The 209,154-nt window shown below is 55.1% G+C and overlaps 69 protein-coding genes and 1 non-coding gene across 70 annotated transcripts; 36 read left to right on the plus strand and 34 right to left on the minus strand.

The window, feature by feature from the left end:
* Positions 1-32: 32 nt before the first annotated feature.
* Positions 33-543, minus strand: C8A04DRAFT_30794 (C2H2 finger domain protein; the record flags this gene model as incomplete). The annotated part of the gene is made up of 1 exon (XM_062781525.1): positions 33-543. A coding segment is annotated over one exon (511 nt), but the record flags the coding sequence as incomplete, so codon positions are not given.
* A 656-nt stretch (positions 544-1,199) lies between these two features.
* C8A04DRAFT_38953 (uncharacterized protein) lies at positions 1,200-2,555 on the plus strand (the record flags this gene model as incomplete). Its single annotated transcript, XM_062784399.1, has 2 exons — positions 1,200-1,394; positions 1,488-2,555. 2 exons carry the CDS (start codon positions 1,200-1,202, stop codon positions 2,553-2,555), a joined length of 1,263 nt encoding a protein of 420 aa, XP_062634926.1.
* Positions 2,556-4,670: 2,115 nt separating this feature from the next.
* C8A04DRAFT_30796 (ThEn42) lies at positions 4,671-6,252 on the plus strand (the record flags this gene model as incomplete). The annotated part of the gene is made up of 4 exons (XM_062781526.1): positions 4,671-4,858; positions 4,909-5,007; positions 5,066-5,304; positions 5,372-6,252. The coding sequence occupies 4 exons, from the start codon at positions 4,671-4,673 to the stop codon at positions 6,250-6,252; spliced, it is 1,407 nt and encodes a 468-aa protein (XP_062634927.1).
* Positions 6,253-6,945: 693 nt separating this feature from the next.
* C8A04DRAFT_30797 (uncharacterized protein) lies at positions 6,946-8,930 on the minus strand (the record flags this gene model as incomplete). The annotated part of the gene is made up of 2 exons (XM_062781527.1): positions 6,946-7,920; positions 7,992-8,930. 2 exons carry the CDS (start codon positions 8,928-8,930, stop codon positions 6,946-6,948), a joined length of 1,914 nt encoding a protein of 637 aa, XP_062634928.1.
* A 1,329-nt stretch (positions 8,931-10,259) lies between these two features.
* On the plus strand, positions 10,260-11,309 carry C8A04DRAFT_38955 (uncharacterized protein; the record flags this gene model as incomplete). Its single annotated transcript, XM_062784400.1, has 1 exon — positions 10,260-11,309. The coding sequence occupies one exon, from the start codon at positions 10,260-10,262 to the stop codon at positions 11,307-11,309; it is 1,050 nt and encodes a 349-aa protein (XP_062634929.1).
* Positions 11,310-11,619: 310 nt separating this feature from the next.
* On the minus strand, positions 11,620-14,320 carry C8A04DRAFT_30799 (uncharacterized protein; the record flags this gene model as incomplete). Its single annotated transcript, XM_062781528.1, has 5 exons — positions 11,620-11,862; positions 11,977-12,147; positions 12,268-14,167; positions 14,222-14,258; positions 14,311-14,320. The coding sequence occupies 5 exons, from the start codon at positions 14,318-14,320 to the stop codon at positions 11,620-11,622; spliced, it is 2,361 nt and encodes a 786-aa protein (XP_062634930.1).
* A 673-nt stretch (positions 14,321-14,993) lies between these two features.
* C8A04DRAFT_38957 (uncharacterized protein) lies at positions 14,994-15,530 on the minus strand (the record flags this gene model as incomplete). The annotated part of the gene is made up of 1 exon (XM_062784401.1): positions 14,994-15,530. The coding sequence occupies one exon, from the start codon at positions 15,528-15,530 to the stop codon at positions 14,994-14,996; it is 537 nt and encodes a 178-aa protein (XP_062634931.1).
* Positions 15,531-17,454: 1,924 nt separating this feature from the next.
* C8A04DRAFT_38958 (ER lumen protein retaining receptor-domain-containing protein) lies at positions 17,455-18,840 on the plus strand (the record flags this gene model as incomplete). Its single annotated transcript, XM_062784402.1, has 3 exons — positions 17,455-17,466; positions 17,535-17,619; positions 17,696-18,840. 3 exons carry the CDS (start codon positions 17,455-17,457, stop codon positions 18,838-18,840), a joined length of 1,242 nt encoding a protein of 413 aa, XP_062634932.1.
* An 814-nt stretch (positions 18,841-19,654) lies between these two features.
* C8A04DRAFT_13954 (uncharacterized protein) lies at positions 19,655-24,230 on the minus strand (the record flags this gene model as incomplete). Its single annotated transcript, XM_062777911.1, has 4 exons — positions 19,655-21,600; positions 21,661-23,346; positions 23,400-24,069; positions 24,147-24,230. 4 exons carry the CDS (start codon positions 24,228-24,230, stop codon positions 19,655-19,657), a joined length of 4,386 nt encoding a protein of 1,461 aa, XP_062634933.1.
* A 743-nt stretch (positions 24,231-24,973) lies between these two features.
* On the plus strand, positions 24,974-25,875 carry C8A04DRAFT_30803 (proteasome subunit beta type 7 precursor; the record flags this gene model as incomplete). Its single annotated transcript, XM_062781529.1, has 2 exons — positions 24,974-25,099; positions 25,180-25,875. 2 exons carry the CDS (start codon positions 24,974-24,976, stop codon positions 25,873-25,875), a joined length of 822 nt encoding a protein of 273 aa, XP_062634934.1.
* Positions 25,876-26,811: 936 nt separating this feature from the next.
* C8A04DRAFT_13990 (uncharacterized protein) lies at positions 26,812-29,092 on the minus strand (the record flags this gene model as incomplete). The annotated part of the gene is made up of 3 exons (XM_062777922.1): positions 26,812-26,902; positions 26,958-27,096; positions 27,154-29,092. The coding sequence occupies 3 exons, from the start codon at positions 29,090-29,092 to the stop codon at positions 26,812-26,814; spliced, it is 2,169 nt and encodes a 722-aa protein (XP_062634935.1).
* Positions 29,093-31,687: 2,595 nt separating this feature from the next.
* Positions 31,688-33,220, minus strand: C8A04DRAFT_13978 (endoplasmic reticulum vesicle transporter-domain-containing protein; the record flags this gene model as incomplete). The annotated part of the gene is made up of 4 exons (XM_062777918.1): positions 31,688-31,861; positions 31,945-32,707; positions 32,774-32,954; positions 33,028-33,220. The coding sequence occupies 4 exons, from the start codon at positions 33,218-33,220 to the stop codon at positions 31,688-31,690; spliced, it is 1,311 nt and encodes a 436-aa protein (XP_062634936.1).
* A 624-nt stretch (positions 33,221-33,844) lies between these two features.
* C8A04DRAFT_t107 lies at positions 33,845-33,916 on the plus strand. The gene has a single exon. It is a non-coding gene; the product is annotated as a tRNA-Thr (tRNA).
* A 913-nt stretch (positions 33,917-34,829) lies between these two features.
* C8A04DRAFT_13991 (acyl-CoA N-acyltransferase) lies at positions 34,830-35,600 on the plus strand (the record flags this gene model as incomplete). Its single annotated transcript, XM_062777923.1, has 1 exon — positions 34,830-35,600. The coding sequence occupies one exon, from the start codon at positions 34,830-34,832 to the stop codon at positions 35,598-35,600; it is 771 nt and encodes a 256-aa protein (XP_062634937.1).
* A 235-nt stretch (positions 35,601-35,835) lies between these two features.
* On the minus strand, positions 35,836-37,086 carry C8A04DRAFT_30807 (Per1-like-domain-containing protein; the record flags this gene model as incomplete). The annotated part of the gene is made up of 4 exons (XM_062781530.1): positions 35,836-35,893; positions 35,955-36,717; positions 36,796-36,847; positions 36,946-37,086. The coding sequence occupies 4 exons, from the start codon at positions 37,084-37,086 to the stop codon at positions 35,836-35,838; spliced, it is 1,014 nt and encodes a 337-aa protein (XP_062634938.1).
* Positions 37,087-38,740: 1,654 nt separating this feature from the next.
* Positions 38,741-40,729, minus strand: C8A04DRAFT_38964 (uncharacterized protein; the record flags this gene model as incomplete). The annotated part of the gene is made up of 1 exon (XM_062784403.1): positions 38,741-40,729. The coding sequence occupies one exon, from the start codon at positions 40,727-40,729 to the stop codon at positions 38,741-38,743; it is 1,989 nt and encodes a 662-aa protein (XP_062634939.1).
* Positions 40,730-44,108: 3,379 nt separating this feature from the next.
* Positions 44,109-46,056, plus strand: C8A04DRAFT_38965 (Ppx/GppA phosphatase family-domain-containing protein; the record flags this gene model as incomplete). The annotated part of the gene is made up of 3 exons (XM_062784404.1): positions 44,109-44,215; positions 44,307-45,830; positions 45,882-46,056. The coding sequence occupies 3 exons, from the start codon at positions 44,109-44,111 to the stop codon at positions 46,054-46,056; spliced, it is 1,806 nt and encodes a 601-aa protein (XP_062634940.1).
* A 195-nt stretch (positions 46,057-46,251) lies between these two features.
* On the minus strand, positions 46,252-48,212 carry C8A04DRAFT_13979 (uncharacterized protein; the record flags this gene model as incomplete). Its single annotated transcript, XM_062777919.1, has 5 exons — positions 46,252-46,355; positions 46,415-46,624; positions 46,675-47,358; positions 47,429-47,528; positions 47,616-48,212. 5 exons carry the CDS (start codon positions 48,210-48,212, stop codon positions 46,252-46,254), a joined length of 1,695 nt encoding a protein of 564 aa, XP_062634941.1.
* A 3,496-nt stretch (positions 48,213-51,708) lies between these two features.
* Positions 51,709-55,300, minus strand: C8A04DRAFT_38967 (uncharacterized protein; the record flags this gene model as incomplete). Its single annotated transcript, XM_062784405.1, has 3 exons — positions 51,709-52,452; positions 52,762-54,405; positions 54,500-55,300. 3 exons carry the CDS (start codon positions 55,298-55,300, stop codon positions 51,709-51,711), a joined length of 3,189 nt encoding a protein of 1,062 aa, XP_062634942.1.
* Positions 55,301-59,292: 3,992 nt separating this feature from the next.
* On the plus strand, positions 59,293-61,664 carry C8A04DRAFT_30812 (Alpha/Beta hydrolase protein; the record flags this gene model as incomplete). Its single annotated transcript, XM_062781531.1, has 8 exons — positions 59,293-59,313; positions 59,443-59,640; positions 59,721-59,954; positions 60,034-60,084; positions 60,188-60,364; positions 60,464-60,587; positions 60,666-60,800; positions 60,865-61,664. The coding sequence occupies 8 exons, from the start codon at positions 59,293-59,295 to the stop codon at positions 61,662-61,664; spliced, it is 1,740 nt and encodes a 579-aa protein (XP_062634943.1).
* Positions 61,665-62,561: 897 nt separating this feature from the next.
* Positions 62,562-64,290, minus strand: C8A04DRAFT_30813 (uncharacterized protein; the record flags this gene model as incomplete). The annotated part of the gene is made up of 3 exons (XM_062781532.1): positions 62,562-63,942; positions 64,006-64,062; positions 64,121-64,290. 3 exons carry the CDS (start codon positions 64,288-64,290, stop codon positions 62,562-62,564), a joined length of 1,608 nt encoding a protein of 535 aa, XP_062634944.1.
* A 2,817-nt stretch (positions 64,291-67,107) lies between these two features.
* Positions 67,108-67,441, plus strand: C8A04DRAFT_30814 (uncharacterized protein; the record flags this gene model as incomplete). Its single annotated transcript, XM_062781533.1, has 2 exons — positions 67,108-67,259; positions 67,318-67,441. The coding sequence occupies 2 exons, from the start codon at positions 67,108-67,110 to the stop codon at positions 67,439-67,441; spliced, it is 276 nt and encodes a 91-aa protein (XP_062634945.1).
* A 281-nt stretch (positions 67,442-67,722) lies between these two features.
* On the minus strand, positions 67,723-69,695 carry C8A04DRAFT_30815 (uncharacterized protein; the record flags this gene model as incomplete). Its single annotated transcript, XM_062781534.1, has 3 exons — positions 67,723-67,926; positions 67,991-68,778; positions 68,834-69,695. 3 exons carry the CDS (start codon positions 69,693-69,695, stop codon positions 67,723-67,725), a joined length of 1,854 nt encoding a protein of 617 aa, XP_062634946.1.
* Positions 69,696-70,315: 620 nt separating this feature from the next.
* C8A04DRAFT_13939 (chitin synthesis regulation, resistance to congo red-domain-containing protein) lies at positions 70,316-70,979 on the minus strand (the record flags this gene model as incomplete). Its single annotated transcript, XM_062777904.1, has 3 exons — positions 70,316-70,658; positions 70,743-70,871; positions 70,930-70,979. The coding sequence occupies 3 exons, from the start codon at positions 70,977-70,979 to the stop codon at positions 70,316-70,318; spliced, it is 522 nt and encodes a 173-aa protein (XP_062634947.1).
* Positions 70,980-72,191: 1,212 nt separating this feature from the next.
* C8A04DRAFT_38971 (ribosomal protein S5 domain 2-type protein) lies at positions 72,192-72,829 on the plus strand (the record flags this gene model as incomplete). The annotated part of the gene is made up of 4 exons (XM_062784406.1): positions 72,192-72,243; positions 72,306-72,505; positions 72,577-72,591; positions 72,665-72,829. 4 exons carry the CDS (start codon positions 72,192-72,194, stop codon positions 72,827-72,829), a joined length of 432 nt encoding a protein of 143 aa, XP_062634948.1.
* Positions 72,830-75,260: 2,431 nt separating this feature from the next.
* On the minus strand, positions 75,261-76,122 carry C8A04DRAFT_30818 (P-loop containing nucleoside triphosphate hydrolase protein; the record flags this gene model as incomplete). The annotated part of the gene is made up of 4 exons (XM_062781535.1): positions 75,261-75,669; positions 75,780-75,799; positions 75,877-75,949; positions 76,073-76,122. The coding sequence occupies 4 exons, from the start codon at positions 76,120-76,122 to the stop codon at positions 75,261-75,263; spliced, it is 552 nt and encodes a 183-aa protein (XP_062634949.1).
* A 2,839-nt stretch (positions 76,123-78,961) lies between these two features.
* Positions 78,962-82,736, plus strand: C8A04DRAFT_30819 (uncharacterized protein; the record flags this gene model as incomplete). The annotated part of the gene is made up of 2 exons (XM_062781536.1): positions 78,962-79,432; positions 79,503-82,736. The coding sequence occupies 2 exons, from the start codon at positions 78,962-78,964 to the stop codon at positions 82,734-82,736; spliced, it is 3,705 nt and encodes a 1,234-aa protein (XP_062634950.1).
* Positions 82,737-83,940: 1,204 nt separating this feature from the next.
* Positions 83,941-86,142, plus strand: C8A04DRAFT_13942 (uncharacterized protein; the record flags this gene model as incomplete). Its single annotated transcript, XM_062777905.1, has 4 exons — positions 83,941-84,238; positions 84,315-84,445; positions 84,567-84,833; positions 84,895-86,142. 4 exons carry the CDS (start codon positions 83,941-83,943, stop codon positions 86,140-86,142), a joined length of 1,944 nt encoding a protein of 647 aa, XP_062634951.1.
* A 2,376-nt stretch (positions 86,143-88,518) lies between these two features.
* On the minus strand, positions 88,519-89,882 carry C8A04DRAFT_13946 (vacuolar membrane protein-domain-containing protein; the record flags this gene model as incomplete). Its single annotated transcript, XM_062777906.1, has 3 exons — positions 88,519-89,241; positions 89,319-89,420; positions 89,508-89,882. 3 exons carry the CDS (start codon positions 89,880-89,882, stop codon positions 88,519-88,521), a joined length of 1,200 nt encoding a protein of 399 aa, XP_062634952.1.
* A 1,784-nt stretch (positions 89,883-91,666) lies between these two features.
* Positions 91,667-92,596, minus strand: C8A04DRAFT_38975 (putative pre-mRNA branch site protein p14; the record flags this gene model as incomplete). The annotated part of the gene is made up of 5 exons (XM_062784407.1): positions 91,667-91,879; positions 91,934-91,983; positions 92,058-92,185; positions 92,254-92,310; positions 92,559-92,596. The coding sequence occupies 5 exons, from the start codon at positions 92,594-92,596 to the stop codon at positions 91,667-91,669; spliced, it is 486 nt and encodes a 161-aa protein (XP_062634953.1).
* A 989-nt stretch (positions 92,597-93,585) lies between these two features.
* C8A04DRAFT_13947 (uncharacterized protein) lies at positions 93,586-94,462 on the plus strand (the record flags this gene model as incomplete). The annotated part of the gene is made up of 2 exons (XM_062777907.1): positions 93,586-93,668; positions 93,730-94,462. 2 exons carry the CDS (start codon positions 93,586-93,588, stop codon positions 94,460-94,462), a joined length of 816 nt encoding a protein of 271 aa, XP_062634954.1.
* A 949-nt stretch (positions 94,463-95,411) lies between these two features.
* On the minus strand, positions 95,412-96,950 carry C8A04DRAFT_30826 (P-loop containing nucleoside triphosphate hydrolase protein; the record flags this gene model as incomplete). The annotated part of the gene is made up of 4 exons (XM_062781537.1): positions 95,412-96,521; positions 96,585-96,699; positions 96,759-96,850; positions 96,948-96,950. The coding sequence occupies 4 exons, from the start codon at positions 96,948-96,950 to the stop codon at positions 95,412-95,414; spliced, it is 1,320 nt and encodes a 439-aa protein (XP_062634955.1).
* Positions 96,951-97,568: 618 nt separating this feature from the next.
* C8A04DRAFT_38979 (chaperonin Cpn60/TCP-1 family) lies at positions 97,569-99,394 on the plus strand (the record flags this gene model as incomplete). Its single annotated transcript, XM_062784408.1, has 4 exons — positions 97,569-97,625; positions 97,714-97,765; positions 97,820-98,475; positions 98,552-99,394. 4 exons carry the CDS (start codon positions 97,569-97,571, stop codon positions 99,392-99,394), a joined length of 1,608 nt encoding a protein of 535 aa, XP_062634956.1.
* A 603-nt stretch (positions 99,395-99,997) lies between these two features.
* On the minus strand, positions 99,998-102,941 carry C8A04DRAFT_38980 (uncharacterized protein; the record flags this gene model as incomplete). Its single annotated transcript, XM_062784409.1, has 3 exons — positions 99,998-100,606; positions 100,694-102,690; positions 102,824-102,941. 3 exons carry the CDS (start codon positions 102,939-102,941, stop codon positions 99,998-100,000), a joined length of 2,724 nt encoding a protein of 907 aa, XP_062634957.1.
* A 1,006-nt stretch (positions 102,942-103,947) lies between these two features.
* On the plus strand, positions 103,948-104,667 carry C8A04DRAFT_13968 (TspO/MBR family-domain-containing protein; the record flags this gene model as incomplete). Its single annotated transcript, XM_062777915.1, has 3 exons — positions 103,948-104,059; positions 104,121-104,275; positions 104,332-104,667. 3 exons carry the CDS (start codon positions 103,948-103,950, stop codon positions 104,665-104,667), a joined length of 603 nt encoding a protein of 200 aa, XP_062634958.1.
* An 843-nt stretch (positions 104,668-105,510) lies between these two features.
* On the minus strand, positions 105,511-110,291 carry C8A04DRAFT_38982 (uncharacterized protein; the record flags this gene model as incomplete). The annotated part of the gene is made up of 3 exons (XM_062784410.1): positions 105,511-106,470; positions 106,534-106,581; positions 108,312-110,291. 3 exons carry the CDS (start codon positions 110,289-110,291, stop codon positions 105,511-105,513), a joined length of 2,988 nt encoding a protein of 995 aa, XP_062634959.1.
* Positions 110,292-110,757: 466 nt separating this feature from the next.
* C8A04DRAFT_30832 (uncharacterized protein) lies at positions 110,758-111,385 on the plus strand (the record flags this gene model as incomplete). The annotated part of the gene is made up of 3 exons (XM_062781538.1): positions 110,758-111,152; positions 111,224-111,284; positions 111,350-111,385. The coding sequence occupies 3 exons, from the start codon at positions 110,758-110,760 to the stop codon at positions 111,383-111,385; spliced, it is 492 nt and encodes a 163-aa protein (XP_062634960.1).
* A 249-nt stretch (positions 111,386-111,634) lies between these two features.
* On the minus strand, positions 111,635-112,357 carry C8A04DRAFT_38985 (uncharacterized protein; the record flags this gene model as incomplete). Its single annotated transcript, XM_062784411.1, has 1 exon — positions 111,635-112,357. The coding sequence occupies one exon, from the start codon at positions 112,355-112,357 to the stop codon at positions 111,635-111,637; it is 723 nt and encodes a 240-aa protein (XP_062634961.1).
* Positions 112,358-113,286: 929 nt separating this feature from the next.
* On the minus strand, positions 113,287-114,333 carry C8A04DRAFT_13989 (DNA damage checkpoint protein rad24; the record flags this gene model as incomplete). Its single annotated transcript, XM_062777921.1, has 5 exons — positions 113,287-113,397; positions 113,469-113,539; positions 113,600-113,841; positions 113,902-114,206; positions 114,250-114,333. The coding sequence occupies 5 exons, from the start codon at positions 114,331-114,333 to the stop codon at positions 113,287-113,289; spliced, it is 813 nt and encodes a 270-aa protein (XP_062634962.1).
* A 1,901-nt stretch (positions 114,334-116,234) lies between these two features.
* On the minus strand, positions 116,235-117,949 carry C8A04DRAFT_30835 (uncharacterized protein; the record flags this gene model as incomplete). Its single annotated transcript, XM_062781539.1, has 3 exons — positions 116,235-116,614; positions 116,722-117,144; positions 117,238-117,949. The coding sequence occupies 3 exons, from the start codon at positions 117,947-117,949 to the stop codon at positions 116,235-116,237; spliced, it is 1,515 nt and encodes a 504-aa protein (XP_062634963.1).
* Positions 117,950-119,110: 1,161 nt separating this feature from the next.
* Positions 119,111-119,720, plus strand: C8A04DRAFT_38987 (uncharacterized protein; the record flags this gene model as incomplete). Its single annotated transcript, XM_062784412.1, has 2 exons — positions 119,111-119,416; positions 119,478-119,720. 2 exons carry the CDS (start codon positions 119,111-119,113, stop codon positions 119,718-119,720), a joined length of 549 nt encoding a protein of 182 aa, XP_062634964.1.
* An 88-nt stretch (positions 119,721-119,808) lies between these two features.
* Positions 119,809-120,792, minus strand: C8A04DRAFT_13975 (uncharacterized protein; the record flags this gene model as incomplete). The annotated part of the gene is made up of 1 exon (XM_062777917.1): positions 119,809-120,792. The coding sequence occupies one exon, from the start codon at positions 120,790-120,792 to the stop codon at positions 119,809-119,811; it is 984 nt and encodes a 327-aa protein (XP_062634965.1).
* Positions 120,793-122,220: 1,428 nt separating this feature from the next.
* C8A04DRAFT_30838 (uncharacterized protein) lies at positions 122,221-123,568 on the plus strand (the record flags this gene model as incomplete). The annotated part of the gene is made up of 3 exons (XM_062781540.1): positions 122,221-122,314; positions 122,396-122,630; positions 122,725-123,568. The coding sequence occupies 3 exons, from the start codon at positions 122,221-122,223 to the stop codon at positions 123,566-123,568; spliced, it is 1,173 nt and encodes a 390-aa protein (XP_062634966.1).
* Positions 123,569-123,639: 71 nt separating this feature from the next.
* On the minus strand, positions 123,640-125,107 carry C8A04DRAFT_38989 (acyl-CoA N-acyltransferase; the record flags this gene model as incomplete). Its single annotated transcript, XM_062784413.1, has 2 exons — positions 123,640-124,215; positions 125,105-125,107. 2 exons carry the CDS (start codon positions 125,105-125,107, stop codon positions 123,640-123,642), a joined length of 579 nt encoding a protein of 192 aa, XP_062634967.1.
* Positions 125,108-125,648: 541 nt separating this feature from the next.
* C8A04DRAFT_30840 (uncharacterized protein) lies at positions 125,649-126,248 on the plus strand (the record flags this gene model as incomplete). Its single annotated transcript, XM_062781541.1, has 1 exon — positions 125,649-126,248. One exon carries the CDS (start codon positions 125,649-125,651, stop codon positions 126,246-126,248), a length of 600 nt encoding a protein of 199 aa, XP_062634968.1.
* Positions 126,249-126,740: 492 nt separating this feature from the next.
* C8A04DRAFT_30841 (mitochondrial ATPase inhibitor, IATP-domain-containing protein) lies at positions 126,741-127,501 on the plus strand (the record flags this gene model as incomplete). The annotated part of the gene is made up of 3 exons (XM_062781542.1): positions 126,741-126,862; positions 127,152-127,283; positions 127,462-127,501. The coding sequence occupies 3 exons, from the start codon at positions 126,741-126,743 to the stop codon at positions 127,499-127,501; spliced, it is 294 nt and encodes a 97-aa protein (XP_062634969.1).
* A 711-nt stretch (positions 127,502-128,212) lies between these two features.
* On the minus strand, positions 128,213-130,420 carry C8A04DRAFT_13955 (Nsp1-like C-terminal region-domain-containing protein; the record flags this gene model as incomplete). The annotated part of the gene is made up of 2 exons (XM_062777912.1): positions 128,213-128,404; positions 128,510-130,420. 2 exons carry the CDS (start codon positions 130,418-130,420, stop codon positions 128,213-128,215), a joined length of 2,103 nt encoding a protein of 700 aa, XP_062634970.1.
* A 2,103-nt stretch (positions 130,421-132,523) lies between these two features.
* On the plus strand, positions 132,524-133,402 carry C8A04DRAFT_38991 (kinase-like domain-containing protein; the record flags this gene model as incomplete). Its single annotated transcript, XM_062784414.1, has 2 exons — positions 132,524-132,891; positions 132,949-133,402. 2 exons carry the CDS (start codon positions 132,524-132,526, stop codon positions 133,400-133,402), a joined length of 822 nt encoding a protein of 273 aa, XP_062634971.1.
* Positions 133,403-136,335: 2,933 nt separating this feature from the next.
* C8A04DRAFT_38992 (uncharacterized protein) lies at positions 136,336-138,221 on the plus strand (the record flags this gene model as incomplete). The annotated part of the gene is made up of 4 exons (XM_062784415.1): positions 136,336-136,411; positions 136,490-136,909; positions 137,050-137,369; positions 137,445-138,221. The coding sequence occupies 4 exons, from the start codon at positions 136,336-136,338 to the stop codon at positions 138,219-138,221; spliced, it is 1,593 nt and encodes a 530-aa protein (XP_062634972.1).
* A 575-nt stretch (positions 138,222-138,796) lies between these two features.
* Positions 138,797-140,536, minus strand: C8A04DRAFT_30845 (P-loop containing nucleoside triphosphate hydrolase protein; the record flags this gene model as incomplete). The annotated part of the gene is made up of 3 exons (XM_062781543.1): positions 138,797-138,827; positions 138,914-139,900; positions 140,016-140,536. The coding sequence occupies 3 exons, from the start codon at positions 140,534-140,536 to the stop codon at positions 138,797-138,799; spliced, it is 1,539 nt and encodes a 512-aa protein (XP_062634973.1).
* A 3,599-nt stretch (positions 140,537-144,135) lies between these two features.
* C8A04DRAFT_30846 (uncharacterized protein) lies at positions 144,136-145,751 on the plus strand (the record flags this gene model as incomplete). The annotated part of the gene is made up of 2 exons (XM_062781544.1): positions 144,136-144,576; positions 144,630-145,751. The coding sequence occupies 2 exons, from the start codon at positions 144,136-144,138 to the stop codon at positions 145,749-145,751; spliced, it is 1,563 nt and encodes a 520-aa protein (XP_062634974.1).
* A 1,567-nt stretch (positions 145,752-147,318) lies between these two features.
* Positions 147,319-148,574, plus strand: C8A04DRAFT_38995 (adenylate kinase-domain-containing protein; the record flags this gene model as incomplete). The annotated part of the gene is made up of 2 exons (XM_062784416.1): positions 147,319-147,700; positions 147,925-148,574. The coding sequence occupies 2 exons, from the start codon at positions 147,319-147,321 to the stop codon at positions 148,572-148,574; spliced, it is 1,032 nt and encodes a 343-aa protein (XP_062634975.1).
* An 879-nt stretch (positions 148,575-149,453) lies between these two features.
* On the minus strand, positions 149,454-151,186 carry C8A04DRAFT_13972 (uncharacterized protein; the record flags this gene model as incomplete). The annotated part of the gene is made up of 2 exons (XM_062777916.1): positions 149,454-150,201; positions 150,270-151,186. The coding sequence occupies 2 exons, from the start codon at positions 151,184-151,186 to the stop codon at positions 149,454-149,456; spliced, it is 1,665 nt and encodes a 554-aa protein (XP_062634976.1).
* Positions 151,187-152,811: 1,625 nt separating this feature from the next.
* Positions 152,812-155,183, plus strand: C8A04DRAFT_38997 (kinase-like domain-containing protein; the record flags this gene model as incomplete). The annotated part of the gene is made up of 4 exons (XM_062784417.1): positions 152,812-153,454; positions 153,528-154,120; positions 154,209-154,578; positions 154,687-155,183. 4 exons carry the CDS (start codon positions 152,812-152,814, stop codon positions 155,181-155,183), a joined length of 2,103 nt encoding a protein of 700 aa, XP_062634977.1.
* Positions 155,184-156,205: 1,022 nt separating this feature from the next.
* Positions 156,206-157,330, plus strand: C8A04DRAFT_13953 (uncharacterized protein; the record flags this gene model as incomplete). Its single annotated transcript, XM_062777910.1, has 1 exon — positions 156,206-157,330. One exon carries the CDS (start codon positions 156,206-156,208, stop codon positions 157,328-157,330), a length of 1,125 nt encoding a protein of 374 aa, XP_062634978.1.
* A 1,233-nt stretch (positions 157,331-158,563) lies between these two features.
* C8A04DRAFT_13952 (uncharacterized protein) lies at positions 158,564-162,625 on the minus strand (the record flags this gene model as incomplete). Its single annotated transcript, XM_062777909.1, has 6 exons — positions 158,564-159,905; positions 159,999-161,403; positions 161,450-161,512; positions 161,592-161,982; positions 162,084-162,217; positions 162,562-162,625. The coding sequence occupies 6 exons, from the start codon at positions 162,623-162,625 to the stop codon at positions 158,564-158,566; spliced, it is 3,399 nt and encodes a 1,132-aa protein (XP_062634979.1).
* Positions 162,626-164,780: 2,155 nt separating this feature from the next.
* C8A04DRAFT_13964 (uncharacterized protein) lies at positions 164,781-169,088 on the plus strand (the record flags this gene model as incomplete). Its single annotated transcript, XM_062777913.1, has 3 exons — positions 164,781-167,372; positions 167,430-168,005; positions 168,066-169,088. 3 exons carry the CDS (start codon positions 164,781-164,783, stop codon positions 169,086-169,088), a joined length of 4,191 nt encoding a protein of 1,396 aa, XP_062634980.1.
* A 1,125-nt stretch (positions 169,089-170,213) lies between these two features.
* C8A04DRAFT_13980 (inorganic pyrophosphatase) lies at positions 170,214-171,715 on the plus strand (the record flags this gene model as incomplete). Its single annotated transcript, XM_062777920.1, has 4 exons — positions 170,214-170,756; positions 170,856-170,975; positions 171,080-171,507; positions 171,574-171,715. 4 exons carry the CDS (start codon positions 170,214-170,216, stop codon positions 171,713-171,715), a joined length of 1,233 nt encoding a protein of 410 aa, XP_062634981.1.
* A 380-nt stretch (positions 171,716-172,095) lies between these two features.
* Positions 172,096-172,487, minus strand: C8A04DRAFT_13935 (39S ribosomal protein L53/MRP-L53-domain-containing protein; the record flags this gene model as incomplete). Its single annotated transcript, XM_062777903.1, has 2 exons — positions 172,096-172,211; positions 172,307-172,487. 2 exons carry the CDS (start codon positions 172,485-172,487, stop codon positions 172,096-172,098), a joined length of 297 nt encoding a protein of 98 aa, XP_062634982.1.
* Positions 172,488-173,066: 579 nt separating this feature from the next.
* Positions 173,067-174,449, plus strand: C8A04DRAFT_39002 (protein transport protein sec20; the record flags this gene model as incomplete). The annotated part of the gene is made up of 1 exon (XM_062784418.1): positions 173,067-174,449. The coding sequence occupies one exon, from the start codon at positions 173,067-173,069 to the stop codon at positions 174,447-174,449; it is 1,383 nt and encodes a 460-aa protein (XP_062634983.1).
* Positions 174,450-178,124: 3,675 nt separating this feature from the next.
* On the minus strand, positions 178,125-181,085 carry C8A04DRAFT_13965 (uncharacterized protein; the record flags this gene model as incomplete). The annotated part of the gene is made up of 4 exons (XM_062777914.1): positions 178,125-178,789; positions 178,949-180,564; positions 180,652-180,881; positions 180,981-181,085. Coding segments are annotated over 4 exons (2,616 nt in total), but the record flags the coding sequence as incomplete, so codon positions are not given.
* Positions 181,086-185,086: 4,001 nt separating this feature from the next.
* C8A04DRAFT_39003 (uncharacterized protein) lies at positions 185,087-185,569 on the plus strand (the record flags this gene model as incomplete). Its single annotated transcript, XM_062784419.1, has 2 exons — positions 185,087-185,239; positions 185,375-185,569. The coding sequence occupies 2 exons, from the start codon at positions 185,087-185,089 to the stop codon at positions 185,567-185,569; spliced, it is 348 nt and encodes a 115-aa protein (XP_062634985.1).
* A 205-nt stretch (positions 185,570-185,774) lies between these two features.
* C8A04DRAFT_39004 (WD40 repeat-like protein) lies at positions 185,775-188,977 on the minus strand (the record flags this gene model as incomplete). The annotated part of the gene is made up of 5 exons (XM_062784420.1): positions 185,775-187,647; positions 187,706-187,759; positions 188,088-188,405; positions 188,475-188,766; positions 188,827-188,977. 5 exons carry the CDS (start codon positions 188,975-188,977, stop codon positions 185,775-185,777), a joined length of 2,688 nt encoding a protein of 895 aa, XP_062634986.1.
* A 1,249-nt stretch (positions 188,978-190,226) lies between these two features.
* C8A04DRAFT_39005 (Indigoidine synthase A like protein-domain-containing protein) lies at positions 190,227-192,809 on the plus strand (the record flags this gene model as incomplete). Its single annotated transcript, XM_062784421.1, has 2 exons — positions 190,227-191,339; positions 191,415-192,809. 2 exons carry the CDS (start codon positions 190,227-190,229, stop codon positions 192,807-192,809), a joined length of 2,508 nt encoding a protein of 835 aa, XP_062634987.1.
* Positions 192,810-193,242: 433 nt separating this feature from the next.
* On the plus strand, positions 193,243-194,418 carry C8A04DRAFT_30860 (uncharacterized protein; the record flags this gene model as incomplete). The annotated part of the gene is made up of 1 exon (XM_062781545.1): positions 193,243-194,418. One exon carries the CDS (start codon positions 193,243-193,245, stop codon positions 194,416-194,418), a length of 1,176 nt encoding a protein of 391 aa, XP_062634988.1.
* An 827-nt stretch (positions 194,419-195,245) lies between these two features.
* Positions 195,246-196,820, plus strand: C8A04DRAFT_30861 (uncharacterized protein; the record flags this gene model as incomplete). The annotated part of the gene is made up of 3 exons (XM_062781546.1): positions 195,246-195,852; positions 195,934-196,034; positions 196,161-196,820. The coding sequence occupies 3 exons, from the start codon at positions 195,246-195,248 to the stop codon at positions 196,818-196,820; spliced, it is 1,368 nt and encodes a 455-aa protein (XP_062634989.1).
* A 715-nt stretch (positions 196,821-197,535) lies between these two features.
* C8A04DRAFT_13948 (caspase domain-containing protein) lies at positions 197,536-199,710 on the minus strand (the record flags this gene model as incomplete). Its single annotated transcript, XM_062777908.1, has 1 exon — positions 197,536-199,710. The coding sequence occupies one exon, from the start codon at positions 199,708-199,710 to the stop codon at positions 197,536-197,538; it is 2,175 nt and encodes a 724-aa protein (XP_062634990.1).
* A 1,344-nt stretch (positions 199,711-201,054) lies between these two features.
* C8A04DRAFT_30863 (uncharacterized protein) lies at positions 201,055-202,686 on the plus strand (the record flags this gene model as incomplete). Its single annotated transcript, XM_062781547.1, has 5 exons — positions 201,055-201,145; positions 201,569-201,627; positions 201,816-202,001; positions 202,079-202,275; positions 202,539-202,686. 5 exons carry the CDS (start codon positions 201,055-201,057, stop codon positions 202,684-202,686), a joined length of 681 nt encoding a protein of 226 aa, XP_062634991.1.
* Positions 202,687-203,518: 832 nt separating this feature from the next.
* C8A04DRAFT_39007 (uncharacterized protein) lies at positions 203,519-204,571 on the plus strand (the record flags this gene model as incomplete). Its single annotated transcript, XM_062784422.1, has 2 exons — positions 203,519-204,386; positions 204,513-204,571. 2 exons carry the CDS (start codon positions 203,519-203,521, stop codon positions 204,569-204,571), a joined length of 927 nt encoding a protein of 308 aa, XP_062634992.1.
* A 79-nt stretch (positions 204,572-204,650) lies between these two features.
* On the minus strand, positions 204,651-207,968 carry C8A04DRAFT_39008 (CHAT domain-containing protein; the record flags this gene model as incomplete). The annotated part of the gene is made up of 1 exon (XM_062784423.1): positions 204,651-207,968. One exon carries the CDS (start codon positions 207,966-207,968, stop codon positions 204,651-204,653), a length of 3,318 nt encoding a protein of 1,105 aa, XP_062634993.1.
* Positions 207,969-209,154: the final 1,186 nt, after the last annotated feature.

Raw genomic sequence — 209,154 nt, forward strand, 5'->3', positions numbered from 1 at the left:
GGGGGGGTTGGGGGGGGGGTTGCGTCGCATACCGGGCAGATAACAGTAGAATGGCTTCTCTCGGGTGTGGCTCCTCATGTGCGCCTTGAGCGCGTAGCCGCTGGCGTGCGGCATGCTCTTGCGCGAACAACCGACCCATTCGCAAGTGTATTTCTTTTGCCGACTCTCAATGTGGTCGTTGTGGATATGCTCGACGAGCCTGTCCATGTTCCCCATATCTCCTGTCCTACACCCTTCCCACGCGCAGACGGTGATCTGCTCCTGGAAGTCATCTTCGTCTTGTCGCGCGTGTATGGGTGAGCTGGGAACGTCGCCATCGGTATCTGACGAAACGTCAGACATGCCCTCGAGCGGGTCTGGGCCAGCGTCGTGGTCGTGGGCGGCCGCAGAAGGCGTCGCTGATCGGCCAGCGGTTGTAATCTTGAGCCGCTTTGGGGGTGGTCCATCGTCGAGGACCTCGGTGGCCTCGTCGGGAAACTCGTCCTCGGAGGAATCCATTGAGGACAATGGCGAGTCGTCTGCGGGGGAGTCGGCCCTGACCATTGTGCTGATGTGGGAAAGGGGGAGATGATTAAGGATCCGATGCTGGCAACAATTGAATTCAAGAATAACCGATACTTGGTCTCTGGAGACGAATGAGTTTCCTTCGTTGATGGAAGTCGTGGAACGTCAAGAAATACGGCGATGGTGTTGAATGAGGGTGAAGTCTACGCCTATAGGTTACGCGGATATAGGCATTACGATCCGATGATGAATGGGGGAAGAGTCTGAGAGCTAAATCCCAGGTCGTTGGATTTTACAAACATGCAGGAAGTCGCCGGCTGGCCTTTGGCGCAAGCATCCAGTGGCGCGGACAGCAGCATCCCGACTCCGTCGCGCGCGCCGCGGTTCTGGAACAGGGGTAATTATTTCAGCTCAGAGAACCCCGGTAGGCCTTGTCAGGTGACCGCAGCTGTTGAGAAGGTCAGTGACAAAGGAACCAGCCGGGGTTGCCACTGGCGCGTGAAAAGAGGCGGCCAGGGTCTGTTTACCCCTCCCCCACCATAACAATAAATAAGTTTGAGTCGAGGCCTGCGCCCCCGTGCCGAAGCGCCCCCGACTTCTTTTTCCTCTTCGCTTTTTGCAAACCGACGCATTTACACAATATCGAGCCTCCCAGCAGGTACTATTGCAACACTAGTTCTTGTTTCGCCACCACAATGGCTCCGTCTCCCAAGATATTTTCCCTGGAAGGGAGGGGTCTGAAACTTGATTCGGCCGAGGACCTCGAGGCTCACATCGCTGATCTGCGGGCCGCCGCCGATATCGAGGAAGTCCGCCTCCTCGGCAACACCCTGGGGGTCGGCGCATGCCAGCGACTCGGGGAGGTGCTTGCCACAAAGAAGACCTTAAGGGTAAGCCGCCGAATTCATCAGATTTAGAGAGGAGAATGAATACAAGTAAAAGTCAGCGCGAGAGAAATTCACTAACAACTGTCCCACCCGCAGGTCGCCAACCTCGCCGATATCTTCACCGGCCGTTTGCTTAACGAGATTCCCGAAGCGCTGTCTTCCCTCCTTACCTCGATCCTAAACCTCCCCAACCTGAACACCATCAACCTCAACGACAACGCCTTCGGCCTGAACACGCAAGCGCCGTTGACCGCCTTCCTAGCCTCCCACGTGCCCCTGCAACACCTCTACCTCAACAACAACGGCCTCGGCCCCCATGCCGGCATCTTGATCGCTGATGCGCTCTCCGAGCTCCACGCCAAGAAAGAGGAGGCGCGCAAGAAGGGCCAGGAAGTGCCACATCTGGAGACTGTCATCTGCGGCCGCAACCGGCTGGAGAACGGTAGCATGACGGCGTGGGCCAAGACGTACGCCCTGCACAATAAGGTCAAGGAGGTCAAGATGGTCCAGAACGGTATCCGCCAGGAGGGCATCTCGCACCTGCTCAGCCATGGGCTGGTCCATGCCTCGGTGCTGGAGGTACTCGATTTGCAGGACAACACATTCACCCTACTAGGCGCCAAGGCCCTGGCTGCGGTCACACCTGGCTGGACTGAATTGTTGGAGCTCGGCATCGGCGACTCTCTGCTCGGCGCGAAGGGTGGCGTGCTACTGGCCAAGTCACTCAGCAAGGGGAAGAACAAGAAGCTTAAGATCCTGCGGCTGCAGTACAACGAGATCACAGCCACTGGTGTCAAGGCCCTGGCCGAGATCACTGAGGAGGCGCTGCCGGCGCTCAAGAAGCTGGAGCTGAACGGCAACAAGTTCACCGAGGAGGATGAGTCCATCATTGCGTTGCAAGACCTGTTCGAGGCGCGCAAAGAAAAGCTGGCTGGCGATATCATTATCGAGGATGACTGGGGTCTTGACAGCCTGAGCGACCTAGAAGAGGAAGATTCGGAGGAGGAAGAGGAAGAGGAAGAAGAAGAGGAGGAGGAGGACGTTCAGGACAAGGCTGAGAAGCTCATCAGGGATGCAGAAGAGGCACAGGAGGAGCCGGTTGCTCAGAAGAAGGACAAGGATGTCGACGAGCTTGCGGAGAAGTTGGGCAAGGCCGGGATCTGAACGGTGCCAACGGGAGATGAATGGCAACGCAGACGGACGGGGAAGCTGGGGGGGGGGCTAGGGTTCTTCGCCCTGCTTTCCCCGATGAGGAATACGGACGATACCCCAACACTACTTGTTTTGTAGGCAGACCGGAGTTTAGCAGGCGGGCAATAGAGTGGGAGGAGGGAGGCATGTATTGTGTTGGATGCCTATTGGCCCGAACTATGCTAGTTACTGGTATTGACCGGCTAGCTGGTTACCTGAGTAGCGACGAATCAGAGAAATGTACTCGCAAAGAAAGGAGAATGCAATGAGTTTTGTCATGTTTGAAGCAAGCGGAACCACTAACTTCGTTCCCTTGCTCCCACCATACAACGGGAATGCGAAAGATGTAAACACAACCGCCCCATGCCCGCCGCACGCAGTGTCACTCAACTAGGGGCTTCTGTAATTGTAACTGAATGGAAACTAGAAAAACTAAAAAGGAGAGCTAGGAAACGGCAAAAACATACAACACCGGGGATTCCCCAGTCGTCACCGACCTGAGTACTGATCCGGCGGTCAGTAGTTTATCTAGGGGAGAGCGGACGGGATCCCGAGCTTTCTACTGCCTATGGTCGTATGTGCTAGGAGGTGCCGATGATTGAGGTTATATCCAGCTTGAGAGTTGTGTGGTTTTGGTGTTTCGATGCAACTGGCGAACAGGCCGAAAGGAATCAACTGTGACCTGCCGCTCGGTGGTAGAATCCCCCGTTGGAACTCAGAAGCGGGAATAACCCAATCCATATGCAAGATATTTATTTCGCAGTAGCGATTTCACGACCATTGTCTTGTTGTTTCTATTGGGAGGTTGTTCATACATACATCCAGGTCTTCCCGATTCGGCCAACCTTGGAAGGTGATTGGGTTACACCAACTGTGCCTCCAACGACCTGAAAAACCGCTGTAACACGGCACCGACAGTTTCTTGGCGGGCTTGCATGTCTTGGCTTCTCCTGCACCACAGCGGTACCTTGCAGCGCATTGCAGGGCCTTAGTGCGACCTGCAGCGATTAACTGGTATAAATTGACCTCACTCCAGGTGAATATCAACCGCCCATGACACTCTTTTCATTCAACACACAAACTCGATCTTTTCCATCTAACTTCCGTTGTTCAGCTTCCCGTGAAACTCTTCCGAGTAGTTCCTCTCCCGAGTAGTTCTCATGGCGGTCAGACCGTTTTCCACAGCCCGAAGGAAGGCACCGGCTTCCGAAATTCACTGAGTATGGATGGAGCGGGGGACGTGGTGACCTTCTACTCTCCTGGATGGTTTGGGGGTTGGTAGTCCCCCTCTTGTTGCTATCTCTGGGGGCTGAACCGGTGATTGATCAGATCACATCTGGTTGATAGATTGCTATCTCGACCCGTCCTTGGTCTCGATCCATGGGGGTACATACGAATGTCGGAAGAAACGGGAGACATCTATAGCTAATCAAACAGCATATCCGGATGTTTGGTGAAAATGCGGGTGAACAGCTTCCGAACCGCCCCGTCCACGGCGAATATCACATCTGTACCAATGGACAGCAATCTATCTGTCCTTTTCAATCTTGACGACAGCCTCGTCTTCTTTCCGCGGCTGCCTTAGTCTCGGCCGACCGGCTTCCAATCTTACACGGGCCGTCTCCCGGCGCTTCTTCAGTGTCGCTCTATCCGGCGGTCGCACTTTGTGGCATCTAGGGGTATCTCAGGCTAAAAGAGATTACCATATTAGGGATTTTTACTAGTGTCCTTGAGGGACGACCGTGATCGAAAATATGTGGGATCGGATAGTACTTGATGGGCCTCTCCGCCTAAAGAGGAGGGGAAAGGGGATGGGGGCAGGCGTCAGAGTGACCGTATCTTTCGAGTATATTCTATGCATCATACCGCCGGTGCTTTGTGTCCCGTTGAGCGCACTGGCTATCGGGTGGACCGGACTGCCAGATCCGAATCGCTTCATAGCGACGCTTAGGCTAGCCAGGCTGGCTCGTCGGTTTGTGGTGGTGACTCGCAGCCCAGCCACGTCGTTAATGTTGCAGATCGGATCTTTTACTGACTCTAGTATTCACCCTCTCCTTTGCCCTAACGGGCCTTTCTCTTCGAGGGACAATGGTGCCTCTCATATTACTTCTTGTCGCTCCTTTAGCCCATTTCTCCACGGTCTCGGCGTCCCCGTTGTCCATCTCCTCGACACCCTCATCTTCTATTCATGAGTCGACAGACCATGTCCTTCGGACTATCAACCAGACAAAGAGGGAGACGTCAGGGTACCGCAATGCTCTTTACTTCACAAACTGGTTCGTATCAAAAGCTGGAGCGTGAGAGTCTATCTTTCTGACTGTTTCAGGGGTATTTATGGAGCGAACTACCAGCCTCAGCAGCTCCCGGCGGACAAGATCACCCATGTTCTCTACGCATTCGCCGACATTGGGTCTGACGGCGAGGTGTAAGCCTAAAGGTTACAGAGAAGATAAGAATAATGAATCCATGCTGACAAGACGCAGCAAAACATCAGACTCCTACTCGGACCTTGAGAAGCATTATCCCACGGACTCATGGAATGATCAGGGTGTCAACGCGCATGGGTGTGTGAAACAACTGTATCTTCTCAAGAAGAGGAACAGACAGTTAAAGGTTCTTCTCTCCATCGGAGGATGGACCTACTCGCCCAAGTTTGCCCCTGTGGCTGCGACAGACACCGGCCGCCAGAAGTTTTGCGATTCCGCCATCACCCTCATGAAAGGTACATACGGCCACCTCTCAAGAGGAGCATCCCCCCTTTTCACCCATCACTAACAATCAATATCCAGACTGGGGTTTCGACGGCCTCGACATAGACTGGGAATACCCCTCCTCCCCATCCCAAGCCCAAGACTACGTCAACCTCCTCGCGACCTGTCGCGCGGGTCTCGACACCTACGCTTCACAGCACGCACCGGGTTACCACTTCACCCTAACCGCCGCGGCCCCGGCCGGCCCGCAAAACTACGACGCCCTAGACCTGCCCGGAATGGATCGCTACCTCGACGCTTGGCATCTCATGGCCTATGACTACGCCGGTCCCTGGGATACCACCACCGGGCATCAGGCTAACTTGTTTCTGAACACGGATAACCCGCCGGCTACCAAGTACAGCACCGATCGCGCCGTGGCGGACTACACCGCGCGGGGGATCGCGGCTCACAAGATCGTTCTTGGGTTGCCGCTGTACGGTCGGGCCTTTGAAGGCACCCAGGGGCTTGGCCTACCCTATGCTCAGTCTCAGTCCCAGTCTCAATCTCAGAATCAGACCCAAAGCCAGTCCCAATCTCAGAATCAGACCCAAAGCCAGTCCCAGTCCCAAACCCAGGACAACGGCGTCATGCTATACCGCGACCTACCGCGTGTAGGAGCAAACGAGATATGGGATGCCTCAGCCCAAGCAAGCTACAGTTTCGATTCAGCCGCAGGCGAACTAGTATCATACGACACGCCGGCCAGCGCGGCCGTGAAGGCGCAGTATATCCTCGATCTCGGGCTCGGAGGGGCGGTGTATTGGGAAGCGAGCGGAGATAAGGACGGGGCGGCGAGTTTGGTTGGGGTGGTGGCCGAGGGGATGGGTGGTGGCGGTGGGTTGGACGAGACGGAGAACTTGTTGGGGTTTCCGGATAGTCGGTATGATAATATACGGGCGGGTGTGCCGGGGGAGTAGGGATATATGGGAAGATATCAGAAAGGTGAAGGCTCGCGGGGTTGCTTTTACACATAAACATTCCGTGTTTTGGATTTTGTATATAAAGATTATTTCTTAGGTTAACGTCATGGTAGAGCTTTAGCGTCCAAGTACACCGATAGATATGAGCATACAAAGCCATTTCTACCTTTGAGTTAATACTTACATGAGTTCAACCCGAACATTGAATTCCTCCTGAACGATTTGTTACACGGACACTCTGAGTATGCCCTGGTGGCTTCCAACTCGAAACCGGCTTGCATAGCACTCCTGGTTTCGGACGAGCGGGATCGTACTATGCCGGATCTTAACCAAGCCGGCCTTGGATAATGCACAGGGAATGTGATGGAAACTAGAACATGTTCAATTTCGGGTATCGCCTTTTTTACTTTGCATCCGATTTCCGTTTACGAGATTGGTTGTCGGGGAGTGTATTGTTTCTAACTATACAAAATACGCAAACACATATCAAATCAAGCAAGCCACTTAATGAACCGATGGGTCGAAACCAGCAGGCCACAGCTGCTCGCACATGCCGGAGAACAAGAAAATCAACTCAAGGAGGAAGGCGAGAAAAAAAAAAGACAGACGAAAACCCAAAATGCCACAGCCAGCAGCCCCAACAAAATGACCCCCCTGAAATACACACCCCCTGTTTACACATCTACACATCTACACCAGCCACACAACCCCCACAACCCCAACCACCAAAGCAACCACCACACCCATCCCCTTAACCCCCCCAACCACCATCATCTTCCCAGCCCCAGCCTCCACAGCATTCCCAGCAGCCCCCCGACCAGACGGCACAGCCGGTCCCGTCTGCGCGGCCACAGCTGTCACAACCGTACTCGTCACCCCGTCAGTAACCATCGTCATTGTTGTCAACTCCAGTGCCGCAGACCCAGGCAGACCCAATAGCCCGGTGTTTGCGGCAGGTGGGGTCCCGTCCGGCCCGGTAGCCGCTGGTCCGGCCTCGTCCGTGGCTATACCGGTAGCCGTGGCGTCGTTGGGTAAGGGCATGAGGGAAGCAGGCGTGGGTTCGACGCTGCCCAGGCCGGGGAGGGGTTTGAGGGCTTCTTCTCCTCCTCCTGTTTCTTCGCCTATTCCTGTTCCAGCTCCGGTTCCGGCTCCGGGGCCACTGCCTGGACTTCCAAAACCGGCCCCGCTACCTGGAGTTCCGAAATCGTCTCCGGCACCACCACCGCCGCTGCCGCCTGGTCCTCGGACAGCCGCGGCACCTGTTCCGTTTGTTGCGTTGTTGGGGAGCGGCTGCAGGGTTCCCTTGACGTTGGTGTCGGTTGTAGCGCCGACTCCGGCCCCGGCTGCGTCGCTGGGGAGAGCGGCGAGGCTTGCCGTGGCTGTAGCAGCAGCAGTATCACCCGCTACGGCTGTGGCAGAGGGGTCAGCGACGACGGGGCTAAACGAGCCTATAACGGCTGCTGCGGCTGCGGTAGCAGTGGCGGTGTCGACTACAGCTGCGGCGTCGGAGGCGCCCGCGATGGGTGTGAAAGCTCCCGGGGCAGCGGCACTGGTTGCAACGGCTCCTGCTACCGAAGTTTCCACGGCAACAGCAGCGTCAGTAACGGCAGCAGCGGAGGTGTCTGCGCCTGCAATAGGTGAAAAGGAGTTGATTACTTGGACGGCCTGCGGGTAAGGTGTTAGTCGTAGTTACCTAATATATATCACGCTGGGAGACAAGATAGGAGTAAACATACCGAAGCTGTATCAACAGCAGCCGGGGGAGCCGGAGGAGTTGGAAGCGGCGCGAGGCCCCCCGCTGCACCAGTAGCAAGGCTCGGCTGCTGCGCTACCGCCCCCTGAGCACTCTCCGTAGCCACCACGGCCGGCTGCGAGGCTACTTCGGTCGGAGCTATGGTCACCACGGCGGCCGCCGAAGTGTCCACCACAGCAGGCGGGGCAATGACGGCGCCACCTCCGCCCGCGACGCCGGGCAAGGGGAGGAGGGAGGCCGGAGCGGCAGTGTCTTGCAGACCGGGAGGCTGCCTCAGACCAGATGCTGCAGCGGCACTGTTGGCAGCAGCAGCGGCGGAAGCGATTGAGGCGGCGCTCGCCTGCTGGGCTGCCAGGACCTCGGGAGGGATGGGAGTGGGTGTGACCGCCACGGCACCACCGGCGGTCTGGATCTGGGCGCCAGTGTTGGTACCATTGTTGGTGTTGACGTTGGCCGTGGCGATGGCGGTGGCGCCGGCGTTGCCATTCCCATTTCCAGCCCCCTTGCCGGCGTTGTTGCCGTTGCCGTTGCCGTTGCCGTTGCCGTTTCCATTGCGATTTCCATTGGCATTAGCGCTCCCATCCCCGTTCCCGTTTCCATTCCCGTTGCCATTCCCATTTCCGTTGCCATTCCCATTGCCATTGGCGTTGGCGTTGGCGTTGGCGTTGGCGTTGTTGTTGTTGCCATTGCCGTTACCATTACCATTTGCGTTCTGGTTCCCATTCCCCTTTCCGTTTCCGCCCCCGTTCCCATTCCGGCCTCCATTGTCATTCCCATTGCCATTACCGCCATCGATACGGTTGGCGTTTCCGTTTCCGTTATTGCTACCCCCATTGCTGTTGGGGTCCTGCGGAAGTGCCACTACGTCCCGGGCAGTGGCGGCCAGCAGAGCCACGGCGAAGGCGCTCGTGGAGAAACGCATCGTTGTCGTCGAGACAGCCGCGATCAGTTTGTACCGATATTAATTAGAATATATGACGTCCCCTTCAAGGGTCTCAAGATTAAAGACAATAAATAGAACGTACGTTAAATAAGAACGAAGCTGACCAGCAGTCAAGATACTAGTACAAAAGAACAGATAAACCCACACAAGAACAACCAAAAGAGAGAAGAGAGGAAACGACGAGAAAAGGTAAGGAAGAGAACGAAGACGACGGCGGACGGGTATAAGAGAGGATATATGGCGCCCAGTCCGTTCCACGAGATCCGCGACACAGGAGTCTGATCTGAGCATCACGATCGATGCCATGATCCCGGCAGTCTCCCGCCTCGAACGTTTTGCCATTAAGGCATTGAGTATCATACCCGCCCCCCTATTACGAATAAAAAAGTTCAGCTCTCTCTAGAGAAACAAAACGCCACGCAATGGTACCTGGCTTAGGTCGAGATCACGGCCTCGCAGCCGCAGGGCAAGGACGTGGGCCAGTCGCAAACTATCCTTGGCATCGCATCGGCTCAGTGTCCATCCGTGGAGAGGCTACATAACGTATGTAGGGGTGAAGACGTATCGAGGAAGTCTGGGCGCATACACTGCATAAAATACCCCGTTCTTTCCCTGGTTCGCGGCTGTCCCTCAACGAGGGGAAAACGGGATGGACGGGGGGGGTCTGAGCGATGTTCTGATACGCGGTCTCGGCGTGATGAAACCCTTCTCCCGTCGGGGTCACAATTTATCCTGCTGGTTGGAAGAAAAATCTAGAATCTAGAAGGAGCACAGACAAGCCCAATGAAGAGAGGAGTCTAGACTTTTAGTGAATAGGAGGGAGAGAAACGAGAATTAAATAGCTCCGTTAGGAACGTATCCGGTACATAGAGAAACTCATCGGATTATGAAAGAGGGCAAAACCATATTTCGGCACGCATCTTGGAGGCACTCTTACAAGAGGCGTCGGCATCCCCTTTTTATAACGGATGATCTATTCTTAAAACATGATACGAAGGGTTTCCGAATAGGGAGAAAAAAAAGAGAAAGACCCGAGTGGGAGGATGTTGAAGTTAGAATTCAAAAAGGAGCAGTTGAAGCTTGGGAGCAAGGATCCACAGTGAATGCCAAGCTCTAAAAGCTCCCGGGTCATCTTGGCAATAGTGGGAGAGTGGGTCTACTCAACGTTCTGCCATGCCCCCCCGCCCAAATTCTAGACCCATCATCATCATCATCCCACTCCGTACCTATAACGGTATCCATGTAAGAACTGAGAAGAACTTTGACCTGGAAACCCCAAACAGGAACCCCACCACCCTGATTGGCACCATGGGCTGGTTCGACGGGTGGTTCGGCTCCAGCAGCAGCGATTCCGACCCGTTGAGTCGCCTGGACCCGAAGCTGCGCGAGTTCCTCGAGAAAGAATCCCCCATCAAATACAACCCACCACCACAGCCAAATCCCCAAGTATCACCACCACCCCCAGCAAAGCAACAAGCCCCCTCCCAAGAACCTCAACAAAACCAACAGCAAGACGAACAACAACAACCCGCTGTCCCCCCACAATCCCTCTACCAAGATGGCCGCTACGCCCACCTCTGGAAGACCTACCGCCCCCTAGCCGCCGTCGAAGCCGAGACCAAATCCGACAACGAGAAACTCAGCGACGTCCTCGAAGCCTACAAAGACCGCCGGGGCCTAATCGGGCGCGCCGCCCTCGAAAACTGCGCCGAAGAACAAGTCGTCTGGAGCGACTGCATGCGCTCCGGTTCCTGGCACTCGCGCATGACCATGTGCAGCGCCGAGGTGCGCAAGTTTGAGCGCTGCTATAACGCCCAGAGCCGATTGCTCAAGGCGCTGGGGTACTTGTCCGTGCGCGGGCGGGATCGGGATGTCGACGAGGAGATCCAGATGCATGCTGATGAACTGTATCATCGTATGATGGCCCAGGAGCGGGAGATTGAGAAGGCTAAGGAGGAAGGTCGTGAGCCGCCTGTGTTTAAGGGGTTGTTTGATGGCACCAGTGCCACCATGATTACAGCCCCTACCCCTAGCACTACAAGTACCACGGCCGCCGCGGACACCGCGTCATCATCAGCAGCAACAACCCCAGGCCAACCCAAAATCCCCGAACCCAACGAAGCAACCCTCGCAGCATGGAAGAAACAACTCGAGAAACTCCCCCCAGAGGAGCGCGAAGCAGAAGAGAAGGCGCTGCGGGCTGATTACCGGGCGCGTGTGGAGATGGCGAGGCAGGTTCAGAGCCTATGGCAGCAGCAGGCGAAGGAGCGGGAGGTGCGGAAGGCGGAGGGGAAGGAGACTTTTATGGATCGGATGTCGGCTTTTGCTGGTTCGTGGTCTCGGCCTAAGGAGGGGTAAGGTGGTTTTGGGGAGTTGAGTAAGAGAATGGATGTTGTATAAGACTGTGTTGAGGCGAGGGGGAAAGGAGTTCAGTTGGGAGCTCAGTGTACGGATAATTCAAAGTTTGTACATACAAAAGTCATGCCATATCAAGTCGGTCAACTTGCTCATTCTTCACACTGATCATGGACACATCACTTATTTCTCAGTGAGGGCATATTACACCCAAGTCATTCATTCATTCATTCATCTCATCACGTCGTATACCTTGGTGTATGCCAAAACACAGTCCCATCGACGAGTTCGCTACCTACTTAAGCGAAAAGGCTTACGACCTCCCCTCCAACACTCCCGCAGCCCTCTCCAAAAAGGCATTAAACTCGCGAATCTGCCTCAATGCCCCGCCACCATCGCTTCGCGAACACGCCTGGTCCGCCACCCGACCGATCAACAACTCCAAATTCGCCAGCTCAGCCCTCTTCTGCTCGGTTGGCGACAGTTCCGGTGCATCCCGGCCGCGTTCCACCGCGAAATCGATGTCGTGCATGGTCGAGGAGAGCGTGATGTGGCGCTGGAATGGTGGGTTAGTCAGGGTTTAAGAAGAGAACGAATTGGTTCAGGTGTAGTACAGGCCAATGGGAGAAGCGTGTAAACAATGTAAGCAGAATAAGTAGAAGAGACATACCAACGCGGCCTTGCTCTCAGCCTCGTGCCGAATACGGATCGCGTCCATCCGCAGCGCTACTTGTTCACGCTCGGCGCGCACCCGGAGGATCTCGTCGCGCAGACCGAGTTTCTCTCGCTGCGCCGCCCGCACCCGTTTCCGAAGTGAGTGCAGCGTGTCAAGGGCGATTGTCTGGGTTTTACCGTGTTAGTTACCTGGTGGCTCTCTGTTTCTGAGACGGCACATGTGTCTTCCTTCCATCCATCCTACAATGATCGTAGTAGACAGTCGTAGTAGGTAAAGTGCACTTACATGCTCCAACAACCTCGTCCGCACCTCCTCCTGGAACGCCTCCAGGGCCCGGTACATAGTCTTTTGCTCGCGTCGTGTGGCTGCGTCCTCGGCCGCCCGACCACGCTCAACCAGCTTCTCCATGTATGCCTCGAGGAGCTCGTCACAGAGCGTCGAGAGCACGTCGATCGCGTTGACCCCGCTGCGGTTCGAGAATGGGATTTCGCCGATGCCTTTAGGGTTGTTGGCGTCTTGTGCGTTCTCCCCATCCTCAGCGTCATCGCCTGCTGCTGCTGTTGCCCGGCGAGGTTTGGTATAGCGCTGGACATTTACAGGGACGGAGCCTGTTGGTGTTTCGCTTTCGCCTTCGCCTTGGCCCTCGTTCTCAGCCTGGGCTGCCTTGCTCTTTCTACCTCGCTTCTTTCCTGTCGGTTTGGAGGGTTGTGGTTTTGGTTTTGGTCTTGGTTCCACTCGTCGTTCAGGCGGCGGTGGGGCTGGTGATGGTTCTGGTGGTGATGATGGCTCTCGTGGAGGTGATGGTTCACGTGCTGGTGCTAGCGCCGCCGTCGCCAGCCGTGACTTTGGTGGCCTGCCTGGCCGTCCTTTCTTCGCCGGCTGTTGTTGCTGCGCCGGGCTGGCAACCTCTCTTCTCCTCCGCCGTTTAGGCACTGGCGAGTCTTCTGTGGCCCCGTCACCCAGCTCAGGTGATGGCGCGGGTAAGCTCCGACGAGGACGCTTCCTCCCTAACCGCTGAGCAGCTTCCTTCTCCCCAACCTCCTCTGCTTCTTCCTGTTCCTCCTCTTCCTCTGGGACCTCTTCCTGCGCCTCCCCGCTCAGCTCTTCGACCTCTTCTTCGATTTCCTCGACCTGGACAGCCGACTTCTCCACAATCTCTTCCAACCCGCCATCGCTTTCCGCTACCGTCCCCTCCACCTCCTCTTCTTCCACCTCTTCCTCGTCCTCTTCCACTACCACAACAGCCGCTTTCCTCCCCAACACCCCCCCTCTCCCCCTCGGACTCCCCTCAGCCCCAACCCCCACCGAAGAAGACCCAAACCGTGTCCTCCCCCCCACACTACTCGCCGTCGCGCTCGCACTCCCACTCCCACTCCTCGCCCTCTTCCTCCTCGCCACCCTCCTCTCAATAGGCGACGAATTCCCCACCTGGTGCTGCCCACCTTCCCCATCCTCCGCTGCGTCCCCACCACCACTACTCCCCAACCCACCCACAATCTTCTGCAGCAGCACACTCGACCCAACAACAGGCGTACCCGCGCCCATACGCAGTGGCCGACGCCGACCACTACCCGGTGCATCGGCGGGGGACTCGGTGACTTCCATTTCGACCGGTAGACTAGCACTGACAACGGGCGGGTCTGGCTCGGAACGGGGTTCAATGTCCATGGCAGAGGCGAGTTCGTTGTGGGCAGCAGCCGCCAGCGGGGAGGAAGGGTCGAAGGCGAGGCGTTTTGTGGCGGAGATGATGCTGGAGAGGGGGCCTCGCTGGCGCTGGTGGTGGCGTTGGGGCTGGTTGGCTGTGGATGGTGGGAGGGAGGACGGGGCGTCGGCCATGGGGTGGTCTTCTGGTTCTTCTTCTACTACTACTTCCACTCTCGCGCCTTGGGCTTGTGGGGGTTGGGTATTTCGTGCGGTGTCGATGTCGCCTGCGTCGGTGCTGGCGTCGGGGATACTGTAGATGTCGTGGCCGGTGGCGGAGCGCCGGGATGGTGTTGGGCTCGCTCGGGGGCCATGACGACCGGGATATTGTCGTTTTGCGGAGGTATTGGGAGATGGTCGAGTCGCTGGAGGAGGTGGCGGTGGTGGTGTCGAGTTGTGTGTCAGGGGCTCTTCCGGTTCCGCCGTCGGTTCTCCGGCGACGGGGATGACGAACCCAAAGTCAATATCTCCAACATTGTGTCTCCTATTCTGGTGTCAATTTTGTATCATTTTTCTTTCAGTCCGCTGGACTGCTTACCCTGCCCCGCGCATGCGATCTCGCATCCGCTCCTGTCCTAGAAAACGGTCAGTCTCCGGTGTGTAGCTGGGGTTGAACGGTAAAATTACTTGTTGCCATTATGATTTCTGGAGGTGATTACCACAGTCATCACATTTCAAGATCGAATTGGGCGTCGACAGTTCTAGCGTTTCTTACTATGTAAAAGGTGTGACGATTTGATGCCCGCAGCCGATGGACGCGCTCCGGCCTTGAGACGCGACGTTCCACCACAGGGACTAATTATTAGGCCCCACAACGCGCTAATCTAGTGGGTCTTCTTCGCCAAGCCTTTACACTAAAACAGCCCGAGATCAGCCCTGGAAGGGGAACACGCGAGCAAAGGAGAAAGCGCCTGTTGAATTCTCTAAGTCAACAACTCCTTGATCTGTTCCAAAACTTCTTTCTGAACCTCGGTCGGCCATTATCATATTCATCATTGCATATATTACGCCCGACGCCTCTCTGCACCATCCCTTTAAGTTCATCCCGCCATCAAAACTAACCGCTGCCGGAGCTAGATCTCGCATGACCATTTTCAAATTATCTCGTGATTAAATCCTTATGCCATTAATGCTCATTATAAATCATTCCATCCGCCGTCAGCCTGGTCTTCTTTAAATTCTTCTTTGTCACCGAGACCCCCCTGTTCCGCTTTGTCTTCCAAAGTCGACGGCTTCTCTACCTCGTCGAACCTGTCTCTGTCCGAAATTGTCAGCAAACTCTCCAGGCAAGCAACGCCCCCGGTTTGAACTCACCCATTCCGACCCCCCGCTTTCAACGCCCGCGCCCCATACTCAGCAACCAAAAGCTCCCTAGTTTGGTGTGGAATCTTCGCGGGGACACCCTCAAAACTGGTCTTCTGCAGCGGAAAAAGGTCCTTGTCCCTGAACTCCCCCCCATCTTTGCAACTCATCATGCCCCTGCCTCCTGGGTGTGTCAGGTTATACCGGACCGCATACATGTCGATGTACAAGCCGGTGTCGGTATCAATCCACCTCCCATCGGCCGAGCCAGCCGGGTCTGATTGCTCGCGGGCCTTTGCAAACCGACTGAGTTCGAGTTGGTACTTGCGGCGAACCGATTTTGGCTGACCGGGCACCCGGATTGAAAAGGTGGTCATGTTGTAGTACGCAGCAAGATCGAAGATGCCGGGCTCCGATACTTGCATGCGGACGTCTCGGTCCCCAGGTAGAACTTGTCCACTCAACCACCAACCAAGCAGGGAGTCGTGTGCTAGCCATGTCTCGATGCCGAGCTCGTTAAAGGTGGAAAGGTATGCTCGCACCATGGCTTTTAATGCCGCATTCTGCTCCGAGTATGAGAGATCTCTTTTGGCGAATCTTGGATCATCTTTTGGTACATTGTCAGCCACTCAGCCTAGTCACCCCCCTAGCGCGACAAACCACCAAACTTACAAAATCTCCCCCACGGAAAATCACTTCCCCCTCCTGCTGCACCTTCTGGTGTTGTTCCCCCAATATGCGCCCCATCGTCGGGTGACGATCGTATCGCAACAGCTCCAGACCCCGAAAGCAGCCCGCAGGCTAATAGCCAAGTCCTGAGAAGCATTGTGTGTTGTCGCGAGGTGGAAAACGAAAACAACCAGAAAGGAAAACGTTGCTCGGGAGAAAAATTTATTCAAACATTACAAAAGAAGGCTAGGCAATAAGCCCACCTAAAGCACGGCGCGACGTAGCAGTTATATCATCCCACCATCTGACAATAACAAAGCGCAAAGATCTGGAAGCGCTTCCATGCCTCTGCCTTCTATTTCTGGCATTTCCCGCAAGGAACCACAGTGTTCTGGGCCCGCGCACCCCAGCACTTGGGGGCCGGAATGATCTGCAGCTTGCAGGGTCGGGGATGCAAAAGCCCAAGGGAGCGTGGGGAGCTGACTGCTGAGCCGCTTTCTGACATTTGGCAGAGCCTGCGAGGTAACGTTAGCACGGAGGCACGCAAGGCACGCTAACTATCCGTACAGGTAGAGCAGCGCGGCTAACCAACGGTTGCTCCAGACGCCCTGTGCAAACATCTGGGCCCTGACCGTTCGTGTCGCGCGTCGCATTCTGCAAATGGAGGTGATGTCGAGAAGCACCTGCATGGAGGCCACTGTGGGGCCTTCAAGACCGGTTCGTGTAAAAGCTACCTGCACTACACGATAATAGCTTGTGACCGTGCTTATAATCGCTTGCACGGCGTGCCGGCTATCCCTTTTACTTTCAGTCTGCGCTCAAGGATTGGAACGGCACATACGAGCGAGTGACGGTTTTTGCCAGGTTTTGTAGATGGAATGGTGAGTTAGGCAACGCCGGTTGCGTCAGTAGGTGGTAATGTGATCTGCCCATTTCTCATTATTCCGGGCCCAACGTCAGCTGGGTGTAACTTTGAAGAAAGAAAGGAAAACGGTCTAAAATATCTGAGAAATCCGCAGCTGACCGGGTTGCGCAAAAGAGAGCCGCCAAACAGACAACGGCCGGGTCTCGGCGCCGAAACTCATACTGGGGGCCGGGCCTGGTCCGCTCTCCGGAGAGACAACTGCCGGATTAGGAAGGCGATTCCGGGTGTTGAGTCGGCGCGCTCTACGGTTTTCATTTGCTCGATGTTTTGTGTTGTCGAAGAGATCAATAAAGTCAACAACTATGCTTGATTTGCGTCCGCCTGTGCCATTGAGAAGAATGCGTGCATGGCGTCGGGGCAGTGTCGAAATCCGGTTTAACCCTAACCCTGGTCGAGATGCGCCCCTCAGCTGTTGCCACCTGCGAGTTAGGCGAGCGTTGGGCCCACGCCCCCAAGCTTCTTAAGGAAGCAAGCTCGCAAGCTAGCGTTGGTGAAAGGCAACGCAATGCTGCCACACCACAGCTCCCCATCACAACATCCCGCCAAAAACACCGACGCGCGGCTTCACCAACCATCAAGACCGACTCTCTTCTAGAGCTCATCAGCACTGCGTATTCCGCCCTCGAATCACCGACGACCTAGAATAGACTTGCGCAACAGCATACTCGATCGCACCTCGTTTCAGCCGGACCTGAGCGGGGGAACACAGGACGACGCAGGCATCGAGCGCATCGAAGTGATGCTATCATAAACACCACCCCCCGGCGAGCCTCCAATTCCGTTGCACCCGACGCCCGGCGCCCGAGGGAAACCTTTACCCCAATCGCGTTTTGTACCTCGCGCATATCCGGCCTAAGTGCCAATCCTAGTACAAAATGGTGTGGACCGTAAGTTGAGTTGAATACGGTACGGTATCTGCTGAGGGCATGCAAGAGCTGACGATGGCCGGGACTAGATCTTTCGGATAGCGGCAGACTTGTCGCATATCACGGCGAAATGCGTCCTCATATTCTCGATTCACCGGAACAGGAGCTCTGAGGGTTCGTCCGCCCATCCCTTTGGTCCCCCTGCCACGAAGTCAATGGTTGTTGCTGACTTGTCTCTCTCTGTCTGCAGGTGTCTCGCTCCTCACCCAGCTCCTCTACCTCGTTGTCTTCCTAACCCGCTACACCGACCTCTTCTCGGAGTCCTTCGCTTGGAACTACTTCTTTAAAGTCTTCTACTTCCTCTCATCCTTCTACACCATCGCCATCATGCGCTTCGTTTACCCGCGCACCCGCGAGCGCGAGATCGCCTGGAAACTGGCTGCCCTAATCCTTGCGGCCACCATCATCCTCTCGCCCTTCGTCATGCTCGCCTTCTCCGAGGACAAAAGCTTCAGCGAATACCTCTGGACTGTGTCTCAGGTTCTCGAGTCGGTTGCCGTGCTCCCACAGCTTCTCCTCTTACGCCAGACTACCATCCCGACCGTCATCACCTCCTTCTACATCGTCTTCCTAGGCTCCTACCGCGGCCTGTACGTCATCAACTGGATCCAGCGCGAATTCGACACCAACATGAAGAAACCCAACCCGACCTCCGTCCTCTTCGGCATCATCCAGACCGCCCTGTACATCGATTTCGCCTGGGTCTACTGGTCGCGCCAGCGCGTCAAGCTCCGCAACGGCGGCGTCGTCGACGCCGACGACCTCTCCCGCGGCTGGCTCCTCCGCCGCATCTTCGGCAACAAACGCTTTGGCGGCCGTGGCGGTGCTAATGGTGGCCTCGACGACGGCGCCGATGACGAAGAGAGCGCCCCCGCCCTCGGCCGAGGCGGGTTCAACCACCACCAGCAATCATCCTCATCTCGCGGACTCGGTGGTGGAAGTAGCGGCAACAACACCCGTCCCAAATGGGGCTCCCGTGGCATCTCCATCAGCGCGGACGAGGGTGTTTTCGAAACCGAGCGTGCGCGCGGCGATGCGTTTGATGACGGTGACGATGATGATGAGGAACACGGCGTGACTGATGTCGACCCGGATGCTAGGATGCGTGATCCGGATGAGTTGGCTAGGGTGCTGGATGAGGAGGAGGAGGAAGACGACGATGATGACGACGATGACGACGATGACGACGATGACGACGATGATGATGACTCATCGGAGGACTCGTCGTCGGCGGCTTCATCGTCTGCCCAAAAGAAGAAAAAGGCGGCGACGCATACCGATGCGAAGGGGCAGCCGAGCGGGGTGGGGAATGGGGACGAGTGGAACGATGACTGAGTTAGGTATGAGGGGAGGGGTGGGAGTGGTTTTGGTTTAGTTGGGGGGTTTATCTGGTTTGTTAGGGTTATGGTTTGGTCTTCTGGATTTGTCTATATGGTTCGCGGCCGGAAGACACGGGTCCGAGATGAAGGGGGCCGTGTGTATGGGTTTCTCCCTCGTCAAGGTTACACATACTGGTTGGCGGGAAGAACATAGGGAAGCTAGCTAGCAGCAGCTGGTGGATTGAACAAAGAAAATGCCAACGTGTGTTTGGGTTTGTATGTTATGACGGGGAAGTCATCCAGACATCCCACTACCTAAGTCTGCGAAAAGGTCGTTGAGGAGTTGGCGTTATATACTTAATTTAGGTGTTGGGATTTCAGGACAATGCCGAATCAAAGATTTTTGAGGACGGTGGTGTCTTGTGCATTTCTGTGCCATCTAAGGGAGAAGTTGGTTGGACTCGGGGAGAATAAGCCATGAAAATTTGAGCTTGGGTCGACTTGTTCCACGAGCAATCACACTGGGATCATCACGTATTGTCACCTTGTTCAAGTAAACATCATTCATCATACTGATACAACCAAGAAGCTCGGGCACTTTCTCAGTCTTGGTCAAACCTAACATATCCATCACCTCCCGTGAATACACAACTCCGACCTATTATCGAAATCCGCCATCTTTCCAGGCCATTATGCTAGACACAAACACACACCCCCTCTGTAAACCTTCAAGGGGCCATATCCATCACCACGACCACCACCACGGTCATCACCACGACAAGAACGGCAATCATCCCCCGTGGCGCTCTCTCGTAATAAACCAATCACCTTCACTCATCATCCCTCAACCGCGAGACATTCGGTCCCGTCTTCGCCAAGCTATTCCGCAGCATCTGCAACGCATTCTTCCTCTTCACCTCCCTACCCTTCAACTCCCTCTTCTCTTCCTCGCTGTACATGCTCATCTTCTTCCTCGGCGACGGCGTACCAAACCCGATGCTGCCGCCCCGCGCATACGACGTGACCGAGCTGGCGAACGACTCCCGCAGCCGACTGCTGCCGAAGCCACCAGGGCCGCCGTCCTTCTCGGGCGAGGACATCAGTAGCGACCGACGCTGGGTCTTCTGGGGCGTGGCGAAGGGCGAGCCTTCACGGCTGCGGGGGCCGGGAGTGCCGCCGCTGCCGTTACTTCCTGGCCCGACAGAGCCGAGGCGCAACCGGCGCATCTGGCTCTCTAGCACGTCCACGTCGCCGCTGCGCTTCTCGGCCATGCTCGTCATTTTGTTGATGGTCCGGATGATGGCTTCGACGGTTGGCACGGGGCCTTTGCCGGAGGCGCCACTGGCCGAGGCAATGCGAGTCCGGAGCATCGTCAAAGCTTCCTCGGCTTCGGCAAGGAGCTGGGAGAAGGTCGCATAGGATCGGCGCAGCTCGGTTTGCTGCGTTGCTTGCTCGGCGCTGAGGGGGAGCGACTTGGCGACGACGAGCTGGTCCGGATCGATGTGGGTGTTGATGACCTTACGCATGTCTTCCTCTTTGGCGCGGAGCTTGGCGAGGTCTTTGGCGAAGTCTTTGATAGCATCCTCGGTGGCCTGGACGTCTTGGATACGTCCCTTAACGCACCGCGCAACCTCGGCGTCGAGTACCGCGCCGAGCTCGTTGGCCTCGACGAGCACCCAGTCATCTGGGTTGTCGAGATCCTGGTTGGTCCGCCCTCCTTGCTTGAATTTCGTGGTATGACCGAGAATGAAAGACTGCAGGGAGCGCGAGTTGAGGCCCAAAACGTCGATCATGCGGTTGATATCTTTCCACAGTGACTCAACAGCTCCAGGCACCTCGTCACGGCCCGGCTTCGGCGGCTCCAGTTTAGATTGAACCGTGAAGAGCTCATTCATCTGGAGCGTAGGCTCGAGTTTAGACTGCAGTATCTGCTGGATGCCCTCGTCTTGCGGATCAACAACTACCTCTTCCGCCGCTCGCATCTTTTCGACGAGCTTCCGTTGTGCCTGCACATTTGGGTCTACCGGGGCGCGTTGACCAGGGCTATACACAGGGCTGGATTGCAGCGGAGCCGCCTTTCTCCCCAAAAGTTGAGTCGCTACCCCAGGAGCGCTGAAAGAGCGGCCAGGCTCGCTAGGCCTCAGAAGATTGCTGCGGGGAGGGCCGCGCACTGGGCTGGGCGAACGGGGGCTGGGCGGTATCGTCGGCTTGGGAAACAAGGGAGGCGCATTTCTGCCGATCTCGCCAAACAAGGGCCGGGACGGGTCCGCCTCGGTGCGGGAAATAGCCGAGAACGTGCTTCCACCCATCCCGCCAAACGAGCTTTGCGGCGTTACACCTGGTGTCTGGGCGCTAAAACCAATCGTCGGGCTGAGGTCTTTGGCAACATCGACACCACTACCCTCACTACCAGCTTCCGATTCATACTCTCCTTCCTCGCCCTCATCTCCTTCCTCTCCCTCCTCCCCTTCCCCCTCTTCCTCTTCTTCTTCTCCCTCTGAGTGCCCTTCGGACAGGCCCTCGTCACTTGCGCTATCCGGTACCGTAGGCAAGCTTGGTGCTGGTTTCGTAGGCGGTTTGGCAAGGAAGTCCGGCGGCAGTGGGGCGTCGCTGGGAACTGTTGGCGTCGTGACCGTGGGTTCGGGCTTGGGTTTGGCGAACACGGAGTCCGGTGGTAACGGCGCAGCTTCTGGCACGGCTTCTGGCTTCTTCACCGGCTGGCCTAGGAAATCGGGCGGCAGCGGGGCGTCCTCTGCTTTGGCTGACGGTTTCGAGACTATGGGTGGTGAGTATTCCGATTCGGACGACGAGAAGGACAAATCAAAAGCCGCCTTACTAGTAGCATCAGGCGGGAGAGGTGCCTCGGGGATCTTGGACAGGTCCACTTTGTTTTCGGTTTCCTGCTTGGCCTTCGGGGTCCCAAAGATCGACGTTGTCGCGGGCCTGGGGGCGCCAAAGATATTGGACATCCCCCCTGGCGTTGGGAGCTTGGACCCGAAGAGGTTGGATCCACCAGTTGAGGCTGCGCTGCGGAAATCGACCCGCTGAGGTGCTGGTGTGGTTGTAGGGGTCGTAGACTCGGTCCCGAAGACCGGCTTGGGCTTCTCTTCCGGAGGTGGCGTAGTGCTTTCCATGTCCATGTCCTTAGACTCGGCGGCGGGGGGCTTCTTGGCAGCATCGTCGAGAGACAATCCGAACCCGCTACCGAACAAATTGGATTTACTGGCTCCTTCTTTGGGTTTTTCGTTGTCATCGGCAGAGAACTTATCCGCCTTGAAAGTCGTCCCAAGAACGAACGGTGAGCTTCCAAGCGCTGGCTTGTCAGTCTTCGCCGCAGGAGGAGGGAAGGCTGTGTCAGTGTCCATCGAGACATCGGGAGTACTAGAGGTTAGGGGGGCGCCAGGTTTGGAACCGAATATGCTCGAGCCGCTTGGGGCACCGCCCAAACCACCGAAGCCCCCTTTGCTGGCAAAACCTGCAAACCCACCGCTGGCCGCCGCGGAGTTGCCGCCGCCAAAAACCTTGTTTCCGGTAGGGGCAAGCGAGCTCTGGCCAAACGCCGGTCCTGCGCTACTAGTTGTTCCGCTAGACCAAGGGGAAACTTTACTTCCCAGGCTCATGCCAGAGGCCTGACCGAATGCTGGAGCAGCTGGCCTGCTCCCGAAGGTGGAAGAACCAAAGGTAGGCCCGCTAGGAGCGGCTGCGGCTGGTTTGCTGCCGAAGGCGCTAGATCCAAACGCTGGGGCAGCGGACGCGGTACCTGCACCCCCAGACCAAGGGGAAGTCTTGGCTCCTAGGGCTGAAGGGCCTCCAAAGGCGGAGGGGGACCCAAACGCCGGAGCTTTGGTAGGAGCAGGAGTTGCGAATGCCGAGGGGGTAGTGGCAGCTGGGGCCGGGCTCGCAAACGCAGGGGCAGCCATCTCACCACCGCCAATCCCAGGATACGTCGTGCCGCCACGGATGGACTCGTTGTAGACAATCCACCAGGATGCTAAGACACCTTCGTTGTTGAGCACCCACAGTCCTGGGAGAGGCCCGGGAGAAAGCTCAATCTCGTCCGTCGGAATGGGTTTGTAGACCTTGTCCTTACTGGACAAGTCGATTGCTGATCCAACAGGGTACGTCTCGGTCAAATCCTCGCCCATCGGCAGCTGCGCTCGCTTGGAATCATCCGCTAGTTCCGTCGTCGTGAACACATTGGTGACAGAATTGGCCGGCTTATCGGTTGTTAAGGGGGTCTTGGACTTTGACAGCAGCCCGATGCCCTCATGGGCAGTAGAAGAGACCAGCAGGAGATCCTGGAGGTTTGGCGGAAAATCCCGGAGCCTCAAGAGGGTATGGTGAGGGGCCTTGTCGCTCACAAATGGCTCAACAGGATCGGTGAGCTTCTGAAACGTAAAAGACGGGTTCCCGCCGGGGGGTTGTTGTCGGGTAACGAGGTGGAAGATGGCCGGCTCTTGACCGTTCGTCGCGTTGTGCACAACAAGGAAAACATGATTCTCCAACCATGCAATTGAAGCCACTAACAAAGTCAGCAAATACGCAAAAAGGTGTCAGCACAGAGACATCACGTACCGTGAAAGTTCCCAACATTGGGCGGCTTTGGGATCCTGGCCTTCTCCACTCCCTCTGGAGTCATCTGGACGATAGACCCATCCGCCATGCCAGCAACCAGTTGTTTGCCTTTGGTGCTCCATGCCGCGCAGCTTACTTGCGAAAGAAGGGTTGGCCCATTCGACCCCGACACAAGTTGACGCTCAACCAAGTTCGCCATGAACAAGTTCCCGTTATTCGTGACAACAGCACATAGCCCAGCTGACTCGGGCATGGGATTAGGAATTAGTGCCCGTAGGGTTTCTTGATTCGTGCTGAGCTCAAACGCAGGCTGCGTTCCGCCTTGAGTAAGCGTTTGGACATCATAGACTGCAAGTCCGCCGCCCGTCTCGGCAGAGAGCACTAGGTATTTTTCATCGGCCGTGAAGGCGAGCTGGGAGATCCGGATCGGGAACGGGACCGTCGCCTGGGGGGTGAATGACCGGATTTCACTGTCGCCATTCTTTTCGCCCTCGAAGGCTTTCCGTACCGATTCGGTTGTTGCAATGTAGACGGCTTCGGGACCTGCGGCCGCAACGAGGCCCTTGCGAGACGCAATACCGAGGAGCGATGCTGTGGGCGCTGGAGGAGGGGACCATTTAGGGATCAACTGAACCTTGGCATCGCCGGCAATGGATAAAAATCCAAGACCCTGTGAAGGGAAATGAAAAGTCAGTAAGCAGCGCATACCTAAAGAAAAACCAGGCCGGGTGATTTGAACAGCCTTACCTCTGTCTGTATAACTTCCAAGTCGTTGCCCTGCGTAACGCCTCCCGCTCCGCCGGCAGGAACGCCTCCAAACCCAAACGCCATCGCTATCACAATTTTCGCTCCTTTGGGAGTGAGGTCGTGACCTTCAATTGCCGGATTCAATCATTTGTCGATGTATCGCGTGCGGAAGTACAGAATGCGGGACGCAAGTGAGTGACGGTCGACGCGGTTGGCTGGTCGATTCGAGAAAAGGCGCCGAAGAAGTCGAGCAATGTGTATGAATCAAATATTTGCGGAAAATGGTCTCTTAAGAAACCCGCTATGTAGATCGATTCTTTGTTCAACGCTGCGATGAAAGCCGCGTGGTCGTTGGTGGATGTTCTGCGGTGGTTGGGCGCCTCCCAATGCCTGTCAATAGCCTCAAAGCAGAAGACGCGACCCACGATTTTTCTGCCTGCCCCCAATTGCCTGCCGAGCCATTCCAGCACCTCGAATTGCTGCCTGTTCCGGTTAGCTTGAAATCACGTGTGGGGGAGCTTGGACCATCCCCCTGCTGGTGCTTGGGTGGAGTCAGGCAGCATCCCCTTAGCGCGTTCGATGGAGGGGGAGCTCGCCCGCCTGCCCGCCTAAGACTCCGCCTGTGGTTCAGTGGGAAGGCAGCGTTAGCCTCGTCATCAGCTCCCGCCAACCACCATCAACAACGGGCCGCCTGCACCAAATCCCCACCAACTTTGGACGACCTAACAACGACCGTAGCTCAACCATAAAACCTCGAGTACCGATTTTAGCAAGCACCACGATCTTTAGCGGCCTATTCTCGAGTGTTGAGTTGCCAGCCCGTCAGCATGCCCGGCTTCGACTTCTCAAACTACAACCGCAATGCGGCGCTACATGCCCGCGGCGTGCCGTTGCCCAAGGCCACCAGCACAGGAACAACCATTGTCGGGTGCATATACGATGGCGGTGTTGTGGTAAGTTTTGCCGAGGACACCCGGGGCCCGTCGTTGCCCTCCGAGAGATCTGCGGGATACTGACGCCGGCATCTGTGCAGATCGCCGCCGACACAAGAGCCACCTCGGGCCCGATCGTTGCCGACAAGAACTGCGAGAAGCTGCATTTCATTGCGCCCAACATTTGGTGTGCTGGTGCGGGCACGGCTGCCGACACCGAATTCACAACTGCCTTGATCAGCTCGCAGCTCGAGCTACACTCCCTCTCAACCGGCCGCAAGCCGCGTGTGGTGACCTGCATGACGATGCTGAAGCAGCACCTGTTCCGGTACCAGGGCCACATCGGAGCCTACCTCGTTGTCGCGGGCGTCGACCCAACCGGCACGCATCTCTTTACGGTACACGCGCACGGCTCGACCGACAAGCTACCATACGTGACGATGGGGTCCGGTTCGCTAGCGGCCATGTCGGTGTTCGAGACTCAGTGGAAGCCGTCGCTGACGCGGGATGAGGCCGTCAAGCTGTGCGCCGACGCCATCGAGGCCGGTATCTGGAACGATCTGGGTTCTGGTAGCAACGTGGATGTGGCCATCATCACCGCTGACAAGACCACCCTACGTCGCAACTACATCCGCCCCAACGAACGTACCCAGAAACTCAAGAGCTACGCTTTCGAGAAGGGCACCACCGCTGTTCTCAACGAGAAGATCATCCGCAAAGCAGACTTGGGCAACTACGTCAGCGTACACGAGCTGCCGGCAGAGGAAAGCGGTGATAAGATGGAGGTGGACACGTAATGACGGTTTAACTTGGGCTGGGGGGCTATAGAAAGATGATGGGCAGGCTGACACCTGTTTACCTAAGCAGGTGTTGGGGATGGTAGACAGGTTCATGCATGTACCAGTAACAACAGCACGAATAAATGGGGCAATGGACGCAATGAACTCAGACACAGCATCCAAACTAGTTCGCATGAAATGCTTCAGTTGGCTTCAGTTAGTAACCCTAGCATCGTCTCAGTAGCTGGATAAGGAATTGTCGTACTCCTGACTCTCGCCGGTGCTCCACGCAGAAGCGGTTGTCATCATTGTCAACTTTCAACCCAATAAGCCCTGTGCAAAATATATGCCGGGTTTTCATCAAGCAACTCTTTGTTTTATTTTACTTCGGTCGGCCCCTAAAATCACGGCTCCCCGAAACTCTTGGTACATGGAAGCTGCCAAATGGCCACACACCTATCCGTACACTACTCGAATAACAACACCAACATGGTCCACTACCACCATCCAGAGCCGAGACAGATTAAATGGTTCCGTATCCCTTTGTTTGTCCCGAAAAAAAAATGTTGTAAATTATGCAACAGGGAACGAAAATAAGTGAAAAATGAAGACGAAATAGAGAGACCAGAGTGAGAGACTGAAAGGTAGTCGTCCTGAAACTTTGTCCTCAGTCCACGGGTTGATCAGATCGAAACAAGGGCCGATTTTTCCCGCAAGGTATAAAAGGAGGCTTTCGAAACAATCCAGGCCAGGTGTTGCTCTGCCACTTTGAAGCATGACGCTGTCAAACCGTGAAAAAAGATTTTCCCCGAAACTCCGCAGACCGAGAAAAGAAGGGGTATGTAATGTCGTGCCGGTGCATATGTATCATAATCGTCAAAACGCAGTCGTTGCAGGCAAGCCACAAAACAACGCGTGTATGGGGAGAGGGACAACGCCGATGCCCTCTAAGGTTTAGTCCTTCTTTCGACTGAAGATGCTCTTTCGTGACCTGGACTTTGATCGAGACTTTTCTTTGTCGTCGTCGTACTTGGATTTGTGAATCCTAGATTGGATTAGCATCTCGGCGCTAGGCTGCGGTAGGGAAAGACAGAACTTACCAGCTGTTTCCAACCATGCTCATGCCCTTGGCCTCGGCCTCACGGTAGAATTTGGCGCTCTTCTTGAGATCCTTCTTACAGCCAATGCCTTGGGCATAGCAGAAGCCAGCCTCGGCGAGCGCATCAACGTCTCCCCAAGCTAGATAAAGCTGTCAGTTCAAGTCTAGCTAATAGATAGAAAGAATGAAAGCCTTACACGCAGCAATCTCAAAACACCGTAGTGCAAGGCCCTTATCTTGCTCAATACCCCAGCCATTCATGTGGCTCACACCGAGCTCATAGATACTCAAAGCGAATTGGGCCTTCCGCGTCTTGCGCTCCGTTACATCTGCGGGCTTAGCCTGCTTCGGCTGTCCGTCTTCATCAGCGAGCTCCAGGCTAGCGCACTCAGCCGCTTTCCGAAGCCACTGAACACCTTCCCGCGGGTTGGGGCGTGTTCCCCATCCGTGCCGGCAGGCAAGGGCATACAGCAGCATGCCAGTGGCGTGTCCCTGATTAGCAGCGTGTCGCAGATGCCACGTAGACTCTTGCAGAGCACCAGCTTCATGCAGGGCAATCGACTTAGTTACATGTTCCTCCGCCGTCAAGTCCGACATTGTGGGGATCCCCGAATGGGTCGACTTGTCGGGCTTAATGGTGCTGGCCGAGTCGCTAGTGGTAGCGGATGCTCCCACGGACCTGCCGGTCGCGGCGTCGTCCAACTGAGGTCCTAGACTCCGGCCCCGTCGGTCGTCTCCGAAATCATGGGCACTGTCCGTTGATGGTCTGCTCGGGTTTGGAGAGGGTTGCTGAGCAGGACGCATCACTTCAGTGCTCAACTTACTTCGTTCTTGCGACGGTCGCGAACGGTCCAACTCTATGCCACCGGAGGAACTGGAGGGTCGTGTGGGAGGAGATGGTGGCGGTTGTCCAATGGCGGAGTGGTTGAGAGCATGGCTGCTAGTGGGCGATAGGGGTTGCTCAAAGGAGGGACGAACAGGAGGGTCGTTGAGCAGAATCATGGACGACCTTTGGAGCGCCTTACCTCGAGGAAGCGCAAATTTCGAGTAAATATAAGACGGGGCTCCACTAGTGCCGTCCTCTACCGCTGCTTCACGCGATGTCTCGCTGGTCAAGCTCATCGAGGTGCCAGTGGCGTCGTCTGCGGTAACGAAGGAGCTCTGGCTGTCGGAAGATAACTGGCGCGTTGGTGGTTCAAAACTCGGAGTCCCAGCCCTACTGAGAGGCCTTGAGAAATTGAATTGTGGCCGAGGAAGACCGGAAGCGTCGGAGGCGACTGAGGGAGAGCGTTGGTACGGCGGGCCGGCCGGAGACAAAACGCTGCTACCAGAAGAAAACTTCCTTGAGCCGAGAGAGTGGACCGACGTGCTTAAAACTCCTTCCTCGTCGGCCGATTCAAGTGGCGAGGACATGAGACTCGAGGTTCGTTTGGTAAACATGGGTTTAGGGGGGACAAGCCCAGCCGCATCAAACGAGGTTTTAGAGAATCTTTCGGGTGAACCGGTAATGGAAGCGCTGGCAACGGGCGATTGATGCGACAGAGCGTCGTTGGTGATGGGTTTGCCTTCGCCTTGCTTCCCCGAACCCCTGAGTCCAATGGGTGATGGTGACCGTTCCCTACGAGCCCCAACGCCAAATAATCCTCCTTTCTTCGTGGCATCGCTCAAGTGCCCCGCCTTGACAGGGTCAAAGTGAGCCATTGGCACCGTCGGCACCGGTATCGACTCGTCCGGTGTTGGCGGGACTTGAGAGAGGCGGGGATGCATAGACTTTGGTCGGTTGTCAAGGTCGTCGTCCACCTCTGTCTTTAAACCAAGCCCCACGTTCTGGAGCGGCGGGTGCTCATCTTCCGAAGCAGAATCCTGAGATAGGGAGCGGAAATAATCCGATCGGCCTTGAACGATAAGGGGACTTTCAACGGTCAAAGGTGGCAACCGGCTCATGCGCCGACCCTGTTTCGCACTGTCCTCCAGTTGCTTGGACAGCAATCGACTCTGCAGGGCGAATGCATCAAGGGGCGAGAGCTCTGGGGGCGCTTCGCCAGCAATGTGCATTCGAGGGGATCGGAGCGGTCGTGAAACCGAGGTCTGTGATTTCGACCTGAGGTCAATAAAATCTGGGCGTTGCTGCGTCATGTTGGAAATTTGTAGAGGTTGGCTTCGGTTGACGTGGTTTATAAAACCCCCATGAACAAGATCACTTGTGAATATCCTCACGACGGCCGGTAAGACGTCAAGACCGCTTTGGCGGGGACGACGCCAAATGGTTTCGATCGCAAAGGGCTGTCTGTATCTAGACGTTGAGGTCAACGTATGCCTCAGCCGGCGATAAAATTGGAGTCTCGTGGACTCCGACCATGCGGATCGACTGGGGAATGGGCGCCGAACTTCGAGAATCGGATGGCGGTGCGGGGTGTGTGGGCGGTTCGATCGTTTGTCGGTAAAATCGCCAAGTTCCGGAATGTCGAGGTTCCTCGAGGTTCGTTGAAAGCGCCGGGGTTAGGCGGGTTCGTGGGCAAGCTAGTCTTGTCGTGGGAATGGGCAGCGCATCGAAGGGAAAGAAATGCGGAGCGATCGCTGCGCCGAGAATGCGCTGCCTTTCGCTAGTGCACAATCAAAACGCGGCGCACAACGAGTGGGCGACAGGCGTCGTGCCAGACACACCGGGAGTCGAATGTGAAGATAAAGAAAACGACCGTAGCAGCTGTGGTGAGGAGGAGAAGGAAAACACAACAGCCCAAGGCGACGACAAGAAATCAAAGGCAAGTCACGTCCAAACCGAGGGGAGGGAGAAACAGGGGAAGCACCCGCCGGGGAAGTGGATAAGCCTCAAGGTCTGGTTGACAGGGGGGAGGGGGGTTGCAGCCACATGATATTCCATGTTCCCCAAGCCCAAAGCAGAGAGCTAGCGCAGGTGCTGTTTCCAAAATTGATAGGCCCTAGCTCAAAACAGGCTAGCGTATCCGTGCCGTTCCTGGCGGAACGGCGCTGTTGTGAAATTCCAGCCACGCCCGCTGCAAAACATGGGGTGCATGGACCCCGACGTTGTGTTCTTTTCATGATGAACCGTTTTCTGCCATTTGCAACGGACCGGCTTGGCGCTTTTGCGGATTCCGAGAACGGCGGACTTTGCGGTGTTCTCCGTCTCTTACACATGCTGTACAGGGGAACTATGCATCATCAAGCCCAGATCCGGCCAATCTCATGGGATTGATTCTCTTTGTTGGCACTGCAATTGTGTCCAACGTGCCCAATTACCAGTTGTGGACCGATCTGTCGACGAGTCTCCCCGCCCAAAGCCAGAGTCTATTTCCGCTATCAAAGCCCGTAACAGCTCATGGGTTAAGTCTTGCAAGAGGCGCATGGGACACGGGCTCCATCTGTGATCATTGTTTATTTTTGTTTTCGAGGCCGTTTTGATACACTACTGGTCCTGCTGCTAAATCCCAAGTTCCACCCGCCGATCCCCGCTTTCCATCAAGCTTCTAGGCTTCAAGTGCACAAAGTCCAGATTGTCGATCGACCATGGACGTGAGCCGTTACGAGTTTCGTGTGGCTCACCACCCTCCTTTCAGACGGACTAGTGGGGCCTAGACGACACATTGCTTCGTTTCTCTTCAATGAAATATTGGGCTGTGGCAAGAACATCGTACTTTCCACATCAACCCGTGACTGCTAAGCCGCACACCGTGGGTCCTGTCCATCTCATCGCTAAATTGGTCTACAGAGAGTTAAGATGAGGACCGGGCAAATGGGAAATGGAGATTCAATAACCCCCCATTAGAAGATTCTAGCTCTATGTAAGGCAAATCAAGGTTTGTACAAAGGGAATTAAGCGGATAACCCCAAGTTGCACGCACCAGCTGACGAACCCTTATTTCAATGCTCTGTACAATTTTGGTGGCTCCGAGTGGGCATTGGGATGGAGCGAATCAGAACGGAACTGCAAGGGTTCTCCACGATTGTTGGCGGAGCGCCGAGCTTCGCAAAGCAAAAGCACGGCCACCATGTCGGTTCTTCGTCGTCATGCTCAAAACCCATTGGGAGGTGGCTTGAAATGAAATTGCCATGTTTTTGACCAATTGTCGACATCATCAGTGTGCGACAGCGGATGGGTCTCGCCAACAGCGTGTCCGACACAAAATATATCCAGAGACGGTCGGAACTTTTTTACACAGTAATAAGTCGAAACGTCCTCCGTTTGTTCGAAAAAACTTGAGCATGATTGTCCCTTCCCCAAACGGTGGGACGAGAAAATATTCAGGGTCTGGAGCACGCGAGTTCAGTGGCTCACATGACTGGCAATGCTTTAGGGCGTAATTTAACCAGCCGTCTGTGAGGTTGCATTCCCCTTGCAGGAATAGGAGGAGAACCAGGAATGCATGTCTAGGTGCCAGCACCTTGCAGTTGGTTGCTTTGCTTGGCAGACAGTTCAGCATTGTCTGATGAGACAAATGTCACGGATTAATATTCAAGGTTGGCCAACCTCCAGGTGGGCTTTGTTTTTGCGAAAGAGCTCTGGCACCGGGGCTCAGAACATATTTTATGCCGAAACCGTAACTCCTCCCCTATGCATTCTAAGGAACAATTTGTCTACCCAAAAGGGCTCAAGAGCGAAAACCCGCAACCGCCAACAGACCAGAAGAGAACAACACAAACCCGGTTGGAAACTATGTAACCGCGACTGCACTTGCGTTGGCTTGATTTTATCCTTGCCATCTTTACGCTACCTCAAAGGTCCTTCGATCTCATCTTCTTCAACCTAACGCCTCCCTCGAACAACGCACGGTCGATGGCCGCCGCCACAGTGAGAGTGCCGCCGACGATGGCGCACAGGCCGGCGAGGAAACCAAGGAAGCTCTTGGCCTTCTCCTCCCTGTTAATAACCTTCATGGGCGAGATATCCTAATTATTACAAATCAGCTACCCGCGTCGTTCCCTCGGACCAACATAATAATACTAAGTGGGTGGGATAGGGCAAAACTCACATATGAGAAGAAAACGCCTGGGATGCCACCGCGGGAGTGCAAACGCTCCTTATGGCCCTCGGCCGAGTCGTCGCCACCCGTCAGGCTACGTTTGTGGCTAGTGACGGAGTACTGGTGAGTCTCAACGCTGCCGTCGGGCGAAGCGCCAAACGCGCCGAGCTCAGCCGAGTGCCGGTCGCGGAAGCCGGACCAAGACTTCTCCCAACCTAGCGGTAGGTACGAAGTGGGGACGATCTTCAGGAAGTACATGAAGTTGTAGTTGACGTCGTCCGTCTGCTGGTTTGTGCCGTCGAGTGGGTTGAGGTGGTGGTTCGTCCATGGCAGGTTCTTGGAGCCTAGCTTCTGGCTCAAGCTATCAGGTAACTGCGGGCCGAAACGCAATTGATGGATGGTGTGTGTGAAGGTGTGCTTGGTGGGTGTGTTCCAGTAATTGTTGAGGTCATGCACATGCATGTTGCCCTTGCTGAAACTGCGCCCAGGAGCGATATGGAAGTTGCCGACAACCTTGTTGACACGGAGTGCACCTTCAATGCGGCACCCTTCATTGCGCTGCTCATCCAGCTTCTCGCTATAGTGTTCGCGCTCACACTGCTCAATGCCTTCGCCCCTGCCGAAGGCCCAGGCGGCTTGAGCGTAAGCCTCCTTGACTTCATCGCACGTGTTACAGCATCCGGCCTTTTGTGCATTTCCGGGTGGTGCGGCGCCATAGCACGGCCCGCAGTAGTCTGGGCTGAGATGGATAGCAGCCTCTGTCGCGTCGTGTCTTGTCGCCGCAGGTTAGTGACTTACTCCAAAGGAACTGTGGTACGTGGGAATGCTGCCAACTTACAGAGTGATTGCCTTGGAGTCGATGTCTCCCCCGCCTTCACTCAATGGTCGAAGCCTTGTCTTGCTCACACCATGATGCACGCCATGTTGTTGCTCACCGGAGACATCCATCACATCGAGCGTAAGCAGCTCGCAGGGGATTCGGGGGAAAGTGATGTTGAGGTGGATTTCCATGCGCTCGCCTGCGAGAAACGAAGTTCAAAGGTTAGCGTCTCGTGCGTTGAGAATATTGCAGATTTGTCACCACAGTCATACCTCTGCTCTTGTCCACAATCAACTCTGGGTGCACCTCTATCCTGCGGTAGTCCGCCCACTCGCCCCATGCAAGGAAGAACACCACGATCAGCGACACGATGGTCACAACACCACCTGATGTTGTCCTGATGCGCGCATCCTCCACTGTCTTCGTGAAGGCATCTAGCCTTGTAAATCTCGACCTGGTCGCCATAATTTCTCCTCCGCGCGTCGCAAGCGCTACGATCGAGGTTCGGTACCGGGAAGGGTTCCACGCCGCGGGGCTCCTGTGCAGCAAGAGAATACACAAACGCGTGGGAAGGCAATGAAAAGAAGGTCTGAGAAACACAAACAATGAAGCGCCGCAAGTAAAATCAGGAATTGGCAAAGAGCGACATCAATTGGGTTGGCATCGGATAAGCGACGGCGCCAACAATGAAGCCGTCCTCGAGGCTTCCATGTGAAGTTCCCCCACGATGCGCTCAGCTCCAACAGCCCCAGAAGTTGAGGCCACCTTACACAGTGTCCAAAAGGACGGGTTTCGATTTCCAATTCTAGTTAGCGTCAGGGTCCGCTTTCGGGACCCCAGACTGCCCACCGGCACTCCGAAACCCAACAGGTCTGGCAGGAAAATCTTTGGCAGCGCCGTCTCTCGGGAAAAACAAACTCATAACCTATTTGCAAAACAGTGATGTGAAATTTCCGCTATCAATTTTCGCCTGCAGGCTCTCAGGTTACAATCTTGACCACTGTGGTGGTTCCCAGTACCAGCTGTGTTGCATGAGACCCCTTGTGATAAATGAAACATGAGCTCTTATGATTATGTAATCTCTTCGTAGCCCGCATGGCTTAGTGGTAAAGCGTTTCACTCGTAATGAAAAGATCCTCGGTTCGACTCCGAGTGTGGGCATATTGTTTTGCCTCAGTACTTGAGTTAACTTTTTACTTTTAAAAGGCCGGGCCAACTGAGAGCCAACTCGTTTGATTGTCTCCAGTTTGAAAGTCAGGCCCATCTCAGGTTCATCGCACATCTCACAACAGACTGCTGTGTAGAAGGTAGAAGGTATCTAGCTATTCTGTCAATCCGAGATATTCCCCGTCATCACCAATGTGAGTTTGGCATCGAGGGACCTCTGCAGGTGCTTGAACCATGGGCCTCCCTTGTTGCGGGGAGTTGTCTGGGACCCCTGTTTCGAAAGTTTCGTGGGGAACCATGGAACTTCCTCGGTCCTTGGCGCCTCTCTTCGAGATTTGTCGTTGGTCGAATCAGTCGACAACACGCACAGTCGAGCAAGGCTTACGATTGTTCGATGCAGGTTGCTAAATTTCAAGCCTTTTCCAATTAATACGGGGCAGTTCTAGACGTCCAGGACTCTCGCTGTAACCGACATCCGTCTCGTACCTCCGAAGTGGCGCTATCAAACAATTGCTCACGCCCTTGCATTATAAGCATTGTGTTGGCGGTCCATGGAAGATAGCGGGACGTGTTTTGTCCACTCAACCCGGAGGCAAGCGCCAGTCGTTTGGGTGGAGAATATAACAATCAAAACGAAAGCTAATGAAAAGGACATGAATCGGGGATATAAACTGTCAAAGGCCGGCCAGTGAAGTTGAATCCTTCGTCTCTCGTGAATGGCTCAACTCCTTCCTCTTCGGGTTCGGCGAGAGTGACTCACGCCATTCCGGATCGATCTCACCGTCCAACTCAAGTCTCGTATTTCACAAACTTCATCATATATCCCACCGACTCTTAACCAACCAAACCCCCCATTTTACTTTCTCACATCCAAGATTCGCATTCTGGGAGGTAACAGCAGACCAACATGTCCACGGTAGAAACAGTTTTCAACCCCCTTGCGTCGGCCCCTGACTCCGTGCCGGGGTCAGTACCCGGGCCGATCCAGGACGCATCATCGGGACCATCGGGGGCAGCAGCAGCGGCAGCAGCAGCGAAAACCCCAGCAGCACCAGCGCCGGAGGAAGCCACAGCGGCACCCACGTACCCACCCGCCGTCATAACACTGAGCCGCAGTGGCTACATCATCCGCCCCATGGTTCCCGCTGATGCCGCCTCGATGCAAGTGGCCTGTGACTCGCCCGCCATGGCGCAGTACATGTCCTACCGCTTCTCGTCCCCCTACACGCTCGAGGCCGCACACCACTGGATCGGCTTCGCGTCGGCCTTCCGCGTGCCTGGCCCGGCCGGCGAGACCATCGCTACGGCGGGCGACGTAGCCCCCATCATGGTTATTAGCGACCCCAAGACCAATGCTGTGGTGGGCGGCATCGGGGTTAAAACGAAGGAGGACGTCGAGCAGTTCAGTTTTGAGGTGGGGTACTGGACTGCGGAGCCGATTTGGGGTAAAGGTGTTATGACCGAGGCCTGTAAGGCGTACTGCAAGTGGGTGTTTGAGACATACCCCAAGGTGATCAGGTTGTCAGCGGAGGTTTTTGGTGGGAATGACGCGAGCATCAGGGTGTTGGAGAAGTCGGGTTTTGTGCGCGAGGGCTTGAAGAGAAACGGCGGTGTCAAACACGGCCGGGTGTTTGACGTTCATCTCTTCGGTTTGTTAAGGGAGGAGTGTACCTGGTAGCGGAGTGTACTGGTAGCTCGGTTAGGGAAAGGGGGCGGATGGCCTAGATAGACGCTTTGGATGCGACGGGGAGTTCACTGAACTTGTCGCTAGGAAATCGCCACTGGGATTGTCATTTTAGTTTGAATCATGTCCTTTCCTACTTATCGCCATGTTTCTGAAAAAGCTGCCTAATTCTTAAGCCCTAAAGACAAAGCTGTCTTGATACCCCTTCCCTTAACCGGAATGCATCGCCTTAGGCCTTCAACCTCGCATTGCTTGCAATATCGTCTTGCGCATCCTTGACCAGGAAACTAATAGATAGCCTGTTGTTAGCACAGTCTCATTCAAGCCCAGTTTAGAGAATAGACTTACTGGTAAAATAACACCGCCGGCGCAATCGTCCCTAGATGCCACAGACTATGCGCATCCAAACTCCCCCAGAGCGGCGGAAAATCAAACAACTCCAGACTCATCGCCATAATCACCCACATCACCACTACGCCGGGCCAAATCGCCCACGACTGCGAGGTCTGTCGATACCTCGTCCAGCTGAACCAGCTCCACAGCAGGTTCTGGACCACGCCGCACACCACACACGCCAGTGTGTTGTACGTGTAATCCCACCGCCAAAGCCCCAGGTACGCAACATGGCACGCATACATCGTGCCGCACAAGCCCGTCCACAGCCTCAGCCCATTCCGCTTCCCGGGCCTGTCCAGCCGCCAGATGCGCACGATAGCATAGTACATGCCGTACAGCACCGACGCGCCGGCACCGAAATAATCCAACCGCTCCGTCAGTTTGAAGTCGCGGGTATGAAACACGGCACTCAAAAACCAAGTGACCATACCGAGGCGGGCGAGGAAAACGTAGAACGGTCGCATGGTGTATCGCTCGGGGATACGCGGCAGCACGTGGTTGTGTAGGCCGTAGTAATGCGCCGCCCAGTTGCCCAGCGAGAAGACCACGCTCAGCGGCTCCTGCATGCCCAGCAGCCGGTAGAACGGCCACTTGCCGTGGAACTGGACCACCGGCTGGGGCGGGTCGCGGGTCTGGCGCTCTGCCGTGACGATGTGTTGGCATGTGTAGTCGCATTCGTCCGGACAAGTCCAGAGGAGGAGACGGCGATGAAGAGCTGTGTTGGCGCGAAGGCGGGAGCGTTAGTTGGAAAAGGGGGAGGTTAAGGTTCGAACGGAGGAAAAGGCGTACGTACGGATTTCGGTCTGGAGTTCGACATCGGGGCCACAGTTTTCGCGTTCGCATATCTGGTAGCATCAAAAAAGGACGCACTGTCAGTCGCACAATAAAAAAATGCCAGACTGTTGCTACTAGCGAATGGACTTAGTGGACCGGGAACACGAACCTCGACACACTCGCGGAACTCTGGCAGCCGGTCGCCAGTCGATGCCGCAGTCGGGCTCACAAGTAGAAGGGCAACTACAACAACAATAAGGAACAGTGGCAGCTGGGCAAAATGCCCGCGCCTCCCCCCAAGGTTCATCATGGTGATAGCATTGGTTTGTGGGCCAAACTTTCCAAGCCTTCGGGAAGTCGTGCTGGTAGAAGTCAAGCTGTTTGAAAAAAGGGATGAGGGAACGCGCTGGTCAAATAGGTCCGATTAGCTTAAAGGTTGCTCTGGCTGGGTGCCCCACAATAACTGCCGGCCGGGCTTTGACCCGACCCCGAAGCCGCCCGCTCGGACGACTTCGAGGTCACTAAACTACAAGTTCGGGAACGAGTGTCCAGGAGGATACAGTTAAAGGAAGTTAAACCAAAAAAAAAAAAAAACTTTGCACAGGCGTTCGCAATCGCTAAACATTGGGGTAAGAGGGTAAGTATTCAAGGCAGACCTTCAGTTCAACCCCCCCAAAGCAATACTCGCAACAGCAATCAATAACAAATCACCAAGCAATAAACAGTAAGTGGCACCAAAGAATGTATTCTTGACTCCAGACTAGCAAGCAGCTAGACGGAGTAGCCAGTAAGTAAGTAGTAGATCATGAATATGTAATAATACCTCATCAAGCGTCATCATGCCCACCCATCTGATCCATCATCATCCATCATTCCATCCATCCGTCAATATTCGATCGTCATCAATGACCAAATAACCACTCCAAATCCTCCCTTTCCCTCTTTCCTAACCAAGCATGATGAAGCCGGGGATGTGTGTGCGCGAGTTTTTATCTTCAGATCCAACTCCCATCTATGCAGAGCCGAGCCGCATGAAACGGCCGACTTGGGTTTGAAAGAAAAACAAAGTAGGCAAAAAATAGAAGAGATAAAATAAATAAATATATGCTTAGCCGGCCTCGTAAGTGAGGCGTCGGAAGCAACCAAGAAGAGAAAGTAAATAGACAATATGCCCGCCCCATATAATTAGGTATGGCGGAGATATCAGAGAAGGGTAATGATAAAAGAACAAAAAAAAAACAGCAAAGGAAATAGTCTGAGGCGGTGGTTCCGGCCGTGCTGGTTCGTTTGTAATGAGTCGTTAACTTTTGGTTCATGACGCCCCCCACAATGCTATGGGTCTCGGCGTTGTCGTTGAGCATAGAGTAAAAGGAAAAAGAAAAGGAAACATCAGTGAGCGATGGGTAGATAGTTGGTGTAGTTGGTGCGGTATTTTCGAAGACACAAAGGGAACACAAAAAACATCGCCAAGACATAGCCCGCCGAAACTGCCCACTGAGTGGGATATAATGAAGAAGAAGCAAGAACATGAGTAAAGCAGGTAAGTAAAGGAGAAGAGACGAAAAAGAACCAGCAGACGCCCACCGTGATATGAACAATGCTCCTAAATGATATATGTTCAATCCAAGCAGCGAGGGTATTTCCGTCCCAAAAAGTTCTTGTCATGAACATCATGTCATCCATCAATCCGTTAAAAAAGCACCTGGTTTGACGTATCCGTCATTTCGTTTCCAACGTCGTCATATCGTAAAGAGAGATGAAAAGAGACGCCGCAACATCCAAAAACGGTCCCCGGGTGGTCGGGAAACACGTCCATGGGCGACGAGAAGTGAATGATGCCAACTTGCTGTGTCGATCCAAGATCAATTAGAGCTTGTTTGGCGTGGCGACTTGTATGAGAAGAGAGGTTTATTGTCATGTTTGCGAGCGAGTGCTGCACATTTTTGGCTGTGGCCGTTGCGGTATTACAAACCACCATAGGAACGGGGGTTGGCCTCGCGCTGGCGGAGCTCCTTGAGGCGTTGATCGATGTAGGCTAAACGATCGACAAGGGTGTTGTTGTGGCGAGCCGGAACCGGCGCCAGGTTGCTGGAGTCGGTGGTCGAGAGCTGCTGCATCGTCGCATAGGGCCGGCCGAGCACGCCGAGGTCGATGCTGCCTCCTTGATGCGCACGGTGTACCCTGTGGGGGAAACTAAAGCTGGAGCGCTTGGCTGTAAAGGGGGAGCCCAAACGGGGTGGCGGAGCAGGGAGGGCTGAATCGTCGAGTTGCGCAGCAACGTTGGGCATGCTCGTGGAGAGACTCAGTGTGGGAACGGAGGGAATCTTGGGGATCATGAACTCATTGCGGGTCGGAGTGGTTGCTTCCTGAGCCTGAGTGACACCGGCTGCGGCCATGGCAGCCTTGAAGCCTGGGTCGAGCCACAGGTCAGAACCAATGCTGGGTCGTTTGCGCGGGACGCCGGACTGAGTGTGCCGTCGTTTTTGGGTGCCCGACCTGCTAAGTCGCACGGGCGACTGCAAAGTCCGCCGTGGACCGACAGTCTGCGACTGCCTGCGCGGGATGGAACCACTCAGGCCGAGGACGGCAGCAAGCGAACCGGAAGAGCTGGGACCGTAGCTGCTGGCACCAAAAGGAGAGCCAAGGCGCTGGCGTTCCGCGAAAGATGGCTCGCCTTCAAAGGTGCCGAGGGCTTGGCCTGCGAGGGGAGCTGAGGCCGGGGCTGGAGCCGGGGCCGGGGCCAAAGCAGGTTGGCCGAGTTCTGCCGGCTCCGAAGGGTTGTGGGCCGCGAGCTGGGCCAGGGGGCCGTTGGGCTGCATACTCTCAGACGTGCTCAACGCAAGTGACATGGACATATCCTGAGTCGTGAACGGAGCGGGCGAGCGACCTGGAGCAGCAGATTGGCGGTTCCATTGGCGGGGAGTGGCTTGTGTAAAGGGGGTAATATGCCGCGAGGTGAATCGGTATTTATTAGTCCGGGATCCGGCCTTCGATTTGCATAGGTCCCGCAGGTGCGCGCGCGTGGCGGCGCAAGTATGCGGCCATTGGATAAAGGTGCCCGAGCTATCAGCGGTGGGCGTGGCGCTTCCGCTCTTCCTGCCCTCGCTAGAGCTAGCCGCCTTGGAGATCGCTTTGGAGCCCTTCCAGCTTCGTTTCGCCTCACGCGCGACACGGGAGCAGACGCCCTCGGGAGGAATGCAGCTCTTGCCCATGCGGAACGGCGTGACTTTGGGGTCCTGTAGGTAGAGCATGAAGGTCGACCACAGGTGGTCGCTCATCGCCTTCGTCCAGGGGGCCTTCCTTGCCTTGCCCCGAGGCCCGGAGCGTTCCTGCACTGGAGCATTTTCTTCGACGGGAACAAGGTGGTTGTCCTTGTCCTCTTGGATCTCGTCTCCGAAATGATCGTAGTGGTCGTCGTCAGAAGCCATGGAGAAGCGGCTAAACAACGACGCGCTAGTTTGCGTCGACCTCGATGTCGAGGGGCGGCTGGACTCGTAATCGGGCTCCGGGGTCGACTCCACGCTGCTGATGGAGTCAATGGTCCAGTTAGGGTACTGGGACGCTGGCAGCGATGTTTCCAACTCGGGGACTGGTGTCTTGGGTGCGGGAAGTCCTCTGCCCTGGGGCCGGAGGAAGTTCATGTCGACTTCGTCATCGTCGCACCGGAATTCGGGAAAGGGGCAGGTGCCATTCATGTCGTAGTCGTCCGGGGCGATTTGGGGTTCCTCAATGCTGGGTATTGGGACGTCGGCCGCCGCAACAGAAGCAAGAAAGTGTTGGGTCGGCGCAGTGAGCTGAGAGACAACACGCCTGCGCAGCTTCAGGCGCGGCTTTGGTGGTGAGGGGATCTGGACATCGTCCGTTTCCGGGAATGGCTCCGGTGTCCTAGGTGCCTCCAAGTCGGGGCACCGAAAGCCCCGCGGTAGGGTCGCGGGACCGGAGTGTGAACTCATCTCGTCGTGTTCGGCTAAGGGTGCCGATGTATCATCAAGAAGTTGTGGGTGGATGGGGGCGTTAATGTGAGTACAAGAGACAACAACGGCAGAAAAACTGGCAATGCGCGGTGGTGCGGATGTGTTTGGGGCAAGTTTGTTTGGCGTTTTGGCGACGATGGGGGTGGTTGATGAATGATGAGCGTCGAGGGCGTGCGGCGCGCCACCGAATTATTTAGCGCGGGCGCGTCCAGCCAAAATCGGATGGCTGGTTGCAGGCGAACTGGGTCGTCGGGATCTGAGCTAGGGCAAACAAGCGTCGTAGATTATCGTTGCCCATATAAAGCACGTCGCAAGGCCGAAAAATAACAAGAAAATTCGTCACCAGGTGGATAGCGTAGAAATCGTCGTGAAAAGGAAAAATAACGAGCAAAGGAAATCCCCGCGGTCGGTTGTCTTGGTTGATCAAGAGAAGCCGACAGACAGCCTGGGTTCGGATTTTGGGGGGGAGCACAGCGTTTTCGGGGGTGTCTTGTTGCGTTGGGGTACCGTGAGATCGTGACAAAAAACGCCCGCGACCATGCGCCGAGCGCGGCAGGTCGTCAACTTGGAGTCGCAAATGAATGACTGCGCTGAAGAAAGGGGAAAGAAGCGAGATCTACGAGAATGGGGTGGTTTGGGGATATGTAACAGTGCCGCGCTCATGCAAGAAGGGAGCGGGCGGCGGTTTGGGGGGCAGTGGGCCCGGAACGAACGAGGTGGCCCCTTCGATTTGCAGCTGCATTCACTCAACCCCCCCGTCCCAAGCACCGTCCACACCCACTCGACTTGACTCGAGTGGAGACAGCACTGCAGTTGCAGGGCTTCAAGAGCGAAAAACTGAACCCCAGTCTCCTTCTTGGTGTGGGAGTGGTGTGGTTGCAGTTTGGAAATCCAGGGTCCCTGCTTTCTTCAAGTCGGCCTGTCGACATCCAGCGTTGCGCTGCGCGGTGGAACTCCCAATGTTCGGTGCTGTGGCGGCCGGATAGGTGCGGACAAGCGTTGCAGCGGATCACCGTTGATGGGATGCAAAGTCTGAAATGGGCGAGCTGATTTGCGAATTGGCTTGGGTCGGTCTGCCGACGACAGAAACCAGGACGGCTCCTCGGCCGATTCCGGGCCAACGGTCGGCATTTTGGTGGCGGACTGGCAGCAATGCGTCGAAAAAAATTGAAAGCTGATCAGGGTTCGTGTTTGGGTTGGTCCTTCCGGGCAAGACGCGTTCCCAAACAGGATGAATCCTCAAACGGCCCTGGTCAAATCGAGCATCTGGTTGGAACCATGCGAGCGCTGGACGCATCCTTTGCAAGGGCATGACAGACGAGTCGACGACTAACTCAGGGCCTTCGACATGCAGATATGTGCTCCCGACGCGATCAATGACGCTCCAAGCCGTCGCTTCAACCGGGAGCAGCCCCGTCTTCTCAGACGGACTTTCAACAATGAGTGACTCCTTGTTGGCAACTACTGTGGAAGAGGGCAGCTTCGACAACCGCAGCCAGCATCGAAGAAGCGCTGGCTAGCTGTGAATGGGCCAGTGAGACTCCCGTCAAGACTTTTACAAGCCGCGAATCCTTCATCAATTCCCTCGAGCTGGCAGAACAAACAAAAGGTGGTGCGAGGAAGGCGGGAAATCGAGAGGCTGGAAATCGTTCGTGACGCGCGAGGAATCGACATGCAGCCTGCAAGCGAATGGAAGCTGTGGGGTTGTCCACTTCGGCGATACACGATTGGGAGTTAGCTAAACAATCTCGAGGCCAAGTTGAAAGCACTCAATTCCATCTCATGGAGACGGAATCGCGACCTGGTAACAGTTGGATCACAAACCCCCCAGCGGAAGAGAATTGAACTACATTCATTAAGCTACGACCCCGACCCCAATTATATTTCCCACGCTGTGAGAAAACATGTTCAAAGGGGTAGTTTAAAAAGAGGCCGAAGAGTTGATCATGTTGGGGAAACGTAGCGCACTGTGTGACAAGACTGAGGGGGTTTCGACTGGAACCCGCCGGGGTCGTCACACCATTAACCGCGTTTTTTCGCGTTTAAGTGGGACGCAAGGACACGCGAGTTTAAATGACCCATCGACCAATCACATCGGGCGAGGCGTTGCGACTTCAGCTTCACCCCGCCAGAAGTCCTCCCACACGACGAAACATGAAAAGAGGAAATGACTGACTGTCCGCCTAAAGATGGAAAGAGAAAGCGAGATGGTGGCCGTCCTTGATTAATTATATACATAGTAGCTAAATCTTCCTTTGCTTGAAACAATTCATGTCCAGGAAACCTCCAGAGCTCTCCTGGCGCAGTGCAGTGGGAGTGGGCGGCCCCCACCTGTTATTGTTGCGCGTGGTTTGGAAGCGCGACGGGCTGTCCATGTCCCGTCACTCCACAATGGACGACGTGGGCTCGGTGGACACAACCGAGGTCGCATCGCGAACTTCAAACCAAGGTTTAGCAAGCGCTTCACCGCTCTACCAGTCCAGCCCGTCAAGCCCACACCGAGGGCCGGCGGAAGAGCGAATCTCATCCCGACAGGGACATTCCTTCAGGGGGAGTCAGGGGAAGATGCTCCAAGAAACATCCCTCAACCTGGAACCTCGACCCGACGGAGACCAGAACGCTCTTGTGCTAAGTGCCACCTTGATCGACCATTGACCCAAAGCCGCATGCAAAGACCAAGTGCCCCGAAGGAAAATCGCCGAGCACGTGGTAACCCCCACACAAATCGGAGACGCCTTTCAACAAAAAGGAAGAGCCAGGAAAAGTGCATGTGTGCCAAGACTTGACTTGCTGGAGAGCCTCTCGCTCCGTTGCTGTGACGGAAAACCATGTCCAGCAACTGCATCGTATCTCGTCCGCTGCAAGACAGCTCACCCTTCTCCTGGTTGAATCAAAACGCCTCAATACTGCGGGCTGTAAGCGGGAGTGGGGAGCAGCGCCTTCGAGACGTGAAGCGAGCCCCACTTCCGGAGGATGTTAGTCTGCTATCAACTGGTCGAGCTGTCCACACCTGTAGTAGTTAGAAGACAATCATCGTCCCGTCTTTTGCAATTGGTTTACCAGGAAAGGCTCTCGCTTTCTTTCATCCAGTCGCAACTGCCCACGTCCACATATGACCGTTAAGGTCTAATTTTGATTGCTTCTGATGCAGAGTCAACTTAGAAGTGCAATGTTGGGCATTCATGCCTCCATCGTAGGATGAGACCCCACATCTCCCTCCTGCTTTCGAGCCTCGAATTTCACTACCGGAAAGGAACTCGCAGCCCAATCCGAGCCCTTCCTCCGCCTTGCCCACGTAAATTCGCCTTTGCGGTGGCCTTCTTGATTCACTTTCCTGGCTGAAGGAGGAACCATCAACATGGATGACTTGGTCGACATCATCACACTCGAGAATCTCGAGCAAAAGCTGCCGCAATGGAATCCCTCCAGCCCTAGCCACTTTCATGCTCTCGTGGATATGGGAAGGTAAGCCAAAAATGTTCTTACCCTTGCAAAAAGAAGAAGCGAAACAAGTGAAAGCTTGGGCGCATGAACGGCAGCCTGACATTTTTACCAGCAATGGCATCCGGTTTTCCATCCTGGACCTCTCCCCTCCTCAGACCCGGTTGCTGAGGTGTGTCTACCGTGAAAGGGCAGCAATTTCTCTGTTTGATGCCCTCAGTGGGCCTTCGTTGCTGTTTCCCGATGAGACGATCCATCTCGTTTCGAAAACGTTGGCACGCTTCCGGTCGATCGCTATCGATGACTATGGCGTCCCTCCCAACCAGCTGAGGGTTTTTGCTACGGAGGCTATGCGTCGAGCACAGAACGCAAAGGCCATGCTAGAGGCCATCGGAGCCGCGTCGCCGGGCTTATCCGTGTCCATTCTCGCGCCTCCGGTTGAGACTCTCTTCGGCTCGGTGGGCGCTTGCTCTGGTTTTGTCGACGTGAAGGGCCTGTTCCTTGATCTCGGCGGGGGAAGCGTCCAGATGACTTATCTAGACTCCGGTACCGCAAAGTCTCAAGCGCAGGATGGAGCCGTCGGTCCGGAAGTGGCCGCAGCACTCGCGGGACAGAGCCTACCCTTCGGTGCGGCCCGTCTGATTAAGATTCTCAACAGCAGCGACGCTGAGGTCAAAACATCCGAGCTTTCTCTTCTTCACAACGGCATGAGCGAAGCGTTCAAAACGCTCTGTGCCCAATTTCCTACGCTTGCCGCAGCCGCGGAGGCTCAGCAGAGCCGCGCTGGAACCGGCGGTAACACGCCTCCGGGTATCGACGTCTATCTTTGCGGCGGCGGCTTCCGAGGATACGGGAGCATGCTCATGCGCAGGCATCCCATTCAGCCTTACCCGATACCCTCTATTGGCGCCTTCAAAGTCTCGGGCGAGTTGTTTGGTGACACCAAGGAACTACTCAAGTTCAACGAGTCCCACGAAGGGAAAGTTTTCGGCATGTCTAAACGCAGACGTCTCCAGTTTCCTGCCATTGTTGCCGTGGTGGATGCCCTCATCGCCGCCGTGCCCCCTATCCGTTCTGTCACATTCTGTGCGGGCGGAAACCGTGAGGGAGTGTTGATGATGAGCCTGCCACCGGACATTCGATACAGCAACCCACTTGATTGCCCTCTCGATACCACCCAGGGCTCCTTAGCCCTACCACCCAAGCCGGTATCAGCAAGCGTTCAAGACGTTCTTGACGCATTGCAGTCAGCGTTCCCGGAAAGCGTGGACCTGGCCACTACAACCACTGTCTTCGGCCTGCAGCTCGGCACACTCTACGCTCAGGAAATCTGGAACGGTTTGGGATCCGACGCCGAGAAGAACGCTTCCGCCGCGCTACACCATGCCGCTAGCTCTCCTGAACAACCCGGGCTGACCCATTTAGCCCGTGCCGTGTTGGGCGTTACGACACGTGCCCGATGGGGAGCGGGTCTAGCCCCCGTGGATGAGCAACTTGAGAACAGCCTTCGAGCTTTGATAGAATCTGCGGATCCAGCTGCGAACTTCTGGGCCGATTATACCGGAGCCGTGACCGCCGCGGTGGTGGCTCTGGTCAAACGATGGCCGTCGTCAAAACAAGCCATCCAAGATAAAATCAGGTATTTCGTCCTTCTCTTTTCTTCTCAACAAAAAAAGCTAAACGGCTTCAGGTTCCGGTCAACCGTGGAAGACGGAAACCCCTTCCATATCAAGCTGCAAATATTCGTCAACGAGACCGCCACGGCTGGACTCGACTTCGATGAGATCGTCGATTTGTTTAAAAGTCTGAAAAAGTACAAACACGGCGGGAAGCAGGTTCTCGTCAATGTTGCAACTTTCCCCTGAGAACATCGGAAGTCAAAGAACCAAAAAGAAAACACGCAGCGGTCCGGTCGGCTCAGGTCATTCTTCGCATTAATTGCACCAAATGGTTCGCTACTAAAAGCCACTAAATGTTGGAGCTGGATAGACCAGCTACCATGTTTCATCCCAACACCCGTTTTGTTCTCGCCCCTCCCACCCCCTACCGGCATTATCACTTCACTTCCGGGCTGGACGGGCCGCCAAAATTTCCGATTCTTTTGTGACGATGAAAGCGGTAAAGAGGTTGTCGGCAGGGGAAACCTGGCGAGCCACTCGTCGGTCTATCGAATGATATTAGCCTCGTTTCCTTCCCGGGGAAGTGGCTGTGGCAGTGACTTACAAAACTCAGGGAGCGCCCGCCAGGCCCTTTGGTATATCGCATATAGCTCCCGGTCCTCCTCGAATACCTGAGGGCTCGCGTCCTTGGTTCTAGCCACGGTCGTTGCCTTCTGGAAGACGGCCGAGTAGATCACGACAATCGCCTCAAACAGCCGCTGTGTGTTCTCCCGGAAGGTATGTCTCCCACTGTCATCAGGGTCCGCTAGTGTTTCTGTCAGTACGGTATTTCTGGATGGTCATGGAGATTTGGTGCCAACTAACCTGTCGTTGTAGCTTTGGTCTGTTGCTGCTCCAGCAGCCAGTGTATGGATTGGCGATAGAGTAGCATCATATGCCACAACAAGACCCATTTGATGACGGGAGCAGCACCGCGCGTCGGTTTCGGCCCTGGGGATACCTCCTTTGGTTCTTTCTGGGCAATATACACCTCAAGCTCGCTGATGATTTCCCGTTCGAGTTCCGAAATTCTTCGGCCGGTACGCACCCGGAGGGAGTCTTGAATCAACTCAAAGCGGTCGTCGAATGGCAGGGGCGGTGATCCGGGCCGTTCGCGGAAAACCAGTCTCTCGCAGCTCCAGATCCGCCACATGCACCGCATGCTGAAAATCTTGGACAGCAATGGCTCGAGCAGTTGGCCTTTGTTATCCCGCCCACCCGCACGACGGCGGCAGTCAAGTTCAAGGAGCAATTTATCCATCTCGGCCTCGAAATCGGTCCGCTTGTCGGCCCGAATCTGTTGCTCTACCCATTGTTGGATGGCAATCTCCCACCTCGGTCGCTGACCTTTCATTTCGAAGTCGGTCGGGTTCGGCGGCGCGACGGCCTCGAGCCTCACACATCGACTTTCAATGCTCTCCGAACAGGAAATGAAGAGATTCTGCATGCCGCCGCCAGTGAAGACATCACGGCATTGCATGGGGTTTGAGTTGTTCCAATTCCACCGGACTAAGGGCATAATTAGCACTCAAAACTCGACAATACCGCTAGCAACTCATGCCAGGGGGCAAAAGCTTACAGAACCGAGTGGGGGTGAGTTTCGACAGCGATGTCCGGATACACGCGCGGTCGGGGCATGGTCGTTTGCTGCATCCCGCGCAAACTTCGCCTTCCCCACACTAGCGACGACTGTCAGCAAACGGAAGATACTTTTTTTCCCTTCCCTTTTCTTTTCTTGAAAAGGGTGGTTCCAATGGGCTACCTACCCCTTGTTTGCTCATCTTGCAATAGTAGCAAGATCCGATTTTCCTCACGTTGCTTGTTTTCCGCCTGTCCTTGAGAATCCTCGTCTTGTGCTGGGGTACTACGGCCAGTGGCCGTACGTCCAGCCGCATGTCTGCGGCTGGTGATAGCACTGTGGGAGACGTTGGCGGAGACGCGGCACTGGAGGATGGTGACGATGGGGGTGACAAAGACCCTTCCAGCAAGATGCTGCTGTCCCGGCGGGGGTGGGGACCAGGGATATTTGGCCAGATGAGAGGAAGTTGTACTTCCTCATGGTCCAAGGGGGCGTCGGACATGGGGGTATCCCCATCATGGTCAACAACCCTCGTGGGGGTGTACCCGGCCGGTCTCAGTTCCGGCGTATTGGTAACCGGTGAGGGCGCATCGGAGGGTGTGGTTACATCTGTCTCCCCGTCGCCCCCGTAGTAGGCAGGGAAGTCGAAGAAGTCGGAGAGATCGCTCTCGCTTGAAGTCGAGATGCTTGCCGTCTCGGAGGAGCCCGCTCTCTCGTCTGCAGAGTACTTGTGGGGCGCATACTGGACAGGGTTCACGGACGAGTGCCCATTCTTCCTATCCATACCCCTCCCATGGACGAGACCGTTGAGATTAAGAATGTCCGACATGGTTGGACCCACGTTTCCCCTACGGACGGACTAGCGGTCGACCGGGGTAAGGCAATGTGCAGAGCCGAGACAGGCCCAACGGGTAACGTTAGTGTGTATGGCGGACTGAGCGGCGTCAAACAGCAAGTCAGGCAAGGAAGGCGACGGCAATGCCGGAGATGTGGATGGGGATGGGGTGGATTTCTGAGGATTTTCGGAGAGATGTCGCGTCTCTATGGATCGAAGTAGAAGTGCCTTTGGAGAGAAGGTGAGAATAAGGGGTGCAGATGAGGGAGTCTCTCGGGTTTTCTGGTCCCCCTCCCCTCCCCTTCTCCCCCAGAGCCTCAACAGGTCGTCGTCCATCTTTTCCTCACATCTTGGGCGCTCTCGTTGTGTCTACTTTCCTTTTCGGTCTGGCGTGGGCGTTTGATTGGTCAATTGCGATTTTAGACCGACCAATCGATTTGCGGTTTCACACCGGAAATCGAGGTCGACTACACAAAATAGGGTTTCTAGTGTCAATTTGCCCGTGGACCAAAAAGTTGAGAAAGGGAAAGAAAGAAGGGAAATTTTTTGGCAAAAAAGGGAAGAAAACATCGCCAAAGTGCAAATACACATCTTGATATCCCAGGAAACCTGGAATTTGTTTGTGATCACCTTTGAGTTGAGAAGCAACAAAGCCAAACCCACAGTTGTCCTTGAATTGGAGAGGAACCGAACCATGCAGGACAAGACGAGTTGGACTGCGGGTTCAGCAGCTCAACGTTTGGGATGCTCCTGGGAATTCTGTCAATCAAGTGACGGAAAAGGAGGCCCTAGTCCCAAGTCTACCAGAGAGTCGATACGAAAACAGTCAAAACTCCTGAACTATGGTAGCTCATCAGTTCACTTCAAGGACTTGGTTGCCAGCATCGACCTTTAATTGCAGAGAACCAACTTTCCTGTAGCATTTAGCCTTGTGGGGCGGACCCTTGACTTCAACCCACCTTCACGGCCGCTCAACCGCTCTACCGAGGGGCAGGCACCCCGCGGCCCCACTGCCCCACTACCCCACCATCCATCTTCGGGCGGTCTCGTCATTCCAGGGACATTCCAAGGACACACCAGGCACCGTGTGCGCCATATGAGTTTGAGGTACAATTTCTGCCTTTTTGTGTCCTTGTGGAGCTTGAGACTTGTGTGTGCTAATTTTGGGACTGCTTGGATGGTATGGTTGTGTTTCGTCAGTTGTGATACCTACCTTGGGTTGTAAGCAAGGACCGTTACTCAGGCCGGACGGGAAAGGCTTTTGAGGGCGGGTGGAGAGGTACCGTCTGGGCCCTGGAATGGTGGGGTGGGCGAGTCTGCGTGTGGGCGATCTGAGATTCATCCCGTCTTTGAGCAAAGGCTGCTTCACCTCCAGACATGCTCATCTCATTGCTTGAGGAAGGTACGAAGAGGGTTGGGAAGGAAGGGAAAGGGCAGTCACGGACTCCTATAAACCCCCCCCCCTCTTTTTCGAAATTCCTAATTCTCTTTTCAAAATTCTCTTCCTCAAACTTTTCTGCAGCCATCTGTTTTTCTAGTTTCCCGCACGACGCATTGCCAACAACTCAGGTTGACAGTGCATCTGCATGCTAAGTAATCCGCAGGTATGTTACATAGTGGGCACTCAAGAGACCTCAAATTGTTTCCCAAATGAGCGGCATTGCAGAAATCAGGTACCTACACACGGTGTCAGCTGTACGACTGAGCTAATGATGGTGGGGGAAGGTCGGGCATTTAAACGTCGGGCGGGTACCTTGGGTTGGTAACATGACACGAAACACAAAGGACCGCGAATGGCTTAGGTTACCTAGTAGGTACATACCTAGTGACTAGTGACTTTTATTCCCAGGCGAGATCGGAATAGCATTTGTTGCCCATGGATGGGGTAGATGGGCACTGTGTGTTGGTCTGGAGCTTCCATTCCCGGCTCCTCGCATGAGAAGCTGGGTACTTTACCTTTTTTTCTGCACCTGGTTGTGTTGCATTCCCTGTGTGGGAACCACCCAACAGTTCAAGATCGGGGAGGAAACTGCGTTCGGTGGTCCGGACCGTCAGGGACTAACCAACAACCGCTTCATCTGTCGTGCAGGTGCTGAAGGAACGTCAAGGTCCAGTACCTGAGGTAGTAACCACACACCCATACCCATACACTCAGCAGCCCGCCTTACATACACCCCAAGCACGGGAAGGGGGAGGGGAGGGGGGAAGGTGCGTTTGTCGCATGCCACCATGCCCAAGGTCAAACTCCATCAGCAAGATGCAGAAGAGATGCGGCACGTGCCGTTGCATTCCGCCGTAAGGAATGCGTTGGAGGATGCACGCCAAGGCATCTGCGAAGCGTAGGTGTGCATGTGCTTCCCGATCTACCACTCCGGAAAGGGAAATGGAAGATGGAACGCAGCTGGAAAAGAGAGAGAGAAGAAGAGAAAGTGTGGGTGGGGCCCGGGAGAGGGGGTGTTTTGTTTACTTGATAGACTCGCACCGTATCAGCCCTGTCACTTCTCTTGAGTTTATGTACTCATATGCACATCCATATGCACACGGGTCCGTGGTACGGAGGATTATTCATACATGCGACCGGAGATCCTGGGCAGTGGGGAATGATTTGGCACACTTTTCGGTGTCTGTCTGGTGGCTTGAAGTCGTTCTTTCCGTTGTCCCCCATCCCCTGCACAGCGGGATGACAAGGGAGGCTGCTGTTGTGACCAAAAGCGGTGGTTCCCGGAATAAATATGGGGTTCCGGCTTATTGATGAGGGAAGCTGAGCTGCGTTTACCCTTTCTGATACAATCACGAGGGTAAGGTCGAGGTTCAAAATCGGTGAAGAGCGCCGTTGATGCGAGTCCCACGTTTATCTCCATTATTTACTGGAATGCTTGGGCATCTACCTGACCGACCTACCCGCCGGATCTTTTCTTTTCTTACATCCCATTCCCCCCTCTCTCCCCACTCGTGGTCGTCTTCATTATTCCTCCACCGCATCTCCCACCGGATGACCATGCTGGGCAAAAACAAGGACTGCTGATGCATGCTAAATAACCTGCAGAACTCATGCTGGAGAAAACAACTCATGAATGCTTGGAGACACCCCCCTCACGAGGACACCGCATCATGCGTCGAGATGTGGATAGGTGTGTGTCAACTGCCAACATATGAACAGATGAACGAATAACAGAAACAGAACAGAAAACAAACCAAACAAAACTAAACAAATCAGGCGGTATGTACCCATCCAGACACCAACCCACCCGCTCAGCCAAGCCATTCCAGACCCAACAAAAAATCTTCTACCCGGTGTCTCGGTTGAAAACTCGAGCTTCATTATCCCTTTTCTCTTCCTACTGGACCCCCCTTTTTCTCCTTCCATTTACTCCCCCTCTTCCCGAATCCCCCCGGTTCATTACACCCCTCCCTTCTCATTTCTCATACCACCCCCCTCAGCCCCTCAGAAAAACAGCTTCTTCTTCTTCTTCCCCTTATCATCCATCCCCTTCAGGATATCATCAAACGTGCTGCCCCCGCCCATCGAGTCTCTCACGGCGTGACCGTGACCATGGTTTTGAGTATGACCATGACCATGACCATGACCCGGATCCCCACCACCGCCGCCTCCAGGCCCAAGATTCGACGGTCCAATCCCAAACGCACCATAACTCGACTTTCTCGGCTGGCCCCCTGCACCACCAGCACTGAGATAATCCCCCCCACTACCACCCAACTGTCCGAGATTGGCGGCCGACCTACTAACCCGCAACCCCAACTGGTACATATCTCCATTCCCGTTCCCATTCCCATTTCCACTGCTTCCAGTTCCACCAACCGGTCCAAAAGCAGGACTCCCCGGCCCTGCACTCCCCGTCGTTCCGGGTGTCCCCGTCCCACTGGGACTCCATGTCCCTGTTCCTGCTCCCATGCCGGCGGCGGAAGAAGAAAGCCCAGACATAGACCCCAAACTCATAACCCTCGAAGCCCGATCAAATGCCGCAGCCCCCGGTGCACCAGTCGGAGGGTGTGGAGCAGCGGGGAGTGGCAAGGGCTCGAGGCCGATGGCGATACTGGCGCGAAAGGCTTGGCGAGCGCGGTCGTCGGAACCGCTGCGGGGGCGGGCGTGGGGGAGGAGATGGGGGGAGGACGGCGCGGGGGATTGGGTTGTGGGTGTGTGTTGTTGTTGGCCATGGTGCCCCTGATGCTGGTGTGGGTGGTGTGGGTGGTGTGGGTGGTGCTGGTGGAAATGGTGGTGGGGGCTCTGAGAGCGGTGTCGGATTTGGTTTTGGATGTGTTGTTGTTGGTGCTGGTGGGTCGTCATGCTCGTGTTGCTGCGTCCGAAGCTGTTTGGGTTGGTGGTGGCCAAAGGGGATGAGGTAGACTCTCGTCCTGCGACGACGGGGGACATGGCGTCCATCTCGTGGTAGCCGCTGGTGCCGTGATCCGGTATTATGACTTGTTGCTGTTGATGCTGTTGATATTGCTGCTGCTGGTCTTGGACGGCGCCAGCTACCCCAGCGTCCCAGTCCTTGGCCGCAAGCCAGCAGTGCGAGCGCATATAGGTGCCCTCCACGGAAAACATGACCACGTCGGCCGAGAGTTCCACCACGTTGGACTTGGTGGTCTGGAACCACATTTTGCGGGTTTGGCCGGCGTCTTCGGTCCACGGCGGGTTACCCTTGGGCGCCTGGCAGAGAAAGTCTTCTACTCCCTCAGTATACCGCAAGCCGGGGGCATCGACGACGAGCATGGGCAGGGACTGCAATACAACATAAAGAAACAGCCAGTTGCCGATGCGCTGGTCGGCGAGGTCGGACGGGTGGGTGCCGCGGGACTCGCGCAGCTCAAAGTCCTTGAAGGCGTCCAGGAAGGGGAGGTGCAGCGCGTCGGTATCGATGTTGCGCGACTTGAGCAGGATCAGCTGCAGCTCGTGGGGCTGCACCGACTTGCTGTACTTGGCCTGCTTCTTGGCCGGCAGGTCGTGGTAGTTCTCGTAGATGGCCGTCATGCTCGGCAGCTTGGGCACGTCAAAGGGGATCGGCGGCAGGACGGGGGGTGACGACTTGTCGAACTCGCCGAGCACCTTACGCAGCGCCGAGATCGACGACGCCTCGCGGGCCCTGTCGCCCTTTTTGTCTTTCTCTTGAGAAGAATCGGCTTCCTCGTCGTACCCCTCGCCGATAACGCGGGGCGTGATGGACTGCCGATCCACCAAGAGGTCGTACAGGGCGCAAAAGTCCGAGTACAGAATCTTGAGGCACTGGCGGTTGAGCCCGCTCTGGGAGAAGTGGTTCTTCTTGCTACGGGCGCGCGGCGGCCAGTTGCCAAAGAGGCCCTTGTAGTACCCCATCACAAAGGTGCGCATCTTGGCGTACGAGTTGCGCCACTCCTTGAACTTGACGTTGCGGTACTCCTCGGTCGATGTCGAGCTCGCGATGCCCGCAAACAGCGAAGGGAACTCGAACGCATCCAGCCGCGTGTTGACGCTGGCCTGGCGGTTGACCAGGTCCAGGTGCGCGCGGTCCATCCGCTGGCGCGTGTCGACCGAGATGCGGTCGTACAGCGGCGACCTGAGCTCGGTGAGCAATTCGTACTTGCCCACGGCGTGCACAAAGGCCTCGTTGTACAGCGTCCACGACTTGAGCTGCTCGGCCAGGATGAGCGCCTCCAGCGTCTTCTCCCGGCTGTGGCGCACGTCCGCGATGCCCGTGTGGTCCATGAACACGTCGAGTGCCGCGGTGACTGCGTCGCCGAACGAGTTGCCGTCGTAGCTTGTGAAGCAGAAACGCCGCAGGAGACCCGCGATCTGGAGCAGCGCTGCGAAGAAGTTGGGGTGCTCGTCGGTGCCCACAAGCGGTTGGTGTGTCAGGAACGCGAATAGGTTCCGGGCAGCCACCAGACACTCGACGTCGGTGTTGCCCAGGGGGAGGTACAGGTGGCCCTCCTGTATTACGGTAGGGTAGTCCAAAGCGCCGCTGCCGTCGAAGTTCCCTTCATTGTGCGACGTGGCACCCATCATCTCCGTGACCAGGATCTCCATGAGCATCGGCGAGTTGCTCACGAGGTGGTCAGCCACCCTGAAGCTCGGCCCTAGGTTGGCCTCCTTGGGATGGAGATACACCAGCACGTTCCCGCCCTCGTTCCAAAGTTCAGGGACCTAAAAAGGAGAATGTAAGTCAGCTTGTTGTTTGCCGATTCAACCGTTTTTATTTTTCCAAGTCCAGCTTTGAGTCAAACAGAGTAGCACATACCTTCTCCCCATTCACCAACAAGCTCGTGTTGTAGTCGGCCTGGTTCTCCTGAGACATGATCCAAGCCCCCGGGCTCTTGGCCTGTCCGGCATCCGAATTCGCCCTCGACCGCGCACCAGGGAACCAGCTCTTCCTCTTCCGCTTATCCGCCGCAAGTCCAGGCGGCGGACTGCCTTCCGTGCCGGGCTTCAGCAGATGTTGTCCAGAATGCGCCGGCGGCCCAGCTTGGATCGGACTGGACACGGCTCGCGAGCCATGGTTGCCGTCGGCCACCGGGATAACGAGCGGAGGCTGTGCTGAGACGCTCCGGCCACGGGGGTCCGAGCTTGGAGACTGATTCCGAGGCTGTAGTCGGGTGGATTGGAGTTTTGCTTTCGACGCTGGCCGCTCGGGTGACGGGCTTCGGTCTGTTCGCCTGCCGCTCTCTGGGACCGGTCGCGGTGGTGGGGGCCGGGTTGGCGCGCTGGGCTTCGTCAGGACAGTCGGGCGTTGTGATAACTGGGGCGGTGGTCCTGCTCCCGGGACTGGCGGCGGTGGTAATTGCGGCATTGGTGGCACTGATGGTACTGATGACACTACTGGTGGTGGTGGTGGTGGCGAGGAGGTAGGCATCACCAGCGTCTTGTGCAGCTTGTTGTGCCCCGTGGACTCGGCAAAGGCGTGCTCCAGAAACGGCGGGGTTTGGTCGTCAATGGGCGACAAAGCGGTCGACCCGGCTGCGGACTCGAAGCGTGACGACGACCGTTTGGACTCCTCGCTCGTCCGGGCGGTGCCCGCGGTGATCGGGGTACCAGAGGTCATGGCCGAGGTCGCACTGGAGGGCGGTAGCGAGGTATACGAGGCGGTCGAGCTACCCGGGAGGGGCTTTCGCGCAATGTCGGCCGGCGGTGGTTCTGAACGAGATGTGAGCTTAAGCTTGGGCAGAAACGAGGTCAAGATGCCCATGCGAGTCCGTTTCTTCTCCGTCCCCGACCCCATTGTGCCAACTGCTGCGTCTTCTTCCCTCGGCTTTTGGTTTGTCCTCTTTTTCTTCTCCCTCTTTTCTTGTTTTGATTCCTCGGCCGGTTCGTTCCTTCGCTCTTTCACCACTCACACTTCAAGCCCTCACCCTAAGAGGGTTCTCGAGGTGCTATGATGCGGAGGGTTTGTTTCGTGTTTGTGTTTGTGTGTTTTGGAAAACGTTCACAGACCGAGCAACTCCCCGGGATGTTTTTAATTTTTTTTCCTTCTCCTTGCTGCCTAGGTACCCTCTCCTGCTCTCTCTTCCTTTGTATCCTATTCCCGGCAACGGGGGTCTCGCCAGGTCCGCACGTAACGGAGCTTAGGCCCACGGGTGAGCTTGCCGGGGTTGAGAGGGTTATGGACGGGGGTGGGCAATGCACAGTCGAGGGGCTCCTCCTTGAGGTGTTGGGGGATCTACTTTGTACATGCACGTACATATATACGTATGTATATGTACTATGTATGGATGAAGTTGAGACAAACTTACTGGACAACATGGAGGGCAGAACAAGGAGTCAAGCAAGCTAGCAGCAACCTGTGTGCCTGTCTCGGTTTTCGGACTCCGCCGAGCCCACCCAGATCAGATCGGATCACACTGCTGAGCAATTGTGGTGCTTCTTTGGTGATCGGCGTCCCGGAGCACCGAGAAAGAGGAACACAGGGAAGGGTCGGTGGGAGAAGAGGGCGTCTCGGGCGTGAGTGGCTCGAGAAGTGGACGGACGAGGCGAGCTGAGGAACGCGAATGGTGGGTCGTCAAAGGCCCATGTGGAGGAAGCGTTGGTGCAAGCCACGGAGATGCGTCGTAATGCTTGTTCCCCCCAACAAAGGCAGGGCTTCCCGGCATTCAGCTTAAAGCTGTGTTCAAAGCTGTGTCCTAGCGGTGGCCTTGTTCGAGCCTGGGAGCCGGTGAGCCGGTGAGGCTGTCTCGGGATGCTTTGTACACTACTGTGGTAGTTAACTCGTGGACGGCTGCACCGGCTGCGGAGAGGACTTGGTGAGTGACGGGAGCCTTGAGTTCAGCGATGTTGCAGAAGCAAACTCGGCGGGTGATCGTTGGGAACTTGGGATGATGGAATAAGCCACTAGAAGCTCGTGTATGTTTGTACCCGGTCGGTCTGGACAGTAATGTGGGCTCTGTGCTATGTAAAACGTAAAATCTTGAACGAAGCTCCCAACCGAGCCGGGAACCATGAACATGACGGCCAGACTTGCCAGGGCCACAGCAGCAGGGGGAACCCGATGGCAAAATAGCGTCAGATCAGCATTCCGATGGGAACAGGCAACCGGAAACCGCAAACAAATCAAAGACCCGGTCTGCTGGGTTAGGCCGCTAGTCCGGCTCCCTCTCATGCTTCGTGCGCGCGTGCGTGCCAGGCTTGTAACATGCAGTGCTCCAGCTCTTTTTTTACTCACCCAACCCCGGCCCAATGAAGACCAACAAACCTTCTTCGGGCTTCGGCTGCTGTGGCTCATCCTTTCGTCCTTTCTCCATGACCGCTCGCTCTGTGCAACCCGATCGGCTCAGCCGCAACACCCGCCCCTAAAAAAGCGCCCGCTGACTTCCCACATGGCTCAGTTTGCACAGAGCTCCGGCTTGGTGTTCCCAATCCTCCGACTTCACCTCGGAGCTGTGTTTGTTGTGTTCATTGTGCTCACTCGCTCGCTCTCACGGGTCTCATTTGGCGGTGATTTGCGCGAATGGAATGCAGGGGGGGCAAAAAGGCGGGAAACTAAAAATTGAGCCAGACAAGAACAAGAACAACAACGTCATTCCGTGAGAGCTTTTTGAGAACTGACATGGGTCCTTCTGAATTTGGCCAAGCGTGTTTCCTGCGGAAAGTGGGGAGATTCAAGGGTCGCAAATACCCCACCGAGCCCACAGAACAACTCCTTCGGTGGAGCTTCGCCAGCTTCGTCAGCTTGTCAGTTGGTCCCGCTTGTGTGTGTGTGTTTGAGAGCCCTGGTCAACGACATTACCAAACATTGAAGGATGCGAAATTTATGAATACTTTTCTTATCTCGGTCAAACTACCGGCCCCAAAACTCTGTGTGTTCAATTCAGGTTGCGAGCCATAATAAACGATGAATTTGCAGCTTTAGATGCCGAATGTTGAATGTAGAGTTCCTTCTTCCCCCTTTTTTTATAATCCCTTGCCCCATAGTACGTTACCCTCAATAAATATCACATGGTATTTGATGACAAAGTTGCACAGAGCATTTCTCTTGTCCAAGTCTGCTGCGGGTTCCGAGGCCGGCTGTCAACTCCAGTATTCCACCCGACATGGCTGCCCGAGCTCGTATCTCGGACTGTAATGACGAGATCGGCGACCCGGGCTCGGAACCCCAAGACTGAGAGCTTTTTCCAGCGTGCCGCATCACCAGTGTACGTAAACCAGGTTAGGGTGGAGTACCCTATTCTAGGATGATGGGATCTGGCCTACTACTCTAGTGTGTACTTCCATAGCGGCCCCAGGACGCGCATGCGTCGAATACGCAGAGCTCCGCCATCGCGGTCTTCGGCTTGATGTCCCCGGGCTAAAGACCCGAGTGGATGAGGCACGCGATGACCGACCTCCCTGTCTAGCAGCCTGAGGTATCGCGGGACGGCTTCTTCAAAATAGGTCCATCTGAGCCCGGCGAGTTCCTTGTCGTGTCTATTGGTGGCCTCCTCTAGGTCGAACAAGCCCTTCCTCTGCTGCGTCCAAAATGCCCCCCCCGCAATGTATTCTACGGGTTGTTGACCGGGATACTCCCTAGGTGTGTTGTGATCTGGAAGCCGAACTGCGCGGTAGGTGGTTTGCCCATGTGACTACTGGGCTCCAGTTCCGACACGACAGTGGCCCATGGCGTGGGAAGGTGAACGTGATTGTCCGTCTCTACAGACTCGCAGAGGTAGAAGTGAATTTCGATGTCACTGACATACATAGTGCGTGCCCCAAGCGACTAGCTTGGCAAGCTTGGGCATACGGTTGGGGATGGATGTGTAGAGGGTGCTCTCTGTTTCAAACGCCCCCTTCACCTTCTCCCGGTTTATTTCCTGGCTCCCTATAACTTCAAATGTCAGCATTTGTCCGGCCAACTCCTGACCAATACTGAGAGAGTCAGGCAATATTTCGACTCGTTTACCTTCTTGAAGAACGATTTCTTCAACCCATTTCGGAGTTTCATTCTAATCTTGACGGGCCGGATCGGCCAGACGATGCTCTTGACTGGGTTATCCGCTGTATCTGATGTAGGGAGACTCACCAGAGACGATAGTCTCATTAACGGGAAATATTTCCCGAAAGAATCGACGTATCCCGTTGCGCTTGTCCGCATTCTTCTCGGCTTCAACACACAAATGCTTGTGTAACAGGGCGTGCTAATGGAGAGTGATCGATCCAATTCCGCGGAAACAAAGCTCATCCGGCATCGCGGCGCCTGGCTCTGATACCGCTCACCAACCGGGCGAGAATCATTATCTCGTAGGAAAGGCTTGTCGGGCTCCTGGGTAATGGCCTGGTATGCCGCCAGGAGCGGGGGAAGGCGAATGCAGTTCACTCGATGGTCCAATGCAACCCTCTTATGCAGTCGGGTGTGCTTCGCGGCCTTCGCCCAAGCTGGTGCAGCGGGCAAGGCTGTCTAGGACTCGAGGATGTCAGGCAGACGCCTTCGACCTGGCCTCGGGCTGGAAAACCCCAAGGTGGTCGTCCCGCGCGCTGGAATGAAGGATTCACCGTTGACCGTTTGGAGTCAAGTGACAAATATAGGACGTTCCAGTCCGTGCAGGTCCCAAGCTCTGGGTTGAAGCGATGGAATTCGCCATTACCAAGGTGCGTCCTTGCCGTTGAGTTGAGCCCCTTACGTTCCATTCGGTCTAGATGTACTCTCCGGTCCGCTGAGTATCTCATCGATTCTTGGACCCGAAAATCCCGAAGACTGACAGTCACTATTGTCCTTAGACGAATACCAGAAGCAGCGGGCTGAGGACGCTCGTACCTGACAGTACTGGATTGTCTCAGCATCCAAGCACGATACGCTCCTTCTTCCGGGGCGTGCTCCGTCGCCTAAATTCCCTCTTCGGCGTAGTCGATGCTCGAGGGCCACTCGGTCTTAATCTCCTCCATGAACCTATCGATCCACAGGCCGACTTTATTTTTGTATGTGAACTCGAAATTGCCCCCGGCCGGCCGACAGAAAAGGGGGGGAGAGGGGCATAACTGAACATACCTACATCTAGGTCCACGGCTTATTTGGCGGCTCCCGGAAAACATGGAGCTACTCGTCGGAACCCGGCATGTTCTGGCCCAAGGAGTGGCTGCCGAAGGAAGCCAACCTACAACATGTCCGGGTGCACAGTTACGGCTACGGCTCGAATGGGTCGCGGAAGGAGAGCGTTTTGACCGTCCATGACTTTGCACAGGCGCTGATCGCGGATATATATAATTCGCCGAGTCTCAGCGAGAATGACAGTGTATGTACACATGAACAGCCCCGTCCCACCACACTTAGATGCCCTTGCCGGTATCTTCTTAGCTAACAGCTGCGCCCAGACGCCTATCGTGTTTGTTGCCCACAGCATGGGTGGTCTAGTTGTTAAGAAGGTATGTTGGGGTCCTCCACTTGACGTTTGTTTGTGCCTCGGAGCTGCACAACCATGTTTGCATCTGACAAGAACAGGCCCATGTTTGCATCTGACAAGAACAGGCCTACTCGTTGGCACTCTCCGATCCGATTTACACAGCTGTTGCCCGGCGAATCCGTACCATGATCTTCCTCGGAACTCCTCATCAGGGAGCTGATTCGGCCCAGATTATCCGCATGATACGTCTCGTCGCCGGGTATGGCGCCAAGGCATACCTTGACGACCTGAGTCCGGGGAACGTTACCTTAAATGTTGTGTTTCCCAAATCTGTTTATAACAGTTCGCGTGGCGTTGTGCTACCAAGCCGAACAAACACTGACTAATGCTGGCCTCGACAGAAAATCAACGACGAATTCCGGGACGTTTCCCATAATCTCAGTCTATGGTCTTTTTTTGAGGGCGTTCCGACAACGGTGGGCCCAGTATCCTCTCTAATCGTCAAGAAGGAATCCGCGATACTCGGTTCGTCTCTCGAAAGCTCTGCCGTGGCACTTTCCGTTGTATGTATGTACAGTACAGCTGACACGTTGTCTTCTGTAGGCCTGCCAGGGGAGCACATACAATATCTTGAAGCGGACCATCGCCGCATTTGCAAGTTCGAGAGCCCCATGTGTCCCAACTATCTGATCTTGAAACGTGCATTTGTCACAATTTTTAAAATGTTGGAAGCAGAGGGTGTGTTGCGAAGTTCCTTGAACGCTTTCGACAATTTGAGGTGCCCGTGCTAATGTGACTCTAGGGCTGTTTAAACGTCGCAACAGCCACGCGGAGCCACAGAAACTGGTTTCCTCGTTTCTCCAAGTCGAGAGTCGCCCAGATGACATCTGTCCTGCCGTCGCCAGAATATCTCGTCGTATAACCTGTCGGTGGTTGACCAACAATGTAGTCTTCCAGCGATGGATACAGACCTCAATTGACCGCAGTCCCGACAAGCTACACTCCAAAGCAGTCTTTCCCGAGCTAAACAACGACCAGGATAGAGTCTTGCTTCTCAGGGGCGGGCCCGGTTCAGGAAAGTCTGTAGCTACGAGTCATGTTGTCAAGTACCTTGAAACCCGCAACCTGGGCTGCAGCTACTACTACTTACAGCAGCACGACGAAACCCGATCGGGGCTCTGGGGTCTGCTCCGATCTCTTGCCTTCCAGATGGCCGAGTCCATCCCCGATGTCCAAAAGGCCGTCGTGTCCCTAATCGAAGACGGGGTAACGATCGATCCTGGCGATTACCGCACGCTTTGGACGGAGCTTTTTGTCGACCGGATATTCCGGCTGGAAACGTTGAAAAGCCATTTCTGGGTGATAGACGCCTTGGATGAGTGCTCAAGACGCGAGAAGCTAGAGTTGCTGGTGATGTTGTCCGACGTTTTCCACGGCACACCCATTCGGGTATTTCTCAGCACACGACCGGATGACCTGCTCGAAAGGCTGTTTAGTCAAGACGACATTTCGTTCCAGGTATTGAACACCAGACAGGCGAGCTTCTTGGGTACCATGAGGTTACTTTTCCAACTTTCTTTGGGCGTCTCGGCCATACCATAACGGCATCCCCGCGTTAGCTGGAGGCCGTCACGGGGCATATTCAACCCTTGGACAGCCGTTTGCCGTGACGATTTGGAGATGGGGATTATGGCGGCAAGGGGCCAGGGCTCGGGGAGAGAGTGCAATAGGTAGCGGTGGTGGTTGAAAGGGGGAAAGGGAAAGGGGTCATTTGAAGCCTTTCAGAACCACCATGTTCGAGCAATTCGGCTGGTAGACCTCGGGACTACGGTTCCAAAAGGAGGACATCTCAATTTCCTAAATCCAGGTATCAACTCCCCATCATCAAAATCGCAAAGAAGCGAAGTTCCATATCCATTTCAACGGCCTAAACCCATCGCGGCCCCTTTCCAGATTGGTCTCCCGGCTTAAGGATCCGCCTCAGCGATAATGTGCCGTCAATATTGCCATTGACCACAATCCACCGCGGCAGCGCAAAAAAAACAGCATCTTTTACACCTTCATAACCAAGTGACCCTTCATATCGTTCCCGCTCCCTAAATCCACTAGCCTTCGTTCTTCCGCAATGCCCTGTTTTGCATCCCGGCCTAGGCAGGTATCTAGACCATCTAAAAGAAAAAAGCCGGACGGGGTCATAAAAAGTAAGAACACCGTCTATATGATGTTGACATGAACGAGAGTAAGAAAAAGAACCAAGATCATGAATAAAGGGGCGTCAAATGATTGCGAGAAGCGAACAAGAGAAAAAGGGGGTACAAGTAGAAAGTAACAAAAAGAACTAAAAAAGGTTCCCCAACTCCGAACCGAAGAACCTTGGCAGACTGGTCATTAAGTTCTGCCGTCTCAAGTCTGTCCCAATCCAGGGACCATGTGATACCATGCAAAAATCATTCCAACTCCCATACTAACTCACCCCCCGACTTGCATCAGGAGATCATCTTACGCCGGCTTGTAGGGCGCGTACCCGGGGTAGGCACCCGCGGTATCAGCAGCTGGCGCGGGGCTCCCCTGCCTGTACCCGTTCCCACCCGGCGCAGCACCGGCAGGTCCTCTCATCGAACCCGCCGGGCTTGCCGTCATAGATCGAGATGGTGGTGGCCGGCTGTACCCAGATGTGAAGTCGAACCCAGCGTCGTTCCGCAACGGTGTAGGCCCAGCAGAGCCGCCACCAGGTGAGCGCATGCCGCCGTCAGTGGAAAACTGCCTTTGGGGTGGGGCGCGGGGGCTACCATACGGGCCGCCCTGGCCAGGTGCCGGGGACCCCCGGCGGGCGTAGCCGTCGCCTTGCGGTGCTGGAGACCCCCGTCGAGCATAGGCGTCACCTTGGGGCGCCGGAGAACCCCGGCGGGCGTAAGCGTCGCCTTGTGGTGCGGGGGAGCGGCGTGCGTTAGGTCCACCGAATGCGGCCCCAGGCCCAGGCGAGCGGCGCTGGTCGCCGAGGTACGGGGTGTCGTAGGGCCCGCGTGGGGCGGGGGATCGTCGTGACTCGGGGCCGTATGGGCCTTGGGGTGCGGGAGAGCGCCGCGGGTCGGGAGCATAAGGGGAGCTGTCCATTCCGTACCCTTGGGCGCCCTGCGAGTTGTAATCGTTGTCGTAGTTGTCGTACGGCTGTTGGTGGGAGGCCGCGAAGTTGTTATCGTATCCATGATGAGCCCCAGAGTCGGAGTAGCCGTGATCTTGGCCGTAGCCGTTGTTGTTATGCCCGTCATTGTAACCGCCGTTGTTCAGGCCATGCGGTGACCGTCTTCCGGGACCCATAGCCGCGCCGGCCATTCCGTACCCCTGCCCCGGCTCGTTGTACGCGGCACCTGGCTGGTTGTACGTCGGCGCGCCCTGAGAGTAGGGGTCGTTGTTACCCACGGCGCTGGCGGCGAAAAACCCATCGGCCCCAGCTCCGCCACCGGGCGGCCCATAGGGACTGCGATTGATGGGCGAACGAGCTCCGTTGGGAGTCGACGCTCCGGCAGCCCTCCCAATCGAAGCACCGTCATCAGCATGACCGTGCGGACCGGCCCCGGGCTTGTTCAGAGCATTCATCTCCACGGCATCATCGTCATCCAACATCACCTTCTTGCGCTCTGAGTTGTCCCATTCCGGCATCTGGGGCAGCTCGTCCTCATTGTGCTTCTTGCCCCCAAAGTCGAATGTCGCAAACTGGGCGAATGATTTCCTCTTGGATTGAGGCGAGGCCCCTCCGAAGCCCGCATTCATCGGCTCCTGCGACTTATAGCCATGGTTCGGTGGTATGTACGGTTCGTCGAGATACTTGTGCCGGCTTCCTCGCGGCGGATCGCAACAGCCGCAGCAGTCGCCACAGCACCTAAGGCAGTGGAAGCAAGAGCAGCAGCACGAGAGCCCGCAGCAGGCACATCGGATAATGCACCACACGACCGAAAGGATAATCAGGCCGCCAACGGCGATTACTGCAATCACAGGCCACCTAGCATCATGTCAGCACCATTTTGACCAACACCACCAGAAGTACCGGAAGAACCCACTTGCAGTAGTTGACCTGCATACAGTTGTCCCAGCTGGAGAAGGCCGTCTTGACGTCTGTAATCTGCCCCATAACATCCCTCTTCTGGACAGCGGGCTGCAAGCTAGACACAACCAAATCCAGAAACCCTCTCCCCAAACTCCGCCTCATGGCCACGTCGATTGTCGGCATCTTGCCTCTCTGGTGTGTTCCACCCCCCCTTTCAGTGAGCGGCTTCCAGGGGTATTGTTGACGGGGAAGATGAGCGCTACGATCAGAACATTCGCACAAATTGCCCGGTGCGCTGTCGTTTGGCGTATTCGTTCGTCGCTGATACTTGCTCTCTCTCGCTTATGTAGGATCGTCGTGGGAATCGATGCGGTTTCGCTGGCGCTTAGAAACAGAATCGGGAAGTTTCGAAATGCATACGGGGGCCCGATTGATTTGGGATGTCGGTAAATCAATGCTCAAAAGTATGTTTCAACAACGCAGCGAAGTGTAGTACCAAGTGTTGAAAAAAGCGCTTCGGGTATATCGAATCGCAGAAGCAAACGATCAGCACGAATCGGCACTTAGGGAGCGACAAAGCCAAAAAAAGCGCTGAGCGTATATTGTTTCGGTTCGAGAAAGAGAGTGGGTTGCTGTTGTGCTGCCAACGAAAGCAAAGGAGTGGCTCTGCTCCGTCTCACCTGCGGGCGGGAGGTGAAACTGGATGGCAGTCAATGGTGAAAATGGGGGGAAAGGAGGAGCGAAATGCCTCCTGAGAGCCCCAGGCTGACGTGTGTGGTACGAAGTGAACTGAGCAGGATGGGAGAAGAGAGAAAAAGGGTGCGGGTGGGTGCATTGAAAGCGGCCCGGGATAAGCTTGGTATTGGCCCGCTCGCGTTGCGCTTCTGCAGGTACCAATAACGGCTTCAAATCCTTGCAACAGGGGCCAACCGTTCCTGCGTCGTCACCCACATGTGAGGCTGACTCTCAGGTGGGAGAGAAAAAAAGGTTCGATCAGAAATGCCCGTGGTTTTCTTGTCCTATCTGCCGGTCACCAGCGCGATGTTCCCCCGCCTGCCGCGGCGCCGGGTTCCTGGGAGGGAGGCAGCCAACAGCCCTTGCATGCCTCCAACCTTCAAGTTCCATTGCCGGGGGAAATGGTGGGTGTGTGGGAACGTGGATGCACCAGAAGCGCGGGAGATGAGGGAAAACGGGACAATCATAGCCTGAACGAGCGACCCTAAGGCGGGGGCTCCGGCCCTCGGACGACAATTTCTTTTTGTCCCCCTGCTTTCTGCATCCCAATCACCATATCGGGATCGTCCCATAAATGCTGGAATCCTGTCTGAATTGCTCTCTGCGCCTCGGTTTACCCGGTGCAAAGCAGGGAGAAAATCGAATTCTTGACCGAACTTTCGAAAATCTTCAGGAGTTATTATTGGGACGAACCAAGAATTGTGGAAACGCGAGCCAATTGTGGAACCGTGGCACCCGAAGATGAGAAACACTCACCCACTTCTCAGCCAAGGCCAAGACTCGAGGGGCCGGGCCGTTTCTTCACAGCAAGTTGTCTCAACTTGGGCAGTTCGTAACCTAAATTTATTACACAGTAATGATATCTGCTTGACAGAGAGCCGGCCATGAAACAGCACTTCAATGCCTAGTTTACCACGATATTCAATTAACTTCAGATACCTGTTTGAGCTTTGCCCTTCACCCTGGATTCTTGAAAACAGGGTACACCGCACTACTGCTCCAGATTGTCTCGGAACGGGCGAAACAAACCCCAGGTCTCAAAAGACGACATGGGAGGATGCAATGGTGACAGCCAGGGTCATGGACCGCCGGACAGGAACCACCGGAATTATCGGATCTCTCTTCTTCCGATCCGTGAAGTAGCGTTCACTACCGTTGGTTATTGAGTTATTCTTGGCCGTCACTGTCTGAGCGGACTGGCTTGCGAGCCTTCCCTCTGATCACAACGACACAGTTCTCACGAGTTGCGCGAGTCGACGGGAGTTCAAGTTGCCTGAATGTGGGGGGCTTCCTCTCGACCCCCACCCCCAAAGCCATTTTGTAAATAATTCCCAATATAAGCAGACTCTCGATCATGACGGAGACTCGAATGGTACTTCGTAACGGTAAAGCAAACACCTAACATCAGCTCATCAGTGGCAATACCTGCTCGCAAAGCCGTCCCCAACCGCATCACTTAGTCATAGCTTCTCGGGTGCTTGCTCCGTGTGGATGTTGAGTTGTCGTGGCAGTTGTGGTCGCAGTTGTGGTTGCAGCACCTCGAGAGCCAACAACAGCCGCAGCGACGCCAAGAGAATCTAGGCTTCGCTAACGAGGTACGGATTACACCGGTGATGTTTCGGCAGAGCGCGGACTCCTGATCATTGGGGGTCCAGGCCGTATTGGTGATGCTATTGTTGGTATCGGGGAATATCTAGCCCTACGGGCGGATCTGCCGATCTGGCCGTCATCCCACCGGACGAGCAAGCACGGGATGAACCTACCTGAGCCCATTCGTCCTGGTTAGTCGACGACATCCAGCTTGCTTGGCGACATCCAGCTTGGCGTACTTGCAGCGGCTTTGTCCTCCGACGGAACCCTCGTTCTTCTTATCCCCCCTAACCCTTCCTACAGTATGGTCCTCCAACCATCCAGGTTGACTTCCGCTCGGGCTTCGTCTCCTAATCAGGTCATGACATATTCCGCCTCAGGGAGATGTACGGATCGTGGCGGGTCAAGTCGGCTTCATGGAGGCAAGAACTTTTGCGATCCCCGAAGGAATCATGTTCTAGAATCTGTCGGGCCACCTCCAGCAAGATCTCGAACCCGATGCTGGCCGTTACGTGCCGCAAGACTTTCTTATATAACTCTTCTGTGATCGCTCGCCATGTCGGACAAAGTGTAGCATACTCACCAGTTCCCATCTCCCAACCATCTTACCTTCATACCCATCTAAGCACTTCGACTCAGCTGTAAAGCCTCTCTTGAATATACTACTCGCCCACGATGTATCCCTCTACGATCACGTCCCTCCTCCTCTCCTCCGGCGTCCTATTCCTGGGGTTAACCACTGCCTTCCCGGTGGCCATGGAAAAGGAGTGTCAGCCACGGATCATATGTGTCGATTCCATCAATGCCTGTGGGATCAGATACGGCGGGTACGTCTCAGTCCGGACCAGGGATTGCGAGCGTGCGGTTGCTGATCTCAAGATATAGCTGCTACGACGTTTGTGACCGTGCCGCCAAACCCGTCGCTCCGGCTTGCCCGAGTACTACGAAGCCTGCCAGGCCTACCCCCTCCGTCAACACCTGCAACCACACCAACCCCTCGATCTGCTAGAATGACACCAACGAGAAACGAGAGCGGGATGGTGTATGGCGGGTTATGGATGAAGAAGGTGGACTGAGTTGGATTAGATTTCTGTGTTTTCTAAAAAAAGAATGTACTGTCCTGGCAAATTAAATTATACAGTTTACAGTTTTGGGTATCTCTTGAATTCCGTCATGCGTCATAAAACTTTTAAATCACAGATAACCGCCTAGTCTATGCCCCCCATTTTTCAACCCGCCAATGTACTCCAAATACAGTATGCACACGTCTCCCCAAGGCCAACAATTCATTCATTTGGCCTTCGCCGCGAGGTACTCCACGTCACCCACCTCCCTGAGCTTGTTGCCTTTGACAATCACCTGGTCCTCCATCTCGGTTTGGTACCGCTTCATCTTTTCCTGGTATTCAGGCAAGAAGGAACCAAGAATCCGGATGGCCAGAAGGGCCGCATTAGTGGAATTGTTGATGCCCACCGTGGCAGTTGGCACACCCCTCTGTACACGTGTCAGACTGGTTCGCGTAAACACAGAAACGAACGAGAAAACAAAAAGAACTCACCGGCATCTGCACAATACTCAACAAGCTATCCATCCCGTCCAAATGCGTCGCCTTGACAGGCACGCCAATCACAGGCAGTGGCGTCTCTGACGCCAGCATGCCGGGCAGGTGTGCCGCACCGCCCGCCGCGGCGATGATGGCCTTGATACCTCGGCTCGCAGCCTCGTCGGCCACCCGCATCATGTATTTGGGCGTGCGGTGCGCCGACGTGATGTCGAGCGCGAACGGCACGCCAAACTCCCGGAGTATGTCCAGGCCGGCTTTGAGGACCGGCAAGTCCGAGTCGGAGCCCATGGTGATGAGGACAAGGGGTGAGTCGGAGGAGGAGGCTGGTGCGGACTTCGGTTGGCTGACGGTGGGTTCCTGCTTAGGACGGAGGGTTTCGGCGGAGGCGGAGATGCGGTCGTGGCGGATTTTGTTGACAAGGTCAATGAGGGGCTTCGCCTTGACTTCAAGGTCTTGAATGGAGGAGTTACTAGTGAGGGTGATGTGGCCGATCTTGCGGCTAGGCTTAGAGGCTTTGTTGTAGAGGTGCAGGTAGACGTCCATGTCCTCATCGAGCGTGCTCCGAGCCAAGTCGGCTAGCTCGAGGTGGGCATCGGGAGTGGCACCGCCGAGAACGTTGAGCATGATGGATGAAGATACCCGGGGAATGAGCTTTTTGGGTATCGGTAGGTCAAGGACAGCATGAAGTTGCGCCTTGTACTGCGACATCTGGGGCACCGCCTCGATGGTGTAGTGGCCAGAGTTGTGAGGACGAGGCGCAACCTCGTTGACCATCAAAGAGTCTGTGCCGTGGTTAGTGAAGGCATAGAGAAGATAGGATGTCACTTTGACGCATACCATCTTGCAGGAGGAACATCTCCACAGCAAAGACACCTCGGCCCCATAGTGTGCCGATGACTTCAGTAGCTAGGTTTCTGGCGGCCTCGCAGACTGCATCTGAGACTCCCCTGGGCGGCATGAATACTTTGGTACAGATGCTGTCTTCGTGGATGGTCTCGACGGCCGGGTAGGCGACACAGCTCTTGAGCTTGCCGTTGCCGTCCTCAGTCCGAATGACCATGACAGCCAGCTCCTTGACAAAGGGAGCCCATTTCTCGGCATACAAGCTAAGTCCACCCAGGGCCTGGATGGCGGCTTCAAAGTCCGCCTCGCTGCTGACCTTGAAGTTGCCTCTCCCGTCGTAGCTGCCCTTCCGTGCCTTGAGCATGAGTGGGAGTCCAAATCTAGCGGCGGCCTGCTTGAGTGACTCGAGAGCTGCCGGCCCCGGTTCGATGGCGACCTGCTCAGCAATGGGAATGTTCTTGCCGCTGGCCCGGAAGTGCTCCTTTTGGAGGTACTTGTCCTGGATGAGACGGAGGGTCCGCCATGAGGGGTGGACGGGGGGCTTGTGAGTCTTGGTAGACCCATCGACCAGCTTCACCTCAACACCATTCTTCTCGATGTCCTCAAGCACCTCGGTCTCGACATGCTCAATTTCCACGGACAAAACGTCCGACTGGGCAGCAAGCTCCCGGATCCGAGAGGGGTCCTTGAAGGAGCCGGTGACATGTCGGTTGGTGTTGTGCGCCTGTTTGGCCGGGGAATTGTCCTCGTCAAGAATGGCGATGTCGATGCCCACGGGATTTGCTGCTTCGCACAACATGCGCCCCAGCTGCCCGCCACCAAGCAGGCCGATGACGGGGTTCCTGTTGTCCGTCATGTTGTCGTGACTTCCAATGGTTTTGTCTTCGTCTAATACCGGGCCAATCACTCGTCCTATTTGGTCATGCAAGTTTGTCACTCTGAATCGAGAGGAAAAGTTGGGAAAACGAAATCGGGTAATAAATGACTCTAAAATTTCGTACTCTGTAAGTTGCAGCGGGTTTAAGAGGCTTCAGCCAATTAGAGGGTTGGGAACGTGGAAATTCACAGCATTCTTCTTAAACCCCACTTTGTAACTCGGATGCTTGTCCCTTAATTCGCACGTCACCGTTACAGAACAGTTGGAGTAATCGCTTTCCGATTGCGAAAAACTAAATCTAGCAATGGTGTGGGAAAAAACACAAGTAGAAGCCCGGTAGCCGGTTTCAAACCGCCCTATGATGATGGTTGTCGCCGAATGCAACGAAACCAGCCTCTCTCAGGCCCCGACTCCGTCACTCTCTAAGAGCCCTTTCAGGAGCGTCTTCTCGATTATCGCTCGAGTATGCGCCAAAAGCAGCCAAAACGCCTCCGTGCCCGCGACGTTCCCACGTTCCAGCCCATAAAAAACATTACTACCCATGCCCTGATGTAACCCCTACTCCCAGACCCGCATCCCTTCCGCTCTTCATAACGGCTTTACTTGGTCCCGTTCGGCGGGGGGCCCGGAGGTGGGGCAAAATCGTTATCATTGCCGTGACGGTTGTCGTGCGGTGGTGGTCCCGGGGGTGGCGCATAGTCGGCCTCGGCACCGCGGTGGTAGGTGTTCTGTGGTTGTTGCAGCTGAATATCTTCTTGATTGCCGCCATAGTAACCATCTCCAGGGCCGTACTTGTACCCGCCTGGTGGCGGGGCACCTTGGCCTTGGGCTTCAGCCGAGTACTGCGGAGGCGGGGGATAGTAAGGAGGCGGCGCGGGTGCCATCCAGCCTGTTCCGTATAGCGGTTGCTGGCCCTGCCTTCTGCGACGACGCGAGTTGCGGCTGTTGCGAGGGCGCGAGTTAGTTAACTGCCTTTCTCAAATTGGTTTCAAAACCAATTGCGCGAGGGTCGGGGTGGGAGCGTACAAAAGACCGGCGAACACCAATAGAACGAAGACAATGGCAATGCCGGCGAAGACCCAGCGCCCCCACCAGTACCATCCGGAATAGGTGACGCAGCGTCCGTTCCAATCACGATATGCGCCGCTACCACAGCTATAAACATGCCCATATTAGCCAGTGCATTCGCAGAAACAATTCAGGTCGAACGTACCCATCGTCGCGCTTGGTCAGCTCGGCGAGCTGCTCAAGAAGAGGCGCCATGTTGAAAGTCGCAGGAATTAAGTTGACCGTTCAGAGCAGGGCCTGTTTTGGGGAAATGTTCAAGGAGAAATCGAGGTGGGGGTGATGTTGTTGTTGATTGGGGCAGTATGGGGTTGTAGGATTGTGGAAGAGAAAATATGGTTGAATGAAGATGGGCGGTTGCTGGGAAAGATATCATACGACAAAGCCAAGTGAGGGTGGGTGGTGACGTGCCATCATCGCAGTTTCAACACTGTGGAGCACAGGCGCAGTCAATGCGTTTCCCTCGGGTTTGAAGGCAGATGAACAGTGTGGTTTGTAGAACGCACGGTAGCGAAGGACGGCGTGGCACTTTGGTGGCTGAGCCTGGCGGAATTGTCATTCTTTGCGCCGCCTTCCCCAATGAGATCATTTGAGACGGGGCGCCAAGACACGGTTGGGACCTTGGGTTTTGCTGGGCAGGCTGGGCGAAAACAGTCGCTTGACTTTCCTCCCGCCCCGATCGGCTGACCGGCATTTTCTTGAGCGATCTTGGGGTTTCGGGATCCCGGCCGTTTGTCAACAGTGCGAAACCCGCACAGCGACAAAATTCGCGCTGATCTGACGAGGAGAATGGGGGCGCAGGCGCGCGGGAAGCCCTGCCACCTCGTTTACAGGCTTCGGCCGGCGAAGGGATGTCGAAATCAGGTGTATCCGTATTGCTGACATCCCGAACTTGCATGGCCACGAGGATCCATGACCGGCACAATACGCGTGGGGCTGGCAGTACGAAAACGTGGGTGGACTTCGTAGCTATGTCGTGAAGACAAGCACTGCCTCCTACATCCCTGGCCGTCATCAGCAGTCCAACTTTCAAAGCATCTTTCTTTCCCTTTTCGGATAAGAGCCGACACTTGGAAGATCAAACGCTCTGGATACCTTAAACTGGAAGAAACGATAATGCCTTGCAGATTTTACTTTGTGATACGCTCGACTTTAAGGCTGGAAGTGGAGGCCTCCTCCTGTGTATGATTTCCGATCCGGGTTAGGGTTGACCGAAGCTTCGACCATTAGAGACCCACTCAGGTGCAACCAAGCCACAATTGGAACTGTTCACTCGGCTGTAGCCACAGGACAGCCACGTGACTGTCGCTAGCCCCATCTTGATTTCCCCCTCCACACAAAAATTTGTAGCAAGGAGAAAATCCAAGCCGCGAACTAACAAACAGGAAGGTATCCCGCCATCACGTCAAAATGGCTACCACCCAGGCAGTTCAGGTGTTCGGCAAGAAGAAGAATGCCACAGGTACGAATTTTTGTTTCGAACAGAAAATATATCCATTCGACCGACTTCTAACACCTTCGCAGCCGTCGCGCGCTGCGTGGCCGGCAAGGGCCTGATCCGGGTCAACGGCAAGCCCCTCAAGCTCTTTGCCCCGGAAATCCTCCGGGCGAAGCTCTACGAGCCCGTCCTCATTCTCGGCACCGACAAGTTCGCCGAAGTCGATATCCGCGTCCGGGTCGCTGGTGGTGGTCACACTTCCCAGGTTTATGCGACGCGCCAGGCTGTACGTATCCCGGGGCACGCTGAGAGAGATATCGGGGGCAAGAATAAGTGTGCTAATACTTGACTTCACAGATTGCCAAGGCCATTGTTAGTACCCGGATCCGTCAGAGCTCGAAATACGAAGCGAAGAACTCGAATTGCTGACTTAGGGATTGTCTAGGTCTCCTACTACGCCAAGTACATCGACGAGCACTCGAAAAACCTCCTCAAGACCGCCCTCATCCAATTCGACCGTAGCCTCCTGGTGGCCGACCCGAGGCGTTGCGAGCCCAAGAAGTTTGGTGGAAAGGGTGCCCGTGCGCGGTTCCAGAAGTCGTACCGTTGAGTTCTTTTTTGGCCATGTTGGGAAGCGGGGGCTTGCGTGGACACGGATGGCGTTCGGCATTGCATTCATCAGCTACGAGTCGATATTGGCCGACGACGGCCCGCTGAGGTGCACATTAATGACGCCTCGGGGGATACGAATAAAGACTCGACTGTACCTGTCTCCCTCCCATTCCGACCCTCCTGGGGGTTTTCTTCGTGGATCGTGTGAAATTAGGAATGGGAACTGTTTTTTCCTCAGGTAGGAGGAGAGTGGTTGGGGCCGATAGAGCAACTTGAGTGTCCTGGTTTTGCCCGCGTTCAGAAGGGAATGCTACTTGGGTTTTCTCCACCATCGCCGCAAAACAGTGTATGTTCCATGGGGGTAATGCTGATGTCTAGGAAACGGTGGGATATCGACCGATTCTTTGGTGTCTTAGACTGGGCGATACTCGACAGCCAACAAGCCTTTGTCACCCCATGGTCATATTTAGCCATGCATGCGGCTCGCACCTGGGGTTAGTAGAGAGTTCTGCGTGGCTAGCTGAGTATGGGATGGGTATCATCCAAGACCCCGTTGCGGCTCCCGCTCACATGTGACGATATCTCGACCGCTTGCGGAGTTGTCAAGCGCCTTCCAGCTTTGCTTTCAACGGCCTTGCCGGACTATCTCCATATGTAGTGAACCGGTCCCGTTGACAGCCAGCTTTGTCCAGCTTGATTCTCATTTGCTTGCCTCCTTCACTCGCCAGAGAAACTGTCACAAGTAAGGGCAGGATGGCAACTGCACCAATTGCTAAACCCCGCTAAACCGAATGGGGAAATATTGTGTTCCATTTTCGTGTTCTGCTGGGAGCAATCTCAGCAATCTGAATATCACCGCATCTCTTCATCAGGGCTCGAGACGAGCTGAGTGATGAACAGTCTCAGGACATGACAAGGGATATAAACATACCCTAGGCAAGCCCCCGGAATATTCAGACTTGTTAAACACCAAAGGTGTGGGCGCGGTTCGACCGACAGACCGATGTGCCGCAGGGTCGCTCCATTCCTTTCTTTTCTTCATTCTTCTTGTTCCCCTCGACACTTCGTTTCGTGTGCTAAACGCCCGGGTACCCACCGAGCGCCTCAAGGGGTCTTGTCAACCCCGATGTGCTTGGTGCTTGCGTGAAAGAATGAAATGGATGGTGATGGGGGGACTGGCCCCTCCCCCCAAGCAAACCCGACAGCCAATGATACCTTCACACGTCAATCAATGGTCGAAAATGGTCCGTGTGTAAGTCTCCTCCCCTGGGCGCGCTGGCTGGGAGAATGGAACGAAGAGGGAATGAGCAAAAGACTGAAATAAATCTTCTCCCAGTTCTCTTGCTTGCAAACCTTGATCTTCTTTTCGTCGCATATCCTTTTCAAAGTTCGAATTTCTCCTCTGATTGAGTTTTGGCCTCAGCTTCGGGCGAGTGATGAGAAGCTGTTCATTGTCTTGCGCAGACCCGGACACACGAAGCAGCGCGCTCTCCCAAACCCATAATCTCGCCGGTTTTGGCGGGGTAGATCCAAGTGGTTGGCATCTCACGCTCACACAAACGGTCTGAGCTGGACCGAGTCTGAGGGAGAGTTATCTAAGACTCGCTTCCCCATTTCTCTTCTCTTTTCTGACTTCTCATATTTTCAAGTTTGGCTCACTTTTCTCCTAGAAATATCTCATCATTGTCATTATCCAACACTAGCGCTCTGCTAATTAAAAAAAAGGAGAGAGAGAAAAAAGACAAATTCATTTCGGCCGGATACATCAGACACTCCGCCGCTTCTTCCTTCGGCCTTTCACTCCCATTTATCGTCTCTTTTGATATAACGTATCCTAAAAGAATTGGTCCTTGGGAGAAGAAACACAAGACGCCGTCCTCCCCCACCCTTCCTCCAATATCCTCCTCCTCATCCCACATTGCTGCGAGCGGCAAGCGCCGCTTGTAGATAGATGCTGTTTAGCATACCCGGCCTTGCGGCTCCGATCTGAGTTCGTTGATATCGCGCCGAGATGCGATTCTGACCTGCTCCATTCTCCCTCTCTCACACACACCCATCTAATCTTGAGGAAGACCGTGGGTTTTGGAAACGTTGACTGCACGACAGGATTCCCTACCCGTCGAACAAAAAAGGGGGAAGGTGGAATAGACGATACCGAGAGGGAAGAATCGGCTGTGTGTCGGTAGTGGTCGTCGTCGGCCGATATCCGAACCTCTTTCCCCCCGGGGATTTGTGCCAACAAGGAAAGAAAGACAACATTTTAAGGAAACTAAGGGAAGCACAAAACGAAAACGGAACGCCCTGGCTACGCGACCTTCCAGAATTGATCCCGATATTCCCCGAACCCGCCACCAAAAATTGGGTATTCAGACACTCGATGACAAACCTCTCTCTATCCACGAACCAACGTCGTGGCGATAGCGGCTCGTTTATCGGTTAGCAAACTTCATCAGCCACTGAAGTACGGCCTCGAGATTTGTCTCCTCCTTGGCCGAGATGCCATAACACGAAACCTCGCGGTGGGCGATGTTCTTCAGATCCATGGCGTCGATCAGCTCATCAACCGACAACTTGTTGGGCAGGTCTGATTTATTGCCCAGCACAAGGAGCGGGATCCCTTCGAGGCTCGGCTGATTCATGAGCGCGTGTAGCTCTTCGCGGGCCATGGGGAGCAGGTTCAGATCGGCGATGTCGATAATGAAGACAATGGCGTTCACATTGCGGCAGTACCGCTCCCACATCGGCCGGAAGCGGGGTTGACCGCCCAAATCCCAGCATTTGAGTGTCACATGCCCCCGTTGCACTCGCTTCATATTGAAGCCAACGGTGGGTATCGAGCTACAGATAACAAGGAGGGTCAGCTGGGGTCGAGAAACCCCCAAATCGGTCGTGAAGTCTTGAGGGGGGCGGAAGTGTTGTGGAAAGGAAAGGGACGGGCTGCTGCTTACTCGATTGCGAATTCGCCGCCCTATTGACGAGGAAAAGTCGGTGTCAGTAATTCACGAGTCCCTCATCACTACGGAACGATTTCGTCGACCGACTCACCGAGAGCACGCGGAGGAGCGATGTTTTGCCAGCGTTCTGCAATCCGATCATGGTCACATCCATTTCCGTCGCCCTGCATTCAATTAGCCATTTACACACCAGACATCGTCGTGATGCACCACCTGTGAGATGCAGACCCGGCATTGCCCCGCAGCTAGGCGGCGCGGGGGAGGTGCATGACCGGCGCAAAACTTACCAAAATGTCCGCAGCAGCCAGTCGTACACTTTTCTGAAGAGTCCCGCCATGGTTGTTGGGGGTCAAATTTGTTGTCGTCGATGGAGATTTCAGAGGGGATTCGAAGGGTTTGGGGACCTGGCCAACTTGCGAGCGAAGATTGGGAAAAGTCGCGCAGGTTGGTGATTTCGCGGCGCCAGGGATTCGTAGTGCAAGTGCGTCTTCCGGGGCCGGGTCGATCGATAACTCGGTAGGTCGGAGAGAGAAGGTGACGGATGGGGCGGTGACAAGTCTCAGCTGAGAGAATCCTGGCTTTATAAGAAGATTCCGCGCTCTTTGCTTCAAGCCCGCAGACGGCGCTAAAAGCAAGATTACACCTTCGCGCGTGTTGACTCGATCAGGTGTTATTTCTTTGTAGACTCGTAAGAATAAATTAAGGAACCAAAATGAAGCAAAGCTGTTTGTGATCGGTGAAGGGAACCGGGGTTGAGTGTGGGCGGACGAGCAAGTGACCAGGCCCACCAATGTAAGGGGAGGTATGCCGCCAGGGAACACAAAAACCACCCTAGGTCGGGAAAGCGATCTCGTTGCGCGAGCTCAAGCTCTGGCCCGTGCCTCGATGCGCGGGAACAAAAATATGGATGAGTGTTGAGGCGGCAAGCGGGCGGCTAGCACTGGGGGAGAAGTTCTGGGCTGGAGCGCCGAGATGGGGTAGGGAGGGGGGGAAGGAATGTATGAAAGGAGGTTGTCGGCAAGGCGAGACGAGACGATCGGCTCCAGGTAGCATGAGGTGGTTCTCTGCGAGGGGTGCGGGCGGCTCAACACGTCCTAGGTTGCAGTCACAAAGTCAGTGCTGAGACCCAGGGTCAAGCGGCGGCTGCGGCTGCGCGTCAGGGGAGGCGGCGTCAAGTGCGTTGAAAAAGTCCTTTAAGATGGAAGGTCGCAAGAAAGAGCCGGTCCGGTGGCCAGGAGGGTTGTATTGTGCATCAGAGGGAAAACGGGAAACGGGAGCGCAAGGAAGGCTGGATCTGCAAGGAGCTGCTGCAGGACGTTGCCGCTGTGGATGCTGCAGGGACCTGGATGTTTTGTGCCCAAGCGGCCGAGCCGATCTGAGATGCCCCAAGGAATGTCGATGAGGGATACGATATATGTTGTGAGGTGTAGTTTCTATGCCCCTAGCCCTAGCGTTTTGGGAAGCCTCCAGAAAAACAGGAGAATCAGGCAGTCAAGACGCCTAACTTTATGGGAGTAAACCGGGAACTAACGTGAGTAAAATGGATAACGTAGAGGTAGGGAGACGGCTCCAGCCCGATTTCTCCGAGCCGACTGGGCATGGGAAGCTTCCACTACACCGGGCCCGGCTGAAGGGTGGGTCTTGTTCCTGCTGCTGTCGTTGCTGTGAGTTGTTTAGCCACGAATAGTGTCCGTTCAGAAAGCGGATGGAACTGGGGTGGTGGCCTTGCTATTTATCGGAGAATACATAGGACAAACGTCGTTTGATGCAATTGTGGTTGACGGGTTGGGGAAAGGACAGCAACCGGCCGCCAACAGCGGGGTCACTGGCCGTTGAACAGCGATTGGGCCATCCAGCTCTAAAGCCGAAGCTCTGGCCAAGGGTTCCCCACGTCAAGGAAACCAATGACCCACGCGAGGGCTTGAAGCGGGCGAAGAGACTCGATCGGTTCCCGGCGTGCCCCCAAAGGCAACTCAATTTGGGGCCAATGATGGATCCGGCAGCGTTGCAAAAGCAAGCGCCTCCGATTCCCCATAGCGGGCGCGGGATGTGTTGCAAATATCCAGATGCGGAGGTGGATGGGCAATTGTCAATCACTTTCAGTGCCCACGCCTCCGTGGGTGGGTGCCCAATGCGTTTTGCATGGGCCACAGTTCCGCTGAACAAGGGTCTCAAAGCCTAGCCCAGGGCAGCAAGGAGAATTTGGCTACCTACACTACGGATACATTTTACGAAACCATCATCCAAGATTTCCTTTGAGGCTGGGGTAGCTAAGGGGGGTATGCATATTGGCTCACTATACCCTAAACGCTCCTCGCCGGCCTGGGAAGCCCTGACGTTGACTACCTATATAAGCAGCAGCCGGCTGGTTGGTTGCTCGCGAGATCCATGAGTTGGTTTGGCTACCGGATTCGCGAGAGATTCGACTGGGCCTTAGTTGACCAAGGCTAAAACCCCGCAATGGCCGCAGCTGGGGAGGCCTGACCGGCTTCATCCATTGGAGAAGTGACAATCACAGGTCCCCAAGCATGCTAGTATGCAGCTCGAACGTCTGAGACCCCTCAACATACTAGCGTCATGACTCCTGGGCCGGGCTCTCCGGTGCACCTGTAAGCCAAGCCGTCTCCAGTTCGCGTTGACCTAGCAGTAAGTAATGTTGTGGGGTGGTCATTAAAAAACACAGCCTGAGAGAACGAGGGTTGCAAGCTTCACTCACAACATATTTGGGGTAGTTTGTTAAAATTTCTTCAAGATGTGGCCACCCGAGAAAGATATCCCACAGGTAGCTCCGCAAAAATTCTTTGGCTTGAAAAGGATATTGTGAACGGCGGGTGGGATGATGAGGAGAGCCTCGGTGCTCACCACCTTTTGCTTCATAGGTACAAACAGGGAGCGTACCGTGTGGACGTACCGACCCCACCGGGAGCGAAGCAGGGGTCACAGGGTGCAGGGGTCCCGGCCGATAAGCGATAAGGCGTAGAAAAAAAGTTCCCCAAACCGAATTCAACACCATTCATCAACCGGCAAGACACGGCGGTCTCCATGTTGTTTTGACTCGGGCAAAACCAAACTCCTCAAATTATGGGAGCGCAATAGACGAGTCACAAAATCCGATTAGGGCTTACTCCATTGCATCGGCTCAACACTGCGAACCTATCCTCACTACCCACACAAAGATGGCGCCGCAACGCACCAACACAACGTGGGACCACGAATACAACACACTTCGCCGTGAAAATCTCTTTCGAAACCCTCCAACAGACCAAACTGCATACCCCGCTCTCCAGCTCGCCGTCGACCCCCACATTGAATCCTTCAATGCCCTTTTCCGAAACGACGGCAAACCCGGCCTTCTCGATCATGCGCTCGCCGAAATAGGCACAAAAACATTTCTAGATGGCGACGAAAGAGCGGCACCCGCCGGGAAAAATAGGCTAACTATTCGGTATAAGAGTGTAACACTCCAGAAAGCCCAGGTGCCCCCATCCAACAAGTTCGCGAAAAGGCGAGAGATCTATCCTTCCGAGTGCCGAGAGCGACACGTTTCGTACCGAGGGAAGTTGACGGCTGTCCTGGAATACCGCATAAACGATGGCGAGCCTCAGGAGTTTGTTAGGGAATTGGGCCAGATGCCCATGATGGTCAAGGTATGGTATTATTGGTCGCCGACGGCCAGGCCGCGATATGTCGAGGTTGTTAACGTCCGCTCTACCGTAGTCAAACAAATGTTATCTCGAACACAACTCGCCAGCTCTCCTGGTACAGAGAAAGGAGGAGTCGGAAGAGCTGGGTGGGTATTTCATTGTCAACGGCATCGAAAAAATCATTCGTCTGCTCCTCGTCAACCGTCGAAACTTCCCGTTGGCTATCGTCCGCCCGAGTTTCACAAACCGCGGGGCCTCGTACACACCGTACGGCATTATAATGCGATCCGTTCGCCCAGACGAGACGTCCCAGACCAACGTTCTTCACTACCTCAACGACGGCAACGTTACATTCCGTTTTTCATGGAGAAAGAACGAGTATCTTGTGCCGGTCATGATGATTCTCAAGGCTCTCATCGAGACGAACGACCGTGAGATCTTCGAGGGACTGGTCGGTCCCCCGAACTCGAAGGGCATTGAGAATACCTTCCTGACGGACCGTGTCGAACTGCTCCTTCGCACTTATAAGACCTACGGCCTCTACACCAAAACCCAAACCCGAGCGTATCTGGGCGAGAAATTCAGGGTCGTCCTCGGCGTGCCAGATACGATGTCGGACTATGAGGTCGGCACGGAATTTCTCCGCCGGATTGTGCTTGTCAACCTTGGTTGTGTTGATGTTACCGAGGAACAGGATCTCGACAAATTCAAAATGCTGCTTTTCATGTGCCGGAAACTCTACGCGCTAGTCGCCGGTGACTGTGCCGTTGACAATCCTGACGCGGTTCAGAACCAGGAGATTCTGTTGGGGGGGTTCCTGTACGGCATGGTTCTCAAGGAACGACTTGATGAATTGCTATCTGTCTCACTCAGGGGTGCGCTGCGTGACTACTTGAGGAGAAATCCAACCACGGCTTTCACCTCATCCAATTTCGCAACCCAGTTCCCCACCGCCATCTTCAAGCGGACGAACGAAAACCTTGGGAACGCACTGGAGTACTTTTTATCTACGGGCAACCTTCAGAGTCCTTCGGGTCTCGACTTGCAACAAACCTCCGGTTTCACCGTGGTGGCTGAGAAGCTCAACTTTTTGCGTTTCATCAGTCACTTCCGCATGGTTCATCGTGGTAGCTTCTTCGCCCAGCTGAAAACTACAACAGTTCGGAAACTGCTTCCCGAGTCTTGGGGCTTCTTGTGCCCGGTCCACACCCCCGATGGATCACCTTGCGGGCTGCTGAATCACATGGCCCACAAGTGCAAAATTATGACCGATTCTGTGGATGCCTCGGCCGTTCCGGGCGTTGCTCTAGAACTAGGGGTAAACGACTACTCATCTGCGGCTACGAGCGAGAGCGTTGTGGTCATGCTTGACGGGCGTATCATCGGCTGGTGCACACCTGAGGCCGCCAAGGCAGTCGCTGACAGCCTGCGGCGCTGGAAGGTGGAGGGCGGCCATGGGATACCGATTCATCTAGAGATTGGGTACGTGCCCCCATCAAAGGGAGGGTCGTATCCCGGTATCTACATGTCCTCTCAGGCATCTAGGATGGTCCGGCCTGTCAAGTACTTGCCCTTGGGCAAAGAAGACTTTGTTGGTCCGCATGAGCAACCGTACATGTCGATCGCAGTGACGGACGGCGAAGTGATCCCGGGCGATTCCACGCATGTCGAGTTCGATCCGACAAATATCCTCTCGATCCTCGCCAACATGACGCCTTTCTCTGACTTCAACCAGTCGCCCCGTAACATGTATCAATGCCAGATGGGTAAACAAACAATGGGTACGCCAGGGACCGCCATCCGGCACCGAACGGACAACAAGATGTACCGAATTCAGACCGGTCAAACACCGATTGTGCGCGCCCCACTGCACAACACTTATGGTTTCGACAACTTCCCCAACGGCATGAACGCCGTGGTCGCCGTCATCTCGTACACCGGTTACGACATGGATGATGCCATGATCCTCAACAAGTCGGCGCATGAGCGAGGGTTTGGTCACGGCACAATATACAAGACCAAGAAGATTAGCCTCAAGGATGATTCGAGAATTCGGTCGTCCAAGACGGCTAACAAATTGTTTGGGTTTGCGCCTGGTAGTGTGGTCAGAGCGTCGGACCGCGAGATGGTCGACGAGGACGGGCTGCCTTACGTCGGTCGGCTAGTCCGGGAGGGAGACATCCTTTGCGCGTGGCACACTGTCTCGGCCGATTATAGTGGGCAGCTGCTCAACCGGGACGGCATCACACACTGGGAGCGGTACAAGGAGTCGGAAGATGCCTTCATCGAGGAGGTGCGTGTGATCGGCAGCGACTCGGGCAACGAACCCCTGCAGGTCATATCGATCAAGCTCCGCATCCCCAGATCCCCCATCATCGGTGACAAGTTCTCCTCCCGTCACGGCCAGAAGGGTGTTGCCTCACAAAAGTGGCCCGCTATTGACATGCCTTTCTCGGAGACTGGTATCCAGCCGGACGTCATCATTAACCCACACGCCTTCCCGTCCCGCATGACAATCGGTATGTTTGTCGAGTCCTTGGCTGGCAAGGCCGGCGCGCTACACGGCCTAGCACAGGACTCAACGCCATTCAAATTCAACGAGGAACATACGGCTGGGGACTATTTCGGACACCAGCTGATGAAAGCCGGGTACAACTACCACGGCAATGAGCCCATGTACTCGGGCATCACTGGCGAGGAATTCGCCTGCGACATTTACATCGGCGTGGTGTACTACCAGCGTCTGAGACACATGGTTAACGACAAGTACCAGGTCCGTACGACCGGCCCCGTGGTGCCGACGACGGGGCAACCCATCAAAGGTCGTAAGAAGGGTGGCGGTATCCGTGTGGGAGAAATGGAGCGTGACGCGCTGCTAGCGCACGGCACGGCGTTCTTACTTCAGGATCGTCTGCTGAACTGCTCCGATTACTCCAAATCGTGGATCTGCCGTGACTGTGGCTCGTTCCTGGCCGTACAGCCCACTGTGTCTCCCTTCATCGGCAAGCGCAAGCAGGTAGGCACTGTTCGCTGCCGCAACTGCGCGCAGCGCCTGGACCAAATCGAGGGGCTGGACTTGATGAAGTTGGACGGCGAGATCTGGGAGGACGGACAAGGAGTGCAATGGATCGGGGGTGAGAACACCACCATAGTAGTTGTGCCGGGCGCGCTCAAGTTCCTAGATGTGGAACTGGCCGCGATGGGTGTAAAGCTGAAATACCGCGTGGATAACAAGGATACGACGCGGAGAGGCCCGCTGAGGACGACGGCACCGAACGCGCTCCAGGGGTTGACGGCATCGGCATGACGGAAATAAGTACATTAGCATGTGATTGTGTAGTCTCATTTTCTGATGTTGAAAAAAAAAGTGAATACTCAAATATGCCTCCTTGTCTAGAGTTCTTTTTCATGTCTCGTCTCGGACTTGCCCGGCCTTATTGTCAGGGCCTGCGCCGCCCTCGAGATGACACACACACCGCCCAACATTTGATAAAGGGCCGCACTCTGCTATCGTCGGTAACACATGGCAAAAACAACACCAAGACATGGACTGTATTGAACATGGCTCAGCCCCTTTTCTACCGTTGCGTGAGACACGCTCTGCCTTGTCTCGAAGCCGGCCATGGGGAGAGTAAGATCGAAAGGAAGACATTGGAAACCATGAATAGTATGCTGGGGAAACACGAGGGAAATGAGCGGTTGCTGCAGTGGACCGGACACACAAACAAACAATGCAACCTGTGGCCTTGCAGTCAACGGTACAAGTATAAAGCTCCTGTGCCCGTCCATGGTTTGTCGTTGACTTGGACGTCGCTGGCATCGAAATCCTCAGCAGCCAAGTTCAGAAACGACAACCTCGGATCGCGGCGGCAGTTAGTTTATGATTCTGTCAAAATTCCCAACAACACAATTCTCGACCGCCTCTTTCTAAGACTTCCTACGCCCCTTGGACGAAGTTGATAACCATTGCCCCCGGGCAGAGCAGGAAAGAGCGTTCCTGAATCGGCCGGTAAGTTCCACAGCGCAACATCTCGGATCACCTCTTGCCTTTTTATCACACCCCGATCGCACATTCCCATCACAGACAGGAAAAGACCTCCAAATTCGGCCAAATGTCGGGTTCCTCTGGAATACCTACCAAAGCTTTCCTTTGGCTCTGGTACTCCCGTACGACTTCTACGCTCAAGGGGGAAGGGCCTTGGCGCGTACCCGGCCCTAAATTTGCCTTTCATCCGTCTATGAGGCCATCCCCCTTTTGAGACCATGGGCGGCGGGTGGCGTGATTTTTTGTCGCATGCCATGTTGACAAGTTTCCGTCTAGCTGCAGACTTTCCCCCGGCAATTCGTTTACCTTCTACATACGCCAGTCAGAACTCTTGCCTAGGAAATAAAAGCTCATCCAGGTCTCGAATACGACACACATATGTGAAGGGAAATTATCCCCCGACCAAGGACTCAGCCCTCGAAAACATCATCCAAGGTACTCCTGAATTGAAAGACTACCACCAACTATGACACGCTTCGGCTTCTCCCTTCTCCTTTCATTGGTCTGCCTCACCAACATCCTGGTCTTGGCCACACATTATCCTACCTACGACTATGGCCCCAATATGAAGAAACGGATCAGGCGCGAGCTCGATCGTCGTTCGCCCATAGTGCTCCGAGACAAGACCGGCGGCGATATCCAGGTGCGCCAGGAAATCCGTCAGCTCGAGAAGGACAAGGATGTATGGACACTCTATATCCTGGGCTTGAGCATGATGCAGTACACAGACCAGACGTCTCCGACTTCGTATTATGGGCTTGCTGGTTAGTTTATCATTTGTGTTTCTCAAACATGACACAGGAATTGAAGTTGCTAACACAAGGTTCTCGCTTGTCTCAGGGATACACGGGATGCCTCACCAGAGCTGGGGCGGCGTGCAACCTGTCGCAGGCAACGAGGACACGGGCTACTGCACCCATTCCTCGGTTCTGTTTCCTGCCTGGCACCGGCCATACATGGCTCTGTACGAGGTAACGTCCAGCCGCACTCTTATTGTTCTTGTCACAGGGTTGGCAAAGCCGCAAACCCCCGACAGTATCGGAGTGTGTGTTTGTGTGTTTGTGATATGTTGCTAATTTTATCGTTGTGTAGCAAGTTCTCCAAGACCTGACTCTGATGATCGCAACGTTTTGGCCAGAGGATCAACGGCCGCGATATGAGGCCGCTGCCCGTAGATTTAGACACCCTTATTGGGACTGGGCACTTGCTCCCCTTTCGGGGGAGAGCGTTCTCCCCAAAAGCATCGGGGGTAGTCCATACATCGACATTGATGGGCCGAGTGGTGTCCAGAGGATTTCAAACCCGCTGTTCAGCTATAGCTTCAAGCCCCTTGATAAGGCAGCTTTCAGTTCCGGTCCTGTGAGTTTGGTCTGTCACTTGTATTAGGACACCCTGGGCTAAGCTAATGAAATGTCAACAGTGGAATTCCTGGGTTCGGACCTTAAGAAGCCCGTCAAGTAATGGTCCGGATGCGCAGTCGAATAATTCGGCGGTGGCTAAGAACCTCGACCAAAACCGTGCTTCCATAGCCCAGCGGCTCTACACGTTGTTCTCGAGCAGTGATAACTACACCACGTTCAGCAACAACGCAGCAAGCGGCAACTCAATCGAAGCGCTGCATGACAGCATCCATACCCTAGTCGGCGGGTTAGGGCCTAGTTGGCCATCACCCCAGCCCGGACATATGGCTTACACACAATGGGCCGGCTTTGACCCCATTTTCTTCCTGCATCACTGCATGGTCGACCGTATCTTCGCTCTCTGGCAAGCGATCCACCCTAACCAATGGGTTGTTCCTTCCCAAGCCCTCCTCAATTCTTACACCACCCGCCGAGGCCAGGAGGTTAACGGTCAAACACCTCTTACCCCATTTTATAAACACGAGAATGGTACTTTCTGGACTGCTGATGGTATTCGCGACCACACCAAACTTGGATACACCTACGCCGAGCTACTGCGAAGGTCCAGTGACACCGTATTGAATTCGGAGCTGGCGGCTGAAGGGGCGGGACAATCCCAATCTGTCAAACATGCCGTGAATCAATTGTATGGTGGCTCCAGCCCGGCTAGCCGTTTCCTCGTGGGCCTCAGTGCCGAGGGTGGTGCCAATGGTGCCAAAACAGGCCACAAGGTCCCCCATCTTTCCTCCATTGAATCCAAAATCTTCTTTGGAGCGAACAGCGACCAATATCACGAGTGGCACGTCCTTATTCGCGCCAAACCGCAGACCCCAAACGGAACCGACGTCTCGGCGGTAGCTCTCTTTCTAGGAACTGACGATATACCCGCCGAGCGGAGCGACTGGGCCACAGCTCCTAGTTATGTTGGCTCGACGGTCATGTTCGTCCCCGCCACAACGGACACAGGTCCAGCGCGGATGATGGTCGATTTCCCTGTATCGGGCTCCATCCCGTTGACAGAGATATTGGTCGAGAAGGTCATTGAGGGCCAGCTGGAAGGTTTGGCGCCAAAGTATGTCGTACCGTATTTGAATGCACAGCTGAAGAGGGTGGTGCTGGGTCCCAAGGGGGATGTGGTGGCGGGCGAGCAAGACAAGTGTGTGGAAGGGATGCAGATTCGTGTCGTCAGTTCGGAGGTGGAGGCGCCGTGGAGTGACGAGGAACTCCCACAGTGGGGGGAACAGCAGGTTGGGTTGGAGTTGTGTTAAAGTAGGAAATGGTAACGGTGATGGGATATGATGCTAATGGTTATGACGTGAGGAGGATCATGATTAATCCGAGGGATGTGGAATTGTCCATGAATTGGTTTCTTCTTGGTTTGGCGGGAGGTCATAGGGATACAGGTCAGGTCAGGTTGTGTTCTGTTTTGTTTATTTGTTGTCAGATATTACGATGCGGTTTCTGTATGGTTTTGATTCTCCTGATTTTCTATTTGTTATGTGACCCGGAATAAGGGAGTTAATCAGTCGATATTTGGTCGGCCATGGCTGGTTAGTAGGGCTCCCTGTTTTCAATTTGATGTTCCCATTCAAGTGATGCGGGCCAATTTGTTGGATGGGGTTTTTCAACAATGATCAAATCTCGTGATTCCTTCCCACTCTCTGAGACTCAAGCTTTAATTTTGATTCAGTCTAATGTGCTGATTTTTACTTACGAGTCACCAAGCACACTAGGATAATACTATCGACAGCTTAGCTGTACGACTCTTAAGGGACTAATTAATTATGTAATGAAGGTTTGATTTTTTATATTCGAGTCGGGGAGCCAGTTTGTCATTATTGCAACTATTGAATCGATATTAACATGTCTTTGCTTCCTGCGTCCGTAGCAAAATTACTCGGCATATAATGGGCTCGTTTTGAACAAGTTGTAGTTAATTAACTAGCTAAAAAAGGAAGACAGAACCTTCAAGCTCGTTACCGCGCGCGATAGGCTCTCAATTCTAATTTTCATTCCCTGATCAGCTTAATGGAGTGCACCATACCAAGCAAGCTGGTGGTAATCAGAAAGGATCACGATGCCAAACACCACGTGAATTCGAATAGATGCCCCCCGAAGGAGTTGACCTTCCAACAGCCCCCAACAAAGGAGAAATATATTCCGTCTCATCATCACCAATATCATACGACCTCGCCCTACCACCCAGAACCTCCCTCGTGAAGTGAGGCGCTACGTTTAACAGCACGTGGAAGTACACAAACATATTTGTTTCCCTATGGGGGTTAGGGGAGTGGTGAACGCGATGAAAATGGCTTCACGCCTCAAATATAAAAGATCTCTTCCCCGAGCACTTTCAACCTGGAAAGTAACTATCACGATACAACAGCTCCAAACAACACAACATTCGACCTTGGGCGTGGTTATTGTGGTCACGGTCCAACTAAGAGTATCCTTATACAGCCACCCACTAATATCAAACACACACGAACAACAACCTCGAAGCCCAAGGAGTCACAAGTCACCATGTGCCAGCATCGAATAATGGAATGCGCCTGCGGTAACCAGCTGCCCGAACCCACCATTGCCTGTTGCGCAACCTACCTCAGCTTCGGGAGATGCCCAGGTATCCATGGGTGGGCGCAGAGCCCGTGGGTAGCAGCAGACATATGTGAAAGTTGCTCGGATGTGTTGTCGGAGGCGGTCAGGAGAGACAACGAGAGGGCGAAGAAGGAGAGGGCAGCGGAAAACCGGAAGAAAAAGAAGGAGGAAGCTGCGGAGCGGAAGAGGGAAAAGAATGAGAGGAAGAAGCGGGAAAAAGAAAAGAAGAAGGAGCTGAAGCTGATCAGGGACAAGGTTGAGAGGAAGGTAGCAAAGGAGGCGGCCAAGCAGGAACAGAGGGAGGAGAAGGAGAGGAGGAAGCAGGAGAAAAAGGCCAAGCAGGAAAAGAAGAAACAGGATAAGAAGGCGAGGGAGCTGTTGTGGAAAGAGGAGAAAGCAGCGATAAAGGCAATGAGGGAAGGAGACAGGTTGATTTGATTGAAACACCCTTTTTCCTCCCCACAAAGCCTTTTAGCATAATCGAGATCGGCCGGCGGGTGAGCACTCGGGCCCTCGTTACAAGGGGGGGCATTGAGGTTGAGAGCAACGGATAGGGGTAAGAGTCTAGCATCCGTATACGGAGGCAGACGGTAATAATTCGGAAGCACCAAGCAAATCTGATGGGTCGTTTCACCGGTGAGATTTGTGTATATATCCAATTCGCAGGGAGGTGAACTGCAGTGAGCCCACATAAACCCCATGATTACCTAGGTTCCCATCCTCGAATCTAAACGCCCAGTGTGTATGTTCCCCAAGACCCGACGCCTGTATGTAGCGAGTGACCAGAAGAGGAGAAGAGAGACCATAAGAAGCAGTTGCCCAAAAAGTACAGACGCCGAGAACCATGGAAAACAAACGCAAAAAAAAAAGAGAACATGAATGAGTTGATGTTAATGCAACACCGAGTTGACGCCCGCATTCCTCCAAGTCCAATCCTAATTCAGAATCCAAAACCAAAAAATCTCAGGTCGCTGCTCCATGCCGTTGAATATGCAGCCCCACACAGAACATGTCCTAGGTGGGTACATACACCGTCCTTAACCCTTTTACTCGGTTGGGAGCAACTGTTTTGGTAATACTCCTTGGCTCGAGATATGGCTCGAACTGCTGCCAATCACCGTCTGGCTATCACCATCGGTCGTCGGGTCATACTCGAGGTCTCGGCTGGATCGCCCCGCGGCGGCCATCGCGGGTTTTGGGTTCCGAGTTTCTAATCGCACACGCGGATCCCGGCTGGGGCGCGAACCGGCACGCTTCCGCTCACGGTCGTCTTCGCCTTCGTCGCTCTCCACCTCGCTTTCATCGCTCTCATCGCTCCCCGACACAGGCAGCTCCTCGTACGCAACCGGGCGGCCCGGCCCCGCAGGCCCCAGAGCACCACCGCTTCCGCCTAGACCGGCATCGCCTTCCTCGTCCTTCTTCTTGATGTAGGAATCAATGATGTAGTACTGCAGGGCGTTCATGATGAGCGGGAACAGGAGCATGACAAAGATGATCTGTAGCTTCTCGTTGCCCTCGGTCCAACCCAGGGCCCAGTCGCCGACTCGTGGTAGCCACGGCAGCATCATGAACATGATGAGCACGACAACTTTCATGCCCATCAGCCCACCAAAGTAGATGAAGCTCTGTTTGAGCCACCACCAAGCGTTGGGCGGGGTGCCGTAGTTTCCGCTTTGTATTGACTCTGGCGGGCTGCCAAACGGTGTGATGGCCACGAGGCGGGTAAGGAGACGCACAATGACGATGAGAATCGGGATACCAATGGTGGTCTAGTTGTCATGGTTAGTGCTTCCTCTCTTGCCGTGGATGAGTCAGTGGGGAGGACACCACGGAAAAATAAACTCACATCGATCGCCAAATTCAACAAATAAAACGAACATGGGTTCGGCACATACGTCCCATCCCCTTGCGCGCTCTCTCCTGCTCCGCTTCCACTCATCCCCTCCACCTCCCTCGCAGCAAGCCCAGCCATAGCCAACACCCCAACAGCCCTCCTAACAACCTCCCTTCCCATCCGCTGCCCTGTCCCCGCAACAACAGCCGCCGCGGCGCCATGGGCATTGGCGACCTCGATGCTGACCTTCCCACTCGTCAACATGCTCATAAACACATTCGCGCCGTGCACCAGCGCGCTACCAAAGACCTGCTTGGAGGCGTCAAAGAACCAAATCTTCACCGGCCGTTGCGGGCGCTCGCGCCAGCGCTTGTATACGAGTGAAAGCAGCGCGAGTGCGCCGAGGGCGAGCTGCACGATGATCGCGAAGGGCCCCAGGAGACTGCACTCGCCGGGTGTTGGGTGGCCGGAGGTCGGAGAGCCGGTGGTGGTTGCGGCGGGAGGGGGGGAGACGGTAGATTGGGAGAGCGCGGTGGCCGCCGCGGCGGTTGCGGTTGTGAAAGCTGCGGGTATCATGATGGTTGGGTTGAGGGGTGGTCGGGAGGATGTATTGTTTGGTGTGTGGCGCGTGAGCGGGTAAGAGGTATGTATGTACCGCGGTAGATTTGTTGGGTGGCAACGGCGAGGTTGTTCACTCCCGAGTCAACAACGACTGTCGTGGGATTGCGATCAGGAGGAGCGATAAGTTACCGTCGTCCTTAAGAATCGCCGTCGCCGCTGTCGTCGTGGTGGGGAGTGTTGCGCAGGCTCAATGCTGCTATCGCTGGGAGGGCTGGTACTTCGACATCTGGGAATGCGGGGAGGATCAATAGACTTGGCGATCGATCGGCTTCGGCGATGACGGCGACTACGAGAGGTCGGAGAGTTTCGCTCGCTCAAGGAAGTTAAGTATGTTTTTTCTCCGGTTCGCCTCGTGTCTGGCCGAGCTTCTTGTCTTGCGAATGCTAATTGGAGAATGGAGGAAATGGGAAAGGAAAGGGGGGGCTGAGTCCGTCCGCAGTTCGTCGTGGTTGTGGTTAGCAGCTGTTTCACCCAACTCGAGCCAGGGTTGCCTGCTTATTAGCTGGGAAGGGTGGTCGGCGTTAGTTGGTTCGGTAATTCGAGAGCAGCGCTGCTTTTTTTGCACAAATTGCCAAGCTTGTTTGTCTTCTTTTGTTTGATTTCCTTTTGGTCACGTCTCCGAGCGAAGCCTCGAAAATGGACGAAATAGTAAAAAAATCCCCGAAGGTTTGACGGCTGTGGAATATCGAAAGGCAAAGGTTGCACCAAGTGGACGGGGACAGGCACGGAATAAGTGGTGGGCGATGCCTCGAGTAAGACGGTGCGGAGGAAGACCCCCGGGCCCAGCGAGCCAAGCGGGCAGCTTGGAACCTGACGCAGGACGCAGCCCATCCATGGCTCAGCGGCGCCCCTATTGGCCGCCCACCGTGTGGCCAGAAGGCCAGCCCGCAAGTTACGGCCCCACCTCCGGGTCGCGGACCGCGAGCGAGCCAAGCAGATAACTTCGAAGTTTGTTCACGCGTCCTTGGGCCCACAACCACCGTTTCGTGGCCGCTGGCCGGCGAAACCTGAGAGGGCGGGTCTGGTTTTCTAGAACGAACCCATTTCCGGTCCTGTGAACAACTCCCGCTTGGCATTGAAACCCACGAAAGTCCCCGCATACTCACTTGTGTGTCAGACAGTCAAGCAAAAGGACGCCAAGCTAAGTCCGCGTTCTTGAATCATCACTGATATGGACTCACTCAGGACCCCACTTCATCATTTACGCAAAGTTACATCGAAACAAGAGCTCGGCAGCTGCCGCGGTTCAGATTGGGAGGGCAACGGAATGATTTCTTGTTCTTGATCATCGCTTTCTTTCAGCCAACGCTGAGTGCTATGACTGCTGTACTCCAGCCTCCTAGGGATTTGGGACATGCCCAATACCTGAGGACTCGGGTACCGCCTAAGAGGAAAACCACTTGAGGTCTCCTGGGAAAGAGACAGGTAATGAACATGGTAACTAATTGTCCTGCTCAACCCGGAAAGATTCATAGATAACCCATAATTGCAAACTCCGCCCTCCAACCTTAACGGAACCCCAGATCCTTGACAACCGCGGGGGTCATCAGAGGAAAAAAAAAACTAAAATATGAACTCCTGATGGAATGAAAATAAACTCGACGTGACGGTTTGTTGAGTAAGGTGAATTTGTAGGCCCAGCCGGAGCCAAATCCGCGTGCATCTGCGCCTGGGCGTTGTCATTGGTATGTCCGTGTTTTTGTTCGGTGTGGTCGAGAAACTGGAAGCAATGAAGCCGCCTAGGCGCACTCTGGCACCGTCGGAAGTAGCTTTCGCACAAAGTAAGGAATCCTTTGCGCGTGCGCGGCAATATCCGGCCTGCTCTTCTTGACGATCGACTTTGGCGCACGGGGCGCCGAAGCGGCCTTTGTCGTCGCGGAGGGGGATGTCGGAGAAGACGGGCCTCCAGACATTTTGCGTTGGCTCTGAAGGCTGTCCGCAGGCCCGTCTAACTGTCAATCAATGCCGTGTTGCTGCTTGAGGCGTTCTAAATTCTCCTTGCGGACGTCCAGGTCCTCTTTTGTGCGAACCATCTTGTCGGGTTGATGGTATAGTACTACAAATCCAACATAGTCAGTAAACTCGATTCCTGTTCATGTCGAAATCGGCGGCAGGTAGGCGGTAACATACCGACGAGATAACGGTTCTGGAAGTTGTAGCCGTTCAACTTGTCGCACGCCTGCTTCGCATCCATTACGTCTTCATAGACAACGAAGGCAGTGCCTTTGGTGTTGCTCGCGATGCCCTGTCGGACTTGACTGTGATATCCCGCATCCAAGGTCAGCAGCAGCCCTCAAGGAAACTAACGAGCGCGCAGTCGACGTACCGGATAGGCCCGTACTTGCCGAACAGGTCGAACAGCTCCTCTGGAGTTACGTTGTAGCTAAATCGGGATGTCAGAACCCGGGGAATTGTTTGGGGGCGAAGGGGTATGAGGCCATACCTTAGATTCTTTACGAACAAAGCTCTGTCCATCATCAAAACATCGTTAGCCAAGTCGTCATGATGAGAACGAGATAGATTGGGGATGGTGGACGCCGATACGGCCGCGTGGAAGGCGGGCGTGCGACCGGGTGGAGACGGGGAACGAAGAGGCCATCAATGCCGGGCGAAAACGATGAATTGACTTACGGATTTACCTCCGGGCCAAGTTTGTTGGCTCGACTCATATCTCGATGCCGATTCTGTTGATTCTCGACTCGTTCTGCTGGATGGGTGATGCGACGACTCAATGTCGGCCGTGGATGGGTGTGTTGTTGGAGAGTTGAGGCTCAAGCGGACGGGTCGACACGGAAGCGAGGAGAGAAGTTCGAAGGTGGAAGGCAGAGAGGTGGGGCTAATCCCCTTTCGGTGCAAGTGGCCCACGTGATGCAGGATCATGACGGGGTTCCGAAGGCCTGCGGATCACGCAAGAGGCATTGTGGAAAGTGGACTTCAGATTTCATCTCGAGTCAAGATACCGCGAGAATGCCGGGGAATAATCGGTAACTAACGCTGGGACACCTTGATGAAAGAAAGTTGACTTTTCTTGATATTTACGCTTACATTATTAACGTTACCATCGTCACATGTAATTCGCAGTAATGCTCATGCGGACCGAGACACGCAAGCGACGTAGACAACTAGTTACTTGGCGCAAGACTTCTTGCATTTGGGGGTCGCTCGGCCACCTGGCAATCAGGTGTCAAAACGTTGATCCTCTTCCTCTTATCCGCTCCATGATGTTGCACGCACATGTACCACGGGTTCTCCATGTTGACGTGGTTGCCGCACAGAGATTCGCTCGTTCCCGTCTTCAACGATGCCATAATTTGGTGGATAAAAATGCCGGACCGACGCTGGGGCCATGCCCGAAACCTTTCATTTCCCGGCGCTTGCACTTAACGCGACTTGCCAGGCACAGGAGGAGCGCTGCAGTGCAGGCATGGATTTCGATTTGGTAAACCAAAGCTGGCCAAACCCCTGTCCTGGCTGGCTCTGGCTTGATGGGACGGTACTTGGGAGGACTTCGACCACTTCCCTCTAAAATACCATGTTACTACACTTTCAACCATCCTCCCATCATTTATGATTGTCCGCTCTTATCAACCCGGGTTTCCTCGCATTTGATCTGGGAGCAATCGGTATCATAAACATTTTCCTCCAAAACACCTCCGCCATGCCGTCGGTTGCCCAGGAAGCGCCGCTCGTGCAGCCGGCCAAAAAGAGGAGGCGAGACGACGACGACCACCAGATCTTAACGTATGCGATCCCGGTCACGCTGCCCACAGCCTTCGAAGCTAATCATACATCCCGTCACTAGGCCTCATCTAATCCCACGAAGTATTTTCGACGAGAAAACCACTCACAATATCGACTCATCCCACCACCACCATCACGACTTCCCGTCAACGGCCCGCAAGGTCATCCCCTTAGCACCCGGTAAACGCCAGCGAACAGTTGCCGACGCGAACCCCGAGGCCGACGGCGAACCGATGCAGCGATCACCTTCACACTCCCCTTCCCACCTACGAATTCATCACCATCCTCACCGAGATCACCACAATGCCCGGGACACATCCTACGCTGACCACAAATCACGCTCACCACCACCGGCTGCCATAGCCAGTCGCGGAAATTCCGCAGCCCTTATGAATCGCTGCCACATCTGCTCCCGCAAACCCAGCCGCAAATCCGACCTCGATTCCTTCGCCAACTGCCAAGGATGCGGCCAACGAACCTGTTACGTCTGCATCCGCGAATGCCTTGGCTGGGCCCCAGGGTCACGGGAACCGGGCCAGCAACGCCAGAATGGCCAGCCAGGGATACCAACACCAATTACGGCGACACCTGTCGAAGACGCCAGGGAGACATCGTTCACCATGCTGGATGCTGATGATGAATCGGGCCAGGACCAGCAACACCCGCAGAGGGTAGAGGAAGGATGGACAAGAGGTGGGGGCCACAGACGGGTAGTCTGCAGTCGATGCTGCGTGGAGCGAGGGCAGGACGGGGAGGTGGTATGTCTGGGGTGTTTTCCCTTTGCGGAGGGTTGAAACGAAGCACTGGATCTACCAGCAGGCAGGGGAGGTACTTTCGGGATCCGGGTGTGTGTGTATGTGTGGCGCGCGGAGCGTAACCTGAGAATCGAGACCTGGAATCCTTAATTACTCTTAACAGTGATGGGGCCCGGTCCTATCAACCACGTCAACTTCCGCACAACAAGAACCACTCATTCTCCCCGCCCACGAGGGCCTACGGAGGACGTATCGCCGATCGTGGAACACACGGACTCGAAAACCAAGTCACGTAACGGGGCTCAAAGACCCATAACCATCTAATACACCTTATCATACTTCATTCAACTCTACTTCGATTCTAATCCGGCCGGGCTTTAGCAAGCCAAGGCATAGGGAGGAAAGGGGCATAGGACGTGAGGTTTTAGCAAATAAGGGCAGGATAAGACATGGCGGTGCAAGCAGGATGGCGTTGGCGGATTGCGGATGGGCGTAGCGGGTAGCATGTTATTTGGATGCTATGCAAGATGGGTGTTCATCATTACATTCTATTTTCCTCTTATACCTTCCTGTGGGTATCATTGCGTCGTTGCAGCATTGCATCATTGCATGGGGACGAGGACGAAAGGGAGACCGCGGAATCTGTTTTGGTGTACTTCCGTCACGGGGTGGTCGAGGCTAGACCGGGTGATTGACGATCGGAGAACGACTGCATGATTATGCAGCGTATTATACGGGGTTGCGGGCGTCTATTTCGCACCGACCTCATGATTTCCCCCCTCCCCTTTGGCTGGGCACGAGAAGGAACATGTACATATCACAAGCAGGCACAATAATATTCTTTCACGAGAACCACTATTACTTGCAAGAAAAGATGGAATAATCGCTGGTTGGTCATGTATGTACCTCCCTGCGCGAACCGCTTGGTGGCCCTTTCTAGGTAATGTGTTGGTTCTATTCCTACATGTAACCGTTCCCAAGCCCGTCCTTAGTTGTATTGCGCGTAGGCGGCGGTCGAGTTGAACTTCAGGTTCCCCTTGATGACCTTGTCGACCGCACTCAAGAAATCCTTCTCGGTAGCCACCTTCCGGCGGGCGCGGATGGCGAACATGCCGGCCTCGGTACACACGCTGCGCAGCTCGGCACCGGTCGCGTTAGGGCACAGGCGCGAGATGAGTTCCCAACGGATATCTCTCTCGACCGACATGCTCTTGGCGTGGATGCGCAGGATGTTGGCGCGGCCCTCGAGGTCTGGCAAGGCGAACTCGATCTTGCGGTCGATACGGCCCGGTCGCATGAGGGCTGGGTCGAGTGTTGATGGACGGTTGGTTGCGAACATTACTTTGATGTTACCCCGCGCGTCAAAGCCATCGAGCTGGGTAATAAGCTCCAGCATAGTCCGCTGCACTTCATTGTCACCGCCGGCTCCATCGTCGAAACGCGCACCGCCAATGGCGTCGATTTCGTCAAAGAAGATGATGCAAGCCTTCTTCGTCCGCGCCATCTCGAAGAGCTCGCGGACCATCCGGGCACCCTCACCAACGTACTTTTGTACCAACTCGCTCCCGATAACCCGGATAAAGGTGGCGTCTGTCCTGTTGGCTACCGCACGCGCGCAGAGCGTCTTGCCTGTACCGGGAGGGCCATAAAGTAAGGCGCCCTTTGGTGGGTCGATACCGAGGTTCCCGAAGCGCTCCGGCGACAGCAGTGGCATCTCCACGACCTCGCGTAGCTTCTCAACCTGCTCCTTGCAACCGCCCACATCGCCATATGTGACATCGGGCTTCTCCTCGACCGTCATCATGGTTACGCTCGCGTCGATCTTGGGCGGCAAAGGTAGCAGAATTTGGTACTTGTTCCGGTCGACACCGACACGCATCCCTTCCTCAATATCCGTCGGACTAACACGCTCACCGAGCTGGACGACGAACTTGGCGATCTGTTTGACGTTGATGACGTATTTGCTCTTCGACTCGTCCTTCTCATCTGGGATAATCTTGGTGCATCGTGCTACTTGTAGCGGCTGCTCTTCCGACATGCGTTGGCGATCGGCGGCGACATCCCAAAGATGAGGCGGCGCAAGGCCGGTGTCTGATTCCTAAAACAGAAAGACAATATCAGCGTATGCACCCCACCAGTAACGGTCCCGGAAATTGTCTACCTTTACGCCAATCTTGTCATCTACACTTTGTTGCTTCTCCTTTATTTGTTGCTCTAGCTTCTTGATCGCTGCTCCATAGGGCGCGGCTCCGTATGTCTTGAGGACTTGGATATCCCTTTACGATGTTAGCTCCGGTGCGTGGTGGTGGTGGTGATGATGCGAAGCGTGACGGACTCATCTGTGAGCGGGGTGATCTTCTTTTCTTCGATCTCGTCGTCGGCGAAATTCTTCTTGTACTTCTCCCAGCTTTGACCTGTGGCAGAAGGCTATGCGGATGTCAGCAAATAGAAAGACAGGCGCCCGACGACTTTTTGGAGGTGAAGTTGACAGGGTGGGTAACACGGCGATGTTGGGTTGGCGTACCATGGTGACGACAAGGAGGACAAGGCGCTAGGTGACCAGGTGCGAAATCGGAAGAGGGCTGGAATCTCGAGATGGTAAATGTGGGGTTTTGTGCGCAATCGTCGAGGGCCTGTTCGGGTGGTGTTGCAGCGAATTGTGGTGATGTTTTGTAGATGGGGAGGGACGGTCTGGGTGGATGGTTGGAGGATGGTTCTGGAGAATGCGGCAAGCAGCTCACCAGGCGAAGCTGTTCCGTAATCCCATGCTGCCTGAGGGCCCAGAAGCTCTGCGAGGCTGAAAGTGGCCTAGTCCATAAATGGTTAGCGCCAACCGACCTGCTGCCCCGCTGTAGCAATCCCCTTGCTGGTGCTGGGCCAGCGAGGGCAGTCACTGATGGCCCGTTAGGTAGCACCCCACCTTGGAGGACTGACCGCCCATGGTGGCGGCTTGGGAAGAACTCCAGCACCCGATAGAAAAAAAGCCGTCCCACCTTTCGTAGCGTATCTTTTGGCGGGGGAGCTGCCTGGAAGCCCATCAACAACAACAAAACCATACGCTGCAGCTCTTTGCCCATCACAACCCTGCCACTCACAGTTTTTTTGCCCGACGCTCCCACATTCAAGCCAGAAACGAACCGACGTAATGGCAACCGCCGCGGCGACACAACCAAGTGGAGGGGGTGGGAACGCGACGTTCAGGGTACGTACCCCGTGAATAACTGGAAATAGGGGCCAAATGGGAGTATGGAGGGAGAGTAAAGGCTGTTGTTGCTGACCCCGCGATACAGGACAAGGAGAAGCCCCTGGCCGTTCGATCTTCGAATATCGTCGCCGCACGAGGTACGAAGCTTGACGGGACCTTTATATGCTTGCCGTCGTGCTGACCCGTTGCAGCTGTCGCCGATGCCATCAGAACGTCGCTGGGCCCGCGGGGTATGGACAAGATGATTCGGAGCGGCAAGGGCGAGACTATTATCACCAACGACGGCAGCACAATGCTCAAGAGCATGTCGGTCATGCACCCCACAGCCAAGATGCTCGTCCAGCTGTCGAACGCTCAGGACGTCGAAGCCGGCGATGGTACTACCTCGGTTGTGGTTATCTGCGGTAGCCTCCTAGGAGCTGCCGACAGGTTACTCTCAAAGGGTATCCACCCTTCTGTCATCTCCGAGTCGTTCCAACGCGCCGCCGCCGCCGCCGTCGAGGTGCTCCACGACATGTCGCAGCCGATCTCCCTCACAGATACCTCCGCGCTCCTCCAGGCCGCCAACACGTCCCTCTCCTCCAAGATCGTCTCCCAATACTCGAACCTCCTTGGGCCCATGGCCGTTAACGCCGTGACCAAGACGATAGATCTCAAGACGGCCGACAATGTCGACCTCAAGAACATTCGCATCATCAAGAAGGTTGGCGGGACGATAGAAGATAGCGAGTTGGTGGACGGCCTCGTCTTAACACAGCCCGTTATCAAGAGCGCGGGAGGGCCAGTACGGATGGAGAAGGCCAAGATCGGTCTGATCCAGTTCCAGCTTAGCCCACCCAAGCCAGATGTGCGTCGTATCCCCGCCTTTTGGTTGCCTTGAGGGCCTACCACAGACTAGTTTCCCACTAACGCAGTAACTACAGATGGAAAACACTATTTCAGTCAACGACTACCGCCAAATGGACAAGATCGTCAAGGAGGAGCGCATGTACCTGCTCAACATGGTCAAGAAGATCAAGAAGGCCAAGTGCAACGTGCTCTTGATCCAAAAATCCATCCTCCGTGACGCTGTCAACGACCTCTCCCTGCACTTCCTCCAACGCTTGGGCATCCTCGCCGTCAAGGACATCGAGCGCGACGAGGTCGAGTTCATCTGCAAGTCCACCGGCTGCAAGCCCATCGCCGACATCGACAGCTTCACCGAGGACAAGCTCGGCACGGCCGACCTCGTCGAAGAAGTCCAGAGCTCCGGCAGCCGCATGGTCAAGGTAACGGGCGCCAAGGCCACCGGTAAGACCGTGTCGGTCGTCGTGCGCGGCGCCAACAGCCTGATCCTCGACGAGGCCGAGCGCTCGCTGCACGACGCCCTCTGCGTCGTCCGCTGCCTGGTCAAGAAGAAGGCCCTCATCGCCGGCGGTGGCGCGGCCGAGATCGAGATCGCCTCACAGCTCAGCAAGCAGGCGCGCGCGCTCACGGGCACCGAGGCGATCTGCTGGAAGGCGTTCGCCGAGGCCCTCGAGGTTGTGCCGACCACGCTGGCCGAGAACGCCGGGCTCAACAGCATCAAGGTCGTGACCGACCTGCGCCATCGCCACGAGCTGGGCGAGCGCAACGCCGGCGTCAGTATCAAGAGCAGCGGCGTTAATGCCAACATTGCGAAGGAGAATGTTCTGCAGCCGTTGCTGGTCAGTACCAGCGCGATTGAGTTGGCGGCTGAGACTGTGAAGATGATTTTGCGCATTGATGATATTGCCCTGAGCAGGTAAAAAGGGGGACGCCAGATAGTTACGGTTTGTTTGTTTGTGGCTTGTCCTTAAGGGTAGGCCTGGGGGGTTGGGTTCAGGATGGGAATGGATGGGAATGGATGAGTACGAAGGACCCAGGACCGGGCTTGCACACCAAGGGGCAAAGGAACAGATAAATAAATGCATGTAACAGGAATGAAAATAAATGAGACAAATAAATGTACGGAACGAACAAGACACCAAACCGGTCGTCCACCGAATACCATGTATGCGGTTGACCCCTTGTGTTTCGATTGTTCATACCCGTGTCCCGAGGAGTGTCCCGAGGACGTGTGTAAATTCATCGGGGGTTGGTCAAGGAGGCAAGAAGGAAACAACTTGAAAAATCTGGTTTATTGACTAAGGAAGTCCTAAAATCATCGCTAGCCCATTAGACCTCCGGATAGCGTGCAAGGTCCCGATACTCGTACACAATTCAAACAACCTGTCCTAAACACCCAAATATAGCAGCTCCAACCTCGTCGTTTCACTCTTCCGTCTGCCATAAGTCGCAGAGTTGCGTCCCCCTAAAGTCAACTACAAACGGCCACGCCTACCAATGCCTCACTTCACCTCAATCCGAATTTAGTAGTTCAACTCACCACCACCCCCACCCGAAACCTGATCCAGGTCCTCGTAGCTCTTCAGCGTACGGCCCTGGACCGCCTCACGCGGGCCAACCGCAGCACCACCCGCTCCATCGCCCCATCGATTCGCCGGGCCAGCGCGTCCACGCCCGCCACCCATCGCACCAGCACCACCATCACCGCCATAGCGCGGGTTGTTCCCGCGACGGTCATACGGGCCCGACCGGTTCTGGTATCGGCCACCACCACCACCGCCGCCGCCTCCAGGACCGCCTGACATACCCGGGCCGCGACGGACCGGGCCTGCACCACCACCACGCTCGTCACCTGCAGCAGCAGCAGCAGCCGCGTGCCAACCGGCCGCGTGCGCCATGGGGTTGGGGCCGCCACCGTTGCCGTTGTTCATCATGCCCGGTGGGAACATGGCCATGGGGAAGCCCGGGAAGTTGATCATGCTGTTCATGGCGTAGTTCTGGAGGTTGAAGCCACGTGGCGTGCCCGTCGGCTGTTGACCGTTGGACTGCGGGAAGTGGCCGTTGGAGTTGGCGTCGGTGCGCGAAGGTGCAATGTGCGCTGGGTCAATAACGTAGGCGTTGATCAGCTCAAACTGTAATCCAAGGAACACGATGAATTAGTATGAGTGCATCACAGGATGGAAACGTAGGCTCGGGGGGATTTAAGGGGCTGGGCTTACCTCTTCCTTGAGCTTCTCTAGCCACTCAGCGTGGCGTTTTTCAACGTGCTTGCGCCAAAAGTATTCCTCCTTGAAAAGCTTGGTGCATTCGGGCACCTTGCAACGCCACTTGTGCTCGTCTTCTTGCTTGACGTACTTGCCCAGTTCGTCGCTGACTGCATCCTCGACTGGTTTGCCGCCAAGCTTCCGCAAGTCGGCCGTCTCGGGGTGTAAGATCTGATTTATTTTATCCTCAAACGTCTTGACCCAGTTGTAAGCCCGTTGAAGCTGCTGCTCCGCCTTGGACGAAGCGCGGAACTTGCGGTCCTCCTCGGGTGCCTCGCCTTCTTCGACCTCTTCTTCCTTGCGTTTCTTGGACGGAAAAGGGTCCCCGTTCGCGCTGGCCTCGGCCACAGCTTTGGCAGCCGAAGACAAAGAGCTCCGAGGGCGCCTGAGATGGCCACCCGGGCACTTGCGGGTCAACTCATGGATCGAGTCGCTCTCAAAAACGCAGAACAAACAGAAGTTGAAGACGCGGCGGAGGTACTCAATGGTCAGATCGAGCCTCTTCTTCTCAATAAGGAGATCCATATCGTCAACCTCATCATCCACCATCCCTTCCTCTTCGTCATCTTCGCCATCCTCGCCGTCTTCCGAGGGCTCTTCGCCCTCTTCACGCTCAATATCCATGGATTCATCCAGAGCGACGACCGGCTGACGCTCCCTCTTTGGCTTCTTGACAGGAGGTGCTGAGACCGCGGGCTGCAGCTTCCCCTCGTCACGCAGCCGCTCGGCATGCTCTTCGATCAAGCGAGCTGCGTTGAGATCAGACCCGAGATCACTTTCAAACTTGGTTACAAGTTCGGTAGCCAGTTGAAGGTCCTTGCGAATGCGGTCCGGTGCAGAGAAAAGATCCCAGAGTGCCTTCTTCCTAGGATGAGAAGGGGGATTATGAACGCCGACGTGGCAAGTGAAATCACCGCGCAGCTCGTCCTTCACCGTCTTGCCATTGATGGCCTCAAGAGCCTTCTCTGCCGTGGATGCAGGAGCGGGTTTGGCCTCGCCATCCTCTTCATCCTGGTTCTCAGTTTCTTCCGGGATGGCGCCTTCAGGGGCCGGATGGAGCATAATCCAACCGATCCTGTGGTAGCGTTTGCTCGGATTTGGGTCGCTCAGCGACAGCCTTTTGAATCCACCCTCGCCCTCACCCAAATGTTCCTTACAGAACGCCTCTAGATTCTGGCGGCTGACAGACGGTGCGATGGTCTTGATCAGCAGGGTAGGTTGGTCCAGGGTCTCATCCCTGACTTCCGCCGGCTGTGTAGGGACCAGATCACCAACGCCGAGGACCTCGTTTGTGGTGGCTTCCCCCTCTTCTTTCTCAACCACGCCACCGGCTCCGTTACTCTCGCTTTTCAGAATACCCTCCAGAGACAAATCGTCGAAGAGGCCAGACAAAAGGTCTTGCTCCCAGCGAGCATACGCGCTGTTACGTTGCTCGTTCAGTTGCTCGCGGAAAGGGTCGCGAACTTCGGGCACGTAACGTTCCTTGAACCACTGCTCCTCTTTGTGTTGCTTGACAAATGTTTGGGCCATCTTGGCTTGGAGATCCTCCTTGTACTTGTCGTAGGCAGCCTGAATCTTAACCTTCTCTTTCTCCCGCTCTTCCTGAGCCTCACGAGGGCCTCGGGGCCGCTCAGGCTCGCGGCGTCGGCCGCCATTCTTGGCGCGCTCTTTCTCCTCCCTGATCCTTTCATTTGTCCGCCACCACTCCCCGAACCAGGAGAATCCCACCTGATAGGACAACTTAAGCGGATCAGGGAGAGGATTGTTCAAGGCCGACTGAGGAAGGCTAGAATCTTGGCCGGGTACGTAGCGGTCAATGTTGGGGTGCGGAGAGCGGCGGTTGCGGTCGTCACGGTCGCGAGTGCCCGCATATTCGTCGCGGCCGCGGCCCCTTGGCTCGTATCGATCAACGGGAGCAGGGGATCTGGACCGGCGTCGGCTTCGGTCGGTGCCTAAATTGGAAGTGTAAGTGTAAGTAACAGTAACCAAACCAGGCATGAGAATCATAGCCGTTCAATAATTCGGCATGACGCATCTGCCGTTTTCAAGCGAAACAATGGAATGTTAGAAATGCTGAAGACGCACCGGGAGATCGGCCGCTGCGGTAGAAATTGTCTCCCCTCTCGTCTTTGACCCTGGCCTCGTCGCGACTATTCCAGCGGTCACTCGGAGAACGGGCCGACTCGCGGTAGTAAGAGTCCATGGCGCCCGAGAAGTCGGATGTGCCGGTCGTCATAAACCCGGTGTCGAGGATGTGCAACGTTGCTTGGCCGAGCGATACGCGAGATCGGGGGGAGGTAAAAGTGGCCAGAAAGGCGAGCCGCCGGGGGCAAGTTTTGACTTTCTTGCAAGTTTGTGATGCCGTTTGCGCGTTGATTGCCCGTTAACCTATGCCCGGGAATGGTGGTTGGGATGTTTGCCGCGAAAAGTCACTATTTCGCGACATGGTTGCGGTTAGAAAGGAATTCAAGCGACAAGAAAGTAGGTAATGGGTAATGATGATAAATGTAGGCAAGATGCAGGCGCGAAACCAATAGGCGGTTTGTCCACCGCCAATAAACGGTAAAAGAGTAAAGAGGAAAGGCAAGTCAAGTGAAGTAGAAGGTTGGAGGGTCCCAGAAGAAGCTGCGTCGCCGACCGCAATGATGCACGACGCATGGAAGCGAGGGTAGTAGATGGGAAAGAAGGCGAGAGGAGAGGGAGGACGGGGTCGGGCTGACAAGTGAAGCCAAGAGAGCTGCTCTCAAGCAAAACCGAAGGGTAGGAGACGATGACAAAGGCACGGATGGGTTGGAAAATGAAAATGCATAGACGAGAATATGTCGAAAAAGAAACGGTTGAACAAACAATTGATGGTTCGGAGTCGGGCGACAATTGATGCGACTCCTTTGGTGTTGGCTGATCGCGTTTTGGTTTGGGGATCGCGAACAGCGTGGAGTTGGCGAATTGGCCAGGCGCCGTTGAACGGCTCCAGAAAGTCTAGGCCCACCAAGTGGCTGGGCGAAGTCACGTGAGCATCGCTTGCGTGCGGCCGGCAAGTTAAACCCGAGGGTTAGGGTTAAGCAAGCACTCGAACTCCGGTGATGTCATAGAATCCATCAACTCGACACAGGTAATAAATCGCACCATATAGATCACAGTTTCCGCTCCCCGGACCTCAATCCGAGGCTCACAAGTTCGTACGAGACTTTAGAGTATTGCATCTCAAAATGACAACCTATATACCTTCGCTCACCCTACCCGAGGGCATCTTCCACAGCCTTCCTGCCTCTGTTGTCCTCCCCATAGCGCTGGGGTCCGCGGTGGGCTATTCCACGAGACGTATGCATATCCGCAGATGATACTCTTGATACTGTACCTAACTTATTAACGCACTGAGTAGCGTCCAAAGAAAGCCGCGAATCCATCACACTTAAGCAACCGCCCCTACGGCCCCCGGCCAGCGTCTTCCCGCCAGTATGGACGGCTCTCTACGGAATCATGGGCTACGCCGCCCACCGGGCCGTCTTTCTAGGAACTTCACCCCTTAATGGGCCCGTACGTTGCTCCACGACCCAAGTCCCACCGCAAGCTCATACTGAACGTACAAACAGGATACCATTGTCGCCGCACGCCAAGGCGCCACCCTCTACACCATCCAGCTTGGCCTCAATCTAGCTTGGATGCCGTTATTCTACGGACTCAACCAGCCCGCGCTCGCCTCTGCAGATGCCGTCGCCCTGCTCGGTCTCAACTCGTACCTGGCCTGGTGGTGGGGTACCAAGGTGGACCGTGTCGCGGGTTGGTTGCTGGTACCGTACGTGGCATGGCTGGGGTTTGCGACGTACCTGTCGTTTGGGACGGGCTATCTGAATGGTTGGGATCTGAGCCCGCTGTTTGGCAAACGCGGTGAGGGCCGGGAGCAGAAGGGGCAGAAGAAGGGCGAGTGAGTGGGGAAATCCCTAACCGAAAGTGAGGAAAAGATGTATGTTGGCACGTATGTATTCATCGAAGACTTTGAGAGATTGCCCCGCTATTTTGTTTCTGGATATAACCTCTTGTTTCCTCCATTTCTTATCCTGAATGTTTTACCCCATGCGCAAGATGAAAAAAAGGCAAAAGAATAGAAGCGTTGAAAAACAAAAAGCTCACCACAGAACCCTATCCCCATCTGGAGGGATAGCGGTCTGTGGTTACGAAAAGCCCACCGGGGGGCTTTTTCTTCGCTGGTCTCGGGAATCGAACCCAGGACCACTTCGATTTACGACGGAAGTGGCGGCGGTGCTCCTCCCAATGCCGCTGCGCCAAACACCGCTGTTTGGCGTATTGGGAGGAGCTGGTGATAGGAGTAGCGGGGAGCTGGGTTATATACCTATCTAGGGAGGGCAGGAACCTAAGGTAGGTGGTCTGGTGGGCAAACCATATGTGCTGTGAGACTGGGGTCGTCTAAAAAAATGAATTGCAGCCATAGCCAACGCAAGAGCCCGTCTATCTACCCAGACCAGTTATTGTGAACCCGCTTTCCTCTCCATGTACATCATGCAAAAAAACCGTTCGTCTATCTTGCCATACCTCATCTGTTGACAGGCCTTCTTAGCCGCCTGTAGATACTGTAGCATGCCCAAAACGCCCGCTAATGTAGACCCCGAAACCCGGAAGAGAATTCCCCTCCCCCCTATCCCCCGTTTGTATGCTCCGTCCCCAATCGACAAACCGTCCGTCTAAATCGCCCCTTCACCCAGCCTCAAATGGTAAACCATATTCCCCCGTGCCATTCCCTTTGGAACACGCCCTCATTGCAGGGGAAAATGCTTCTTCAACCCATCATATACAATGAAAATAAACGCCGAACTCGGTACCGAGCGCATGACTGTGATACCGCATCCACGGTAGAAGCCCTTAAGCCCGGCCTGCTTCCACAGTGCGGCCGTCTCGGCACTAAAACTGCGATACTCAGTCGCAGCGCCTTCTCCAATGGGTGTTGTCTGCATCCGCGACTTCACCGTATCGGCGGGGAAGAAGAGGAAGTTGTACATCATACCAGCAGACGCACCAGCCACGGCCTGCTGCCAAAGCGGGAGGGCGTCGTCATCCGGGCTGCTGTCGTGATGCCGAATCTTGGCTTCCTTAGTGGCCGTAGTACCGCTCTCCTCTCCCGACCGACGCCCGTTCCACTCCCGAAACAGCTTGGTGACCGTCTCCTTAGACCCAAACCACGCCGCGCAGCCGCCCGACTCACGGATCAGCGTACCCAGCTGGCCATGCCAGAACCCTCGCAAGCCCTGATGCCGCCAGATATCCCGGATCACCGGCAGCGGCCGCAGCGCTGCTGGCTTGGGCTTCCCCGCATCCCCCTCGACGCCTCCCGCCTCCCCCGTCTCTGGCACCTGAATCTTGCACTTGACCAGCTCGACGGGGGTCAATACAAAGGAGGTCATGGCGCCGGAGAAAGCACCCGTCAGCCAGAGCGCAGACAGCGGCAGGGGCTGTTCACGCGGTGTGTACCCCGAGGCGTAGATCGCGGCACGACCGAGACGTTCCCAGAAGAAAAGGCTGCTATTCTCGAGGGCGGCGCCAAATAGCGGTGCGCTGATGCCCCGGTAGAGGCCGAGAAAGCCATCAGAGCGAATGGACTGACCGAAGCAGTCCCAAGGGCCCTTGTATCGAAGGGGTAGATGGTCGGGCTGGGATTGGAGGCGAACTTTGACCGTGTCGAAGGGATATTCAATGTACTTGCCAACGATACCGGCGATCTAGGGATTGGTTAGGATCGAGTGTCAAACCTAGGTTGCGGAAGGGGGGGTTCGTGGTCTTACCGAGCCATAGAGAATATCCTCCACCGCTTCCATTACCGCTGTCCTCGGCTTCAAATTTGTGGTCTTGTTGTTGCTGGGGGATGTTCCCGTAAATGGTTCGAGACTGCCCTCTTGGGAAGCAGTGACAGTTGTGGTAGTGACCGGTCCCATGACAGTAGACTCGGGTGGTAAACTTCCCAACTGAGATTCGCGCTCCGTAACGCAGGAATGCTAGAAATGTTTCCTTAAAACCGTGCGAACGCGAGGTGCGCGACCTCCTTCCCCCTTTGCCGAATGTAAACGCGGCTGAGAGTCGGGACGGAACGCGCCGCACGGTGCGGTTGTCAAAGCCAGAAAGGAGCAAGAACTTTTTTTCCTTCGGCCAAGGAATGAACAAAGATATGACCCGAGTCCTTCTTCCCCTCCCCCTTTCTATCCTTTAAAGCAAGGTGTGAAAATTACTAGCTAATAAAGTACAACCCAATTCACGCTAAGTAGGCTGTATCGTTGCGCAGACCGAGTCGGTTGGCCACAGTCGCTGCGCAAAGACTGCGTGAAGGAGGGGTGTGCAAGAAGTTGCGTTGTGACGCACTCAGGACAAGGGCCTCGGTGAATGGGACTGGCTGAGGTGGATCGCTTTGCTGAGGAACGAAAGTAAAAATGAGGAGGGGAATTAGATTCGTCTGTCAATGACAAAAGTTTGCGGTTGAAGGGACGAAGGATACAAAAATTATAACAAAAACCCTCACACCACATGTGCTCTCCCGTCCATGGGGTCTGGGCTGCCTGCCTTCATAAACTCCCGCTCGGCTCAGCTTCAGTTTCTTCAGGGTAAAAATAGTGGCCCGGTTGGAGTGGCGCGACAGCTACTGCAGGCACTCTACCATGGACAGACGAAAGGAGGAATACACTGGCACTTGTTGCATCGGCAAAAAAATCGAGACTGGTCGGCCCCGCAGGGGTACGTACATCTGCAGCGGCTCTGATGGAGCTTTCCATGTTCGAGGTCGCTCTGATGTCCCTATCCGTCCACTCTTCCATCCACGAACACAACCTGAGATATTGCAACTTGTCCCGGATGCTTACACGTTGATTCTTAACTTTTCGGGATTTCTCATGCCCTTCTAAGCCCTGATGATAGTTGAAAATCACAACCCCAGGAAGGGTTTTACTTGCGTGTCATGTGCTTTCCCGTTTCCATGTCTATTCTTCTCATTTCTCATCTCTTCGTCAGTCGTCAGTCTCAACGTCACATTAGAAACCCGCAAGGCCCACTGCTATGAACCGGATTCGTTCACTTCAAACAGTGCCCACCTTGACAGCATGACGAAAACCGAAATTATCACAAGCCTGAAGACGAACCCCTGCGATGAGCAGGGGATTGGAAAGATCTAGATGATCTGATAAGGATGACAAGACCTGGGCCAACGAAAAATTCCGATGTGATTTATGCATTTGTACCGCGAGTAACGTTATGTTTCATTGAGACTGCCGAGGTTTACTTCTTCCATATTTCCTAAGAACTAGACTCCATAAATTTCATTAGAGAGGCCCAACCCTGTCGGGGTCAAATCAAGAGAAAAAGGCCACGGAAACAGGTAAACAGTGTGTTGAGAGTTGAGGCTCTCAGGAACATAGTCATTGTTTTCCGAAGAGTACACATCGACTCAGCCGCCCTCTTTAAGCCTTCACCACCCCCCTTTCCCACCAAAACCTCCACTGTCTTCAATCTTCTTCCCGCCCCCACCCTTCGTCGGCTTCGACTGTGCTGCCTCATGCCGCCTCAGCTCCTCTGGTACCTTAGAGATGGAAGACTTGGAGATGATCTGCTTCAGATCATACATAACATCTGAGTCCTCGTTCCCTAAGAACGTGATGGCCACACCACTTTTACCCGCACGACCGGTACGACCAATACGATGGGTATACGCCTCGATGCTAGACGGCATGTTGAAGTTGACGACGAGTGAAACGTCCGCTACGTCGATACCACGACCTGCCAAATCAGTTGCCACAAGAATGTGCGCTTGCCCATTGCGCACCGACGCCAACGAAGCCTCACGCTGCTCCTGCGTTTTGCTACCGTGTAGTGTGACCGTCGAGTGTCCCCACGACTTGATATCCCTTGCCACCATTTCGCAATTGCGTTTGATGTTGACAAACACGATGATGGGCGGCGCGTATTGAGCCGAGTTGAGGATCTCTTGCAAACGCCTCTTGCGTTTGTCCTCACCCGAAATGAATTCAACACGCTGTTCAACCGTGTCGACAGCCTCGCCGGCGTTACCGATGGTTACGATGGCAGGGCGCCGAAGGTATTTCTTGGCAATCTTCTCGACAAGCGGCGGCATGGTGGCTGTGTACATCATGGTCTGGCGGTACCGGTCTTTACCACCCAAGTAGCGGCTCATGAGTTGCGAGTTTTCGGCATCTTCGGTGTCGGGTTTCTCATTAGCTACCGGAAGAGCGTCGAGAATCTTGGTCAGGGGTTCCTCGAAACCCTGATCGATCATACGATCGGCTTCATCCATGATGATGTAACAGCACTGCGAGAAGACAAGCAAACGCCTCTCCAGACAGTCTACGAGACGACCTGGTGTTGCCACAATGATCTCCGCGCCGTTGCGAAGCGCAAAAGCCTGCTCCTCCAGCGAGTGACCGCCCACGATGCTGACCACAGTGAAACCCAAAGGCCCAGCAAACTTCCTGGCTTCTGTCTCAATCTGCTGCACCAGTTCTCTTGTCGGCGCAAGAATGAGCGCATAGGGGCCGTCGTTTTTGTTGAACTCGGTGAGCGGAGGTAGCTCGGAGATGTAGACGAGCAACGGAAGAAGGAAGGCCGCTGTTTTACCGGAACCGGTCACGGCCACACCGATGAGATCGCGCGCCTGTTGTGCAATCGGGATAGCAGCCCGCTGAATCGGGGTTGGTTCATCATAGCCAACGTTGTGGACGATCTCGAGCAGCCGCCGCGGTAGATTCGACTCGTCCCAGCTTCGCATCGGGTCGGGAATGGCACCCCCCTTTGTGGCGATACCAAAGTTTTCTTTGAAAATACGCCAATCGCGTTCCTTCATCTCGTCCAGCCTCTTCTCTGACCAGTGCTTGCCAAAGCTCTTGCGCTCGGCCGCTTGCTTGGCACGTTCGTGCTGTTCCAAGAGTTGCCTCGCGCGTTCCTCGCCAGTCTCGGGGTCTCCACGGCGGATCGCCGCGGCCTGTCGTTGTACCAACTCATCCGTAATCTCGTATCCTGTAATCTTGAAGATGGGCTCTGGCCGGTCTGCGTAGATTGGGTCGTACGGCCGGCTCGTGTCATCCTCAGGGTCCCAATCGAAATTGAACTTATTCGCCGCCGTTCGCTTCCTCTTCTTCTTAGCCGAAAAAGTCGACTGATTCACTTCGGGCCCCATGTACTTTGCTCGCAGTTCGGCGGCGTCCTTGCGCTCCATCTCGGCGCGCTTCCCGTCCTCGTCGTTCAGCCGGCGGCGTTTCCCGCTGATTGGTAGTTCGGAATGGTCGCCATCGGGCTGCCGCATCGCCTTGGGGCCGGTCGGTATGTCGTGTGATGCGCCATTTGTCCCGTTGGTCGTTGGTTTCCGTTGCGTCGACAGCGCTTCCTGGCGTCGTTGTCGTTCCTCTTCTTCCTTCGCGGCTTTCTCTGCGGCTAGGCGCTCTCGTTCCTTCTTTGGGATAAACCTGGGCTTCGCGGCGGCAGCCTTCTCTGCCTCCCGTTGACGCAAGAGGGCCGGAAGATCGGGCGGTAGGCGTCTGCGGTCCATGATGTGCGATGGCGAGCGTAGAAATGTTGATGGGAAAGTTGAAACCTAAGCTTGGGAGACGGCGAGAGGAGTTACGGGTCTCAGCCTTGCATCGGGTTAAGAATACGGTGCACCACACTGTACGCTACCGACACAGTACATTCCAAGACCCCCATTTGCCTCAGAAATATCATAAAATAGAGCTTTTTTGCTCTAAAAAAGTGTGATCCGAGATCACAGTTTGAGAACTGAGTTGTTAAGAGAACCAAACATCCTGATTCCACCTATTAAACCCCAAGAATTGGCACCGATGCTTCCTGGCAGAGGTCTTCTATACAGTGCGTATCAGTGACGCCCAGCAGAGCAGGCCCGAAAAACTTGGCCCCACCTTTTTTTCAAGACCTCCACATCGAATTGAAACTCAGCCAGTTGATCGTGGACTCGACCAGATCCCACCAGCACTTACCGTCACCAACTCCTCGAAACCATGGCGGCCGCGGTCAAGTCCCAGGTCCAGCTTGCGCTGGGCCTCCCTGCACGACTACGCACATTCCTCGCGCGGTATCCTCCAGCCTCGATCCTGCCCACGGGCACCACCCCAGAAACATACAAAACGGCCTACCAAGAAGAGACGCCGAACCCCTTCCTCCCGACCAAGCACCCGGTAACAGGCCGGTTACACGACCCGAAGTATTCGTTGCGCCGACAGGCTGAGCTTGTTAAGCTCGCTCGCGAGCACGGCGTTGAGGAGCTGCTGCCGTTCACCCCAAAAGGCACCGAGGTCCGCCTGCGCAAGCGTGTCGAGTTGGGTTTACGGGTCAAGGGTACCGGCGTGGGCCAGAAGGTCAAAGGTCACAAGCACGAGAGGCAGTTGGGAATCAAGTACGTTTTGGGAAAACACGCGGGCGGGTTATTGTCAAGGAGCATTATTGCTGACCAAGGGTTTCGTACAGGATGGACAAGAGGAGACAGGCTATGTTGGATATGCCAGATCTCATCAGGGAATGGAAAAAGGTACGTGGCGGGATTTCCTCTTCGTGGGTGTATCTTTTTAAGCGGAATACTAATGGTATTGGCAGGTTGGGAAACGGAATTGGTCCAAGTTTCCCAAATAAACGACCGAGATATATGCATGATGACGATGATGTTTGTAGACTGTATCAACCTTCAATGTACAACATTCGACCACAAGATGGCCTTGGCGATACAGTCAGCGTATCCCTAAAGTGCTCTGAACCTTGCTCTCTTGAGTCTTCCTCAAAGGTGGCTGCCCATACCCGGGTATCATCGCGCAGTTGCCCCTCCTAGCCCTAACTCAACATACTTTGTTCTCCCAAAAGTTCACACTGCTAACCTACCACCAACTATCCACCTGCTGTGGCAGTTCCCTCTTTACCCCCCGTACCCCCTTCTTCCCCATCAACCACAGCAAAACAAACCCTCAACCACAAACTACAATCCACACACCCGACCATCAACTCCCCCAAATCCGCCGCCTCCTCCAAATCCTCCTCCCCAAATTGATACCCCCTCCCATTCCCACATCTACACCCTCGATACCACGTCATTTCCCCTTCCCCTTCCCCCTTACCCTCACCCCCCGTCCCTACCCCTTCATCACAATCCAAATCATCCAAATCCACCGTCTCAATGCCCGTCTGGAACCCAGCCCCTCCTACTCCTCCCGCCCCGCCATTCTGCGTCTGACGATCCCGAGCCTGGAGCAACAACGCAGTATCATAGGCCTGGCGGAGAGACGGTCGGGAGAGGGTGGCATAGGCGGCGGAGATTTGGTCAATGGTGAATATTGACCCTGTGCGTGTTGATGACGGCGGTGATAATAATGAAGGGGGTGATGACGAGGGTGGTATGGTGGACTCGTGTAGTTGATATTGAGAGGATTTGGGGGCGGCAAGAGTGCTCGCCGCCGCTGCGGACGTCTTATCAGGATGATGTTTAAGTAGAGCACGGCGGTAAGCGCGTTTCACCAACGCCGCTGCCGCTGAATCGTCTTCGGCTTCTGTTATAGAGGAAGGTGATAGGCTAAGGATCTCATAGTAGGTTGGGGTAAGCTTTGGGTGAAGCATCGTGAGGGCGGTGGCACCCCCGAAAAGGTCGTTAGTTTGGGGTTATTAGTGGTGGGGTAACCCGCAGAAGTATCTTTGAGAGTGGGAGTTGTTGGGTTTACTATGTAGACAAGGTATAAACCCCAAAAAGTAAAAAAATTCCAAAGCGCATCACGTGTTTCGTAATAATTACAACTTGTCGTGCTTCAATCTTCCCACTTACCGTCTAGCTTCAGAGTTAGGGCGTGGCGGGAAAAGGAAGAAATACCGATTTTAACAAGGTTGTAAGGCTAGTTAAGATGGGAATAAAAGTACAGTGTTATTGAATGGTGATTACCAGAACGTACTCGGATAGTGGTGTGGCAACGGAATCAGCCCCTGATCATCTTAGAATTAGAAAAAGGTACAACAGAGGCGCAGCCGCAAGTGCCATAAACGCCAAATATGAAAAACATCAAGAGGTTTGCAGCACCATGGATCATGATCTTTAATAGGTTGTTATTTCTCTTTTCTAATTCGAAATTTCGTTGGTCGAGAAACGGGAATTTCTGGCTTTTTTTTCTGCCGAAGGGGAGTGGGGCAGTTGTGCGGGGTCGCGACAGGTAGGTTATGCAATTTCAAGTTCCAGTCGCATCAGGCCTCAGATCGGTATAAGGGCGCCAACGAATCTATTATTGACGACGAAATTTTATTCTTGCCCAGGCGATCCTCGCCAGCCAGAGTCTAACAGGCAACCGAATTAAGGCGGGAGACACGTCCCTCCAAATGCCGCGCTTGATAGTCCTCATCTGCCGGGATAAACCACCCACCACAAGTCTCGTGTATCTGCCGTAAACATGCAAAGCCACATGGGAAATCTCCAGCCCGCGCTCCAAAGACACCGTTCCACCAAGGGATTTGCCAAACCGGGGTTATCACTATCAAGAGACCAGGAACTTCTATGACACCGCTTACTCGGCCTTAGGCTCCTCCGCAGCCTCCTCAGCCTTCGGCTCTTCCTGCTGGGCAGCGTCGCCACTCGCAGCGGCGGGGGCCTCGGCCTCGGACGAGGTCCAGAGCGTCTAACACAAAGAAAATTAGAAACTGGCCTCATACAAAAGCGCCAAAGGTTGTAGGGGTTGGTTTTACGTACCAGGTTGTCGCGAAGGAGCTGCATAATAAGAGTGCTGTCCTTGTAGCTCTCCTCGCTCAATGTGTCAAGCTCTGCAAAGATTGTTAGTAAGATACAATGCTAACTAGGATGGGATACTTGTAGAAGCTCACCAGCAATGGCATCATCGAATGCCTGCTTGGCCAGGTGGCAGGCCTGGTCGGGTGCGTTGAGGATCTCGTAGTAAAAGACGGAGAAGTTCAAGGCAAGACCCAGGCGGATGGGGTGAGTGGGCGGCAGCTCGGTCTGGGCAACTTCGGTCGCAGCCTTGTAGGCCTCCAGGGACAGGTCGGCAGACTCCTTGCGCTTGTCGCCAACAGCGAACTCGGCAAGGTAGCGGTGGTAGTCACCCTTCCTAGATTTAAGGGTCAGAATTTAGCCAATATAGCACACCGACGGCGGACAGGATGCTCACATCTTGTGGTAAAAGACCTTGGACTCGCCAGACTTAGCAGAGGGGATGAGGTGCTCGTCCAAAACACTAAGGATGTCCTCGCAGATCTTAGCGAGCTCAGCCTCAATCTTCTGACGGTACTCCTTGATGAGGCCGACCTGAGTCGAGTTGCCCTTGGACTCCTCCTTCTGCTCGATCGAGGTGACGATCCTCCACGACGCACGGCGAGCGCCAATAACGTTCTTGTAGGCGACCGAAAGAAGGTTCCGCTCCTCGACGGTAAGATCGCGGTCCTCAGATGCGACGATCTTCATGTTTTCAACCATCTCTGTGGGTGGAAGTGGAGTGTCAGTGGCGATCGTTTGGGACTCTCGGTGACCATGTATACGTGCCCTCGTAGCGCTCGGCCTGCTCGGCCAGCTTGGCGAGGTAAACGGCGTCTTCGTGACCCATTTTAGCTGCTGAAGAGGTATCTAATATCGAAGTTAGCGGCACGTCTCCAGCGTGGGATCGAGTCGGTGAGCTGTGTGGTGGCTAAAAAAAATGGAAGGGAAGAAATAGTCGGTGTTGAAATGTAGGTTGGAAAAAATGCAATCACAGATCACTTCGCAGTCATGCCGGCCAAAACCGTCTAGAAAAAACGGCTTCGCGGATGCAACTGCGAACGCGCTGTGTGCTAAAGTTCACACCAGACTCCCCGCTCTCGGTGTGGGGTGGATGCGCAGCCCAGTCAAGCTCAAGGCCGCTGTGATGCAGGCCATCCTGGCAAGATGGGCGGCAGCTCGAGGGAAGCAATTGGGAGTCGATCCTCGGGAGGCCGAAAGCATGGCAACCACTGCTTCACGTAGTGAAAGCAGGGCCTGGTCGTTCCGGCGATGACGACAGTGTGGGCGAGGAGGGTGATGTGCGAGCAGAGGGCGAAGCGGCGGGTGAGGGGGTAATAACGAATAACTCACCTTGTGGTATGGAGTAGATGGCGCGGTGCCGAGAGGACGGTGGTGCTCAAAAAAAGCCTGGTAGGTTTGGGAGAGGTGTTTGCGGGAGTGGTTGAGTCGCTCAATAATTTTGGAAAGAGGACAAGAACTGGCGAAGTCACCGGTTTTGGATGCAAAGTTGGAAATGAGGGAAGGGGCAAGGCCGAAGCGCAGCGAAGCGACAACACAAGGCGGGATGCGTGGGTGGGCGACCAGTGAAATTGGGCCTGGGGCGCCCACTCCAAACAAGACCCCGCCTGGGGCTTGCACGTGACGAGCTCCCTCAAGCCTGGCTGGCTCGGTACGTCACTTTAGTTAACTTGCGAAGCTGATGCTCACCAACAACTGTGCCATGGAAAACTGCTACACTGCCAGAGCGGCGTCAAGCTCCTGAGCCGCCCCCGTGCCCAGACTCAACCAGGGGTTTGCTCTCAACCCTTCCTGGCGCGGCTCCAACGGCCCAACCCGAGAAGACTTTTTCAGCTGGTTGCTAATTAGCCCATCATGGTGCCATTGGGCAGCAGTCGCGGCCGCAACAGTTGGTAGAATCTCGTCGATGCACAAAGCTAGGTAAGTGCTAAGGGAAGGAGAAATCATTTCTTATGCACTGGTCTCTTGGTCGTTCACGAGGCTGCACTTTTGTGTCCTTATCTCGAATCACGCCATATCAGCCCAAACCAGGGTCGCTCGTAACTGCCGGAGACAAACCTCACAGTCAGCCACAACATGAGCCCCACGAGAACCCTGCTGGCAGCTCTCAGGTCAGCATCTTAATCCCACGAACCTCGCTCTGCAGTCGTAAAAGCGCTGGGTGCCTGGCGGCTCTCTTGAATGTGGCCCAAGCTTGCAAAGCACCTAGAAGCTGCTTGGGTTGCCCCACTCAGCAGTTCAACCCTCGAGTATCGAGTAACTACACGCGATAATAAATCAATGACAATAATAGAATTGAAGATCGGTTTAGGTTTCGTGAGAGATGAAACGCTAATCACGATTCATCAACTCGAGTCAGCAGGATCAGCTACATGTACATTAGCCATCGCCTTAGAAGCTCCACAGATCACACACAGTTCGAGACATGCTGACGTTTATTAACTAATATATTGAACATTGGAAATTTGACCGTCTAAGACTAGTCAGTGAATAAGTTATACTGAGAAAATGCATATTTACACAGTACATGCCACCCCGTCCGTATTTACCACATCAACCCCCCCAACTGTCCAAGGCGTCGGTAACTTTCCCCCCATTTTGGCCCTTGTGTTTGACCGTATAACTGCTTCATATCTCCTCCTATATTCGTACCCCAACAACCACCTCAGGCGAGTCCGGCGCGCCGTTGGTAGTAAGCATTAACAATCCGCAGGGGGTCCCTCGGTCCCTTCAGAACTTGACCTCCCCAACATATACGAACCTGGTCAGGTCCGCCTGATCCACTTGATACTCCAAGATCACGTTATCGGCAATCCCATAAAACTTGCGGTCGATATTCATCGCGATCCTCTGAAACCTTGGCGCCGGCTCGGGCCCCCCAACCAACTCCACGCGGCTCCCAAACGTCCACTTATCGACTGCGCCTTTGGATGGGACCCGTGGGTCCCAGTATGTTGCGGCCAGCTGGCCGTCTTGCTCTAGCTGTAGGGCTATCAGGGCCCAGGAGAGAACGGGTTGATTGTTGTTGACGTCGGAGGGGCTTACGGCGAAGGAGCTGGCGGCGATTTGTTGCGAGGGGAAGGTTGGGTGCGTGGATCCTTTGAAGGCGTCTGTGGAGGGAGTACAGTCAGTTCGATGCCCTAGGAAGTTGAAACGGGTGGATATTCAGGCCCGAGAGCGGTCGAGTAATCCCGGATAAAGAGGTACGGAAACTCACCCGCGTAATGCCATCCAGTGCTATTACCCCAGCTCTTCATCGCCAACTTGTCCCCCACATCAAAAAACAACCTCATCCCCAAGCCGTTCCCATTGTACATAAACGGCACCGCGGCCAGCGCCGACGCAGCGCGCCCCGACTGCGAGAAACTCGGTGCTTCCTTCCACGGAGCGCCGACATATGCATGCAACATGTCGTCGGACGCAGACTCGAAAAACAAACGGATCTGGTCGCCGCCATCGGGGTTGCCGCGGCACGCAGGAGTACAGTCAAGCCAGTAAGCGGACAGCTGGGTATCTGGTGCCGCCAGGAGGCGGGCGTCAGAATACAGATGAGTAGGCCGCCAGTAGCGGTAGGTGTCGTCGGACTTGGTGTACACGGCGCGGACGACGTTGGAGGTGTCCAGGAAGAAGATGGCGATATCTGAGAATGGTGTTAGTGACCGAATTTCTTGGGCCCTTAACATAAGCTGCTGGGGTATGGTTTGGTGTGCGTTGTTATCACAATCGGACGTACAATACCCATCATTGGTGGCACACGCCAATGGCGTCCCTAGCTTCGGCTGTATCGGATTCGACGCCTCCAGCAGCCGCTCCGACACATTGACCGACTTCCACGCCTTGTCATTCTGGGTCCACACCCCGAGCATTAGAGACCCGACGGGGTCTTGGTAGGCCACAAAACTCATTGCGCCGTGGGCCGGCTCGCTCCACCGGGCCACGGCAAGCTGGGTGTTGTTGAGCATCTTGGGCGGGCCGGCAGAGGGCTGTGCGTGGTCATTCGGGCTGGACGGTGTTGGTGCAGGTGCTGGTATCGGCTCGTTGTTGTTGACCCCGTTGGAATTGTTCCGGGACACGACGAGACCGCTCACCAACCCGGCAATGCCCACGAGGAGCACGGCTATGATCGCCAAAACTATCAAGAACGTTCGACGCCGGAACCCGCATATTGTCCGGCGCGCGGGCGGTTCTGTGGGTGCTGCGGGTGAAGGTGGGAATGCTTCGGCGTGGAGCCTGGGGACGGCGGATAACGCGTTCGTGGACCATGTCTCCTTGTCTGGGTTGTCGGAAACGACGAATTTGTTGCTGGTAGTTGTTGCCAACTGGAGGCCCGGGTCGATGTGCAAGGGAATCGGGGCGTTCTCGTAGGTCACCGGAATGGGCATGTCGGAGTACCCGGCGGCGGGGACTTTCAAGTCACGCTGGTACTCAGGTGGTGGGTGCGCCATGCTGGAGGGCTATTCTGTTGCATGTGGATGAGCCGGTCTTCGCCTTGTCCTCTCCAAACAGTCGTGAAAGTCGCAACAAGTCGGATCCCCGAGGCCGTTTGAGGTTGTCAGAACTGGACAACAGTACCGGCCACTCTATCAACCGCCGTAACGTATGTGCCGTTCAATTGGCAGAGGCATCAAACACGTAGGGCTGAATAGATCAACTGGGAGTGGGTGAGGGGGGGGTAAAGGGAGCCAGAATAACCAAGACAAAAATACGAGGATCCCGGATGCTGCCAAAGTGCCCCGGTCTTTGGGACCCGATTTGAGCGTCCACGACAACCCCAAGGTAGGTCGCTCCCTTCTCAGGTAGTATTCGTACCACAACGGGTGTTAATTTGGCCCATTGCGCCGCTGCGTTGGACAAGACCTGTGCCATGACGTCGTGAAAAACACTGCAGAACCAAGCATTCCTTTAAGGATTGGCTCCCCCGTGTGCTTGCACTGCCCGCGGCCCCTTGAACAAGTGCGACTTTGGGTGCAACATCGGAAGCGACTAGCCTGCCAAGAGTGGAAGCAGCTCTGCGGCAGAGACGGCGTTGGCTGCTAGGTTGGGCGGTGTTGAGGAGCTGATTGAGTGAAGGCACGAATGATTCTTGCGATCCTTCTCCCCCTGTGTTCCGGCAGAGCTATTTGGTATGTCGCGAGACCACTAACTGGTATGAGGCGGCGGCGTCCTTCAGTTGTGGTAGCACCAACGGAAGTCGGATGAAAAATCATCGGAGATGTCTGGTCCAGATTCGAGGTTGGAGTTCTTGTGTGGCGGCCCGGGGGTCCTTTCACGGCCGGGCTCCCTGGCTCCCCACAGGGAGGAGCTGCAGTGTTCAGGTTAGCGCGGATTTTATGTGGGGGGGAGTGAGCCAAAAAGAGCTCGACCAGGGCCTGGCAAAAGCCAAATTTGGCAATCACGATTTTTGGTTGACTTCTTTTCTCAGCAACCCATTTTCAACCTCACAGCGAGACGAGACCAGCCTGGTGGTGACAGAAGCCAGTCCCAATGCTGTTCAGCCTATGAGAAGAGAAGAGAAAGCAGGCAGGGCGGTAAGAAAAGCTGCCGAGGAGAGCCGTCGAGAACGAGAGAAAAAGGAACAGGAAGGAAAGAAAACAAAAAGCCGAAAAATGAACTTCTTCTCCAACCCGTTTCGAGCGCCGTCACGGACGGGGGCGGACTGGTTCCCGGTCGGTCTGGCCTCGTCATTCCCCGAAGTTGGCTCTGATGAGAACGAAACCGAGCCTCGTCTCTGTGGTAACCGTGGTGAGGAGAAAGGGACGCCGGGCTGCAAGGTCTTTCACGTTCCCAGGACAGACACAACTCAACGAACGGAGCTCGAGATACCCGCGGGTGACGACGTTGAAATACCGGGGGATTTGGCCAACCAAGTTCTCGTGTTCCAATTCCGGGGGAAAATCCACGCTATCGATCATGTAGGGTCCGATATTCGAAATAGCTGATTTTCTCCAGACGTAGACTAACCAAGTAACATAGCAATGTCCTCACTCGTCATACCCCCTTTCGCAGGGCATCCCGTTTGATATCGAGGACTTTGGGGTCGTCTTGAGTGCTGGGCTTACATGCCCCAAGCACAATTGGTCCTTTGACTTGTTCTCGGGCCGGTCCGACCGCGGGAACTACAAACTCAAAGTGTGGGAGGTCCAATTGCGCGACGTGGAGGGAGGAACGGCCAACGATAAGGAGGTGTGGGTGAGGAGGAAGCCGAGAATTGGCTGAGATTTAAGGTTTGGGGATGAGAGGACATACGCTATAAATACCCAGAACCGTCCAAACAACAAGGACCGCGGGTTTTGGCTCACCCACATCAGGTGAAAATGATCCCGCCATCCACAACCATCGTCTGCCCCGTCACATAGTCCGCATCCGGACTCGCCAAAAACGATACTAGCTTCGCGACATCCTCCGACACGCTCGTCCGCCCCAGCGCGATCAGCTCATCGCTGTACTTCTTAATCATCTCGCCCTTGGCAACCTGCCGCCGGCCCTCGCTCTCCGCCGTAGCCTTCTCACCCAACCCCTGGTCAATCAACTCCCACATGGCAGTATCCACGATCCCGGGGGCATAGGCATTCACCGTGATGCGGTGCTTGGCCAGCTCCATGGCGTACACCTGACTGAGCCCACGCACCGCCCACTTGCTGGCGCTGTAGTGGCCGAGCAGGGCGAACGGCTTGAAAGCGACGATGCTGGCGGCCGCAATCAGCCGGCCACGGATGGGACTGTCGCCTCCACTCTCCGTCTCTGTGCCGCTCTGGCCTCCGCTCTGCGCAATAATCTGCTTGGCCGCGGCCTGGAAGCAGTGATGCACGCCAGCGACATTGACATCCAGCATGCGACGAAAGTCCTCCGGCGTCAGGTCCAGCAGCGGCTTGACCTGGGCGATGCCCGCGTTGGCCACCATCGTGTCGAGCGGGCCGAGGGTGTCGGTCGAGCCGCGGACCAGCGCAGCGACTTGCTCGGGCGAGGTGACGTCCGCTGGCAAGGCATGGGCTCGGACTGGGACGGGTGTGGAGGCATCGTTGTTGGTATTGTTGATTTCGGACACGAGGGTGTCGAGCTGCGGCTGGAGTGCGGGTAGGTCGGAGGCAGTGATGTGGTAGCCGTCCTGGGCGAGACGTAAGGCGATGGCTCGGCCGATGCCGCGGGCTGCGCCGGTCACGATGGCGACGCGCTCGTGGGGCACGCGGCGGTGGGCGACGGGGGTGGTTGTGATAGAGCGGGAGAGGTGTTGTGAAGATGTTCGGCCGAGCGCGGAGAGGGCGCGGGGGAGTCGGCCGAGCGCGGACATGGTTTATGTTTGTGTTGTTATTTTTGGTCGACTTGTTGAACTTGGGGTTAGGAGGAAAAGTGATTCTCGGCTTTTTTCTACCGTGCGATTCTAGACATGAATTTGACCAAGCCGAGAGATGAAGACGGGTCAACCGCACTTATGATCCCCAACTGGGAGCTTCCCCGCGGAAACCCCCTCCTCAATTCATCACCAACAGAGAACACGCATGCAACGTAGGGTCCGCGTCCTTCCCGATGTACTTCATGCAGCAGCGAATGCAGGTCTTTGACAGTCTCCTGGCATACCCGGGCCGATCCTATTGGGAATGACATGCAGAGACCGGACTTTGGCAGTGCGGGGTCTGTTCCACCAAGGTGTTGCATATGCGGACATAGTAATAGTCAATAGTCGCGGGTCGGGAACTCGCCTCAATGCGGCCCGAGGGCAGAGAGAGAGATCGGCCCAGTGTTTGTCGGATGTTACAATGGGCCATGCTGAATGGGTGATCGGGCCTTGGAGAGAATTGGGGAAATAATTGATTTGGGATGTGGGAAGTATGGGAAGCGGAAAACGAAACGAGAGCTGAAAAATGCGCACGGAAAGAAGCCGAGAAAAGGGCGTTAACGTTAAAGGAGGTATACCCGGATCATATCATATTGGGGACGCAGAATGACTTAGGTAATTGTACCTCACCACCTTCAAAGCCTCTCATCTCAATTGCATTTCGCAACATGGCGCGCGGGACATCACAACCAAACCTTCGGGTTCGTCCCTCTCAATCTCGACCCCAGAGGAGCAACTGTCAAATGAGACGCTGTCAAATCGACCTGGATTTGATAACATCATTGCGCCAAAGATTCGGCTCGATGCAAACAAACAAACCCATGGTTATTTTCAGTCTTCAAAATGGCATCAGAATAAGGCGGAGCAACATCCCCCCTCAAAGGTGCCCAATCAGGTACATTAACCAGATAGCCTTCCCGGTGCTGTTCTCTGTTTTCGGCAGAGGGCCTTACTCTGCGATAGTCTTGGTGCCGCCGCGTGCTGCCGCGCTGCGCGCCTCTTTGGGCGTGCCCAGAAACCAAGGCTGAATCTGGACTGTGGTAACGCCTGGGCGCTCAAGGGGGGGACGCGTGGGCGGTTCGTCTGAAAATTCCACGGGATTTCAAATGGAAAGCTCAAAAGGAAAACGTCAGCCCTAAACTTCTAGGTCTCACAATTTAAGGAGTTTTTCTAGCATTTCCGACGCTTGAGCCGACGCGTTCTTTGGTCTTGCGGGAGACGGGAAGCCCAAGGGCGCCCACCTGCATGCAGTACCTGGGACTGAGTGCGCGATTCAGGACTGCCCAGTGCTGACTTACAACGGCTCCTAGACCTTGAACTACCGTACCATCCGTTATTTTATATTCCCCGATGATGCGAAGTTTCAAGGCTCCGGCCCCTTTCATGGCTCTACTTCTCGTGGCTAGTGTCTTGATAGCAACAGCTCGTGGAGAAGAAGATGAACGGGTTGGGTACTACATTCCCAGCGGAGCAACAGGTGAGGAAACAACCCCCAGATCGCTAGGTGTGTATCACCACTTACTGATCACTCGTTATGCTGATACTCCTGAGTCTTTAGAAGCAAGCGTGGCATCGTGTGACTTTATCACTACAGCAGTTGAGCAATGGAGCACGGTAGGAAGTATTGGAGTATGCGTTTTGACGGAGGCCAGCAGCCGTGGCACGAGTACTTCCCCGAAGATGACCACCAATTACTTTGTGGGGAAGTCTTGTGATGGGTCGTCGTCGTTGACGGGCCATTATATTGCCAGCGCCGACTCGCGGACGGTTTCTATAACGGTCCACGTGGGATGGTAAGTCTGTTCCATCCGGGCATTCGGCTACTTGATCACCTGATCCCTTGGACACCTGTAGGATACCTGTAGCTAATGATGTTGAATCACCCAGCTATCGTGACTGCGCAACAGTAACCGTGTTCCAGACGTCCCCCTCCGGGCTCCCCTCCGCCTCCTTCATCGGCTGCCCCGAGCTCCTCGGCCTTCCCCCTGAGGCCCGAACCGTGTACCGCGAGCTTCCCCGGGGCATCACCACCGTTGCCTCCTCCCCTCCTGTGGACGGCTGGGACCATGTGACCACTAAGAGTCCGACGTCAACCTCGACGTCAACTGAGACCGAGACCACCACGGAGAGCACGGCAGACACGTCTCAAATGACGAGTAGCGAGACGGAGACGAGCACGCAAACTGGCACGCCTGATGGAACGGGGTCGGATCGAGGAGAAAATGGTCAGGACAATAACAGCAACAACACACCTGTCATTGTAGGCGCCGTTGTGGGCTCGGTGGGGGGGATTGCTCTGATCGCGCTGGCTTTTTTTCTGGGCCGCAGATTCGCCGCATCGAGGAGGTCTACCGTCAATAACAACACCACCAACACCACCAACACCATCAACCCGGGCGCCCCGCCGCCAAATCCATATCAAGGCAAGCCAGAGTTGGAAGGGACACATGGGGTCAAACCATCACACGCAAGCTATTACACCACCTCCACGCTCACACCAGATCAAGGCGCTTGGGCTGGGGGACAGGGGCCGTTTCATCCGCAGCAGCAGCAACAACAGCAGCAGCAGCAGCAGCAGCAGTTTCCACAATACCCGCCTCAGCAGCAGTATCAATATCCACCTCAGCAAATGCCAGCCAGCTCGCCTACTGCGGGGAGTCCCTACGATATTCCAGGAGCGTACCAGCACCAACAGTATCACCAGCCTCAAGTTCCATATACCCATCAATAATTAAGTCGCGATTGCTTTGCCCACTCCACAGACCAAAAGATCAAAACTATGTGTAACGAGACCCCCCCCCTTCAAGACCGCGTCAACACCTTCTCCATCTCCACCTCCCTCTCCCTCCCAGGCGCCGGCTCATCTCCCTCGCGCCCCGTCTCCCGCAGCCCATTCCGCCGGTACAACCCTACAGCCGCCGCGTTCGACGGCATCACCGACAACCTCATGACCGTCTTTCCCTCCCCAACCGCCCACGCCTCAATCCCCTGCAGCAACCGATCCCCAACGCCCTTTCCTCTTGCCTTGGGGTGTACCCACACCGAAATCACCTCCACCACCCCCTCACCATCCGGGTTCCCGGATCCCTCCCTCGCCGAAGAAGACACAGGAACACCACTCCCCATCCCCACGGGCTCTCCCTCTTCATACTCCTTGGCATCGTCAAGTTCGCCGCTGCCACCGCGGCTTAAAAAAGCCACAAAGTTCCTCGACCCGGGGATCGACAAGCGAGCACGCCAGCGCGTTTCCAAATCGCCTGTAGGCCCTTGCCATTCTGCAAGGGTAGCGCCAAAGGCGTGCGGGGACTCGGATAGGGCGTGGAGGCGGAGACGGCGCCAGAGGGGCCAGTCGGAGGGGGTTAGGGGGCGGAGGGTTATCTGGTGAGGCGGGGTTATGGAAGTTGTGGGGGATGTTGAGGTGGACATTGTGATACCTATGATATGGTATGGTATGATATGATATAATGGTGGTGTGTAGTTGATGTGTGATTATGACAGTCGTTGGGAGGTTCTAATATGAGAAGATTATGAAAATGGAACTTTAAAGAACTGAGAGTGATATGTAGTTCGCAAGCAGCCAGTCCTACTTGTCTTTGTGTGAAAATTGCAGGGCCAACTATGACTCAGTCTTGAAGGCGCAGTAACGGGTCGATTGAATCGTGGACTATTAGTCAATTGCACAAGACTCAACCGTACTGGGCAATGCAACTTTCTCGGTAAATGAAAGAGGGAAGGTTTTTAGTTATTATCTTTTGCACTACGTTTCGAAAAGGAATCATGAGTTGCTTCAGATCAGCTTCTAACTTTGGTTGATTTTAGATTATTACTCACTCCAACTGATATCCGAATCGGGAAGGTCACTTATAAGCCAACCCACAGTTTCACCAACAAATCTACATGTACCTCATGCTCGGTCTTGACGGAATGAATAAAGGAGAAAGACATGATAGCAGCGTTCGAGGAAAAGCGGTAAGATGGCTACACCGAGGTAAAGCAAGGGGGTTGTTGTTCGAGGCCACACAGGAGAGAACGATAACCACATCTTTGTGTGTGGGATTTGTCCGACTCCCGAACAAACCGTTCGGGATTCTCGGACCTCACAATGACCCAACAAGCAACCTCACAAGTCACAACCAACCCCCCGCGGAATCCTACTATGTATAACTAGCTCTGCACTAGCGGCATCAAAAGCTTGATTCTTTCCCCCGATCAAATGCACACCCACTGCATTGACCCCGGCCGGCCCAATGCAATTCCATTGGCGCACCATAGCGCCGTTCAAAGATTCGGAGCCTGTGGCGCCGTCAATACGAGAAGCCCTGCAGGGGAGCTCATCTTTTTGCGTTCTGCCCACCACATCGCAGGATCAGGACGACGGCCGAACCAGAGGGATAAGATCAGTAGGGACTAGTGTTGTATTTTTTTGGACCTACTGGAATAGCCCACGTGCCGATATCGTGGATCGGACATTTTCCGGTTCGGGATTGGACAACTTTGTTGGCTTTTTTTTCTTTCGAAACCATTCGTCTGGACGCTGGACTGGGCCAGCCCGGGTCGGTCGAAGCGAAGCTGAGAACCAGGTCATGTTGATCGACACCGGCGCGATGTTCCCCCGTCTTCGAGACGAGGTATGAGTTATCTATTTTTATATAAAGGCGAGGAAGTGTCTGGCACTCGGTCAAACACAGTAGTTCGAGAGATTTGCTGCCGGCGTTGGTCCATCCATCTCCTTCCCCGAGCATCCAACACTTCATTGTGTCAGTCTTCACTTACCGACTCAAACCAACACCACCACCAACATGCTGACAACCATGAAAACCCCCCTCTCCCTCTCCCTCCTCCTCTTCTCCTCTCTCGCCACCGCCGGCCTGGGCACAACCACCTATTCCTACTCGACGCCACCTCCCGAAATCCCCTGCACAGTCGGCGACGACGCGCCCTGCTCCCCATCCCCAGGCTGGACCTGCACGCCCACGCAGACCTGCACCTCCGGCGTGCCCTGCGGCGGCGCCTGCATCCGTCCGCCGCCGACCCCGCCTCCCGAGATCCCCTGCACCGTCGGCAATGATGCGCCCTGCCCGACGGGCAGCACCTGCACACCCACGGCCTACCCTACACCCGGTGTACCCCGCGGCGGACTGTGTATTGCGACGCCCGTGACGGTCACGACGACGTCTACAACTTCTACGTCGACTCCTGTGATTTGCACGGTGCCCATGAGCCACCCGGGCCAAAACGGTGGACGACGTCCTATTGTTGGCACCGGAGGCCCTGGGCCTGGTCACGGTGGTCCTGGGCAGTGTCCGACTGGATCGACTTGCACGCCGACGCAGATTTGCACGCCCCATGGCGGTGGGGTGCCGTTTTGCGGTGGGGTCTGCATTGGTGTCTTGCCTACGCCGACACCGTAGTGGGCTGGGAGCGATAGTTAGTCGGTTTCTTTTTCGTGGACAATGAACGACGTTATGGTCGATCTGTAGGTGTCGGGTTTTATCTGGACAAGTTGGGGTTAGTAGCTTTGGAGAAGGCAAAAGCAAAATTATTCCATGACGAATTTGAAACACAAGTGTTGCCATGGCTGGCAATTAGATTAAGAACCGTACACCCCGACATGAACAATTACTTGAGTGAAAGAGCGTCTGTCGAGTCGAAAAGGAAACTCTCGGGCTTCCCGGCCCGCAACTCGGGCAACCCCGCCAACGCCCGGGAAAAGCGGGCCCCGCAGCCATGCAGTGACGTGCCCTGCGAGCTTGCCGAGAGCTGCTCTCCACTCTTTGGAAGCTTGATCGAACCACTGACTGCCTGCAAAAGCAAAGCTGCAACCTCCGCCGAACAACCCGCAATCGAATTGAAACCCTCCGCAACCTCAACACCACCAAACCTCAAAACACCAAACCGCTAAAATGATGCGCACCGCCGTCACCAAGCTCGCCCGCCCGGCGCTTTTCTCCCGCTCCTTCACCACCACCGCCCGTGTCATGGCGGAGGGTGACGTTGGTGCTCCTCCCAAGACTGGCGGCCCGGGGTGCGTTTCTTTCTTGCCCCTCCCTCCCCTTCCCCTTCGACCTAGTGTCGTTCTCTCTAGCAATGAGTAGCCCAAATTACAGCCAGAAGGGATTGAGTTATCACTCAATGCCTCTGTCCGAGAACTATCAAGTCCAATCATGCTTTCTCCAATTCCAATTTTCCACCATTTTCCCCTCTGCGAAACACCCCACCTCCATCCACCTCCACAACCACCTTCACCTGAGATGAATCTTGAACCCCCCCCAAAAAAACCAAGAAGATCAAAATTAACCAACCTTCTGTTACAGCGACGCCTTCCAAAGACGCGAGCGCGCCAGCGAGGACTACGCCATCCGCCAGCGCGAGAAGGAGAAGCTCCTAGAACTCCGCAAGAAGCTGGCCGAGCAGCAGGCTCACCTGAAGTCGCTGTCCGACCACATGTAAGCAAAGACCCTGCATATTTGGCTTGCTTTTATTGTCCTAGAGAGGGGAGAAGAGGAAAAAAGCCCAAAAAAAGAAACCTAAAAGAGATGCCGGAAACAAAGAGAGCAAGGCGACTTTCTCTTCACTACACCTGGATTGATAGACTGACATACTGGTTCACCCTTCCTTCCACAGCGACGAGATCACCCGCGAGCAGGGCGGCGAGCAGAACTAAGCGGAGCTCGCCTAAACCACGAGCCGAGCCGAGCCGGACCGAACCGGGGACGTGATGCTTTTACTCACTGTGCGCCTGGGAGACCCGAGGGAAGTGGGAAGAATGAATGACCGTGAATGAGGGAGCCTTTTTTAATGCCAGCCAGCCTGTGAACCTCAGATATGTGGCCAAGGAGGGGGGAATGGGCAGATTGATTGGGAAGACGGATGACAAGAGGCGGATGACTTTTCAATATGCTGCTGTTCATCTGCTTGAATTGGCGTGTTTATTTAGGCTGCCGTTCCAAGGTCCTGTTTTAGTCTCCTAGCTTTAGGTGTCCCACGGTATCTATCCTCGGGAAGAGGAAGCCCGGGACAAATCTACTCCGCTCTGGACAAGTACATATGACATTACACGTATACGGGGAATCAATTGGCCTCCCCTATCAAACGTCCCGTACCGCGTGTGCATTGTTTTATATCGCTGCGGTTCAGGTCCAATTGTACAGTACGTTCCATTCATGGACTATTTCTGATCTGTCTTAACCCAGACCTACGCCCTTCTCCTGTTAAAAACATACAGGTCAAATTTCCTGACCCAATACCCTGACATTATGGCCGTGGCCATCCCAAGTGCCTCTCCCCGCGGTCCCATACTCCCCTCATAACCGCCCGTGTTCAAACACACACAAGCCTTGCGCCCCCCCCCCCCACCCTTTCCTAAAAACACACTCTATTTGTACCCACCACGGTACGACCGGTAAAAGCTCTCAGCCGCGTCCGACTCGGTGGTAGACACATGCCCGCCCATGGAACCGCCGGCCTTTTGCGCGGCTGACACCTTGGCCTGCAGCGCCGCCGCGTTGGTGTCAATCCATTGCAGCTGGGACAGGTGGCCGTTGAGGACGCGGACGATTTGCGTAAGCTGTTTGTGAGTGTGACGTTAGTGGATGGTGGACGGTAACCAGTCGTGTTTTGTTTTAAAAAGAGAGGGATAAAATCAAACATAAAACCAAGGGGTAAAACATACCGGATCATCGGGCTTGCTGCCCTTGCTAACGGTGCTCGACATATCGTTGATTTCCTTGATCATCTTGCTCAAATCCTTGCCCATGTCGTCCAACCGATCAGTCAATTTCTCAGCCAGCTTGTACGTGCGCTCGCGCTCCTGGTCTGGGCCGGCCGCCTGCTCGCCACCCGCGCTGGCGCTGCTGGAACTGCCGTTTTTGGCAGATAGCTCGTTGAGGTCGGCCTCGTATCGATCCAGCCACGCCCCAAGTTCCTCCTGCTGGCTCTCCACGTTACCAAGCTGACGGTCGATCTCGGCATTGGCGCGCTCGGCCTCGTAGGTGCTCGTGTACAGCTTCTGGATCTTCTCGCCGTTCTCCACCAGCATGCGGTCCCACGCTGAAATCTTGGACGCCTGCTCCTTGAACTCCTTTTGGTACTTGGACAGGTCTGTCGCCCACCGTGTGATGATCTCGTCCATCGTCTTGTTCTTCAGCCGCGGGAGCTGCGAGCTGGGGCCCACCGTCGAGGCCGTGAGTGTGGCGGCTGTGCTAGCGTTGCCATTCAGCGCCGCGGGCGTCGCCGTGGTACCGACAGGCTTGGAACCAAATAAACCACCCTCAGCGGGCGCCGTTGTGGCGGCGGGGGCGGCGGTAGCGGTGGTGCTGGCAGCCGCAGGCGTGCTCGTGCTAGCGGGTGTGACGGTCGCCGTCTTAGCAAATAGGTTGGCGGCCGCTGCAGGGGCAGCCGAGCTGGGGGTTGCGATACCAGTCGTCGCAGGTTTCGCACCGAACAAACCACCGGGCGTCGCAGTTGATGCTGGGGCGCCACCGAACAGTCCAGAGGCAGGTGCCGCGGATGAAGCAGCTGGCGTGGCAGTTGGGTTGGAGGCGGGAAACAGGGACTTGGTGGCGGTAGGCGTAGAGGTTGACGGAGCTGCGCTGGCAGCGGGAGCGGCGCCTGTTGTAGCGCCCGTAGTAGCCCCAAACAACGGCTTGGCTGCGGCTGCGGCAGGGGTGGCAGCCCCGGACGCCGGGGTGGTCGTTGCGGCACCAAACAGCGACGGCGTGCCTGAAGCGGGAGCCTGGGCGGGTTTGGCTCCGAAAAGGCCACTGCTGCCGGCTGCTGCGCCGGTGGTCGCTTGTGGTTGAGCCGCGCTGGAAGCAGGCGTTGAAGTGTTCTGACCAAAAAGCCCTCCAGCACCGGCCGCGGGAGTGGCAGCTGGCTTAGCCCCGAGACCAGCACCGCCGAATAGGTTTGCGGCAGGCTTGGAAGAATCAGCCGGGGGGGCACCAGCGGGCGTAGTCGAACCAAGGGCCCCGAAAAGCGGTTTCGCCGGAGTCACCTGGGCGCCACCAGCCCCAGCAGCAGGAGCACCGCCGCCAAATAGGCCCGCGCCAGTACCAGCACCACCGCCTCCGAAAAGTCCCCCAGTTGTCGGTGTCGTAGCCGAGGCGGCAGGCGCGGCACTAGACGCAGCGCCAAAAAGTCCACCAGCCGGGGTGCTCGTGGCGGGAGCGGCAGTTGTGCCAGCGGGCTTCGCGCCGAAGAGGCTGGGTGTACCGGACGGGGCTGCGGCGCCCGACGCCGGGGTCGAAGTGTTTCCAAACATGTTGCCTGTAGTATTGTTGCCACCGCCAAAAAGCCCTGCTCCGGTCGCGGGGGTCGTCGTCGCCGTCGTGGGTGTGCTCGTGCCGCCCGTGGTACTGCCAAACAAACTGCTGGGCTGGCCACCAAGTGTTGACCCTCCAAACAAACCGGATCCGGTTTGAAGTGTGCTGGTGCCGCCGCTACTGGCAGGCTTAGAGAGCGAAAATGGCGATGCAGTTGAGCCGGCCGCGTTCCCAAATAGGCCGCCGGAAGCTGGAGCGGAGGTTGTGTTCGACTGCCCCGAAGCCGCGCTTGAGGCAGGTGTCCCAAATGTGAAGGACATGTTGGAAGACTGGCTGGGTAATTCCGCCCGCGGAGCGGAGCGAACGGACCTGGATTGATTATGGGGGCAAGAGCGAGAGATCAGACGCCTGACGTCGAGACTACCTAGGACAGGGAAATCGCGCTCCGGGAACACGCGCGAATCGCAATAGCCGCGGCGCGTCCGTTCGAAAACCGCTAAGAAAAGACAATCGAGTGACGATTATTCTGTATGTTTAGCTGTGTTGTCTGTTGATCGAGAAACCTCGGCGCGGCGATTGTGCAGCTTGTTGCGGTCGGTATACCATGTACCGGATTAATCGTGGAGATTGGGCCAAATCCCTATTCTATGAGGCAGATTTTGAAGAAAAAAACGAAAGCTCCTGATGGGCGAAATGGAAATTATGCAGCCCGTTTGCACTGCTTTGTTTGCAGAGCTCTTGTCAGTCGGGTGGTATCTTTGGCGGAATCGACTTTTGGCGGTTGCCAGACGCGCCTGGGAAAAAGCTTGGCCAAGCAGCGTGCCCCGCCACAGGCTTGAAGTTGAGTGGCGTTAGTGTGGCTTAAAACGGCAGAAGACCCACTTTCCTACACTCCGCAACCACCGTGCAACACTAGCAAGCGCCCGGACCGGGGCCGGGCATCGAAGATTCGAAATCAAGACCACCTCTGTTGGAGGACGACGAGACGCCTCATTCCCGGTGACCTTGTTACATGCCTACTTATGACTAGCTTGTAAAGTTATCGGTCAAATTTTTCAAGGGCGTAAGGAAATAATCAGTGGGTATAGCGCTCTAGCGCTCCGTTCCACTCGCGTCCTCGAACAGTTTGTCCGACGCTGAGTCTGTCCGAGACTCTGTGTCTCTTCAATCTTTCGCGCTCCGCATACTACAAATAGAGCCCCTCCAGCAAACCCCCAGTTTGCTTGCCCCGAAAGGCTGTATGAGAGAGAGGTGGCTGGGGACGGTGCCTGCCCCCCGAAATTTTCTCAATCGGGACATCTCCTGGCTCATAGTTGTACCGTTGTACGGGTTAAGGATGGGCTATGGTGTTGAAGCTGAGTGAGGGGAGTCATGGGCCATTGTGCTCTACCCCATCATCACAGAACCTAATATCTGGCCCAATCAACGTGCTAAGTTCCTCAATCGTGCTTACTGTTCAGGTTCGTTCCGTGATTTCGTGCCGACCTCCAGTCGATCGACTATTGTCACATGTACCAAATCAAAGAAGGAGGGCCAAAGTCTGCCGCCATCGACTCAAAGGCTATTTGTTGAGTTTACCTACCGGGAGGGCGGCTGCTCCTCGAGTGGTAAATTATTGAACAACAATGAGATTGCATTAATCAAATAATTAGTCGAAATATTTCAAAATCCCCAGCCCTCCTGTCATCGACTATCAATCAACCATTTTACCTCGCTACTTTTACCGGTGGTTAGGTTTTTAATCTGTTGCTGGCCGTACATCTGTACAGGTAGTTATCAGTCGCTTGTTAGGCTAACTATAAGCTAGTTGGTCGTAATCTTGTGCAGTTTGGGGACGCCATGCCAGAGTCAGACAAATTAACCTACCTAAGTCCTTGGAATCTGTACGCTTTGCCGGACCTGGAAACAAAGCTTAGAAGGAACCTTGACTCTAGGCAAACGCATACCACTCGGTGCCTTTGAGCCTTGAGGGCTTTATCTTAAACCTTTGCATAGCAACCTATGCAACGCCTCGTCATTGCGTTCAGGCAGTAACCTCCTTGTATTTTTGGGCACCTTCTTTGATTCGGACTCGTGGCAGTGTCGGGCTGTGTCGAAATCGTGGCGAGAGGATTATAATTAGCCCTAAGCCGTCTTTGTTGAAATGTTATCAGGCAAAATGATAGGGTACAATAACAGAACGACGAATGCAGCGATGCCCAATTAGTACTTTTGAACCCCCGCCCGAGGACATGCCTAAGGGGACAAAGCGGGTTGTGGTAATAATTAGAGGGGCTGAAGATGCCTCATGTTGCAACTTGCGCTCTTTCCTTAGACTCTCCCAATAACCATCTCGACTCGACAGCCCTGTGGTTAACACAAACACATTGCAACTCACGGAGACGGTACAACTCACGGATATATTGCAACATTATAACATTACCATGGCTGCACGTCCTAACATTCCCTATTTTGCCCCTGCCGAGCTGCTGCCTGCGCCCCTGCCGACAGTGGCAGAAATTCTGGCTTCCACTACACGCCTTTCCAAGGAATATGAGAATCTTGTGTACCGCGTTGGTGAGCACTTCGCCGTCAAGTTCGGACCTGGGGTCCATATCCAAGAGGGCGAAAACATGTATTTCGTTCAGCATTCGACGCAAATCCCCGTCCCCAAGGTTTACGCGCTGTTCCATGACGAGAGAACCAATATGGACTTCATTGTTCAGGAGTACATTTCAGGAACTGACTTAGACCTTGTCTGGGGAACTCTCGACACCAACCAAAAGCAAAATATTGCTTCGCAGCTTCACCGGTACCTGAAAGAGCTGCGCAGCATCCCCCCGCCGGGCTATTATGGCGGCATCTAGAGGCAGCCAATTCGAGACTTCCACTTCCTCGATTGGGATCGAGACGGCCAGCACTACCTTGACAGCCTCATCTCGGGGCCGCACGAAACCGAGGACCAGTGGATTGAGGCGATGTGGCAATGCGTTATCAAGGCGTCTGTCATCCGGAGGGATCCGGAGGACCAATACATGTTGCCGTTAGTTCGGCACTACTACCAGATTATTTTCAAGGGACACGAACCAGTCTTCACCCACGGGAACATCCTGCCGAGAAATATTATGTTACAGGAAGATGGAACCGTTGTTTTGATCGACTGGGAGCGAGCCGGATGGTATCCCAGCTACTGGGAGTTCTGCTGCACTGTGAATATCGTCAAATACATCGACGACTGGGGGAGTTGGATTTGTAAGATACTGGACGAGGAATATGTCGGACAATTGGGTTGGATGCAAAATCATCGTAATGCGATTAGGTAGGGGTAGCTAGAGATGAGGGATACTTGGAGTTAAAAAGCATGTAAAAAGAGAAAGAAAATGGAAGTAGAAAAGATCCTGCCCCCAATTACTCCCATTTCCCCCTCTCGCGCCCTCTCTTCTCCAACCTAACACCTCATCTACGGCCGCCTGGCTGGCTCCGCGCACGCTCCTTGATCACACCCCCTTAGGGGTTCCAAAGTTCCGCTCTCGCGCAGCGTTCTTACAAACTCCAATGTCCACTCCTCCTGTGTCTTGCTGCAGTTGGTGACCTGCGGAAAGGTATTGAACACACCGCGTATCCTCTCTTCAAAATCGACTCGTTGTATCCAGCCGGCAAACTCTAGACGGCAACTCGGGTCGGACCGACGTGGCGGTGGTGATGACCTAACTACGAGCGTCACCGGCGGTATGGAGGCGCTAACGGCAAGCTGAAACATTCATCCCTGGGTAGGCGGGTTCAGGGGTACTGCATTATAGGGGTTCATCGGCGGGATGTACCTGCTGTCGACGAAAATATAGTGGCTGCTGCAATTGTGAGCCGACCGGGGTGGCGGGATTTCGCTTTGGCTTTCCTTAACGAGATACACTCGGTATCTGTAATATTCAAACATGGGATCTTCGTCGTTGTGCTTGGGGGAGAGCATATTGTTGGCGGGTTCTTCTTATCCGAAGTTGACACGAAGGATAAAGCAGGACGTGGTTGGAAGGAAATTGGAATGAGGATGGACCTAAAGCCCTCTCTCATTGCCAATGTCCCGTTTAATATACATGAAGCCATTCCCTGTGAGATAAAGAACCACAGGCACCTGGACATTGGCCATTATTCAGTGTGAAATGGGTGAGTGCAAGGTTCCAGATACGAAGACAAAACCTTTATGATAAGCCGCATGGACCAGATGGTCAGCCTCCCCAAAACAAGGCCCTTGCTCTCTGAGACATACAAACAAGGATGACCTCCTGAGTGGGAGGCTGCGCTTGACTTCATGCGGCTGCGAGACGCGATATCGGAAGATAAACAGCCACGCAAAGTAATGGCAACCATCATGTGATCTTTGTTACAAGCTTGTCTGGTCATGTCAACACAGAACAGCCGGAGTATGAAAATGGATTAAGTGAGTACCGTCACAAGCTTCTTCGGCTGAGAATGATAAGCTATCGTTGACGAGAGCCGCCGGAGTTGGATGGTTCGACAACATCATCATTGGGCTCCTGTAGCCAAGTGCCCCAGTCGCTTTCAGCTAAAAATTGGGACACTGCGGGGTTTCCAAAAGGTCAGGTTCTTTGTCCTGAGTGGTAACCCATTTTTATCGTCGGCTGTTTTGGCATGGCGATAATAACGGAAAGAAACCACTTTTCATCGCTTTGTCGTCCAACTCCTGGTCCTCCCACTATGTTTCACAAGTTGATCTTTCAAGTCTTTGAGGGTTCAATCTAAACCACATTACCACACTTCCTGTACAGCAACGGTAAGAGACCCCGGATAAACGGATTTAGTAACTTAGTTGCCCAGGTAACTTGTTCCGTTTGTTGGACAATGTGTAGCTGTACCCCAATACAGGGGAAAACTGCCCAACCTGCAGACGCGACTTGGATGGCGGGAGAAAGGCAGAATACCACATGAGGCTCTAAATGCACCTATTGCGACAAAGGTAAGGCTGGCTATACTAGTCGTCGGTCGACGCTACAAACGGCAAGGGGGAATCAGGGATTCTTGCTAAGGTCACACACCACGTCCCGAGGATGTACCAATGGGTTCAAATGCAGTGTCGCAAGGCAACCACAGCTTCTGGAGTTTGAGTAATATAGGAGCAATATCGAGGTACTTGGGTTTCCCAAGGAAGATGTTTGTAGACGTCGCGAAGCATGTTAGAACCATTATCCTTATTTCTGATACAACTATATCAAGCAACGAGAAACACTCGTGAATGACATAATTAACATATACGTGTATTGTAGAATAAAGTAGACACTGAGGATTGTAATCAAGAGCCTTTTATTTTTCTTTTCTTTCCGATTACTAATATCTGTATTATTGTTTGTAGGGTTCCAACCTCGCTAGGCTGGAATATTCCATGCTACGGAGCATCACAACCATAGAATGCTAGGAGCCAAGTTGGCAACCACGGCCGATAGGAATACCAGAGGTCCAGAACCAGAGGGAAGAATCTTTATGAGGTTGATATGGTAACATGGTTAGTATTCACTTAGTAATTCTGCCACGCTATCGCTAGTTCAACCGGGCGCTGCCTCCTTTCCACCTTGGTGGCTATAGACGGTCCATATCGGGAGGCCTGCAATGCACAGTCAACCAGCAATGAAGTGCCAACAGACGGTATACTTCGCAGCGTCGATTCGGCCGACGCTACAATTTAAAGGCCGTTTAATACCACTGCTAGCTATATATATTGTTTCCAACCCCGGACGGTATGCAGATTCCGATTGGCCGAATTTGCAAAGGTGGGGTAGGTTGTCCTTTCCAGCGCCACAGCTGGGCTGAGATTTTGAGAGGCAAGTCCACCAGTGTCTCGCCGCACTGAGGAGGACCAGAACCCGGCAGACCATGGTCTAGACTCCGGACAAGACAGCTCACTCGCTGATGCATTCCCGGATTGGCAGTCCAGATGTTTGGAGTGTCTGTGCAACGTGCGACACACCACTCTCGCGAATCCACGATCGGGATTTTCACCCACATCTTGTGCCCACTCCATAAAGGCGGTTTGAGGCCCTTTCCGGAGTTATCGACCCCTCCCCTCTTCCCTTCTTCGCAGTGGATTTCTGGTTCGAAGCATCAAGCAACCAAAGCCTGCAACGGCTCCTGCAGACAAATACAGCGTCCTTGTTGTTACCTGCGCATACGTATTCCACATAAGTCGTCCACGTAAATATTTACACACCTTATCTGCCGACGCACCTACGCCCAAGGCTCTGGAAGAATGTCGTCGTCCCGCCGTAACAGCCTTTCCCCTCCAGAGAGGCAGGATGCGGCCGATCCAGGGGCCCGCGATTTAGGTACGCAGCAGCAACCGCTCTTCGCCTTCTCCCCCCACAGTCGGTAATTCGCGCCTGATTAACACCCCTCCTCTGTAGCGGAAGCATCCGATTCCGAGGAGCACTATTCCGATGCCCAATCGAAGGCCGAGGCCTCTGCCCGAGCCTCGCCAGTCCCCAGGACGAGAGTTGAGCGGGTGGACGACCGCCCCGCATATGGGGAAGTTCCCGGTACGGCGGCCTATACGCTGCGGGAGGGCGATGCCGAGCCGGACGAGATCGCCATTATCCCGGACCCAGAAGATCCTTCCAACGCCTTGACCAGCTCCGAATCCGAGGGAAATGAGCCCGCATCAACTCCCGGCGGCCGCCCCATACCCAAGACGGTCGTAGAAGAGACACCAGATGGCGAGGGCTCTGTGACACACCCAGAAAACAGGCAACGGCGCCTGTCAGATGCGCGTCCAGACGTGGTGGTCAAGGCCGATGGGAAGGTGGAAGAAAACGGTGCTGCAAATGGTACGGATGCGTAATAGTCGTTCTGCTATCAAGACATCCCTGAATCTCTCCTTTCCAACCTTCCACCCTTTCTCAATCACTTTACCGATTCCATCTCTTTCCATAGCTCGTATTGACTTATCATCTTTTATTTCGCGTAGATTCCCCAGTATCACCCTCTCTAAGTACTCCCACCGCGCCCACCACAAGGAGATCTTCGCTCGCGGCGAAACAGTCCCCTCTAAGTCTGGACTTAGCCCGGCCTGAGAGTGCCGTGGAGGATGAAGACGATGACGACGACGAGGAGGGTGAAGACGAGGATGGAGATGGGGATCAAGACAACGACTTTGGGGATGACTTTGACGACTTTGAAGAGGGCGACGAAGACAGCGACTTTGGCGACTTTGACGAAGGCTTCCAAACCCCAGCTCAACAACCACAACCATCAAATCCCGCCATCGCAGCTTCATCACTCCCTTTTGTAAGCCTTCCTCCCTTACACCCGTCCCATGCGTCCACAACCCGACAACTTCACGGCTCACTAATAGTACCTTAGGTCATCCCCAACTTTGAGGATCTCAGCCCCCCCGAAGTTATCTCCGCCACAGAACCCTACCTCGCAGCACTTTTCCCATCTCCAGAATCCACACCTACACTCCTACCTACCCCATCCGCCAAGGAAAACCCCATATTTTTGACACAACGCTCCGCCTCGCTCTGGTCTCAACTAGTTGCCCCCCCTCCTCTACAGCCCCCAGATTGGATCCGCTCGCGGATCCGTCGTCTTTTTCTCGTTTCGCTCGGCGTCCCCGTTGACCTCGACGAGATCTTGCCCGCCTCTTCTAAGCAAAAGAAGCTTGTCCTTCCTTCACTGCATCGCACCACCAGCACCGGCTCGCTGCGCAGCCGTGTGTCTAGCGACTCCCGTGGAGTCAGGGGCGGCGACGGGGCAGACAAGCAGTCAAGAAGGAAAGACTCCGGAACAAGCTCTTCCCGCGAACCATCGTCGTCTAAACGGGCAAAACGCGCCGAAGCAGGGGCGGGCACGGGAACCGGCACAAGAACAAGCAGCGCTGCCCACGGTACTAGTCCCGAACGGCTTTTTGATTCCGCTGCGGCATTGCGGGAATGTAGCTTGACGGACGCCGCGCTAGACGGTATGACAGACGCAGAGCTGCTGGCACATGTCAAGCGGCTGGAGACTATGCAGGAGAAGGCACATACCGTGCTGGCTTATTGGCAGCGACGAACAGATGAGAAGATTGGCGACCGGGAAGCATTTGAGGGAGTGATTGAAAACTTAGTGAAGCATGCTAGGAAGGTGAGGAAATAACAAGACAACGAGTGCTGGAATTTTGGCTGGATAAGAACCAACTATCTATGTATCTCAGGCCTAGGATTGGAGTAAACGAAGGAGGCATCAAATATTTCACCAGGCAGTTGATATCACAGGGGAAGCATAAGCTAGGCAATCGAAGAAACAAGGAATACCCGCATAAAGAGGCCTAATGTCAGACAAATGAAGCTGTGGGGTGGGTTGTTACTACGTCTCACCACCCGTCTCCCCTGAGTCGTTTTTTTTCCTGTCCAGAGGTACGCCTATCCATCTCCCGTCCACCCGCTCATCCTCGTTCGCATAGGTATTATGACACACTACCTTCGCACACATAGCTTTGCTCAAGTACGTCAAGTTTGAGACAGTGTTACTACAGCAGTTCGGTGGTCTTTCTACCACGCCATATCACCCATAATCTGGATATGGATTTGCGTGTATGTGACAAAACAAAGGACGCCAGGATTTTCCTCCCTCAAGATTCCTAAAACCGAAAGCTAGTAAATCGCTCCTGTCCTTGTCCCTACCGCCTCCCTGCCGCCCTTCCTCATAGCATCCGTGAAAGAAGATTACACTTAGGAGGTGCTGGGCTCCAACGTGACACCGCTGTAGAAGAGAAAACTCGTTAGTAAGTGTGTTCGTTCACTCTGAAACAAAGGGGAGATAAGTATGAGCGTAAAGGGGTCACCTACGCTGCGATAGTAGCCCAACCGATGAGACGCCAGTGCTTCTCAATACGTCTGCTAAGAGCGACCTTCTCGCCGATATTTGTGCAGGCCGGGCTCGTGAGTTGGAGCTTGGCAGCATCCTTCTTGATGGCCACAACCTTGGCACCAGTCGAAGTCGAACCGATGTTGACCATGATAACCTCATTTTTGGCCAGCTTGTCGACCTTGGCCTGCTTACCGTCGGCCGTGCGCACACCAAGCAAGCGGCGGAGCAGGTAGAAGTTGACCTCGATCTCACTGTAGATCTCGGGAAGGCGGCCCTTGAGGCCCAGCACGAAACCAACCAGACGGTCGGCACGGCAGAGGGTCGGGTCGATGCGCGTGCCCACACCGATGAGACCACCGGGGACAGCGTACTTGAGGTCGTTGGCCTCCGAGTTGAGAGAGACAATACGGCTGAAGATGGGCGTGCACTTGAGGTTGCCCTTGTCGTCACGCGACACAATACCGGGTCGGATCTCGATTTCGTCGCCAAGCTTAAGCAGACCGTGCAAGATACTGCCACCAGCGACACCACCCTTGAGCTCGTCAATCTCCGCACCGGGCTTGTTTACATCGAAGGATCGGATAACAATCATGTGCGGGTCTTGCGAGAAGTCTCGTGGGGGGATCGGAATAGTGTTGACAATCGCGTCGTTGATGGCGTCGATGTTAAACTTGAGCTGGGCCGAGATGGGAATGATAGGCGACTTTCCGGCGACCGTACCCCTGATAAACTTGAGAATTGAGTCGTAGTGCTGCTTGGCCGCCTCCTCGCGCATGAGGTCCACCTTGTTTTGAAGAATGATAATCTTGTCAAGCTTCATAATCTCAATAGCGGCCAAATGTTCCGAGGTCTGTGGTTGGGGGCAGGATTCGTTGCCAGCAATAAGTAGCAGGGCGGCGTCCATGACGGCGGCGCCCGACAACATGGTGCTCATCAGAATATCGTGACCAGGGCAATCGACGAAGCTGTTCCATTATGGTCAGCAAGGCAACTAGGAGAAGGGCAGTGTCTTCAGGCAGCTACGCCAGACACAAGTCGTGCCATAGTAAACATGTTATAGTGGAGAGGAAAGCAACTTACGATACGTGACGGAGCAAACGGTATGTCCCTGCGCAACCCTCCCGCTCACAGGGGGGGTCGACTTCCTTCTCACTCTTGTAGCTCCGGTAGCATGTTGGACGCGGGCACTCGGGGTTGTCGCACTGGTAGATCTTGGCGTTGGCATAGCCGAGCTTGATGGTGATGTTACGAATGAGTTCGTTCTTGAAACGGACGGTCTGCACGCCCGAGATGGCCTTCACCACCGTTGATTTCCCGTGGGCGACATGGCCAATCGTGCCGATGTTGATGGTAGCTTGCCGCGCAATAATCTCGGGCGTCAAAGGGCTCAGGGCCTTCACATCGAGATCGTTCGGGTCGGTCTGGGGTGGGAGTGGAGGTTTCTGAACAGCTGGGGTGGGAGCAGGCGTTTTCTTGAGAGCGGACTTGATCGGCTTCTCATTAATCTCGTGGTCTGATTCCTGGGCATCGATCTGGGACTCGTTGCCGGAGTCGGACTCCGACTCAATGTCGTTGCCGAACTTGTCGCCGTTGGCAGCCATCGTGGGTGGTGACTCTTATTGGGTTCCGCGGGGTAATGGATTTTTTTGCGACCCCTCGTCAAATATTTTGCCGACCTTGTTTCAGGTGGGGAAGTCGAATGTAAACGAGACGGTCGTTTTAGTATGCCTAGTGGCGCGATGCACAAGGTATAGCGACCGTGATGGTGGGGTTTGTCTGCAGGAGACCGTTGGAAAAAGAACGGAGTATCGATATTTCTCACGATTTTCGTGTGCAGTCATCGGTAGGCGTGAGTCCTCGATCATTGCCAAGACCGAGTGCTGGCTGGGCTTGCGCTTGTCCATTTACGGTTAGCTCATTTTGCCCCACGCAAAGCTGATAAAAGAATCGAGCAAGGCAAACCACCTACGCAACCGAACCAACAAGCGAATAATTTTTTCATCAAGGGGTTTTGTGTTGATGATGACATCTACATAAAATACAACACTCTCTTGCAAACTTGCATGCTCGATCTCCAAAAGTGTATCCTGAATTCGTGTTTAAACTAGGTAGGTATCCCACCCTAACCCTGGCGCTGCCAGGACTGGAGCCTTCATTTTCATAATTACATGTCACAACATCGGCACTGCCGTTATCAATCGAATTCAAGTTCATTCACTATAAGGAGGCAAGTTTCGACACATAGACTTTTCAAGGTGATGGATCTCAGACCGACAAAAACTCTATTTCAGCGCTCCTACATGCTGGTTTGTACTTGGGATCTTCGTACCCTCCGTGCCGACCGATTATAAAGGGATTGAGCGGGAAGCTTCAGTTCAGTCTCGTTGCGGCTACGTCTTTGGGACTGTGGGGCTGGGACTCAACTACACAGTAGAAGCGTCTGGATTTTTTCATCGTTTCAACGCCAAAGAGACAGGTGAGCTGAGCTGAGGGATTGAAACATTACTGTCAGTGCCCCAAATTCTGAAACAAGTTAGCCAGAAACGTGTCGATGTTTCCCGTGATAGTTTGTTTAGCCACCTGCGAGATGCGTTCCCTTTCAAGATGATGGGGCTGTGTTTTCCAGCATATTCAGCTTCGTTCTCGCCGGGGGTTGGCATACCAGTGAGGATCTGCCCAAGTGAATGCGGCGCAGCTTGAAACATGCAGGTCCAGCCTCATTGCATCGCAATCATCTGCCGCAGAATAACACTACACGTGCAAATCGCGGCATGGCCCAACCCGCCCACGAACGCAGTGCAATGGGATTAATTTGGGAAACACACTGCTATGTGCCATATTTGAAACACAGGACGGTAACTCGGGAGCGTGTCTGGTCCCAATATCAACGGCTCATCGCGGGAGGGTGAACGACACCCAGCCAGGATGCTACCACTGAATAGATTCCATGGTAGACGAGAAGCAGGCTGGTGGTAAGTCAGGAGCCGTGCTTGTTTTATGTTGACTGCCCACGCGTTGATAGCAGCAATGCCCGGTTCAGACCCGTAGATATGCGGGACGTGACCCTGGAACGACGAAAAGAGGTCCGAGGGAGTGGCTCTTCCCGTTCCTACCATGTAGTCCGTGACACAACCACGCGTCCCGGTATCACGGACGCGGCTAAGAGAGTAGGACCGTCGTAGCAGTCGGGAAACCGGGGGTTGGGAAGATGTATCGTGTGGCCATCATGTGGAGAGTGGTCTCTCTTCCATGCACACACTTTCGGATCTCTTCTGCAACTACCACAGTTACCAGCAAAGAAAAAAAACAGTAATCGCTAATGTTCGCCAATCTCACGGTGAGTGTGGGTTGGCGTGGAGGAAATTGCATGACAATAATTGAGGTTTCAGTTCTCGAAATCTGTTAGCGGGCAAGCTGGCCTCGGGCGTCTTAACACCGAGCAAGATTTGGACCGGGCTGGTTCGAGCGAGATAAGAAAACCGGCCTCCCGGCTTCCGCAACCCCATGAGACGATCCAGAGAGCTTCTTTCGGTGGTGAGCGAAGCAGTTTTTGCCTCGCCTCTGGATGCTGTTGAACAATGTGGGTTGACTCTTGAGGTCAACCGCTGTGGGGGCGTGGTTTACCGCCCGTCCTGCATGACCGACAGGTCTATCACGGCGATCTCGATGTTGATTGGACACAGAGTCTGGGCTGTCCGAACCCCACCAGTGATGGGAGCCGATCATTGGCGGCACGGATGGCAGATGGGCGGCAGGGGTTCGACGGCTGCTTCCTCTTGCCGCCCAACCACAAGGCCCGCATTGCCCCTCTCCTGCTTCCGCTCAACTGTCCAGCGCGACCTCAGCTTCCAATTCGGCAAGAATGGCCCTGACTTTCCAGCCGCCGTCCCCCAATAGGCCTTTGCGCACTTGCATCTTTGATTGCCCAGGTTGCAACGAGACCGGGCAGGGAAGAAGTGAGAGTGCGGGCAGCGAAGCGACGGGAATTTTGCAGTCACACTGCTGGACTCTGGACCGCAGCGGCCATTCAGGACACACGCGCGGTCACCTAGTGTCTTGAGAACCGACAACAGAGGGAATTCGTTCGAAAGCTGGCGGTGCTGGCACCACAGCGAGGTCAACGAATGATCCGAGGCACCGGCGATGGTGATCGGGAGGGGTGGCGTTGCAAGACAATGAAGCGGCATCGCTTCCAGCTCTCCCGGTTCTCGGTTCGTCAACATGGAGTTGGGGGCTTCGTCGGCGCCATTGTGTCCTCCCCTGCCACTTCGGCACACCATCACACCATGGCCCGTGGAACAAGGGCTTCTTGACGATCCAGCCCCTCCCGGCGCGAGGAGAGACCCCGAACATCCATCCATACATACCTCACACGCCCCCGCTGTTTTGCGCTAGAAACCCGTTGACGTTTGAAATTATCAACGCCCTCTACATATTCTCCCCGTAGGCGCCGAATCGCCCTCCTTTGTAAAGCGAAGTTTGAGGAAACTGGCTTGCCGAGACACGCATCGCAGCAGCAGGCCGGACTTTTTCCCCTGCGCAGTCACCTCATTTTCGGTCTTGTAACCAGCATCCGCACGCCGAGGCCGCCTTTCTGGGCCGCCGAGCTTCGACTTGCAGCCGACCAGTCGCCCCCATCACCCCGCTGGGCGTCTAAATTCGCTTCGCGAGTCGTCGAGCTTGATTGACACCCCAGCCCTGCGACCTATCAGCTTGCCCATCCACCCTTCGCAGAAGTGCACACCCCTGCCGGGTGTAAGTGTCCCTCGGCGGCTTCCCGTCGCGCCCGTTGAACGAGTCGAACGACTATTAGCTCACGCTCCCACCCAGCAAGCGGATCCCCTCCTCCCAGTCCATCCAGCGGCTATTGAAAACCACGACGGGCCCCAAGGCGGCGCTTCCGTTTCGGAATCTCTCTTCCTTTTGCAGCTGGCCTCATATCAACCGACCGTCCCCTGGATTCCTTTCGACTACCGAAGCTTGCCTCTGGATTCAGCATCTCACACCAGTGATAGACTGACTGACCGATCGTCCCGCTGTGCAACGCTAGTATTGAAGAAGCGAAGGCTGGTTTCTTCCTTCTTTATTCTCTCTATTTTCACTCCGCGGGGGAACAACAAGAAAAGTAAAGAAAAAAAAGAACAGTCAACAAAGACATTAGTCACTGTCAGCGTGTTCGCTGTCGTCCTCGCCGACCACCATGGTTTCCGACGAGAAGAAGCGGCCCGCGGCCCTCAATTTCAACCTCCCACCAGCTCGCACCATGTCCGCCAGCTCGGTTTCCACAGCAGATTCAGCATCCACCTCATCATCACTATCAAAGCCACCAAGGACACCACGGTTTGCCGAAGCCACCGCCATCCACTCCCCGGTCAACCCAAAACAGCTTCCCTTTTCCGAAAAGTCACAAGTAGCGCAAGCACAACCAGGGGATGTCGGATTCGGGTATATCGGGGCGGGAACTGGGAATCGGGAATCAGTTGCCATGCCTATGACACCAAGGTCCCCATTGAAGAGTGCGATGAAGGTTCCCGGGACACCAGGGCGCGCGTTGCAAAACCCCCTGAGCCCTACGTTCAGGGAGGAGCAGATCTTGGAGAGCAAGGAAAAGTCGACGGACAAGGAGCAGGCGCGGGATCTGGTACGTTCACGTGCGATTATTCGGAGGTGAGATCTGAGCTAACAACATAACAGAAAATCAAGACGCGGGTGCGGATGGCCAAGTTTGCCCTGCGCGGTGTCAACTTCAGCTGCAGTCTCGTTATCCTCGCCATGGTTTCGTCCTCGTTTGCCATCTTCAACGCCACCAAAACTCTTCCTGCGATGAGTGGTCTGCCTGCGTGGGCTGAAGGCACTGGAGGCAGCGCGTGGCCGCAAAAAGTGGTTCTAGCCTGTTCGTGTGTCTCGTTACTCATCTGCATCACCGTCTTTATCGGTTACTGCCGTGGTGGCCACCGTAGGGCCGAGAAGGTCGGGGTTTACTACACCCTGTTCGCCGTCGGCTGGTTCATTTTCAGCATGGCCATGTGGGCGATGGCGGCCGGCATCATCCAGGTCACTCGCAACAACAGCTCCAACAAGGATATGTGGGGATGGGCCTGCGTCGACAACCGCCGGTCGCATCTGTTCGCCGACAAGGTCGACTACGCGCTCGTGTGTCGCCTCCAGGACTGGACGCTAATCTGCATCATCATCGAACTCGTGGTCGAGATCATCAGCATTACCCTCTACAGCATTGTTTTCTACCGCTACTGGTCCAAGCGCAAGCTGCGCAAGTCGATGGACATGCGCGACAAGGCTCGCTCCGATCTTTACCTCGCCCAGCTCCGCACACAGTCCGCGCCCAACACCCCGGGTTTCGGCCCCAAGTCTCCCGCCTTCTCGCAGTACGCCATGTCGCCGCGCTTCCCGCCGTCGGCATACCGATCCCTTGGCGACATTGAGGAAGGCGCCGCGCCGCCCTTTACCCCCGGCGGCAAGGGTCTCATCATCCCCCAGTCGTCCTTCTCCCCCAAGCAGGCCGGCTTCAAGCTCCAAGCCCCGCCTACCAAGGCCAACCCGGCCACCCCCGCTACGCCCAAGGCTGGTTACAAGCCGCCCTCCGCTCTCGATCTGTCCCCATCATCAACCACCGCTCCGGAGCTGCCACTTGCGTCTGGCGCCGCCACCGGTCATACTGTCAACGACCATGCGCCCGTCGCGGATGGCGAGCAGCAGTACGAGGCTGTGCCCATCCCTGGCGCTTATGCCGGCCAGGCTCTCCGTAGCCCGCCGCCGGTGCAGACGACGTTTAACCTCCCCGGGCGATACGCGTAAGGGAAGGAGAGTGGTCAAGGCCTCCAACATATATACAGTCATTAAGCGTCACTTATTTTTCGTTTCTTTCTTGGATATGGGTCCGTGCTTTCCGGTCCATCTTCTGTCCTCCTTTTTTTTTTGTCTTTTACTTTCCTCCATTATTTACCCCTTTTTTTTTTTTTTGAAATTGCTGGACATAACTGTGGCGTTGGCGGGCGAATACCAAACAAAGCGGGCTGGGACTCTCGGAAGCGGGCGGCGGTGTTGATTGAAGTTGAGCGTAATTTGGATCTGATGTGTACAAGTAGTGGGATAGTAAATGTGGATGGATGACGATGATGGTCGAGAAGAAGTTGAACCATTGAACCGGTGAACTGGCGGGATGACATGTCCAGACATTGACAGTGCAGTTTATTTTAGCAAATTTACCACATAAGTTCTCCTGCTTCTCAACCACAAGTCAAGTTGCCCCAGGCCGAAGTGACCTACTCAGACGACATAGACTGTGTACTAACCGTAGCCCCCGGGATTTTGTTTACAATAACATGCCAGCAGATCTAAACTTACCTAGTTTGCTGCGGATTTCCAGCACCATGCAACGACCCGAGCCATGGGCTAGGCTGGATGTGGGGATGTGGTAGATATCGACGATAGCGATAGAATTCGAACCCGACGAGCGGCTACTGCGTCGTAAAGGGTTTTAAATCCTTCCATGAGGTCTGACAACTAACCTGGAATTCGTCCGTCGGTTCCGCCTCTGACGACGTCGAGTTGGTTGATAGAAGAGGGTTAGGGTTTATTAAGGGTGCCTTGCTCCCTTGTTGAACGGACGAATAATTTTCGCTTTTCACACAACGTGCATGGTGTAATCTCCATTTAAAAGTTGTTTTGGGTACGAAGTATTCCATAGTGCCTTGGGTAACGTTATTGTGCCTTCATACTTCAGTACACGACCATCTCGGTCCATATTCAGGGAACCCAAGTCATGTAGATTTTTCGGGGCGGAGGGCTGTTCTGGATTGCCATGCGATAAACAGGGTAGCTTCAGGAAAAGATCAAGATCAGTGCAAAGACCGTTCTGTCGGTAATACTAGTAGGAAGGGAAGGGAAGCCTCTTCGCGATCGCCAGTTTGTAAACAAGTTGGTACTCTGTACACTACCTCACTAAGTGTACACGTATACATACACTTTTAGGTACTTCGTCGGGAGGTGGAAAAAGGATGTTAAGCGAACCCCTGAACGGCCATGATCAAAGCTTCGATCGACCGAAGCGCCAAGCAAGATCCGCTGTGGGCCCCTGTCGCGGCAGTGAGACGAGATGACACTTGACACGATGCGACACTGACAATTTTCTTAAATTTCCAAGTTCCCATCTCGTCGCCCTGCCCCTGTTCGCAACAAAATATTCAAGCTTTCGACCAAAGTCAAGTGTTGGCGAAGGAAGCCAAAGACGGCCTGACCACTCCGTCACAAAACCCCAATCAAGTGACCACCTCACTGTCCGGCGTCATCGTGCAGGCCTGGTGCAACACCTTGGAAACACCCGATCACACTCCCACCCATTACATTACCTCACCCCCCCAAGATGGCTGCGACTGCTTCCGGGCGTCATGCTTGGCGCCAACTGATGCGCGACACCTCCCGCCGGTCGGTCTCGACCAACGGCAGCAACTTCCTGCGGTATCAACAGCAACTATATCGATCCCCCTTCTCCCGACAAGTTTCGTCTTCGTCTGGCCGTGTCGCGCTACGGTCTCCGTCCTCACTTCTCCGTCAACAACAGCAGCAGCAGCCGCTCGGGCAACGCTTGTACAGCTCCGAATCGTCGCAGGGCAGTGGCAACACTACCCCCCCTCCTCCTCCTCCTCCACCAAAGAACAGCAGAAGCCAGGTCAAGTTCTGGCCATTTGTAGTCGTCATTGCCCTTGGTTCGGGTGGTTACATGCTCTTGGTGAACAACCGGAAAGGTGTGTTTCTCTTGTCCTGCTCGGCGGAGTTACAGGGGGCGAGGGACAGAAAGAGGCGCGGGGTCTTACAAGCCCTCGATTCTCGGTGACGGATGCAACACTTTCGCTCCGTCTATTCTTCCCGGGCCTCTCCCTCCCTGCCGTTCCCTACCCCACTCAGTCTATGGTGGTCCCAACCTAGGAGATTTCTCAAACACATGCTAACCACCCCTTCTTCGCCCTAGAAATGCCTCCGACCGACAAGAACGCCCAGGGCGCCACGCCCGCCTTTTCCCCGTCCGAAGTGACTGTCCTCTTCGTCCTCGGCGGACCCGGCGCCGGCAAGGGCACACAGTGCGCCCGGCTCGTCAACGACTACCACTTCAAGCACCTTTCCGCCGGTGATCTCCTGCGGGCCGAGCAAAACCGCCCCGGCTCGCAATACGGCCAGCTGATCAAAGACTACATCAAAGACGGCTTGATCGTGCCGATGGAAGTCACCGTGGCGCTGCTGGAGAACGCGATGCGAGACACCATCACCGAGAGCAAGGGGGCGACCAACAAGTTCTTGATCGACGGGTTCCCGCGCAAGATGGACCAGGCCCTGAAGTTCGAGGAGATCGTCTGCCCGGCCAAACTGGTGCTGTTCTACGACTGCCCGGAGGCCGAGATGGAGCGCCGCCTGCTGGAGCGCGGCAAGACGAGCGGACGAGCGGACGACAACGCCGAGAGCATCCGCAAGCGCTTCCGCACGTTTGTGGAGACTAGCATGCCGGTTGTGGACCACTACGAGAAGGAAAACCGTGTGGTCAAGGTCGATGCTACGGCCACTCCGGATAAGGTGTATGCCACGACCCAGGAGAAGCTGAAGAATGTGCTGGGGGACAAGCTTTGAATGGGTCTTGAGGTTTGACTTGAGCAACTGGTGGCCAGTCCGTCCTACCAGGGTTGGCTGCCGTTACCCTCGCTTTTTACTTTCCTTTTGTTTTTGATGTCTTCTTTTGTGTGTTCTATGTCTTGGGGCTCTCGGGTGGTATAATAAATAGACTAGATGAGCGGGAGCATGAAACGGCAGCGGGTGCTGGGGCAGAGGAGGGTTTTACTTCTCAGACTATGATTCATCTACCTTGCATTATTTACGTGATCTTTTACATACCATCTTGGCCATCTAATCTCTCACGGCTTCCCTTTACTCGAGCGTAGACCGTTTGATTTGCGACTTTTTTTTTAGCTTCTTGATTCTCTACATAGTATGGGCCTTTGAGCAAATCACTAGGTGTAATCCCGTGCCCACATTGTGCCCCAGGAATGCAATAAGACGCCATTAGATGGGCAAAGAAACACAAGGCCGTTGTCCATGCATGCGATGAGGAGGATGGCGCCCATCCGGTTGCCAGTCCACGCATAAAAAACATTGCTAGCGAGAAAACCTTCGCAAGCATCCATCCATATCCCTCGTTCCTCGTCCATCTTATCAATCGCCTGCCCGTACTTGCGCACAGGACGCAAATCCAATCCGCAAAGAAAGGCGCTCCCGGATATCTTATCCCTGCGACGAAAGAAAACATGGAAAACAAGGCAACACAAAAGAGCATCGTTCCGTGAGAGGCGTCTAACCGCCCTTTTGCCCCTTTTCCGTTTTCCTCGGTACCAACTCCAGACCGCCAGACCAGAGTGCAAGCAAAAACGCAATGATTTCATTCCCTTTCTAGCCCTTCCCCCAGCCTCGACCTCCCCAGGCCGGGCCATCTATTTGGGGTGTGTGAGTCTCGCCTCAATCGTCCTCATCGGTGCGCGGCTTGCGCGGCTGGCGGCGGTCGCCGCCGCCACCTCCCTGGTGGCCACCGATGTTGGCGTTGGCTAGCTTACGCTCGAGCTCGAGCTGCTCGCGCTCGCGCTGGCTGTCGACGTCGGACTGGGCTTTGCGGAGGACCTGGAGGAGCTGGTCGACGGTCGACTTGTACTGGCCGACACGGGTGGCCAGCTCGCGCCACTGCTTCTCGCCGAAAACACGGTAGGTAGTGCGGTGCACCAGGAAAACCTTTTGCTGCTGTGACAGGCGGCCCTCGACCAGCTTGGCGCGCACAACGTCGATCGACCACAGCTCAACCTCCTCCAGGGGAACCTGAAGCGCCTTGACAATGTTGGCGTACGGGATCTCGCGGTTGGGGGTGCTAGCGGCCAGGGAGGCGAAGGTAAGTAAGCGCATCTTGCGTTGCAACTTGTCGTTGTCAAGGTTCTCCTTCTCGATCCAACCCTGGTGTTCGTCCTTAAAATCGTTGTAGTCCTCGAGGTCCTGCTCCGTAAAAATGTCGAGCAGCTGCGAGTATACTGGGTGCGAGTCGCTGAGCGCCTGCACGCTGGGCAGCACCCGCAGGTCCTGGAAGTCGAATCGTGTGGGGTGAGAGATAGCAAGGCGAAGAGCCTTAAGAGAGAGCTTTTGGGCCTCTTCAGAGGTCACCTCTTCTTGCTCGTCACGGTCGAAGGTGCCAAGGGCCTTGATAAGGTAGTGATAGGACTCCCTATTGCAATAATTTATGTGTTAGTAACCAGTCAAATCGCTCGGTCCCCACGAAATTTCAGCACTCACTCCTCATAGCCAGCGTCAGCCGCCGCGTCCGAAACTTCAACATAGAGCCTCCGCTGGTCATCCTCATTTGTCTCCCAAACCTTGAACCAACCCTCCAGATTGTGTAGCCTCGGCTTGAGGAGTTCGAATTGGCCGTGCTGCCGAATGAACCGAGTGATCTGGAGTAACACGTTGAAACGGAGCGGGTTGTTTTGCGGAAGAAGATTGAATATGGTGCTCAAGGCGTTGGCGGCGAGCGTGAAACCATGTGTCGGCGACGATGTGATGGGCTTCTGAAGGTTGACACAGACGGTAGGTAGATACTTCTTGGGATCGTTTGACTGAAGAACCAGGTGGATGAGGAGGTTGTAGGCGCCCGTGAACTCCTTCTCCGGGACCCCATTGAGGGACTGCGACGCCTGGACAAGGAGTTGAAGAGCCTCTTCGTTTTGCTCCTGGGATAGATGTTTCTTAACCTCCTCATCAACGTGGAGGTAGCCGGCCATCTCCTGTGCCAGGTCGGCAAACGTGCCGTCCACGAAAATGAGCTGTGGGGAAGCCATCTTGACGAGGGCTTCGAGACGATCGATTACCTCTCGGATAACTTCCTCTACGTCAATCTCCTGTTTAGCTTTCGAGAAGGGAGTCAAGCTGGAACCCGACGGGATGCCTCTGTCGCGTTCCTTACGTTCGAGAACGAGGGGCGGGGAATCACGGAGATTGTTAAAGCGTCCGTTGCCGTTTCCAGAATCGTTGCTCGGCGACTTGGGAATTGCCGGAGGAGACCAGGCGTCGTAGAAGTCGTAAGGAATTCGAGGACCCGGCGGGAGCGACAATCGGACCGGCGGCTTAGGTTTGTTGGTGGCCTTGCCCTCGGTTGCGATGACCTGCTCAACACCTGGACTGGCAGAATTTCCCTGCCCCGCAATCGTCGCCATTTTTTCCCGATGTTCTGTGCGGTGATGGTCACGTGGAAAAGACGCTAAGCGATATTGGGAAAGTTAAGCGATAAATTGGTGGGTGCGTTTGTGTTCGGAAGGTGGGGCAGGTCGAGAACCACCTCTGAATGGAAGCCGCTCACGGCGCCGCAGGCCTGTTTCTCCAACCCGGCGCCTGCGTTCCCATTTTGACAATATTCATCTTAGACAGCAACCACAACATCTTGTCTCGATTTTCCGGAATCTTCACGGGATTTTTATTAATGGTTTTTACTAAACAGGATTACCACTCTCAGCTTTCTTTGTCAGGCCGCGCATGTGCGCAAGTCACCGACCTAGCACGAGCAGGCTGTCAGAGGGCTAGGAGACTGCCTTGTACGAATATTTGGAGAGCAGTTTTCACCTCCTGGCCATAGTTGGCTCCAGACTTGCTTGGCCCCGATGGCCGCGGCCGTTCAAAGAGATTCACACGCAACTCAAAGCTCCCAGTATCACTTGTTTTCAGCACAGAGTTTCTGGCTGGGTGACATAACCCTTAGGTGCTGGCGCGCTTGGCCTTTTTGGCCTTGTGGCCGCAAACACTTGACACTCACTCGCCACCACATATCCCCTTTCGGTCTATCAACCAAATTCAACCGGACACCTTGTTATCTGATCGGGGTGTTGAAATAAATCATCGCGAGAAACTTCTGAACCCCACCCTCGGGCCCACGACATCCAGGTCATACACTTGATGAGAGCAGAAAAGCTTGGTCCAACGTACGGATCGTGCCCCCACAAGCACACAAAGTCCCAAACTGAGCTCTTAGGAGAACTGAAAGCTTTGCTTCTACCCCTCTGGACTCAGGAACTTGTTTTCGGACGCCAGGATCTTGTCTCAGGAAGAGTCACAACAACCATTTGACCTGGTGGGCAGGCCATTTGACCCCCCACTCAGTAACAGTCATGACCACACCGATCCAGCCCTACCGCACGGGAAGTTGACCCCCCTGCATTGAGCCAAGACCTGCTTGCGCCCGGGTGCGTCCCTGTGGCGGATCATCTGGTGGCCCGTCCTGCCCGTTAAACCCCCAGTCGGGCTGTCCAATGTGAGAGCTCCTTGCTCCCCGCGAGTCTGTCCAGTCATCCCGGGCAGCAGGGCCACAGAGAGGCTTGCTGGAACCCAGCAAGGCCTCCACTGCTGTAGCTTTGAGCAAGGCGCGGCTACCCCGGTCAACCCGGTTCCATTCCCCAAAGCTGGAATGACCGATGCGCGCTCGTGGCTTGTTTCTCCTTCCCACGAGGCCTTCCTCGCTCTCTTGGTTTTCCGAGCACTTTGCTTCAGCGACCGATCTTGGCCCAAAAAACAGGCTGCCACACCACACCCCTCTCGAACCGCCCATCTTGCCGGCCACACTTCTCTTTTTTTTCCCCTAACGAATTGTTGCTCACAGCCCCTTTGAATCACTCGCTACTTAATCTGAATCGCCTGACCTCGAAGCCTCCGCAAGCCGCGCTTATTCCGGCTTCTCGTCAGCCATGGTTCGACGGGCTGAAGGCAGCCATCTCAAGCGAGGCCGAGTTCCCGTAGGTGCCTACCTGCTATTTCCTTTTTGAAGATAATTGCAAACCTCTTCTTCATCGACATGGCACCGTCTCCACCAGGCATGCTCCGCCGATTAATATTTTGCTTATTGCAGGGCTCGCAAGACGACGAGAACGAATCCTTTAAGAAGCCGCGCCGCTCCGAGCGCATCTCATCGCAGCGCGCGACCGCTGCCACCGACAACGATAACCATGTCTTGCTTAAGACCCCCGTGCAGAATAAACACCAACTTCCTTCGCCGTTGACGCACCTCGCCAGTGAGAGTACCGCCGGTCTCGACAAGGACGTTGCAGCTACCCCCCCTCAGGAGCGCCCGAGCCAGGTGGCTCGCCGCCGTGCCGATGAGGGCTTCTCCCAGGGAGTTCTAAGCTCGCCGCCTCAGGATACGCAGGCGTTCAGCCAACAGGATTTCGATCCCAATGCTCCGTTAGTTGAAGGAATCGACGAGCTCAAGGAAGGCGTATGGGGCTATCTTCTCCCGTTAGACTCCCAATTCGTGCGCTCGCCCGTGGTGTTGAAGAAGAAGGGTACTTGCTCCCCCCCTTCGGACACTACGGACCCTGCTGCGCCAGTGGTTGCGAAAAACGGCGGTAGCAAGGCTCAGAAGGGGCCGGGCAAGAAGGCGAAAAAGGATGATTCGGCAACATCTGGGGGTTATCTCCTCGGGCGACACCCAGAGTGCGGTAAGTCGACAACTCTCAGAACAGGGCGACTGTTATTCACGAGGACCAGGACACTAACCCTTGACGTTATCAGATATCCGCGTGGACGATCAGGGTGTTTCGAACCGGCACTGCATTATTTTCATGGAGAACAAGGGCAACGGCACCACCGTCGTGATTGAGGACTTGTCGCTCAACGGGACGTTCATCAATGGCGGTCGGCTGCATCGGAATGACAGGCGCGAGCTGCAAGAAGGCGACGAGATCAGTGTCACGACGGCCAGCGCTGGTTTCATATTCCGGTACCCCAGATGCCGACATGGGCAGCCGTTTGCGAAGGAGTACACTATCAAGCAACAACTGGGCAGCGGTCATTTCGCCGATGTATTCTTGTGCAACGAGCGGTCGACGGGTGACGCCTATGCCGTGAAGCGTTTTACGAAGCGGCAGGATGAGGACAAGTCCAAGTACGAAGGCTTGCATCAGGAGGTTGCTATGCTCATGGGCATCAGCCACTCCAATGTCTTGTGCCTCAAGGAAACGTTCAACGAAGCTGAGGCCGTCTATGTTGTGTTGGAGCTCGCGCCTAACGGCGAATTGTTTACATACATCACCGAAAACCAAAAGTTGACAGAGGGGGAGGCCCGCAAGGTGTTCTTGCAGTTGTTCGAGGGCATGAAGTATCTGGTAAGTCTGTTTCTATATCCCCCATGACCCCCTTTCGAAGGAAACTTAGACCTCTGGAATGTGCAATATTAACCCCCCTGGCCTCCAGCATGACCGGAACATGGTTCACCGTGATATTAAACCCGAGAATATCCTCCTTATGGATAACGATCTGACCGTGAAGATTGGCGATTTCGGCTTGGCCAAAATTGTTGGCGAGACATCGTTCACGACGACACTCTGCGGTACCCCGAGCTACGTGGCTCCCGAGATCCTCGTTAACAACAGATCCCGCAAGTACACCAAGGCCGTTGATGTTTGGTCACTAGGAGTGGTGCTGTACATCTGTCTTTGCGGTTTCCCGCCCTTCTCGGACGAGCTAAGGCGGCCAGACTTTCCTTACGACCTGTCAGCCCAAATTCAGCGGGCGCTTTACGACTACCCTTCCCCGTACTGGGATTCCGTTAGCGATGAAGCCCGTAAGTTTCGTCTTCTTCTTCTCCCCCCCCCCCCACCCCCCATCCCTCCGCTGCCTCTTGGCTTTAGCCTTTGCATATTTCCGTGCTGACCAAGATTTCTTTCTCAAGTGGACCTCATCGACCACATGTTCATTCTCAATCCCGACCAGCGTTACACGATCGACCAATGTCTCGCTCACCCCTGGATGACCCAGAGGTCCCTCGGCGTCAATGATAGCACCAATGGCCTGGTCTCGGGTCTCGCGGGTCTCGAAATGAGCCGCCGCGCTCCACACCGTGAACGCACCATGCTCAGCTCCATCAACACCTGCACCGTCACGGAGCGGGTCCCTGCCGGTGCGGGGCGGCCCGATGTCAAGGTGTACGCCAAGAATGCTAAGACCAAGGCTGGGGCTGCTGCGACATCGCCGACGCCGAAGCGGGAGGCCCGACCGGACGATAACCGTGACCCGGGCGAGTTTATGGAGATGGGCGGTCGGGGTGATCAGGAGCTGTATGGGAACGATGGCGCGAGCCGGTATCCGACCAAGGATATTGGGGGCGAAGTGGTGGGAACAGAGGGGAAGGTAAAGGGGAAGGTGAAGGGAAACAAAGGCGGTCGTTAAGAAGGAAGTTGTCGGCAGGGCGTTGATGGGGCTGAGGTTCGACGCTTATTAGGATTTTCCGGAGCTGGGGGTTTCTTTTCGCTCTGGCATAATGCAGCGCTGTTGTGGGTTTACCTTGTCTGGGTTATCTGGCCTTTTGTTTTTTCCTGATGGGAGGGGGTGTTTGTTTGGAGGGTTTTGCGGGCTTCTTTCCTTGCCCCCTCAGATACACACACATACCGCCTGTCTGTTGACTTGTCTGGTTTATAAAACCCCGTTTGTTGGGCCGGAAGTTGATCAGGTATATTCCTGCTACATCAAGGGGGGATGTTTTGTTAGTTTGAATGGGATATCAAGGATCATTGTATTTTGCGAGGATCTGGTCATGCAGTTGCAAGCTCGTGGTGGATGGTAAAAAGATTAGAAGTAATTCGAGAAATGCAATCTTCAGAGGATAACGAGGTATCAGGTGTGCATGTACAATGGGTGAAAACAGGGTGTTTGTTTCCCATATTTATTGATTAGTCGTTGTGTTTGTCATCGTCTTGACATCATGCCCCACTGAGCCAGTTTTTTGACAACACAGGGGGGGATTGTCTCTGTTGTCCAACGGGTTTACATGTCTGCCTTTACGCCCTTCGTTTTACGTGCATTTGTTGTTCTGTCAAATCTCTGAAGTTTATTGGATGTCATTTGTGCAACAGCCCCTACAAGTGGTAGACAGCTGGAGATTAATCAGCGCCTTTTTGCGACACACACATAGCTTAGCTATTCGAGGTGGAATCTTCAGTTTCCTATTTGGGTAATTAGCTTAGACAGCTCCTTGAGAAGTTGAGATATGCGAAGGATGAGAAAACATCAGATGAGATCTATAAAGTAGATTGATCTCCGAGGAGAGGAGGATACAATGAAATCAGTCTCATCAGCTCAAGTTTCAAACTTCGGGGTTTCTCATTGAGTACTTTGAACAATAAATCAGTGCCAACACTGACATCAACATCAAGAACCTCCTCGTCGTCATCGTCATCATCACCACCACCATCATGGCCGCCAACTCAAAAACCATGAAAGCCATCCTCATCTCTGCCTTCGGCCCTCCCGAGAACCTCATCATCAAGGACGATATCCCGATCCCCGAGCCCACCGCCCCGGGTACCATCCGCATCCGAATCCGCGCCTTCGGCATCAACCACGCCGAGATGCACATGCGCCGCGGCGAGTGGGCCGAGTCCGTCCCCATCAGCGGCATCGAGTGCGTCGGCACCGTCGACGCCTGGGGCCCGCCCTCCCCGGCAAACACAGACACAGACACATCCCTACCCACCCTCTTCCCCATCGGCCTCCCCGTCGCAGCCGTCATGGGAGGTCTCGGCCGCACCATCCCCGGCAGCTACGCGCAGTACACGGTGGTCCGGCAGGAAAACGTCGTCCCGCTGGTCTCGCCTGCAGCGTTCACCGCGAGCTCTACCAGTTCATCATCGCCTAACAATAACATCCCACCGCCTCTCCCCTGGGCCGAACTCGCCGCCCTGCCTGAGTCCTACAGCACAGCATGGACCTGTCTGTTCCGTAACCTGGCGCTGGAGCGCGGCCACAGACTTCTCATCCGTGGCGCCACGTCGGCGTTTGGTCGCGCCGCTGTTAACCTGGCTGTTGCCGCGGGGGCTATCGTGACGGGCACGACGCGGAGTGAAGGGAAGTTCGCGGCGCTCCGGGCGCTGGGCGTGGCGGAGGTGTTGCTGGAAGCGCCTGGGTTGCCGGAAAGGTTGCTGGGGGAGGGGAACGATGAGAAGGTGACCGAAAAGAAATTTGACCGGGTGTTGGAGCTCGTGGGCAACAGCACGATTGTCGAGTCGTTGAAGCTGGTGAAGCGAGACGGTCGGGTGTGTTTGGCCGGGTGGTTGGGCGGGCTGGAGCCGATTGCCGAGTTCAACCCGCTGCTGCAGATGGCCAGCGGCGTGCACTTTAACTTCTTTGGAAGCTTTGTGTTTGGGACGCCTGAGTTCCCGCTGTCGGATGTGCCGCTGGGTGAAGTGGTGCAGGCCGTGGCAGAGGGCAAGTTTGACGCGAAACCGTTCAAGGTGTTTGCGTTTGATGAGATCCGAGAGGCACATCGGTATATGGAGGAGGGCCGGGCTGGTGGGAAGATGGTGGTTGTCGTTGACTAGTCAGGTAGTTATGAAGGGCATCACTCATAAGGATATCAATAAGCAACATATCTCCAACGTCCCCGTGTTGTGTGCACTGTATGTACAACCCAAAACATGGCACAAGAAATCCCCAGGAAACCCGCAACAGCAGATAAGACAGTCTTCTCCAGACTAATGTAACCGGTTACAAAAAAGTGTTCATTGATCATTCATTAAAGATTACGCCAACCACCACCCATTCTTCCAATACCCCGAGCCGGTCAACCAACCCACTAACCAACCCATCACCAACCCAAACCGGTCTTGCTCCCCTTCAGTAAACCTGCCCCAGCTAAGCTTTATCAACGTTAACCAACCCCAAGTCAACCTTGCCCGCCCACCGCACCAATCCATGCACAACCTTGTTGAGAGCGATTCCTGGTACCAAGTACGAGCCAACATAAAAACACGACAGCGAGGGAAAAAGAAAAACCACCAAAAAGACGACACAAGATATACCTTTACAATAAGCCCGCAGCAACAAGCAACCAGGCACGACAATAACAACAATAACAACAACAACAGACAGACAACCAGAGAGACAGACACACCCCATAACTCCTTACACCCCGTCACCCACTTTGAAAACACGCCGGCTGTTTCGAGTGTGCATTTTGCCCAAAGTTCATCCTAATCCCGTCCATTTCCTTTCCTCATCCACACCCCGCCCGCATCCAACCGTTCATTCATTCCCTCAGATAATTAGAGACACAGGGAGGCAATCAAACTCCCATTTTTTCCCTAGCCACAACAGGTACCCAACCACCCAGAGATCGGAAGGTAAAGCAAGGATCAACCCAACTGAGGGGGGGTCAAGATCCGAGGCCTCCCCCGCCACATTATCAAATAGAATCGATACACCGGAAGAGAGAACTGATTCGAAGGGTTAGAGGGAGGGGGGAGGGGCCGGTAATGGTAAAACCCCGTATTAACAAATGGAAATTAGAGAAAAAAGGGGAAAAGGAGGAAGAAACAAAAGAGAGAGAAAATGATTGCAAGAACGCGGCGCGAGCCAAAACCTGAGCCTCTAATCAAGCCAAGACAGCCAGATGACGGGCGAGCGTGCAGAACCAGGTGAGGAAGGAGATGGGGTATTATATCCAGGAAAAAGGCGAAGACGTAGATTGATGACATCTCTCCTCAATCCGAATACCCCTTCCGCCTTTTCAACACCGGCATCCCACACGTCACCACCGCAACCCCCAACGCGCTCTAGCGTTCAGGGATGGGCGTCTTCGCCAGTCGCCCACCGGCACTGACCCGCTTCTGCAATCGTGAGTCACGCTCTCGCTGCGCCTTGTCGCTGTTACCACTACTACCGAGACTCGTCAGGGCCGCGGCTGGGCCCAGACCCGCCGCCGAGGGACTGTCGTAAGACCCGGAGGCCTCGCTGGCGGCCTTGCGACCGCGTTTCATCTCGATGTACGCCTGCGCCGCCAAACTAAGGGGCACTTGCGGGAGGGCATCCGGGATCTCGGCCCCGTTCTGGATGAGGAGCTCGGCGACTGGGAAGGGGACGGAGCGGTCGACAGCCGATCCTGGCGCGGACAGCGTCTGGGATGGGATGGGCGACGGCGGGGCCGGGTCTGCGGCTGCGAGAGCGAGATATACGGCGTGTGTGCCGCGGGACTTGTCCGTCACGTTCGGATTGGCTCGGAGCGCGAGGGCGTAGAGGATCTGCTGGATCTCGTTGCGCTTGATACCGGCGAGCAGGCCGTCTTCTGCGTTGGCGAACCGAGAGAGTGTCGCCGAGATGGGCTCAACGTAGGCACGGTCGACGTATTTCGCGGTGATGAATTTCAGACGCTGTTCACGGTTGGACTGCGGTGTCAGCTTCAACGCTGGGTCCAGCCTGGCTTCGAAGACCATGTTGGAGACTCTATTTCCAACAAGAAGGAGCAATTCGATAATGTCAGGCGTAAACGACGTCGTATCCAGGGTGAGTGACCGGATCTTGCTGACGTGCGTCCCCAGCGACCGATGAATGCCGCTGCATTCGATACAGACGATGATGGCGAGATTGAGCGAGACCCATTCGACCTTGTTGTTTGACCCACAGTCGGCGCACCAGTTGTTGCCCTGGTCGTTCTCGCGCAGCGTCTGCAAGAGCTTGTCCGGTCTTTCCTCAAAACTATTTCCGCGGGACGTGCTAGGCCGCGCGCCGACGGTGGTACGGCGGAAAGGGATAGCGCTGGAGTGGCTGGCGTGGCCGACGGATGAGCTCTTTCCAACGAGCATCGAGCCAATATCAACTCCGTTGAAACCGAGGTCTGCGTGGGCCGTCGACGGCTTGTCCTTGAACGTTCGGCCTTCGACGGCGCTTTGCAGTGCGTTATTGATGGCCATAATCCAGCTCGACATGTCTTCTTCGGACGTAGCTTGGTACACTCGCTTGTATTGGGGTGTGATGACTTCGAAGCAGAAGCGGCGGTCGGCATTCCTCGCTTCTCGAACGGAAGCAAGACGCAGGTCAATAGGCTCCATATGGAGGTCCAGTTTCTGTTTCCAGTTGCTGTACTCCGAGAGCTTCCCCTGATCCAGAACGATCCAGAACCTAAAGTTTATGTTAGCTCTTTATTCTCTCCCCGTCCCGAGGCGTGGTTGAGCTAGAATGTCATATTAAGGAGAAAAGAAGAAGATGACGTACTTGTGCCAGCCTTGTTTGTTCAGGTTTCTCGGGTCAACATGCCCTCCAGGGCGGTTGAGAGCCCAGAGCAATCCTTCTTTCCTGTTGGGCGCTTCCTTATCGGACTGCACCGCTTGGTTGGGGTCCCGCTCTTCCAGGTCGCGGATGCCCTTGAACTTATTGTTCTGGCTGGGGCTGCCCACAGGAGCATGTTGGCTGAGACTGCCTGGGGACCTGGTCAAATCGCCAACACTGGGCGTGCCGCCCGAGTTGATGGAACGGGTCGGTCGCAGTTGTGACCCAGTGCTGTCTGCGCGCCCGATATCGGTATCGGACGTCGTCGGCTGCTGCTGCTGTTGCTGCTGTTGCTGAGCTGCTCCGTTCTGGTGGCTTTGGCTGTGGCTGGCCGCGGGAGTTGGCCCAGCGGCTGTGGCGGGCGGTTCGGGTTCTGTGTATGCGACGCTGCCCTTTTCAAGGAGCCGGCGCTTCTCTTCCCGCTCGACGCGCTGGTATTGATACTCCTTGTCGGCCTCGTGGACTTCAGTCGACAAGGCCACCAGCTGTGGGAGCAGCTCATCGACCTTCTTCGCGGTGCGCAGAAAGCACCTAGCTTGTGCATCCGCAAATTTGGTGAGGTTGGATAAAATTTCCTGGTCTTTACGGCCGCCAGACAGGTCCTGCATGAAGGACGAGTAGTCAAACCGCTTGAGCTCGAAGTTCCGCCGCTTCGTCTGGTACTTGGAGTCACTCTGCTTCGCCTTGACCGAGTCGTGTCGCTGGCCAAGGTAGCGGCTCACGTAGGCGTAGAACTCCTTGCTCTCCTCTTCGAAGTCGCGCTTTTTAGCCTCAGCCTGCTTGATGTCCAGCTGGTACAGCTTGTTCACCGGGTCGATGACAATCTTCTGCAGGTTGGCCGTGTTCTGGCGCTCGTAATGCAAAATCTCCCGGGCGATCTTGTCAAAGTAATGCTCAATCGCGGGTTGCACGGCGTTGGCGTTAGTCGACGAGACGTCCTTTAGAGCATCCATGAAAGAGGCAAACGCGTCGTTGGCCTCCTGCTGTTGTTGGTGCACGTATTCGGCCTTCTTGATCAACCGCTTCATCTGCGTCCTCATATTGCCCGTCTTTTGCTCAAGCGCTTTCATCGTCGCCCGGAAAACCGGTCCGTCGTCTGACATCGACATATCCTCCGTGGGTCTTGGGCAAGAGACGTCCACCTTGATGGGCTCCTTCGCAGGAACGGCGGGTGCCGGGAGAGCGTTGATTGGGTCGTTGTTGGTCTGTTGAGGCGAAGCAATCTCCTCGTGTTCCGGAATGGTGCCGATTTGAGACTCGAGGGATTGTGCCGACACGACTCGGACTTTGGGAGGAGCGCTCAGGAGCGGGGGAGTGGGCGAACTGGGCTGGCTTTGGTATGGGGAGGCATCTGCTACGGGTTAGAACATCTCTGCCGCTGAACGTGGTTATCTCACAGCTGGGAGAATACCTACTCGCAACGTAGAAGGAGAAGCTGGCCAAAGTTATCAGCCGGTGAGCTCGTTGGTCGTACTCAACAAACTGTACGGGAATCATCATATCAGCACTCTGGACCATCGCGCAAGACTCATGTGTGACCAACACTGCAAGAATTTCTCCAGCCTCCGCCCCGATCCTCCGCGGTCTTGGGCGGTTTCCAGCGCCATGTCCAGTCAAACGTCACTGAGGAGCTGCCCTCGGTCGAATAGCTGTTTCCTACCAGCGCAACGTTGGCGTTCTTGTGGAGATTCGGGTCGGCATGGAACTCGCGGGTCACTAGGTTTTCGACTTCGCGGGGCGTTGAAGCAAACACAAAGGTTAGGCCGTTGATCTGGGTGTCGGCCGGGGCTGCCACATCGGTATTATTCCCTGGGCTTTGGACAGCGGCATGTGGTTGTCGAATGATAAATGTGAAGGTGATGACGAGCTCGTCTTCGTTCACGAGTTTTAGGAGGAATGAGGGGCCATTAGAGCTGGGGTTTTCAGTGTCCTGCAGTCGAGAAGGCCGTTTATCAGTAAACACTGGCCGTGACTTGCTTCAACCGGGGGGCCTCCAACACCACCACTACCACCACTGCCAGCAATACCCACCAAGACAAATTCGACTGGAGCAGAGTCGCCAGAGCTTCGTAATGCAGATACTCTTGTAGCCGGGAATGCATTTGGAACGATGTTTATCGAGGTGCGCCGTTTCGGGCTAGCTATGACAGCAGAAGAGATAGATACTGTCAAAGAGAAAGGGATAATTAGCGTCCATTTGGTCCAGAGTGTAACATCGCCGTCGTCGTAGGGTGTGTTCCCGGAGCGCGGGGCAGGAGGAGGAGCGGGGTGCAGGCCAGCGTCGCGCAAAGCTCAAGGCGCGGAGCGCAAAGTGTTAAAGAGGGCTGCTCCTCCGGCTCTTTCTTCTCAACCAGGCGGCTTGCGCGGGGGTTGTTGAGCCTTGCGCGCGGAGACATTGCACAGACAGGGGATATCGCTCTTTGCCGAGTCGCACGGCGGGTCGGGAGGGGCGCGGAGATCGCGGGCGGCGTCCGGTTTTGTGAATTTCGGTGCTTGCTTTCTTACTTACAGCGATTCTGGTCTCTAAGAAAGAGAGTTGCGCCCTCGTCGGGCACGCTGCTAACGTTACCCATCTCGGCGCCGAGAATGCTGAACGGGGGACTTGGGTGCGAGCGGGACACACCGATGGTCGGCGGGGGTGAGGAAGGTAAAGAAAAGGGAAGGAAGCGGAAGGGAAGAGGTGATGGGTCGGCGTTTCGAGGTGGACGACGGTCGGCGGCAGTCGAATCCAGATGGCCCAAGGTTCCTGGTTGGTGACTGGCGACTGGCGGCCGACTGGTGTGCGGGCAGTTCACAGCGGGCGGCGCAGCGGGGTTGCCTGTTGCCCCAAATCAGATATTCCGGGCCAGCTTGCGGCTGGCAAGGGCGCTCGGCCGACACGCAACACGGGCTTCTGAAACCCTGCAGCGTCAGGGTGGGCCCTGGAACGGTCGCTTGGGTAAAGCCCCTGTAATTCAAGGGACTTGGACGGCAAGAGTGAATGTGAATGATACCTGTATGTTTCAAAATTACATACTTGGAATGTAAGAACAGGTTGCAGAGAGGGCTTCCCTTGACGTTAGAATTATTTTTCCAAATCCGGTGGATCCTAGGTGGATTTTCCCATTCTTTGTGATAATGACTTCCCGTCCTTTGTTCATGGTCTTATACTCATTCTTGCGTTCGCTGGCTTAACTCGGTATTGGTATGGTACAGCTGAGAATAATCACAGCCACAGCCACGAGGGCAGGCCACAAGGGAGGCCATGTGCTCGTGAGGAATGAGTTTGTGGCACGGGAATGTTAGGCGTGCCATATCAATCCTATGGTCGTTTTCGTCTGTTTGCATTGGTCTGTATGACGTCTTTATGATTGTCGCCTTCAAGGCAGCTAGATCCGATCTATTGTGAGCTGGATGCTCTAGGTGAGTGGAAGGGTCCCAGCGCCTTCAAGGTCGTTCACAAACCGCATGTGAGACTTCGTGTCAAAGCCACATGTTGTTCAGGCTGGCGATCAGTGACTCAGTCCCAAAAAAATCCCAGAGAGGCGTTATTGTGTTAGACCCTTGGCCACGTGAGGCTTTGCCGGGAATGTGTGCGCGTCTCAATACGCAGCTTCAATTAAGCCCAGCATTCTATTTACGGCACTGCCTGGCTTCGGGACCGGCACACCAAAATGCTGTTTGGCGGCACAGGAATGACCCGAAGCACGTCACTAGAGCGGGAAACCCCACCAAGGGCCTGTTCGTCTGATGTGAGTGTAATTTATCAACCGAGCGGATGTCGCAGAATCTGGGGTTGGATCATACGATGTACGAATACAAGAAAAACTAAAGGTAAGGTGAGTTTGCCGTCCAGTCCACATACTAACTACGCGGTACCGAAGGTTGGATTAATTTTGTTGGGGTTGTCTACTTCCAATTCTCGCAGGAATGGCCGGTGGATTTTAGGGGCCGAGAGTTTAGTGTACTTTTGTTCAGTGCTTCGTACTGTCTCGAACAAACTTAGGCAGGATGCTGCTGCGGTTGTCAAAGATCGCATTTGTTTCACGTATTCTATCTAGACGAAGGTTTCAAAAAGACAAGCCCCTTTTTTCAGAGAAATGGAACTTCTAAGCCACTCCAGAAACCCGAATCAAAGCTACTATGTATCTGTAATGTTAGCCACCATTCTAATGAATCTCTCCACTTGAAATATAGACTTTTGTCGAGTTTGGTGCCATCAAGCCCGATTAATTCCCGTCATGAAAGGCCGCTTTGAGAGAAAGTTGCATCCCTGCATTCTGATCCCCCAATCACAAGAAACCTCAGACCCCTCCATTTTTAGTGGCTCCAAAAGCCGGCCGGCCCAACAGCAGCAACCCTTTTCCCAGCGGGGCGTATGACGTTCTGGTCCAACCTCTCAAAGCTCCCAACACCCGATCAGTCTCCTGTGTTTCATTTCTGCTGTTCGCCACGATCCACCGGAAAGGAGTACAGCTGTTACACCACTCCCCGCCTTTGCGTTTCCCGATCTAGGTCTAATCCGGGCGCCGCTGCCCCTGTTTTGCAGCGCTCGGGCATCCTTCCTTGTGCAAACAATTCCGGTCGGCGTCGTTATCGCCATGACGACCGGCGCTGCACACTAGCCGACACCGCCAGATGCCCAGACGCCTCGAGAAGATACGCCACCAGAACCCCTCCCCGACGCTCCGTTTGAACCTCTATTCCACCTGAAACCTTGGCGTCGCACGCCCGCTGGTGCTCCCGGCCATGTCGACGGCGTCGCGATCCTCATACCATCCGAATCGCCGGGTCGGTAGTATACAAAGCCAGGACGATCATCACCGGAGTCGCTCGTTGTCGTCGAGAGCCCGCGCGGCCACCGTCAGTTACGATGATGCATACTCTTACGCCCTCCGTGTCGCCTTCCTACGATACCTCCTCCAGCCCAGGAAGAAGAGAAAGGAATATGTCAATGCACCGAAGGTCAAGGCTCCGCCGCGCGCCCACACGTCCAGCGTTGCCGAGCTAGTCAAAGAGCTGGTGCCCTCCGGATCGGCTTCGGTGAAGCTCCCTTCTAAGTTCCACTCGTCCCTCGAGAAGCGCATGTCCGGCGTCCTCACCGGCAACGAGAAATTGCCGGGGTTTAGCGATGCCGCTGTCAAGCGGACCTTTGCCGAGGCATACACGGCGTTTACCGCCAAGGACTTCCAAAAGTCCATTGACAAGGACCGCAAGGTTGAACCTCTGGTCCTGATCTTCTACTCGGCCGCCACCAAGGCGCAGGGGCGGGGAAAGCCGATTGAGGACCACTCGTGGAGGGTGCTCGTGGACAGACACTTGGCCATGTTCATTCGCCTACTCAGCAGCATCCTCCGCGAAAAGGGCGATACCGAGCTCGTCACCCGTTTGAATACACTGGAGAAGAAATTGATGAGCAACGAGCAGAGTTTGTATCTGGACACGGGCCAGCAAGACCATTCGTACGTCGAGGTAGACATCCCGCTGAGTTACGAGGTCAAGGACATGCACATGGTTCAGCTTGTCGCCAAGATCTTTGGCGTCACCAACTCTCAGGTTCAGACGGACATCGATCGGAACATGTCTGCGTGGACGGAGGAAGCCGCCCTCAAGGACTACAAGTCGTACCAGTTCAGGTTGGCCGCCGGCATGGCGGGCACCTTGCGGAAGCAGGATTTTGATGTGGACGACGCATACGACGAGTGGAGGCGAGGAGAGGCTCCGAACTTGGCTAAGATCTTTGCCGAGATCTTGATTGCTCGCCCGGATCTGAAGGGAGGGATCAGCGGGGGGTTAGACAAGCCGGCATCTGCTCGTCAGTCGATGTACGAGGATCAGGCGTACGCGGAGCTGAGCAGGATGCTTTCCGAGCCGGGATCTCCTGCGACCAACCTCGAGCCCACCTACAACATAGGGTCTGTTTCTCTGGATGATACCTCGAGCATACGCAGTGTGGACGAGCCGAGCTACACTTTCATTCCCTCCAATCCCCGGTCCGTATACAAAGTCATTCTTCAGTACGTGGTGTCATATGACCAACTTCAATCCGATACGTCCCAGTCGCCGCTGTCCGAGGAGACAACAGATTTTCTCGTGGAACTTGCGGTGCGATGGAGGATTCCGCAATTCTCTCGATACGTCGCCTTTATCGAGGTCGCGACGCGCAAATATCTGGACCAGGAGCTTCCGCCCGAGCAGCTTTATAATTGTTTCGACCTTGTGAAAGAACCCCTCGAGGAGCCCAAGAAACCAATATTGATACAATCGTACACGTTGAGTCTCAATGATATCAATCCTAGTAGGTGGACTATCGTTGACTTCGCGGGCTACCAGCAGTCTCTCAAGGACCTCCATGACGCCTTGTTGCGAGAGCTGTACGCTCTCCTCATGCGCTGCTACGAACCAAAGCCGCCAACCGTCGGTGTCGTCATGGCCCTGCTCAATAACCACGTCTACTCTGACCCTACCTTCACGCGGCGAGAAGACGAAGCCGCCGAGTTCGCGCAGCAGCTGGATAACGGGCTGCGTCAGCAAGCTGCCCAAGTGTACCGGGATTTCTTAGACAAGCATATCCCCCGCAGCCAGAAAGAATGGGATTTCAGCCATGTGGTGAACCTGGGCAGGGACGTGGTGGAGCTTGCCGAGCGGATTAAGAAACGGTATCGCAAAAACCCCGAGATCATGGGTGCCAGCCCCTTCCGAGCGCTGGTGGAGACAGCACTCCCGAGCTTTGAAGAGGACTGCCACGAGATTATCAAGCGAGTGCTCCAGATTTCCAAAGAGAGTGAGATCGAAATTGCGCTCCAGGATGGCTTTGATCTGTACAAAGAGCTTGTCGAGATCCGCAAAATACACGTGGAGGCGCTCCCGGAGAAGCCCTTTGCCTTCCACATCGAGAATTTACTGGACAGTTTTGTCTGGCGATGGATTCAGAATGTGGACGACAAGATGCCCGGGTTTGTCGAAGAGGCGATCAAGCAGGACTCCTTCAAGGTGCGGACGCGGCATGAGGGCGACATTCCGACCGATGATGAGCGTCACAGTGTGTCTATTATCGACCTTTTTTCGCTATTTAGCCAGACGGTGGATCAACTCCTCCAACTTGAGTGGAATGACGAGGTTCACCTCGCACGGTTTATGACGGCACTCGCCAAGTCATTTGCCAACGGTCTGGGCATGTATTGCGAGGTCGTGGACAAGCACTTCCTCAAGGAGATGGATCGGCGTAGCGAGCAAGAGATTGCGGCGGCCCAGAAGACGACACAGGAGAAGTTTTTCCAGTATGCGAAGGACGCTTGGAACTCCAAGGATAAGATCGAGCCGTTCCAGTTCTACCCTGAGGTTAGTGTCTTTCCATCACTCATTTGCTTCATAACTATTTTTACTAATAGTTTGTAGTCGTTTGTCAAGTTCAACAACATTGAATGGGCCATGCAGGGCCTCGACAGACTAGAAAAGCGCATGAACGCGGACGCTTGCGCCGAGCTATTGACTAAGGTCGACGGGCCTAAGAAGCCGGCGAAGCGCAAATATGTGTTCACAGTCAAGATCGTGGAGGGCGAGGAGCTGAAGGCGTGCGACCCCAACGGGCTTAGTGACCCGTACGTGGTGCTGTGTGACGAGTACCAAAAGCGCCTGCACCGCACGCGGGTGATTAACCGTAATCTCAACCCGCGCTGGGACGAGTCGTTCGAGATCTCGGTCGAAAGCCCGCTCAACCTGATCGCTACGATCTGGGACCACGATATGTTCGGTGACCACGACTTTGTTGGGCGCACATCGTTGAAGCTCGATCCCGTGCATTTTGGTGATTATTTGCCCAGAGAGTTCTGGCTGGACCTGGACACACAGGGCCGGATCTTGATCAGGGTGAGCATGGAGGGAGAACGGGATGACATTCAGTTCCATTTTGGGAAGGCTTTCCGGCATCTCAAGCGGACGGAGCGGGACATGGTGCGCGCCGTCACGAGCAAGGTATGCATGTCTATAATGTTTGTTTAGGTCGCTAGGGGATTATGCTAACCGTTTTCTTAGTTGTCGTTGCACATCAACTCGTCGCTCTCTCGCGAAGCTCTGCGTGGCCTCCTGAACAAGGGCATCACGGCATCTATGGCCAGCTTGTGGAAGAAGCGGCAGTCAAGCGCCCCCACAACCACCCCCCAAGAAATCGAGGGCGCGTTGCAACCGCTGTTCACCTACTTCGACGAGAATTTTGCCATCATGAAACAGACACTCACAGACGCCACCATGATGGCGGTCATGACCCGTCTATGGAAAGAAGTCCTTCTCGCCATCGAGAACCTGCTGGTCCCCCCATTGTCCGACAAGCCGTCTCCTCAAAAGCCTCTCACCCAGGCGGAGAGCGACGTCGTCTACAACTGGCTACAGCTCCTCTTTGCCTTCTTCAACGCGCGCGATCACGCCTCTGGAGAGGTTCTCGGTGTCCCTGCCGATGTCCTGAAGTCGCCTAAGTGGCACGAGCTGGCGTCGCTGAATTTCTTCTACTTTGACACCTCGGAGAACCTCATCCGCACGTCGGAGCGTATGGCCGCAGCAAACGCGCAGCGCGCCCAGCAGCAGGCGCAGCAAGCGCAGCAGCAGTTACAAACCCACCACCAAAACCGGCTGTCGATGTCAGGCTCCGCGGGGGGCTCCCCAGGAAGACTTGGAGGCGCTGGTGGCGGTGGGGGCATGCTCGGCGTACCCTCCTTCGGCCACCCCTCAGGCGCTGGCAACGTGCCCTTCGGCAGCCTGGGCACGATCCGCCGCGGTAAGAGCATCATGATGAGCCGCAACCTGGGCACGATGCGGAAGGCGAAAGAGGAGAAACGTAAGGAGGCCCAGGCCGACCCCAGCGACGATATGATCTTGCGGATTCTGCGCATGCGGCCCGAGGCTGTCGGGTACCTGAAGGAAAGGCAGCGGCAGAAGGAGCGCATGGCGGCTGCGCAGGCGGCGGCGATGATTGTGCGGCAGAGCGTCAGTCAGGGGCTGGCGGGAGGTGGGCCGGCGTTTGGGGGCGCGTTGTATGGCCGGAACAATATTCCGAGAAGGTGATGTGAGGGTGGGTTGAAGTTGAAGGAGTGGGCGGTCCCTCTCGGATTGAATGAAAAGGGGGAGGATAGGTGGACAGTATGTTGATGATGAGTCTTATTTTGGTGTTCTTTTTGTGGAACTGATTCTTCAGCTTCACTCGGGGTTAATGCGCGCAGAAGTGTGCGGGGCGCGCCACATTCTTTTTATGTTCCATGAAGCGTTGCTTGATTTACTTAGCGGTTGATGCTGGGTGGGTTAAGGGGGATAAGGAGGGCGAGGGGGCGTTGGAATCGGCAATACCCCGACAGTTTCTTCTCTCAATCACTTGCGGACGATGCTGACTAGTTGCTTTTCTGATGCTCCTTGATTCATAATGCTAAGGAGATAGTAATGAAATGAGGCGGGCATTTAGTGACGAAATATGTGTTTTGGAGGTATCATTGTGAGAGTTTAATTTACTATTATCACACTAATTCTCATAGGTATCTTTAAACCCCTTTTATGTGTTTTATATGCTGTTGTCAGTGCTGAGCAAAGAAGATGGCGCCAAGCCGTGGCTGCTGGATGACGAAAAGGGGTTAAAAGCTGTTTTGCGCAAGTGGGGTGACTAGGTAGGGACAAGTTGTTGTCCTTGGAAGTTGCAGCGAAGCTCGGTTTTTTGGACCCTTCAGACCACAGCTTAATCACCTATCTATGGGAGATATAAGCTGAATTTGTAGCCTTAGGCTGGTCCCAATTCGGCAACCACTGTCGTCTAATTTCAATTTTACCACAAGTTCTAGCCAGCCAGGTCGGACTACTGTGTAGTAGACCTCCCGTCCGAAAAATCTTGACGGTTGCCGAGACACCCCTCCAAGCGAGGTGGCTGCCGCCCGTCCGACTGAGAAAGATCACCGATCAACTCCGACCTACACCCTTTTTCCTCACCTCATCCGGACGCTTGGATCAAGCGGATCACACATTGGATTGGTCTGAATGCCGGCTCTCGGGGTGCTACTGCGGTCACGGCAGGCGGCGTTGTTGCCCGTGGGACAACTCGCCAGTTTTCGTCGGGACCCTTTCTCGCCGTTGACCCTGCTGACACAGCGGACCGATCTCACATACCCGCAGCAACCTCAGCGACAGCGGCTCTTTTCAGCCCGAGCGATGAGTCCACAACAGCCGATCCAGCCCGGCCAATCACAGCAGCAGGGTCTGGCGTCAGGGGGTGGGGTCGGTCCCTCCCACTATGGAGGGGTCGTTGGAGGGGCCACTGCTGGAGCCCCTCCCCCACCTCGTGCGTCGACGGGACCTGATTTTGCGTTTCTTGGTGGTGCTACTGCTGCTGCGACTTCGCTCACCGCTGCCACGCCCACAACAAATCCCTCGACTGCCCAATTACATCTGGCCGGCCGACCAAGCAGCCCCTCTTCCACTTTTTCCCGAACTGCCCAACTCTCCCGGCACCTTCAACCCCAACAACAAGCCCGGAGTTACAGCAATTCGACTCACTCCACGCAGGACATCATGGCGTCCCCGTACTCCGTCCGCAAGGTCGCGGCCCCTCACACGCTCGAGCACCGTGTCTACATCGAGAAGGATGGCGTGCCGGTCTCGCCCTTCCACGACATCCCGCTCTATGCCAACCAGGAGCAGACCATCCTCAACATGATTGTGGAGATCCCGCGTTGGACCAACGCCAAGCTCGAGGTACGTGAGAATTGAGTTCTTCTGTTTGTTGATTCGAGCTCTGTCATGGAATCGGCCTAACTCTTGACCCGGCATTGCTAACGCGGAACACGCCAACAGATCTCCAAGGATGAGCTCCTTAACCCCATCAAGCAGGACGTCAAGAAGGGCAAGCTCCGCTTTGTCCGCAACTGCTTCCCTCACAAGGGCTACCTGTGGAACTACGGTGCCTTCCCCCAGGTGCGTTTTTTCGAGTTGATAATGGGCCCAATGCCATACATACATCTAGATACCCCTGGCAGGTCATGAGAGCTCCTAGATTAACTAACTCTTGCTCGTCCTAGACCTGGGAGGACCCCAACACCGTCCACCCCGAGACCAAGGCCAAGGGCGACAACGACCCGCTCGACGTGTGCGAGATCGGCGAGTTGGTCGGCTACACTGGCCAGGTCAAGCAGGTCAAGGTGCTCGGCGTGATGGCGCTCCTTGATGAGGAGGAGACCGACTGGAAGGTCATCGTCATCGACATCAACGACCCGTTGGCCTCCAAGCTCAACGACGTCGAGGATGTCGAGCGCCACCTGCCCGGCCTGCTCCGTGCCACTAACGAGTGGTTCCGCATCTACAAGATCCCCGACGGCAAGCCGGAGAACCAGTTCGCCTTCACCGGCGAGTGCAAGAACAAGTCCTACGCCATGGACGTCGTCCGCGAGTGCGCTGAGGCTTGGGAGAAGCTTATCACCGGCAAGACTGCCTCGGGTGGTATTGCTACGTGAGTTTTGTTTTCTCTCCAACATTAGTAAATAAAACAAGGTGCAACCAAACTAACAGAGGACAGCACCAACCTAACGGTTGGCCACTCCGGCAACCGCGTCTCGCCCGACCAGCTCCCGCCGCTGCCCCAGAACCAGGAGCTCCCCGCCGCTCCGATCGACCCCTCCATCGACAAGTGGTTCTTCATCAGCGGTGCCTCCGCTTAACTAGCCGAACCCCTCGGTATCCGAGCGTCGCTTTAGGGAACTAACTCACTTGACATATGGGTGTTAGATAAATCGGGGTCGGCATAAAAAAGTAAAATTAGTTTCGAGTAGGTCGTATCAATTAAAAGACGGTCATTTCGACGCCTAGTTGTTCGATCTCCCAGATGCAAGGTTTGATGAATCTGGTTTGAAAATAGGGGTGAATCGGTTTGATTGACTTGTTGAACGCCTCCCAATGCTCCTCCGAGTAATAGATCATACACGTAAATCTCTCCTCTATGGTATACCGCAGCCATACATATACACAAACCCCTCCCTTTTCCGTCACGCCCCCCTCCCTTATTTTATTTCCCTGATCCCTCCGGTAAAATCGAAAACGCTTAAGCATCCGCCAAGTCCGCCTCCTTCTGCAGCATACGCGAATGCCGGTCGACTTCCTCCACAATGCTCTTGATCTTCATGGTCTCGCAGTCCAGGTTCATCACCTTGCCGTCCTCTACAAAGAAAAAAAGGTCCCGCATGTTAGCCTCAACTATTACCTCACCCAAAAGCCTCACTTCCCCGCCTCCTCCTCGGGTAAAAAAAACGTACTGAACTTGACCACCAGCGAGCTCGGCTCTGTCGATGTCCGCGGCAGTAGTTGTGTAGTGATGTTCATGCCCGATGATCGGGCTGTTGGCGGGAGGAAGGAAAGGAAGAGCCGTGCTGACTTGGCTCGTGTTGAGAAGGGGTTGAAGCGGGTTGTTACGTCGGTGATGAAGCGGGTTATCATGGTGGGCGGGGTTTGGTCTTTGGGTGGGTTTATAGTCTTCTGTTTTGTTTTTTTTCGTGGGGGTTTTGATCCTTTTTTGGGGTACGTTTCTTGTTGGTTTAGTTGCTTCGGAGGGGGGTTGGCTATGGGTGGGTTTGTCGTCTTTCGGCTGGTATCGTCGCGACGGGAGGGTTGAGCAGGGGTCGCTGGACGCGGGGTTGTGCTGGACGATTTCGTGATCGGCCTGGCTGGAAAATTGGTGTTGAATGCGGTTCAAGCTGCTTTGCGGTTCGATTGGAACGGAGCATGCAAACGGTGGTGGGACGGTCATGAGATGCAGGGATTATCGGTAAACGGAGCTTCTCAACGCAGTATGCAGGGTTGCAGAAACGTGCCTCCGTTTCACAACGTTCCAAAACGCAAATGCGCAGTGACGTGCTGCCATTGGCTTTCGCATTCAAGATGCCAGCTCTCAGAAATTCATCATCCAACACGGATTCGACGGCGCCTTATCGTTTTCCTGGGCTCCCAACGCCGCCACCTTAGATCCAAACCAGAACTGGGACCCAACGTACCCACGAACCATCTCATCAGACAACAATGTCCTCGTTCGAATCATTACAAGAGCGGCTCGCAGCGCTCCAGGAAACAACGACACAACTTCGCGAGCTAATCGACCGGCTCGCCAACATCAGCTTCCAGCCGGGTTCGGTACCCCTGAGTTCAAGCGACGAAGACAATGTAGCCACCGAACTAAGCGCCGAGATCCACCAGGTTCTGCGTGAGGAAGAAGAGGATCTCGAGCTGCTGCAAGAAGAGATTATCGACCTGCGCGCGGGTCGACCAGGGAGCGAGGCCGAGCACCGCAAAACACGTCTACGAGAGGGCGCCCAACGGTTACAGGCCGAGTTGAAGGATTGCCGAACATCCTTTCGGAAAGCTCAGATCTCAGCCCGTCGTAGTCTAGAAGCGGCCCAGAAACTCGAGCGCAAACTCCTACTCGCGTCCTACACAGCTTCGGCTACAGTCTCGCCATCTTCGTCAACAGTCCTCACCAACCCAGATGCCCCTACCGAACCAGACGAAACCGCCCCATCTTCTTCCCCCTCCGAACAACAGCCGCAACACCAAACCTCCGAACCACCCAAACGCCTCACCCCCGAAGAAGCCCGCGCCCAGCTCTTCGGACGCCGCCTCGCCACCAAAAAGAAACACGCCGCCGCCGCCGACGACCCCCAATCTGCCGCGATCAATGCCTCCAACGACATCACCCTCGCACTCCAACGCACCCACGGCCTAATCGCCGGCGAACTCGCCAAGTCCGCCTTCGCCACACAAACCCTTGCGGAATCCACCGCCGCCCTCGCCGAGCTCCAACAATCCTACGACGGCCTCGACGGCCTGCTCGCGCGCTCGCGCGACCTCGTCGGCGCCCTGGCCACGGCACAGAAATCGGATACTTGGTACCTGCAGGCTGCGCTGCGGTTGCTGCTGGGCACGCTGGCGTGGTTGGTGTTTCGCCGGTTCTTTTATGGCCCGCTGTGGTGGGTTGTGTGGTTACCACTGCGGACGGGGTATCGCGTGACTAAGGGGGTGATGCCGGCACGCGGGGGCGTGGGTGGGGGCGGTAGTGGGGTGGTGGACACGGGATCGGGGCCGGGCGTGGCGACGATGGAGGTTGTGAGGCCAGATGTGGAGGGTGGGGGCACGGTGGTGGTTGGGGTCGGGGAGGAAGGGGTTGTGCCGACGATACAAGTCGGGCAGCAGGATGACAGTAAGAGGAATGTTGAAGGCGAGCGGGAGGGTGGGGACGACTCGATGGTTGAGAAGGTGGGCCGGATGGTGGAGGATACGTTGCATCAGAGAGAGGGAGAAGACGGTGAAGAGGTGAATAGGACGGCAGAGGGAGAAGAGGGGGTGGATGATCAGGGGCATCCACGGAAGAGGCTATGGGCGGAAGGAGAAGTCAGAGATGAGCTATGATGAATGTAAGAAGAGAGAGGAAGGGGAAGAGGAAGAGTGTGTATGAGTGAAGCCAGGTGATACCCCTATTTCGTGTCGCGATATTATGTGCCATATTTGATATGTGTTATTAGCGTGGCGTTCATCAGCAGGCAAAAAAACCAGCGTCGTCTCTTAAGTGATCGTATCCCCGTTGCGAGGACTTTTGTTACAGTGTATACCTTCCCGCTGACCACCCAAACCAAGAAAGATATCGAAAAGAAATAAACGCATCGCCTGAGCTGCCCCATTGTAATCCGTATCTCCCGTCTTGTCCTCAACCTTTTCATGTAGCCGTTACAAACCCATCGCCCATCGTCAATGTCGTACAATCATCAGCGCCTGCTATACATTCGTCCGTGGAAACGACGACGAAAAAAGAATAGGGGAAGAAAAACCAAAAAAAAGCTGAACCGCTGTAAAAGGACAAACCAAACCATTAATCCAACACCAAAACACCAAAGGCCCCATCCGTACACTGACTTACGCAGTCGCATTCTTCATCATCTTGCCGACGACCACCACACCAGCAAGCAACATGACCATCTTGGGGAGTACAGACGGGTCGTTGTCAGCGCCGCTGTCAGCACCCTTCGAATGGTTTTCAGTACCAGTACTCGTACGAGTATCGATACCAATACCAGTACTAACCCCACTCTCTTCACTAACCACCTGGGGACCCTCCTTCCCAATTCCAATTTCAACCTCAACACTGCTCTCGCAATCTGTAGACCCCGACCCGGACTCCGAGTCTAATTCCGACCCCGAAGTCGACGACGACGAAGACGACGACGACCACAACCCGGCCCCGGCCCTCCCACCTCTCAATCCCTCGCCATCAGCATCGACATCTGAGCCCATCCAGAACCCACCACGGCGACGCTGTTGGGACACAGGGGGACTGACGCCCCTTCGCGGTGTAGAACAAGCGGACGGCTTGATACCACCCAAGGCGGCGCGCAGGTTGGGGTGGAGGGTGTTGGTGAGGAGTTGATGTGGGGTGCGGAGGCCGAGAGTTGTGAGTGGGGACGAGGGGATGAGGAGGGATGGTTTGAGGGTGATGGGGGAATCGGTCGTCGAGATGAGATGATGATGATGATGATGGTCAGGGTTGGAGGGCGAGGGTTGAAGTTGAGTGGTGGTGCCCTGGTCAACCGACTTGCAAGGGGCGGGGGAAGTCGACGGGCTCTCGGGCTGGCTTTCGGGCTGTGGAATGTGATCTCGGGCGAACCCGAGATCCGAGCCCTTGGGTTCGGGGTCAGCCTCAGGTTCGGTCTCGGTCTCGGGTGACGGCGTCGAGAGACCCGAAGCAGGAGGAGCGGCTTCGTTGCCCCCGAGGGATTGCGGCCCCGGTTCAACTTTGAGCGTGCTGACTGCATCAACCGCAGGCTCGGGCCCGAAGTTGATGGATTTCTGGGCATCATTCCAGCCGTCTTCACCAACAGCGGCCGCCTGGTCAGATTCAAAAGCAACTTCCCCTCCGCCAATGCCGTGGGCTAGTTCGTCCAGGGGTGAAGGTTCAGGCTGGGCGATCTCGTAGCCTCGCGGGTTCGCGTCTTTTTTCTCGACGGTGCTCTCGGCTTTGACAATGCCCGCTTCGGAGTCGGCATTCTCGTCCTCAACACCGTCCGGACAAGCAAGATCCCCATCCTGAGTACCACGATCACCACCATTCGCGACTTCAACACCATCATCATCACCACTCTCCGCATTCCGTGCATCTGACCCTGATGGTGTGGTCTCTGTGTCCGGCCCTGCGTGGGGCTCCACTTTCTCTTCGGAAGCGACCGAATCGCCATGCGCCAGCGCGCCAGAACCCTTGCTAGCGTCGCGGATTGCGGGGTCAGGGCCGGACGCGTCGGGCTGCACACTGTGCACAGGAAGCGCTGCAGGAAGCGCGGCCGCCAAAACGGGTTGGAGCTCACCGACTGTTTGGTCGGGCGAGCTGCCCCTGGTGGGCACCACCGGGTTGATTTCGACATCCGCATCGTCTTTTGTTTTTCTACCTGCGGGGTTTTCCATGTCCGTCGAGTCCGCAGGATCCATGATGGCCTCGCCCTCGTCTTGTTCGATCAATCCGAGCGAGCGCTGGCATGGTTCGTCGGCATCGGTATCATCGGCCTTGACATCAGCTTCGGCATCGGCTTCAGAACCGGCTTCAGTATCGGCCTCGGTCTCAACAACCGGAGGTAATTGCGGCACAGCTCCCGGGGCCGCGACGGCCTTCGCACTCGAGTGAACATCACCCGAGTCGGCATCAACATCTAGCGAGCCCGACGCGGCGTCCGAATCATCCCCGGCTCCAACTTCGCGCTCGCTTGGCGCTGCGGGATCCTCTTCACTTTGGTCTTCTGGCTCCGAGACCGCGGACTTGGCTGCATCGGTCTTTTCATCCTGCGCGGGGGGCGAAGCAAGCGGGCCCGAAGGGCCATTTTCGGCCTCGATGTTGGCCGCGGGTGGGGAGATTTCGCGGGCAGTCGGGGAGGGACTTTCGTCCGAGAAGTTGTTTGCGAGGGGAGGAAGAGGGAGAAGGGGGAACTCGGTCCCGGGAAGAACACCGTCTTCTTCGTTCGGGGTATCATCTGGGCATTGAGAGTCCGAAACGGGACCGGTCTCCTCTCCGGTCTGGTCCTCAGTCTTGTCTTCAGGCGTATGGGACAGCAAGTCGACTTCCACCGCGGGACCGACATCGACCCCGATAGTGTCTTCGAGGGAAACAACCTCCTTTTCGGACTCTTCTTCGGTCGCGGATGATGTCTCCGATGTCTCTTCGGTTTGAACATCGGCCCCGTCGTCAGAGTCCTCGCCACCGAGAGCTATCGTTGTCCGATCCGCCTCGGGCTCCTCTGCCTGGCCCTTTGTAAGGTTCTCCCCCTGACCCTCATTTTCGGCAGCCAAAGTCGGCAATGTTGCGTCAACCTTTTTTGATCCGTCCCAGCTTTCCTCGGCTTGGTCTTGCTTTTCCTGGGGTTCGGAAACGCAACTTGTCGGGTCCGATGTCGAATTGTCTTGCGTTTCGGAGCCTACGGACTTGCGAGTGGGGGAGTCCGGAGTAGGATTTTCGGGGCGTTCGGACTCAGTCGGTTCCAATTCGGTGCCGATCGGGGTGCTAGGGGAGGAAGGCGGAAGGGGAATCTTGGAGGGTGTCAGAATTGTGTTGTTGTCGTTGATGCCGGGGGTCGTGGTGACCAAATTGGCCGTGGTCTGGGGGGTGTTGGTGGTGCTTTCGGGTGGTGTACAGGAGCGGGAACAGAGTAACACGGCCCGAGCTGCTGGGTCGGTATCTTCCGGCGGCTGCAGGGGAAGTTTGTTCGCGTCGCTTTCGGTTTCATCTGGACTAGGGTTCGGCAAGGTTCGTTCAGGGTCGGCTTCGGGCATGGACTCGGGCCCGGGCGCTTCGACATCTTTCAACCCCTTTTCAGCGAACGGGGTCGGTTGGTTCGAGGAGGAACGAAGGCCACTGTCCAGATCATAATCGTCATGATCTTGGCCCTGATCATGATGGCCATACCCAAAATCCCCTTCTGAGTCGGGGTACGACAACCCCTGCAGCTCGTGCTGATTATCGTCACCCTCGACATTATCAAGCTCACCGGTATCATCGCCCTTCTCTCCATCGATATCTCCAGAGGGTGTCCTCCTCGCGAAAGTAAACCTCGGCGTGATTAGCACGCTATGGCGTGGCGAGGACCCGCTCGTGCTCAGCTCTGGTGTTGATGGTGCTGTGGAAAACTCATCATCCTCTCGCGGGCTCATCGCAGCCCTGCGAGGATTGGAACCATCAGCATTCGCGAGCGTGCTGGCGAGATCGGCTTTGAGCACATCTTCCGACCTGGGCGTCCGCGCCGGTGACGGGCTCGGCGCGAAGTACTCGCGAGCATCAACGTACGGGCCGGGCGTGTCCATCCTGCGTGGGTTTTTGGTGGGCGTGTTGATGGAAGTGGAAGCGGACGTCGAGGGGGGTGTTTCACCCGCGATGTCGTCGGTTTTGACAATTCCTTTGGGCTTCATCGCGGGGTCGGAAGTAGAGCTCTGATGCGCCACAGGGAGTTCCCCTGAGCGAACCCTCGCCTCTTCGCCCGACGTCATCGATCCGGCAGCACCAGCACCTTTACCATCCCGGTTATCGTCTGATGTAGCGGCCACATTCAACCCTTCTTCCTGGTTTTTCTCGATCAAGGTCGATGCTTCGCTTACACGGGCACGCGAAGACAACATCGACGCCGAGCGCGCTGACAGCAACCCGGACGACTTCTGGCGCGATACTAGCGAGAACGATCGTTGTGGCTTGATTTCGGGCGCAGCCCGTAGCCCGGGGGTGCCTGCACCGGCCCGACTAGCCGTTTCCATCCCGAGTCCGAGTCCCAGCCCTAGTTCCAGCCCTAGACCTTGCGAGTCCTTCGTCGGCGTTGGTGTCGTTGCCCTTGAGAGAGGAGAAGGTGATGGTGATGGTGATAATCGGCGGTTCCCGAAAAGAGAACCTGGCCTGCTGCTATCCTTACTCCCACTCGCGGGAGATGGTGGTGCTGACGCAGAGGCCAGAGCTGCAGCGGCTGTTGCCCTGAGATAATCAACCGACCCCAGCGACTCGATGGACTGCCCAGACAGGAGAAACACCCTCGGTGTGCGCGGCCGACCTAATGGGGATGGTGATGCGGGCGAACCGCCCACAAAGTTAACTTGATCGGGTTGGTGTGGCGTGACCGGCCGGTCAGTGGTGCAGTTGTGGTGGTCTTCTTCTCCCTGGTCGTCCTCCTCATCCGGCAGATCGTCGATATTGCACGAGTCCTCAAAGACTCGGTCTAGATCCGCCTGGATTCGCTCCCTCAACCGCGCCACAAACGCCCTCTGCGCATCCTCACGCGACCGTGACGAAGGCGACGACGAAGACGAAGTCGACGACAACAAACCGAAACCTCCCTCTACTCCGGCCGAATACTTCACCCCCCGCTTCTTCTCATGCGCCACAATCGCCTTGTCCAACACCACATGGCCCCTCTTAGTCGCGCGGATATGGATCGCCAGGTTATGCCCCCGGAGCACATCGCCAACACCCGTCTGTAGCCGGTCTAGCGCTGCGTGGATTGTGCGACGACCATAGGAAGCTGCTGGGCCGAGTGTGAAGGTCAGGGTGGGTGGGTTGTGGAGGGTCCAGTCGACACCCTGGAGCTCGACGACGCGAAACTCGAAGTCGTTGAGCGTGTTGAGCGTGGCGTCGGTTTCGTTGCGGAGATGGGAGAGGTGCGCCTGCAGTGTGGTAAGGAAGTGTTCGCATTCATGGTTGTTGTTATGGTCGTCATCCCCGCTGTTGTGGGTGTTACTGAAGAGGGGGAGTTTGCTGTGGATGGTACGGTGGGTGTGGGTAAAGGTAGGTCCCAGGTTGTTGGACACGCGCAGGCTCAGCTCGAGCGTGTCCGGCCCAGAGTCTAACGTGCTGACCGCCCTTGAATGCTGCTGATCCCAGGAACGGTCGTCGAGTTCCCGCTTCTTCGAGTCCAGACGCTGGTTCACAAATTGAAGCCCATTCCACAGCAGGTCCTCAGCCATGGCCACCGTCAATGGTGTGGTCTGGGCGCTCGCGATCTGGATACGACGGCTCGACGACGGCGACGACAACGACAACGACGAAGATGACCATCCCTGTGATTGTGAGCTAGGACTGGTGTTCATGCGGCGGAAATCCAGGTCGACGGTATACCCCGGCACAAACTCGTACGACTGCGTCGCTTCGACAAACCGCGTCCCCGGCACGGCCGATACCGACAGTGAACCATCCCGAAGCGACCTCGGCCTACCGCCCTCGCTAGCCCCTTTCCCGGTCCCCACCTCCGTTCCGGGTCCCATGATGTCAGCGTCGTCGTCCGGCGCCGGACAGTCCACCCACCGAAAGCCCTCATCATGCCGTCGCAGAAACAACCCGACCATTCGATGCACCGCCAGCGCGACCTCTTTCGTCTGCGCCGTCGTGAGCGTCTGCTTCTGGTACGACCGATAGGTCCGTTCCGTATCCGCCCATTTACCCTTCCCGCTCCTGCGCATAACCCGAAACGTCATCTCGAACCGCTGCGGCTTGCGCTCGTACCCGTACTCCTCGTCCCTTTCTCTCCTGGCGTCACCACCACCGGCACCACGACTGCTGCTGCGGCTGTTACTACTCCTACTGCTGCTCCGCTTCCTGTCGAACATGTCCAGTGCGCCCGAGTCCTTGCGCGTGATGAACTCTTCGGCGCACCGCTCGATGCGCCGGACCAGCCCGCGGCATAGACGCGGTGTGGCACGCAGCGTGGATGAGCTGTCGTAGGTGCGGGCGTAGCGGGACCGGGGGAAGGTCGGGTCTGTGAAGCGGATATCGATATGCACAGTTAGGGCAGGTTCTGTGGTAGGTATCTGTGACTGTGGTTGTGACTGTTCATGCTGATGTTGGTGATGTTGATAATGATGTTGGTGAGAATGCTGTTGTTGGTTATGGTAATGCTGCGGCCCCTGCTGGAAATGTTGCTGTTCCTCAAACACCGGCGACAGCAGCGCCTTCTCCCTTTCCCCTTCTCTCCCTGTCTCGATCTGTTTGCGGATTCGTGGCGTCGTTGCCTCAAGTCGGGGGAAGACGTCGCCTATCATACTCCGCCGTGACCTCGGCCGCGGCGAGGTCTCGCGGGCGGATACCCGGTGCCGAAAATCCCACCAGGCCATTTTCCTTTGCCTTTCCTTTCTTATGGAATAAGTACGTAATATTTGGGTGTTCCGTTCCTTTCTTGCTCCGTGAATTGGTTTTGTTGGTCGTTGGTCCCTCGGTGTGGTGCGTTTGCTAATAATACTCCATTCACCACTCGAAACGAGAAAGATAAGGAATGGCGTATTCAGGGTCCCTGGTTTTTTGTGTGGGGTGTTGGTTGAGGGGTTTCGATGAGGCGATCTTCCCACGTTCTATGCGGGAAACACACTCAAACTTCGAAAACCACAGCCCATCCGATGGGCGTGGTCTAGGGAACCATGTCTTGACAGAATTGGGTGAGACCGGAGTGAAGGGATGGATAGAAGTCGGGAATAAGAGAAAACACCCAATACCGAGCCCAATTGATGTGTTTACACAGCATTCGGCGAAGGGAAAGAACCATTGAGGGAACCACCTGCAACTCAGGTCCTCCCGTCGAGGCAGGGCAAACGCCGGGTCAGGCAACCAACCCAAAGGAGAAGAGAGGCAAATGCAAAGAAGCAGCTGAGGTCTGTCCCAAAAGGGAACGCTCAGCTCTCAATCAGGTTTTATTTTGGTGGTACTACCCTCCAAACAAAAAGAAGTAAATACTCACTCATTCATTCACGTCAATAAAAAAAGATAAAATTTCTCTGCTGTTTCCATCCACCCCTCTTCCATGTGCTGTCCTTCCTGTATGTCCCAGGCATGTGGATGGCCGAGACTTGGCAAGCATAAAGCAGCAGCGCCAACTTTCCCACTTGATGCAGGCCCGCCCCCAAACAAGCCCACCAGCCTTAATTAGCCCAGCCCTGCGGCGAGCAACCTCCATCTGTTCTGCTACAATGTAGCGCAGCGAATGTAGCAGCAGTAATCGCGCATGGCACGATAGGGACGGGAACCGCCCGGCCGGCCGGCTGGTCGGCTCGGCCGCTGCGTACCGCCCTGTTTTGAGGGGGCAGGCAAGTCTGAGTCTGAGTTCTGAGTCTGGGCTGGCTCTGTTTTTTTACCTACGAATTAGACTGCTGAGGCCACCACCACCACCATCAACACCACCACCAACTCCGATGACCAACCAACACAAAGCCCGAAAAAGTCATCGGACCACCCCTCCCCCCGTTTATCTTCTTCCCTTTCTTCCTTTCCCGCCTCAAACCTGTACCCGAAACCCGCCTCGGGAACGACCGCGACGGGAGCAGGGCACAAAAAGCCGAATAGGCGAAACGAAGCAAACGAACCGAACAGGCCGGGTTGGGTTGTCTGAAGTGAGTTGAAGTCGCAGGGGCAGTCGCCAGCCAAGTCTTTTGAGGACCGGCCGGTTGGCTCCTGACACGTTGTCCCCGGCCGGCCCGGGCTCACCCAGTTGTCCTTCGTTTTCCAAGACACAAGACACAACAACAAGACAGGGTAGGGCAGCAAAACGTGAGTGAGCAACGCAGATGCAAAGCCAGCGAGTCCGGCGGGCCGGCCAAGCCCTGCCTGAGCGGGTCGGCGTAGCCGCCGACCTACCGGCGATTTTGTGGAATTTTTGTGTTGTTTTGTTGCTCAAAGCCAAGAGAAAGAGGGGTGTGAGAAAAGAGAGCGGCTCCAAATGCGAAGAGGTCCGTTCATTCTGCAAGCAGCTGCAAGCGCTGCAGGGCATTTTCCCATTCGACAATTTTCTTGAATGAGGTCCCGGGTCCGGCACCAATGAGACGCAAGTTCTCTCTCACTTTTCCACTCATTGCTCTGTGTCTCTCTCGCCCAGCCGCAAGCCCCGAAATCCCCCCGGCCTACGAATTAGACCGAGGGTATGACGATATCAGGGTATGACGAAGCAAGAGGGAGGGTGTTGTGAGGGTGGTGAGAAATACACGATAATTTGGCGCAGACTCAATAAGGGCGGCCGGCCATTGGGACGCTACAGAGATGAGTGGCGGATAGCACCTGACAAGTGAATGGCCAACACACGAGGGCGCCGCGTGCTCGTTTGTGTGACGTCTTCTTCATGGCGCCCAAGAAAAGGCCTCACTCTCGCTCTCTCTCTTTCCATCCCGAATCGGGCGGTTTGGTTGGCACTTCCATGTGTTGGTGGTGTGATACGATAACGTTATCGAGTCAGGCCGGCCATGTGTGAAACCGCGCGGCCAGCCCAATTCCTCGGCAAGGCTGCTGGCGCATCAATCATCTCGTCCTAGATGAATTGAGGGGTCGGTTGCTAAGGTTCTTGATCGGACGGTAGCCGGACCTGGGCCGGCCGGCCGGCTTTCTGATTCTCGAAACAATCGGAGGTCGAGTTTTGGAGCTAGAGGGCCGAGATTCGACGAAACAATGCGGTAACGCATCGATGGGCCAATAACAGGCCCAAATCAGTCCCGATCGGCAATCTTTCAGCTCCCTGGTTCGCCCGGTTCCAGGGGGGTTTGCGGGGCCTTCACTGAACGTCCACCGGAATTCAATTGATAAAAAGACGGAACGGGGGGCCAGCCCTCTGTGGAACCGGCCGGGAGGCGCACCTCCGGGTTGAAACAATTCCTAACCTCCATTGCTCCTTTCATCGGATCGTGAAGATAAGAGGTAATTACCTATGGAGTCATTTTTGTCAATTGCCCAGGTAGAGACCCGATTGCACTTTCCCACTCGTCTCAACGAGAAAATTCCCGGCTGAAATTCGGCCTCGACAGAGGATACAACCAAAAAAAAAAAAAAAAAGATTTTCTCGATTAGCCCCGATCTCAGAGCTCGGAATATGCAACCTGCATTCCTACCCCTCCTTTGTGCAGGTCTAGTCCCATCCCATGGAATTGCCCCTCTTTTACTTGAGCGAGAAACATTTGGTGGCGTTCTTTTCTTTCATGCAACCCACTCCGAACCGGCAGCCCCTCATGGCAGTTTCTTCTCTGTCCTTCTAGCGTTGGAACCCCGGCATGGGGTGTTCATGCGTCTTTAAGCCCGCCTCCGCGGGGATGCGGGGTGGTTGTTGAGAGGGTTGGGGTACGTTGTTCTGGCCGATAGACAGCTGGACAGGTAAGGGGTAGGGAGAAGCCCTCAGGGTGAAAGGAACTGAGCGGACTGGTGAATCGTTCATGTCAATCTTTTTTTTGGCACTTTTGTTGGTCCATCCTCGAGGCGATTGATCTGGAAATGGTGGGAAGGCGGCCCAGGGCAACTAATAGTTGGTAAACAGGTGATTTCTTTCTTTTTTCTTTTTTTTTTTTTTTGCTGGTGATTAGCCACGTAGACTGTTGCTGCGGTCACTGCGACAAATTTATTAAGGATAGTGCAAGAAGGCGAAATGAAGAACAGAAATGTGTGGTACCTTAGCAAGGCTTAGAGTTTGTTGTCATGACTGTTGGTTGGTTACTAGGCCAGTTGTCACCCCCACTGAATCAGCCTTGGGAGTCAACCACAAGGCACCAGAGTAGCATATCACCAACAACACATCTCGCCCGGCCCTCTGTAGGGCCTGGATAAACAACGTTCAAAAAAGCCCAACTAATTGCCCGTTTTTCACAACGCGAGGCTCTGGTTATCCCTGGGGCGGAGAAGCACATCCGTTGGCATTGTAGTGTGACCCCTGTCAACGCCAACACCAACATCTAGCACAAGCTTGACAGATCATGGCCAAGCCTCAATTGTGAACCAACAAACGTCCAACTAGCCCAGGATGGTTGCAGTGCTGTCAATGTTTTCTTCCTTAACCCAAGCCGCGGACGGGTCAGCTTTTGTTATGAATAGGGGTAGCTGCGTCCAAACGGCCCGGTGCTTCTCTTTGAGAGGTGTAATCTAGCAGACCCAAAGTAAACACTGCTCACCAAACTGCCAAATCGTCTCGCCTTCCTAGACTTAAATCTCCCAGAATAAGTCCCGCGGCAAACTTAATTAGCCACTACTCTCTCCTCCTCGTGTATTCCTCCTGCCACCCATCGTGGGGTAAAGACAAGCACCCATGGCCAGAAAGAAGAGGAACCCTGACGCTATCGTCGCAGCGTTTGACACCTACTTCGGCAACGGCGAACTGGCCGACTGGCAGCGTTTGTGCCGCGATATCGGGCTCGAGGCGGAGGGCAAAAACACCAGCAGTATCACGCAGTGTCGGAAGGTAATGAAGTCTGCCCCTTTTCTGTCGTTCGCCATAATCTACCTTCCTTGCGTTGTTATTCCCACATTGTTTCGGCCGTGAGGGATTATTTTAAGGGAGGGAATGGATGTAAACTAATGAAAAAATCCTCCGTAGGCCCTAGAAACGGTCCATGTAAACATTTACGACTTACTCCATGCGGTCAGGCTGGGTACACAGCCGCGGCGGTTTGGCAGCGCAAAAGCGTTGAGCAAGTACTGTCGGAACACGGGAAAGATTTACCCGAAGGAAAGGGCGAAAGAGATGGGGCCTGTGAGGGCGTTGTTGAGAGAGGTTTTTAGACATGGTTAGTTATTCTGGGATGTGGGCGCATCGGAGGGTGGTTGATTTTCACAATCGGGAACATGGAGAGCATCTAGGGGCGATTTCTAGTCTCGGTTGGGTTGAGTAATGTGATGGATATCTTTTACTCCCTCTCCCCTTTCTTGTCATTCATTCCAACTCCATGCCAGACAGACCTGATCTCAAACATCCAACATAGACCCCAACCACCCAACTAAGCCCGAATCTCCCACAACCTAATCTTGCCTACATCGTTCCCAACCGCCAGCACATCACTTCCCGCGCTAAACGCCACCGCCGTAATTCGGCCTAGCGGCGTCTGCTCTGTCGGCCAGTTGCGGTACACGGTGCAACTAGGCAGGTGCACGAGTCGTAGCGTGTCCTTCTTCAGCTGGGTACCAAAGGCGAGTAACTGGCCGTCGGGAGAGAAAGTGACAACCGAGATGGCGGTGGTGAGGTGTTCGAAGGTGCGAGTTGGCGTGGGGAGTTTCTTAATCTCAACTGTTGCTGTGGTGCTGCTGTTGTTGTTCCCGGCTTGTTGTTTTTGTTTTGGCTTCGCTAGCAGCTCGTTGCGGTCATACACATTCAACACGCCGCTGTTGGACCCGATGGCAACCCAGCGGTCACCACCAAGCTCAGCCGGCCCGTTGGAGCCACCTAGCGCCATCACCGTCCCGCCAATGGACCCGTCATCCCTCCAGACACCGACAGTCCTCCGCGTCTTCAAGCTCCACTCGGTAACCTGCCCATCTTTACCAGCAATCGTCAACCCTTCGCCGTCCGACCACCACGCAAAATCGGTGACACCACCGCGCCCGTCAATACGCGCCTGCGCAACCCACTGCATGGTCGTGACACTAACAATGTTGAGGGATCCGCCGCCTTTCTTGTCACTCGTGACAATAGCGAGATATCGGCCGCACGGGCTGGCACGGAAGCGTTCCATGGTGCGGTGCTCGCGCTGATGGGCCTGAATCTTGGACACCTTCTTGACGAGGCCCGAGGACAAATTCCAGCTGTGGAAGTAACGCCGGCGGCCGGCAAAAACGACCTCGTCGCCGGCGGGGCCGACAAAGGCCGCGCGCCGCAGGTCAGTTCGCTTCACCTGCACCGAGGTCAACGCCGGGTTTGGCGTCGGGTGCGCGGCGGGGTCGATGTGGTGGAGGTACATGACGGATGAGGTGCTGGTGGACAGGAGAATTGGCTGGCGCGGGTGGAAGGCGAGCGACGAGATGCCGGCCTTGTGCATGTCCGGGATGTCGCGGGTGCGCTGGATGTCGATGGTTTCGGGGCGGAGCTTGCGGCGCTTGTTGGTATTGTCCGCGCCGCGGGCGAACGAGTTGGCATCGCGGAGGAAGGCATCGAGCGGGAGCGGGGCGTTGTCAATTTCTTCGCCGTCGCTGTCGAGTTCCACGTCCGAACCCGGGGCCGAGTCTGAGCCGGCTGACGACCGGCGACGTCTTCGCTTGGAACCGGCGGTGGCATCCTGAGCCCACTCGGGGAGCGGGTAGAGGCGTAGGTACTGCTGCCGTAACCGTTTGGCATACTCTGTCCCACTAACCACATCCTCTGCTTCGGTGTTTCGGAGCTTCCGCAACCTCGTCGCACCGGCGAGGGAGACCGTCAACCGCTCGTCGTCGCTGTCCTCCCATGCCGGCGTTTCTTCGGGCTCTTCTTGTGGTGTTGGCTGCGCCTGCACAATTTCCATCTGATCATCGGAGTCATCGCCCGCATCGTACGTGAATAGCATTGAGTCCGAGAGGCGTGCGTGCTTGTCGTCATTGTCGCCGTCATCGTCTGTGGTTGTCTTGACGAGGGCCGTGGAATTGGTTACCGAGGGGAGAAAGTCGTCGCGGAAGAGTTGCTCGCGGAACGTCTCCTTGCTCCCGAGCACAAAGCGCTCTAAGTCTTCCTCTTCGGAGTCCTTCTCGAGGAGCGCATTTTTCCTCTTCGCGGCAAGTTTGCTGGCGTTGTGGTTCTCGTGGTCGTCGTCGGAAGCAGAGTCGGATAGGGCATCATCGTCGTCAAAGCTGGCAAAGGATCCCTCATCGGAGGACATATCGTCCTGCTTCTTTTGTTGATCGCGCCTCGACATGGTGGCTGTGGAAATGTGGCCAGAATGGTTGTGGTGTTGCGGTGGAAAACCGTGGGGCAGATTGTTGATCCATTGAAAGCAGCTTCAACTTTTTTTTCTCTGGGCTGCAGCCTTGCAGATGCCAAGACATATTTAAGTGGGACCAGTACAAGGGTCTCTCAGCCTCGCCTTCATTCCGCTGAGGATTTGGTAAAGACATTGACGAAGCTCTTCTGTCTTCCTTGATGAAATGTGAGGTTTCAGAAATTAATATCAATTACGCGACTTCATTGAGCTTGAAGCTGTAGTCAGTGTGGAAGTTTGGAACATTTTATGCCTCCATCAACAAGCCTAGAATTTACCATGCCATCAAAGCACACAAACTCTCAAACTAGCCAAACTCAACTTCACAACACCAACGCAGCAACAACACCCCCCATAACCGCCGCCCACCCAACCCTCCTCGCCACCGCGCCATTAGGACTCGTCTGCACCTGCGTCGCATCGCCCGGCGCAAACATCACGGGTACGCTGCTATCCGCCGACTCGTGGATCTCCTCGGGTGTCATCAGCGGGTTGTTGAGCGCGTCGCACGACGGGCGCTGCTCGCCGCTGTAACCCCCGCTGTCGCTGCTGCGGCTGCTAGCGCTGATACCCTCGGGGATGCTGTTTGAAACGGAGATGGGTAGGTCGAAGATGGTGTAGTGGTCGGTGCCGTTGAGGCGGAAGGATTGGCGGATGGAGATCTGGAGTGGGTGATTGGTTAGTAACCTTGAGCTTGGATTTGAACTGAAGGTGGTGGGTGAGGAACGATGATGAAGAGAGAAACATACGTTGTACACGCCCCGATCGGTGTCACCCAACCCTTTCCCCTGGCTGCCATCACCAACAAGACAGTCGGGCCAGGTCCAGCGGACGTGCTTGACGGTGCTGCCAGGCTCTTGGAACATGATGTTGCCTAGGCTGGCGTTGTTGGCCGAGGCCGTGCCGTTGGTAATGGTAAAATTGCGCTGCGTGGTGTAGCTGGACAGGAAGATGCTGATATTGTGGATTTGGCTGGGGCTGTCTTCGGCGTATGGGGGCAGTGGAAGGCGGCCGTTGGTCGAGACATCGAGGGCGACTTCGATGGTGTCTGCGATGCTGGTCAGGCTGCTGTTTTTTAGGAGAATGGTTAGGCTGGACTCGAACATACCTCCGCCGAGGGGTGTGCCCGGCTGGGGAGAGTCGACTATGGCTAGACCAGGGGTGTAGATTTGCCCATTCGCGATGGTGAAGTTGAGGGCTGCGGATTGAGTGGCGAGCAGGAGTGCTGCCGCGTAGGCTGTCAAAAAATTCGGTGCCATTTTGGACGTCGTGGAAAAATTACAACAAATAATACGCAGTTCGAAACTACACCAAGAAGTAAACAAAATGCGGTATGGCCAATGTGCAAATCTAAAAACCCAACGGAGAACGAGTGTAAGAAGGTGAAGTTGGCTCTAACTATGCCCTGGTCTTGGGACAAAATAATAGCATTGAGGCCAAGAGCAGAACCGGGGAAGGGTTGGAGGACCGTGGGATGGCATCAGACCCTTAAATAGTCACCGTGGAAAGAGGAGCAGGAAATTAATGGACGGACTAGCGAGGAAACCGGGTTCGCTTCCCACCCGTCATCCGCGTCGAGTTGACGTGGGATGCATCTATGGGAAAATAAGTAGGTTTTATTCGTGGGTTTATTCTGCGAGGAAAAGAGAGTAAATTTAACTACTTGAGGACACAGAGCATGAATGATTTGCATTTGGTGACAGCCATGCTGCGGAACAGGCCCCGGCACCATCACGCTTTCACATTCTCGTGTCGTCTCAGAGATGACGGGATGGAAACATCGTGGAAGACGGGTAGAACGGATCGCATGCAGGGCAGCACAGGGCGGGTTTCAGATTGACTGGAATTCTTGGGATTCTACACCAGACTTAATCTGGTTAGGCCCAACGTTCGAGCGGGGCTTTGGAGATTCTGCTCGGGGGTATCGGGCCGAGCGCACCGAGACGCACGGGCCATAAGAGCAGTGAATTGAGAGTTTCTCGGACGCAATTGGGAAAGGACTCAGCTAAGTTCCAACACTCCGTTAATTCTTGTTGAACCGGTTTATCGCTGCTAAATCCAAACATCGAGATTGGTCCCCGCCTCGAGCCCTTGTTAAAACATTAAAAATCCCAACGCATCATACGACAAAAACCGTCCAAACTTTTAGTCAAAAAGCCCCTTGATTGGCCAATTACAGCCGCGGTTTTCCCCAAGTGGACTCATGCAATCCCCGGATTCCGCCCTTAGAGTTACATCTCACAAGATCTTTGGTCACGATCTCTTGCTGCGATATCCACCATTGAGGGGCACACTAAGTTCGGAGTCGCGACTTGTACCGATAACTGGAACCAGTCTTTGGTGGAGTTGAATATTTAACATTGGGTCTTCTCGTCATTTGCAAAGCTAGGTCTATTAACCTCAAGACTCCGATACAGAGCCAGATTTCTTCGAACATATCCCACCTTATACAGTTCTTTTCTTCCACATACAAAGTAAACACCAACTCCCAACGGGGAGGTGACCACCATGGCAACCCGCGCCGCCACTGCCTTCTCCCGGGGTTCTGCCCTCCTCACCCCTCGAAACCGCCTCCTCTCATCCCGTCGTTTCTTCTCCTCTTCCCCCTCATCATCTTCCTCCCTCCTCAAAATCTCCCCCGAAGTCACCACCGCACTCGCCCGCAACCAGCCCGTCGTGGCCCTCGAATCCACAATCTACACCCACGGCGCCCTCGGCGACGATCTCGACCTCGAAGGCATCGTCCGTGCACACGGCGCAGTCCCCGCAGTCTGCGGCATCCTAGCCGGCCAACCCACCGTCGGACTGACGCCGGAGGAAGTAAGCCGCATGGTGCGCGAGGGCGCGCGCAAGGCATCGCGAAGGGACCTGGCGTTCTTGTCGGCGCCGGCTGTGCGGCAGGGGTCGGGAGCACATGGAGGTACGACGATCTCGGGAACCATGGTGCTGGCGCGGCTGGCGGGGATCAGGGTGTTTGGGACGGGTGGGCTTGGTGGTGTGCACCGTGGCGGGGAGGTGTCGATGGACGTGAGTGCAGATCTGACGGAGCTTGGGCGGACGCGGGTGGCGGTGATTAGCAGCGGGTGCAAGGGGTTTCTAGACATCCCGCGGACGCTAGAGTTCCTCGAGACGCAGGGGGCGTTTGTGTCGACGTTTGCGGACGGCCGGGACGCGGCGGGGAAGGTGGATTTCCCGGCGTTTTGGGCGCGCGAGAGCGGCGTGCCGAGTCCGGCCGTGGTGCGGGATGAGCAGGACGCTGCGGCGATTATTCTGGCGCAGGAGCAGTTGGGCATCGAGAGCGGGCTGTTGTTTGCGAACCCGATCCCGGAGGAAGCGGGGATCCCACGCAAGGAGATGGAGGCTGTGATTGAGACTGCTGTGCGAGAGGCGACGGAGAAGGGTTTCACGGGCAACGCCAACACGCCGTATGTCCTGCAGCGGATTCGGGAGCTTACACAGGGCCGTAGTGTACCGGCGAACAAGGCGCTGGTACAGGCTAACGTTGCCCGCGCGGCTAAGGTGTCCGTGGAGCTGGCTAAGCTGATGGACGGCGCACCTGTTACGCCGAGGACACAAGGTCACAGCCAGGCCAAGGTAGAGACGTCGACTGCGAAACCAGAGGTAGGGCGTTAGGCCATGAAATATACTTTGCTTATTTTTTCTTCTCAGTCAACCTGCCACTGACACGCGACCTAGGATCATCATCCGGTCGACGTGCTCGTGGCGGGTTCGGTAGCCCTTGATTTGAGTTGCGATTATGCGCCCCTAGAGAGCAGCAGCAGCAGCAGCAGCAGCAAGACCAACATCACTGCATCGACGACAGCATCGCCTGCTCTGCACACTTCCAACCCGTCCGCCATCAGCCAGTCTATCGGCGGAGTCGGCCACAATCTCGCCCTCGCAGCCCACCGTGTCAGCGGGGACGGCAAGATACGCCTTTACACCCTCGTCGGCAACGACATCGCGGGCTCGACCATCCTCTCCGCCCTCCGCGCCGAAGGCATGGACACATCCATGGTGCAACAACTCGACCCAGCTCAGCATCCGGGCGCGCGCACAGCACAGTACGTGGCCGTCAACGACGCCAACAAGAACCTTGTCATGGCTATGGCTGACATGGATATTTTCACCAATCACACGCACACCTTTCCGGGCAACTGGACCGCCGCGGCCGTCGCAGCGTCCCGGCCGAAATGGGTCGCCGTCGACGCGAACTGGTCTGCGGACGATATCCAGACATGGCTGCGCGCTGCTGCGGACCATGACTCCCGTGTCGCGTATGAACCTGTTTCTGCTGCTAAATCCCAGCGTTTATTCCCCGCCTTCAAGAGGAAGACCACACCATCATCACCCTCGCCTCTCGGCGTATTCCCCAGCCCCAGCGTTCACCTCTGCACGCCAAACCAGTACGAACTGCGCGCCATGTACGACGCAGCCACACGCCACGGCTACCTCGACCACGAGCGCTCACCAGCGTGGTTTGCAGTCCTCGACGCGTTTGGCATCCTGAGCGGTGCCCGCGAACGGTTTCTCAATATCCTCACCGAGCCCATCTCCTCTTCTGCTTCTTCTTCTTCAACATCCTCTACAGGGGAAGCAGCCGAAGACATCCCCACAACAATAACTGCCGCAACCGAAATCATCGACGCCGGCATCCCCGTGCAATGCATCAACCTCCTCCCCTACATCCCCACCCTCCTCGCGAAACTCGGCCCGCGCGGCGCGCTGCTGGTTACTATTCTCTCCCACGATGACCCCCGTCTGCGTGACCTAGCCCATGCGCGGTATGTTGTCAGCCGGACCATGAATGAGAACACGGATGTGGGCGGGGTGTATATGCGGTTGTTCCCTGCTGCTGAACGGGTGGATGAGCGGGAGGTGGTGTCGGTGAATGGGATTGGGGATACGTTTATGGGGGTGTTGGTGGCTGGGTTGGCTGCTCAGGGAGGGAAAGGGGGTTGTGAGGTGACGGCTGAGTTGGTGGATGTTGCGCAGAGGGCGGCGGTGTTGACGCTGAAGAGTAGGGAGAGTGTGAGTGTGGGGCTTAAGGGGTTGAGGGGGGATTTGAGGAGGGCGGTGGAATCGAGGTAGAGTCGAGTTGACCAAGGGTGTTGTTGGTATCGGACAGGGTTGTTCTGGAGGAATAAAAGGTGGGTGGTGATGTTAAGCATCAGCCCTTCGTTTCTCGATTGCCAAGGCTTTCATTGACTTCAGACCCAGGTTCAACGATTCACAACTGCAACTCTTTTTCCAAATTCTGCTAATACTCTACCGATTCGCTTAGCTTGCTGCCTGACGGGATGTGACAAGACCGAGCTGACGAATGAGACGCTGGGGCTTGGCTCGAGGAATCCTTTTCGGGTCTTGGAGTCTTGGGTTGCCGTCTTACATTAACCGCCTAATTCAACGTCAACTGTTCCTTCTCACTGTTTATCCTTTAAACATCCCTCATAAAATTTCCGTGTCATAATCTCATAAAACATCAATACCTCGGTAAAAAGACCTAGCTATCACAACACCCACCATGTCGCCATCACGAACCGACGACTTGCGCGCCTACTTCTCGGCGCCCAACGCCACACCCCGGCCCATCCTCACGTCCCTGAATGGCGACCATTCCTGGCTCGCCTCATTCCCCCGCCCGGCTGCCGAGCGTGCCCAGCCAAACAGCAAAACCTTCTTCCATGTTGTGATCGACCCTTGGCTGGCTGGGGAGTCAACCCTGCTGGGGTCTTGGTTCATCTCCATTACCACGCCGGCGCCTGCAGCGATCAACTCTGGCGCAGCCGTCGAAGATGTCGTGCGAGAGATTGAAGCAGAAGCGAACCAGGGCGCTCCCAGGACGGAAGAAGGAACCGACAAGACCAACAACTCCTCACCCATCGACGCCATCTTCCTCAACTTCCACTACGGCGACCACGTCCACGAGCCCACGCTGCGTACCTTCAACCGCGACATCCCCGTCTTTGCCACAGCCGAAGCCGGCGCTCTCGCCCAGAAATTGAACCATTTCTCTCATCTCACTTTCACGCACGATCTCGTCGGCGGTTCCTCACCAACCCAATCCTGGCGCTCCCTGCGTCCAGGCCAGCAAGACAGCGGCAGCAGCAGCGATGCTTCTTCGACCACCACGGCTGCCAGCGCTCTCCCCGACTGGCTAACCGTCTTCCGCATCCCAGGCCACCACGAACTCAACCACGGCACAGCCATCATCTACTCCCCGCCCTCCCCGGACCCAGCAACTGTCCCACAACGCCATGAAACCCTCCTCCTCATCCCTCACGGCATCCGCACCGACCAGCCCGCGCTGCAGGCTTTCCTCACCTTCCTGCGCGATGAGGACCCCAAGGAACGGCTTGACCTCCTTGCCTTGCTGCACCCGCTCAAGGTGAACTACGCCTTTGGTAGGCAGTTCACGATGGGCTTGGAGGGGGGGATGGAGTTGTTGGAGGAGTTTCCTAAGTGTGGAGATGGTAGCGATGGATCTGGGTCTGGATCTGGGTCTGGGTCTGGGAACGGACCGCGGTACTGGATCCCGACGCATAACGCGATGTTGGGGTATGCGGGGTTGTTGGCGTGGGTGATGTGGATTAATGATGTAGTGAGGACGGTGGGTGAGGCGCAGGAGGAAATGGAGAAGAAGAAGAAGGCCCCGAAGGTGGTGGGGGTGGAGAACGGGTCGTGTCTTGTGTTGATGTAGGGCCTGGGGCTGGGGAAGGTGGTTTGCGTTTTCGTACAATTTCGTAATTATTTTCTGTTTTTCTTTTGGACGTGAGTCTTACATACCCCTTGCAAAGGAAGTGTTCAAACTGGTGATTATTACATGTTTGGGACATAGTTTACGTGTGAACTAGTCATTGGTTGACGTAGTCTTTATATGGCGTAGGCGTCAACCGCAAATGCGGTCAGTATGCAGTGGAAAAATAGGTAATGAGGCAAGAGACGGAGAATCACACCTCTCAAAGAAAGAATTCGCAATGTATGTGAAAGTGGTCGTTTTGTTACCGACGATCACGGTACTGTACCTTACCTACCTTAAGTACCCGAATCTCTACCATGTCGATATAACTGACCGACGCCATCCACCCCGAGGACTTCTTTAGACGACAGAGACAAGACTAGGGACAGGAGCAGATAGGTGCTTGGGGGTGTCGTTTTTGACGTAAGATGGCAATCGCGTCTCACGTCAAGTGCATACAGGCCGCATACGTTTGGGCTTTCCTTTCGAGCTCTGACCACATGAGACCTATCGGGCATGTACCTGAGCCGGGCCTTCCCTAGGTAGATAGTATCTTGACGTCCTGTCAAGTGCCATCATGGCTTTCTAATAACCATGACGTTGTTGGTAGACTCACAATTACATCCAGGCGGCCGCGAGGCCCTCCCAGGATGCCAGTGTATAAAGAGCTGCCCACTATGCTCTCTTCTCACTCCCTACGCTACCTTCTGAGCCTCCCGGTACAGACCATCCACGGAATTTCCTCGTTACTCCCAACTATAATTCCTGTATCACTCACCCTGGCCACCATGGCGTCGCTCAACAGCTTACCCCTTGAAATCTTGGGTATGATATTCAAGAATTCTGACCGCATCGAGACGCTGTCGTCCGCGATCCTCGTCTGCCGCCGTTTATGCGCCTCATTCCGCACGGCTTCTTGCGTTCCCGAGGTCGTGCTCTACCGTCAAATCCCCCCGACGGTGCTCCCATACGCCATCGCTTGGGAGGAAGCACGATGCCTCCACCCCGATCCGGTTGACACCTCAATCATGGCTGTGATCGACCAAATCAACAATCAGCCGGACTTGCTTATCGCCCGAGCATTCAAGTTTCCCATGGCACGCCTTATCAAAATGAGCCGTACGCACGACAGGATGCACGGCTTCGTCATGGACTATGCGAAACAAGCCCGAGCCCTCATCGATCCTGAAAGCGTAGGAGATGCGGTGGTCCTCACGTCAACCGAGTATACACGGTTTTGTCGCGCCTTTTACCGCGTTGATCTCTGCAACCTGTTGCTTGAGCTATTCGGCAGCGGGCCTGCGATCGACCCGAGTCTTCTCCACGCTTATTTCCCTTGGGAGAACGAGCAAGTTGCCAGTGCTTTGGAATACCTGAGAGACAGCTTTATCAGGGGTAAGTCATGAAAATCGAAAAGGCGGAACGTTTGAAGATTGTCATTCGCCCCCCCAACTAACCCTTGTAATTCTCGAATAGCTACGTATGAGGCCATGGCCCACGATGTCGAGCTTGGCGCCCGCACATTCGAGGTTTCCGAACGCTTGGAGAATAGGATGATGTTGTTCAACCACGCCTGGGTTAGTTTGTTGTTGTTTCTTTGGTGTTCCATATCCTGATAACGCCCCTTATATAATTACCCCAATCACCATCACACCAGCAAACTACTAGTCCATAGCCTTACGCTAACACGCATCGCACCGAAGCCGATATATCATTCCAAGGCCAAATCCATCACGGAAATGGTGTTCTCCCTAGAGCAATATGGCTCCTATGAGGCTACTAGTCGCACTCTGGAGTCTGTGCGACTAGGCCCGGCTGTGATTTGGGGTGATGGGCCGAATCTAGAGCGAGGACTGTGCAGAGCTGCAGCTCTTTCTTTGGTCGAGGCTTTCGTGAACCCATCGTCGTGGCCACCTCACGCCGGCCAACTTCGGATACGCAACGTGCTGGAGAAAACATTGTTCCAGCATATATTGACAGCGTGTACCTGGACCGAAGACGGCCGACGCCTGCGCACACCGACTACGGCTGACGCAGCGGGCCCAGCAGACAAAGACTCATTCTTGGTCTGGCGCAAGGCGCATGCAGAACACACCATTCCCGATACCATGCTTACCATCCGCTCGACTCGAGATGGTTGGCTCCGCAGGCGCGCTTACTTGTTTTGGGATGAGGAACGGGTTCAGCTCACCATGGGAAAAAATCCTGGATCCGGACGGTTCACTGTTCCTCAGACAATCCCGGACGAGTCGTGGAAGGAGAGAGCTCGGATTTGGAAACATGGGGGCAGCGGCTACTGGAGCGAGGGGGGCATGAGCGGAGTGGTCTGGGGAGGGCCTGATCGAGCCATTCCTTTTATTTGATTCTTCGGCGCTGCGGTTTGCATTTGATGTGCTCTGGTTATCCATTGAATTTATTGACTAGCTAGCTCGCGAACTGGAACGGGGAAGACTTTCAGCATTTGGAGTTTGGAATCCAATCAGCAGAGATGTATGTCAGGATCTACCGCGATTGGCTTCGCTGAATACTTTAATTTGACGTTGTTTTACGGTGTTTCTGGTCAATTCCTAGATAATCAAGTGGAAATTCAGGTACAGATGATGTGGTGAGTAACTCATCGGAGAACTAATAATCGACTGACAAAATCTTGCTTAAGCGCTTTTTAGTTATAAAGCCGTGGATTTCCACTGACAAAGGTTGGGGTTTCGTAAGAGACGATGGGGTGTTTTTTCTTGTGAATGTGGTTGCTCTGTACTAAGGCGTTTGAAATGAAGTCGACTTGCCAGATAAATATTATAAGTAAGGTACGGGAGCTACGAAGCTACCACGTAATTACCTAGGTACCTAATTACAATGTGTACAGTAACGGCCTGACATTTATTATGTCTTTAGCTCACTAATCGCCTAGCTCGCGCGAGCAGGTGGCACACGGGTGAGCACAGGCACTATTAATGCAGCTATCCGTACAAGATCTGCTTCCGTATTCCGTATTGTGGTTAATTAATTAGGTAACTAGGTATGTACCTAAGTACGGACGTACACCAGGCTCAACTTGTGTTGCTAACTTCAGTACCTACCTTAGGTAGTTGGCTCAATTACTCCTTTCACAGCCATGCGCACATCCAGTTGCTGCACAAACCACATCGGCCTAGGCTGGGCCACCCCGGCCCCGGCCCTCTCACCATCCCCATCGTCAGGTTCCAACACAGGCCGCAATTTCTTGCCCAGCGCCGGAAGGACATTCCTAGGAAAATTAAGGCGGTTCCTCGAGGTCGCCAGCACGACAAACCGGTCGAACATGTCGGGCTGGTGCGCGCCGGACACCCTATCCGATAGCGACATCTTGAGGTAGAACCGCGCCCCCTCGTTGGGCGGCGTCAGAATCAGCGAGTTCCCCGGCATCGGGTACGTCCGCATCACCTGCCACGACGGTTCCAGGTTCAGGATCTCGATGTACAGGTTCTCCTGCGACCTGTTGTGCACCTCGATCCCGACGCTACAGCCTTCTCGAATGTTGATGGTGTTCGGGGGGAGCGGTTCGAGGCCCGCGTCTAGGGGAAGGGGGCTTTTGAGTGGGAAACCTCGCAGTTCGGGGACCTTGACGCCTTCGTTGAGGTAGCCAATTTTTCTGACTGTCAGACCTCGTTCTTGCTGCGCCACGTTGTCTGTGGAGAGGTTGAAGAGGTTGTAGAAGACGGTTAGGTGGTCTAGGTGAGAGAGCACGTCCTTGGGCTCCGGTCCTGTGACCACAACCTTGGCTTCAGCTTGGTATGGGGTGAAGAAGATGGTGGAGCTGCCATCTGCTTGCACCAGGACCTTGAAGAAGGCCTCACTGGCGTCGTCTTTGAGCTCGAGAAGCTTGCTCTCCCCGCGGCTGATGCAGGCCCGGATCTTTTGGACGTCTGCTGGATCAGGTCGCTCAGCAGTGTCATTTTCCACAGCCACCGCCGATACCCACACCCCCTTGGGTTGCAGGACGTGGTCCTTCAAGATACTGCATAGACTAACAGCCACGCAGCCGACCCGGACCAGCTCGAGGCTGGTAGAGTTCGATTGGATGTGCGCCTTGCAGGTGAAGTCCGCCAGATCAGTCACCTTAGTCACGCTGCAGGTGGCCAGCGGCGCGGTGTAGTCAGCAAGAGTGGCAAGCGGTCTGTCGCTGGGGTAGATGGCAAAGATATCATCCAGGCACACGCCGTGCGCCACGCCAGCAGTCAGTCCCACCTCAAGCCCTCCGCTCCCCAACCTCTCGACGCCGGTGACGACCACGGGGGGATCCTCTACGCTCTCCACGCCGAAAATATGGCGGTCGCCCTGGCCGCCAAACACCACGTCCTGCTCCCGCGACTTACTCCTCTGCTCATGAGTCTTGAGTGTGTGCGCGACGAGGTTGGAAACGACATCGCAACTGAGCCGGCGCAAGCGATCTGCACCTTTGTTTTGTTCGATGACGCGGGCGAGGCAGTCCGTGAACAGCCCCCTTCGCACATTCGCCCTGCGCGGCACCTCCTGCGCCTTCTGCTTCGGCTGGCAGGCAGCGAGAAAGTTGATCCCCTTGGACGCCGTCAGCCAGTGCTCCACTACGCTCCCGCCGCGGCCCGCGTCGTCGTCGTCATCGTCGTCGCTGTCGTCCGGGTACTGGCCCCGGGCGTCTTCCGGATCCTCCACAGACTGGATGGGTTTTCGGTTTAAATCAAAAAAGTTATCGTCCGGGATCTCCCCGGACCCCCGGACCACCCCACACTCTTCCTCATCATCACCTCGTGTAGCCCCGCCCGAGTGGCAGCAGTCGAGCACGAAGGTGACCGTCGCGCCTTTGTCGGCGATCTGCTTCAGCAGAAAGGCAATTTCCACGTCGCGGAGGTGATCGAGCTTGCCGTCGCGGCGGGCAAGGACCAGGCACTCGTCGTAGTCCGTGTGCTGGCTCTTGAGGTCGGCGAAGATGGTCTCTAGACGGGTGCCGTGGCCCGAGTAGTGGATGTAGATGAAATCGCCGGGCTGGGCGTCGTGGGCGAGGGTTTTGAATGCGGACTCGATGTTTTTGAAATTTGGGAGGCGATCGTTCGGTGAGTTCGGCGGAGAGATAAGCTTGGTAATGTTGTTTGGGGGGATGCCGGCAACCTTGGTCAGGAAACTCTCGGTGGTCTCCACGTCGGAGAGGGAGCCGCGCAGGTTGGTTAATGCAGGGCTGTTGTATTTGTTGATGCCTATCAGCAGTGCTGATTTCCGGCCTTTATTTGATTTTTCCGCCATAGTGTTTGGTCGTGAGTTGTTTCAATCCAAGCTCATGGGCTACAAGGCAAACTAGAGAAGCGAGGAGTTGATAGAGTGCGACAAGATGAAAGATTGTGGCATGGTCGAGCAAAAGCGGCGACTGTGCCAGCCTTGCTCAGCGTGGGTGGGGGAAGTTGGGAGCTTATGGCCAACCTCTGGTCACTGAACATTAGTAATTCCATGGATGGAACGGGACGTCCAGACAACACGGGCAAAGGACGCCGCTCGGTGATCACCGGTTTAGATGTGTTAACATAAGTTGGGCATCATCGCTGAGCAAGCTGCTTTGGTTCTTATGAGCCGGGACGCCTATCCAATGGCTCGAGTGCTTGTCCGGACACCACCTGAACTGATGCCCAACAGCTACGCCACCTGATGCCTAAAAGCGGCACCGACAACAGCTGCAGCAGTGCTGGTCCCAGCCTGGCCGCAACATTCCATTTTAAGCGGAGAATTCCAGCGTATATTACAGTATATTCAAGCAACTGCAAGGCATTCAATTACATATTGCACTGTACCATGACGGCTATAATTAGTCGCCTCGGAATGGTCAGGGTCTTGCGTGGGGGCTCACAGTGGCTTAGACATAGAACTTGTTGCATGATTTGGCCGCTGTCTCCTATGGCACACAGCCTCTGGGACTGTGACCTCGGTCGGGCAACCGGACCTGGCTTCTCTAATTGCGTCTTCATCCGTTCGTTTCTCTCGAATCTCAAACTTGGAGTCTTTCCGCGTTTTGAAATTTCAGTCCAAGCTGGAGCAGCTATCCAATCATCAACACCTACGTTGTGAAGCCTGCTTGGAAACTTGAATCTTGTATAGAACACCCCTACGTGCTATCTACCTCCCTAACTCTAAACTACCTAACTACATCTTATCTCCCACAGGGCAGCCAACGGAACACAAGACGACAAAATCGACGAGAACCAAGCTCGGCATACCCTCGCCAGCTCCTGGTTTCTCGGCCCGTGGGTTGAGAACCTGGACGTCCTCCAGTCAATCCTCGGCAAACCCCTAAATCGGCAACAGCAGACCCGGTTCGGACTCGCAGACGACAGGGGCTAGTACTTATTCATTACAGAAAATATGAAGAAGTTGGATATTTACCAACAAGGCATTCGCACGCTCACCCGAAATTCGGCGGACCTGTCGGGCAGCCTGCTGAGGTATTCCGTGCCGTTCTGGTCGCCGCGGTACAATGCGCATATGAATAATTATGAATACAACGCTGGCGAGCATTATTGGATGTAAGTCCGCGTTTATATTACACAGCCGCTTGAACTGCGGCCCCCAATAACGCTTTGTGGCGGGTGGCCTTAAGACATGTCGGCCATGATTTACAACCCCAACAATGTCGCCACCGAGGCAAGCCTATATACGACCAAACTCGAGCGGGAAGGCGGCCTGGAGTTTTGTGAGATGCCAGGATACAGTGTCCGGGACGAAAGTCTCGCTCCCTGGGGGCATATCACCTGCGTCATGGCTCCGCTGAGTTAATTACATAGTACCTAATTATGGCTTCAGCCAGTTACTTTCATGTCAACCAACGGACAGTACTAATTTCTCCAACAGGTTCTCGAAGCTATTAGGATGGGCCCGTTGCCAATCTTGAGGCCATTTGGGCAAGTAGAAAATCCCCTTTGCTCCCCTTCACGCAAGGGACGAAATCTAATCAACCGCCGTCTCTCTCTCAACAGCGCGAAATCTCAAATTGGACCAATTCTCCCGCAAGCTCGCCATTGAGACAGCAGTAATTATAGATGTCTACGACGTGGAGGGAAGCAAGCCCGGCGCATCAGCCGTCGCTACCTGACTTACCTTACCCACCAGTCGCTAGGCCTTGACCAGGAGGGCCATGGCAGGCTGCTCGGCGAGGCCATTTTCTCGCGCGCAAAGGTTTGTTCAGACCTCGCTTCCCCATTAATTATAACCTACAAGTGGCACCCCACACGGTTAACGCTTTTTTTTCTCTACACTAGCTCTACTGCCATTAGACCACAATGACGTCGAGATCTGAGGATGAGCTCGAGCACAAAGTGCCCACTGACGCCCTCGTCGTTGAACCTTTCATTCGTCTCGCTTAGGAAAGTAAAGGCGTGGATGTCGAGGGCGAGAAAGACTACATCCGAGACAAGATCCCTGTTCGTGACAACCAGGAACTGTTCGAGGACAAAGAAGTCTGGGAGTGGTTGTATAAGCTGGGAGGCGATCTCATGATCAACGCCCTTGCGACCAATTTCAAGATTGGCGATGAGGTGAATCAGGATGTGGTGAGTCAACTTTCCCTATTCCCACCCAAAAACAAAAAGAACACAACAGAAAACCACTCTCCCACCGTTGCACACAGACGCTGAACGGCCGTCATCAACCAAACCAGCGCGAAGCCAACTGCCTCAGCCAATGGAAGCTTTCCGTCTCATCGGAGAACGACGTGGTCAAAGAGCGACCCCTCCTCCTCACATCCTCCGAGTTCGGAAAGAAACCGTGCGGCAATGGAGTGGTTGTTGTGCTGGATGATGTGTTGGAAGCCAGCTTGCAACCCCTGTAAATGCCCTCCTTCCTTCCCCGTGGGCTCTTTTGATTAATACCTATTACGAAGTACTGCAGCGCATGCGGCATCTCTCTCTTAGATATTAGCGCGTAAAACGGGACCAGAGTCCATGGACTAAACCACAGACGCATGTAAAAAACAATCAAACGGGCCGAAGACAGGACGAGACTCGGACAAGTGTATCGTCAATCTCAAAGCCCCGGGCCGCTCTCTGGTGCAACTGCAGGGGGGCTAACCACAAGGCGTTTGTGCACAGGACGTACGAGGAAGCGAAGAGTGGAGACGCTGAAACTATTGCCACGGGGACCATCAACATCGGCGACACAGCTGCGTCTAGGCTGACTTGGGTGATGTCAATAATCAATATGGATCCTGCTGCTGAGGATGAGGACCATCAACATTGAGGTGGTCCCGGCTCACAGCTGCAGGTGGCTGGTTTGGTGACCTGGTTTGGGGCTAGGGCAAAAAGAATACTGGATGCGCGAAATACAGTGGTGTCATTTGTCCACTTGAAAAAAAAGAAAAGCTTACGCGTGCAGGTAGGCGTATGGGCTTGAAGAGTCTGGTAGGAGCCACCAGCCACGTAAATAAACATTGTTCGTCCATGCTGGGGAGATGATTGTTGTCGTGGGTCAATCCATGGTTTTCTCGTCGCTGCCCGTGACCTGTTGCTGACTCCATCCGTCAATTATCTGGTCAGGCCGTCAGGGGGATCTTTTGCCACTTTTTCCGAGGCATGTCATGGCTGCCCTTATTTTGCCTCACCTGGCAATCCCGGGTCCGTAAACCGTTGCACTGCGTCGTCCTTGCCCTACTTTTCTCTCTCCCTCTCAAATCATTTCACGTACAGAAGTTCGGCAGCGTGTGGGTGGAGCTTTTCGGGCGTTACCGTGTTACCGTGAGGTAAGTGTACATGTACCTGCTGAGACAATGCCCAACAGTTGGGTACCTATCATGCAGCACTAAGCCCCCCTTCCCTCTCGCCGAACACTTGAAAAATGTTCATTGCCCCCTTCTGACTAGGTAGGTAGCCGAGAGCTAAACTGAGCTCAGCATTCAGCTCCGTCCCCCGCGGCATATTGTACTCTCATAATCACCTCGCCGAAAGACCCGAAACCACCGAATTCAATTACTCCACAAGGAAACCTCTCGAAAGAGGAACAAATTTGAGTAAAAATGAAGGCACAAAACCACACAGACTAAAACATCCACCACCAAAAAAATTAAAATAAAAAAATGGGCAGCCCAAGCCTAGCCCACACCTACCGCACCGCCATGCGCCGCCACCGCTTCGGCTACGCCCTCTACGAGCCAGCCCCCTTCGCCCGCCTACGACCGGGCATGCTGGGTTACCTCGACGACGAGTACCAGCGGTGGCACCCCATTCTCGACCTAACCGACCCCGCGGTCGTCCAAGCCGCAGGGTACGGTCCGCTGCGGCCGGTGCAGCGCAGCCCGCCCGACACGCGCCGCTACGGACCGTTGACGGCGGATAAGGTCACCGAGACGAGCGTGGAGATGAATGCGGGCGTGGGGGCCGGGGCCGTGGGTTTGCCGGTGGATGTGGGCGGGTTGGTCCGGTACAGCACCGCGGGCGGGTTTGGGGCTGTGTTGCTCTGCGGGGATGAGGTCGTATCGGAAGGGTTTGACTTTCGCGATCCGTTTTCGTTGTGGCTGCAGCGGCATGCTAAGTTGCTGTTTGCCCGGTATCCGGATGCGAAGAGGCATGGGCTTTGTGCTGTGACGTGGACGTATTCGTCGACTGATGTTGGGATTGCGACGTGGGAGAACTCGGAGGGCAGCGTGACGGTTGGGACACATGTCGGCGCCGCGGGGGTCGCAAAGTTCGGTCCGGAGGTGTCGTGGGTTCGCGGCGCGTCGAGCAGCGGGTGGTCGACTTGGAAGGACCAGAAACGCGTCGTCTTTTTTGCTGGCGTCAAGATCAAGAGTGGTTTGTTTGGGTCCCTACGGGAAGAGCCGGAGAAGAACTGGCGTAGCGCTGGCGATGCTTTTGTTGTCCAAGATGGTGAGAATGCTCCCTACACGGTTTCGGTTGAGCAATTCGGAGACGATTGGTATCACATTCGCAAGGCTGGGGAGGGAGGTCATATTGCGGCTGAGGATTCTGATGATTCTGATGATTTTGATGAATCTGATGCTTTTGATGATTTTGATGATTCTGATGATTCTGATGATTCTGATAATTCAGCTAATTCTGATGACGAATAAGATGAAGAAAAGGAACAAGTTGGCGATGATAAAGAAAACCTATCGGCGAGTGGTACCTGAATTTTTTCTTTCTTTTTTTTGTCGATATATCAATTTCACATACATGTTGGGTTGCTATCGAAGGCAGAAGGGTGTTTTGTCAGACACCAAAGTGAACAAAAGGGACCCAAAGCGATTCCATGGACGGTTTCGGTTCATATCCCACTCCCTCTCCCTTTCTCGGCCCTGATCTCTGCGCAGTGTGACCTCCATCATTGAGAGCCTCCCCACGTGGTACGGCTATCTCGTTTCCCTTGTCATCTAGAGCTCTAGCCTTAGTAGCGTCAGTGCCAGAACCGCGGGTATTCGCGCCAACCTGACCGTCTCGTGACTCCCTCAACGCTCGGTGAAGTCCGCGATAGACGGCTTCATCTGTCTTACCCTCATCGCGGATGGTCTCATAGAACTTCCGGGCCACGTCAGCACAAACGGGGTCGGACACAGCCCACAGGGTGCCTACAACGTGACGGAAACCCGCAAGCTGGCAGGCATAACCGAGATGGATCCCTTCATCCACCAACTCGAGAACCTCGTTTGCCCCCGTGGAACAGGCAGAGAGATAGGCAAGAAATGGTGGCTTCTCCTGCAGCTTCTTGTTGCGGAGGTCTTCCACCGTCAGCGGGTTTTCCTCCCAATCGCGGAGTAGAAGCGCGCTCTGGGAGGGATCTGAAGCATCCGACGTGCCGTGCCCCGCAAAGTGGAAGATATCACATTGGCTGAGCTGTGTCAAGATGTCTTTTTTGTGCTGGACTGGCCGAATCGCGGTCGCATTCAGCGCCGGACAGAGTTTCTCTAGCATGTCGACCTCGACCTCTGCGTGCTGCAGCGGGGAACGATGTGGTGTGCTCTTCATGGAAACCAACAAGGCGTTGATTGGGCCGGAATCATACTGCGGCTTCCTCTGGCGACGGCCTGCGAGCAGAGACTTAAGCGATAAGCTGTACGACGACATGACCCGATCAAGAGCTGTTTCTCCAGAGTGCCTGGTGTGGTATCCAGCGGCATGAAGTGGCAAACTGCTGAGGGGACCGACCGGTATCCACCAAATGTGCGGCCATGAATTGTCCTGCAGAGAGAGAGGGCGGTCGAAACCAAGTGCGTCGAGAATGGGATGCACGGCCGAGGACCATAACCACTCCAACACCGACGGCAGTGAATCGGGACCGTCCTTCAGTCGCTTGACATTTGCGTGGATGTCTTCCTGGCTCAAAAGGGGAAGCTCCAGCAGCCTGATTCGGTGCTTTTCAACAATAAACGCATCGCACCGCAACGAAGACACGTTCACCACGACGGCAGGGTCCGGGTCAGCCGCTTCCATGAGCTGCTCAACGGTAGGCGGCATCAAAAATTGCTCAAAACCTTTATCGCTGCGGATTTTCGTGAGAAGGGATTCCAAGTCCTTCACCGCTTGCCGGCGGGTTTGTGCACCAGACTCCCGCGATCCCCCCATTGGTGGTAGAGTCACCAGATTGTCATGGCCAGAATCCAAAATGTTGCGGAGTTTGGAAAGCTCATCCGCCCATTCTCGGTGTTCCTCTCGGAGGAATGACAGGTCGGCCCGCAGATCAAGAACAAGGCCCGAGATGATGCCTCTCCCGAGCTCCAGCTGCTGCAAGGCATACGAGGCCTCCTTCCTTGCATTCAAGGCAGCGGCGGCGGCGGCGGCCCCGACGCCAGCAAATTTCTTTAGCCTTTCCTGCTTGTTGACATTCTGCATATGTCGGGGGCTCACAGCGTGGAGAAAACTAACGGCATTGTCGAGGTCCGTTGAGACTTCCGTCCAGAGATCTTCGAGTAACATCGATAAATCAGGGGAATTGAGACGCTTGAGCGACTCAGCCCAAGTTGCCGCAAGCTCGCCAGCCCGAATTGCAGCATCGATTCGAACCGCAAGTGGAGCATTCTGACAGGCCCATGCTCGCTGGAAGGCTTCTCTGGATTTCGCCAAATTCGTAGTGTCGCCTGTGTGGCGAGATCGCTCAAGCAGCGCGTGCCCCAAATTGAATTCCAATTCTCCTCTCTCGGGATCTGAGAGACCCCCTTGAAGAGCCTGTCTAAGAACCTTGATGGCCTCATCCAAGTCCTCAACCTTGCCATCTTGTTCGTACTTGTACTTTTGCATTAGTAGACCTGACAGAGCCTTGGCCAACGTCACGCGCATCCTCATAACATCATCGTGGTCAACCGCCTCGGCCGCTTGTCTGTTGAGGTCAATCGCTTGCTCAATGTCTTGCAAGTTCTTTGACCCCATTTTGAATCGTAAATCTAGACAAGTGCTGAGTACAGCGAGCCGAATGACCCGCTCCGGATCACGCCGTTGGCCAGTAAGGTCCAGCGCTTGTTGCCCATAGTCAATGGCATTGTCGAGATCGCTGAGTACGCCGGTGTGCTGCGCTCGTAAAGGGAGGAGGATCGCTAGCATGTGTAGCTGCTTCGGTCGATCACCGTCTTCCTTGCTCATTAACTCCAGCGCACTCTCTATGTGTCGAATGCTTTCATCGAGATCAGCCACATCGCCTTCCTGCTGAAAACGGGCTGTCAGTGCACCTACCAGGCAGCCTAAGTTAACAATGTAGTTGGTCTTGTCCTTTGGGATCAGTGGCAACTTGTCGGTGAGAACGCCGATTATGCGGTCCAGATCCTCGGTGTTCTTTGTTTGCTCGAACCGCCTCCACAGAACTACCACTAGAATGTTGGAACCCTCTTCCATACTTTCCCAGTCCTCCCGTGGGTTTGCTATCTTCACGGCGGACTCAGCCATGGTAATGGCACGCTCGGCGATGTCCAGGTCGCATGTGCGCTCGAACAGCATACGTAGCGAGAGAGCGAGGTCACACAGAGTCATGGCCGTGGGAGGCCAGTCCTCGGATATCATGTCCACCGCCTCTTGACCCAGGGTGATGGCCCGATTGATGTACTGTATATCCTTTGTGTGTTCGTAACGGTGACGTAAAATTTTAGTTAGGATGTAGACAGCCGTATTCCACAACTCCTCCCCTGGGCACGTGGCTAAGACAGCTTCTTCTCCAAGCTGCACAGCCCTGTTCAAGTCATTCGGGTTTCCGTGGGACCCCATTAATAAGAATCGATGCCACAAGGCGCGGGAAAGTGCCATCACAAAGACCGCATGTAACGTATGGCCTTTTGGCACAACCAACAAGACGGGTTCGGTAAAGTCGATAATCAGATTGACGTCCTGGAGCGATTCCGCGCGCGCAAAAATAGCCCCCAGCTCCTCCAAAGCCCACCTTGCAAAAGTGGTTAATCTTTCGAGTACTTGCTGTTCATGAAAAGCGTCCGGATGTTGTGAGAGTGCCACAGCTTGTTGAATGGTGTCGACAATGTCCCATTCCGACTCCCGTGCCACCGGTCGAAAGGAGTCGATAGTAACAATGGCCTGCCTTAGCATATTCTCCATCGGTGGCCGAATATTTGATGATCTGATATGACTTGCTGGTTTCAAGGAGTGAAAACTCCGGTGGCTGTGATGCAGATAAAGGTCATAAAGGAGCTTTCGGGCAGGCCCCCAAAAGTGTCGCCGCTACCTAGAGGCTGGCAGTATTGATCCAGGCTGTCAAGGCTCAAGTTCAGCCCCGCCACAGTGCCACTCTGCTGGGTATAACGAGTCGTATGGCCAGCGAAAGTTGTGGCCATTGGTGTACATGTAAAATGCGTCCCGTCGCTTTTGTGATTTGTGTCGCCATAATTAACGTCACATGCCGCGTTGGCATTCAATGAGACCTGACTACCTAGAGGTTTCCAATCTGTCGACCCCTCCCGGCCGTTCCCCATCTTGATCATCCTCTTCCCCATCAAAATAAGGAACATCAGGAACAGAAAAGGTGTCGTAGAAATCGTCCGTTTTGGCCGCTGATACGGTGTCACTTGTCGGGTCGTAGAGGTAAGATGATTGTCAACCCCGGGGTATCATACACAATGGTCATCAAACTACCCATCACACGGCTCGTGGAAAGCTGAATTGTTGGAACAAGAACCAAGCATGTATCAATGAATGGCGGCGAGGCCCGGGCAGTTGGCAACAACGCCTCTGCATCAATGATCAATCACTTTAGGAACGCCCCGCAATGGAGATGAACAGAAGGGTTAGGGTTGATTCGTTCCCGAACAAATTGGGCGAACCTCGAGTCACCTGGCCCACGTAACCCCTTTCCTCTACAACTCCAAGTCGCAAAAGGCTTCCGTACTATGTACAAGACGGAAGCACATTTTGTAGCTTCATGGGTACCTAGATCGCGCCGTTCACCCCCTTGTTCACCAGCCAGCGCTCGCCCATGCCCCACCTGCTCGTGCGCGCTGTGGTATAGGTGATTCGGAAGCAAAAGACACATATGCCAGGAAGTGGCCACCTCACGCCGGCCGACTTCAGATACACAACGTGCCAGAGAAAACATCGTTCCGGCATATATTTACAGCATATACCTTGACCGAAGACGGCCGACGCCTACGTACACCGATCACAGCTGACGTAGCAGACCCAGTAGACAAAGACTCATTCTAGGTCTGGCGTAAGGCGTATATAGAATATACTATTGTGAGAATCAGGAGAGACTCAGGGGTTGATACTAAGAGTGAGGAGAGTACAA

The sequence above is a fragment of the Dichotomopilus funicola genome (genome assembly GCF_033296635.1).
Source record: "Dichotomopilus funicola strain CBS 141.50 unplaced genomic scaffold C8A04scaffold_56, whole genome shotgun sequence".
Classification (NCBI taxonomy): Eukaryota; Fungi; Ascomycota; class Sordariomycetes; order Sordariales; family Chaetomiaceae; genus Dichotomopilus; species Dichotomopilus funicola.